Raw genomic sequence first — 288,358 nt, 5'->3', positions numbered from 1 at the left:
TAAATCTCCCAGTGAATGAGAAGCAAGCTGCGTGTGAGAGTTTCATGAACAATAAGAGTGGTTCTTTGTATCCCATATCAATTAAACAGGTCCAAGTGAACAAGAGGGAAAATTAGAAAACTCAAAATTAAGCCGAACTGTGGATATTGAATACCGAGCTAAATGAAAAGTTGAAATAAAACATATTGAACATTGAATTTAATAAAACTTTATGAGCATAGCAAAATAGCAGATGACAACCAAAAGGAAAGTGGCCATGTGAAAACAACCTATGGAAAAGAGTACAAGTGTAAAAGAGTGCCATAGAAAGGTGGGGCATGAGTAAGGCCACCACAAAGTAAATTTTATGAATGGATGCAGTGCGGCAAGGCCAAAGACTGGCAGGAGGTGTGTGACACATAATGGCAAAGCCAAGAGGCTAGCAAAGAGAAGCCAAAAGAGTGTAAGATTGCACATAACGCCAAAAGGCAGACAAGGAGGATTTAAGTGAATGTAACTCTGTACACAGGCGCAAGTACACAAGAACCTGTGTGGGCTGAAGAGCCTAGGGAACCTGGTTGCGTGAACTGTGATGTGTGGGCCCTGTGGTCTGATAACTGCACCTAGACCAGTGAGCCCTACATTGTGAAAACCAAAAGACAGTGTGAAACAAGCCAAGGAGAAGCACTGTAAGCGAGCTGGTGATGCAATCCAGAAAGAGGGTCAGGTTGACCTAAGTTGTGTTGAACTTTTGAAAAGGCTAAAACAAGTTCAAGGGCCTCATTACACGTTGTGCGCTAAAAACCGCATATTAGCGGCATGGCGCTATTAACGTGTCCGCCCTCGTAAGAGGGCGCTAATTACGTACCATTACGAGTACGCGGACACGAGCATAGCGCCATGCCGGTAATGACCCTACCGCCATGCCGCAAAAGTCCCAAAAAAGTCCCTTACCGGCTTTGACGAAAGTGCAGATAGCACCTCCGCCCTCACGCTACATGCAAATTGCGGTGACCGCCATTAGCGGTCACCGCTATTAGCGGTGACCGTAAAATTGCGGAACCGGAAATAGCGTCATCGCGCCGGAACGGGAAAGAGCCCGGCGGCCATCTTTAAAAACACAATCCATTGCCATCCTCTGCCCCCTGGACCTGTATTGATTCGTGAGCCGTGCCAAACAATTGTGGACACCTGCATCATGCCTAAGGCACTCAAGAAATCAACTGACAGGCAGCGCAAAGAAAAATACACCAATGAGGAATTGGTGATGTTGACACAGACCCTTGCGGAGAATGCTGAGGTGGTCTTCGCGAATGACATGCGCCGGCCAACCCTGTTGAGGAAGAAAGCCATCTGGGAGGAGGTCGCTGCCAAAGTCAGTGCAGTGGGCACCAGCACGCGCACTGTGCGCGAATGCAGGAAGAGGTGGGACAACCTCAGGCTGCGGGTGAGGGGCATCCTGGCTGAGAACCACCGCCTTGCCAGTGCTGGTGGAGATGGATCCCCAATCCGGATGAAGGAATGGGAGGAGACGTGCGCTAACATGATTGCCGTCGAGTCAATAGAGGGAGTAGGCAGCATGGAGCTCGGCGTGGGTACCACTTCTGATGGAGGTGAGTGTACACATGACAGGATGCGATGTGAATGTACTGTACCCCCCATATGTGAGCACAGACTCCTCTCATGCATGGACACACATCCACACATGCATCCATCCCTCACCATGCCTGTGTCAGACCCACACACACACACATGCACACAACACCACAGACAAGTCCCAAACACAACCATGCATGGATGAGGCACTGAACTGGCACATCACCTGCATCCACAACCACTAAGTCCCAATTGCCACAACTGCATCATTTATGTAATCTGCATCAAGTATATTGAAACGCAACCAATGCCATCCCCCGTCTCGTCCCTGACAGGCTCACATACAGATGGGGAGGATGCCGCTGATGCAACACAGGCAACAGCTACATGCAAGAGGCCAAGGGCACAGGACCCGGCGGATACCCCAACAACATCAAGGGGCAAGGGGGGCAGGCCGCACCAGACGAGTGCCAAACTTCGTCGGAGTGCCACTGCCACAGCAGTACTAGCTGCACCACCAACTGCGGCCCCACCACCGGTGGTGAACCCACCCGCACCGATGCCAGCCACCGAGGGCCCACCATCAGCTGCGGCAAGCTCCACTGGTGAGGCAGCCGCCACTGCCCCCCTATCCGATCTGGAGGACACCCTAGACCAGGCCATGGAGATGCACACCCCAAGCCCCCCTGGATCACCAGAGCCAGTGCCAATCCAGACCCCTGCGTCTGATTCCACAGTTGAGGACACCAACCCTGCAATCATGTCCCCCATGTTGGCATCACCTGCTGTAGTGGATGCATCCGAGGGCACAGCCTCAAGTGCACAGTCACCCAGCACAGCCCTCCAATTGACCACCATCCTGCAGCGCCAACAAGAGCTGTCTGTGCTGGTTGGCCAGCATGTTGAGGAGGCTGCCAATCGCAGTGAGAACATCGTGGAGGGGTTGAGGCACTCCACAGAGCGGATGGACGCCAACACCAACAGGCTGTGCGATGAGATAGGGAGGCTCAGGGAGGTCCTGGTACGCATGGCTGACACTATGGACCGCCACATTTCCCAACAAGGCCAGTCTGCCCCATCCTCATCTTCTGGGTCGAGACAAACAAGCCCCCTCCGTCGCTCAACGCGCACCACCAGGCGCACATCTGCCAACCCTCTGAATCCCCCCGAGGACTATTGAAAATAGGGGGTCGATAGAGATCCCTATGTGTGCATAGGCCAGGGCAAACTTGGCAAACACATGAGGGACTGTTGTGGGGGGGGGGTGGGAAGGGTGTTATGGGTCTGTTGTGGGGGTGGGGGGAAGGGTGTTATGGGTCTGTTGTGGGGGTGGGGGGAAGGGTGTTATGGGTCTGTTGTGGGGGTGGGGGGAAGGGTGTTATGGGTCTGTTGTGGGGGTGGGGGGAAGGGTGGTGGGATGTTTTGGGACTTTCACACCTTAATGTTACTCAATACACTGGTTTCTGATCTAAACACTGGCTTGGACAACTTCATTGTGTGTGTGTACTTTATTGGGGACAGGGTCCATTGTGTGCTCGAAAACATACACCAGTGCATTACTCCCCATTACCATGTGACAGTACGAAAACATGTTCCTCAGAATATTTGGTTGATCAGATGCTGTCTCACAGCACGTCCCTCCTGCCCATCCCCTCTTGCAAGACCTGCATCCCCTTCACCTCCGTCCTCATCACCATCATCATCCTCATCAGGTGCTTCTATTTCAACGTCAGGGGGCAGTGGCACATTCCGTCTGATACACATATTGTGCAGCATGACACATGCCATGGTGATCTTGGCCACCTTCTCATGTCCATACAGGAGAGCACCACCAGACCTGCTAATGCACCTAAAACGTGACTTCAAAAGTCCAAAAGTCTGCTCGATCACGATGCGGGTACGGGTATGTGCACGATTGTATTCCTCCTCGTGCCTGTTCTGTGGGTTCCGTACAGGTGTGAGGAGCCAGGTCTTCAGGGGATAGCCCGCATCACCTGTATGGGGGAATGAACAGGGTCCTGTTACGGTTCACCTCAAGAGCGGCCTGTTCACATCACACTAATTGACATTGCATTGTGATTCAAGTACTGAATTGACAGCATACATGCAGATGGTCTGTGTGGCAGCAACGTGCAAGGGGGAGGTTGACCCTGCAAGTAGTAATGCAACATTAATGCCTCCAACAGTATGTGACATGTCCTGGGTGAGGCCAGGTCTTAGGTGTCCCTGTCCCAGGCAAATTTGGTACCACACTGCGAGTGTACTGACATTCTGACACCAATGTGGCCATGCTGTGAGGCATCACTTCAGTGGTGCTATAGGTGTGTGGTTCAGTGCTATGTCTAGGGGTGATCCCTTTGCATGCATTCAAGTGCGCATTGCTGGATTGATGTTGTGCTGCGCTGATTGTGTATTACTATCTTGACGCCATGTTGCAGATTCGTGTGAGATGTGGCGTGGTAGGATGTTCAATGTGGATGGATGTGTGATATTTTGCAACCTGCATTGTTGTCGATGTTGTGCAGCTTCAAATTGCATGTGGGTTCTTCTCAAGTACATCGTGGCCTTCCCGGATGCACATTGGTGTACATCTGTATGTCCATTTCTCCTACGGACGACAGTCAACACCCAGTTGCAGTATGTATCTCTCCCCCCCCCCAATCACTCCCAGTTGCAGTATGTATCTCCCCCCCCAATCACTCCCAGTTGCAGTATGTATCTCCCCCCCCAATCACTCCCAGTTGCAGTATGTATCTCCCCCCCAATCACTCCCAATTGCAGTATGTATCTCTCCCCCCCCAATCACTCCCAGTTGCAGTATGTTTCTCTCCCCCCCAATCACTCCCAGTTGCAGTATGTTTCTCTCCCCCCCCCAATCACGTTGCCATGTGCTTGCCCTGCTACTCACCGAGTAGCCACAAACGTTGTCCGGGGTGTCGCTCCATGTAGCGTGGGATAGTTGAGTTCCGCAGGACCATGGAATCATGTGTTGATCCTGGAAATCTGGCACAGCAATGTGTGATTATCTTGTTGGCGTCACATACCATTTGGACATTGATAGAGTGGAATTGCTTCCTGTTTCGGTACACTACTTCATTGTGATGTGGGACCACCAATTGCACATGTGTACAGTCGATGGCCCCAATGCAACTTGTGATGCCTGCCAGTGAATAGAAGCCAACTTTTGTGTTTGCAATCTCCTGGGCAGTCCGTGGCATGGATATGAGTTCAGGTGCATGCTTCAGGAGTGCATCGAGTACCTGGTTCAGCGTGCGTGAGAATACTGGTTGTGAGATGCCATGCATGTGTCCCACTGTATGCTGGTAGGTGCCTGTGGCCAGAAAGTGGAGCACACTCACCACCTTCAGTAGCGGGGGGATGGCAGTTCTGATGTCTATGAGGCTCACAATGTCGACGTGGATCATGTCCACGATGCTGGTGATGGTAACCCTGTCCAGACGGTACAGGGTGTGTATCTGCTCAGGGGTTAGGTTGAATGGACTGGCTCTGATCCTGGGGATTGGTGGGTGCCTCTGTGGTATGAATAGGTGCCGTTGTGGTGCTTGCTGTGCCTGTCTTGCCCTCCTCCTCCTCCTCCTCCTCCTGCGTCTCCTTTGTGCTGCCTGTTGTAGTAGCAGCTGCGCTGCAATGAGGTCCCCCAGGCCATGTACTGCTGCCAGTATTGGAACCATCTTTGTGTGGGAAGGGGTGTGGGAAGGGGTGTGGTGTGCTCCTTTTGAGCTGCCACAGTCTCCATTGCCTCCACCTGTGCTGATTGTGTCCACCTGTGGCAGGTGGGAACACTGCTCATTCCTCTTAACGGGTGGTCCGCGATGCCGGTATTAGCACCATGGCGGTAAGGGGTTTGGGTGGATTTACCATGCCGCTATTAGCATGTCCACTGGCCTTGTGATGCTGTGCTAATAGCGGCATGGCGTAATTTACGGGATGGAGGGTCGCGCGCACACGGCCTGCCCGCTATTAGTGGCACCGTAATTTGCGATTCCGCTAATAGCGGTGTGCCGGGTCGTGATCCGCATGGGGATTTAACGTTACCGGTATTCCATTACCGGAAACGGTAAATCACTACCGCCATCCGTGTAATGAGGCCCCAAGTGTCTGAGTTAAAGTCTTGGGGAAGGGAACCCTGAGATTTGAGGAACTGCCAGGTTTTTCTTGAGAATGAACCCTCAAGACTCTTTTCTTTTGAACTGTGTGTTGCTTGCCACTCGGGGAAGGAAACCCTGAGGATTGTGTGGAACTGTAGTGCCTGGAACTTGAAAAGGGTAATCTTCAGACTTTTGTGGAACTTTCTTGAACTTGTGGAGGGGAGCTGAAAAGGAAGCTAAGTGCTGGTAGACGCTCGGAACTTTGTGTTAACCACCATTTTTTTATTATTGATATCCCTTCACCTTGTTTATTTTTATTTTTTACATTTATAAAGCGCACAGCAGCCCTCAGGCATTGTGGCGCTGTTACAAGAATACTTTCTTAGTGACATTGCAAGGACTTAGTTACATTACAAGAATACTTAATTAGATTACAAGAATACCTGGTTGCATCACACGGATACTTAGTTGCATTGCACGAGTACCAGGTTACATTGCATGAGTAATTAGTTGCATTAAAAGTGTATTTAGTTACATTACAAGAGTACTTTCTTCGTTCCTTTCAGAATGCTTTCTTATTACAATGGGTATGGTGAGAAATGCTCAGCTCAGGATTTTCAATGGTAGGCATGCTCTAATGATCCTGGGGCGGCTACTTGATACCTGATCATACAGTGGTAGATTAGGGAAAGGTCCAGTGATGGATAAAATGCATGGTGCCTACCCCCTGCAGCGAGGAGGAAGAACACAGATATGAGAAGGTCCGACAGAGGCAGTGAGGGGGCACATGAAGTTTCCTTAGTGATTATGTGTGGGTGGGGGCACACCCACTCACTTATACAAGCAAGGCGGTATGTGAGGCAGCGTCGTAAGAGTTTCTATCTGAAAGGAGCATTACAACTGTAGGGCGCATGCAACATTAAAGGCATGGTCTAGTAAAAAATGTTATTGTCCCTACGGGTCGGCCATGTTTTTTTAAGCCTAAGTGGCTCGATTTTAGAAAACTTTCCTATGGACCTTACCCGAGTTTTCGTCCATTAAACGCACGCGAAAACAAGCACCAGGGAGCCTCCATTTTCTGATAATCCTATCTTTTCCCCGATCTCCCTGGCTGGCCTGCTTTTGCGGCACTAAATCAATTCCCCCGCCCCTGAGCCTGACATTATCAAAACATTCATATTCCCCGCCTCTCCCCGTGACGTTACTGTGCTGCTTAGGCAAACGCGCCCAGTCGTCTTCTGCGCGACTCCACACAGAACCCGGAAACCAACACAGATCAACTTACAACACAGCGCGCCACAATTCGGAATATAAAACTGTACTTTAAAATGAAACAGCAACACGGTACATTTGGTAAAGTACATTTATTTGACATTAAATGTTTAGAGAATATTCAGCAATTGCCATATGAACTCCGGAAGCCATTTATTTTCTTTTATCTGTATCCGCAATAACTGTTCCGTTTCATCTTGAGTCACGTGCTGTTCCTTTATGGTACACAGGGTGTTCATTTTCGTAAAAAGAATCACTTTGGAAGCACGGTGAACCGCAAGGCTGTTCCATCAGCTAGGCACTAGTCCAGCCTAAAGGTTGTTATGTTGCTTCTAGCCACTAGTACAGCGTAAGGGCATGTGGGCCCTTGGCGATCGTCCCATAATATGGTGATCGTGCTCCAGTTGTTGACACGAAGCTCAGGTGTCTGCTGAAGAATCCATCCGCCGGTGTCTCAAACAGATGGCAGTGGCAGAATGGGATCAAATACCTGTTATGGAAACAAAAAAATGATAATTAGTCTCGCTAGCCGAACTTCATTAATATTACTCATTTTATTTATTACGGCCGATCAGAAACTATTTGCTTGCAAGGATAGTTCAATGGAGTATGTTCGTCTCTAAAATCAATGCGAAAAGTAACGAGATAAATCGAGTCCAACACACAATGATAAACGACAGTTAGTTTACATGCGTGAGGAATGATATGATATATGATATGGCATTTGTAACGCGCCTATACTCAAGTGTTTCTAGGCGTGACGAGGCAGGTGGGGAACAAGGGCAGACAGACAACGATCCTACTAGGCCAGGTGTCTTTCTGATCGCGCATGGGGAAGGGCTGTACATGGTTAGTTGAATACAAATTAAATAATAGGGCCAGCTGGTGGCAAGTGCAAGGTAAATGCCGGGAGAAGGGGCTGAAGGATACAGAGACAGTCCCGTAGTGCAGGTAGGCAGTGCAGGGAAAAGTGGCTGGGCCAAGGACCGAGATCGGTGAGACCAGTGGACCTGCATGCCCATGTGCCCACTACGAACAGTTTTACTTGCTTTTCCTAGCTCTTCATTCATTCATTTATTCATGCATCCATTCATTAAATCTTCATTCCGGTATAAAAGCGTGTAAAGATTTACTTACATTATATTTGAAATTTCCATTTTGTCTCTTCGTAATGCAGTCTGTAAAACGGACCGTGCTCTTGACAACGATTTTTCGTATACTGACCTAAAATGAAACTCGGTCTAGTTTCAGAATTTTCTGCCTTATCGTCTCTTATGTTATTGCGCACTCCCTTCAAATGTAGTTCTTTCGGCATGGTCCCTGTCTCAAGGTCAAAAAACAATAGACCCTTATACTTCCAGTGCGACTTGTGGGCCTCATCTGGGCGCTGTCCTTCGCATTCTTTATTTGCAACATCATGTAGTATAGGCATCTGTGAGAACTTGAAGTTTAGAATCCGTCTATGTAGTGCGCCTCAATGTACAAATGCGAACTGGCTTCTCTCCCAAATGTGACGGCCCGCTTGGCTGGCGTGTTCTAAGTGCCCCAATTTTGTCCCCGTTGTCTGCGAGCTTTGCAGCCCAAATTGAGACATTTAATTTTTGGCGGAAGGTCAGAGAAAGTATAAAGTACCACAGGAGTTGAGTTAAAAGTGAGATTTATTGTTTGTTTGTTTTATTATTTGCAATACGCAAGCCTCCCCTCCGTTAACAGTGTGCAGCATTTACATTTACATGAGATGAGACATGAGAAAAATATATACATACACATATGTGAGGTGAATAGAGAGAATTCAAAGATGACACCCAGCTTGTTCGCCACCTATGATGGTGAAGGTAGGGGTTAGGTTTACAGGTACACTGTACAATAACATTTATTTACAAAAAGACAATCGTATTGCAATTATTTAAACCGGGATTTGTACTTCACAATCAGCTGTGCTTCGGGTGGGCATGGCACAGTCGCAATGTTCGGTGGCAATGGATCACTGCTCTGCACAGAAACGTCCAAAATTCCATATCTGTGCTTCTCTAACACAGCAACAATAAGACCTTTCACAAAGTCGAACTGCATTTCATCATAGACTGGTTTGATCACCCATTGCTTACTTCGTTTTGAAAACACCTTAGTGTAGCAAGGCATCCTTACTTTACCCCTAGTCCTAGATTGTTCACGTCCGACATTGCTGTTATGGGCCAAGACCGCTAGTAGAGTGCAATGTTTCATGCCCCGAAAGCTAAAATGCAAGCGCTTTGGCCTGTACTTTAGGCACATATTGTGGAACACCTCCAAATCTCCTGTGTGACAGAATTCTGTCAGTCCTCTCAAATCTCTTGATAGAGTTTTGTCAAAGCTTCCCACATACTTTCCCTCTAATGGAATGCACACATTTCAGCATACTTATAATTTCCATCAAACAACTGTCGAATACAATGTATTTGCTCTCTTTCATTAGACTGTCATCCTGCGTCCACGTTCTTTCTGCCTGTGATGTTGTGGAGATTTCAACACATTGGAAAGTAATATCGCTGATATCAAGTTCTGATGCGTCTATGGATGCTGCGGCTGGTTCATTCTCTGTCATTTTAACATCTATTACTTCAACATTGATGGGAGAACACAACAATGTCGACAGGTTTTTTGGTGGCAAATTTTTGGCGGGTGTAGATTGTGTAAATTGATCTGCAACCACTTCAGAGCTATCTTCAATACATTCAATAATATCTTCTTGTGGTGGTGCGGTCGCACTGTAGCTATGGTCCAATGCAACTTTGCTGTAGTCTCCAAACACAGTTAATTCATGTTCTGGCCATTGGACATGAGCATCTCGAGCCTTAACACGCCTCGCCTCAATTACTAGTTCCTCCATAGTGTACACGGCCTGGCAAGCCACATCTCTCATTCGCTTCACTGTCTGTGTGTGTATAGTTCTGACACCCACGGGTAACTGGAGGAGAGATTGGAAAAGGGATGTTCAGTTTAAACACAAGATGGAGTGTAGTAGAATTGACTGGAAAAAAACATAAAATAGTCCCCAGCACAAACATTTTTTGAAAGTTATGAACTGTTTGTAACTAACCTTTTTTTCTTTTTTTTTCTTTGCAACTTTTTTGACTCGACCTTCAGCATCTGCACGCTGTAGCTCCGATTCGTTTCCCCATGTCCTCCCTTCCTCTTGCGCTGCAACGACTATATTTTCTGTATCCGCATAGACAGCACGGTATGAGGCTCCATCATCTCCCTGAAACATAGTACTTTCATTACTATGTATCAAAATATTGTTAGCATAAAACACACGTGAGGGCGAACACGCAGGTACATCTCAATAGCCAAACACGATTTAAACATTGTGTGCAACAATCAAACGACAAGTATTCGACCAGTGATGATCTATTTCGATGGAACTGTCAGTATCCATACCTCTGGCTCTGCATGGACTGCCATGAATGGTTGTATTGGAGAGGAGGCATCCGCATCTCCCTGAAACACAGTACCTGCATTAGTATGCTTTTCAATATTGGAAACACAACACACACTTGGGGTCGACGGCACAGGTACATATAAAGAGATAACCACAAATGATGCATTGTCCAAAAGAATCAAGGAAAATCCAAATATGATCACATTTTAACGACTTATTTCAACAATTCCTTTACATCTGCATCATCTAAATGAGATGTTGTGATTGTGGTGGAAGCTCCGTCGTCTCCCTGAAACACAGTACTTGGATTAGTATGGTTTTCAATATTGGAAACATAACACACACTTGGGGTCGACGGCACAGGTACATATAAAGAGATAACCACAAATGATGCATTCTCCAAAAGAATCAAGGAAAATCTAAATATGATCACATTTCATCGACTTTTTCAACGATTCCTTTACATCTGCATCATCTAAATGAGATGTTGTGATTGTGGTGGAAGCTTCGTCGTCTCCCTGAAACACAGCACTTGCGTTAATAGGGAAGAAAGTATAGCAAATGGAATCACGTTATATGATCACGCATGATGGAGCTGTCATTATCCATACCTCGTGCTGCTGAAGAATATCTATGGATGTTGCAAATGTAGTGCGCACTTCTGAAAGCTGTTGCGCCGATTCGTATACTTGAATGTCAGGCTCTGCATCAAGAGCAGGGGTTGACGCTCCATCAACTGCCTGAAACATAGTACTTGCATTAGTGAGGATTACAATTGTGAAAACATAACACACACCTGGGGTCGACAGCACAGGTACATATCAACGGCTAACCACGAATGAAACATTGTGTAGAACAATCAAACGACAAGAATTCCAGCTCTGATGATGACGCTCGATGGAGCTGTCAGTATCCATACCTCCTGCTGTTGAAGAACATTAGAAATGTTGTAGATGTGGCGGACGCTTCAGCATCTCCCTGAAAGACAGTACTTGCATTAGTATGGATAACACTAATTAGAACTGAAAACAAACACCAGTGTAAGATAACTAAGGTGTATATCAATTGGAAAGCAGTAACCAAACATTCGGTAAAGTAATTACACGATAGAATAAAACTATTACTTGACATGCATAAAACAAGTATGTAGCGGATTAGCCTAGTAAGATTACCTGATACGCGCTAGAAGTGGTTGATAACTGCGACCACGTCAAGGATGTAGAATGTTCTTGCTTCAGATTGAAGGGATAGTCAAGAAGTTGTAAAGGTCAATTGATGATTGATAATGAAATGCCAATATTAAAAACAGCCATGTAAACCGACAGAATACTTGAAAAATGCTCAATACAGCACAGTTCCCTGCCCCCATATATATATACATTGCGTTTGTGGGTTATGAAATCGAAAAAGAATATATTGATAAATGTCATTATTCAAAAAACTATACACTCATATCAATATCGAAATTATTAAAAGGGATAGAACACCTACAATATCAATTAATCCATTCGGCTACCTACACACTACCGCAAGGCCTAAAGCTAAATCCGGACACTTGACTCACCGGTGGCGGAATGTGGACGAATAGAGTGGGAATAGCGTTTTCGCACAATTTCCGTGTTGTTCGCCGTTTATTCTTCTTTGTTACCCAAGATGTTGTGTACATGTCCAAGGAAAAGTGCCGGCTGCAGATGCGGTATCGATCACCCCTCTTGTCCTGTAAGACTTGTTGGACTCTACTTTCCAGCTCATCCAGTGGATATCGGCAATGTCTGACCCATTCTCTTATTCGATCAACAGTTTTCGGGAATACATGCATTGTAGTGCCTTCAGATTTAGCATGGGTCTTCGAAGGGCAACCGCTAATCGAACAGGCAGGCATGTTGATAAATCTGAAAAGTAAATATCGACATTATTATACAATCTTCAAGAATACAGATTTGATACAAAAGTAAATGAATCATACAATGATCAATGCAAGGTTTGTTTTGGTGGCAGGAACTATACCAGTTCATTATGTGCGGCTTAGTATTTGCAGAAATGTATAAATGATGTGACAAAAAACTGAACATGTGACTCATCCCTTGGATGTTCTGTATTGCACGAGAAGGAAACATGCTTACATTATAGACTGGACCCCCGAAGGGTGCAATTCGATGACAATAGACACAGATGAAAATAAATAGATCTATTGATAGCATAGCAATAGAAACTCAAGTCAATAGCAATGAGACCAATGAACCTAGCACTATTGTGTACTCAACTCGTAAATAGATAGAAATTTAAAAATCTGCGAAATATGACTAGGATACATGGCCTTACCTTGACCAACAAACAGTTGGATTCAGCAAGCAGAGCAGTATGTTGCAGGAGAATAGGTGGGTGGACACGGGTAGCACACTGATGGGTTTGCTCTAAGCGGTCACAGAAGTTCACGGATAGCACGACGACGAGCAGATTAGCGTAGATCTCAGTGGTTGTCAGGTAACACGTTCAGGAGTTGACTTGCAAAGCACAAAGATGTTCTCATGAGACATATCAAGTGGTTTATAAAGTATTAGAAAGAGGGGTGTGTTTGTGAATGAATGACATATGTATGTCCTGGTCTTAGGGGGGCGGCCTGCTTCAAGGGGAGGCCTGGCTGGAGACACGGGGTCTGAGGAGGCCATGTGATCGATGGCCCCTGGGTGTGGAACACCTTTTGAAGTGTACATGTAGTTTGGCACCTTGGCCTTTCGCGCCCCTGACAGCCCCCCATGCCAGCGGGCATCCACCGGCGCGAACCGCCTTTGATACAGGGGGTGGGATGGATGGGCCTGGGGCGTGCAGATAAGGCACAGGAAGACTGCTGAATGGAGACACACTTATGTGGATGGCAGGGGGGCGGCCTGCCTCAGGGGAGGCCTGGCTGGAGACCCGGGGTCTGAGGAGGCCATGTGACTGATGGCCCCTGGGTGTGGGACACCTTTTGAAGTGTACATGTAGTTTGGCACCTTGGCCGTTTGCGCCCGTCACAGCCCCCCATGCCAGCGCGCATCCACCGGCGCGAACCACCTTTGATACAGGGGGGTGGGATGGATGGCCCTGGGGCGTGCAGATAAGGCACAGGAAGACTGCTGAATGGAGACCACTTATGTGGATAGCAGGGTGGCGGCCTGCTTCAAGGGGAGGCCTGGCTGGAGACACAGGGTCTGAGGAGGCCATGTGACCGATGGCCCCTGGCCGTGGGACACCATTGAAGTGTACATGTAGTTTGGCACCTTGGCCTTTCGCGCCCCTGACAGCCCCCCATGCCAGCGGGCATCCACCGGCACGAACCGCCTTTGATACAAGGGGGTGGGATGGATGGGCCTGGGGCGTGCAGATAGGGCACAGGAAGACTGCTGAATGGAGACACACTTATGTGGATTGCAGAGGGGCGGCCTGCCTGGAGACACGGGGTCTGAGGAGACCATGTGAACAATGGCCCCTTGGCGTGGGACACCTTTTGAAGTGTACATGTAGTTTGGTACCTTGGCCGTTTGCGCCCGTCACAGCCCCCCATGCCAGCGCGCATCCACCGGCGCGAACCGCCTTTGATACTGGGGGGTGGGATGGATGGCCCTGGGGCGTGCAGATAAGGCACAGGAAGACTGCTGAATGGAGACACCCTTATGTGGACAGCAGGGGGGCGGCCTGCTTCAAGGGGAGGCCTGGCTGGAGACACAGGGTCTGAGGAGGCCATGTGACCGCTGGCCCCTTGGCGTGGGACACCTTTTGAAGTGTACATGTAGTTTGGCACCTTGGCCTTTCGCGCCCTTGAGAGCCCCCCATGCCAGCGTGCATCCACCGGCGCAAACCGCCTTTATATCAATATACAGTATATCGCCTTTATATCAATGATAGTATATCGTTGCTTATCAATAACAAATGCCACATACCGGAGATTCTTGTGAGCACAGACCCACACTTCAACCGGTGTATTATAGTGGTCAAGACCCTAAGGCCTGTATAATCCAATGGTAATTGTTAGTATAGATATATGTGTGACTTTTATAGAGACATAACCTACTGAAAGACTTTGAACAAGTGTTATTTAGTGCATGCATTATCGAGAATATGTTATGTTAGCTTAGATAGATAGTGACCACCCTGCTTCACAGCGACCAGACCTTCACCCATTCGGAGCACAGATGTCTGACGTCCATCCTTGAATGGAGACACACTTGATTCATTTAAAAAATCGAGACAACCGTTGTTAAAATATATGTGGTGTTTTATTTTGTATCTTATTTTCATGACACAAAAATACAAGACTTTAAAGATTATACAGGTCAGGTTGCAGCACAGCGAGAGAAAATCCCCTGTACTGACCGCTGTCACTCGGGAACGTTTCTCTAATGGCACGAACGGCACAGGCGGGTATCACTCTTCGAACGCGGTGTCCAAGCCTCCCGTGAAGCCACCATGTAAAGGAACGATAGGCCACCAGCCTGTACCACCTGTGAAAAGGAATGAAACAAACTGTTTTTAAATGACCAAGATAAGTTTAATAAATGTTTGTTGTCAATGACAATTCTTGTAACTAATGGCATTTTATACGGCAAATACTATCTAGAGAATGCACACTATTGAACGACTTACATGCCTTACAATGGTATGTAGATGTAATTTTGGATATAGTAGAAGAACATGAAATAGGAGTGGCATAACAAGCAGAGTATACTTACTCGTTACTCAGAATACGAGGACAAACAGTTGCTCGAAGTTCGTGCATAAGCACCATCATTATTCTCAACTCGGCCCGTGTGAGGCAGGGTGCCCTGAAGTCTGGCAGCTCGGTGATGCATTGCGGTCGTGGCTCGCCTTCCAAAATGTAGGCCAGGCATCCAGAGTTTTCTCGGCAGAAGCAGTTCTCGTCCTCAGTTGGCATTAGCTCGCACCGATTGCATGTGCACCAGGTGGAGACGCCGTCCATTCGACTAGGCCCAGGCTCTTCATCTGTTGATTCGTCCTGCCAACTGCCGCCCGAATCCCCATCGTTTTCGCGTGCTTCCCTTTCCAGTAGTTCCTCCTCGGTATACTCGGGCTTGTACATGTAGGGGATTATTGTAGCCATTGTGTGTTAAACAAACTAAAATAATTTATAGCGGTGGTACTGGTATCTGTTCACAAGGGCTACAAGCGGCGAAGGTAGCTGACCAGAGCACTGAAACGAGTCACAGAATACTCAAAGTAACACAGAGAGAGGACTGGAATCGAAAATCTGCTGCTGTGTGTTGTGAAACGGTCTGTTTATACTTATTGAGGAAAGAGGCGTCCTGCCATTTCCATGGCGACACGTCATTAGCTGAAGCGCAGCGAATGTTGACACGAGACGTGCTTTGGCGTTGGGAAATGGGCGGTACGAGTCTGCTGATGACAGGCTCAGGGGCGGGGGAATTGATTTAGTGCCGCAAAAGCAGGTCAGCCAGGGCGATCGGGGAAATGATAGGATTATCAGAAAATGGCGGCTCCCTGGTGCTTGTTTTCGCGTGCGTTTAATGGACGAAAACTCGGGTAAGGTCCATAGGAAAGTTTTCTAAAATCGAGCCACTTAGGCTTAAAAAAACATGGCCGACCCATAGGGACAATAACATTTTTTACTAGACCATGCCTTTAAATCCTGGGTCAGAAATATACAGAACTGGTTAGTAGCCTACTGCTTACCATGAGGTGGGGGCTGGACCAGGAGGTTGAGATGGATGTTTCAGGACGTTCATGGTGACAGAGGTTAGAACCGGTGCTTAGTGTTAGTGTGTTGGTACAGTTGAGGCAGCGTGTAAGGCAGATGGCGAACGGCGTCTTGGACTGGCTCAGACTGGGCCTTTTAGCATCGGGCCTTGTGCCAATTGGGCCGACTTGCGTCTTCGGTGCGGGCACGCAAGGGAAATAGCTGATGTTGTCCAATCAGCTGTTTCGCCACTCTTAGCAGCGTCGGGCCATTACGGCAGCCATTTTGCAGGTCATCATGGCAACGGGAAACAAAGAGCTGTGAACAATAGTGGCTCACGCTGATTCCGTGTGTGTGAGGGTCCCCCTCTCTAGTGGATGATGAGCACGGGCCCTCAGAGCTGCACGATGTGAGGATCTGGAAAAGGTACCTAGCTTCACTGCACGCCGTAGGCACGATGCGCGATGCGAGAAGCTGGAAGAGGTCCCTGGCTTCACTGCAGGCCACAGGACTTGGCAGCTGGGTGTTGTAGTCGATCCGCTGTGATCTCAGCTGAGAGGGCTCCTGCCCTCTCCGGAGCAGGTGCTCGTGGTCTGGTTATCCACAAGGGATTGGAGCGGATTTTGAGGTAGTCGTTAATGGATTGGACAGTAGGTAAACAGTGGGCTATTAGATTGAGCCATGGTATTGTGCTGGAATATAACAATTACAGGACGTATGTGTTCTTTTTTGAATTGTAGAGAATGGTATTGTGATCATCACGTTAGTTACTGGCTACAACGTTGTTATTCACAACACACCAGAGAAAAATAAGCATTACATTTGTTGCGCATACGGATAATACCACAACACCAAGGTTAGTGTGAGATTGAGAGATTAATTATATTCTTTGATGAGCATGTATGCTTAAATTCAAAATATGTTGAGGAACATTAATCTAAAATAGATATCTCTTTTACTTGATTAGATTTGTTGGAAAGATAACATTTGCATCAGATGATGGGACCTTGAGCCCAGAAACGTACAGTGTTGGATATAAGAATATTCATATGAGAGATCATCTTCATTGAAGTTCGACTTTTGATATTCAAGAGTGTTATCTTGGATCGTTAGATAACAAGGTAAATATCAAAAAGACATATTGTTACTTGTCAAAATTCCTTGGTTTAAAAGATGTTTGGATGAAATATATGATTTTCTCTGTATATTACATTTTTGATTTAGTTTAAGTATCATTGATGTGAACCATACATTGCGTGTAATAAATTGTTGCATTAAAACGAATGTATTATAAAACAGGTAATTAAATGAGGAATCTATTTTACAGTTAGGAGTGATTGGGTATCTCATCAAATGACTTCAATGGGGATGGTACCACGACAGCACCCACAGTGGAGCCAGACAACATTCATCAGCAGAAGACAACATGATCTACATGGCCAAAAAGGGCACCACCATGAACAGTTTCACCTTGCAGTCCTGAAACCTGCTCAGCATCCCAAGAACAAGGGGATGGAAGCAAATGCATAGAGCACTCCTAGGAAATTGCATCCTCTCCCTAGGCCCTCTTGCTCTGAAGCCTGCAGCAAAATAAAGAGAGCTTTGCATTCTCTGGAGAAGCAAATAGATCCAGACTGGGAAACCCAAATCGTGCTCCAATCCTCCAGAGCATAGGTGGGTGCAGTGAAATCTCGTGGGAGGAGGGGAACACCAAACTGGGCCAGTCCGCATTTACATTCAGACTCATTAAGAGTTTGGTGGTATCTCAACAGTGATACCACTGAGATACCACCAAATGGTATAACCATTATCACCCCTTGTTCCGGTGGAATTACTACTGCCAGTAATACCACCCGATTACAAGTGGTGGTAGGTGGTGTTAGTTGCCATTAATTGGAGTCCATAGGACTCTGGGGGTGGGGGTGTCAGCAGTATTATCACAAGCGGTATTATCACTGGCGGTAATACTGCCGATTTGGCCATTTTAGGGCAGTAAATTGGTGGAATTACCTCCAGCATTCTTCTGTAGTTCGGTGGTGTGGTAATGCAGCAGTAATGCAATGGTAAAAAAATTACCACACCACCAAACTCGTAATGAGGCCAATCTTCCACTCCTATTATTTATGCTCTGCTTGCAGGGATTCCATGTGGGTCTCTACTCACATCCTTAGACCTCTGGAGAGGTCCTCCAGAGCAGGAGACTGAGAGCCCCCCTGTCAATTCACGTATGCAAGCGTAGACGTATTGTCTGTGTATACCAATACAGACCAACACAGACCACACCTCTACCATGTCGGAAAAGTGAAATAGGGCTCTGGCAATCGCTGCCAACTCCTTCCAGGTGCAGGAATGCGATTTCTCTGCCCAAGGTCACAACTCCTGGTTAGCAAGCTGTCCCAGAACCGCTCGACTTACGTCTGTGGTGTGTGAGAGATTGGTACTGACTGCACAAGAGAAAACCCTCTCCTGAGCGTTTCCACCGCCAACCACTAGAGAAAACTGTCTTACAGTGCCTGAGCCAGCAGCAGCAGTGCTTCGAACTCCTGCGAAGCTGGGTGCCAATGCTGAGGGATATGTTCCGGAGGCCTCAAGTGCAAACTTGCCCCTGATACCACAGACACACAGGATACCATGGGACCCAGTGCCCTGAGCAACATCCTGGCTGACACCACTTCGATCCTACACAACTTCAGCAGCAACCCCTGAAGATGAGTTGCACAGCCCAACAGGAGCAGGACCTGACCCAGGTCTGTTCGAAACTGTGCCCCAATATTACATCCTGAGAGGGTGCCAAATTGGATTTTGGTTTATTGATCAAGAAGCCCAGAAAGACGGGAACACATGGTTTGCACCCCTTTCTCCAGCAGAGACCTTGACGGAGCCTTCACCAATTAGTCCCTCAGATAGGGAAAAGTCTGTACCCCTCCAGATGTAGTGAGTCCACCACCGGAACCAGGACCTTGGGAAACACATTTAGGGCTAATGATAAGCCAAAGGAAGATGACGGAACTGAGAATGATGCTTCCCCACTGCAAATCGGAAGTACTGTTGATGTGCCTTCAGGAATGGTATGTGGAAGTGGTAATCCTGCAGATCGATAGATAACAAGATGTCCCTCATCCTCACCAACCACTATTGAGCTGCCACATACCCATCACCAAGCAGAACTTCTCAGGACCTTTCGGAACCAGAAAGATGAGGGAATAGAATCCGCTACCACCTTGCAAGACCTGGGCACACTCAGTATGGCCCTTTGGCCAACAACTCTGGGATGCCTCCTACATTGCCAGCCTCTTTCGTGTGTGCTGGGGCCACGGCACCTGCACAGCTCTAGCGTAAAGGGGGGTGAGAAAGACTGTCGTACCCCAGTCCAACCATACGATTGGCCCGCACATCGCCCAACAACACTTTGCACATGTACCGCAGCTGACCTACAACAGACCCACACATCGGTCGACAACACTTTCCACATGCACCGCAGCTGACCTCCAGCTGACCACAGCTGGCCATCAGGGCTTCTGAACTTCTCGCTGTGGATGGAACTTGGAGACCTGGTGCTGGACCTTATCCAACCTTAGCTGCCGTTGATGAGACTGGAAAGAAGGTCCCTGCTTTCCAGACTTGAAGAACCCAGGAAGAGGAGAATGTGACTGCTTGGCCTTGCATCTATGTTTATCAACGTGCTTATCTACTTTAAAAACGTTGCCCACGTGTTACTCCAGCTGTCCCCAAACAATATGGCCCTTCAAAAGACAGTGTTACAACATTGCCTACTGGGAAACCTGAGAGTGCCAGTCACATAAATGTAGGTGTCTCCTAAAGGAAACCACAGCCCCCAGCATCATAGCAGCCTCCTACGCCCCATTAAAAGCGAGGTCTGACATGAACTGCACCCGGAACTACATGTCTTCCAAAATGGGCGATCCATTAGTCCTCCCTATAATTACAGAATCCAGTTGCAGAAAGCCGCAAAAACCATCTGGACAGCATAGGAAGCAAATGTATTAGTCCTTAAAGCAAGATGCGCCCCTGCAGAAAACTTTTTGAAGGCAGCTTCCGCTTTTTCATCAACGGGACCTCGCACAGCTGCCTCCTTTGCAGCCACAGAAAAACGACCCACCAAGCCTGCCTAAATGGAATCAATCTCTACAACCTCCGGCAAACAGACCCCGCCTCACCGCTTTCAACAGGTATAGTTTGGACATAAACAGGGGCATGGAAATATCCATGCTCCCAACAGCACCCACCCAGCATAGGGGCTGCTGGAGCAAACACAGCCAGCCTGAACCGGTCCATCTTGCCTAGCAGGGTGCCCAGAAGGCATGCAGAGTGCTTTGCCCTCCCCTTGTCCATGTGCAGGGAAGGCTACACAGTTCTAGCAACTGTCGCCCCAGTGCTTTACATAGGGTGATAAATCGAGAAGGAACCCTAACCACGGGTGTAGCTTAAGAAGTAATGGGGTGGCATAAGGCAGCTTATTGCAATGGCTTTCTGTGTCAAAAATGACCTATCTGACAATGTGTGGAGTGGCTCCCAGTGGCACAGTACTGATAATCTCTAACTATTTGGTTCAAAACGTTTGATGGCTGTGTAAACCAGCAGTTATTTGTGGTTTCTGTGTGTGAATAGGCAGTTTGTGAACATTAGCTGACTGGCATGTTTTTCTCTTCCTGAGTTTCTCTTTTTCGCGCTCCTGGCGCGAGGCGTTTTATGGGGCCACATGGTATGCTCCCCCGACTGGGGAAGCGAGTGGATGGGTGAGGTGATTTCACCTCAACACAGTCAGGAGTTTCCCTGCCATTTAGACCAGGTGGACGGTCCCCGCGGACGCAGAGATAAAGCCTGGAGGGGAATCCGTGACGAGAGAGCGCCGGGAGACTTGAGAGGGAGAAGAGAGGGATCACAGAGGGCTTTGGCGTCTTACTCACGAAGGGTCAGGCCCCTGTGAGGATATTTCGCTTCAGGGCCTTCGTCTTGCTCTCTCCCCTATCCAGGGTTGAGACCAAAGGCACGAGCCGGGAGCCACGAGAGGGGAGAGCCAACTGTAGTGCTGGATCATCTTCTGTGAGCAGCGTTGAGGGGCAGAGCCAGTCAATCATTTCCTGAGCCTGATCCGATCCGAGCCGAGGTAGGAGAGGGAAAGTGAAAAGAGTAACGAGGAATGGACTATTTGTACGGAGAAGTTAGTTGTTTAGAGTGTATATCATTGTGTTCACACAACCGGGCACTGTGTCGCGCACGTCTTGTCAGAAGGGGCATAATACACCGTGGTGTTAGTCCGAAAATAGGAGGCTACTGTAAAACAATGAAGACTCACCAGTCACGAGGAACAAAGGTGTAAACAACAGTTTATTCGCACTTGAGTGCGGCCTGACTTTTATAAATGCACGGCATACAAGCATTGGAAAAGTGAGCAAAAACGTATGTGTGTGTAGGTGTTTTATGCACCCTTACAATATCATGACGAATTTGGGCTAGCTCATCACGTGATAATTGCTTGTGACCTAAAGACCCATGAATGTAAGCAATTCTCCATGACAACATGTGGTCGAACACTCCATGTCACCCTATAGACTATTTACTGTTGGGAAGCAAAGCAAAGACGAGTGTAGGACGATATCGTGTTCTACTTTATCTATGTTTGTGCTAAGCCTAAAGGTCTGTTTGCATGTCCACTCAGTAGTTTGTTCATATTAGAAACACAATATGCTGTAAATCGTGCTTCGCTTTAATTGTCTGGTTGCACGTTCACAATTAGCTGCGGAAAACAAGACAGTCAAGGAAGACAGAATGGCACCTAATTTATAGATTAGCTATATTTGGGCCAGTGCTTCAAGGTTCTCTGTGGCAGAGTTCGGTTTGCTCAGTGATTTTGACATTCCTGTGTGGGGGGCATGCTTTAGGGAAGATTCCAAAGCGGTGACTTTGCAAGCGTTCACCGCGGTTAGAATGAAAAATAAAAAATGAGAGCAAAAGCAGCCAAGATGGCGTTTTCGGAAACTGCAATAGTGTGGTTCAAAGTTTATGTGCTTAGGCCAACATTATAATGCAAGGTATATCTACTTTTACAAACCCTCCTTTTGGCTTAAGCCAACACATTGCTAGAAACAAGTGACCATGCATCATCGTCATCATCAGAACAACCAGAGTCATCACTTTTCTCTATATTGATAGACATAAACTGTTTGATAGTGGCCTCCTGCATTATCAAGGCATTAGTTATATTTACAGGTGGATGAGGACCAGGTCTAAGTTTCATTAGAGATTTAGAACAACAACTACCCAATGCAGAACCTAAGACAGGCAAACATTGAATGTAACAGCAGAAAAATAGTATTATCCCAATGATAATAGCAAGTGCTGAGAAGATTTTCCAACCCCAGGTTTTCAGCAGATTCCAAGTCCAGATTCCTATGTCCCAGTTCTCTTTGGAAACGTGAACCTCAGTAGTAAGTATGTGTAGTCGTTTTATTGCTCGGAACACCATGGGGGAGGAGTCAGGTACGTATATGCAATATGCGGACCCGACCATTTTGCATACACCACCACGTTCAGCTAACATGACATCTAAGACCATTCTTTTCTGAAGACCCACTAGCTTAATTGCTCTTTGCTCCAATGTCATGTTAAACAATATATCAGTAGTCTCATTAATAATACTCTCGCCAAATTTCCTAATATCTCGTGAATTAAGGACCTGGCCCCAAAAAGGAATCATGTCTTTCGCTACATCACCCAATACCCGGAGGAGGGCGTCATCATCTATTCCCCTCCTAGGGTGATCCTTCAATATGTCTGCAATGGATGTGACACAAACCCCAGGCAGCAATATTCCCAGATAACAAGTCCCCTTCCAATCTTTTGGTAACCAGGGATATGCTTCTTTACCACAAACAAAATATATGGGTCCCCCGATGTATAAGGACCTATTTTCATTCACTAAAACAGCAGTATTCACACACTTATCATATGTGCCCATATACCAGGATCCTTCTTTTCTCAGGCAGAATGGTACTATATCTGGATCTTGATTGATGGTATAAGAGGGAGGGACTGTGTCCCGGTTCCCTACTGGTGCCATTTTAAATGCGATCATAGATTGATAGGGTCTAGAATGTTTATCAGAGTTCCTAGTGGAGGCAATATTTGTCGTACTCTTATTTGCAAAGACAGAGCATCGTAGGGGTAGCAACACCAAACGATCAAATTCATTGATGTTCGTCCCATCAAAGTTACTAGTGGCACTATCGTTCCACATCCCAAAGATTAGGGCTCTAAAGGATACATAGAACGAAGTTGACAGTGGAAGTGGATAGATGTACCATCCCAATCCTTTTTCACTGTGTTGTTGTAGGTGAGAACATACCCAGCAGTTAGTTTTATTCAAGATCGCATGTGTGGCATTCATGATCTGTATGAGTGTGTTATTGTGGTAACATTCTCGATGTTTCAAATCATGTGGTCGAAGAGTTTGAGAATGCACATAAAGGGGAGACAAGGTGGGGTTGGCAGTAGGCAACAGTATACTAAGCAGATCTGAATTTTCCTAGTACCATAATACCGGTATTAAAATTATCATAACACAGGCTGCAAGTGTTATCACAATTAGTTTTTCCTTTGTTGACCATAGCCCTCTAGATATGGGCTTTCCAGTAGCAAGGTTATTACGGTCTTCATTTGCACGTGCCCCAAAAATAGGCATAGTTTTTAGTGTCTGTTAAGAAGCCTCACTAAAATAGGCTTCATAAGTTCATCCGTAGGTGGCACTTGACCATGTGGCCTATCTTGCTTGTAGTCTTCTTCTAGTTCGATGAATCTTTCAGTCTTCTTTTCCCAGCTTCTTTTCCCAGCTTTGCTGCTCCTCCGAAGCAGAAGGTCCCTGTGTCTTTGAGGGGATTAGAGGGAAGGCCGTTGGTTTCTTGTGGGTGCTGTATACAAACTACACTTTCCTAGTCTAACAGAAATGTCATTCCATATCTAGTTCCGTGGTTGAAGATTGTACCTTGTGACTCCAGGTACAATGTAATCGGTGAATAAAGAAACAGGTTCTGAAGAAAGTTAAGAATTCTCGAGTCTTTTGGGCTCAATATTTAGCCTCTGATCAGAATAGTGTTTGTCTAAGGGCACATCTTTGCAGTCGGGATTATCAACAACCCCCACCTTAACCCATTTGTCGCAGCGTAAAGGCAAAGGCACTCGTTTCAGATGTGCTGCATGGATCCAATGGCGTTTTCCATCGACTTGAACAGCCGTCTGAGTAGCCAGTAGCACCTCATATGGTCCTTTCCAACAAGTTGCAAGACAGGACATTCTTTCGAAGCCCTTCACCAAAACTAAGTCTGCCAGGTCGAATGTAGTGAGCAGGTCCTTCGTATTTCTCAGCTAAAGAAGCTGAAACCTATTGGTGAATCAAACGCAGGTTTTGAGTCAATTGGTCACAATAATCAGTTAATAGCAGATACTCAATTTCATTTAATTTCCTAGGTCTGGTTGCATTACATATATTAGCAGCTCTCCCCAAGACGATCTCATGAGCCCCGTTCTAGATTGCGCTGCTGTTCTCATTGACAATAAGGTTAAGGGTAAAGCATCGGGCCATTTCAGTTTACTGTCTTTGCTAGTTTATTCTTGAGGATACCGTTGTGGCGTTCCACTAAACCGGCACTCTGGGGATGCCGGGCTGAATTAAATCTCTTATCTATTTGTAGCGCCTTGCATACCTGTAGTATGATAGTCGCTATAAAATGGGGTCCATTATCGGACCAAATTACTCTGGGCAGTCCAAACCTTGGGAAATATTCCCTCAGCATTACTTTGGCAGTTGACATGGTGGTGTTATCCTTCAGAGGGAAGGATGCACTATCAGTGTAATCCCCATTTAAAGCGGGCAATAGTTCATCCGGATACAAAGAACAACATCTCTTAATTTTGAGGTGAGGTGCAAATAAAATCAATTCATACCTCTAAGTCTAGCAGATGTGAGATGCTGAGTCTGTGTTCTATTTAACAGAACATCCACTGAGTGGGGTACCATTACAGTCAAGGAGTGACCCAAGACCATGCCCTCACTTTGCTTGAGTGAGGCGGCAGCAGTAGCTGCAGCCCTTAGACATTTTGGAAAAACGCATCCAACAGGGTCTAACGTGGAGGAAAAATAACTGCACTGTCTATTTCTTCCCCAATGTTCCTGGGTCAAAACAGCCAAGACACACCCATCCCTCTCATGCATGAACAAAACAAAATCCTTTCTATAATTTGGTGTGCCCATTACTGGCGCCGAACATAATGCTGTTTTGAGCAGATCAAAAGCTTCCTGACAATCCGTACCCCACGGTAACGGTATAGTCACAACCTTTGTAGTTAATGCCAACATCGGCTTAATCAAAAGTGAAACATTCAGAATCCATTGCCTACAATACAAAGCCATGCCAATTAAGGCCCTGATTTCTTTCTGCGTATTTGGAACAGTCATACCAGAGATACTTCGTATACGTTCAGGTGCAAACCTTTGACAGGAGATAGCCTAAATAGGCGACCTCATGTTGACAATATTGGAACTTTTTCAAAGAAGCTTTATGACCGGGGCAGGGGCACTGTTGCGCAACAAGATGGCCGCATAAGTGTGGAGCTCCTCTCCGGCGCACTACCCTTTTAAAAATAAATCCTTCAACTGTCTTCCCCAGAGCTACGAGACCAGCGGTATCGATCACAGCATTTGTCCAGCATCTGCCGAGTGAAACAGCGGGCGAAATCGGCCCCTTGCTGCCCCTGCTGGAGCGGGACCGCGGGCGGGAGGCTCCGGGCTGCTCCGCGACTCCAGAGTGAACTGCGCGGTAGCCGCGGCTCCTGGAAGCGAGTGGGCACTGCTGGGGGTCGGACAGGCCCTGCACGCAGCGCGGGCGGCGGATCGTGGCACCGGCAACCCGCCCCTCCTCAGGAGCCACGAGACACCTGAAGCCGCGCCTGTCAGGAATGCAGGGGTGAACAAGTACAAAGGACACCTTCGATGTAACGCAGTGTGTTTCATCTATTCCCTGACATCCGCGTAGGAGTTTAGTGCAACGGGACTCTGGCATGCTGTAATGCGCCCATACTCCTAAGTGATCAATCACTCACCCAGTGTGCATAACCTACCTCAGGCCTCGAATCAACCAGACCGCTGGGTGCACAACACTATTCCATCACTCCTCCAGGGTGGGGGCGGAGGGAGGTCTGCGCAATCTCCTCCCGGAACAACTGGACCATGCGCAACCTAGATCAGGAAAATCTGGTGCCGGGCCTGTGAATGACCTCCAGGTCCAGTCGCTCCACCTGTTCAACAATCATAATGGGCCAAAGACCAACACCCATAGCGGATGCCTCCAGAGTGTGCTCGCCTAAGAGATAAATAGAACCACCTCTTCTCCATACTTAAATCTGAGCAACAGAAGCTAAGCTCCTTCTCTCGCAATACTGGAACTCTCTCAGGATACTCACACGTGGGAGGTCACAGTCCATTTCGATGAACACTGATTAAGCTCCCACAGACACACCGGACGCTGCAACTATAGCTTTATCTCAACCAATTCATAGACCCACCTGTGCATGTGCGGACAGAAGACCCCACAGCTTCCTCCTGGCTAGATCAAAGTCATCATTAAGGGAGGCGGTAAGGCCATAGAGGTACCCTGGGAGTCCACTATACGCCCTCCCACCCTGCTTGGCTACCCTCTGTGCCGAGGTGGGGCACCCTTTCATCTACGGAGCCCACCGGTGTCGGGTATCCTGGCCAATCTACCCGTCTCCCCACGGCAGTCCTCACAGGTGCAGAGCAGCTTGTTCCTAAACCTGGGCAGCGGAAACAGTACTCCAACTCCCTAATCAACGCTGCCCTGATAATACGCAGACACGTGGGAGGACACAGTCCACTCTAGAGACCACTGGCGATACTGCCGAAACGCATAATCACTGCCGACCAGTACATGTGAACAGGTACCCTCTGGTACATCCAGCTCAGCTGTCCGAATTTCTCCAATCGGCTATCTATAGTGGTGGTGAGACGAGTGTTATACCAGAGCCAGCGGACTACGGCGGCTGTCGCAGAGACCAACCTACATAGCGGACAGTGTGCGCTCGACCCTGTACGAGGCCCACATTGCATCCTACTCCTAGCGGTCATCCACTTCCCTCACCACAAGCGAAACAATCAAGGGGACATCCGTATGATGCCCGGGAAGAACGTGGCTAAAGACAGGAATATCGGACCGATGGACTCCTTCACGAACTCACAAACAACATCGGAGAGCTTGAATCCAGCCTCGGCGGATTACCCCCCCCCCGACTACAGAGGACTCCAGGTTTGACCAACTCCTAACTACGGTCCAAAACGGGTTCCTGGCAATTAACGTCAAACTAGATGACATTGGGCCTCATTACACGGTAGGCGGTAAGGGTTTACCGGTACCGGTAAACCCTTACCGCCTTACTACGAGTTACCTTTGCGGGACCCGACCTTAACGGCTGGTCTTACCAACCGTTAAAGTAGGGTGCCGCAAAGGGACCTTGGTGCTAATTATGGTACCGCAATTTGCGGTACCGTAATTAGCGCCTTCCCCATTCTCATTATGCCCTAATAGGGCAAAAATGGGAATGGGGAAGTGCCTTGGTGAATGGGGAATTACCGCCCCCGCTCACCTTGGAGTAGGGTGGTAATTCCACCATCCGCCAAGGCGGACACGGTAAAATACCGGCGGCAACCATGGTGCTAATAGCGCCATGGTTACCGCCTACCGTGTAATGAGGCCCATAGTCTCTACAATAAGCTCCCTCAAAACACAGGTGGAAAAAGAAAGTGCCAGAATTACTGATGCCCAAAACAGAATAAGTGCTAATGAGGACTCGACTCACCAAAACACTCATGACATTACTCTCCTGAAAGGTGAAATGAGAAAACTCTGCGAAAAGTGTGACAATTTGGAGTGGAGGTCTAGAAGGAATAATGTACGCATCGTAGGCCTTTCTGAGTCCTTTTGCAAAGGTCCGATGGAAACCCAAATTGAAACCCTACTGAAGTCACTTCTAGGTACTGAATCATTCTCCCCATAGTTCCTGGTAGAACGGGCACATCGCTCGCTTGCCCCACCACCCAAACCTGGGGCTCCTCCCTGTACAATAACTGTGAAGCTATTGAATTACAGAGATAGAGACGCTGTCCTGAAACTGGCTAGAGAAAAGGGCCCCCTGAGACACGGCAACAACAACATACACATCTTTTCTGATTTCTCAGCAGGAGTCCAAACCCAGAGAGGTTCCTATGAATCCATCAAGCGCCAGCTGCAGGCAAGACAGGTGCCGTATGCCCTTCTGTTCCCAGCAAAACTACGCATTCAACATGGCGGACGTCCGCACTTCTTTGAATCTCCGGCAGCGGCATTAGCATATGTGGAATCCGCCATCCCCCTTCCGCCCAGAGGGAACTAACTCGAGCCAAATCCCCTACAGCAACCAATATAGATCCCTCCACATCACACTGACCGACCACAGCACCTACTCTCCTTTGCGATTTCTCCAGACTTCATCCTTTGCAAATAGCAGAAAGGGATTGCACAGTTCTTCAAATACTTAAGTAAGCCGGATGAGATGCGCTCGGCTACGGAAGCAGTGTTGCAGCACTCGTCCCCCTCCACGAGTGAAACCACAGTGTTGTAAATGGGACTCATCATCAAGTTGGGCCAGATGGTGTGGGTGGGTACAGGCAATTTGGGATTGTTTAACCGGCCATTAAGATGGCCATTTATGTTAAAAGCCCCAGTTGGGCACCTTGAGGAAATGTTTACAGTTATGTTTATTGTCAAAAATGCAGTCACAGTCTCACGCGCTGCTCCTCCCGTTGTGACACTCTTCCCTCTCGGAATTGACCGGAAACCGCTGAAATGGCCCAGAGGACATACACACCCAGTGGGTTGAAGATTGAGCTGTTAACTTGGAATATCCGAGGTCTGAACAATAGAGCAAAATCCAGCAAAGTGTGGGCATACATACACAGGCATCGCCCACACATAGTAATGCTTCAGGAAACCCATGCTTTACAGGGGACTAATGAAAATGTCTTGAAACAATGGGGCAACTCCAGGTATTACACTGAATACTCAACACAGAACAGGGGAGTCCTAACATTGATTCATCCCTCTCTGGGATTTGCCCATGAAAAAAGCAAAACCGACCCCCTGGGTAGATATGTGGTAGTATGGGGCACGGCGGCAGGTGAAAAATTAGTGCTGATCAACTCCTCTGGGCCAAATACAGATGACCCTGAATTTTATGTCCACCTTCTTGACACAATAGGCCCAACCTTCGATGCATGGGTTCTGTGGGGGGGAGACTTTAACACAATCCTTGATGTGCTTTTAGATAGGTCCGCCAACAGACAAAGGACCCTTACTAAATCAGCCACCATTATACACCAAGCCTTGCAAGAACTGGCCCTCACTGATGCGTGGAGTGGAACACACCCCACAGACCGACAATATACCTTCTACTCATCGGTACATGATACAGAACGCAGAATAGATTATTGGTTCATGTCCTCTGCCCTGCTGAGCTCTGTGATGTGCTGTGAAATACTTCCCCGCACTCTCTCGGACCATTCTCCGGTCACACTCGAAATATCCTTCCAGAACATCAAAGGTCCAGCGCAGCGCTGGAGATTTGCCCCCTAACATCCTCAAAGACCCTAACCATGTTGAATCTCTGCATATTGATATGGAAGAATTATTTCAGTTAAATGTGGGATCAGTGGGCAACTGGGCCACAGTATGGGAAACGTTTAAAGTGTGGGTAAGGGACAACTTAATGTCCAAAACTACTGGGCTCCTCAAGAATGTCAGATCGAACCTGGACAAAACCAAAACACTCCGTAGAACGCTTGAGAGGGACTACTCTACGACACACGACAAGCGCGTATTGGCTGACATCAATGCACAATTGCAAATATCCAATGAGCTAGCAACCCAGGAGTTACAATACATGAGCCCGTACATACAGAGGATGAAATTAATGCTGAATTTGCTAAATACTACACCAACCTATATGCAAACCATGACACACGAACACAGGAAAACATTAAGACATATCTGGACAAGATCGAACTCCCTAGAGACTCTCCAGAGGACAATAGTGTCCTTGAACAGGAAATAGCCAAGGAAGAGATCGCTGATGCGATTAAGCCACTTGCTGCGGGCAAAACCCCTGGCCCTGATGGGCTAGGCGCTGACCTGTATAAGACATACATCGCCATAATATCCCTGGTACTTACCCATGTATGGGAGGAAGCTTTGAGCTTCGGCTCCCTCCCAGATTCAGTTACAGATGCAGTAATTACAGTTCTACTGAAACCTAGACGCCCCGCCCATGAGCACTTGTATTGCCCTCTTTCTTTAATTAACATGGACGCAAAGATATATGCAAAAGTACTCGCCAATAGATTACTCCCTAAACTGACTACGCTAATTCACCCCGATCAATGTGGCTTCATCCCAACGAGGTCCACGGCCCTAAACTTGCGTAGATTATTTAGTGTCATGGCACAGATCAAACCAGAAGCACAAGCGGTGGCCATTTCGCGGGACGCTGAGAAAGCATTTGATTCTGTCTCTTGGGGCTACATGTTTGAGGTTCTCAACAAATTCGGCTTCGTCCATATTTCAAACATTGCGTAGGATTACTCTACACCTCTCCCAAAGCCACGGTCCTAACAAATCGTACCCTCTCCAATCATCTCACCCTACATAGAGGCACCAGATAGGGCTGTCCCTTCTCCCCCATCCTTTTCGCCCTCACCATCAAGCCAATGGCGGCCGCAACTAGAAAATAACAACAAATGAGTTGGCAGGCATATATCAGTCCATTTCACTGTACGCCGACGACGCATTATTATATGTTCGACAGCCGGAAAGGAACCTAGAGCCTACACTAGCAGTGATAAAAGACTTCACGCTGCATTCTGGATACAAAATCAATATCGCCAAATCTGAAATTTTCCCGCTGACACAGGCCACGGTTTGTCCCTCACACACTCATGGCCTGAGGTGGTCCCTGACCACATCAGATACCTAGCGATCCTTGTATCTAGGGACAAATCGTCATTATACATAGACAACTATGAGGCCACACTGCAGACGATCCATACTAAACTCCAGATTTGGACTAGACTCCCCATATCACCAGCTGGCCGTATAGCGGTACTCAAAATGGTAGTCCTTCCCAAGCTCCTATGCATTTTCAAGAAAGTCCCCATCTGGCCAGGTAAGCCCTTCTTTGAAAACCTACACTCCATTGCAACCACCTTCGTATGGAACGGGGGTGCCAACAGGCTTAAATGGGACAAATTGGTAGAACCCTACGATATGGGGGGTTTTGCTGCACCTGACTTCGAACTATATTACCATGTGTCACAGGCACAGTACGCCCAATACTGGCAGAACCCCACAGAAGAAGCACCACATGTCCCCATTGAACAACACTCAGTCCGCACTACGGAATTAAGATCCATAATCTTTGCGAAATCTCATAAAGATGACTGCAAATACGACCCAGCATCCTGCACAATCGCAGCGTGGGCTGCAATCAGTAAGCGTCTCCACATCGAAACTCCCTATGACTCACACACTCCACTGTGGAATTTCCCGGGCATTGCCCCTACCTATGACACTGGTATACAGAAGGCTTGTATGCCGAACTATGACATCACTTTGAAGGCCGTGTTCCCAAACGGGAGATTTGTCACCCTGGAAGATTTCGCAGACACAGTGGGGCGGGGCCAACTTGTCACTTTACAATATCATTGCATGAAGGCAGCATTTAAGAAATGATGGCCTTCCTTCCCAACAGAACCGCCCGAACATCCCTGTTATCAAGCACTACACACACATACAGGCTTGGGTGTCTCCATATTATACAACATAGTCCAAACCCACACAAAATCAACCAACAACATAAGGGCCTCCTGGGAGTAGGACATGGACACAACAATAGACGAGTGGAAATGGACAAGATACTGTCTCCTCACAAAGAAGGTCTCCAAGAACGCAGGTTTCAGACTCATACAGTTTAAAATCCTGAAAAAGCTACACTACACCCGAGTGAAAATGGCAAAATTCTATGAGTCCATAACTACAAATTGTCCCAAATGCAATGATCCCTATGCAGATGCATACCATATGTATTGGGCCTGCCCTACGATAGCTGGATTCTGGCGTGATGTAGCGAATATTTTGGAAGATATTACACAAATCCCTGCACAACTCAACCCCCAAAAATACTTATTTGGCGACATACGCAAAGTCCCAGAAAAAAACAGGAGACTGTTCAATATAGCATGCATAGTGGCCAAGAAATGTATTTTGCAAAAATGGAAAGTTAACCATGCCCCGTGTATGGAACAATTCCTTGCTACATTATCATATGTCAATGAGTGTGAAGATAAATACATAGGGCTGGTCCCTTTAACATGTAGACCCAAAGACATCTGAGTACCATTAAGATCTTACCTTGAAACTACATCTTCACACTCAGACGAGTCGGAGAACGATTGAATCACATGAGGAAACTCTTACATCTTACATCGAAAGTCCAATGTGTTAAAACATTTTTTGTTTTGTACTATTGTTAAAATCGTACTGTCATTCTATAAAATGGGAATGGTTGGGAGAAAACCAATATTTTTGTTGAATATAAACTGCATTATTGGAAGGTTGAAGCGACTGTGATGTGACTTGCAAACCATGACCATGTGCAGCTAAATGCTTCAACAGTAAAACAGTGCCATCCGTGCAGGCTTCCTCAAGATCAGCAGCTATAAGTAGGTCATCAATGTACTGTATTAATGTGCAATTGGAAGGCAATTCAAGCATATTGAGTTGTTCAATGAGTGCTCTACTGTAAATACTAGGACTCTCAGCGTATCCCTGTGGTATGCATGTGAAAGTAAAAGAGCGGCCTCCCAATGAAAATTCGAACATGTATCTGCTGCCTGGATGAATAGGTATACTAAAAAAAAATGTGTTCTTCAAATCTATTATGGAAATTCTTTTAGCTGTAGCAGGAATCATACTTTAAATGGTGGTAATGTCAGGGACAATGTGATACTTTGGTGCTACCACCTTGTTAATTGTGTGCAAATCAATAACAAAATGGTAGGGTAAGGCATTATCACCTTTTTTATAGACTGGCAGAACCAGACTATTACATGTACTACCAGAAATCTATTCAATAACCCCTTGATGTATTAAATCTGAAACAATACTTTTAAGCGCCTGTTTACCTTCTACCGATACTTTATACTGCGGAATGTGTGGCAGTGTAATACCAGATTTCAATACTATTCGTACAGGTTCAACATTCATTATCCCTACATCGTTGTCGTTTTCTGCCCATAAATGCATAGGTACTTGCTGTAGTTCACTCGGTAAAGGCAAAGTCATAAATTGTGAAGTGCAATTCAGCTGGAGTGAAATGGTCAAATACACTCCGTCGGGCGAACAGTAAATCACTGCATTCAATTTTTTAAACAAATTTAATCCCAGAAGATTCTCACCACAATTCGTAGTCAACTAAAATGGACATGAGTCAGTGAACGGACTCAAAGCTATCGGTACCGGTCGAGAAACTGGACTCACTACTGGAGTACCAGAGAACCCTACCAAAACATTATTCTGCCCTGACAGTGGGCTATCTGGAACCCATAGATGGTCAATGGAACACTTCTGTGCCCCTCTGTCTACTAGAAAAACATGCTCTCTATTCCGACTTTCATTTCTACGTAGGCTCCTTTCTGATCTACAGGAATAGGAATAGGCTCTAGAATCTGCTTCGGGCTGTCCTAGCGGAACAAAACATCATCAGATGTGAAATCTTCAGTAAAATAGGAATGTGAATTGGTGTCGAAAGGAGGGTTTGTATTACCAGTATTCTGTTGCTGACCTCACGATCACTGCTCTTTGCTGGAGGGTCCGACACTGTGCCTTCCAGTGACCTTCTTGCCTACAACAGGAACATTGGTTCACATGTACTGGCCCTGTTTGTGGCATGAACTGGTTCCTTGATTGTGTATTTCCATTATTTCTGTCACAATTCTCTCCCCTTCTCACCTGTTTTTGTTGTTTGCTTGAGACCTTCTTTGGTGACTTCTTTCGCACGGTCCGGGATTTGTATAAACCTGTGTGCTGGTCTTCGGATTCCAGCGTGAGGATGACAATCCAACTCCAGGATACGTTCAGATGTCCAGGACGGAGACCAGGAAGGAACAATGTCCGAGCTCGGAGACACGGAACGCCGTGACCCGAGCGTGGGCGAAAATCCAGGAAGTTCAGAGATAAGTTTTTAGGAAAGAAAGGAAGGAAGAGGGGTTCAAGGAACCGGGAGACAGGATTCAGAAGAAAGCCCAGAGCGAACTCTGGTAACACATGTCCAACTACAGCAAGCGGTAGCGTTGTGACGTGCAGAGCTGCGGGGGTGTGTCTGTTTAGTAGAACGCAGAGCGTGGAGCGCAAGGACTGGCAAGCAGTGTTCAGTATCAGACGGCCATGTTGGAAGGATTACTGCATTCAATCCCCTATGGGTTAGGGACCACGAAGTCGAGAAAGGACGAAGGCGACGGTTCATGACAATTTCCATTATTCCCACCCTGTACTCCTCTAGCAATCTGTTGTAGTAGTACCCTAGTTTTTAAATCTCCTTTCTTCTTCTCTTTCTCATTATTCACCCTGTTTTCGTAGTATTGAGCCATATGCAAAACTTCTGACTGAGATTTCGCCTGCCATGCACTTTCAGAAGGAGTGATCTGCGACTGAATGTCTGCCAATATTCTTCGCACAAATTTGTCAACAAATAATCTCTTTCCTGGCTCTGTACTCAAGTCTTGACCACTAAAATCTGACAATACTTGTTCAAATCTATTGAAGAACTCAGTTGCCCCCTCTGTCTTTCCTTGCCTGCATGCGGTGAGCTTATCCCAAATAATTCTCTTTTCAGGTACTAAAGTTTTAAGTTTAGTCACTACATGGTTCGGTAACATTAATATGCTCTGCATCATTTTTTCGCCGGCCTTCCTAGATCTATCAGCTAATTCCAGGGCAACTCAAGTATCTCCCATGGCAGCTTGATCATCTATTGTCCTAATTTGCTTCCATAAGTCTGTCGGTAAAATGACAGGAAACAGTAAATCGATATCACCTAAAGTGAAAACTGACGAATTCAAGACAGTCCCTATTTCTTTGTAAAATCCTGTAGGATTCTTTCTAATATCTGGAATTGATTGCTTAAGGGTGTTTACTTCCTGTCGTGAAAAGGGAACATGAACAAATTGAGAAATGTAATGAGCTGGAATAGTCGTGGTAGGTGCTCCCCCACAGCAGGTATCTCTACCTTCGGGACAAGAGTTGGAGGAACCTCTCTCATAGGCAATTGAATTGTGGGAATGTTCAAACATTTATTAAGGAGCAAGGCCAAAACGAGTGACAATGAAGTTAGTGTGGTGTCAGCAGAAAACGCATGTTTATAAATTACCATAATGTCGGCAGGGCAACACACATTCTTTTTCAAACATTCATCTTGCATTCTACCATTACTTGTAATACCTTTCTCTGCATACACGGAGAATACTGATTGAACGTGTCATGTAATTCAATAGGTGTAATGGAAGCGTCTGAAATCCATCTAAGAGCGTCTCTTGTACATATGCGCATTTCTTTGCTGACTACTTTTGAGGATGGCAAAAAAGAAAATCTGTACATACGATGGCAATTGTGTGCCTTCGTCTAATACTATTTGATGCAGACGGTATAATTCATGTTTATAGAAAAATAATTTTGAAACGTGGTTGCGTACTTTCAGTGCGGTATCTCTAGTATGAGACAAAAAATTCAAATCCTGCAATCCTTGTGGCACTGTCGAATCAGTTAAATCACCCCAAACCTCTGCTAAGTATAAACCCATTTGTTCTATCAATATCTTTTCCTCAGGAATACCCCATGGTCTGATAGAGAATGCGAAGTCACTGCTTCATCACCCACTTCTATATACTTTTCTGCCCAATCCCGTAATTCCTGTTTTCGCGCAGACGATATCGCGCTACGAGTTACAATTCTTGAATCATCAACAGTATCGTCATGTGTCAACAGTGGAGTGCTAGAAGTGGTTGATAATGTGAGTAAGAGTGAGTTGTGTGCACTGGGAGGCAAAGGAAAACTATCAGAATGTGTAACTGGTGTAGGCAATGCTGGTGTGTTTGTGGCTGCACATATGGAGGCGGTGCAGTATGAGACGCTCTCCTCTCATTTGATAATGTATTAATTCATCGGATGCATGCAAATCTTGTGATGGGTATATCTTCTGCACTTCTAATTGGAAACCCCTATCCATTGTTCTCATGGCCTCTTTCTCTTTCTGCTGGTCATGCGCTAAGTCTTTGCTAGCTTGTGTATTGTTTTTGCGTGCATTTTTCTCTCTGCTTCTAAGATGTTGGGTTGCTTCCTTCCTCCAGTCCCTAACAACGTCAAATGTTGCCGGTCTCGCTTTCTTTTGCAACAGTACAGTTTCCAGATACCCAATTCTCGTTATCTCAAAACTCCTCAATTTCGGCCACTGCTTCATGTCAGGTTTGACAATGACAAATGGTATTAACCACTACAGCCCATATACCGTATTTAATGAACATATCATATGCCGGCGACCCTGGCAGTGGCGCTGGTTGACTATGTTCCAAATCATTCAATTGTCTTCCCCTACAACAAAGCGTTTGCCCAACAGGAGGACAATTTACTAAAACCTGGCATGTCTAAACAAGCAGTTCTACCAGGCTAATATTTTAAGGCATACAAATATCTATCAAAGTTCAATCAACATCAGGCAGAGTACTGTCGGTTTGAAACAGAACTCTAGTCCGAGTCTCTTGCCGTTAGGACCTCTAGGCGAAGTGTGGCGTCCGGAGATTGCCAGCAGCAGACTGCTGAGGAGTCGCGTCTCAAGATATGCAGGGGCCCCTGATACGCCAATCTCAGTACATCCACTCCGTCCTCGCCAAGCGATGAGTCCTGGTCATAAGAGCCCACGTTCTGTTAGTCCGAAAATAGGAGGCTAGTGTAAAACACTGAAGACACACCAGTCATGAGGAACAAAGGTATAAACAACAGTTTATTCGCACTTGAGCGCAGACTGACTTTTACAAATGCATGGCATACAAGTATAGAAAAAGTGAGCAAAAACGTATGTGCGTACTGGTGTTTTATGCATGCTTACAATATCATAACGAATTTGGGCTAGGCTATTTACTGTCTGGGAAGCAAAGCAAAGACAAGTGTAGGATGATATTGTGTTCTTCAGTACAAGGTAACATTCCTTGTGCTTCTTTATCTATGTTTGTGTCTCCTTGCCCCGGCCTGCAGCCCAGTTTCGTGGCTTCCCTTCCCTCCCTCGACCCACCTCCAAGCCCAGCCCCTGATTGGGCAGCCTAACACTGAGCCTCGCTAGGCTCGTATGGAGCCCCACTCCCTGCAGCCGCCATTCCATCCGGTGCTGCAGGTGAGTTGGGCACCAGAAGACCCTCCTGGGCTTCTGGGCGCACCATTTTGGTGGTTGGTTGGGGCCCCCTGCCCCGGGCTGCAACCCCATTTCCTGGCTTCCCTTCCCTCCCTCGACCCGCCTCCCAGCCCAGCCCCTGATCCCTGATTGGGCAGCCTAACACTGAGCCTCGCTAGGCTCGTATGGAGCCCCACTCCCTACAGCCGCCATTCCATCCTGTGCTGCAGGTGAGTTGGGGCACGAGAAGACCCTCCTGGGCTTCTGGGCGCACCATTTTGGTGTTTGGTTGGGGCCCCCTGCCCCGGCCTGCAGCCCCGTTTCTTGGCTTCCCTTCCCTCCCTACACCCACCTCCCAGCTCTCCCACCCCCCGTGTGATTGGCCCATCCAGCTCGAAACAGAACCCGTACCGGCCCTGGCCAGTACCCTCCTCCTCTCCCACCTATCAACCATGATTGGTTACTCGCCCCTTCTTAGCACACCCACCCGGGGCAGCCCTCTGCCCAGCAGCCCCTGCAGCTATGGGCGCCAAGGCAAAGGGCAGCTTCCACATTGGCAGCTCCAAGACGTGTCTACAGGTGTCCGCAGGGGAAGCCAATGAAGCCAGCAGTCAACAGACACCAACAAAAACTGAAAGTGTGGCATGGGTGGGGTGTAGAGCAATTACTCTACTGCAGAAAGCCCCTGCCACTCTGCCTTACCTTTCCATAACGTAGACCGCCATAGACTTGCACCATGCATACTTAAAAAGATTTGTGACCACCAACCTTAAATCTACTCATTGCTGGACTGTAAATGTTGCTGCATTACATACTAATATACTTGCCAATGTTAACTAGTGCCATACCTAGAGAGAACTATTAAGATTAGCCTGCGTCGCATCTAGATACGATTGTTAATGTAAGCATGCGCCACGCTTAGATGGCATTCTTAACCTTAGCCTGCGGCACATCTAGATAGGATTGTGAAATTTAGCATGCGCCACACTTAGATGGCATTCTTCACCTTAGCCTGCGTCACATCTAGATAGGATTGTGAATTTTAGCATGCGCCACACTTAGATGGCAATCTGAACCTTAGCCTGCGTCGCATCTACATAGAAATGTGAATGTTAGCATGTGCCACACTTAGATGGAATTCCTAACCGTAGCCTGCATTGCATCTAGATAGAAATGTGAATGTTAGCATGCACTACACTTAGATGGAATTCCTAACCTTAGCCTGCATCACATCTATATAGAAATGTGAATGTTAGCATGTGCCACACAAAGATAGAATTCTTAGCTTTAGCCTGCGTTGCATCTAGATAGGATTGTGAATGTTGGCATACACCACACTTAGATGGCATTCTTAACCTTAGCCTGCGTCGCATCTACATAGAAATGTGAATGTTAGCATGTGCCACGCTTAGATGGAACTTTGATTGTTACAGAGTGCCACACTTAAATGGAATCGTGATCACTAGCCTGCCTCACATCTAGACAGGATATTGAAGATTAGCAAGTGCCACACTCAGAGAGAATAGTGTATGATAGCAAGCATCACACCTAGACACAATTGCAAGGAAAGCAACACCAACTAACCATTCCACTAACAATTTCATCCCTCTGCATACACCTCTCAAACCCTAACCAAACACGTACAAAAACAGCTACTGGAGTCCAGTTGCCGACGCGAGGAGACAGACACTAGATTCTTTGCGGTGGGATTAAAACCCGTACATATCATATGTGAATAACCATACTAAATCAAGCAATTCAGAAACTATGACTGGCCCTGATTGAAAAAGGCATTCATTTGCCGAAACACGTGTCTCACAAAGGGCAATCCGTATTCAGATTTTATCAAGCAATGAAACACAGCAAAAGTAACTCTTTTTTTTCTGTGGCGTTGCAACAACAAGTGAAGAAGGGGGTTTTTTCCTCCCGTTTTTGTACATGTTTTACAGAGCAAGGGGTATTTCTCCGTAACTTCACCAGAATGCAACACTGTCAATAGCACTGAGCATTTGAAGGTGATAAACTAAGACCCCACCAGACAATATTCTCTAACCACACACAGCAATCCACACAAACTTCACTACACTGCAACAACAAAACAAACCACACATAGACTTGCACAACAGCACACAACGCCTACCGACCGTGAAACACCCTAAACCCAGCCAACGAACCCAACGGGCTGAGGCTGCCAACAGCACATCAGTGCTCTCTTGCACTTTTCCAGCTTATTCCCACTAACTCACCCCCCTCTCCCCTTTTCAGAGCCGCCAGAGCGTCAGGGAACCACTCCGGTGGTGATAGTGCGCGGTACAAATATCCTTTCACATTAACATTAACATATAAAACAAGCAGTTCAACATCAAATGGAATAAGACTGGTCTGTTTATTTAACCAGGTGCGTCAGTACATCCATCAGTCACCAAGGCTGACTTGCCATAGGCCTTCATAGGAGGGTCCACCTATCATTCCTCCTGGGTTGTCATTTGCAAATGTGTGCAGTAAGGTGAAAGTATCCCCATACTCAGGTATCCTACAGGTAGCTACTCACCCCCACTACAGAAACATAGGGAGATTCACCTTACAGCTGCTTTCAACTTTTTGCTATCTAGGGCTTGGAGGGCCCTCGAAAGAAAACACTTTATTTCCAAAACCTCCTTTGCACGTTTTTTTTAATTCAGTCTCACTCCTGAAGACTTTGCATAGCGCAAGCCACCAGAGGTTCAAGACAAAAGCTGCTGTCCTCTTTAATCAAGGTGAGTGTGAGGATAAGGAATAACTCTCAACTCACACGCTTTTGGCAGGTGTCACCCACCAAGCCCCCTATAAGCCCATTCCCTTCAATGGGCTCTCACCCGCCCAAAAATAAAATCAGTTGTTTTCACCCACCTTGGCATCACAAAAGGTTGAGAGCTATGTTTAAGGGCGTACCTCAATCATTGCTTTCGTATGCCCCCTCTCCCTTAGTTTTGTAATTACTGCGGTGCCGCCTCTCCCCTATCACCCCCTCCAGCAGGCAGCCTTTGGGCAATGATGTGGCAGGGGCAAAATCATATGTTGGGGGGGGGCTGAAAAGGAGATGAATTATCATACTTTCCGCCCCATACCACCAAACAGATGAACAAGCACCACACCTACACACTGAAGCGCCAAAATGGCTCGAATACTCGCTAGGGCTATTGAAGGGCCTATGTGAGCCCCAGCGGGACTCTGGATCACAAGTATTTTTCAGAGGCTGCCGGGGCTCTGCCCTGGCTAGCTACGGCCTGCCTAAAGCCCTGCTTGCCCCACAAAACCCAGCAGCGAGATGATCAAGGTCCCGATCCAGACAATAGGTAAAAAATGATCTGATGGTAATGGATGAAGGAGGTATTATGCCTCCTGGGACGGGTGAAGTAATTAAGAGTTGGAAAAGAGTTCCTGTCAAGGGAGGCGTGGCCTCAAATGTAAGTACTGGGACCTGGAAGAGTGACATGAAGGTAATGAGGATTACAGTTACCAATTCCACATGAAACTGCCTTATGTGGTTTAGTCAGACTTATTAGTAACTGTGACTCCCTGTTCGGCCTGAGTAGCCTTGTTACTTCCTCATACACTTTGAAGCACCGAGCAACGTACAGATTGGGCTGATCTGGAAAAGCTGGGTATACCGGATTTGAGATATTAGTCTTGGTTCTCCTCGTAATGAGAAACGTAACCCCTTCTGGAGAAAAAACTCCTATTCGTTATCTCCAATGCTTTCACATCTGTGAGAAACCTGAAGGTGTCTCCCTAGATAGTCCCCAGGGATCTGTCATCCATGTGGTCATCGCTATTGGATCCAGTTCCTGGGGGTGGGCCAGTGAGGGAGGATCACCTGGATGGGGGGGCCTCGGGAGTGGGACATCGACAGATGAGACTCGGTAGCCCCAGTCTTTCAACACCTTTTCTCTATCCTACCACATTGGATATCCAAAACCATTGTACCCCGCCCTTTCCCGATACAAACACTTGCACAACACATCAGAGAATGGACTAACACCAGAGCCATTTAATTGACATGTCCCAATACGAGTCAGGCAATCAGCCATTTGATCAGAATCACACACACCTGACAACCCTTTGCCTTCCTCACAGGGATAAAAGGTGGAGCAAGAGAGCAGAGTACGAGTAAGACAGACTGCACAACAAGAAGCTATCCAGACCCGGCAGTTCGAGAGGAGGAGAAAGGCAGCGAATACTGAGAGGCTGACAAGGAGAGACACGACCTTGCCCTTTTCGACGCAGACCCACGAAAACCTCTGCAGAGGGAATTGTAAGACCGAGGACAATAGCCCAAGTGTGTTGCAGCAGATGTCTATGGTACACGCAGCGTATCGACGCTGAAAAGCGGAAGCGAGGGCAACACCTGCTACCATGGTGCCAGCCTTGACTCCAGTTACAAGGAAAGCCAAGCGGTTCATCACAGCCGGTGAGTCGAAGGGAGAGCAGATAAGAGCCAGGCTGTGGTGAATGAAAGTTGCAAATTGTCAAGTTGAACTAAGTTCAAAGAACTGTAAAAGTGAAAAGGGGAAACCAGCTGCAGAGGGAACCAGCACCCCGTGGGTGCTAACTCGAAAGACTCTGGTCGATCCCCGTCTGGGTGAAACTACAGATACCATAAGGCCGTAGGAGAGCCGCCAAATTAGGTCAAAGTGGTCATACAGGAGGTCAAGCAAAATCCCTGTACAGCCGAAAGCTTTTGACCTAAAGAATTGTACAGAAAGTAAGGGAAGTGAATCCCGCCTTGTGAGAAAGCAAGGGAAGTGAATCCCGCAAATCATTGAAAACAAAGTGAATGTAAAGTTGGCAAGAGTGAACCCGGAAGAGGGATGCTAACAAAGAGGAGGCAAAGTCTGAATCCATCACCCAAAGAAAATGTAAAAAGGAACTGTGTGTTTGTTTTGTTATTTTACTGATCCACGAAGGCAAGAGACTTGGCCATCGAGGCTTCTGAGAAGTTGAAACCGGAACTGTCGTCTTGTGCTGGGGAAAGCTCGAGAATTGTGCTGTGCTCCACGATCCCAATTTACCCTGCGCACAAAACATCAGGAAGAGAGATCCAAGCTACTGTATCCTGACATATTATTTGAGAACACTTCTTTCTTTCGTTGAAAACTGTCCCACACCCTTTTTGTATTAGTTGTAAGGTTTGGCAATAGGTTTCTTAATATAGACCCTTTTTATTTGACACAACGCCACTAGGACCGCCGTATTTTCATTTGATGGTCAACGCTTGCTCCCATCTTAGATTTAGGTTTAGATTAGGAATTTTTCCAACCTGAATTCAGTTTAATAAACACCCTTGAACTGTGATCACTTGTGTCTGTCTTAAATGTTGCCACCATGAGTTCCTTACACATCCGAAACACTCTTACACGTGATCAGACAAAGGAGCATCATCAACTTCACTGCCAGGGCTTTCCTGGACATTTCCTTGTTGTCTGGCCAATCTCGGAATAATCTCAACACTACATTCACATCTCACAGCGGGGAATAATTTGGGGCTGGCGGCTTCATGAGTCGAATACCCTTCATTACTCTCTTTATGAAGGGATGCTCCCCCACTATAGCCCCTTGGGTTATGAGACAGCTGACTTATAGACGTTGACTGTCCGATGAGCCATGTCCCTTGCTGCTAGACCAGCCAGGAAATGTGCTAATGCAGCCACATCTGCTGTAATGGGGTTCGCACTCCTTACCACGCACCAACTATTCCAATTATGCCAGGCTGCTTTACATGATTTAGCCGTCCCTGGAGCTCAGAAATCCCGAATAAATTTTCGAGCCTCTTCTGAAAGTTCTGGCTTTCTCCAGGCATCGCGGAAATCATCCACGCTGTCAGGGTTAACGACCCGTCTAACACCATGGGGTGTGGGCTAACGGTCGGATCTTGCATGATCTGCTACATTTGTGACAGCTGAATGGCATCTCCGTTGAGAGATCAGGAAGATCAGGGAACCATGGTTGAGTCTGCCACAAGGGGGTAACAATCACTACCCTGACTTTGTTGGTGTGCACAAATGCGAGGGTACGCGTGATCATGGTGAAAGGAAGGAAGGCATACTCCTTTCCCGAGCCCCATGCCTGCATGAAGGCATCGGTCGCTGTTGCCTCTGGGTCTGGTCTCCAACTGAAGAAACTTGCAAGCTGACGGTTGGTCCACGTGGCAAAAATATCTCTGTCGCACAGGCCCCACATCCTCACCAACCTGAGAAAGACTTCTCTGTGCAGCTTTTAATTGCTTGCATCCGTCAGGAACTTCGAAGTTCCAATCTGCCACAGTATTGGCTAGCCCTGGCAGATATTTGCTGTCACAGAAATGTTTCTTTCCAAATAGAGGTGCCAGAAATCCTTGGCTAGCTTCGCTAGGAGTATCGACCACGTCCCCCCTAGGTGATTTATATACCTCATAGCTGAGACATTGTCCATGTGGAGAAGGATGCAGTGCTTCACTGTCTCTGGGGTCAGTGCTTTGATTGCAAACAAACCCGCCAGCAGCTCTAGCCAACTGATGTGCAACTGGAGTTCGTTGGGCATCCGCTTTTCTCCGGTGGTCACTGAACCACACCAGGCTCCCCAGTCTGACCTGCTGGCATCTGACTATCACCACATCTGGGAGGCTCCTGAAGATCGCTCTCCCGTTCCAAGCTTCCGTGTGGTCTAACCACCAGATCATCTTCGTCCTCGCCTCCTCGAATATCAACACTAGCTGGTCGTATCCCAGACCTTTGCGCAAGTGCTGTATCTTGAACCTCTGTAGAGCCTGATAATGCAGTGGACCAGGGAATATGGGCTGGATCGAAGAAACCAATAATCCCTCTAGCCGTGCCAGTTGTCGGAGGGACGTCTCTTCCTTCGCTAGCATCAGTTTGATCTCTTTGCGGATAATTTGCATTTTGTGTGCTTGTAAGATGAGTGACGCTGCTACTGTGTCCAGTTGAAACCCCAAAAATTCCATTTTGTGAGCCAGTGTCAGCTCTGATTTCTCCCAGTTTATCATGAATCCCAGCTCTTAGAGAAGGGACACTGCTCTCTGGACCTGTGTGACCAAAAGCTCCCCGTCTTGCGACATGAAAATCATGCCATCCAGATAAAAGATCATCCTCGTTCCTTCTTCGCAGAGCTTGGCTGCCACAGGCTTTAGGAGCGTTGTGAAGAACCACGGTGCTGAAGACAGACAGAAGGGCATTCTGGAAAACTCCCAGGTCTGTCCTGGTTACTGGAACCACAGGAAGTTCCTGTGCAGCTGAAAGATCACGACCGCTAAGTATGTGTCCTTCAGATCCAGCCGAGCTAGCCAGTCCCCTGTCTGCAGTAGATCCCTGGGGAAGTTAATTCCCTCCATCTTGAAATGTCTGTAGACCAGGTAGACATTGAGAGCCTTCATTTTTATCACTGGCCTGACCTTCACTTTTCTCCGTACTAAGAAGACATTGCTGATAAAATCGTCTTCTCGTGGAGCTAGTGCTTGTATAGCATTATTTGCACTAGCGCCTTTACTTATGCGTCCATCACCTGCCTCTCCTGCGTCGCAAGCCTGAACGGGGGAGTAGGGCATGCTCGATAGGGTTGTGCTAGAAATTCTAATTGGATCCCCTGCACTGCTTGGAGCACCCACGCATCTGGCGTTAATGTGCGCAAATTTCCTACTCAAAGCGCTAGCTTGCCTTCAACCGGCCCTAGGCCCATACTTTTGCTCACCTGACCGGCAGATGTTTCTGTCCTCTCCATCCTCGCCCTTGCCCGGAAGAGAAGAGGGGTAGGCATTCCACTCTGTTTCTCTGTGGCCTCCACAACCTCTGCGGAACCTTTGATGGCGAAAGCAGCTGGACGAGCGGATCTGGCCTCGCCCAACCCTGTCAAATCTTATTGCCAAATACTTTTTTCATGGATAGTTGTGCTTTACGCATAACAGTGAATGTACTGACACCCCTGCTGATTTCCTTGACAAACCCATCGTCAAATAGCAGCCCCTCTGCTTTCTGCCCTGGCTGCGAAGTAGCCAAGTCAGTGAGCTTAGAGTCCATTTTCATCAGTATGCTCCTGCCCCTCTCTGCCGAAGTTTGCGTTCCCGAGCATGCATATAGCCCTCTGGGCCCATCCCATTAGCACCTCTGGGTCTATTGGAGTGTTGGGCTTTTTGGCCTCCCAGGACATGTCCATGATTTTAGCTAGAGGCCCCGAAAGGTCCAATAGCTTATCCTGACATCCCTGCCAAGGTCTGTGGTCTCTTCCATATTTTCTCAGGAAAGTCACAATTTGTGGGTCCAATATAGGTGTTGCCTCCATTTGTCTCGCCAAATGCGGCCTCTGGCACTCTGCCTTAAGTTTGTTTCTTGCTTCTTTCCCTAGCAGCATTCACAGCCGCCTCCTGAGGTACCTAGCGGTTTTCCCCGCCGGCTCCCAATCTGCCGATCTGGGGTGGATAAGCGCATCGGGGCCAAAGTACCTGTCTAACGAGTCAGTGCCCTGGACCTCGTTTTCGCTTTCTTCAGGTAAAGGAGTGTTGGTATGCTCCGAAAGAGGAGCCTTCTGCTTCCTCTCTCTCTGAGGAAGACGAGGAGCTGTCTTGCACCTTTTCTTTGTGATAAGCGTTCTCCTCTCCTAGAAACGCTTTGGGTAACCTCTTAAGCGCCTCTTGCACTGAGTCTTTATGCATGCTCTCTGCTTTTCTCTTTCGCCGTTTGCTGCTTTATCTGAGGCTTTACCGGCGCGTTCCTTACCAAGCGCCCCCTTGTGCCTTTTTTTGGTGTTGCTATCTGTCGGTGCGGTCAACCATGCTTCCACCTGCGGCAACTTTTATTTAATGGGATGCAGGGCTGCATTTATCGCGCTACGAACCAAATTGTCTATGGAGTGTTCCAGTACTCTTTTAAAACTCAGCGCCATTTCGGGAGGCATCCCCGACTGGACGCCTCAGAATTCGACATAGTTTTTACTGGTACGTTTTATATATATGTATATCTATGTAGTGCGCTAGGTGGTTCAACAGGACTTGCGCTTGGGCTCCTGATAACATGTCTGTTCACAGCCGAGCTGTGGGGGGGGGCTCTAGGGCATTACCTTGGACACCTACTGACCCTTCTTGAGCAGTAGTAGCTGTGATGCTGGAAATGCATTGGAGGGACAGGGCCTCCATGTCCTTGTCCTGTACTCCCTTATCATATGTGTTCTATGTTGTTTTCTGCACATGAGTCCATGTGGGACTGCTGGCAGTGCAGCTCTTCCTCTTTTTGGTTGCAGTGAACAGACCCTTGGGGTATCCTTATGGCACCAATGGGTGGGGGTACAACCCTGTGCCCCTAGTGTATGTTTTTGGGCACCTGTGTGTGGCCCACAGAGCAGGGCATGGGTTGGTGGCAGCTCCATGCTGAATTTGGCAGGTGCTCTCAGTATCCTCCATTTTGGGATACCCCGGCCCGGCTATATGAATCAGTGGATTCCTGATAGGAGACAAGATGGACCCTGTAGCCTCTTGGTTTCTATAACCTGTTACCTTTTTTTCCCAAAGTCCTGGAAAGCCCCAACGATGTCCCTTTCCCTGACTGGCTGTTGGGTGAATGAATCATATATGGTATTGTGGGGAAGTCCACGCCAGACTGGCTGCAGTCTTGCCAATGACTGTATGTTGTGGTTATGCCCTTGGGGTGGGATCTGGGTGAATGGGGTGTGTGACCAATATACATTTCATGTTATGGGTGCCTGGTTTCAGGTGTGTGACACAATAAGACAGCTCTGCCCGAAACTGGTATGAATGCAGTGTGTTGTGCTGAAAGGCTGAGTGCTTGCCCCAATCCAAATTCCTTATTGTGAGTGTCTGGGTGGAAGAGAATGGCCTGAATGCACTGTGACCCTGATTGGCTTCCTGCCTGCTGAATGCCCTTCTGAATGATTGGCTGCCTGAGCCTGGCTCAGCAGTGTGAATGAGAGCCAGAACAGTACATCTGTGGACCTCTCACTTACCAGAACTGTTCAGAAACTGAAGTCGAAACTTGATGCTTAACCTTGAAGCCCAGCTGAAAGAAGAAGGTTTTGCTGCTGCTTGCCGTCGTCGAAATCCGAAAGCTGTTGTGTCTGTCAAGGACTGATCCAAGAGAGGACCTGGCTAGCAGACCTCTTCCCGAGCAATGAGGGAACATTGTGCAAAAGCTAATCTTCACTAATGCACCTGCAAGCTACCCTGAAAGACTGTCGACCGGAGACTGGGACCGCTGAGGAATCCTGAAGTGAAGCACCCGGACATCGAAGTCCATCGTCGACGACCAGGGTTCGGAGGACCACCGTAAGCGCTGGAAGCCTGTTGAGTCGTGTTGCCCAGAAGCGGGGACAGCTTGGTGGCATGCTGCTCAACGACCGGAGCCGCGCCGCTCCACCTTTGCCTAAGACATTTTGAAACGAAGGACTCCCGTGCCATCGCCATCGACCGCTTTGTCCTGCCAGAGAAAGTCAAGGTCGTCGACGACCGAGGAGAATCTGCCAGTGGGTTTGCCGCCACCCGAAGTCCACAAAGATGCAGATGAAGATCCAAAAGCCAGCCATGGTTGAGTCTTGATCGTCGACGCCAACGCCCCGACGCCCTTGCTGGGCCTACGTTCTTCATCAATCTGCTTTGCAGCAACAAACTCTTGTCATCGAGGTGCACTGCATGCCTCATCTTCACAGGACGTCCAAGACCGATCATTGATGAGCACGCCGAAGGTCGAAGCTGCTCCCCCGACAATAGTGTTTACATTTCTTCGTAGGAATCTCGACGACCTGTGGCTCCTACTTTAAAGGGAGACTACTCAAGAGGGACCCGCCGACGAACCAGCGAAGGAACTCTGCTAAACTCAGGTACATTGGGGTAGTAGAACATTTTAACAGGAAACCAGACAATTTTAAACATATATGGACTGGGCTTGTTTATACACTTTGTAACAGGTTACCCAGGTGGGGGGGGGATCCTCACTCAGAACTGTTTAATGCTAGTGAGATAAACTATTCTGCCATTGTTTAACCTAACTTGTCTTCCTTCGTATGTCTGATGTTGATTCACATTACTATTTGAGGTGTATGCCATTAGAACTGTCAGCAGTTGATGCACTTTAAAGGAGTCAATAGTTAAGAGTGGTACTACGTAGATATTGTATATTTTTGCATATTAGATTTACCAAAGTACAAAGTGTGTTACTCATTGTGTATATATATATTGAACTTTATTTATATAAAGAACTGTGTTATCACATAACATAGTGTGTGGACATTCCTATGTGGTGGCTTGGTGACTACCTGTACTTAAGAACCAGCCTGCATCACCTCCTGAGAGCTTAAGCCTTGATTGCTCGTCCATAGCTACCCTATAGAGAATCTTGGCTGGGGTGCTCTGTGCTTCTACTCTGCCATAGAGGGCAGGAGTACAGAACCCCCCCCGTCTTTACAGTAGCACTTTTACTGTGCCTCAGCCTTTTCCAGAGATTCCTTTTATATGTTTTTTTTTTCAATATATTAGGGCTCAGTTGTGTGCTTTGCTTTATCACTGCCCTGAGACTCTGTTGAGACGTTTCTCCGTGGGCCACCCTGGCGGTCGCGTGGGGCACCGCACTTACAACAGACCCTATGGTAGAACCCCACTCGAGAGTCTAAAGAAAATGCTCCAGATTATCCTTGATTACGAACTGAAGGACATGACAAATCCTTTAATCCTTATGATGGGAGATATCACCCTCCAGACTGAGCCCTTGGAAGATCTCATGGGCCTCTGGAATGACCAGGACATTGTGTGGGACATACCCTCCCTCATGTGTGATAGACCAGCAAGGTATCACCAATATGCAATTGAGGCGGCCCGCATAGTTTATGATACCATTCTGCGAGTTTGTAATGGTAGAATTAACCCTGACCCGCATGCTGAATATACATATGTGGAACACCTCGACTTACCCACCAACAGCACAAGCACCTTCGGACAGTATCCACACGTGCCAAAAGAGGAGGAAAAAGCTGTCAGCCTGCGTTAACTGACATGGTAGGGAGAACTACTGTTAGTAACTACTACCACCTCCTGCAATATGTAATTTAAAATTAATCATTTAACTTACACACCCAGGACAACTTCATGCTTACATTGAAGTATCTATTGTAAGGTGAAACCTAGGCCTTTTCTCCCACTATCCAGAAATCTCAAATCTAGGTGTAATTCTATCACAGCCTGTCATTTTGTGAAACATAGGCCTTTTCTTCCACAATCTAGGAATTTCAAATCTAGGTGTATTCATAGTTGTATCACTGCTTGCCATTTGTGTGAAACCTAGGCCCTTTCTCCCACTATCTAGGAATCTCAAATCTAGGTGTAATTATATCACTGCCTGCTATTTTGTGAAACCTAGGCCTCTCTCCCACTATCCATGAATCCCAAATCCAGGTGTAATTTTATTACTGCCTGCCATTTTTGTGAAGCCTAGGCCTCTCTCCCACTACCCAGGAATCTCAAATCTGTATCAGGTAATAGTGTTCCCATACATAATGTCGCCGGGAAAAGCCATTGGCGAAATTAAATATGATGACATTATGTATGGGGATGGGTTGCGGGGATGTCCCCTGCTCCCCTTGTTAAAAAATAATCATTTGGAGGTTGCAAGGGTGTCCCCCGCATGTTCAATGTAATAATGTCTCTGCAAAAAACAGCAACTTTTTTGTCAGGAGACATTTTTGTGGGGACATTATTACATGGAACCCTCAAATCTAGGTGCAATGTCTGCCATCTTTGTGAAACCTTGGCCTCTCTTCCACTATCTAAGAATCTCAAATCTAGTTGTATTATTTCATTGCCTGCTGTCACTGAACCGTAGGCCCTCCCGTTACCCAGGAACACCCAGCAATCACCGAAAGCTAATACCTATAGCCCGGTCACTGCCCAAATTAAGCAGGAATCCGTAGTTGACCTCCCATACCCAACTGCGCTACCCCTTCCAACGCATAGCACCCGGCTTATATAGTCAAAACACAGGCCCTACAGGTGGGCTACTGCCCCTGTAACTTCCATACCCAAACCATTGTACTACCAAGGACCACAAAATTCCCTGAGACAGAACTGGACGCCGCCAAAGAGAATTGGAACAAGGATCAATCTGAACGGATCCACACTCTCACCCTCCTCCAGTAGAAACCGCCATGAATACAGAAAACATCCCAAACAACACTACAACCAACAGAACAAACGTCATAAGAGAAAAATCCCTAGACCGTACCTCGCATCAACCACAGAATCTCAACACTTCAATGCCACCAACATGTCTGGACAAGCTGAGAACCTAGTGGAACCCCCCCCCAAAAAAAAGAGAAAAGGTACTATACCAACGCCCTTACCCCATATATCACAAAAACACAAGGGCACCGCCAACAACCACATCTAAACACAAAAGATGATTAAGCTGTAGAATTCATCAACCCAACTATCAATCTCCTCAACAACGAAGTAGCCTCCACTGAACCCCAGTCAATCTGCTACTACAAAACAGAAGCACTCCAACTGAACATCCTCAAGACAATACAAGGATCAAAAATAAACCGACATCTTATTTATAACCGAAACATGGCTAGACGACAATTACAAAATCATACTCCATAACTGCCTCCCTGACAACTTCAAGTGCTCACAAGCAACCAGGAAAAACAAAAGAGGAGGAGGACTGACAATAGCACACAAGGAACACCTGAAAATTAAAACAGAAGACCCATTAACCATTGAAAATGCAAATCCCTAATCCTTTACCTATCCACAAACCCCAAACCAAACCTCAAATTAATTCTGGTATACAAACCACCGACATACGATGCAACCTTCGTGGACGCCTTCAGGGAGGCAATCAACAACTGAGCCAAACACTTGATAATCCTTGGTGACTTTAACATCTGATTTGACAATGAAAACACAAACACACAAAAATCATTAGCCAAACAACTATAGACAATGAAAACTACATCAGCTAGTCAAAGGAGCAACTCACACTGCGGGACATACACTAGACACAATCCTTGCCAACAAAAATCTCATTACCACGGCACCACAAATACAGATCCTCTGGAGCGACTACCTCATCATCACCTTTGTGATTACGCTGGCTACAACAACATCCAAACAACCCAACAAACTACTAACTATCATGAAAAGAAATTGGAGGACCATCAAAAATAGCAACCTAATTCAACTACTGGAAATCAACAAACCACCAGCAACAGCAATGGATGAAGCTAACCATGACAGAAAAATAGAACTACTCCACAAGTAGATCGCCAGAACAATAGACGAGATCTCCAAGGAAAAACCTTTTACCCCATTGTGCAAAAGAGCGACAGCAAAATCGTTTAACCCGCTACTCAGCACCATGAAAAAAAACCCAGAAAGCTTGAACTAGAATGGAGGAATAAAAATGACTGGGTCAAGAAATTTGAATTCCAACATCAAATCCACTCATACAAAAAGGAAATCCAAACGGCCAAAATGAAATACTTCGGCAACAGAATCACCAAAGCTCCCAACACCCAAAAAGAACTGTTTAAAATCATAAACGAAATGAGAATCCCCCTGGCCGCAACAACACACTGATACCCCCACTGAAACTATGCAACCATCTTGCAGACCACTTCAAAAACTAAATCAGCACCATCCAACAGATCATATAAAGCAGACCAAGCAATCTCAACATGCAATCCACCCACCCATCCGAGGATTGCCAGAACAAACTCTGAAGCTTCCCCCAAATATCAGCAGAGACATTTTTCAAGCTGGTAAGCAATAGCAACAAAGCAGGCTTCCCCATGGATCCCTGCCCCCCAGACATACACAAATCAATCCTCACACAAGGAACACCCACAGGTTACTGCAGAACCTTTTCAACCAATCAATTTCAATAGGGAAAGCACCACAATCTTTCAAATCAGCATACACCAAGTCACTCCTCAAGGATACATCAGGCAACGTGGAGGACCTTTTCAACTACAGACCCATCTCCAACATCCTGTACCCAGTGAAACTACTCGAAACATACATCTAAAGAATAAGACAAGAATTCATAAAAGAACACCTACTGCTAGATCAGGCAAAAGTAGGCTTCAGAACGATGAGAGGAACGGAAACGGCATTGCTCTCAGTCGGGGACGATCTAAAGGCGAATGCTGGCTCGGACAAAAGAACACCTCTAATACTTCTGGATCTATCTGCAGCATTTGACACAGTCAACCACGACATCCTCATCGGGAGATTGGAAGAAATAGGAATCATTGATCTAGCCTTACTATGGATTAAATCCTTCCTAACAAATAGAACAGAAACCATATGGATCAAATCTTTCAAATCCACCTCAAGGGAATCTACTTGTGGAGTACCACAAGGATCATCTTTTAGCCCATTACTTTTCAACATATACCTGGCTCCAGTATTCAAGCTTATTAAAAGACACAGGCTCACATGCTACAACTAAGCTGACCACACACACTGGATGAACTCAAACAACCTCAAACTCAACCCAGGCAAAACAGAAATAATGATCGTATCCAAAGTGGAAAAAACAATCACTACATCCCATGGCCCACCAAACTTGGTACAGCGCCAGCTCCATCAACGATAGTAAAGAACCTGGGAGTTCTGATGGACAACGAACTAACACTTGAGCCACAAGTAAATGCTATAATCAAGAAATGTTTCTTCCTACTACAAGCAATAAAAAGGATCCAACCATTCCTCTCTTTCACCCACAAAACACTTGCCATCATCGCACTCATCATGTCCAGAGTAGACTATGCCAACAGCCTATACCTAGGAATACCATAATGACTGTTAAAGAAACTCCAGCGCATCCAAAATGCTGCGGCCAGACTCCTGCTCAAACTACCAAGAAGAGCAATATATTACTAGAGGACTGAATTTGATACACTGGCTAACAATAAAACAGCAAATAAAGTCCAAATACGATGTGCATAATGCGCAGAGCAATCCACGGCCGAGGAGCAGAGTTCCTAAAAGAATTAATAAATGTCTACCACCCGACAAGACCACTCAGATCAAGCAACGACATCCGCTTGCGCCACAACCATACAACAAAAGCAAATTTGGAGGATCATCTCTCACCTGGCACCAATAACCTGGAGTGAGCTACCAAGAAACATACGCAGCACAAGGGATCGTCTTCAATTCAGAAAACTACTCAAAACTTGGCTCTTTGCACCAGAATCAGAAAGAAACGACTAGGAAGCATATACGCAGCCGGAAAACAAGAATCCCAGAGAGGGAACCCATCACCCCTAACTTAATCTTCCATAACCAGAGGTCAGGGGGAGGACGCCATGTCCAAATACTGCTAGCCCACAGATGAAACATAGGTAGGTTAGGACATCACACGAGAATGGGCAGGGAGGAACCAGGAGGGCAGGGGGGACGACGCCATGTCCACCTACCGCTAGTCCAAAGGAAACATAGGTAGGTAAGGACCCCACACGAGAATTGGCAGGGAGGGATCAGAATCTTTCAAACTAAATATCGGCAACCGCAGGGTGGGGTAACACGCCTGCTCGAGCCAGGTACACAAACCACTAAAGTAATGTAGAGGAAAACTGCTACCCCTCATCATACCAGCCAACTAGGCGGACAAACTACAATACTGAACACATAAGATAATCACGCGCCTTGAAACACTTGTGTATAGGCGCATTACAAATGCCCTATCATATCATGTGGAGCAAAGAAACGCAAAGACAAAGAGGTAAAAAAGAAAAAACTGGTTCTGAGAAAGTCATTTGCTTCTGCTCCGTGCTGCTTTCTCTTGGAGCATAAAAACTCCTGTGCAATTTCCAGGCACCTTCCGTGACCGAGTGTGGATTTTATCCAGGCGTCTGTGTGCCTTTAAGGAGGCTTGGCTCCCCTGTGTCACGTGTGCCGGGAGGAAGTGAAAAGACGACTATGGACGCTCTTGCGGCATGAATTCTGGTGCTGAGGAAGTAATTTGCTTCTGCTCCGTGTTGCTCACTCTTGGACCATAAAAACTCCTGTGCAATTTCCAGGCACCTTCCGTGACCGGGTGCGGATTTTATCCAGGCGTCCATGTGCCTTTAAGGAGGCTTCGCTCTCCTGTGTCACGTATGTCGGGAGGAAGTGAAAAGACGACTACGGATACCCTTGCGGCGTGAATTCTGGTGCTGAGGAAGTCATTTGCTTCTACTCCATGTTGCTTACTCTTGGACCATAAAAACTCCTGTGCAATTTCCAGGCACCTTTCGTGACCGAGTGCAGATTTTATCCAGGCGTCTGTGTGCCTTTAAGGGGGCTTGGCTCCCCTGTGTCACGTGTGCCGGGAGGAAGTGAAAAGACGACTATGGACGCCCTTGCTGTGTGAATTCTGGTGCTGAGGAAGTAATTTGCTTCTGATATGATAGTTTTATATGATAGTTTATTTATATAGCGCCTATACACAATGTGTTTCGAAGCGCTTCAAGGCAAGGGAGGGAACAAGGGAAAAAACAATGATATTCTTACAGGCCATGAACAGTAAGGATGTAAAATTAACTATGGTACTTGGCCTGACGACATTTCAGATAGTGCAAGAGCTAAAACATAGATAAGGAAGGGAGGGGGAGAGTGGGAGGAAATGGAAACAGACAGGCGACTACCGTACTAGGCCTGACGACATTTCTGGTAGAGCCGGAAAAAAAACAAGAGGTGAGGGAGAGGGGTGCAGAAAGGTAGGGGAGGAACAAAACAAGCGACTAGCATATTAGGCCTGACGACATTTCAGATACTGCTGGAGGGGTGGTGGGGAGGAAAAAAACAGTAAGGGGAGGGAGGAGGAGACAGACGAGGTTGCTATCATACTAGGTCTAGGGATAATTCTGATAGAGTAAGTGCTCTTCTCCGTGCTGCTCGCTCTTGGACCATAAAAACTCCTGTGCAATTTCCAGGCACCTTCCGTGAGCGAGTGCAGATTTTATACAGGCGTCTGTGTGCCTTTTAGGAGGCTTGGCTCCCCTGTGTCCCGTGTACCGGGAGGAAGTGAAAAGACGACTACAGACGCCCTTGTGGCGTGAATTCTGGTGCTGAGGAAGTCATTTGCTTCCGCTGCTTGTTGTTTACTCTTGGGCCATAAAAGCTCCTGTACAATTTCCAGGCGCCTTCCGTGACCGAGTGCAGATTTTTTCCAGGCGTCCGTGTGCCTTTAAGAAGAACTGCGGCGTCAGCCAGTTATGGAAGCTTCCATTGAGCTTCAGAGGTCTACAGGGGAGTCTGTTTCTATGGATTCCCGACTGGTGGTTGCGGACAAGGCCTCTAATAATGTCCTAGTAAGTGAACAAAGGACTGGGCCCAAAGCTGGGATAAATGAGTCTGACCCATTTACGGGGGGATGCATAAAGAACCACCCATGACTCAGGCACCTTCCGTGACCGAGTGCGGATTTTATCCAGGTGTTCGTCTGCCTTTAAGGAGGCTTGGCTCCCCTGTGTCACGTGTGCCAGGATGAAGGGAAAAAACGACTATGGACGCCCTTGCAGTGTTAAGCCCTGGAGCATAAAGGGCTGGTATCGCTGTTTTGCGGAAGGTGGACTGTGACTGCTACGGATATTATTGTGAGGCATCTACGCTCCCCACTTGTAAGTAATTTGTTTGATTGGGCCCTCCACCTAACTTGAGCTCTAGATGAGGACCAGCTGATGTTTATAAGTCTGTAACGTCCCGCGAAGATTCGCTGTAGAACGTCCTCCCTGTTGAACTAGTGACGCCGGGCTGATTTGAAAACTTAAAAACGATTTGCTCTGCTGGGACTCAGCACTCATATTCTGCAGTTCATATAATCTGGATCTACAAGTTCAAGAGAACACAATTTAATACCACTACCTAACTGTGGAACTTGGGTTACATTGTGAGGGGGAGAGTCGGACTCTGGCAGCTCCTTAAGCTGTTGTGCGTGCCTCGCCCTGTTCCCATTTAATGGGCTAGTAGGAAACGGCTACTGCTTGTCCTGGAAAGTGGGGCTGCAACGTGATATCTTTGGGGGAGCTGCGAGTTTCTCTCTCCTATTGGGATTCTCTCTTATATTATTTACATTGTTTATATGCACTGTGGGGGCTACGATTTCATTCTCCCCCATTTTATGAGCTCAATTTGCGTAACAGAACTATCCGGGACTTTATGACCTGTGGTTTGTGGGTTAAGGATTGAACCAGTACAAGACTGAACTTTTTAAACGTATTTATATAACTAATTTTTGAACTATTTTTATCTACTCTTCGTAGTTGGAATTCTATAGGTATATATTTTTAGTGGATAATTGGCTCTTAGGTGCTTATTTATTTGTTGTTCTTGTGTTCCTAGGATCTGATACCTCCTTTTCTACTTTGTTTTATTTCTAAACTTCTATATACTGTGAATTTACTTACATGACCCGCAACGGACTGCGGAGTCAATCAGTTATGGAAGCTTCCATTGAGCTCCAGAGGTCTACAGGGGAGTCTATGTCTATGGATTCCCGACTGGTGGTTGCGGATAAGGTAATAATAATGTCCTAGTAAGTGAACAAAGGACTGGGCCAAAAGCTGGGATAAATGAGTCTGACCCATTTACAAGGGGGATGCATAAAGAACCACCCATGACTCAGGCGCAAGTAGACTCTCAAGATAAGATTGTAAAAAATAATAAACAAGGGAGTACTCCCTCTCGGTCAACTGCTAATAATTGGGCATATAAGGGAAAAGAAATGAATTCCATTGCCGCGGAAGAAGATCGTTTAGCGGCCACTCTAGCCAGGAATTTGGGGGAAGGGTCTGATGAATTCAGCGCTGCTTCTCCTAGTAGCAAAGAAAATAAGGAGGAGGGAGTACTAAACTTACACTGGCTTAACCATCCTTTGGTCGGAACCACTTTGCCTATCTCCATGATGGGAGACTCTAAACTCAATTGTTCTGAATTTTTGGATGGTAGTAAGTCTATTCCTCTAGTTCCTGACGCTAAGCACATGGTAACTTTAGATTCTAAAGACATCATGGTACCGGCATCAATTAAGGTTTTGGGATTAGACCCAAGCCATAAAACTATACCCAAATTGGGACAGGAGGTATCTCACATTTACTAAATCTCACATTTACTTAGGAGGCTATCCCAGAAGCCACGTCCCAAGTAGATAGCCTTTTTAAAACCCCAATGATGAAACCTCCACTAAGTCTCCCTAAATATAAACTCTACAAAAATAAAACGGCAGAACCAATACTGCGTTAAAAAATCTCTAATTACTTTGGCAAAAGAACTGCTGCTAGTACCGATATAAGATCAGTCCCCTCTTCACTAGCGGTTGCTAGTTTAGACTATACACCTAAATGAAGTAGTAAAATTACTCGAGGAGGGCTTGCACAATGAAATTGATGATATTAGTATCATCGAATGTGCCAATAAAGCTTTGGCCGAAAATGATTTAGAACCTAGATTATCTGAAACTAATAGCGTCACTCAGCAGACCTGCGAGCCTTCCTTTATGGGATGCCCATCCGACATCCCTAACTTCATAGATGAATACACTGCAAAACAGAATTGGCTAAAGGAAAGTTTTTTTTTACCAGAATCTACAAAAGATAACTTAAGTGACCCAATGTTACACCATACTTTGAGGGAAACTGACGAAAGGATCAGACTTACACAACCAACAGTATCTGTGCTAAATATGGTGCTTAGCTCAATATGATAACATATGGCCAGAAGTTAGATCCCATTCCCAATTGCTTACTGAAATATACTCTAGGCTACATGGCCTAGATAGATGTGAAGAACTGTTGAGGTTAATGAGGGAGGATAATTCACTACCCAAATTACAAATCTTTATGCCTTTGCCTCCAGTGAGTTCTATGGGCAGACAGGCTGGCCAACTTGGACATATTGTCGAAGAAATTGTAATTATAGAGCCAAAATGTGACCCTCTGAAGAAGCAGCACTCCACTTGTACCCCTTTTACTCCCTTGAAGGAAGTTGAGTCTGCAGTACCCATAGATACTCAGTCAGGTAGGGAAGTTCAACCAGATAATACTTCTGGTGAAACTGAGAGTCCCAACATAACTGAGAATGTTGAGGTTGTTGATTTAACTAAAGAAGATTCCCCAATTAGAAGAACGTTTTTGACGGGGAAAAAGCTTTTGAATCACATCAACAAAAAAAAATCAAAAGAAATTAGGAAAATGAATTTAATAACTAATTATTTCTTTAAGAATCGGGTACTGCCGAAGGAATGTTCTGTAAGGGAAAAGATTCCAACTGCAAACAACCTAAGGGGTTTGAAGAATTTGAAGGAAATTACTGCTATAGATCAAGGCACCCCTATTATTGATATAGAGACTGTGAAGGAAAAGGGTGAACTGCAGGCAATACAGCAAGGGACTATCAAGGAATGGGAAATTCAAACCCCTCTGAACATTGCTATAGGTAAGCAAAAGGATCTAACCCCAAGAAAAGTGGAGGAGGGGGGTTGGTCAGTCAGATGAACGAGGAGCCTACAGCTGATCATCTGGGGCTCCCGATCATGAAGGAACCTACAAGAAAATTAGAACAGACTGATCCTGGAAAGGGAATGCTCTGCCCTGAACCACCTCAAAAGGAGGCCCCTACAATTAATCCAACTGCTATAGAAAATGTGCACCCATTACCTAGCAATTAACCGGTATTAGTTAATATTGCCTCAGCAAAACACCTCCTTCAGGAAATATATATTATGAAAATCACTCCTGAGGAAAACATTGTGACTAACTCAGGAGCCAATTCAGAAATTAGGGAGGGCACTCAACCTGTTCCGTCAAATGGACAGGTCAGATATATATCTAGGGTATATTTGAAGGATACCCCATTTGATCAAAAAGATCAGCAAATGGGTCCCAGGGTTATGGGCGATCTTTATGTCCCAAAAACTCTGATCCCCACCGGGCGGAACCATACTAATTTCGGATCCACCAGTGGCCAAGATAGGAAACCTTTAAGCCCCAATAACATACAGAATGGGACGATACTAAGAGGGGCTAGGGGTCGGGAATTCCAGGAAGGAGAAAATAACCAACTCGATAGAGATATGGAGGAGATTCCTCTACAAACTCTGGGACCGAAAACATTGGATATCCTACGGCTAACCAGTCTCTGTGGGGCCGATATGCCAATCTACCTGAATCAAGGAAATATCCTGAAAATCTTTGGCCAGTTACCAGCATTGGCCTTGGTGTCTACCTATGACTTAGAAAGGATATTTTTCCCTATTAACGGAAGAATCGATTTGAGCAATATAGTCCTTAAGTCCAGAGTGGTTTATGACTTGGTATTGAGACAAACAGACGGGTTGAGAGAACTGGGCTTGAATACTGAGCCAGTGAATTGTGATGCAAACCCCTTAAAAGCCGATTTAAAATGGGAATATCGGGGAAACCTGACAACTGTATACCACACGGAATGATTCCCCCAACCCCAAAGGAGGCATCTACCAATAGGAAATAATGGAGATACACGGGATTGGGCCCAAGTTACCTCGGCGCCTTTAGGTATCTTGGTGATTAAAGTCTCCCTAAAAGAGGAGCAGTTTTTTGCCCTTTTGATTAATATCTACTGGCACCCGGGGATAGCCCTATTAGAGGACTTCTTATAAAAGATTACGGAAATGATCCTTGACTGGAGAAATACTTATAGGGCTGGGATAGTGATTCTTGCAGGGGTTTAAATTCTGATTGTTCAATTAATTCTGAGGCTGATGTTGGGGATCTGGGGGAGGATTTGGGGGGGGTCCCTTAAACAGGGGCCAGAAATACTCCCGGGGTAGACTATGGAACCTTTCTCTGGAATCTGTTGGACTTATATGTCTAAATGGCTTCTTTGATCAGCCCTGCCCACCCCGTCCAACGTGGCGAAGGGGACTCTCTTCGTCAATATTAGACTACTTTTTTGTAGATGAATCTCTGGCGCTAGTAGCCTTGGAAGTAAAGGTCACCTTTAAAAAACTGGAGTGACTATGGTACTCTGGGGGTTTATCTCCCTTTTCCCACTAGAGAGGCTGCTATAGGGGGAACCACTAACTTAAGAACAATAGGACACGGTACAGGGGTCCGTTAGTCCCCCCTAAATATTAAACTCTTCAATGGAAAATTGATAGAGCTTCTGAATAATACCTCCTATCTATGGAAACAAGCTGCTTTTACCAGACCAGGCTATGATCATTTTTTGAAAGATCTTCATGGCAGAGCTTTTGACTCCTTAAGAAAGGGTACAATTAAAAGAAACCATCTCCATACTTATAATGAAGACGTTTCCAAGGAAAAGGCTGTGGTCCGAAAGTTGCTTAGAGAGATATGTAATCTAAATACTGACAATTATATAAAAATACAAAAAGAAGGGCCATCAAACAGAAATATAAGAATTTCTGCATCTCCAAAAAAAATAGTATGTTACAAGAAGACGCAGAGATGATGCTCAGAGTTTTGGTAAAAAGAGATCTCAGGGCTTTATGGGGTTTGATGACTTAGGATCCCACTATCGAATTTGAAGAGGTACTTAAATTGATATGGGATGCTAAAAATTTAAGGGCGCCTGGGCCCAACGGACTAACGAATAATACTTTTAAAGTGCTACCTGAAAGGTGGGCCCATATACTCACCACATTATTTAGAAACATGGTTGACCGGGGTATAATCCCCACTAGCTGGCAGACTGCCCATATAGTTCCCATATTTAAGAGAGGGGATAGAAATATGGCTAAAAACTACAGACTGATCGTTTGATCGATGCGGACTGTAAGGTTTTTGCCTCCCTGTTGTTAACTCATGTCAATGACTGGATAACAAAAAAACATATTCTTAACAAATGCCAAAATGGGTTTAGGGTGGGACACTACATAAATTTAAATGGTCTGATTTTGTCTGCCCTTCAGAAGCCAACATGGAGTATATTTGGTGGAACTCTTTTTGTTGACTCTATTGACCTGTCAACTGCGTTTGACTCGGTCATTAGAGGGCGACTTTGGGCCAAATTGAGAAAGTGGTGCATGCCTGAGGGCCTCCTGAAATTAATTATGGCCATGTATGAGAACTCGGGGATTCATGTTCGGCTTATCCAGAAGAATCAGAACGTGGATTGGGGTCCGATAGGGTTGCTCTTTGGCACCCTGTCTTTTTAACCTCTACTAGGCTGATGTGGGTGAATTCCTCACTGAGGCAGGGCTTGTCAGTGCTAAACTGGGGTTGACTAGGTACCTGTGGTTGGCTTATGCCGATGATTTCCTCCTATTCGATCATACTAGAGTCGGGTTACAACGATTGAGCAATAAATTCCAACAATACGTGGAACTCAATGGGCTCAAGATTAATCCCAGTAAAATGCGTATTCTGGTGATCTCAAAGGGTAAAAAGAGTAAACGATTAGATTGGAAAATTGAGGGGGAATCCGTTAAAAGAGCTAAAAAAGTTCTGTATTTGAGCTTTCCAATTTTAGCCCAACCCTCGATCTCCGAACTTAAACTGCTTATTAAACATAAGGAGATTCCACTTACTACACAGATCATTAAGTTGGATAGAAAATATGGAAGATTCTCTCTGAAGGCAGCTGTGGATTTTTATGAGGGGAAGGTTACGCCAAAGCTTCTATATGGTATGGAGCTCCACTATATGGATATCCATTCAATCTGGGACACCATAGAAGGAATAATTTGGAGAAAGATTTTGAAACTATCCAATAGTATCCATCAGGTTTGAATTGAGTTTGGTCTCACTTAGAGCTAAATCTTCGTGGCGGTATATGGTCCCTTTTTGCTCCCTTCTCTGCCCCATAAGTGATTCTTTATATGTGGATTTAGGGAGAGTTCTTCTCTCTCAGGGGGGTTGTGCAGGTAACGACTACCTAAACAAGTTAAAGGTTCTATGTGATAAAACGCTTAATGACCTCTCCACCGACAGGGAAACCCTCAAGACCAATACAGAGAAAGTTAAGAAACTTCTCTATGTACTAGATTGGACCAATACGATTGAACGATTACATGCTTATGCCTCCATCAGTAACATCAAATATGAACACAGAAAAAGAGGAACCCTATCATTTATTATGTTACAATTTCCTAATCGTTACTACCGCACCCTCCTTTTGAAACTCAGATGGAATACTTTACCCACTAAAGAGGTTCTGAATAGAAGGAATCTGAGCAATGAAACTAAAACCCAGTGTAGATCCTGTAACAAGATAGGGGTTTTAGAAACAGCACGCCATCTTCTTCTAGATTGTCTCGAATTAACAAAAAGCAGGAATTTATACCTGAGCAAGTTCAATACTTCGGGGCTTCGGGGAGATGATTACATATGGTCACGATGTGTACCAGTTGCTAATCTATTATAAGGTCTAGCAGTGGCTAGTTCTATTAAATCGTTGGACCTTGTTACTGGTTTGGCCTGAGATAAGTTTGGCTGTCCTATATGGATATTCCGCTGTGATTCTCTCTCCTTTAGAGGGCTTCCTTTTTTGGGCTCGCGCCATATTCATCCTTTAATGTTTCGGCCTAGGCCCTGCTTTTTATATGAATCCTATATATGGAAATCTATAATGAATTATGTGACACTGTTTTTAATGCATTTTGCTATAATCAATTTGTATTGTGCTGGAAATCCTTTTATTTGACCTGTGTTATTTCCTTTTCTTTATCTTTCTAGTTTCTGCCGTTTCTTTTTCTCTTTTTGAATTCATTAAATTTGAATGTAAAGGTTTCTTATGTAAACCATATACAATAAAAACAAGTTTTAAAAACCTGCTAACCAAACTCTGAAACCTCCATTTCCCCATACACTTCTCATACAGAATTTCACACAGCCACTTCTCTGCACAGCAATCTGCACGTACTTCACCACACTGCAACAACAAACAACACATAACCCGGATCAACAACACATGGGGACTTGCACTGACCCGATAACCGCACTCAAGCTCAGCAGACGGTGCAAACCGAACTGAAGCTGCAAACAGGACATCACAGCTCTCACTCTCCTATTCCCACTACACCATACTAATCCCTTGCCTCTCCTTTTCAGATCTGCCAGAGCGCCTCGGTACCACTCTGGTGGTGACGGTGCGCCGTACAAATACCTTTAACATTAACATGTACCATAGCTCTCAACTCACACGCTTTTGGCGGGTGTCACCCGCCTTGTAAACAGCTGACTCACCCGCCAAGCCTCCTGCACGCCCATTCATTTCAATGGGCCTCTCACCCATAAAATCGGGTGTTTTCACCCGCCTTTGCGACACAAATGGTTGAGAGCTATGCATGTACTGGCTGAGTAATTAATGCTCAGACCGTTACTAACGTGTCGCAATCGAGCGCTCACTCGCGCTTCCCTTTCTTTAGTCGGCAATTAGGTAATTACTTCTAGGAGAGCAGGGCACACACTGTGCGCTCGCCGTAAAGCTTTCAAGGTTTCCCAGCAGGACTGTGAAAGCTCATGCGACGGCGCTAGGTCGGTCCCTTTTCCTGCTTACAACCTGGTGGAGCTATAGCACCGGTGTTGAAGCACTTGCTACTTTGCTCCTGCCTCCCGCTAATCCAACATTGACTAATACACTTTCACAACAACATCCACTTAATTAACAAAATGACAATGAGGTAATACTCATCTGATCTGCTGAGCATCAAGAGGAAGTAGTTTTGGTTGGATGGACATTATAGGAGAAATGGGCAGTGGTTAGCTGTGTTATTTTGTTTCATTAAAGGACTCATTCCAGCAGAAGTCTCTGGGAAATGTTGTCTTGTTGGGTTCTAGTTACTTTTAATGATGCTGTTCTCTGAGAATTAATTAGGGAAGCGTAATACTTTGCCTCTGTGTCTTTAATAGAATCATGATATCCCTGAACATTGGTTTGGAAAACCTGTATTGTACTTTTCAGGTGTACCACGGCACTTATATTCAAGGCCTGTGACTCATTCGATGAAAAGAAGCGACGCATCCTGTGCGTGTGCTATCCTGCACGTACAGCAGCTGCATCACTAACGGGCTTGATTGCGCATGCCCAAATCTGCGTGCTTGGGATCCGTAGTCTGGACATTTTAGAGTCAGGCGTAGAACTGTGTGTTCGTTGTATACATTGAATAATACGTCCTGGTCGCTGTGGCTGGCTTCAACATGGTCGTCAGATAGCGGCCACGCCCATACACGTACCTCTGCCCAGTGCTTGCGAATAAGCGGTATGTGGGCCGATTCTCTCGACCAATATCCTGAGATAGCTCTCTCGCGTTGGCTCCGCCCCGTCAGCTGTAGTAGGCAGTGCGTGTATAGCCACCGCCCTGTCGATACTTTATAAATAAGTGTGCAAGGGCTCGTCTCGCTTCTACTCTATTAAAAGCTTGAGCCCGTCCCCCCTGGTCGCAACAGAAGCAGCGCGAGCACCGGCCAACTGTCATCAGCGCGAGGTGAGCAGGTTGCCCCGATCCCCCCAGGCCCCACCCCCCCCTCCTTTTTTCAGCGCCACAGGTGCTACCGTTTGCTCCGCACACATCATGCGAGGGTGTAAGAAGGGCACAAGAGCAGAACAAAGGGGTAAGAGTGTTACAAAAACTGACCAGGCTAACGGTACTGCAAACGGATAGGAAGGAAGGCTAAGCAGGGCGGAAATTAACTTGAGAAGCGTTTAGTTGGCAAGCCTGTCGGGAGGGAAAGGGCAACTTGATATTTAATGAGGGGTAACCCTCCGCAATCCATGAGTTGGGGAGGGAGGGGTAGGGAAGTAAAGTAACTGGGGATGGTTAGAGGGGCGGGGCAAGAAAACGCATCTTGGGTGGCAGTGGACCATATTGGGACGGGTGGGGGGTAGAAACCTTAACAGTGGGGGTTATGGTGCACAAGATACCCGACTGCAGCGTTCGGGCGACGAGTGGGGTGAAAGCAATCACGCGTAATGCACGGCACTGTAGAACATCAATGATCGATGGAGGCAAAAGCTACGGCGCCCCCCGAGGTGCAGAGGGGTCAGGCCTGTGGAAGGCGTGTAAAGCGGCAACACACATTGGTGACAGTTTGGGAAACCAATGTGACAAGAGCGGAGGAGCGAGCTGTAGTGGGGAGTTAAAGGGGCGGTTAGAAGCTCGATGACCTGTAGTGTTGATCGGCCTGGTAATGGATCATTAAGGGAACTGGGTGAATGCATTGATTTCGAGAGTGGGCATAGGTTGCATGACTCGTGAAAGTAGCTGGGGAATTGGTGGCTAAATATAGAGTGCGCACCGAAGGGCCAATGGGCTCTGCAGAGAATTTCTGTCCGATGGCTACTTTGGGGAGAAAGCGGAGGAGCCTTGCAGTAGGAGGGGTAGGGACGAAATACCTTCACTTGCCAGGAGGTCTGTGCAAGATTATTGACGGGAGCCATGAAGAATATTATCCGAGGATGGGTATGGAGAACCAAGAAGAAACAGTGCCCTCTCAATCCCCATGAAAACATGTGGAGTCGCTCACGAGGTTTTGTACCATTCATAGGCACACAAAGGGAAATTTAGGAGCTTTTTGATTGTACATCCCTTTCAGATTTAACCGTAACTGCTGCGGCGTGATGTCAAAAAACGAATAGTCTGCACCACTCGAGGGAAGACAAAGTTGAGGTTGTGTTAGGGAGGGGCTGATTATAGTATTCTTAACACGCGCATGGTGAAAGTGGTTAAGTGATCTGGCTAGCTGGTGACTGGAGTCTGGTGTATCGAGACTTTGCTGGAGCAGGTGGTGTAGAAGGGGGACGTGACAGGTGCTGAATAGGGACTAAAAACCTGATATGTTTAGGAACATGGAGGCGCAAGCCCTGCTGGCTCTTGGGGAGGTGGCACAGTAAATGGTAGGTTTCTTGTACTTCAAATGTGCTGTAATTTTAAGTAGCGCGGCCTTTGTTATAGTTTGTTTTAGTAATAGGGTAGAATACTGATGCAAGCGGAATTAAACTATTCTAGCTACATTTGGAAGCTAATGGGGAATGACGATACACAGGGTTGGAGTCTGGAGATGGCATACCACAGGAACCTGTGTTTCGTAGCCATTCTTATATCCAGAGTGGCAATCGTGCGCCTCTACCAGTTTTGGCTTTGAGGCAAGAAACGAAACGTAGTGTACTGCTTAAAGCTATTAACCCCTTCCTTAAGCAAAGATTAATTCGGAGCTAGTGCGAAGAGCTGGCCATCCATATGGTGTTTTCAAAGGCGGGGGCGTGGGATTACGTCAACCTGATAGCAACGCTCCAAGGTGGGTATGCCATAATCCAGGACAAGCCGATGGGACAACTGGGCTGCACATGTTTTTTAAATTTTTTTATTGGGGGGGGGGGGTGAGGTATCGGGTGATTTTAGGAAAAATAGCACCCACAAGTTGCGCTGCGGCCCTGTCAGCCTTCGGGCCTAGTTGCCCAGGCTTTGCGGTGGATATATTTCAGAATCAACGGTTCTATAGGGTTATCTCCAATATCAAAGGCCGCACAGAAAACACATTATTTTCGGGCCATTTTGTGCGGCTGCCTTTAATATTCGAAACACACCCCACCCCATAATCCCCTTTAAATTGGATCAACCCACGAAACTCTTTTCAACCCTACCTCACAATCATACACCTTTTCCCCAGAAATGCGCAAACACACACTCCTTCCCCATACCCACCACAAACTCACCTATAATACACGCTCTTACCCTGCCCATCTCGGCCAACCCCTGCACGCACTCTCGAGTGCAGCATGGGTGTGACAGTTAAGATTTAGAAAGACCCCTCTGAGCGTTCTCAGGGCGGTCTTTCTTTCATTTTCGAACAATTACCTTGGTCCTGACGACATGAGTGATTAAATAAAAAAAACTCTAAAACGTAAAAAGGATTATCTGAGATCCGTGGAGACCTCTTTAATAGATGCCAGATAATCCGGGCCATCTGCCAAGACAGAGGAAGATATGATCGAGAGTGGGAAGAAGTAGAAGTAGGTAGAACAGGCGAAAGAGCACCGAAGTAATTCCAGATTAACATCTGAGACCTGGTTTATCGGAGTGGGTGAGATGACATGCGCAGAGAACTGTAAACGCCCCCTCAGAAGCTCTCTGCCTATAATATCAATATAATGAATTATGCAGTGTCATAACGAACCCAAGGACTGTCGGAATACACGATCCGGCGGGGGTTAATTTGGTATATTTTGTTTGCAAATGTAACCCAAGTAGCCACTCTGCAATATTAGAACGGTACGATAAGACTGCAAGTGAAAAGGCGTGTGCATTACGCCATACCGTATGCAGCTTCTGGATTTGTCTTGCCTTTTTGCTCCCCCGGGGCAGGGGTGCGGAGGCACGTCCCTAGCAGGGAGCAAGCAGCCTATCGTTTTGTTGCTCACCGATGTCCTTGGCAAGTGACCTCCGCAGCATTTCCTGGCTGTGATGCAAGACGTACAGTACAGTGCGAGATCGTTGTTTCCAGGCAACTGATGAAACACGCCTATCATTTCTACAACCCTCGAGCTGAATCAACCGCTCTCCCGGGAGGAGCGTTGCAATTAACAGTTCAACTGAAATGTCTGCAAAGTAACAGGGATGTTTGACTAAACTCGTGCTAATGCAAACTGTAAAGAAATGCAGCGCGATCTATGCCCCCCGCCCCCTAAATCCGATGTATCTATATTGGACAAGCCTATTTCAAGTGCCGCAATGGGGACGCAGTGAGGTGGTAAATATTGCTATGACCTCGAAACGCCCCTTTTCGGTACCGTTGGGCCTACAGCGTCACTTCTGCAGCAGCGATCAGTGACCACAAACTGCATCCTAAGGCGCAGCCAGATAAATAACCCTGCGGATAAGAGAAGCTACCCAAACAAGTAGCAAAAGGCATGTGAACTTGAAGTACCACACTGACTTGCATGAGTCATGGCCGATTCCAGCTGTAAACCCGTGCAGCATCTGGTGTGCCGTTACACCATTATCGTGTGCCCCATATTATTGCTGGACTATGTACCCGCATACGATAACTGCACACGATTCCAATCCTCGACATTGCGTTTTTACGAAGGGTAACTAGTGCACACACGCCATTATTTACGGTATTGTAAACATGTCCAGTAGTGCAGCATGTATGTATTCGGAGGCTAGGAACAAACACTTCACCGTTTGGGTTGCCAAATGCGTCCGGGTGTTTAAATCTGACGTGGTTTGATGCCCCACGAGTTAATTGTGTTGGTGTTACCCTTATATTATTCCCCGCCATATCAATTGATGTTTGGAAATAAATCTCACTGCAGTCAATCCATTGCAAGCCAGGACAAAGTCCACATTAGCATCGGACAGCGGATAGTGCAAGGATCGATTATTTTCAAGGGCACATGTACCGCAGTACTACAAGCACGTACCTAGGGTTGGACACAAAAAAAACACATCTCTAACCCCTTCACCCAGACATTCTGCGGGTTTAGCAACGACTAGATTTCCTGTCTGCCCGTAAAGCCAGTAACCCCTCCCCGGTGACTCAATGGGAAATGACACAGTAAACCAAAAGAAAAAAAGGCAGAGCTCCCCAGATCAAGTTTATTCCGAGAACTAGGACTGCAGGGTGTCATGATACAACATGGCTACAAGGTTCACCTGGGTTCTGCACTTAGGTCGTATTCAGCAATGCGCTTAGATGCTACGGTCGAAGTTTATGCGAGGGGGGGCTTTCTCATTATTTGCAATTCAGATCTGGAATTCAATTGGTATTATTGTGACGTAAGAGGGTACATCCGATGAGCAATGCGAATGCCAGAAGTTTTGGCGTCTGCCCATATCTCGTCCCGATGACCGGGAGCATGAGTACAATCTGAGTTACCCCGCCTCCATCTGCTGCAGCCCCCCCTTCCGGTGGGAATCCCACAGATAATTTCTATTTCCAGCACTGTATGTGTATGTATATACGCAGAAATCTACGGCATTGGTACTTCATCTAGACGAAGATCTGTGTGTCAACGTAGAGGTTCTACCCATCTCCGCGTTTCAGCCATGCCTATATATTCGGGCTCTATATGCACCCATTCAAAAACAGGGATATTGAGGACAGTGAGCAGAAAATGGGGTATGCTGCTGTCTCCCACCATGTTTTATGAAGGCTGCATTCCTGAGCTCCTTTAATGCTCACACCTGCAACTGGAGACTGGGCCTATGCTCTTATATGATCGCCACACTCCAGGCCAGAGACATCTGTACTAGTCCACATGCAGTTTATATTTTGTTCTTTCATCTCAGTGCAGTTCAACACTGAGGTAAAACATTTTCTGCTCACTGTCTTCCATAATTTCCCCATTTCTTTTAAATGGGCGTGTTCAGTGCGTGAACATATGCATATGACTGGACAGGGTAGAGCAGATCTCTGTGTGTGTGTGTATATTATAAAAAGACAGTTTTGCAATGCCAAATACATAATGCAAAAATCTAGGACAGAGTTGGTACTTAATCCAGAAGATCTGTGGGCCAAAGGCTCTTCCCATCTCCACAGTCCAGCCATTTATATATGATCATGCACTGCATATACCAATTGAAAATAGTGGTATTTTGGTGACCGTGGAGCGAATATGGCTTACTTCCATGTTGAACTGCAGTGAAATGAAAGGACAAAATTGTATCTAGTACTTTGACCTGATCTACCCAATGGATGTCCAACCTTGCCAACATACTTGGGACTGCCCAAGCACACATTGAGCCCCTTGTGCACCCCTACTATACATTCTAACTTAAAATAAATGTTCTTCTCCTGCACATATATTATCTGAAGATGGCTCTTACACAGGTAGCTTGATGCTTCTATTAAATAACTGCTGTATGTTAACCCTGTGGATACCTCTAGGCCATTGCTCCCTGCGGTGAAACTGCTGATCCTTCTCACTATCTTGGAAGCTGCCTGCTCCCAATCTCCTAATACATCATTACTACACACCCCCTTCAGGGTTCGAAATTGAGGGGAGCTGGGAGCTATTTAGCTCTTACTTGTAGCCTAGCAGATCCTGGTTGGCTTGAACCCAACCGCTACCAGGAGCGGTTATGATTCCATACAATTCCATTTTCTACTCGTAGCATTTTTCAAACACTTAATTACTTTCATGGGACCAGAATATTTGGATGATCCTTCCATCCCATTTCTTTCCATTGTATCGTAGCGTACTCTCCCACTTAAGTCACAGATCCATTTCTTTTTACACTGCCCATGAATTTCTAGTCACACACTCCTTGTACTTCGGAGTTTCCAACATTTTGCAAGCAATACAACTCCTTTTATCTTTCTGATCCCTAGCCTTTCATTCAGCCATGCTAGTGAAAACTTACTATTTGATTCTCTGCCCCTCACCAAATGGAAAAGTGAAACTCCTGTAGCACTGAGGCTTTACTCAAAACAATTCATTCAATTAGCTAAAGCGTGTTGTATGCAATATTCTAACGCTCTATTCAATCTTTCCACCATATTACTTGTTTCAGGGTGATACACTGATGAAAATGTCCATCTAAATCGGTGGTCTTCAAACTTTTAGGTATGCCTGCCACCCCTGCCCCACGCCCGAGTCCAAATGGCTAACTATCGCGTGCTGTCACTGCACCCTACTTAGACCCATAATAGACAGTGGGCTCTCCCATCAGTCTCTGGGCTCCTTAATCCCAGTTCTACACAGTCCCTAGGCTCTCCCCACCACAGACCCAGGGCTCCCATCACTATCTCATGTCTCCCACCCATCCTGCTCCCAGCACAGTCCCATGGCTCTCTGACCCTGCTCCCAGCAGAGGGCCAGGGCCAGTGGCGGCTGGTGAGATTTTTTTTAAGTGCAGGGGCATACATATTTCCTCCAGACATGTAATAGCGACAATGTTGGAAGGGAGCCTGAACGAATAAAGGGGCTTTAGGGTTTTTCCCCCAGTAATTTTAATGGGTTATAATGTCGCATTTTAGAGCATACTTAAAATAAAAATACATGGTAAAAAGCTAAGCAGTTTGCAATTGGCGCTGGGTGTCCAGGGGGGCAGGCATGATATTTTTTACTTAACATCTGATAATGTCCTATAAAGCTACTGTCCCTGTCCCCTGGGCCCCACAGTGCCTAACACAATCAACACGATTATGTGTGTATGGAAGGCGCTGGGGGGCCCAGGGGAAAAGCATGGTATTTTTGACTGGACCTCTGATAGATGTCCAGTAATAAAATACCATCCCTGTGGGCTCCACAGCGCCTCAGGAGGATAGCTGATTTTGGCAGGTGGGTAGGGGGATTGTGCAACAAAGGTATTTTTAAAATGACTTTGTTGTACTACCCCCGGCCCCGCCCCCCCGGAACCCTCACCCCGCTTGCCAAAATCGGCTCCATTGGACCAACTCAAACACTCGCGCGCATATACGCACTCGCGCGCATATTTGCACTCTCGCGCGCACACATACACACGCTCACACAGAAAGCACTCTTTGAAGCCATCATCATACACTCCCTCATAACACAAGCATACACGCATCCATACACCTATTTAAACAAAAAATAAATTAACATAAACTACCAGCGTTCCAGCTCCTGCATCATGAACAGGAATCTGGAAGCAAGAGCTTCCTGGTGGGCCTGTGTGGGGGTGCTGAAACACCCCGCTCCAGGCTGCTCTGTCCGTATGTACGATGAGGCGCTGGAGCTCCCCCTCGTGCATACATGCAGTTCCCCAGCCAGCATTTCCAATGAGCTATGCAAGGCTTGTAAATCAAAACACCCCCAGCCTACATGGCTCAGTGAGCATGCTCGGCTGGGGAACTGAACTGTCAAAGGGGACATTATTTCCTTTTGATAGTTCAGCTAGCTCAGGAGCACTCCCTCAGCTAGAAAATGCAGCTGAGGGAGTGCTCAGTGTTTCACTGGGCTGGCTCATGGTCTCCTCCATAATGGGTGAAGGGGCCACTGGGGCGATGCTCCCTCGCCCATTGTGGATGAGCTGCCAGTCTTGGACTGGACTATAGGGCAATGCCCGAATAAAAAATGCATAATGCTAGTATGGGCCATTTTTTTGGGTCAAAATTTGCCTCTTTTTTTGCCAATGTGGGTCGTTTTGATGAATTCACTATGCAGCTAGTAGATTTGACCATTGTTATTGAATAAGCCCCGCCCCCCCTTGGGGGGCATGCCCCAGAGTTTGAAGACCTGTGATCTAAACCGAAATCACTACAACATTCTCTGATTTCATTGGCCCTAAACTCTGGTCCATAATCACGGAGTACTGATTCAGGATTTCTTTCCCAGATGTCCTTCCCTCGTAAAAAAAAAAACATAATCGAAAAATGCTACTCACCTTGATGTATTCACAGTAGCACTTTTATTGATCCACCAATACTAACAGAATGTTTCCTTCCTCTAAACCTTCAAAAGGACCTAAAATGATTCCCAATTTCATCCAGTTACCAGTAGGCACTGGAAGGGGATTGAGTGTTAATTTACTAGTCTCCACATTTGATCACAATTTGCCCAAGGTACAATCTTACCGTTTTTTCTATCTGTGTCCATTGCTGGCCACCAGTAGATTTCCTGTAACTTCCTCTTTGTTATAGTAATCCTGGGATGACCCTCATTTGCCAACTGAATGACTTGTATTCCCAGCAGGTCACGAGGTGTCACTTTACATCCTCTCATAAACCATCAATTTTCTAAAGATAATGTTTACATATGGTTTGAAACGAATGTTGGACTGTTTAAAGAATGATTCCTTCTTTTTAATATTATGCATACAATGTACTAGTTAGGTTTCAGAAAAAAAACTAAGATGGCGCCCCGATGAACCACATTATAAGGTCCTCTTTAACATTTTGGAACCATAATGGAGAAAAACAAAGATGGCGGCACGTTGACTCTCGAAGTTTCACTTTCCTAATGCTCTAGAGGAAATCTCTAATCATGTGCTTACGTCCTTTATTTTCACTTGCGCACACCTTTCTGCACTAACATTGAGGTCCTCCTTTTATTTTACGGGGCACATGCATGCTCACCTTGCTCTTGCTCCTTGTCGTGATTGGATTCAACACGCCCTCTCCTTTCTGTGCGTCCAACAGGGTTGCCTCTTGGGATGGGTCTCTGAATCACTCGTCACCAATTGATGTAACTGGTATGTTAACCCCACTGACTCCTCTGCACCCTCACTCCCTGCAGTGCAACCACTGATACTCCCACTGAAACTGATATTCTTGGAAGCTTCCTGCTCCCACCACTCTAGATTGTAACCAACACTCTCAATCTACTAATACATCACTACTCCACGATCAAACGCTAATCCTTCCTTATTGATCTGCCTACTATCTTTTCTTTTATTTCACTCTATATTCAGGTCTTTGCTTTCAAAAAGTCTAAGGTCCTGTGTTCACCAGGGCAGGGACACAACATACCTGTATCTTGGACACGGGAGACCACTATGGTGAACTGGCACAGTATGATGTATGAACACATAAAATGCCATTGGAATTTAAAGATTGCTCTTTTAGGCAAATTTCCCTCTTTACTCTGTGGACCCACAAACGTTTTACTTTTGTTTTTTGACCTGTCCTGGCTTTGTACAGAGAAGTAAAGCCTTCAGCTCCACTTCCCTGGCCTTTTACTCATTTTGTCATGGGGAAACTCCTCAGTCCTTAGACTCAGTGCTCAGAAACTATTTCCCTTTTTGTGTTTTACTTTTAACCTGTTTGGGTAACTTTTTAACAGTGCACACAGCATCTTACAATGCAGTGCACTGGGGGGTACTTTTGTATCGCCCTAGAATTGTTACACTTCGATTTGTGGTTATTTTTAAATATGCCTAAGGACTAGCTGGTGGCAGCAATGACATTTTTTGCATTTATTTTAGTGTGCACATTCACGTTTACCGCACCTGGCTAGTAAACGTGGTCAGTGTCCTAAAATGGCCAAGCTACAAGGTCTTTCACTTGTCATTTTGCCATTTTCTTTACTTTCATTTGTATTGCACGGCCATGGACCCTGAGGTGTAAGGGCGCGGACAGGACAAACGGAAGAGAGAAGGAACGCCTTTTTCCTACCTTCTCGTGTCAGGAAATACCTAATCTGTTCCTGCATTTGCCTGGGAAAGCCACTGCATTTGTGGCCTAGTGCCTTCTGTTTGTGTGTGGACACAGGAAGTTGGTGGGACCGTCTGGTCCCAGTCCACAAACTGTGGGGCCTGAAAGTCTAGTGCCGCATGCATGGGTGAAATCCACAGTGGTGACCGCTGCTGGCTGAGTGGTGCCGATCCTTACCATTTAAAGGGCCGAGTTTCATAATTCAGCTGAATTTATAAGGGGAGTACTGCAGTCATTCCAGGAGATCTGCAACAGAGCAAAGTATCCTGTGTAGCTGACTAAAGACCCGCGGACGAGACTTGGAAACTTTCCTTGAATTTCCCCAGAGAAGCCCTGCTGGACTACCTGATCCGAGACGACCCTCAGACCAACTTCCTGCCAATAACTGAGGCTTAAGGAGGCGGTGACTTGGTTGAGTATAGGAAGACTCTTCTTCAATTGGACACTTATGCACCCAAGACGAATAGAATGATAAATTGTTACAATTCTTATACCCGGAAGAAAATGAAAAATGAATCGGTTGAGTATGGCCGTGCCGTAAGAACATTGGTGAGTACATGTGAATTTAGGTCTGGATGGGGACAGATTAATTTATAAAAGATCAAATTATTATACACACAACCCAGTAGTTCAGGAGAGGTTGTAGATAGGTGGGAACCCCACTCCTGAAGAGGCAATTGCGTTTGCGTAAAAGGTGGAGCACACACAGTTGTGTTCCTGAATGTTAAAGGAAAAGTGTTGCAGAAGCATGCAAAACTTACCCACGTAAACATAATCCTCAAAGGGAGCACTAAAAAGGAAGACTCCAGAAACGTGAGGCCAAGAGGGGAAAAGAGTCTTTAGCGTTCTCAGATGGTGAGAAAGGGAGGTGTTGGATGTGTTGTAGAGTGGGCCATTTCACCAGCTCATATGTCCTGCTGTCAATTAAGTGTTCGAATTGTGGCCTAAAGGGTCATTTTGCGGTTGCGTGCTGCATGAAGAAGTGTCATGCATTCAGGAAGGTGAAGATGGCGAGAGCTCAAAAGAAACACTGTGTGGTGGTCATGCAGGAAGCTAGAGGATTATTCTCACATGGTGTCCAAATTGCAAGATCAGAATTGTTTGCTCCCAAGGGAAAGCAATGGTGGACAGTTGCTCGCCTTATATGATTGTCTAAAAACTGGTGGGAGAAATGTCAGGCGGGCCTCAAAAGTACGCTCAAGCGATCCAGCATCAAGGACCCTGGAGGCTATGAGGTGTCTAGGATTGCCTTGAAAGGGATGTTTCAGGCTGTGGTAGAATACAAAGGAAGATTAGCAGTGATCAATGTATATGTGGCAAAGAAAGGAGTGGACATTTTAAGGTGGTGGTATCAAGCAGTGTTGGGAATTAGGCTTGATCCCAGGAGCGTTGAAAGAAGTATTCAACAATAAAGTGCAATGCTTGCAGGGATTTATTTGCTCACAGGATTGTGTTGAAGTCTGAAGCAAAACATCTGTGCCAGAAGCGAAGGCATAGTCCGATATCGATCAGATAGGTTGAAGCTGAATTAAAGAGACTTCTTGAAGGAGGCATAATTAAGGGTGGAGGAGGCGGAGTGGGACAGCCTCATCGTGGTGGCATGCAATAAAAACGGAAAACTCAGGATGTGCGTAGACGTCGGGGATGTTAATAAGATCATTGTAGCCGACAAATTCCCACTTCCTATGTTGAACAGTGTCTGAGATGCTCTGATGTTTACAAGCCTTGACATATCAGCAGCTTATTAGATACTTCTACAGAGGATTGGCATACTTTGACAGCATTCATTACGCGGTTTGGTCTGTTCTGCTTTCACAGTATGTCGTTCGGATTATCATTCGCAGTGGCAATATTTCAGAGGGTGATTGAACAAGATTCTTAAAGGAATCAAGGGTACACCGGTGTACCAAGATGACATTTTGGTGTACGGGAAGAATGCGTTGGAGCATAAGAGGTTACATGAGGCATTAAGCAAATAAGGGGTTGACAATTGAACAGAGTAAGTGCCATTGCAGAATGAGGGAGCTGGAATATCTTGGTCATGTGGTGAGTTGGTAGGAGTTATCGCCCCAAGGTGGATGCCATGAGAGATGAGAGGCTCACCAGTACACAGGAATAAGGATGAGGTTTGGGTGTTTTTAGGCCTAGCAGGATTTTTTTTTTTACTGTTTGTCAACATTGCTCCATTGTCAGAACCCATTTGCAGATTGAAAGTAAGCAGTGGAGTGGAATGGGATGGGAAGTTGTTGGGACTGATTTTCTATACTCTGGCCTGGTGGACAGATGTATAGCAGGCCAACCTATATTGTGACAGGGACAACTCAGGGAAGCTGTAGCAAAACCAGTTTAGGTAGGAGCAACAGGCGGTCTAGGCTAAGTTCTTCAGAGGTGGTGAGCTTGTAATGGGTCCACAATGAGGTCACACAAGGGAGTCACAAATTGCACTTAGACAGGGTGTATACAATAGTTATTTAACTATGGCCAAAACACACTATAGAAAAAGGAATTGAAGCAGGTAGACTTATCACACAATACTATCAAACTAAATACATGTATACATTCACTTGGTTCAAATGCACACTACAAATCAAATACTCCTGCAAAGGAATGAATAGACAAGTAATATACACAAAAGGTCCACAGAGATGATGGCTAGCTAAAGTGTCCAGCCAGAAGTTGCCAGGGGCCTTGTGCCCTATTGGTCAGGATACAGTTTCACAGAATTTAGGATGCATAAAAAAAAACAAATTCAGGTAGGGTCTCTGGGGTCCAGTGAAGGGTTCTTGGAGTTAGGGTGCAATGTGGACTAATGCCCAAAATGATCCCCAACAGTCAGAAGGCTTGCAAAGGCCAGCATTGGCAAAGCCAATAGTGTTAGATATTGGATTATTATAAGCCCATTGACTTACAATGGGAGTAGTATAGGGGTAGGTTAAAAGCTCAATAACTTACCCCCCTTACTCCGAATCCTCCCCAGACTTCGTAGAACAAAGGAAGGGTCGTATGTTGCTTTTTCCCTCAAAATCCACGGTCCTCGATTTTCGGAGTTTGCCGGTTCGAGCTTCACTTGGTTGGTGTCTTTTGCTGGTGCATCGACTTTCGTGGAGGAATGCAAAAATAAACGATGCAGCACCTCTCTCAGGACTGGACTCGTGTCAGGTAAGCTGGTTTCGGATGGGGCATGCCGCGCACAGCAATGCAACAGGACTCAGTAGCCTCAGTCAGACATTCCGGTCTATTTTGGGTCCCCTTTGTGCTAGGACGTCAGCATTTCGCAGGAAGGAGCCTTGCAATGGCAGCGGAGGGTGTACCAAGGTTCGGCAACAAAGTTAGCAGGGTAGCCCAAAAACAAAGCTGGTCAGCTACAGGACAGTTCCAAGGCAATTTTGAATGTGGTTTTTGTGCTGGGCACCGAGCAGATGGCAGGAATGGATGGTTGTGATGCTGGAAAATGATTGGAGGGACAGGGCCTCCGTATTGTTGTCCTGTACTGCTTTTTATCATGTGTTCTGTCGTGTTTTCCGCGCTGGAGTTCACGTGGGACTCTTGGCGGTGCAGCTCTTTTGGTTTGGTGAACAGACCCGTGCGATACTCTTATGGCACCCGTGGCTAGGGGTACAACCCTGTGCCCCTAGTGTATGTTTTTGGGCACCTGTGTGTGACCCACTGAGCAGGGTACGGGCTGGTGTCAGCTCTGTGCTGAAATGACTGGTGCCCCGAGTGTCCTCCATTTTGGGATGCCCAGGCCCTGTCATTGGAATCGGTAGATTCCTGATGGAGACAAAATGGCCCCCATGGCCTCTTGCCTTCCATCCCCTGTTACCTTGATCTTCCCGGAGTCCCGGGAAGCCCTGCCTCTGTCCCTTCCCCCTGACTGGCTGTTGGGTGGAAGTTCCATATATGGTAGTGTGGGGAAGTGCCGACCAGACTGGCTGGAGCCTTCTCAACGACCGTATGTTGTGGGTACGCCTGTGGGTGGGACCTGGGTGAATGGAGTGTGTGACAAATATACATTCTATGTTGTGGCTGCCTAGTATCTGGTGTTTGACACAATGGTTGAGGCAGCCTTGCCCGAAACCGGTATGAATGCAGCTTGGAGTGTTGAATGGCTCGGTACTTGTCCCAATACCCTGCCTGCATGAATGCCCGTAGTCGTGATTGGATGCTTGACTATGACCCAGTGGAATGAATGGGAGATCAACAGTGTATCTGGGGACCTCTCGCTGCTAGGAATCGTGTAGGGAAGCTGAAGTCCACTACGACGAGTAACTGGAGTAACTGAAGCTTAACCTTGAGCCCTGCTGGACGAGATAATTGCTGTTGCTCTCCTTCGCAATCTGAAAGCTGATGTGCCTCAAGAACTGACCCAGAGAGGACCGGTAAGGCGCCCTCTTCCCGAGCTACGAGGGACCATTGTGCACAGCTGATCTTTGCCTAAGCTCCCTGGTAGACAGACCTTCGACAGGCTGCTGACCCGATACAGGGATTGCTGTGGAACTCCAAGGAGAAGCGCCCGGACTGTTGTCCGCCACTGTCGACGACCGCCGTCGCCGACTGGAGCCGCCGTGCTCCCGTTGCCTAAGAACTTCATTGATCCAAGGACGCTCTCGTCCACATCGTCGCCGCTGTATCCTGCTGGAGAAGGCCTGACCGTCGACACGCTGAGGATCATCCACCGGTGGGTTTCCCGCCACCCAAAGACCACAGACGCCGATGACTCGACGCCCTTGCTGGGCCACAGTTCTTCAACTCTTTGCGGTCCAGAACTATCGACACTGAGGTGCCCCGCACGCCTCTTCCTGGCAGGACGTTTACGCTTCCCCGTAAACGAGCACCGCTAGGAACGACGCGGCCACTTCACCGTCGTAGCTCGACCTGTCCTCCGTCGGACGTTATACGACCCGTGAATCCTGCCTGAAAGGGAGGATACTCGAAGGGTTGTCGATTCCCCCGACAAGGAACGCTACAACGCCAGGTACTTTGGTTTGCAGAAATATTGGAAAGTCTAGTGTGAACAATATATGGACTGGGCTTGTATCTTTCTTCCACAGGTTGCCCAGGTGGGGGGGATCTCCACACAGAGCTGTGTTTAACGGTAGTTACCAGTATTCTGCCTATTGCTCAACCACCTTGCTTTCCTTCCTCTCTCTACTGCTGGTTTCCTCTTTATTTTGATGTCATTCTGACCGTATGCACTTTAAGGAGATCTGATAACGTTAGTGGTACCACTTTAGAATTGTCTATTTACCATTGTTGATTTTCGGAGTACAAAGTGAGTTATCGTGATTGTGTATATGACCTTGAATATTATATAAAGACTGTGTTTTAACCGATAGTGTGTGGACATTCCTTCTTGGGTGCTTGGGGATTACACTGTACTTAAGAACCAGCTCGCATCACCTCCTGAGAAGCTAGGCCTTGATTGCTCGACTACGTTACCATAATGGAGAATCTTGGCAGGGGTCTCTGTGCCTCCCCTCGACCATATAGAGAGCGGAAGTGCAAGTCCCCCCTCTGGTCTTTACAGCAATCCCTCCCCTCCAAGGTTCGTAGCGCCTTCGCGGGGCCACTGAAGATAACCAGGGCTGCAGCAGAAGTTGGTTGCCAGGCCTCTTTCAGTCAGGGTTCAGGTTTCTACATGGGTCTCGCAGCTGGACAGGATACTTGGCACATTCAAGTTTCTCCAGGATCTCTCAAGAATGCATGCAGGGGTTCTCTTTTTATCCTAAAAGCCAGGTAGGAGCGAAGACCCACTAGCCAGTAGCAGGACTAGCCCACACACCCCACAGTGGACCACTGGCGGGAACAGTCATGCTTACCACTCAGACACACAGTGGATTTGAGTGAGACTGACCCAGCCCACATCTTGCCTGCAAACACACATAGTCCTTCAGTAGCCCGCCAAAAGCTGCTGCTTTCCCGGACCCTTTAAGTCCTTATAAGGATCTTGCTGGACCCTGAGGCCAGGAAGAAGGCTAAACAACAAGAGGGAAAAAACAGGCAAAAAATCTGTGGCACATCTTTGTTTGACCAGTAGCCAAATGCGGTAAAGCTAAAACAAAATTCCCCAAAAAGTGGGGAAAAGTCACTGCTGCTACCAGCCCATCGTTTAAGCACATCTAGAGTAACCTAAAATCCTGAGTGTTAATATAGGGCAAAACAAAAATGCACCCCATTGCACTGCAGTGTAAGCTGCTTTGTGCAATGATAAAAAGTAACCACAAGTAGAAACATAGTAACACGACTAAGGAAAACACTGTTTCCTAGTACTGATAGCCTGAAGGACAAATCAGTTTCCCCATGTGAGCAAAGGCCAGTGCAGTGAAGCTTAAGGCTTCATTGTACTGCAAAAAGTACAGGTCAGGTTAAAAAATAAAAGCAAAAAGTTTGGGGTTCCATAAAGATGGAAGGAAAGGTGCAGTAAAGATCTTTCCTAACAGAAGTGTCAAGAGGCTTTGGAGTCGATAAAAGAAGGAATTCGCAATGCTAAGAATCTGTGTGGTGGAGGAAGAGTGCATTATGTCACGCCCTAGGATTTCCTGATTCTTGAAATAACGGTTAACTCTAGGCAGCCAATGGGAGGGCGTGGGGAAGAGGGTTATGTAGAAGTTGTGGTTAGTTGGGGAAGTTTAGGATCACCGGTGAAAGGTTTAGGGAATGCTGGTTGGATAGGACATGGTGGAAGTTAGGGTAGGAACATACAACAAACACATCCTGCTGAACATTATCTTTGTAGTTCCCTTGTTTCATAGACCCCCTCTGCTGCACCACTACTGGATGTGTTGAGGTATACCTCACCGCATGCACTTTTCTTTTTTTTTTTTTTTTTACTTTGGTTTTGTTAGCATTTTCTGAATACAGCAAATGGGCCATGATGGACCCTTAAAAAATTGAGCACCCAACCCCGACCCTCCCACCAAATAAATTGCCCCTTCAAACCAATAACAAAAAGAGCTTCCATAAGGCGTCTTTTCCCCGGTGCTTGGGTGCTGAATTGTTTGTCGCCGTCTGTCGGCTGTATAGCGTCTGCTGTGCCCCAGACCGTAGGTCACCCCTCCTAGAGTAGGCTCCACACATTCCCCAACCTTCCCCCGGCACAGTAACATCCCCACAGCGACATCTCCCATCCCCACGTCTGTTGCACCCCATACCAGTTCGCTTGGAATGCACTTAAGTCATTGTTAACCATGACCGTCAATTTATCCAGGAGGAACGTGTTTAATTTATTCAGCCAATTGTCCTTGGAGGCGGTCACTGAGCTCTTCCATTTCTGCGCCTGGGCCACTCCACCCGCCCTCAACATTGCTTCCCACAATCTTGGGTACCTGCGAATTTCGGCTTCCTCCGAGGGAGGCCTAGCAGCATCGTCAGCAGATTTTGTGGTAATAATTCCTCCGTCACCTCCGCCATCCGACCCCTTGCATCTTTCCAGAACTTCTGGACTACTGGACAGTGTCACCACATGTGATCCCCTGAGCCCACCTGTCCACATCCCCTTGGACATTTGGGAGACACCCTTGGGAACATCTTTGACAGTTTCAATGGGTCCCTATGCCACCGTTGCAAAATCTTAAGTTATGCTCCATGTCTGATGTAAATAAGTTCCCATGAAACACTATTTTAAATATCCTTGCCCAATCATCCTCCGACAGGGTCTCCCCTATTAGCTCATTCCAAAACTTGAGGAATCCCCTCCTCTCCACTAGATTTTTGGTGTTCAGGATTTTGTACATCTTGGACACTGACCCCTTTCTCGTCGTAGCCGTGTCCAGTAATATTTCAAAAGGAGTCGGCTTTCTATTCAGATTCTGCCCACATGACTGATCACAGAGAATGCCCTACAGCCGGAGGTACTCGAAAATGGAAATTGATCCCCGCCCAAGAGCCTCCCTCATTTCCTCATAAGAGAGAAATTCACCCTCTTTGAACATTTGCCCAGCCCTTTCCAATCCCATGTGCGACCAGGATTGGGCATTTCGAAACCCCCTACTCCCGAGTTTAAAGTGGTGTTCCCAGAGTGAGGTCATCGGAGAGGGCCATGAGGTTAGGTGAGCAGCCAAGGGACCCTCTTTCCAGACCGCCCAGAGTACTCCAAGGGTTGGGTGGACCTTCAACCTACTTGGGATGAGCCTGCGGGGGACCCACAAGAGATCGCTTACCTTAAGGGGGTGGGCATCCATATCCTGCAGGTAAGACCAATAAGTTCTCATCCCTTCTTTCATGTGTTCCACCAGGACTCGCAATTGGGCGGCACGGTAATAGAGGAAAATCTGGTAACCCAAAACCCCCCTCCTCCCTGGGGAGAGTCAAAATGGCCCACCCATTCCTCTGGGTTTTCCTCTGCCATATAAACTCTTGCACTGCTTTCTGTAGGTCCCTAAAGGTTTGGTCGGGGACAATCGTTGGGAGAGCTACGAAGAGGTACAGCAACCTAGGCAAGCTATTTATCTTTACCGCAGTCATGCGGCCATACCAGGACAAGATCCCTCCCCCTTTCCTCAAATCGGATGTAATCCCTGCCATTGCGGGGCCATTGTTGGTTGAAGCTAATTTAGGAAGGTCCCTGGTAATGAGAACGCCAAGGTAGCGAACGGAGTCCTTCCCAACCACCACTCCCTTATACCTGTCCAGGGGATCCAACCTCGGTCCTGAGCCCTCATGGGAAGTATCACTGACTTTGCCATGTTAATTTTCAACCCCAAAAATTGCCCAAAAGTGGTCATCAATGATAAGAGAGGGGGGAGCGAGGAGTCAGGCTGCACCAGATATACCAGGATATCATCTGCAAACAAAGAGCTTGAACTCCACCTCGCCTCTCCTAATCCCTTGGACATCTGGATGGGCTCTCACCGCTATGGCCAGGGGTTCCAACGTAAGGACGTATAACAAGGAGAGCGGGCATCCCTTCCTCCCCGGCAAAAGGGAGAACGAGTCAGATAGCACACCATTCACTTGGACCCTCGCCTTTGGGGCCCTATATAGTGCCACCACCCAGTTCCTAATGTTTACCCCAAAGCCCATTCTTTGGAGGAGTAATTCCAGGTATTTCCATTCCACCCTATCAAAAGCTTTCTCCGAGTCTAGGGAAAGCAAACTCGCCTCCTGGTCCGACTCTTGGGCATAGTGGATCAGATCTATCGTTTTACGGATATTGTCCGAACCTTGCCTCCCCCTGATGAAGCCCACTTGATCCCCGTGGACCAGTGCTGGCATTATAGCTTCCATCCGCTTCCCCACCACCTTGGCTAGGATCTTTACATCGATATTAAGAAGCGATATGGGCCGGTAAGAGGGGCATTCCGTCGGGTCTTTCCCTTCCTTAGGCAGCACCACTATTATAGCCCCCATCATGGATTCTGGCAGGATTCCCCCCTCTATCACCGCATTAAACACACTCGCTAAATACAGGGCCAGGGTGGAGCGGAACCTTTTGTAAAAGTATACAGTGAAGCCATCCTCACCTGGTGATGCCCCCCCTCATCACGCTAATCGCTTGCTCCACCTCATCCTCCGTTACAGGCCCCTCCAAACCCTCCGCCGCCACCTCTGTCAGGGCCGGGACCTTAATGGCATTCAGAAACCCCTCAATCTGGGCGTCTTCCCCTTTATATTCAGAAGAGTGTAACTTCCTAGATTCGACTGAAGGCCTCACCTATACCCGGGGTGTCGTAGACCATCAACCCCACCCCCCTCCTATAATTTTTCACTGCCTTTACTATTTTACTTCTCTGGACCTCTCTCAATTTCCAGGCTAAAATACTGTCTGCTCTGTCCCCCTTCTCATAATATTTTGGCTTAACCAGCTGAAGGCTCCTTTCTGTTCTATGTAGAAGGAGATCCCTCAACTGTAGCCTGTAATCCTCCAGGTTGGCCGCCCGCTCCCGGTCTAAAGGTACCTCTGAGGGACCCCCCCTGGCTGGAGATGGGCTATTTTTTCTCTCAAAGACCTCTCCAGAGCCTCCCTTTCCCTTTTTTTCTGGGCTCCCATTTTAATAAGGACACCTCATAAGGTCACCTTGAAGGCGTCCCATAGTGTGTGCATGCCTACCTCGCCATTATCGTTCAGTACGAAAAAATCCATTATGGCATCCAAGATCTCCTGAGCCAGAACGTCATCCTTCAGCAGGGAGTCATTACATTTCCATTGCCTTTTACGTGGACTCCGCCATCCACCCACTATGGCAACCGGTACCATATCATGGTCAGACCAGGGGACAGGGTCGACCCTGTGGCCCGAGACAGAGGGACAGGAGCTCATCAACCCGGATGTAGTCTAATCTAGAATACGATTCATGGGTTGCAGAATAGTATGTGAAAGAGGGGTCTCTGGTCCTGGAACTCAGGATTGTGTCCGCCAGACCTAGTTTCGCATTAACCTTCTGGACGGTTCGGCCCATGGCTTCATCCGCCGCCCTAGTAACCTGAGATCCCAGCCGTTTGCTGTCAGTGGATGGGTCCAGGACCATGTTAAAATCCCACCCCCACCGAGCTTTGTACAAATAACTTTAGCCGGGCCCCTATTTCCTCCCAACATTGTGCCTGGCCTTCGTTTGGACTATACACCACAAGATGAGTCAGTGGGGAGCCCTGTAGAGACCCTCTAACCATTAAATATCAGCCTTCCGGATCCCTCATTATGGCCTCCTTGTCGAAGCCCATGTCCTTCACCATTAAAATGGCTTCCCCTCTCTTTTTGGTCCTGTGCGATGCGCAGAATACCTCCCCAATTCTCCCCCACCCCCTGCATTTTGGGTTCTTTCCCCCCGTGCCCAGTGCGTCTCCTGTAAAAAAAAAAGTGGTCAAGGTTGGTCCTTCTAAATTCTCTGCAAACCAAGGACCTCTTGGTAGGGGTGTTCAAGCCCCGCATGTTTAGGGAACCCACGTTGAGGGCCGCCAGACACTCAGCCATTGTCTAAGTTGCCTTTTCTCTATATCTGCACCCTCACCGCACCTTTGTCTAACAGCTCTTGATGATTTTCCCTGTGCCCCCGAACAACCCCCCCACCTCCTCCCCGGGTGAACCTTAAGCTTTTCCCCAACTGCCCCATTCCCCACCCCAAATTCAACAGCCCCAACTCCCCCCCCCCCCCCCCCCCAAGTCCCCCACCCCGGCATCCAGCCAAGTAGTACCACCATCGCAGGCGCTTGGCCGGACCACCAGAATACCCACCCCTGCTGGGCTATCATTGACGTGTTCACCACTGCGAGCCCCCCAAAACTCGATGCCCCTCCGAGATCCCATTATACTTGCTGTTCAGGGGGACCCCAATCTTACATGGACCCCCCGGATCCTCTCCTCTTTTCCATTATTGGTCGGGCGGTCTACCCCTCCTCTTCCATGGTCGTTCTTGGTCGGTGAGGGGAGTATTCAATTTTTTACATTTTCTTGAGCTTGTCTTTTTTTTCCTCCTGTTTCCCGGAGATCCAGGACCGCTCGCCCCCTCCACGATCGACCCCATGGGTCCCCTGCGGGGGGCCGGCTCCGTTACATAGTCCTGGATAGCTCCTTTTATATCTTCCTCGGTGACCAAAGTCGTACGCTGCCCCATATATTCGAATGAGGGAGCCCCATCTATAGCGCACACCCTTCTCCTTCAACTGCTTTAGGGGGTGGCACATTCTACGCTTAGCCAATGTGTACGCTGAGAGATCCTGGAAAATTGAAACTTGCGCGTTGTGATCTCCTGGGCCTTCCTAGCCTCCTCCAGCACCTTAGCCTTCTCCGTGTAGTAATGGAACCGGACCAATCTGGATCGGGGGCCTCCCGCTCTGCCCCGCTCCATGAACCCGGTCAAACATCGGCTCCGTTGTCATCCCAACCGCAAAGAGGAGATTGATAATGTCTCTCATCACTCGACCCAACTCTCTCTCTGTTTCGCCCTGTTTCCGGGACCCCAAAAATTCTGAGGTTATTCCTTCTTTCCCTGTTTTCAAAATCGTCCAGTTGCCTGGTCCTTTCCTCATCCCTCTTTTCCAGGGCCTTCAGCCTCCGGTCTATTTGCACTTCCTGAGTCACAGAAGAAGTTTGATTAGTTTCCAATTGCAACAGTCTGTCCTCCACTTTGCTCACCCTCAGGTCCATTTTTTCAATTTTTTGGGCAATGTCTGATCTCATGTCCCTGATTTCCTCCAGGACTGCCGCAAAACCCCTTTCCATTGCAGAGGGCGACTGTGACGTGGACTCCAACTGGGCCATTCCGCTATCTCGATCCGGGCCTTTACTACAGCTGCTGCCCTCCTGGTACTGATACTCCTGAAGGGCTTTACGCCAGCTCATCCGGCCACCTCGTGTGCCCCACTGCCGGATCTGCCGCCGTCCAGGGGGTCATGAGGCGCCCCCCTCAGGCCCTGCCGCGATACCGCTTCACTGCTCCGGCAGCTGGGATACCGTCGAAGAGTCGGACCGCCCTCTGGGGTCACAGCCACCCTTGGGCGGGCGCACGCCCCACCGTCAACAGGCGGGGGCCACACACCCTGTACACACCACTGCGATATTCCAAGGTCCTCTTTGTACTCCGGGGGAAAGGGGGCCTCTCACATCCACCCCAGGGCGGACACACGCCCCACCAACCACGGGCAGGGGCCTCGCACCCCTTCCACACCACTGCCATGGTCCAAGATCCTCTTCGTATTCCGTGAGGGAGACCCCACACTTGTACTCCTGGGTGGGCACACACCCCACCCACCATGGGCGGGGGCCTCACACCCCTTCCACACCACTGCCACGGTCCAGGGTCTTCTTCGTATTCCGTGAGGGAGACCCCACACATACACTCCTGGGCGGGCACACACCCCACCAACCACGGGCGGGGCCCTCATGCCCTTTCCACACCACTGCGCGGATCCAGTGCCGCCTTCTTCCTCTGGGGGGAAAACCACCAGTCCGACCTCCCGGTCCTCGCCAGGGGAGAAGGCACCTGCCTCTGGCACTCTTGGGAGGTTGCTCGCTGCGGGCGCAGGCCCCGGGGCAATCACCCCCACGGAGTCAGCATGCCCACTCTCTGCACCCCCACTGAAGCCTTTCAATGGTCACAGGCCTCGTGGCCATCCAGGAGCCCCCTTAACTCCCCAGGCCCCGACACCCCTCCAATTGTCCAGTCCTTTCAAACGTCCTCTTGCGGGGATCACCGGGCGAGGGACCACAGGGGGAGGGCCCGGAGGGCCTCCAATCACCCGCTCCTCGGCAGTTGTACCTCCTTACCTCCGGGCCCCCCTCCCTGTCCAACCGTGCCCTTCCTTAATCAAGGACACGCCTTACTCCTGATTCCACCCTTAAATTAGTTGACGGCACTATGGTAGCACACCTTCAGAATCTTAAGCAGTACAGCTACAAACAGTAAGCACATTTAGCAAAGCACATGGAACAACGTAGTGCGTGACCTTAACCGGATACCAGTTGCATAGTACACAGTATCACAAACATGGTGGCATGAATAATAAATGTGCACTTCACTTTACACAATTAGCGTTCTTGGTAATGGAATCCAGCAAGGACATACATGAAGCCTTAAGCATAGCCACATTGACATGAGCACATATTCGCGTTTAAATTGCCCTTTTGGAGTGTGCTGTCGGAATGTCATGTTGCTAGTCACACACCCCTTCTCAAACTTTAATTCCTTTTAGCACACTGGTTTAGCACCATGCTTTCACGTTAAGCGCTGTCGTTTTGTACTTAACTGAGGCCTTGGGTGTCCTTCCAGAACATCCCCAGGCGAAGCAATGCCGGCGTTGAATGTCGAGTGGCCTGTAAACCCCTGTTACTCCTGCATACCAGCAAGCAGAGCGGGCGACTGCTGAGTGAGTGGAAACCGCACATCCGTGTCTTCCTGTTGGCTCCACAGCGTCTCCTGCTCTCTGCTCCTCCCCATGTAATTCACGCCTGTGCCTGCATACTGCCAGAATCACCAGCAAGCGGCATGGGCCGGGGAGGAGTTGATCAAGCCTCGACCTTACACGTGCGCTACACACGTGCTCCAGAGAAGCATCATTGGATTTGTGGTCCAGATTCGAGGTCCCAACACACCGCACATTAGCCTGTGTTTTGACTCTGGCTGCAATATTCTCCATGCCAAACTCCAGCACCCCAGTTCCTCACAATTATCACTGTAGATGCAAGTGTGAAAGGGTTTGGAGCTGTGCTCGCTAAAGGTGTTGGAAAGGAGAAGGCAATTTGTCATGCATACAGAGCGGTAACAGAATGAGAAAGCAGGTGTTCTGTAATTGAGCAGGAGATGGTGTGTTTGTGGGGTATTGAGCATTTTAGATGTGTGGGGTAGGAGTTACAAGCCATTGGTTGAGGTGCTCTTTGTAAAACGAATGAGGGCTACACCTAAGATTGCCAGAATATGTTGTGATTTTTGGGGTGGAGTATGTACCCAGAATTATGAACCGTGTTGCTAATTTATTTTGTCATGGGCACCCTTGGAAGAGATGAGGTAGTCGTGGAGGAAAAGGAGGAAATGGTGGATTAATATGCTGTAGTTAATGAAGAATGGAAGGATGGCTTGGAAGGGGATGCTGTCCTCCGTTGGGTGGTTGAGTGGACGAAGCATGGATGGGCGAACAAGAAAGGGACCACAAATGAGTTTAAGGGGTTTTGGGCTATCAAGGATCAGTTGAAGTTGGAAGATCTTGTGTTGGAGTCTTGGTGGTGCCTATTTGTTTCAGGGAGAAATCGGTGAATAAAACGCATGAGGGGTATGAAGGTGGTGGAACTTTCGTCGGTGTGGCTCAGGAAGGGTATGCATGCAGGCAAAGGAAGGTCAAAGTTTTCAGAACCAAAGGAGATCCTTGAATTGCTGGCTAATGCTGTGAGTGGAGGAGGGGTCAATTTGGAACTTGGATAGAGGGGTTGCAGTGGAGGGTGTGAAGGATACCAGGTCGGTGATGGAATGTCCTGGATTGGTGGATGTTTATGGTGATTGCTGTGGTGTGGTGGCTCTGTAAATTATGTGAGTTCGGCAGAAAACGGTAATGAGGGGCTCTTGTAGTTGCACATAGTGAAGAGGAAGATGGGGCCGGTGTGGTTCAAGGATCACGTTAAATGATGCACTGCTTATCGGTTTGTGTTCTCAGCACATTATTCATGTTTAATGCACTGGTTATCAGTTCTTGTTCTTGGCTTATTCACGAGATTTTCATGAGATTAATTTACATGTGTTCCTTTTCATTTTTGGTGTGCTTGCACCACAGTTATGCTTTTTCTTGTTTTCTTTAGGGTTTGAGGGGTTGGGTGGGGGGGGGGTGGGGAGTGTTGTAGCTGTTACATACATGCTGTGGTCCGCACCATTCTAGAATGGAATGGGGAACGGGAGGTGGTTGGGAGTTGGTCTGAGCGTTGTTGTGTGGTTGGTTGTGCTGCAGGACGTCTATGCCAATAAAGCTTTTACCTTGGTTCTCCCCTGTGTCCCAAATGCTTCAAAAAATAAAATCCCAGGACAGAATGTTGGATTTATTTATATTTATTTTTTTGTAACGTGCCAACATGACTGCAGGCCTCGGGGCGCACAGGTTGTAGTTAAACAAGTGGCATTCCGTCTTTTTTCAGGTTTTTGTTGATTTGAAGGTGTTGCCCCACAGGTTGAGCACGGTACTTACCCCTCACCCAGTGAGATGTGAGCATGGTAACATTTTTAGAATCTTGACGGTCATATGTAAAATAAGAAGCGTAGAGGTAAGTTTCCAATTTGTGTCCACTATTTTATTCAAGGCAATGGTAGAGTGAACGTTGAGAGCAGGTTGTTTGGCATTTTAAGATTATGTAGAAAAGGCAATGTATGGACAACGCTTCAGACCATTATTAGTGGGTTAGAGGGATCACCCAGGGCATATGTAATTTGTGCCGTCATCAGTCACTGTGACTTCATCACGTAAACCATACATATTGCAATCGTGAGTTACTGTTGCAAAGTCAGGACCCTATTACCTTCAAATCATCAAGTTCCCCTGCAATAGAACCCTAACCTTTTGTTTAAGCAATGCTGTAACTCGACCTTCTCCTCCAAAAGACCCTTTGTATGCCTTATTTTACTTAAATCACTGCATATTTCACAAGCATCGGTAGTGGCAGAAGCAGGTTCTTGGTTACACTTTCTTTGCCCTTAGTCGACTTTGTTCTGCCCTTCAATTTTGAAACTTATAGAATGCTTGTAATGTTGGCCACATAACTATTTTACCCAGGCAGCAAATGAGATGTGTGGACATATTGCCTACTTTGTACAAATGTCATGGGTCTGATGGCCTAACCTGTAATATGGTGTGCTCTGTGGAGATATTCTGGACTGACGGTGAAAAATATTGTACTTTCTGTTTGGCAGAAATTCAACATGTCCATTCTCAAGTGTCAAGCCCGTTACATCTTTGATTCTCGTGGTAACCCCACTGTGGAAGTTGACCTCTACACTGGAAAAGGTTGGTCTTGATTTTGCTTATTTCATTTGATCTTTGTTATTTTTTTCTTCACTGCATTTTCACTGCTCTTTCAATTCGTTAGGGTTTTCTAGTACTGCTGTCTGCTTTGGGCCAGAGGATAGTACACCTCTGTGTGCTGCAAGAAGTGGCAGTTTCTTTGCACCTCCCGTGTGAGGTATGCACTTTAATTTGGCAACAGAATAAACTGCTATTTGGGTGTGTATAATACACACATTATACTCCCACATGTCACTACTTATTGAATCCCTACAAATGCCTAGTGCTTCTGACCCGTGAAACTGTGCTAAACGCAGGTTATGAACTATTTAAAATCTGATAGGGGCAGCATTCAGACTATCAAAATAATTGTCCACATGAGTTAAAGGCATGGTCTAGTAAAAAAATGTATTTAAAAAAGGCCTGATTCTTTTACTAGTGTATTGTGCATACAAAATTGCAGTTCTTTTTTTAGTGTGTGTGTGGCGGAATGCCATATGCAAGGGTCAAATGGACAGATTGTTTGGTTTTTAGCAATAGTGATGCGGATAGCTCTCTAGAAAGTCAATGTACACATGACTGCGCTTTTTTTACTGACACCTCTCAGCAGCTACCCTGGGTTTTGACATGAGTCAAGAAATGCATGCCAGAAACCAGTGGAGCCAAATGTCCAGCATGCCAGGATCTACCTTTTTAACTGTGGGCAAACGGGAGCCTACATTATGTAATTGTGATCCCCAGTATCTGTGGCAGATAAGAAATCTAATGGAAGCTATGTCTGATTAGAACATGATCATCTCTGGGATGGCAGTTAAATTGGCAAAAACCCATTGGTCTTTTTTGTCACCTTAGTGGACAGTGCTCATTCTTGACCGTGTTTTCAGTTGTCTAGGCTGGTTTCGCCCAAAGCCAACATTTGGGTCCCACCCAGGAGACACTCTTTGATTCCCCCAGGAGAAGGTTAACCATGTGCATTGCTTCCATTTCCATTGTAATTATCACCCCATTGGTGATTGCTGCCCCATATTAAAAATGGTATAATTTCTTTTGAATTTTAAAATAAATATCTTATTTTCACCGGCCTGGTTCATGGTCCATTGTGACCCGGTGTATTTGAAAAAGGGGGTGTGATAAGAGTTGTATACCATCTCAAATTGAATTTGCATAAAATAAGAGGCATATCAATTGAGCGCTACATCCTAGGCTGATACCCAGTTGTGCAGGCACGCCATCATGTCTTCTTCCGACTTCATTTTAATCGGGAAAAACATTTTATCTTCCTTGTCGTGCTTCTCAGTCAGACATAACATAATTTAAAGACTACTTCCCCATAGAAGGAAGGAAGTGCGCAACTACTGATTCTACCCTTACCAACAAGGGCCTGCACTCCTTGGACGGGAGTGGTAAAAGATGTCAAATTGACAGTAACATTCATAAACATAAGGAAAAACGGCGTTCCTAAATTGAGGTTTGTTGCTCCAAGCGAGAACAGTCCTCTGATAAATCTAAAATGGACACAAAAGGATTTATTATTATAAGTGGAGCTAGCAAATTCAGGGTAATTCCTGAAACAAAGACCGCTGAGCAGTCTGTATATGGGGGAAATTGTGGAGCAAAGTAGCATTTCTAAGTCTTTCCCACTTATTAATATAGCACAATCGTGCATCATGACGAAACCAGTGTCTCCTGCCCATTGCAATCCTAGTATGAACCCACATGTGGCTGACGCCTCAAGGGAGGTAGTCTGCTCAGTTAAACAGTAGCAATAATACTGAATCTCACGCTTGCATTCTAAGTACCTTGAGGAAAGCCTTGGAACATGGCCTTATTACTTCAGAGGCCCTAATAAAGGAACTCAAATCAACTGGGGGTGAAATGTTAACTACAATTGGGCAAACAAACTACTGTTCCATTGTGTGTAACAGCTCTGATTAATAGTACAGGCCCTAGTTACAGCTTACGAGGGGATACCGTATTCAGGGCTAACCACTGTTTCTGAGACTGCTCACAAGTTGTTAAATGGTACGATTGCTCATGCTTTAAAACTACAAATTCCTTGAAAGATGTTCAATCTTCCAGTACCGAATTTAATATAATTGGTCTGGAAGGAAAGGTTGGGATACTAGGCGATGCTAGAATAAATCGCAGTTATTTTCTTTAATTTCCTGCATCCCTCAGTTAAGAATATTAACCACAGCCGACTTGACAAGCTTTTTTTTTCCCTTGCTCGACAGAACTACAAAATGATATGTTGCCTACCATCGGTAAACGTGCTCAAATTCATTTGGCCATATAGATCTGAGCTGATGGAGCTAGGATTCACACTACATGCATTTAATGATGAAACGATTGCGCAGGAATTCTTGCACCTCCACTACCTAATCAGGGTGAGCTTGGGGGAGTAACTCTGTGACGATGTGAACACCGATGATGAGAACTTATGTATTTCACAATTGATGGCCATTGCGGGGAAACATAAGGAGATGACATGGGTGGAGCCCCTTTTGAGAACTATGCTGAATACTAAAACGGTGAAAACATCAAAATAGCTATATGTGAAAAAGGGGTTTACAATCGGAACATGGAGTTCATGTGGGTTCCATAACCTTTTAAAGTGGTCGGCTTGTCTTTTGCCCACCCAACTTCCGAATGTAATGCTGATCCAGGAAACAATGAAAACGAATGCACTGGTATTGCAAACTTATTGCTCACATGCAACTAGAGCAAAAGGACGTCCCTGTGGTGGATAAGCCATCGCTATCAATAATACTGAATGTCATACTGAGCTCATGTATGAATATGATCATATTTTAGCTTTCGCTCTAACTCTAGAAAAAAAGTAAAAGCAATCCACCCTTATGAGTGTTTTTGTATTGGAACCTACTTAAAATGACCATCGATCAGATGTTTGAGATTGACAAATGTCTAGAATATGCAATGTTGCAAGAGTGACTTCGAAATTATTATTGGTGTAGATTTTAACTCGATTGTAGTACGAGATCGGTTTTACTTTATGTCCAAACAAAGGAAAGGGACAAAATGAAAGGTAATAGATGGGTGGCATACTTCGACGACTGGGCAATTAATTTAATTGAATGTAATGAGGCAGGCGCACATTAGACATGGAGCCGGGGTGCGTATCTCTCAATGATTGACTATTTTTGTATCTCTCAATCGCTCCCTTAGTGGACCCAGTAATGGTACAAGAGATGAATTATAGTGATCATGCTCCACGATTGCTATATATTGATATTGTGCATTCACGACTGGATGTTGCAAAATTGCTGGATTTACCTGAGATACACCAGGCTAACATCTCACTTAGAAAGAATCCTGGGTTGTGTAAACAACTTGATTATAGGGGGACTCTAGAGTTGAATGATTATTCACATGAATACTTTATATGGGAGTTATTCAATCCTGCAAAGGGAGTTGATCGTTTCCAACTTAGTAAAGCGGTAACATACTTGAAATCAAAACAGAAGTCACACGAAGAGGGCAACATTCACCTGTTTGATCTTATGTGTAAAATGCTAAAAAGAGAAAAGAACAGAAATTTGAGAACTCTAAAAAGGGAACAACTCGGTACCTTGTAGTTTCACTATTTAAAAAAAATCTGATTTTGCAGAAATATGAAAACACAAGGAACTCTAATATTCATATTAAAATTGTGCACTTACAAAATTGATCTGTCAAAATGATTCGAGGGCCATTTGGCAAGCAATTAAGCAATCAAATTGAGATTCTGTGAACATCATTTCAGCTGAGGTATGGAAAGCATATATCACAATTAAATATGAACTTCCAGAACGTTTTAAGAACTGCAGATATCAATATACACAAATTAATGAAATGCAAAAATTGAACTGGTCGCTAGCGGATATTGAATGGGCAATTGGCAGGCTATCTCATTCGAAAGCTGGAGGACCTGACGGTATACCGCCTTGCGTATACAAGGCAGATCCTGCGCTATGGGCCAGAATTCTTAAAATTAAATTTGATCTAATTGTTTTGTCTTGTAACATTACTCAGTCATGGGTTACTTCTGTGATACCTATATTTAAAAAACGGGATCCAACTAAACCCGACAACTCCCGCCCGATCTCCTTGATGGATACTGTTGCTAAAATCGTTGCTGTTCTGATATTGCATGAATTAGAAAAATATATTGCTCAACATGATTCTTACTCAAAAGCTCAAACAGGTTTCAGGAAAGGAATGAGTACGATACTAAACACAACTGTTATGTCACATATACTAGCTGGCACAAAAATTAAAGTGGCTTGCCCGGTCTATATGGCATTTATAGGTATGGCTGCTTTCAAAAGTGTGGTAAGTAACCTGTTATGGAGGAAGTTGGACAATTTGGGCATTCCCGCTGTATTCATATTCTGAATAATCCTACTCAAACGCAAAGGTGCGACAACCGAGTCAGTAAGAAGATATCTCAGACTAAAACAGGGTTGTAACTTAGCAGCCACTTTACTCAATCTTTACCCGAGTGATCACGAGTAATGGAAAGAGAATTATTTTTTTTTCTATAAAACTAGGTCTTGCACGTCTCCATTGGTTAACATTTGCTGATGTCCTCCTATTCAATCCTACACCATCAGGATTACAAATGAAACTACACCTTTTTGAATAGTTTGCCAATTCCCACTATCTCAGACCCAACGCCACAAAAACCTATATGATGGTTTTTAACTCAAAGAAAAAGGTGAAGCAATATCGGTGGGTGATCGATAATACATCAATTCCTCAATCATCTGATACCATCTATCTCAGGTATTATATTACTAATACTTCTTCTTTTACAATACCGACCGAAACATTTTACTTGAAAGCAAGACCTCTACTTTTACCAGTTAAAGGTGAATCTTAGGAAGTACTGTATATTCTCTTTAGTCTCCTTAATTGACTTCTTTAATCTTAAGGTCAAATTAGCTCTCCTATACATCATTGACATGTGTGTGTTAGAGCTGAATAATATCTGGATATATTGCAAGGGCGTCTATTGAAATCTGCCTTGCACCTGTCTCCAGCAATTCCAAAATGCATAATTGGACATGAGCTCGGTCTTGTCTCTCTTGTAGAAGAGTGGCGTGCTCTGTCTAATTATGCTAAAATGGTTGAGCCACCAGGATTTTCAGCATGTGATAATGGGAAACAGTATTGGCTCTATCAAGCAATTCCATGAGAATATGCAAGAGTTTTGGGTGAACTAGATGTTACATTTTTAGATCTAAGTACTAGACCAGCATATGTAAACAATAGACGAATTAAGCAGTTACAGTACATATAGAAAATATGCCAAGTATACCAGAAAGAGTTCTGCGCTGTAGTTATCTAAGTGTATTTCCATGCAACATTACACATAGATGTTATATGCGCTTCAAACTAAATAACTTTTATACAAGAGAAAGGACAAGACACTGGGAAAGAGCAAAAGGGGAGGAATGTGCAGCGATTTGTCGTTTCCTGTCATGTACTGAACCAAATTAAACCCTTAAACACTAAGTGTTGGAATGTTTCTATTTTAGACTTGTGAGAACAAACCTTTTAATGAAATTCGCCAATACTAAGTTTGAAGAATGTCTTGAATCTCTATGGACAAGGATGATGCTCGGTATCCAGAACCTTGATGTTTGCATTGGTCCGGTTGTTAAAACATATTGAAAGTGAATTGGAAATGCATGATGAAATACATGATTGTAGGACTATCAGCAATGGATCATTAACCGTATAGTGATGAGCTTCTAATATTCAGCAAGCAAATGTGTCTTGCACTTGATGTAAGAATATAGTTTAGAATGAACTAATTCATGCATTGAACTAACAAAATCCGTCTTCCTTTTTAAACTGCAGGGGGATGGTGGGTGCAGTTTTTTTTTTTAAATGCTTAAACTTAATGTTAATCATCCAGTCATTGCGAGGAAAAATAAATCGTAAGTGCTTTAGGTTAGACAGACTGCCAAAAGGTGTCCTTTTTTTAGTGTCCTATGAGTTGAAATGTCTTTACCACTAAATGGTAAACATGTAGAACTGTGGTCACTCCATTGAAGCAGGAGATCCTTGCACGTGTGTTTCTGTGAGTGGATGTAATTCGGTTGGAATTCTGCGACAGTGTTGGAAATCAGGTTTTATTGTCTGATATTTTGCCTGCACCAAAGCCAGATATAGCTTACAGGTTAGATACAGCACTTGAGGTTTATGCAGGAGGTAATGAATACACATGCCCTACCTTGACGTTTTTGCAACTGGTTGTAGTCTTCCTAATGCCAAAGGACTCTGCTGCCCACTGCATTTCTCCAATTATGGTTAAAAATCCAATTATGATGGCAACTATTCTTTGTTCTTTTCCCTGTTTCAAGTTTATTCTTATTTCCTGGCAGACTGCTTTCGTAGTCCCAATGTTTAAAAAGAGCGACAGACAGAATCTTGACAAATGATTGCCCTCACACCCTTCTGCACACCCGTTCTAAAATCTTTGATTCTCTTGTAGTTACACAGGTTGAAGCTTGGCCCTCAGGGTCTGATCGGTTGGACATCTGTTAGTCAGGAATTAGAAAAGGTGTAGGGACCGGATAGAACTGTCTTTGCTCTTTAGTAAGTGTTAACCTACTTCTTAACAAAGGCATCACGGCTCTGAACAAGAGGAGGCAGACCGACCAGATCCTATTAGATAACAGATCCCCCTTACTGACCACCAAATAGGAGCCTCATCAAGCTGGAAACAGAAGCATCTTCAGCTTCTGTTTTTTTCCAGTAGTCCAGGGATTTTGACCTGTCTTAACGTATTTGTCAGCAGAGCCAAATTATGGAGACAACTTGCTGTGACTTGGCTATGCCGGCTTCTCTGTTGGCTATATTGGTTAATCTTCATGCCAATTCATCCTTAACAATTAGATTGGACATGTATGGCAAAATGTCGGGGGGGGGGGTGGGGATAACTACTTCTGACGCCCTGTGACCAGGATGTGTCCTTGCCCCTGCTTTGTTTGACATATATTTCTGATTTATTGTCCTTTTTTATCAAAGGTAAATTGTTTTCCTCTAAGCTTTGCTTTACAGCTTTTCATTTCTTGGCATATGCCGATTTGGTTTTATTTCATCGAACCCCATAGATTACAGAAATCTATTAGTGCCCTTGAGAGATATTGTACAACTGATGGTCAATATATGTAAAACAAAAGTCCTTTTAAATATAAGCTACCCGGAAGCTTTTGTCCTTTAATTGGCATATTGTTAACTCTTGTTTAGACTTAGTTAAGGACTTTACTTCTCTGGCATTTAGGATCTCCTCCAAAACCCTGTATGGCTGAACATCTTGCATCAGGTTCTCTTCGAATCCCAAATGAGGCTCGATTGGAGTTAGCCTTTTTTCTGCTCTTCCTCGTATACGCTATTATAAAACTTGGGTTGTTCCTTTCTTATGTGTGGCGGAGTCTCGAACTGCCTGGAGGGATATCCTCTGGGGAAAGGTCCTCGCCTTAACAAATTCTACCCCTTGTGTGGTGGTTAGGGTAGAGTTGGGAATAACATCACTGAAAGCTAGAATTAAGTGGCAAAAGATCTTTTATTTCAGAAAATGTGGGATTTTATTCCCTATCCTCTGTACTTTGACTCACTTGTGAGTCGAGACGGCAATGTTTTCAGTCTGGGTCAACACTTGCAATCGTATCCTTTTTAGATTTTGGTGCAACCAGGGAGGATCTAATTGTGAACCCCCTTGTCGGACTCAGACTGGTGTCAAACAGCTGATTCAGTGTCCTCTTGTTTTTTTCTGACTTGGGGAAGAGCTTGTATAGCCACGTAATTAAGTGCCCTCCGAAGCTTGCAGGCTTTAATTCTATGCGAATAAGGTTACATTTAACCAAGACTCATGAAATATCACAAGTAGAATGAACTTGAACAACTCTGCATCTGTCAACCTTTCTGTTGTGTAGAAATGCTTGAACACTGGGTTGTGAACTGTCTTGCGTTACGTGAACTACAAGCATTAACGTTTGAGCATTTTGTTTCAGGTATATCGCCTGTCTATATGAGGAGAACTTGGCACCGAATTTTAAACTGGCACCTGATCTTTGTTCACTGCGGTCACAAATGTTACATTTTGTCAGTAATGCTTAAATCCTGATTCTCTTTAACAATATTACTAATCTTGTTTTCTCAGTTAGGGCATTAATTGTGACTTCGTATTCCGGTTGTTGCATTTTTCTATTTACTTATTAGTACGTTTAATTTGTTCTTATGCTGTAACAAATTGTGTGAATTATTTTTAACAATTACACAAATAAGTGTACTAAAGGAGTGTAGTCCTGAATGCCAAAGGACTCTGCTGCCCATTGGATATTTAAAAAATGTAACTTTCCAGACACACTGGGGAAGATTCACTTCAGACTCCAAAGCCTTAAATGGGGAGGATAAGAAACGTTTATAGGTAAGTAATCCTTCCTAAATGCACTGATTTGAAGCTACTCTTTCCTTCCCTTCTGCTCATGTCTTAAGACATTTACAAAGAGGTTTTAAAATGCTCCAATAGGTTCTTCCCTTTGGCTTACTCAGTTTTAGTTAGATCAACCCTACTGGAACCACTCATAACGTATTAGATTTTGGAATTCTAATTTGGTTTTTCTACACAGTCATGAGCAAGGGTGGTCACCAAAATGTCAAAATTATCTCTAGTGAGTTGCGGTCTCCTTGGACTCACTGACGATTCTTGAAGTAAACCAATCCCAACAGGCCTGCGTGTGGTATACATTCACTAAACTGGGATCTAATTCGGATGAAATGCAGCAAAGTATGGTGGGTTCTCTGCAAGCCCTTCATGCTGCACACTCTGCCTGTCTCGCCAGCGGCTGCTATACAGTTTAAGTTGCTTTCCTGCCCTGGTGGTCCTTGGTGTGTAGGGTTTGTTCTCAGAACTCTGTTCTTGATCCTGATCTTATTGTGCTGCTAACAGATGGGATGCTGTTCTGACTATTGCAGGTCTTTTTCGAGCTGCTGTTCCTAGCGGTGCCTCCACTGGAATTTATGAAGCCTTGGAACTTCGTGATGAGGACAAGACCACCTTCATGGGGAAAGGTAAGACCAACTGGTTCGCCTCCTATCTCATCATTATTTTCTAAATGGATGTCATTGTGAAATATGGGTTATGTACAAGTCTGAACATGGCTCGAATTGCAAATATTGTTCCATGTTGAAGATGTTGCCATTGCTTACTTCATTTTCAACCACCTTTGCAGCAGTCTGCTTTTAATTGTATATTATCTCCTTTGTCTGCACCCTCTTGAATCGAACATTCACCAGTTACTATAACAGTTGCTATTCAACCAACATTCTGCTTGGTGGTGTCTCTTGCAACTACTAAATATGTGCTGAGACTAGCCCCCCCCCTTACCGCTACTAGTCGTTATTGTTTAATGACTGTCATACATAATTTCCCTTTTGAAAAAACTCCAGGCTCCTGCATAAAGGCTCTAGGCTGCTTTTACATTCTGGAAGTACTACTGATGTCTGTCACCTATGGCACCAATGCTCTGGGCATGGCAGTTTTTCTTTACAAGAGATCACATACACTGCTGTACAGCAGCTCCCTGATTTGCATTTTCCTTTGCCTCCGTTCATTTTTCCACCTTCTCTCTCCCTCCTACATTTGGCTTTGATCAGGTGTCTCCAGAGCTGTGAAATATGTTAACGAATTCTTGGGACCTGCTTTGTGTACTCAGGTAACAGATGTGTGCATTTATGGTTATGATGTTCGTTCTGGTGAATGCATGGGTTTTACAGACTAACCTCTCCATGCAGGCATTCCTAGATGATGCACGTCTACTGGCCGCTGTGACTTGTAGGTATTCTAGTGCACAATGTGTGCTGCCTTATAATGCCACCACCAAGCTTCTCCCACAGTGATCTGTACTATGTACATCTTTTGAGAAGGGTGGTCCTCTAGCAATGCCTGTCGTGCTTTTGAGTGGTGAGTTGGTTGAGTGACTGATATGCTTGTTTTCTCTAGGTGTCTCAAAAGCTGTTGACCACATCAATAACACCATTGCACCTGCTCTGGTCAACAAGGTAGGAGCTTGTCTTACTAACCCATAATGTCCATGATGTGCATGCAGCTTGTCCTTATTATTTCAGGTTCACAACATCGATCAATGTACGTGCTACATATTATCCCAAGAGGCTATGTTTTTACAAGCCAGTCTCCATTCTCAGACAGTTGGTTGAACTTCTCTACCTTGGCCTCATCTCTGCCTGGAAACTTGTTTTCGTACACCCCAAATGCTCCCCTCCTTATGTGGGTCTTTATATTATCTTTGGTTACCTATTTCTGACATTACCTTTGCATGCATGTTCTTCCCTCTCAAGGCTTTACCCTATACTGTGTGCTTTTTATCTGCGCTTACATGCAGTTTATGGTACACTGAAAGCATCTAGGCCTAGCTCTCCTGAGTGCCATTACAGAAAATGGCAAGGGTATGGCAGACTTCATTTTTAGCCATGGGAATGAGGTTTTTGGTGCTTTCGACTTAATTGCCTGGTCACTGTTCAGGAGCTCAGGCCTCGATTATGATATAAACTGCTGACATTTTGCATGCATATGACCAATCATGGGCAGTAAACTGCATTATTGGATTGCAGTGTTTCTTGCTCTTTTATCTTTCCAAATGTGTTGGTCTAGCATAGGATTCTTCATTCACTATGCTGGTTATGGCTGATGGTGAGTTATAGTTTACATCTGGAGAGCAAACGTTTGCAGACACCTGCCCTAGCTGGACAGTCCTACAAATGTCACATGGTATAATGAAACCAAATTATGAAGGTCATGACAGCCAGCACTTTGCATGTCCTTGTCAAGAGTAGTGACTGGTTGGTCAATTACAAGAGAACACGTTAGTTATTGGCCAACTACAGGGAGTCTTTGAAACATAATCTTCAATTTTATGTACTCCCTTGATTAAGTTTGCTCAGTGGAAAATGGTGTTTGCGATTTCAACTGAAATATGCCTGGTGTGCTGGTTTCTCTGCACAATGTGCCTGAATCTCTGGTAAGGAGTTCGATTTAGGTGACCATAGTTGTCTGAAGATGGCTCCATTCAAGTGACTGAATTCCCCTCAAAGTGGAAGAAAAGCAAAGCGGTCATGAATGAAGAAAGTAATGCTAAAATAAGTACAATGTTAAGATGTTAAAGGTGAGGAAGAAAAGACTCAAAAGCTGAACAGACCCTAGAGATCAGATGGACAGTTACATGAGAGGTACTGACTAGGAGGTTCAGTAGACGTAGACTTCATTAATTTCCCTGTTTATAATTAGTCATGTCCCCTTGCATCAATACAGAGTAGTGAATCTGCCCTGCACATGCGGCCCCCAACTGCCCATCTTGACCTGAACAGGCAGCAGCTGCACGTGTTTCATTTGACACACTTAACAAACATTTTAATACTTTCTTTCAAATACCCAACTAGCCTTGTTCATGTATTGCAGTGTACTAGCCAGGTTTATATCTTTATAGTGTTTTTGAAATGCAAAACAGAAAAACCTCCCCCACCCTTTTACATGAAACCACATTGAAATGGACCAATTTAGTTCAAACCGATCTTGGTGACAACTAATCGATGTTCAGTAATTTCAGTCGTTACAGGTTTAATGGCAATATGAAATCCTCCTTCAGGAGTGTCAGGACTTTGAAACCAGTCTGAGCAAAAACCTAAATAGTCCTGCAGCAGTGAGTAAGTTATCCATTCTAATGCTAGTGCCATAACTTTTGTATCCAATCAGGAAATGTGGGGACCTTTTAAATCCATTCCACCCTTGGGCAATCAAAAGTAAAGCTGCCTTTCTAACTTCCCTTTCTTGTGGTGTTGCCTCTGGCTCCCTCAACCCCAGGAGATATACCCTGAGCAAAGCTAGGGATGGGATTCTAAACATTCCCTGAAGGGACTCTTTATCTTCCCCCAAAAGTACTGTATCTTAGGGCAACACCACCAATTGTGCAACCATAGGCCTCATTCACCACTGCTCATCCAACACATGGGGGACGTCTGAGTGTAGGTCTTGTTGGCTTACCAGGGTAGAATGCATTTGGATCATTAATTTATACCATATTTCACTGATTTGGATGGCTTGCGCCTCTTTGGGAATGCTCAAGAGCTCCCAGTGCTCTTAGGGTTGTCTTAGTTAAAATCTCTTCACTGTTTACTCATGTACGGCCATTCCTCCTCTGGTAGTGCCTCTTGCAGTAACCTGTAAAGTGACAATCTTCTAGACCATGATAGGGTCACTAAGAATTTTTCAAAGCCGGTACAAGCCCTGGAAGCAGCTTCTTAATGGGATTGGAGATTCAATGTTGGCACTGGAAATGATGGTGCTCCCTTTCCTAGTTGAAAATATTATTTAGTCTACAAAGGGTCTAATTACAGGTCCTTTAAAGAGGTCTGTCACTTTGAGGCATCCAGCCTCCTGCCATGATTTTAAGTTGCCATCGTCCAAACCTGGGTAGAAATGTGCATTTCTGAACGGGGAAAGTAATGCTGTATTTGTGATTTCCTTCGGTGAGTCCCAAATGTCCCCCACTAGCCATGTCATTTGACCTGGTCACATATTTCTTGGTCTGCCAGATTTAGGGGCCAACAAAACCTAATCTAGTGGTTGCTATATCCATCTTGGCTTAAAACTTTTTGTGTTTTATAAACCACTCCTTGATGAGACAGATCAGGGCAGCTTCATAATATGGTAGAAAGAATAGACCCCCTTTGTTCCTAGGAGCCATACAAATCTTGTGGGAGTCTGTCTCCTACCCTTCCAGACAAATAGTCTAGTTAATGCTTGACTGGGGGATTGGATCCCGTATGGCCTGGAATAGAAACGGCACCCTTAGGCAAGGATTACCATTTTAAGAGGCAATTGCCCTAATTATCAGATCAAGAGTGGGCCCCATCTGAGGAGTTTATTTTGCGCAGTATAGTCTGGAAGTTTGCAGCATATATCTTTTTGACTGTATTGGTGTGCAACAGCCCCCCCAAATATTGGATGCCTTTGCTCGACCATGTACAGGGTGAGATTGACCTTGCTACTTTTAGCGCCTCTCTGTAGAGTCAGTTGAAGGATCTATTCTGATTTATTCAGGTTTACTTTCAAGTCTACCACTTCTCTAATCGCCTCAAATCCCGCTGCACTGATGGCAAAGATCCAGCTGAATCAGATAGTGAGTAACAGTCTGCGAATGTTGAGACTTTAAGGTCTGCCTCTGCAAAAGGATCCTTATAATTTCCTCCACCTCTTTCAGTTGAAGTAGAAACTGTTGCAGAAATGCTGCAAAAAGTAGGGTGGGTCAGAGGGCAGTTTTGCTTAATGCCGCTTTGTAGCCCAACCTTATTAACCAAGGCATTGTTGACCAATAGCCGCATGGAAGGAGTGATCTAGTTAGCCTGCACTATGCACATAAATGGATCTCCAAATCCCATGTGATGAAGGGTTGCGCAGAGAAAGGACCACTCCACTCGATCACATGCTTTCTCAGCATCTAAAGAAGACCACCACTGGGTGTCCCTTTTCTATGCTTTCTCAGTTAAATAAACCTCTTTCCTCACATTGCCAAAGGTTTGATGGCACCTTACATACTGATCTGCATCATTCAATGCCAGAAGGAGTGTCCAATATGTTAATACTTTGAAGTAGATTTCTATCTTTTATAGCAGAGATCTGGTGGTATGAGCCACATTTGGTTGGGTCTTTATTCATTTTCAGAATCAGAACTACCTTTTCATCCTCCATTGATGCTGTGATCTGCTATGACAAGCAAAAGGAGTACAGGCTAGTCCGTTTGGATGCCAACAAGTCTCTTTTATTAAAAAAAGACTGGAAAACAGTCCGGACCTGCTGATTTGCTGTTTCAGAGGCTTTTATGAGCCCACGTCCCAACCTCTTTCTGTTATTGCTGCTTCCAATCTTTCCCTATTATCTGGGCTGGGTCTGCGGAATGGGCAGAGCTCTTGTGGTTCGACAGGGGGAGTGAGAGGTATAAAGTGCTTCATAACCACCTGGCCAACACACTTGTAATTTTCTTGGTGCTTGTAATTGTTACCCCCCCTCTTTTCCTACTGAAGACCCGATCATCTTGTATCCCTTTTGTCTTCTTGAGAGCCGTGTCCAAAAAGTTGTCACCTTGTTCGCATGCACATAGTTTCGGTGCCTGGCATATAGTAGTGCTTTCTCAGTATGCCCAATTTGTATCCTTTCTAGTTGCAATCCTCCTAAATGTTCTACGGTTGGCTCTGGAGAGATTTCTTTCCAAGTGTCTTTGTTTAAGCAATTTCCTCTCGAGGCTCTGCTATAGGGTGATCAACTGCCTTTGAGATTTGATTTCAAGGATATCAGTGGGCCCCTGATAACTGCTTTGAATGCATCCCATGTCACACTAGTTGTCGATTTTACTCAAGTAACTGTTCCTACCCTTTATCTTCTTGGTCAAGAGCATTAATTTCAAATGGGAAGTTCCATCTCCGCAACCCTCTTTCCCTTTGTGGTAGGAGAAGCGGTTGGACTGAGGTGTGATGCAAGAAGGTCCTATTGATGCTTCTTACACCCAGCCAGGCAGAAGATCCGAGACCCAAATAGTCTTTCCTCGAGTGTCATATGGATGGAGAAAAGTGAAATCCCATTCCTGTCCCCTCATCTTCCTTCAAACGTCCCTAAGGTTCAACATTTCCGTTGCCTTTTTCAGTGCTGTGGATGCATTACCGCCCCTTTGTGTTCTCTTGACTTCTATCCAAGATCAGGGACCAAGCCAGGTTAAAATAGCCCATCAAGATTGTCACCTTTGCCAAACCCTTTCAGTATAGAGGATGCCTCAAAGCTGTCTTGAACAGCGTTTTGAGGCATAGATTGTGAGTGAGGCGCAGTTTTAACCACTCTATCCTATCCCTAACAGTGCAACAACCTTTGCTTCCAGCCAAAGCATGAAAGATCTTGAAGTAGTGCTTAAGCCTCACTTTGTTTCTGGCCTGACTGAGCAAATGTCTCCTGTAGGGCTACAATCCTTTTTTGGTTTCTAAGCAAGTGATCAACTTTTTTAATCCAGTAGTTCATCCCCCCATAATATTTTAAGAGCAAGTATTTTGATCATTTGGTGGGTCTTCTCTGTTGGAATTACTATGGAACCTGGTTGTCGCGCCCAGCTCATCGCCTGTGCACTGCCCCACATCTACCGAAAATATAGATTCATAGTAGTTTGTCCCCATCTCCTCGCTGGTCTCCCACCCCCTCTCCCATATCAGAACCCATTGAAAACCACTAACCAACAATTTCAAAATCAAGGCTCATAATACGTGGCCTCTGAGTTCTAAGCTCTGTTATTGACGGTGTAGATCCAACTTGTGGTAGGGCACTGTAATCCCCTCAAGTTTGAGTCAAGAATGACCTACAAGATCTGCTCCCACACAAAAGCAGCCAGAGAAGCACAAGTCTACACTCTCCTGAGATGTCACAATTTGGACTGGGCTCAAACTTTCTCCTAAACCACCCACCCATGTCCATTTCTGTTGTCTGCAAGGAAGGGTCCCAGTGTCATGGAGGCCCATCGCCCAAAATGTCACCAAACCACCTATGAATGCATGACTTTGTGGTCTTTGTTGCCTGCGTCCTCTGGCCTCGCACAGAAATAAAAGGTTGGTTTGTTCTGGGGAGTGTTCTGTCTATTGAGGAGGCTAAACAGACCAGCACTCAGCACATGACCCACCTCCTCCGAGCTCTGCAATAAGTTTTCAAGCACGCTAGCTGCAGCCGCACCAGTGGGCAGTAAAGTCCTATTAAATCTGTCACAGTAGTAACGTTATACAGGATCTTTTCGTCAAAGCAGCGCGCTTGTTAAGCCCCAGAGCCCCTTTATAAAACATGGGTGAAGTGTTGCAGTAAGACTGACAGTAAATTGTAAAACCCTACGTTTGACTCATTTGAGGAATTATTTCCTCGTGATGGAGCGAATTTACTGATAATTACCATAATTATGTTTCCCCATTAGTATCTCATGGTGCAGCGTTGGGATGAGTGAGGCCTCACTACCACAGGATAAAAAAATAGAACAAGTATTTGTAAATTGAGGCAGTTCAGCTATTTTCTGTGGTGACTGCGGTGTCGCAACAGTGAAGATTCTTCTTTTTTTTTTCTTTGCGAGGTCTATTGGGAATAGACTTGTGTAGTCTCCTTGTGGATGATGAGAAAGACATCCTCTATGTGCGTTTAGGTTGACTGCATCTCATGTATGTCGGTCTTGTTGAATTTTCGTGGTTATTTGAGAAAGACTTGTGATCAAGCTTCCTGTCTTTAATGTGTCTTTTGTGTTGAATATTCCAGTGCGTGCCAATAGCACAATTTGGAAAAGATACACTAGGCAGTAGGATTCTTAGAAAATTAAGCACAGGATGGAGAAATAAAGTACAATCAAAGGAGCAACAATAATACAGCGTTGGAAAAAGTAATTTCAAATATTCAAAACGAAAGTAAACGTGGCAAGTCAAGGACAGGGGATATTTACCTTTTTTTTTTTCTCTCCCCAAAATCCCCTCAAAAAAACTCGATAAGACTCTTTATTGAGGTAACTGTGCAGACAGCAAGTGACTTCAGAGGTCTCAGGTCCTGTACTAAGCGAGGTAGAAAGAAGGGACAACATGACTACTTTTAGAAGTAGCTATGAGTTCTGATTAACTCTGGAGTAAAAACATTGGGCCCTCAAGGCTGAGTGCATCACCTAGACTATTTGAGTCCTTTCAGGATGTACCAGCTGGCGGACAAATGGACTTAACTGACGATTTGATTTCAACTGAGAGACTTGTTTACATCTTTGCATTCAACTGGGGAAGACTATCCATGACCAGACAGAAGAGGGTCACACCCAAGAGAATCCTCAGGTTTTGGAGGCTAGCCATCTTATCGACTGTCGAGCCCATAACATCTAGTCTAACTCGCACTAAGGACCTCTTGGATGCCACTGGTCATGGTCTCAATAACATCAATGAGCCCAGGGAGCATCCGCTGATTGCCCTAAATGTAGGTCTACAATCTTTCATACGTCTTTGACGCAGTGGTTTTGGAAGTACGTTCGACTTCCGCAAGTCTGAACGAGCTTAATCATCAAAGTGAGTACAATTCCAATATTCCAATAGAAGGCTGTTCAACCTGCTCCCAATAGGAATCCATGCCGCTAAGACGTAATTGAGTGTGATGAGGACGACCAGTAAAATAGTGAACAAGTCCAGGCTCATTCTAATCTGCATACTGGAGGCGAGAATATGGCCAACACCTTGACAGCGGGTCTCAACATAAAGCAAACCATTAGGAATAGAGGTTCAAGAAAGTTTCTTCAAAAAATACTAAGTCTTCCACTCTCCATCACAGGTCGGTGGAACATGACAACTATATTACACTAGAGTTCATCATTATCGATGAAACCGCTAAATAGACAATGCAAGTCTAACTATGTTGGCATAGATGACTAGAACATAACAATGGAGCTACGTGTCAGTGGTCCCAAGTCGACATAAAACCAGGCAAGAACAGAAGAACGGGAAAGGAAGACAACACCGTGGGGATATCCACAAAGAATAACCATATGCTAATTACCCCAAATATGTGTTCTGAAATCAGTAGCCTGCAAGCTTGTTAAAGTGGGATGAGCAATAAAGCAAGGCGCAAGAAATACAATGAATTAAATTTACGACAATCTTATCTGGAAAGTGAGACTATGAAGGAAACTACTTTAAGCATGCAGTCCCAAGCAGATAATGCAGTAGCATCTATGGCGGAGAGACGAGGAATGTAGGGTCAATATCAGAAGTTGAAGTAGACGCACCATGTACTACAAAAGGATAATCCATTCCAGTGGTCTATTTGGAAGAGGATATAAGCAATAAGGATATAACGAAAAGGAGATGAAATAAAGGAATGACCGAATAGTAGTAGCAATTTTTTTGAATCACTTATCTTGGATGAAAAATGTATCCCGCTGAATAGGGCCAAAGTTCTTTCAACACTTGCAATCCTATCAGATTTACCAAGCTTCACAACTGAAGACCTGAAATGTGACTATCTTTTCGATCGTAATTCACTTTGAATATTTGAGGTAAATTTCTTTTCTCAGTTTGTGAGATATGATGTTAAAAAATCAAGCAGAGTTGATAAAAAGGGCTTTGACTCCTATGAAAAGAATATGTTAAAGAGAAAACAGTCAATAACAGATTACTGGATGGGCTCATGGACTCTTTAGGCATTCTATGTACGGAAAGTGAAGGTGGAGGGATGAAAGTCACAATGGCATTTGACCCAGCAACTTGGTCCTTCTGTCTTCACTCTTTAGAAAATCAAACAAAATAAACTGCAAGATGTTGAGTTCAGGTTACTATCATGGAATACAAGAGGCTTCAGAAGCTTTATTGACGATATTTGCACAAGCTACATGCTACTTATTACTGTATATGCCTCCAAGAAACTTGGCTAAAAAAATCCATTGTGTTGGAAGGTTGCAGGATTTTCGAATCCCACGCAAAAAAACAACGTGGAAGACCTTTTGGAGGATTGATGAGTGCGATCAAAAATGTCTAAAACTGCTCCTCAATCACCTTCACCTTCAAAATCTATGTCAATCTGTGTGGTAAAAATGAAGGGAACATTAAAGGATCTGGCAAGCCAAATGCTACTGATAATGCATTTTAATCCACTGAAAGTTGAATTAGACGCTCTCTGCAATTGAGGGCAATCGCATTGGGTGGACTGAGAATAGTAACACTGCTCTTCAACCCATAGTTATTGTAGGGTACTTAAATAATTTCTGCCCCAGTATTGAAATTGGAGTAAACTCTGTGGACGGTCTATTTGCATCATGCTCCGACGAGAAAGGGACACCTAATGAAAGGACCAGAATGGGCAGAATATGGTCACACTTTATGGCCAGGTGGGGCTTTTTGCAGATAAACTCCTGGAGCTCACATAGGAAAATACTTCCTATGTGGTTTGGGATCCTCTTCAACGATAATGTTTTTACAGCAAACATTAGTTCCGTCCAGATCAAATCTTTTGAAGTGGTTGACACAAACAAGGGTGAACATTCAAAGCTGATTGCTATGTTTGTCCAAGTGTTTACTGCCTTTGACCCTAGAAAGTGAAAATGCCAGAACTTGGTTGCAACTTCCGCATATAATAGACTTTCTCACTTTGCAAAAAATCCCTCAAAAAAGGGGGTGTCAGAATGGTGGGAAAGACGGCAAGAGTAAAAATTCAGCATGCACGCCAAGGGAGTTTAACAAAACTTTGTAGACCTTGAAGGAGTTTACGAAAGCCTCATCGCTGTGGAAGAATAAGAATTTGCTGGGGGAGGAGGCGTATGTCTTTGATCGTGAAATAAGTTGAAAGAAACAGGCACTGAGAAAAGCTACTAGGCTGCTAAAAAAAAAAAAAACACACACATATGCAAAAAAGCTAAATCAATTGCAACTCTCATCTCGGTCTATGTCGTGGAAGCTGAATGATGGCCACTTCAATCTTCAATAGTCATGTTGCGCTTCAGTGGAAGAATAGTTTCTCTTTCTTCTGGATCGACTCACCCAGTTACCAAAATAACAAAAATAAGCAAGAAATGTCTGGCCCCATTAAATGGAAAATCACATTTGACAGGGTCGACATTCCAATTCCATCATGAAATTAAAAAAACTCTTGCGCCCGAACGATCTTGTAAATTCTCTATTGAAAGACAATACTCCCCTGTAGTCTGATATCCTATTTCGCATTTTTAGTCATTTGGTAGATGGTGGTGAAGTTCCATCGGCCTGGCAACAGACAACTATCCCTATTCATAAAAAAGGTCCCAGTGAAGATCTGACTTCTATGGAACGATTTTCTCTTTTGAATAGTTATAGTATTAGCTAATTTTGTCTTAGAAAGAGGTGGCCACTTGGGAAGACACAATGTGGAGACTCGATCTGCTCCAGAGGGTCTGTAGGCAAAGGGCGAGTACCACACACTGTGGCTTACCATTACACTCTTGTTTGGCTCAAGCTGGCTTTGTAACAGATATAACTTTACATGTAGCCGTCTTAGACCTCTTGTCAGCCTTTGATAATGTTAATAGGACATTACTATGGGCAAAATTATCCAAATGGGTCTTCTAAAGATGTTGCAACTATTTTATGAAAGCAATATTACACGGCTTGGGTTGAATTCTGCTGGTGACCTATCTGGGGATATCCGACAGGGATGTCTTGGCCTCAATTTTATCCAACCTATATATGTCGGATCTATGGCAAAACTGCAAACTAAGCAGTGGATATCCTCCCAAAATTTGTGAAGTGGGGGGTTGGAGTTGTATAGGCTACGCAAACAACCTTATTTTATTAGATTTCACCATAGCAGGCCTGCAGCAACTTGTCAATGGAGTTTCAACTGTTCTAAATGACAATGGTCTCGCATTAAATCCAGCAAAATCAAACGGATATTTACGACTAAAAGGAAGAAAAAGCTTTGTGGACTCTCGAACACAAGGGTAACTCGGGGTTATCCATTTATATTTTGGGGCTTTTTAATCACCAATCAAAAAATGCCAAACAACTGAACCTTGGAACACAGAAGGTGAGAACTTGTATAGCTATTATGAAGGTAAGGAGCAGATTTTGGGCATTTTCGCTAGCCCCTCATTCCAATCATTATGTATGTTGTTGAACAAAGACTTAAAAGATAGAAAGTTCTTACACTGGTGCTGCATTTTGAGCCTTCTTGGGCATCCCAAAGTTTGTGTCGATCAGCATTTTGCACCTAGAATTGTCTCTACAATCCTGGCGGTCCACGTACCAGTATAAAAGCCTAAGGTGGTTTGACACGATAATGGATGATGAACAAACTGCAATATCTCCTCACTTGAAGTTATTCCTATCCAATTCAAACAAGGTAATCACAAACCTGGGAAAAGAGATGCAAGTTCTACATGGACAAAATGGATTTGGTACACACAGGGAACCTGGAGGTCTTAGTCAATGATAGGCAGCAGAAAACGTACATCTGGTCATGGAATGCACATTTCTCATGAAGGACAGGATAGTAGCTTTTGAACCCTTTATACACTCTACTACAGCGGTAACAACTGAGTCGTTCGGGAATAGGTTGATAACTGGGAAGCAGGTCTCACTCCTGTTGGCGTTGGTCAAATGTTTAATGGTTATAGCTGAACACCTATAATAATTAAAGTAGGACATTTGCTTTTAGAGTTGTGCACGAAGTTGCCAGCCTGAAATTTATTCTGCTCCAAATGGTTTTAATAATCTGAATGCTTTGGCAGCTGCGTTTTTAGGAAAACAAAATTGTTTCATTAATGTGTTTGTTCTTAGATGGTATGCCAAATTTTGTCGAGTATGAATTAGACTGTTTTTGTCATTTAAATGGCGTAGACATTTTTTATAGGAATTTTATCTTGTACAATATTGCCATTTTAAGCATTGTGTAATTCTACTGTGATTTTCTAGTATACAAGATACGTTGTACAACAAATGCAACAATAAAAAAAGCTCATTGCTATGGTTTGGAATCTTTCGGCCTCAGCTCCAAAGTGGCTATCATGGCTTTTCTACATCTGACTAGAGTTAATATCTACCTGTATCTGGACTGGCTCATTCGAGCCAAGACACCAGCAGAATAGCTATTCTACCAGCAGACACTGGACCTAGTATTCTCTTTGCTCTCCTCAGTAATGAAAAGCAAGTGGACTATGACCCCTATACAGGCTCATACACAGGATTCCTATGGGTCACTCATTTGGGGAGAGCCACTACCATGATCGACTGGATGTGCTCTCCTTACGTGCTACCAGATTGACTAATCCTATGGGTTCTATTGCAGCTTAAATTTGAGGACGTCTCTGGCTTGGCAGTCCCTCATATTGGATTCATTATGCAAAATACCCAACTACATCTGGAATTCTACTGGACGAGGCACATTCTCAATTGACATTTATGTACAGACATTTGTTGGATGTGCTGTGACTGCTTGACTGTAACCTTCCTTCATCAGAAGGACCCAGAAATGGCCCTCCTGTTTGATTCCTCGAACTGCTTGGGGTGCCACTTTGGACTCACTTCGAACCCACTGTAATATTCTATCTGAACAAGCAGGTGGCACAAGTCCCCCCACAGCTCCCCAAATCGGTAGACTGACCCAGGTCTTCTGAATGGGGCACTCCACAAAACGTGTCTGGCTGTCAACCTAGAAAGATCGCAGCACTGTAGCAACTGAGTTGGGCAGACTAAACGGGTCACCCAATGAATTATCAGGCCTGCACCAAATTTAAAACCAGTCTTGGCAGGCAGTGGGCCATTATCGCAACCCAGGACCGCGGGAAATGGAACAGTGCGCTTCAACCAGATGGATTGGTGAAACCATTGAACATTATGTCTCTGTACTTGCACCTTAACCGCAATCTGCATATTTGGAGCCTTTAAAAACTGCACGCAAACAGTAATGTGAGGGGTAGACTGGCTTGCAGGAACCCTCGCTGAGGTTTTCACCATAGCTGAAGGAGTCCATGGCTTGGAGCAAAGTCCACCCTCTCCAATGCACAGCAACCCAACCTTGTGTGCCATAAACCCTTCCACACAAGGTGGCTCGAATACATTAGCCCAAAAGCGTGATCTGCCATGTAAACTTCATCACTTAAGGACTGTTTTGGAGAATGCTCTTTGCTCCAACTGATGTACTATTTCGGCACATGATGGATTAACGCTTCGAAGGCATCACTTTTACTATAGAGTTACTCGACCTTGTCCTCAGCGCCTGGAACGTGGCTTAACCCTGAAGGCCATTAAGTGTTAGACTATTTGGAAAACAATGTCTTTGTGTGGCGAGCAGTCAAAGCTAAGTCTATTGAAAGCCACACCACCACCATAAGAGTATATCTTTCCTTGGCCTCTGAGTTCTGTGCTAAATTTGCATGCAAGTTTGTTGTGACCACCAAACCACTCGTACGTGCCAAAGAACAACATGCATTGTTACAGGCAAAGTGTTTCATCCTCTAGCACCCATCCTTTTTCAATGCAGAACGCAATTCTCATTGTGGATGTGAGCAATAATGGTTTGCAGCGCAGATCTCTCCTAGGCCATAAGAGCTTGCAAGCATGTAGAGCGCAGTCTCAAATGAAGGCTACTGCTGTGATTTCTAGGGAGGAATTGGCCTGCATCTTGGCTGTGCCACACTAGTGCTGGTACCGCTGGAGAGCTCCCTTAAAACTTGGAATTCATTGCAAGCTATTTCTGCAGGTTCATTCTGCTGCATGCACAGCAAAACGCTCTCCAAGCCTTGCCAGATTAACTACGCTTTTGTAAGAATAAAATTGCACACAAAGCCAGAAAATGCAACTTAGCTGTGCTACACACCTGCCAATCCAGGAGACCGAATGGCCCTGACTTGCCCAACAACTGTAGTCCTGCATTGACAACCATTGAGCTGAGTTCCCCTAGCCAGGCATCAGGGGTCTGTTAGCCAGGAGGAATGTTGCTTACAGACGGCCAGGGTTACCTATTACACAAAATGAACTAGCCACTTCAGAGCTTTGTGCTTCCCTACTTCGGTTCGGAGGTATTCAGCAGGAGCTGTCCCTGCACAACATTTGCTCTACAGAGGTGACCATAGTGCCACCTCTAAATGTGTGAACAGCCCATCCGGGCCATATTGGCATTGTGTATACCAACGTCTTCAAGTGGGCTACATTAATGTCGACACAAACACTTTGTCAGGCAGTGCCCCTGATCTGCACTGATACTGTTACCTTCAGTCACAAGGCCGGCACCCCTCGCACTAATCTGTGGCAATAAATTCCTTTGAACTTAGTAGGGCATAACGTGCGCCCACCACCCCACTTACTCTCCAAGATTGCAGGTTCGCCAACTTCCTAATTCAGTTTTTTAAGTGGTCTGTAGTCCAATCTGTAGATTAAATCACAACTGATACGGTCATAGGCTTTTTGGGAATTTGTATTTGAGGGACCGTCTAACAATGGTCTAAAGCTGGTGTTTGCATGCAAGAATTACTCCAGGCCTGTGATGTGCATACTACACCTCATTGTACCACTCCCAAGGGAATGATCTAGAGAATCCAGATTCCTGAACTCTACAATACAGACTGCCATCCAAGGTGACTTGAACCCAGCGAGAGGCTGTCCTATGCATGCTCCTCACTTAAAGAACCACCATCCACTCCGAATTGCTCTTTTTTTAAAGTTGAGGGGGGATGCAAAACTCCTCTTCCATCCAAGCTCTGGTGTATTTTAAGTTCTAGCACCAAAATGCCTGCACCCCCCCCCGACCTATACCTCCCCCGCCGCCACATCCAGAAAGTTTGCTCCAAATTAGCAGCCAGCCAAGAGCAAATGAAAACATGAAAGTGATGTGATGAATAGCTGGATTATGTCACTTCTACCCAAGGGGGAGCCTTTCCTTGTGAGGCTAGGGAGCTACGCAACACCCTCTCTAGGGGTAGAGGCAAGCAGGCCCTCTCAGGAGACATTCTCCCACCCCAGAGGCCTGAGAGAAAAATCTGGGACAAAGACCATTCAAACAATATTGAATGAGAAATCGAAAGAAAAGGACTTGTACAAAATTACTGGAGAAGCCCCAGCAGAACGTCAAACTGGAAGGTGGGGCCCTGGGACGAGAGGGAGACTGTATCAGAGACTCCTGGACGCACAAGGTCTGATGAGAATCTGGAGAAATCACCAAGGCAACGCTTTGTGAAGGCGATGACACGCTAATTGCCGAAGTGGTGGGAGAGCGTGTCCTTTGGCAAAGAGAACCAAACCAAGTTGCTGACTCTTGGTTGAGAGGAGAAAGAGCGAGAACGCTGAGGCTGTGTTCCAAAACAAGTTACTGACGCACCACATTTTGAAGGAAAAAGGAGTGAGAATGCCAAGAAAGTATACACCGAAAGATGACATGACCCAGAAGGGAGATGTGGCAGCGTGATCGTAGGGGAGACGCGGTGGACCTATTGGTCCACAAACCATGCCAATAACAGAGGAAAATCTGAAGCTAAGGAAAGAGCCATGAAGCAATATTGTTGAAAGCGAGAGAAGCCATTCTGACCGAGGGGAATTCCCAGTCCACCGAGGACCCTGTGACGTTATCCCTACAACACGCTGGTAAACGGGGGTTGGAGGGTGGAGATGTTAGGGCAGGGGGAACAGGCGACCCAGGTGGGGGACAAACTAGAGTATCATTCCTAGAACACTCAAACTCGTCCCAGTCAAAGGGAAACCTTAACCCTTTAAATGCCATGGGTTCCCCCCCCAGTTCCAAGGCCTTTTTTTGGTGATTTCGGTATATCGCCATTCAATGCCTTGTAACTTTTGTTACATGAGAACTCCATGTAGGCGGTTGTAACGCCACCCAGGAATCCTAGGTTGCTGTAGGGGGGGGGGGGGTGGGTGAGGGTGAGAGAAAATAAGCAAAAAGGCTAACATTTTTGGTTTTTTTCAAGAAATGACAATAAAATGATGTACAAAGAAGCCTGTGGTTTTTTATTTAAGAGCTAGGAATAAATAGTTTGCTTTGCTGATTTCCCCAATTGCCTGCTTTCAAGAACAGGTTGAGTGGAAATGAACACAATTATTTTGTTGCGTTTATCAACCGTTTTGTGAGAGGTAGGCGAATTTGGATATTTTTGCCAATGGGACATGTGTGGATGGAAAGGAAGACAAGGGTAAGCAAGCCAAATTGGAGGACCAAGCCATACATTTCTGAAAAGTAGACACAATTCAAAGTTTAGGAAGGGGTGATTTGCGCAGTTCAGGCAACAACTAGGTAGGGGAAAATTCCATAGTTTGGGGAAAAAGCAGGAAAATGACCGAAAAAAAGGTATGTGGTGGACATGGTTGGCTTGGTACGGCAATGGCTTCTATGAATTTTGAGAAAAACAATGCTCTACATTTCCCCCCTCCCCCCGACTCTTGCAGTTAAGAAATCACACATTTTTTGTAGTTTCACAAAAGAAGCAATACCACAAGCCAAACACTAAGCCATGGTACACGGGAGTTTTATGCTTACGGCCTGAACAGATGTACTTAGCATGTGTAAATCAGGAAAACCAATGTGGTGAGGAACGGCAGGCATACATTTTTCGAAAGAGCACAGGCAGACCTTTTCAAGGGTAGGTGACTTGTGCAGGTTACAAAAGTGTATGGTGCCTAAAGCAGCAGCTAAATGTAGGGCACATTTGGGAAATGAAAGGGTTGTGTGACAAAGGGCACCAGCACATGGGTTGAAACGTTATGAAAACCACATAAACACAACAAATGTCATACCTTCCTGCGTTCCCACATGTCACGACGAAAACGGTACCTCAAATGTGTGGGTGCGCCTACCTGGGCGCCAAGGGGAAAGCCTAAAACACGGCTAACCCCAAATCTTTTCTGACAGCTGAATTCCACGATTTCTTTCAGAAGGGCACACCATACAGATATGGGCCTAGGGTGTCCAAGCCACGAAGGAAAACAGGGAACCCCATGAATTTCTGAAAGGAGGACACCCGTGGGAATCCGCAGAGGTCTAACCTGCGCAAATCGGCCCAGAATTTATTACCCAGAAACCCAGACAATGTGAACATTGTATTTGTTTCCCCACCAAATATCACACTTTGTCATGATTGTGGGTAAAACATTTTGGGCCGCTTCGCACAAGTCAGAGGCATTCCCACTGGTGCCCTCTTTTCAGAAATGCATGGTTTTCCCAGTTTTCCTATGTGGCTTGGACACCCTAGGCCCATATTTGTATGGTGTGCACATGAGTCAAAATCCTGCTGTGCGAAAAGAGTTGGGGTTACCAGTGTTTTTGGCTTCGCCCTTTGCGCCCCGGTTGGTGCACCCATACATGAAGTACCTTTTTCATCGGGACACCTGTGGGAAGGTAGGCCATGTGGCGTTGGCATGTTTCTGTGGGTGAGCAGAGTGAAATGTCTGAAAATTGTGTTTTGTACCCCCAAGTTTGCCAAAGGATTTGGGTAGTAGATTCTTGGCCGATTTGCACAAGTCCTTGCTCTGCGGATTCCCACGGGTGTCCTCTTTTCGTAAATGCATGGGGTTCCCTGTTTTCCTTGGTGGCTTGGACACCCTAGGCCCATATTTGTATGGTGTGCCCTTCAGAAAAAAGTCTGAAATTCAGCTGTCGGAAATGACTTGGGGTTAGCCATGTTTTAGGGTTTCCCCTTGGCACCCAGGTAGGTGCACCCACACAGGTGATGTACCTTTTTCATCGGGACACATGTGGGGACACGGGAAGGTAGGCCATGTGTTGTTGGCGGTGTGTTTCGGTGGGTGGCCAGAGCGAAATGTTGAGAATTGTCTTTATTTCCAGCCAATTTCAGAGACATTTCCCTCTGTCCACTCACCGAAACACCTCGCTAACAGATGTCATACCTTCCTGCATTCCCACAGGTGTCCCGACGAAAACGGTACCTCACATGTGTGGGTGCACCTACCTGGGCGCCAAGGGAAAAGGGTAACCCACTGGTAACCCCAAGCCTTTTGGCACAGCACATTTGTTCATGTGGGCAACCTACAGATTTGGGCCTAGGGTTTTGAATCCAGCAAGGAAAACAGAGATTCTCCCCTTTCCAATGACGCATCGCTCGATCTCGATCGAGGGAGAAGGGAGCTTACCTTCTCTTTTCACCGTGGCAGCCCGAAATGGCTGCCGCAGTGAAATTACTTTCACGTCGGCGTGTGAAATTGAAGGTAATCCAGCCCCCTGGCAGTCAGGAGGGACCTCTCCCTCACATAGCCTGGGGGTTGGATTACTGTTTTGAGCGATTCCCTGCTTTTCTTTTTGGAAAAAGGACACGCTATCTCGTCCTTGGCACCCTGGAGGTAATCCCAAGGACGAGATACCTGGCACATAAGGGGTTAAAGCTAGGAGTGATGAACGTTGATGGAACATTCATGTTTGTCCCAGTCGAAAAGGTAGTATTAGAATTGCAGAGACAGTGGTTATCATTGTAACATTCCTACTCTTCCCAGTCAAAACTAAGTAGGGAACCTATTCAGTGGGTGATCATTATTACCGGAACTTTACTTCTCATGCCAGTCTAGGAATCACTAAAGGGAAGTGAGAGAATGTTGGAACTTGTGTTGATCAGGATGAAGTTACTAAGACTGAAAGGACTTGTGGGCAAGTAAAGAGAAGTGTTTGGATATTCGATTTCCAAACAAGGATGAGAGTGAGGAAAAAAGAACAAAAGAGAAAAAAGAAAACCAATAGGGGAATGTGTTGAGGCCTGTTAGTTCAGTATCTGAACTGTATAAGTTGATTAGGAGCTCCCTATTGAACTGAACCTAGGGACAATCCATACAAAGGTAGTCGTTCTCCTGTTATAACAGTGATATGGTCAGAACAAATTAGCTTTGGATAGTGGACTGATTCTGATTAAAGACTTGCACCAACGACTGATGAGCACCTTAGTTTGTCAGGTAGGGAACACCCATATTTTAGGGATAGTTAGGAGTTTTCACCTTTCTGTAAAATAAAAACGACAATAAAATGGACTCAGTCCGTGTCCTCCTGACCTGCCACAGTATGACCTATAATTTTTAAAGTGTTTTGATTTTAAAACATAATCTGAGCCTTAAGAGAATGACGACGGAAGTATAAGTTGAGTGCGCAGATCCCTAAGAAGGTCTTGTTACAAGTCCATAAAATAATTAGATTTGGCTTCATACAGCCGACGCGTGTTTCGACCTAATCTGAGCCTTTACCACATATCAAGATTTCACATTTACGTATGCATCATTCTCTTTCTTCCCTCCAGGTTCCTCCCTAATCCCACCACAAAACAGGCCTGTAAACACAGCTCATAGCTTTCCAGGTTTCTCTGGCAGACTGTGCCATTGGTAATTGATAACTTACAGTGAACTCTTCTCTTCTTCGCTCCGATTTCCCCCTCCCATTTTTTTATTTTTATTTAAAGTTAGCATCCATGTCTGGTAAATCTTCTTGGTGGGGGGCTGGTGCTTATTGTCTGGTGAGGTGAAAAGTTTGTGCACCAGGGCATTCCAGGTCATTACCATCTGAGCTTTTTTTTTCATCCCAGTTGGAGTGATTCATACCACAATGCAGCTCCGCCATGGACCATCTTTTTAGGTCCTCCCACCACCTCTTTGTGGTCCTTCCCTTGACTTGCATGCCATTCCAATTCTCCTCTTGGCCAGTATTCAGGCCAGATCTATCGGCTTATGCTCTGGCTTTGCTTTCTTTGGGCATGTATACCCCCAGAGACATGCTTCTGGTGACCATTCGTATCCTGTAATACCCCCACTTCTCCAGCATTGGATCTTTCATGGATTCACATGCTTAGAATATTCCCCGTCAGGCTGGGAATCCCCGGTACATTATATAGACCCTTTCCCGTAGGAAAACTTTTTCGACGCTATGCGTCCTATCCACCTCGTTTTGTATCATGCGTGCCCGCGCTGTCAGGACGCCATGATATAAATACAGGACCTGCCCCCGCGCTCCCTCAGATTTCAACCGTCTTTCAAAGTAGTGGGATCCTCGTGGTTACTGCTAGTCGGAATTAGGTTGTATTTTCGCTTTGGCGACGTTACATTCTGGAAAAAATATGTCCGGAAAAGCTTTATTTCGTCCTTGTGCGACATGTGGACTCAAAAATGTCTATGAAGGTGATGCCCACATGGATTGTATCTACTGTCTCCACCCGCACCACACGGCGGATACATGTGAGATATGCCAGGGTTTCTCCCAAAAAACCCTTAAAGACCGAAAAAGGTTGGTCGACTGGCTTAACGACGGAGCGGGTGCCTATCCGGCATCAGAAGTTGGCTCCACGGCCTCCAGGAGCAAGTCGGAACCTCCCTCGAAGAAGGTGCGGCCTGTCGAAAAACGCCCTGTGGACAAGCATACGGAGAAGCATGCTGGGTCTTCCTCATCACACAAAAAGTCCTCCTCCTCCTCATCCTCTAAGACGGAGAGGCAAGCGGCATCAAAATCCTCCTCAGGGGACCGTCCTAGGTCTTCCGTGAGTCGAGACTCTTCAGCAGGGAAGTCGGCAACGAAATCAGCTACGAAGTCTAAAGGCTCGGTGCCGACTACTTGCTCGTCGACCCCGGTGTCGCTGACGATGCCTATTACTATTCAGGCAGCAGCGGTGGGGATTCCTTCGTCGACGGTGACTCAAATCTATGGCCTGGCAGCCAGAGGTCTGTGACCCGGCCCCCCCTGAGGTCCTACTGCAGCCAGACACGGCCTTGTCGGTGGACGGAGAATGTGGCATGGTTATGCAGCCGTCGGACTTGGGCTTACGGCCTTCCAATACGTCGACGATGAGTGCGAGTGGGGGTGTGGCCCCTCTATCCTCGACGTTGCTGACCCCCCAGACGGTTTTGTCTCTGGATGTGCTTAATACGCAGATCCCTCAGCCTGGCACTTCATCGTTGATATTTTCTGCACCTTCCGTCGATGAACAAGCTCAAGCAGCTCGCTCGACGACCAGAAGCCCGTCGGCCTCCCAGGCGGTGAAGGATCGTCCTCGAGCGCAGGAGGAGGGTGAGCTATCGGAGTCCGATTCTATACGAGGTGACTCAGGGTCGGACATTTCCCTGTCACCGTCGAGAGACCCAACATGGAATGCGGATGTAGAGGTAGAGTCTACGAGGAGCCAGGCACATCCATCTCCTCCGGATGATGTGGGAGCCTTCCATGCAATGATGGGAAAAGCGTGTTCCGAGTTCGGCCTAATTCCTGAGGAGCAAAAGAAAGACTGTTTTCTTTTTGATCACATGGGTCAAAGAAGGAAATCGGTATTTGCCATCCCAATCCTGGACCACGTGTGGCAAGAAGGCCTCAAGACGATGCGTCATCCGTTCTCGGAACCGGCTATTAAGGGGCGTACTGAGAAAGTTTAAAGCTCCGGAGTCCGCTCCAAAATGTCTAACATCACAGCCTCTGTCAGACTCTGTGGTATCGGCGGCAGCGGCTAGGAAGGCCAGAGTACAGCAAAAATGTTCAACCCCACCAGAAAGCGAGGCCAGGAGGCAGGACGCCTTTGGAAAAAAGGTGCTCTCAGTCGGCGCCACGACGGTAAGAGCAGCCAACTCCTTGGCGATTGTATCACGATACGATAGGGAGATGTGGCATAAAATAGCCCCTATCCTAGAACATTTGCCGGAAGAACATCGAAAAGCAGCCATGTTGCTAGTACGAGATGGTGAGGAGGCCTCGAACCACGCAATTAATATTGCGGTGGACCTAGCAGAGGCTGGTTTCAAACAAATCAATCATGGCGTAGTACTGCGTCGACAAGCGTGGCTCAAATGTACTACTTTCAGACCTGAAGTCCAGTACAAAGTCCTAGACATGCCATGCGAAGGAGAACATCTTTTTTGAGACAAGGTAGATGAAGCCTTGAAGGGGATGAAAGAAGACACGGATACCGCTAGGTCTCTCGGTGCCCTCCAGACAGGTAGAAGTTTTCGCTCTTTTCGCCCCTTCAGGGGTGCTTCCGGAAACTCCCGCTTTGGAGCCTCTAGGGACCGTGGATTTAACAGGCCCTCATACTCCTCACAAGGTTACAGACGTGCATCCCAGTCGGCACGTAGAGGCAGAGATTATCAAGCCTCCAGACGACGCGGCTCGGGTCCCTCGTCGACGAAGGACAAGCAAACCAGCAACCAATGACGGCCTTCGGAACGTCCTGGGGGGTCGAGTCTCATATCGACCAATGGAAATGCATCACCACAGATCGATGGGTTCTGGACACGATTCGCATGGGTTATGCGCTGCAATTCAAAAACAAGCCTCCAAGTCTTCCGCCAGTGTTTTCGGCCCAGCCCCACCTTCGAGTTCTAAGACAAGAGGTGGCGCTTATGCTGCAAAAAGGAGCAGTAGAACGGGTTCCTGTGGCACAGGAAGGACAAGGGGTTTATTCCCGGTTCTTCTTTGTCAAGAAGCCAAATGGAAAATGGAGGCCCATTCTCGACCTGAGGGTACTCAACAAATGGCTAAAGAGCTCAAAATTCAAAATGCTAAAGCTCCAGGAGGTTATCAGGTCAGTGCAACCCATGGATTATCTGTCGTCGCTAGACCTTCAGGACGCATATTTTCATATCCCAATACGTCCACGACACAGGAGATATTTAAGGTTCGTCGTCGGGCGAAAGCATTTTCAGTTCAAGGTCCTCCCGTTCGGTCTCAAGTCCTCCCCCAGGACGTTCACCAAGTGTTTGGCCCCTATAGCGGCCCATTTAAGGAAGGACGGTCACCATGTCTATCCCTATCTAGACGACTAGCTGGTCAGAGGTTCGTCCATGGAACAAACACGAAACAGTCTGGGGGCCACGATGTCCCTCTTACAGGAACTGGGCTTCGCGATAAACTTCAGCAAGTCCTCCGTAGAGCCTTCGAGGACCTTGGTCTTTCTAGGAGCGGAGTTTCATGCGCACACAAGCCTTGTAAGACCATCCAGCGAAAGGATACAGAAGCTACAAAGCAAGGCGTCGGAATGGAGATGCGGTACCAGGGTGTCGGTGCGCAAATACATGTCCCTGCTAGGGACCATGTCATCCTGCATTCCGTTGATAAACAACTGCCGTCTGTTTGAGGCCTTGCCAGGAATTTCTAGCGGACCGTTGGGCGCAGAGCCAAGGTCGCTGGTCCGACAGACTGGTCATCGACGAACAACTGGTACAAGCACTCTGTTGGTGGAGAGCTTCTACTCATTTAACGAAAGGAATGCCTCTGGTGGAACCGGAGTTCCAGAAGACGGTGGTGACGGATGCATCGCTGAGCGGATGGGGAGCTCATCTGGATACGTTACAAGTACAAGGCCGGTGGTCGTTACAAGAGTCCTCCCTGCATATCAACCTGCTAGAACTGAGAGCAGTGCGGTGGGCTCTAAAATCTTTTCTTCCTCAACTGAGAGACTCTGTGGTGCGTGTCATGACTGACAACACGACCACAATGTTTTACCTACGGAAACAAGGAGGAACACGTTCCAGGTCCCTGTCGATGGAGGCACAGAAAATCTGGCATTGGGCCCTGCAACACAACATGCTAATCTTGGCGTTCCACCTGCCAGCCGTGAGAAATGTAGAGGCCGATGCCCTCAGCAGGGAAATGAACGAAGTTCACGAATGGGTGCTGAACGACCAGCAGCTACAACATGTATTCAAGAAGTGGGGACATCCTTCCATCGATCTGTTCGCGACGAAGGACAACAGGAAATGCCCGCAATATGCAAGCAGATGGCCTCAGCAGGGCTCACTGGGGGATGCGTTCTCCTTCCCATGGACGAACAAATTCCTGTACGCATTCCCTCCATTTCCTCTTATCTGGAGGACGTTGCAATGGATCCTCAAGTACCCATGTCGGGTGATTCTGGTGGCCCCGTATTGGGCCAGACAGGTGTGGTTTTCAGACCTGCTGCACATGGCGGCGGCGGAGCCAATGAGGTTCAGGAAGATCCCCAACCTTCTGTCTCGACAGGAGGCTATTGTTTGGCATCACGACCCGGACAGCCTCAAGTTGACGGCCTGGCTCCTGACTTCGCCGAATTTGGTCAGCTAACGATTCCGGAGGAGTGTCATCGTATTCTGCAAGCGGCAAGAGCACCTTCCACAAACACTTCATACTCGTACAAATGGAGGAGTTTCTGTCAGTGGTGTGGGGATCACCCAGGTTTGGTCCCGCAGTCGATTACGCCGGAACAGCTCCTTCCATACTTGCTGTTCTTAGCTCAAAAGGGCTTATCGGTGTCGTCGATAAAAGTACACCTGGCCGCCATCTCCAGGTTTACACGTCAACGACATTCCGCACCATTATTCAGCGACCGCCTGATTAAGCACTTCCTTAAGGGTCTGTTTAGGAGTTTCCCTCCCGAGAAGAGATTTCCTCCGGTGTGGAGCCTCAATCTGGTGTTAGCGTCTCTTATGAAACCTCCGTTTGAACCAATGTCATCATCGTCTCTAAAGTTTTTGTCGTGGAAATTGGCCTTCCTGGTGGCCATCACTTCAGCCCGACGTATTTCGGAAATCCAAGCTCTAATGGTAGACCCACCATACTTAAGATTTTTCAAGAACAAGGTGGTTCTTGCCACTAACCCACAGTTCATACCGAAAGCTCCTTCAGTGTTCCATAAACATTCCTCTGTCTTACCTACGTTTTTTCCAGAGCCATGCTCGGGAGCGGAGCGCACGTTACACACATTAGACGTGAAAAGGGCTCAAGTTTTATCTGCATCGCACGCAACCTTTCAGGAAAACGAGGCAATTGTTCGTGGCCTATGGTTTGGGTGCTAAAGGCAAAGCTATTTCAAAGCAAGGACTGTCAAGATGGGTATCGTCTACCATTTCATACTGCCATTCCAAGGCTGGGAAGCTTCTTCTGCGACACCCAAGAGCTCATTCAACTAGAGCGGCGGCCTCGTCGACGGCGCTGTGGTCTGGAGTCCCTCTGGGGGACATCTGCATGGCGGCTACCTGGGCGGCTACACACACTTTTACCCGCCATTACTGCCTGCCACAACAACATGCCGAAGATACTCGGATGGGACAGGCGGTGCTTCGACACCTATTCCAATAAGGTACGCCCCGGTTGAGGGGTTAGATCTTGTTGCAATTATGATTTGAATATTGTTTGTTTTTCTATGTTAACTATTGCTGATGGGTACACGACCATAGGGAACGGACATTGTGAGGAAAGTATGTGAGTTTGCATGCACGCCTCCTCTTTTCGGGATGGTACTGCTATGTAATCTATTCTAAGCATGTGAATCCATGAAAGATCCAATGCTGGAGAAGGGAATAGTTTCTTACCTGTAACTCCATTTCTCCAGCATTGGTATCTTTCATGGATTCACATGCGCCCGCCTGCCTCCCCTGAGCATGCAAACTGGTTCCCCCACTACTTTGGGGGCCGAAATCTGAGGGAGCGCGGGGGCGGGTCCTGTATTTATATCATGGCGTCCTGACAGCGCGGGCACGCATGATACAAAATGAGGTGGATAGGACGCATAGCGTCGAAAAAGTTTTCCTACGGGAAAGGGTCTATATAATGTACCGGGGATTCCCAGCCTGACGACGGGGAATATTCTAAGCATGCAAATCCATGAAAGATACCAATGCTGGAGAAATGGAGTTACAGGTAAGAAACTATTCCCTTCTTCAACCTCTTCCATTTTTAGCCAGAACACTATGATCACTGGGCAGGACCAGAAGATATGCCCCATACCTGCCTTTTGTGGTCTACATCCAACACCTTTTTACTTGTGCTTCTGGAAAGCACGACACAAACCGAGGGGTCATTTATGGTCTATGGAGTGTGTAGCATTGGGTTAGTTTTAGTGTGCCATTTCTTGAAACCTTTTTGAGGTGTATAGCATCGCTTTCGACCACTCTACTTCAAGTTCTCAGCCTATCTCTGATTCCCATGCTCTTCTCCCTTTGAGTCGATCTTTCTAGCAGGGATTGCTGGAGGTATTGCCCAATCTAGATACTGCGTGCCCACCCTCTGACACTTTGTGTAGCAATCCCAATATTGTATGCTCATCCCCCTGGTCCAGGAAGTCTGGCCATCTTTTTTTTTTTTAATGCATGTACTAATCTAGAATATAAACTGGCTCTTATCCCTCAAATCCTGAAATGGTAGGAGCTTGTTGACGGTGTAAAGATCCCTGATTGTTACAACACCCTTTCCCATTACAGTCCATGTGCTAAATGTTCTCCCATATCTCTGTGTATGGCTGCCAGAGGGATCTGAGGGGAGTAGGGTTCTTTGAGTTTCAGTACAGTTTTTGTTCTGGACCAGATCTGTTTGCCTAACAGCAGGAGACCCGGGGGTACTCAATCCTTTTTTTCTCTAAGCCACAACACATCTTTTAAGAATAATGGTGCTATGCTTGGGCCCATCAAGCTATGTTCGCTTGTTTCTGAGTCTGCTAACCATCCTGTCATATGTTGAAGCTGTCCTGCTAGAGTTCAAAGTGTAGAAGGCGCAGCCTTCCCTCTGTGTATTCCCTACATATAAGAGGTTCAGAGCCACCCTTCTGCCACCCCCCCATATGAAGCTGCCTATCTTCGAAGCTGGGTCCTTAAAGATGGCCCTGGGCATTGGTTGTTTACAAAGTGGTATTGGGGGGAGAGGGGAATAAACGCTATTCTGCCCATTACTGAGAGGGGCAGGTTTCCCCAGAATTTTATAGAGGCTTCTAACCCGAATTTCACCTTTAGGGGTATTATATTTGAGTCTCTTGTGTCGTGGTAAATATACACTTCTAAGTATCCGAAGGTGTGGACCTTCCATTGTAACCCTAGGCATGGGAGTCACTTCTCCAACCCATCCATCCCGCTAGTGGGAATGGGCAGGATTTTCTTTGTGATCGTGATCACCGACAGTACGGCAAAATCAGCACCTCTAGATAATACCCTAGGTTTTACTCAGTGTGTTTTATGTAGAATATAGTCTGCTTATAGGGATATCACATGGAGTACTCGATCTACCTAGAGCCCAGTATCTTTGCATGTTTTCCTCCTAAATATTGTTTGGGGTTCTAATGCGAGAATATATAGCAAGGGGAATAAGGGACAACACTGTTTGGTGCCTCTGTATATTGGGAACTGTTCCAATATGTCTGGCAGTGCGTATTCTTGCATTCGGGCTAGAGTAGAACATTTGGCCCCACCTCATGAAGTTGTCTGCCATGCCGAAGCTTCCTAGGGATGCAAACGGCCATTCCCACCTGACCGAGTCAAACGCCTTGAATGCATCTAGGGCCACCGCTGCGCCACCCTCTGGCCATTTCTGTTTTCAATCAATAACCGCATGCAACCTCCTTAGGATTTCTGTTTCTCTGCCTGGGGCATAACCAGTTTGATCTGGGTGTATGTGTTGTAATTGCTCTTTTCAACCTCTCGGCTAGCACTGCTGTAAGGATTTTGGTGTCTTGGTTAATCAGTGGTATCAGCCTGTAGGATTTGCAGAAATTCCCAGATTTGCCGGTTTCAAAAATCAGTAGTACGGATTCTTCCGTACTAACAGCTAGGTACCCTGGTTCATATGCCTCTTACAAGGTCAGGACTAATTCTGCGGCCATTATATCTGCATATTCTCTATAAAACTCTGCCGGGCTGTAGTCTCCCCCCCCCCCCCCCCTCCCTAGAGATTGGCCTGTTGGCAGTGCGGCCATCACCTCCCTTAACTCTTCTGCTGTTAGTTGTCGCATCCCACATTCCCTTTGCTCTGTGAGTGGCGCATCCCGCATTCCCTTTGCTCTGTGTTCAATGTGGGCTGACCGATATCTCTCAGGGTCTCTGCTATTTTCTACCTTTGGTGTCTCCCGAATTCCCATATAGGTTTTGGTAAAAGGTTCTAAAGGTCTCATTTTTTTCTTTTTGACCTTCAGTTTTCCCCATATTCATCTGTTAGCTCAATAATCTATTCTTGAGCTCTTCTGTCTGGTTAGCCATGCCAGCATCCTACCTGGTTTATCGCCCTGTCCATGCAGTTTTTCAGTGTACTTTGCGTAGCTGCACCTCCCCAGTCATTACCAGTGTTCTAGGCATTCCTGCGAGTTCAAGAAGTATACTCTGATTCCCTTGTCTTGTTCCTGGTACCCTCTTATCAGTTTAATCTTAGCCTCTGTATCTGCTAGATGTTTCGGCTCTTTTCGAACACCCCCACAACCCCCATCTCAGCAATGGCTGCACCCCATCTTGAAGGCCTCCCACACAATCCTAATTTCCTTAACGCTGTCTGTTGAAGCTGAAATATTCTATCTGCCGACCTATTTTTTTTCTGAAGGGGCTGTCTTTTAGGGTTTCCACGCTGTTTCCACATAGTTACTGGGGGGGCGGTGTAATTTCCAAGTACCCACTTAACCATTAGGGGTGAGTGATCTGAGAGAGTTCTTTCCTCATAGGAGGCGCATCAAGGTCCCACAGCTGGTCTGCCCATGTAAGAATGTAATCTATTCTTGTATATTTTTTGTGCATACTCAAATGGAATGAATTATTTTTTCGATCCATGTACCCATCACCAGAACTCCTGCAGCTCCAGCTCTTCTATCAGAGTTCTCAGGGCTCTGGTCGAGAGGGGGTGCGGGGGGAGGAGGGGTAGGACAGGATTAGTGCCTTGTTTCAGACCGGTTTAGTTCTGGATCCAATGTGCAATTGAAGTCCCCTCCCCATGTCCATGTCATGCTCTAAAGGGGGGTTAGTCTAGCATAGAGCGCAAAAAAGGTGACTGGGCTGTGGTTGGGTGCATAAGTGTTAATCAAATAAACGTCCTTTCTGTCAAGGAACACGTGTGCCAGTCTCCCCTCGGTGTCTGTTCTAACTCCTATCAGTTGGAAAGGCACTGTGGGGGCCACCCACATGAGGACTCCACTTGCATAATTGGAATACATCGATCTGTACCCTTTCCCTCCCCATTTCCTTAATACTTGGGATTGTTTCGCAGGTTTAAAATGCATCTATTGCAATAGAGCAATCTGGATCCCCTTACGATGCAGGTACGTAGCCACCCTTGTCCTCTTGACAGTTTAGCCCTCTTACATTCCATGAGGACTTTTTAAGGGTCTGCCATTGTGTGACTGCGCCTCTCCCACCACACTTCACCCCCCCTCCCATTGGAGAGCTCCCACCTGCTCTGCTCCCTTACTTTTAACATGGGTTTCTGCCTTGTTTCCCCATATGTGAATAATGATGCCATGTTGTAACTCGAACAAACTTTCCACAACATAACATACCACCCACTGGGGCTTCCCCGTATAGGATTAACCACCATTTGTCCCCAGCTCCCCTTAGGGTTTGGTGATCGAGTACTAGTACTCCAAATACTCCTTGCCAGAGCAGTAAAACAGTAGTCCCGAACCCATTGGGTGAGTGAACAAGACGTGGAGTTTGAAATTCTAGTCACTGTACTTTTCCCAATAGTTCTTGTCGGAGGTTTTTCTGTCCAAATAGTGTTGTCTCTAGTTCCTGAAACCGCCACCATTGTTTACATATCAGGTCGTGCATCCAAAGTCTAGTATTTATCCTGATGTTACCTTTCACCTGTTTGCATGTTTGAGGTTTTTTTTCTCTGGCATCTGTGCCATGCGATGTTCGTCCATCCAGGTGTTCGCTTCTTCCGGGGTTCCGAAAAAGCAGGATTTTCCTTTATGGATTATATTTAACTTTGCTGGGTACAGGAGCATGTACTTTATGCTTTAGCGGCGGAGTCTTTCTTTTGTTGGAACACATTTCTTCTGAACCTGAATGGTATAGTCCAGGTAGATCACCAGTGTTGCTGATTACCGGTTAATCTCTCCCCCAGACCTGGAGAAGGCCAGGATCATCTTGTCCTGGTAATTTAGAATGTTTGCTGTAATGGGCCACAGGGCTGCTCCTGGGGGATGGGTCTGTTGTCCTGTGGGCTCTTTCTACTGTGAACACTTGCGACAGAGCCCCTGTACCCATTTCCTGGAGAAGCAGGTTTTCAATGTAGTTGGTGGGCTGCTCCAGGATCCGGACATTGCTTCTCCTCGCCCTCCCTTCTGTGTCCTCGGCCCTGCCTTGCAGCATCCGGACTCTTGCTTGCAGATCGTGGACCGTTACTTGCAATTCCTTTTGTGGAGACTGAGACATCCTCAGTTTCTTTTCCGTTTCTCCCACTCTGCCGGCTAGGTTGCGTACATCTTGACGCAGAAGGCTCACATCAATTTGTACTACTCCTATGTGGATCTCCATGGACGCTCAGTGCTGCTATTGCCTCCAGGATTTTATCTGTTTTATCTTGCTGAGGTTCCTGTTCCTTTCCCTGTGGTTATCCGACGCTTTGGAATCTAGTCTCTGGTCATTTTTTTTGTGCAAACCTTTCCATCGTAGTTTGTTTCGGCTGCATTGCCATCTTTTCCCTCCCTCCCGGCATCTGACTCACTTGAGTCTTGTTGGTGCGTTTCTATGAATAATTCGGTTGGCGGTATTTCTTCCTTAGCTTCCTGGACCTCTTATATAGCAGGTCTGTATGTCAGTTCTGCTGCCCGGTACTGCAGTCTTTTTCCGGGTGGCCTCTTTCCTGAATCCATCCCTTTCCTGGCTGTTGTATTAGGGCTCCTGTCGTGATGTGGAGGCCACCTCTGCCTCTTCCTTGGAGCAGCTCAGTGTTATATGCTCACTGGTGCCAGCGTGAGTGTTGGTTGTGCCCTTGCTGCCCGCTGTTATTCTCTTTACGTGTGTTTCTGACTTAGTATTGGAGTATTTATTTTTTAATTCTTTATGTATATATGCTTGGGTGCATATATATTTATGGGTGTCTTCTGCTGGGGGGGCACCCTTGCGTAATAGCTCCTGCCAATCTCCCAGTTCCTTGTATTTGGCTCCCAGGGTGTCCAGGGGACCGCTGGGGGGAGGCAGCTCTAAATGGCTGTGAGCTGCTGGACAGAAAATGACAAGGTGAGCACTGTTGCTGCTGCTTGTATCGGTGTGCAATTTTAGCTTTTCTGGAGTTTTGGGTGCACAAACTTATCTAGTTTGGCAGGATCAGGTGGTGAGCTCACTCAGGACATGTCTTGCTTACATCGCGGCAAGGCAGGCCAGTGACCTATGGTTAAAGTCGCCCCACCAAAATTCATTTTCCAGGTTGGCGATTGGCGTGAAGTTCTCGATTGGGGAAAATCATTCAAACTTTTGTAGGAAGCACTCCAGTCTCCTTGCTAACTGGTCTGGCAGAGGGGGTGGAGGCGCTTCAAAAGAGGAAGTTGTCAATTTAAGACTTTTAGAATGGGGTTTGGTATGCCCAAGCATTAATGTGTGCCCCCCCGTTCCTATTTTTCCACCTACACAGTTGGATGTGGGAGGAGCTTCACCATGTGCCTTCCCCTTTTTGCTTTTTTGGGGTGCTTTTCTCTTTTTTTACCATTTTCCCCTACCTGAGGGGTGTATTTTTCAATTTGATTGGCCACATTTCTTCTCAACATTGCCTCCTTTATCACACATTCCGCTGACAGGGCTCAAGTGATGCATTGTATGTGTTTAGTTCCTTCTGGCAGCTCACCCTTACAGACTGTCAGTTCTGTGTGGGCATAAAACCCATGTCGCTGAGAATAAGTCTCCATGCTGAAAAAGGGTCTGCTATCCTAAGTCACTATGCACCCCAAAGAGGGACAAAAGACTTTGTATCCTAGCAGTAAGAGGGAATCTGGAGTGGGCATGGTCTGACTCGGCAATATCTTACGTTACTAGTGTCCAGGTCGCCACCTCTGATTGACCACTGTCTGTTCAGGAGTTCATCCCAGGTGCACACACTTGCAAGCATTTCTCGGTGGGAAAACACCAAGTTATAAGGCTTTGTCTTTAGATCCAGACCACCTTTTCACCCAGACAAGGTTCACTAGGTAACAGAGGAGTGTTACTGCCTCTGCTCATCCCGAAATAAGCCAAATTATTCTAAAAGCAGCAAGGTCTCTAAGAAGGTGTACCTTCATTTGGAAGTTCAGTCAACTCCCTCAGTCGCAGCACTGGTAGGTCTGTACCAGCAGTTCTTAAGACTTCTACTTCGGTACAGGGGCAAACCATAAACAAGGCAAGTCCTCTTCAGGTTCCTGGAAGAGGAAGGACCACACTTGGCCCCTGCTTCAGTACCAGTAGTCTTAGTTGTGATCAAACCGTCTTAAGGGTTGTGTGCATAATTCCCCTTTGGAACCAGTACAGGTTTTGGCTTCTGAGACTTGATTTTGATCCTTTGGAATATTCTGTGGTACCGCCTCATGTGTTTGATGCCCATTAGGGAAGAAGTCACCCATACCACATTTGTTTCTGGAGCAAGGATTTCCTTCACCTTCAGACATTGGTACTGAATTTCTTTCTTATGAATGTTCAGGTACTAAGGCCAGTGGTGTTGAATGTGTTCAGGTACTAAGGCCAGTGGTGTTGAATGTGTACCAAAATACAGTTAACACCAGCTCCTTCATTCACCAGGGTTGATATCCCAACACTAGTTTACACTTCATCTCCCTGGGTTTCTTTATATGAAGTCCCTTCTGTGCCTTCTATGGATTTAAGTCTAGAACCTAAGCAGTCTTACAAGTTTATTTTCTTTATTTAAACATGTTCTGGTTTATCACAAACCTTTGATGAAACATCCCCTTTAACAAAAATCCCTCCCTTGTCCAGAAAAAATAGAGGAGAAAAGAGAAAAAAATCAACCATTCCTCCCCCATAAAAAAACTGATGAGAGAAAAAAAATAAAAGGAGAGACGAGGAAGATTCACACATTTCACAAGAATATCATTCCCCACAGAACTAGTCCCCTGAGACCTTTCCGTATTGTCACATCTTCCCCATTCAGTCGGCCATTGAATTCATCATAACTGATCTAGAATGTGAAACTTCTATAAAGATAAAGAATTTACTCCCTTTCCGCCATACTTATGGGACATTCCTCGGTCCTGTGGGACGGGACCGGAGCACTTTGTAAAAAGCATCACATTTTTCAAAAATGTCTCTTTTTACGCGGGGTACCACACGCGGTCGTAACCCTGCCCTCCTTACCTCTGCCCAGTGCATCGCCCATCAGTCCTTTTCTGCACGTTCAGGACTGGACGCACTTCGGAAGATTTTTTTCCTTCCAGTGTCTTTCTCTCCTGCTCCGGTTTAGCGGTTGCGTAGTAGTCAGTCTATGCCGTTTCAGTTAGATTTTCCTAATTGTTCTTTCTGCGAACGACGTTTCGCTCGGGCGGATCCCCATCCTCTTTGTTTAGAGTGTTTGGGTCCGGATCACTAGTGGGACTCGTGCTTCTACTGTGATTCCCTTTCGTTCCAGGCTCGTCAACGTTATCTGGAACGGTGCAAGGTGGTGGTGCAGAGTGTTCCTCCTCCACATTTTCAGAGTTTCATCGACCAGAAGACGCCCGGTAAGTTTAGTTTTTAGGGCACCCCGACTGGAGGACTCCTTCCCGGTCCGGGAGGGGCTTTAAAAGCGTTGTCATCGGGGTTTAAGTACCATAGTTTTCTCCGAGGGCCTCCGTAAGGGGCCTACTCACATCAGATTGTAATCTGAGGCCCCTCCTGGCGCAACGTTTCGTCCAGTTTATGACAAACGCTTGGATGCCATTAGACACTCGATCTCGCTCCCTGTGGCGTCTGCGCCATTGATCTACATCAACCAGGCTGGTGAGGGCCCTTCTTGGCAACCCTCTCCTTTGCGGCCATGGAGCTATTCCGCTCATGAGGCTTCCTCCTGCCAGTGTCTAAGCCTTCGGCGGAGCATGCCTTCTTCGGAAAATTTCAGAAGCTAATGCATTCCGACCCCATGAAGGAATATTTCAGAGGTCTTTTTAAGGAAATTGCCCTCCAGAGCCCAGTTCCGTTACGACGGTTCCCGTCACAGCACCGGTTGTTCCAGCAGCTGTCCCGCCTCTACCAGTTGGCCCACCTCGAGCCCTTCCTCCGCTTTTGTCTCCAATTGACACGTCTTCGGCGGAGCCAGACGGGACGCACGTCGATCTGGATGTTTTGGATGACACGCAAGGGGATCAGGGTGGCCATGACCAGCCCAGCTCTGTTAGGGCATTCCATGACCGGGTACTAGACATGACTCTTCTGGATGTTCCAGTACCTGAGACACCCCCTCCGCAGGAAGGGGTGCTTTCGGGGGCGTTCACCTTGTCTCCTCAGGAGCGCACCGGCTTGTTCTTTCAGAAGGACGTTGTGGCCGAGGTCCGCAAAGTCTGGGATAAGCCACACTCTGGACTGCACGTTCTCAAAAAGATTGACGCTCGTTATAGGCTTCATACTTTGGAGGTGGTAGCCTTAGCGTCTTGCCCGCTTCCTTCCTCCACAGTGGTGGTGGCCGCTACGCTTCAATCCATACCGACTTCAGTGTCATCTACAGCGGCGGCTCAGGTTCTGGCCAAAGAGGACAAGCTGCTTGACTCTTTGGGAAGGAAGATCTTTGCTAATTCGGCTCTGCAGTTGCGCCAGGCGAACGCAGAGCTCATTTTAGCGGGGGCAAATATGAAAATGTGGAAAGGTCTTTCGGAATTTTAGGAGTTAATTCTTACGGACAAGCTGGATGTTTTTAAGGCCGGCTTGTCCGAAGCCAGAGTCCTAGCGCAGGATATGCTTAAGGCTGCAGCGCACCATGTCGACACCTTGGCTCGGGGCCTCATGCTTGGAGTGGACACGTCTCGTCAGGCTTGAACGCCATAAGGTTTTCCAAGGAGCTGCAGGATAAAGTTCTGGACCTGCCCTTTGACGACAAAGAACTGATCAATTTGTCAAAGGACGTAGAGCTGACTAGACGGCCAAGTCTTTGTCCGTTCTGGTAAAGCCACCTTTTAGGGCTCATAACTCCTTCGCAGCCTTGGTCTTCCTCTGGTTTTTGGGTGTTTCTAGATCGGAAAACAGTCGATCCTCCAGCTGGAAATTCCTGCCGGTGTCAGCAGCAAGGCCAGTTTTTCTCTGTCCTCTGCCTCCTCCTCAGGATCTGGGGGTCCCGCCTCTGAGAAACCCGCTAAATTAGGGTTTTTGTCACTCGCATGAGACCCCGCTGGAGGGCGCATTGTGTCTCACTGGGAGGCGTGGCAGACCATCACTGAGGACCGGTGGGTCTGTGGCTCGGGCAGGCTTCCGCTTGCCCTTTCCCCCCCACCTACCCTTCAATCCTCCTTTGCAGCAGTCGGGGACGCCCTCCCTCGGAGCCGAAGTCCAGAAGCTTCTGGATCCCAACTAGGTGGAACCCGTTCCCCCTAAGGGAGCGAGGGGAGGGCTTCTACTCCCGTCTGTTCACGGTGCCCAAACCCAACCAGGCTGGCCTGCGCATCATCCTAGACATTTCCCAGTTCAACCTTTCTCTTCCCCAAGAGAAATTCAAGATGATCACCCTCAGCCAGAAGGGCGACCGGCTCAGTGTGGTGGACCTTCAGGATGCTTATATGCATATCCTCATTTGGAACCTGCATCGGAAATACCTGCGGTTTTCCATGGGGAGGAGCATTTCCAGTTTTGTGTGCTCCCTTTTGGTCTGCGCTCGGCACCGCGTGCCTTTACAAAGATGTTGATCATCGCAGCTTATCTTCAGCTTCAGGGTATTCATGTTTGTCCATATTTGGACGACTGGCTGTTGCGCAATCCCTGTCCACGGAAAGCCTCGAGCAACCTTCAGTCTCTCCTCCAGCTCCTGTTCCACCTTAGGCTGTCGGTGAACTGGCGGAAATCTTCCATGACGGTCTCTCAGGACTTTTTCGTTGGAACACGATCGATTGCAAGGTATACCTGACTGGGGACAGAATGGTGGATCCGTTTGCCACATGTCAGGTGTTTATGCAGTCGGAGAGCATGTCGGCCTGGTGGTTTCAGAGGCTTCTGGGCCTCATGGCTTTGTGCGTGCTTGCGCTTCCTCTTGCTCGTCTCAAGATGAGGCAGACGCAGATGGCTCTTCAGAGCTCATGGCTTCAGGCAGTGGATTCAGATTCCAAAATTATACTGTTCCATCATTCATGAGGACGGACCTCTTGTGGTGGTCGTCTCTCCGCAATCTGTCGGTGGGCGCTCCCTTCCAGCACCCTTGCCTGCAACGGACTGTCACAATGGACTCCTCCCTTCTGGGTTGGGGGGCGACGCTGGATCATCCTTCAAGTTTCGTACCTCTGGTTGCCACAGGACAGACAGCTTCATATAAATTATTTCGAGCTTCTGGCTATATTCCTGGTGCTGAAAGCGTTTAAACCAGGTATTGTCAACAGGGTGGTCCGTGTCCGCACGGACTATGCGCTGTCCATGTTCTATATAAACAAGCAGGGGGTACCAGTTCTCCTCCTCTTGTGGATCTTGCCATTCAGATCTGGGAATGGGCCATTCAGCATGGTATCTGGCTGGTAGCGGTTCACAACCCGAGCCAGTTGAATGTCACTGTGGATGCTCTCAGCTGATGAGTAATTGTCAGCTACGACTGGGAACTGAACACAGAGATCCTTGGACATTTTTCGCTGTTGGGGCACTCCAGAAGTGTACCTCTTTGCGACATATATCAACAAGAAGCTTCCCCTGTATGCCTCCAGGAACGGGCTTGGAGCCTCCTCACTCTGGGATGCTCTCGAAATCCCATGGCACAATATGAAGGCCTACGCATTTCCGCCTCTCTTGATCCATCGGGTGCTTTGCAAGCTGAGGAACACAGTGAATTGCTGCCCGCTGTTCATAGCCCCTTGGTGGCCAGCCAGGTTCTGGTTTTCGGAGCTTCAGCATCTATCGGTGTGCCCGCCGCTCCAGCTTCCACAGGTTCCTGACCTGCTTCACCGGAGCGATCAAAAACGGTGGCGCCCCTCCCCAAAATAGCTCAGCTTGGCTGCTCGGTGCCTGAGTTCAGATCTTTGGAGTGTTTCAACTTGTCCGTGGATAACGTGCGCATTATTCAAGCAGCCAGGAAGCCCTCAACAAGATCTCAGTATAAAAGCAAATGGCTACGCTTCTGTCACTGGTGTTTGGCGAGGCAGCTACACCCCAGGGAGGCTACTATTGACACGGTCCTGTCTTTATTCTCACATTTGGCAGAGTCTGGCATCCATGTCTTGTCCTCGAGGACATATTTATCGGCTGTCGCTGCTTATTTGTCCACTGACCAGTGTTCCTTTTCACTGTCTAATCCAGTCATTAAAAGACACTTTGCGGGCCTGATGCCTCTTTATCCTCCTGTTCGCAATCTGCATCCAAGGTGGGATTTGAATGTGGTCCTTACGGCCTTGTCATAAGCCTTTTGAGCCCATGGCTACTGTTGATTTTAAGTAACTTTCCTGGAAAGTGACCTTTTTGATTGCTGTGACTTCGGCAAGGCATGTAAGTGAGCTTCAGGCCTTGTCGGTTGAGCATCCATTCCTTACTTTTCATAAAGATAAGGTTGTCCTGCAAACGAATATAGCCTTTCTAACTAAGGTGGTCTCTAATTTTCATCTGAATCAGTCAATTTCATTGCCTGTATTTCAGACCCGGCCTCGGAGGCCGAAAGGGTTCTGCACTGCCTGGACATTAGAAGAGCCCTTAAGTTCTATCTGGACAGAACATCTGCGTTCAGGAACTACTCGCAGCTTTTTGTGACCTTCGGAAGTCTGCAAGGAAGCCTCAAAAGCGACCATCTACCAGTGGATCGCTGCCTATATTTCTGAGGCGTAAACCATTCAGGGTCTTCGGCTCCAAAGGGAATTCATGCTCGTCTTGTGCGGGGCAAGGCTGCTGCCGTTGCCTTCCAAAAATGTTCCCTGGAAGACCATCGCGAGCGGCTACGTGGGCCTCCCCATTGGCTTTTTGTAAGCATTACTGTCTGGACCCGAACCCCAGGGCTGATGCTCAGTTCGGTCAAGCTGTGCTTATGAACCTGTTTCAGTAAGGAGTTTTCATCCACCCATAATTAGTGCTTGAGAATCTCCCATAAGTATGGAGGAAAGGGGACGGGACGTGGGAGTATAATAAAGTTACTTACCGTAGTGACTACCTTACTCCTAGTCCATAGTCCCCTTTCCTCCATACGCCTGCCTGACGTCCGCTCTAAAAAGGTTCCTGTTATTGCTTAAAGGTCATAGACCTGGTGATAGAAGAGGACTGGTGCTGGGCGGAGTTAAGGAGGGCGGGTTTACAGCTGTGTGCGGTAACCCGCGTAAAAAGACACATTTTTGAAAAATGTGATGCTTTTTACAAAGTGCTCCGGTCTTGTCCCACAGGACGGAGGAATGTCCCATAAATATGGAGGAAAGGGGACTACGAGTAAGGTAGTCACTACGGTGAGTAACTTCATTAATCACTAGGACCAGTGCTACCTTTTCCCCTAAAACAGACAATTCCCACCATTCCTCCTTGGTAAGTGACCTACTTTGGGATACTGGCTCACTAATGTATTTCTAATCTCATCTAGAGTCCCACAATCAAGCAAGAGATGTTTTGTTGTTTCTGAAGAGTCCTGCGCCTTACAAAATCTACAGGAAGGGGTTAAGGTCTCCCTCTCCTTTCTTGTCCAAAGGACCTCTTTCGTGGGGAGAATATTTAATCTCAGTCTTAAGAAAACATCCTGTGTCTATTGCTAGGAAATTTCACAAGGTACTTTGGCAATTGATTAATTGCCCTGTGATCTCAGATTGAGGGGTAATTTGTATATGCTTTTTGCAATGCTATTGATCCAATAATCTCTGCAGCTGGGCTTTCGCTTTATCTGAGTTATTTAACCAAACCTCTTCCTTTAGATTTATTGCTTCAAGATCCTCTCAATTTGTTTTTCATTGGATCGACCGTTCCATCCTGTGGCTTATTGGCTCTGATCTGATTTCTTCTTAATATGTTCAAGGGATGTGGATTGTCTACGCCTGTACATTTCCTGTACAAACTCATGGACTGCCATTAAACCATAGATTGAAGTCCCAATTCATATCTAATTAACACCACAGGTAACGTGCTCATAAGATCAAACCCTCACCTCCAAAAAACGCCCTCCAGCGTGTCCCAGGAATTTACATGAATATTTAAAGCTTTTTCCGGTCCATATTGTAAAATTGGAATAACCTTTTGCTTCTAAAAGTTAACAATGGGCACAAGCATACATTTCCCAAATTTTTTCAACAATCATTTTGGTCTGCATCACCAATCTGATGCATTACTGCCTAAGCTCATCAGTCCATAACTTTTTATATTCAGATTGTTATTAATTGTCAGATAAATTATTCACTCCAAGCATTCGATCTTGTGTGTGCCTAAAAACCAGGTACATTTCAGCTTAGTTTCCCCCTGGCGGTAGTAAGTACCAATCTTAGTTTTTGGTACATTGATGATCAACTCATTGGTCTCAAAATAGGCGTTCACATTTGTAAACCCTCCTTTGTAGTTGTAAACAAAGGGGTGCCTGGTATATATCCCTGGTCCTCCAGGCTAAATACTTTAGGAACACACTAATGGACCCCTGCGATGGGAATGGCACTTCTAATACATTTTATCTTTTTAGTTATACCAATAAATGTCACAATAGTATCAAATTATTTTTTATTTTTTTCATATACACATATATAACACCAATTCATAAAAACAATATCTCTATAATTCATATACAATTCAACTCACATACAATCGCTCCTACCATCCATTCAAACATCACTTTCAAAAGACGTACATATCACACATGTCTCTGACCACTTGGTCAAAAAAAAAAAAAAAAAAAAAAAAATATATATATATATATATATATATATATGAGTAAAGTGCCCTCAAATAGACTTAGGTGGTTCTGTCTATGTATAATCAATTACACCGCTAGCTGTCGACACGTGTTTCGGCTGTCTGTTTTGACTTCAAAATATTTGTCCATTTGGTAAAGCAACCTTCATTAGGACCGAAATGGGGAATTCGGTCATTCCCATTTAACAGAGTAGGGTGAATTACACCACTTAAAAAAATAATAAAATGCCATTCCCTGCTTATTCATTTAACACATTTAATGTGAAAAAACATGATTCTCAAAGTAATCATTGAATCACCATTTTGAATGTTATTTCTTGACATTACAAACATCCTGATACCTCGGAAACAATCCTATTCACAGCCATGTGTGAAAGCAATAACATTTACCCTCACCCCAAGGATGCAAAACAACTCTATAACCTGTTCCATTCAGGTTGTAATTAGATCTCTAAATTAATGAAATACTCACTCAAAAACGTATAACGCAACGTTCTTGGTATTGCCTTCAAAGCGTTGCAACGTTATCTTCACTTGATCAGAAAGGATTCTTTCTTCCCTGAATAATCTGGTCATATATTCCTTGCCACCCTATAATGAAAAAGATATAATGGGCTAAATATATGCACGGCTGCCCTGGCAATTACCATTACCATTACATCAATGCATCAGGATACTTGCATTCAAAGTGAAAAAATGAAGTCCATTGAAAACTAATTCTTGTTTGTATAGGCATGCTCCCAGAGTTGGTATTCCTTCCTCAAACTTTTATGAGGCGAGCCGCCATCAACTTCCTAGTGCAACATCATATGTGAGCCGCCATCAACTTCCTAGTGCAACATCATATAAGAGCATAGATTATAGTACACTCTCTAGTGTCTTCATCATAAGGTAATTCCCAAATAATGCCAGAATATACTTCCCCCACAGTTCCATAGTGTGTGCCTATTTTGTACCATCTCACTCGGTCTCTCGCTTCGAGAGCTGCCGTATACACGAAAGGCCAGTCCCTGTATAGTGTTTATCATATCGCGGCACTTGATAACACGTACGTTTTTGCTCGTGGTTCCTACCGAAGTCAGGTCATATATACTCTGGTACCGACTATTTCCCTTCTCCGTATACCGTCACGTAAAGATTGCAAGCGACTCATCACTACCTGACTGCTTTTTGCAGTGCATCATGGAGGTAGAGAGGACTCGTGTCACGCGTATTTCTCTCCCTTCTACCTCCAACAATGCACTATTCAAAAATGCTTGGTAAGCATCAGTTCTCAAAAGAAGCACCACTGTGTGCATAGATTATACCACAAATTGGAACCCAAAGTTTACCTAACAGAACACCAAATGTGTTTAGGACTAACTCCTACTGCCGCCCCAGAAATGAGTGTATTGTATGCAAAATGGTACAAGACCTATGATTCAATAGTACTGATCCATTTTGCCTAAGTGGGTGATAGCATAGAAATTCGAATAAAGAGTAAAAGAAATGTTCGGGAGTCTGCACCACAATACAATTTAGAGGCATTTACCCATCTGCCTGTGAGGTGGCACTATGGGGTAGGAATAAAAAACACTGTTTTCTTTTGGGTAAACCATGGGCTCTAATTCCATGCCACTCGGCATAATACATGCACACGGTGGTGCGCCTCATGGGTATGTGAACTGATGTTTCCCGAGCAGTGGGGGAGAGCGCATTACTGGAGGCAGAAGGAAGAGAAAGACGTGTGATGCAAGGCCTCTTAATATCTCACCTTCCTGCCTGTAATTGGTGACTGCATATGAATATGGAAAAAATTGCAAGAATTGTTCAGGAACCTGTCGCAATATGAGTCAGAGGCCTCTGTACCCATCTGCTTTTGAGGCGGCACTAGGAGTTAGTCATAGGAAACACATTTGGTGTTTTGTTAGGTACATTTCTGGTTCCAGTGTCATGCCATGTGGTGTAATAATATGCACACGGTGGTGCGTCTTATGTATTTTGAGAACTGATGCTTACCGAGCATTTTTTTAATAGTGCATTGTTGGAGGTAGAAGGGAGAGAAATACGCGTGACGCGAGTCCCCTCTCTACCTCCATGATGCATTGTATAAAGCAGTCGTGTAGTGATGCATCGCTTGCAATCTTTACGCGACAGTATACGCAGAAGAGAAATATTTGGTAACTGCCGAGGTGAGAACCTAGGAGCAGGGATCCTACGCTTTGAGAGGTGAGTACATGAGGTGTGATTGATGGGCTTGATTGTGAAGCCTTTAGGGGCCCTTTTACAATAAAAATAGAGGGTCATGTTATTTAATGCACAGACACAGGAGCATTGAGTCACTTCTCTATATGCATGCCGTGATTCTGTTAGCTCATGGATATGCGTACAGAGTATATATGACCTGACTTCGGTAGGAACCACGAGCAAAAACGTACGTTTTATCAAGTGCTGCGATATGATAAACAATATACAGGGACTGGCCTTTCGTGTACGGCGACTCTTGAAGCAAGAGAAAAAGTGAGATGCTAGTACAAAATAGACACGCTCTATGGAACTGTGGGGAAAAGTATATTCTGGCATTATATGGGAATGACCGTATGATGAAGACACTAGAGTGTGTACTATAATCTATGCTCTGATGTTGCACTAGGAAGTTGATGGCGGCTCACTTCATAAAAGTTTGAGGAAGGAATACCAACTCTGGGAGCCTGCCTATACAATCAAGAATTAGTTTTCATTGGACTTCATTTTTTCACTTTGAAAAGTATCCTGATGCATTGAGTTGATGGTAATTGTCAGGGCAGACATGGATATATTTAGCCCATTATCTTTTTCATTATAGGGTGACAAGGAATATATGACCAGATTATTCAGGGAAGAAAGAATCCTTTTTGATCAAGTAAAGATTCTTTGCAACGCTTTGAAGGCGATACCAAGAACGTTGTTATGTTTTTGATTGAGTATTTAATTCATTTAGAGTTCTGATTACGACCTGAATGGAACAGGTTATAGAGTTTTTTTGCATCCTTGGGGTGAGGGTAAATGTTGCTTTCACACATGGTTGTGAATAGGATTTTTTCCGAGGTATCAGCATGTTTGTAATGTCAAGAAATAACATTCAAAATGGTTATTGAATTACTTTTAAGAATCCTGTTTTTTCACATTAAATGTGTTAAATGAATAAGCAGGGATTGGCTTTACTTAGTGTTAATGATATTTATTATATTTTATTGTTTTTTAGGTCTTGTAATTCACCCTACTCTGTTAAATGGGAATGACTGAATTCCCCATTTCGGTCTTGATGAAGGCTGCTTTACCAAATGGACAAATATGGTGAAGTCCAAACAGACAGCCGAAACACGTGTCAACAACTAGATCTGTGTAATTGATTATACATAGAACCATTTAAGTCTATTTGAGGGCACTTTACAGTGTCTATATATATATATATATATATGTGTATATATATATATATATATATAACCAAGTGGTCATAGAGACAGGTGTGATATGTACGTCTTTTAAGAAAGTGATGTTTGGATGGTAGAAGTGATTGTATGTGAGTTGAATTATGGAGATGAATTGATGTTTATATGAAAATATTTTTTAAAAAAATTGATACTACATTGTGACATTTATTGCTATAACTAAAAATATAAATGTATTAGAAGTGCCATTCCCTATCCGAGGGGTCAATTTTTGTGTGTTCTAAAGCCTCCTTTGTATGCCTATTGGCGTTTGATCAGTTGCGACCAAATCATCCGCATACATGACGCATGGAATGTGGTGTTTGTAGAGTTCAGGGTAGGCTATGACCCCCATATTGGCTGGGCGGCATATCTGAGAGGAATAAGTTGAAGATTGTGGGTGTCAAAAGGCATCCCTGCTTCAGTCCCCTATATGTTGGAATTGTGCCTGTGAGTAACCTGCTAGCAGTTATTCTGACTTGTATGGAAGTCCCTGAATATAGGCTTTAACAGCTTCCAAAAGATCTGGAAGGCACGTCCATATTCATAGCTTTCCCCATAGCATCTCTGTATTGATGCTATTGAAGGCTTGCGCCAGGTCTGAAGGTAAAGTACACCTTCTGCTTGGTTTTAAATGCTTTCATTTAGCAGGAAAAGATTCAGACTTGTTCCCACCCCTGGGACAAATCCAGCTTGTCTTATGTCGCTATGTCCCAAATCGCGCAACCATGCATTGTTGTTTCAATAATATTGAGGCAGAATGTTTCCCCAGGGTGTCTAGCTAGGTCTAGAATTCCTCAGATTGTCCCTTTCGCAGTTCTTATATTTAGATACAATCAAGGCTGTCCTGCACGAAGGAGGAACTTGCCTGAATAAAATCATGCAGAAATCCGCCGACTCTTCCAGATTTTGTTTATGGATGTTATTATTTAGGCAATCTGGTCCTGCCACTCTAGAGAGGTTTAGTTTCATTATTCGTTCTATTATTCAAATTCAATTGACCACAGGGTAGCATGCTTTCCTAGATTCAAAGAGGCTACCTGATACGAGCCGGCAAAGAGATGGGTGAAATATCGAATCCAAACCTTCTTAAATACCGCTGATGTCAAAGATGCCAGTTGAAATGTGGCATTAAGTAATTTCCAAAGATCTTGTGTGTTTTTATTAGCCAGAGCCTTCATAATGGTTTCAGCATCATCTTGAAACCGCTGGGCCTTAGAGGCTAGCAGGCAATTTCTGTTGCGTTGTTGCTGGCGATCTAAAGCGCGCAGGTCAGATCTTGGTATTCTTTTAATCTCTCTCGTTACCCTGCTTGAAAAGTGTAGCCTCTTGAATTCTTGCTGTACCCCTGGATTGGATTTCCACTGGAAGGCCAGCAATATGCTGGAGTAGTCACCACCCACCACCCCGGTATTGTCTACAAGATTGCCTGGAGTTTAGAGGTAACCTCCTTCACATCCGTAGGAATAATTCTTAGGTGATTTTACCACCTCCTCCCCACCCCCGGTTAACCTGTAGTGGATCTCCAGGTACCTCCATAATAGCCTGCGTTTGTCCCCGGAAGTATCAGAATACAATGATCACTATTATCCATTCATACAGATCCTTACAAGCAAAAACATAATCCAAATGTGCAGGTTTGTGAGCCCCTTCACCAAGTAGCTTTCCCAGGGATGTTGCCTCTTATATTACCATTTAGCATAGTAATATTCCGTTCTTTTAGCTCAGACAACCATAAACCCGCTTTCTTTGATAGCTCGGACTTTGCTAATTTTAATCCCTTTTCATTAAGACACTTGATGTTAAGGTCTCTGCATATCAATACATGGGGATCATGGGTGCCCAGATTTACTTCATCAACTGATCTTATAACTGTCTCCACAAACTTTCTTCCCAATTCGTGCTGGATTCCAATACAAATTAAAGAGATAATATCAAGGGAGCCCGGCCCTTCTCCCTTGTCCAGGACAGCGACACTAATTGTATAAAACGATTTAAGCATTTAAACTCTTAAGAACTGTGCGGTTGGCCAGATGAAAATTATGTCATGCTGCCTCTTCCAGACACCCGACCTCGTGAGTTTGACTCATTTTACTTTGAGTTCAGTTCTTCCTGATATTTTACTTGTCTTGTGCATGGAGGCATTTGCGACATGGTGAGTAAGTGTACTGTAAAGGGGCCTTGTTTGGTGAGTGGAGGGTAAAGTAAATAACAAGGATTCAGATGAGCAAGCCAAGGGGGGCAATGGGTCCTTCTTTGATTTAACACCTGGCAAGCTGAGACACGGCCAGACTGCAGCCCAGTTCCAGTTGACAGTAATGCTAGACCTGCCTTGTTTCACTCTCCCTCGGCTCTCCGGTTCAAACGGTCCTCCGGTTCACTCGTTTGTCACTTTTCCCATTGCATCCAACATAGGCAATAATTCAAGCAGAGTTGAAAAGATTAGTTACTCTCCTTCGTGGACCATTATTGCGGCGGTGACAAGGTAGAGTATTGCGATAGACCCATGGCCCCTGCAAGGAATGCTACTCTGCTTCACTCCACTCAGCGGATTGAGAGGTTTTGAGCCTGGGTCCGCCTCAACAGTCTGCACTAACGACACTCGACCAACAGTGTCTCTGCAGGGAACGCTACCCCAGCTACTCTCTGGTTTCTGATAGTTTACCCCAGCAGGTCAATCTGTCCCTATTCCAACTCGACTGGTTTGCCAGTTGACCCACCTCCAAAGGTGATTAGATTTGACTTTTTCGGATGAGGATGACCTTTCTATTTACTATGCAAAGCTGTTCTATTTGGTAATTTCCAAGGCAATGCACGCTTTAGACTTACTACCAGTGTAGGAAATGGGCTGGAACAAGACTGAGCAGTGCTCTGGCAAAGTTTGTCTTGTTGCAGCGCTGCTGTGTCCTGATGCCCATGGTAGGTAAAAAAAAATGACCCAGATCTGTTATCCAGCCATATGAGCAGCCTGTACTTCAAAAATGAGCTATCGAGTAGAGCTGCAACCTTATGCACTACTCTTATACAGCAAATAACATTCCAAGGAGGGTGCTAGCATGGATAAAGGCAGCTGGCCTAAACCCAAGGCCAAACTAGTACACACGTAAAAGGGTTGCTGCTCCCGTGCACTCTTAACCTCCAAACATACATTGTGAACCTCTCAAAACCTGTTGGCCGAATAGTATATCTAAATTACACACAAATGACACTAACTCCACACTTCATATTTTGCAGAACAAAGACTGTAGCTTAATATCCATTTGGTCACAGAATATGCAACAAAAGCGACACGTGTTTAGACCAAATGTCCTCCCCACTGTTGATACAGTACGCTCTTCTGAAATTCAGTCCACACTTTCCGATATCCATGTTTAGGCAAACACAGAATGCGGATTGCAAGTTGAAAATCCACAAACCTTCAGAGAGCCGCTTGCTTCATATGGTTCTGGCTGCCATTAAGCATAGGCCTTTTGAACCCTTAATGTCTTGCCGTATCACATGGAAAAGTGGTCATTACTTCTGTGAGGAGGCTGAACAAGCTTAAGACTCTTAGGAGTATCCATATTACCTTCCATAGAGTTGATTGTCCTTGGGACTGTAGCATCTTTCAACCTAAGTTGTCTATCATGCAATTCATTTGCCGGTCTTCCATCCTAGACCTTATTCTTCCTTAGTAGAGGAGACTTAATTTTGATGTGGCAAGAACTTGGAATTTCTACCTGGAGAGAGAAACATCTTTCAGGAAGTCGACCCTCTGTTCATTAGTTAATGCTCGTCTTCCACTGGGACCAGGCTGAATAAAGCTATCATCTCTAAATGGATAGTATCTTTTATTTCTAAGGCTTACAAGCGTACTAGTCGCCAGGTTCCAGAAATATTAACTACTCATTCCACCAGAGCGGAGGTAGCATTACAGACACCTGTCGCCATTGCAGAAATCTGTACGACTTCCTCCTTGAGACACTGTTCTTCGCGACGCCCTCCCAAAGACGTATGCAGTTAACCACCACAGCAGAAAAACTGCAGAACCTGGAGTTTCTTGGTAATGCATGGGTGGTGGCTGGATGCTTGTGTACCAAACCCCATTCTAAAAGACTTTAAGTGACCAATTTTGGGGAAGCTTTGTTTCCTGTCGAGCCTGAGGTACAAGTTATTCCAACCAGTTCTGAAGGAGGAAGAGCAAGGAATAGTACCAGCATCACCATGAAGGTAATCTTTTCATTCTTCACAGTCCTCAGTAGAACATGGAGGGTGCATAAAGTCATAATTTGCTTTAAACAACTTTCAGATTGATTTTGATATCCTGCCCCTATCTACGAGGTTAGCTCCGCTTCCCACATCACCATGATCACCCCCACCTTCTACCCATCTCAACTGGTTGCGGCTTGGCTCTTAGGAGCTGTGGGACATCCTGTCAACCCAGTGGCCAGCAGCGATCTAGCTCTACCCAGAATTAACCGCCTCATTTGACTGAGTTGCATCAGGGGGTCCTCCAAAACTCAGAAGACCCAAAGACCAGTAGTCAAAAGGAGTGCACACCGGGCAAGAAGTAACACGGTTTATTACAGCTGGGTGAGCACAAATTAAATGGAACAGTGGACGAACTAATTGAGAGCTGACACCTGGGAATGTAGCACCTGACATCTGGGCATGCAGCGAACATTAGTTTTATACTTTGTATACAATGGTCAAAGCATTAGAAACAGTTGCAGCTCGAATGTTGAGATTTTCCTGTGTTCCCATGGAACTTGTTGGCTAGATTGTCCTATGCTTACTGCTAAGCATGTGTTAGTGAAACGTGATTGGAGCAAACGGGTCAACAGTATCCAAAAACATCACTCCGCAACTCATGTTGCGCTCCATTGCTTCTCACACTTCCCAGGCAATTTGCAACTAGTAAAATAACATTTGAGATGACCGCTGGGACTTTTGGCATTTTTTCTGCACCATTGCTGAAGAAACACGAGACACCCTGCTTCTGGTGGGAAGGGAGACATTCACATGGCACCTGCCTGCCGGATAAAGGCCTTCGCAGACCTTGTGCTGGAAACTCTTAAGGATGGCCACTTCCCAGGGAGACACAAACTTACGGTCTGATTGGGTCCCCTCAGGCACACTGCTCTGTGCGGTTTCCCCATAGCCACCTGTGAAAGGCATTCATAGCTATGTGAAAGGTTCTCTGGCTCAGTTCCTACCCCCTCCATGTGTTTGTGGGATTGGCTTGCTGCCCCGGCATTACATTATCCAGTGCTGTCACAGCTGCTCATGATGCGCAGCCTGAGCTTAGTTTCCCTACTCCCTAATCTGTGTTTAATCATGTGCTCAGGACAGGTTTCCCAGTTGAGGCCCAACCTGTGGGCATTCCTGCAAAGTGTTTACCTGGGGTTTTTCCCTATCTCGTAGTAATGTACATAAGCTCCCTGTGCCGATGGCATGCACTGTGCGACCCTACCCCCACATTTCCCTGCAAGGCATTAATTCATGACGTTACTAGAGATAGTGTGCCCGTGGTGATTTTTCCTGTCCCCCAACCCCCATTACCGCAGTTGATGCACTCCCCCCCCCCAAATCTGCTACTGAAGTAGCTCCTTTAACAGTCAAGAGCTAGATTGCTCATAATTCCTGTAAAGATCAGTCAATGGCTCCCATCCCCCAGTGCCCATTTCCCCTAGGGCGTGCATCTGCATTATTTGGATTACCTGTTTTTGCCTGCATTAATCCAATTAGTTTACATGTTTCTTTCCTTCCTATTCGTACTATTATACTCCTACGTACCTTTTCCTCCATACTTGTGGGATATTCCTTCCTTCGGGACGGGACCAGAGCACCTTTGTCTTGTCCTTCTCTTTACGCGGGGTACCGCACGTGGCCTAAACCCCGCCCTCCTGAACTCTGCCCCGTGCATCGCCCTTCAGTCCTTTTCTCTGCACGATCAGGGCTGGGCGCACTAGCATCACTGGGAATATAATTCTTCGGTCGTCTAGTCCTCTGTCTGGGATTCGTGTCCTGTTCTTCCTGCGAATGTCGCTTTGCTAGGGTGGATCCCCATTCTCTTTGCTTGGAGTGCCTAGGCCCAGAACATTGTTGGGATTCGTGCTTCTACTGCGACTTACACTCCGTCCGGGCACTGCAGCGTCTTCTTGGATAGGTGTTTCAGCGTGTTCCTCCACCTAATTTCCAGCTTTTCTTCGACAAAATAAGTCCTCCAGGTCTGGGAGGGGCTTGTGTAGCTCTGTCACCAGGGGTTCTCTTGAGGTGCCCCAAGACCCTAATAGGCGTACCAGAGTTTTCTCTGAGGATTCCCGAAGTGAACCTGCCAGTACCAGACATCATTCCGAGGTTCCCCATTTGGGGGCTAAGGTTAAGCCCAGTTTGTCTGTGGCGCTGGATACCAGGGTTTGCCCTGAGGTCTCCATTTCTGGAGCTTTCCACGCAGTCACCGGGGTACACCCTGAGACTCAGTTTCTGGAGCTTTCCATACCGGGCCTCGGCTCGAGGACCCTCTCGAGGGAGCTATACGTACCAGGTTAAAACCCAAGGCTCCTTTTATTGAGGCTAAGGTCTGCATCGACAGACCCGAGAGACCCTCTTTGAAGGTCTTATCAGTGAGGTATATTCCTCAACTGTCCCACGCTCATAATTGTGGTGGTACTGGTTCTGTCGAGAGGCAAGGAGGGCGGTCACTGACCATTATACCTCCACTACCGGCTTTACTGAGGTTCCTCTACTGGAGGCTAAGTTTGTGGCGGGTTATAAGATGTCCAGTAAACATCTGAGACCACCCAGTACTGGCTCTGTCGAGGATCCTTGTGTCAATGCTAAAGTGTTGAAGTCCCCCCCCCCCCCCCCCCCGACTCCCCAGAGAAGACAAATGCCTCATCTCAGCATGTGACGCAGTTCTCGTCAGGTGGTGACAAAATGGCAGTCCAGCCTCCATGGTCTACGGCTGCCATTTTGGATACCTCCCTTATGCCGACGTTCACGCCATCTGGTGCTGGGAGCATTCCTTTTGGTGCTGAGCAGCATGTTCCACGTTGGGTGGACAGCATAAATCTGTTCCGCTTGTCAGTTGACTGGGGCGTGCCCGGGTACCGCTGCCGTAGTCTTGCTACCTCCTGCTTCCACTCCACTGGTTTATGCGGACCCGGCCGGTGGTGGGCCTTCATGGCAACCGCCCTCCTTGCGTTCATGGGGCTACACCCCTCACGGGCGGCCTGTCTGTACCTACGCCTGAGGAGAAATTCTTTGGGAAATTTCAGATGCTCATGCACTCTGACCCTATGAAGGCGTACTTCAAACTTCTTTCCAGGGAAGTATACCCTGAGCCTCCTGGCCCGCTTTTGGCCCCAGCCGTTCCTTTGCAGGTTCCGGTGGTGCCACCTCCTCCACCACCTCTTGCTTCTGGACCTCTTCCTCTCTTGCCCCCGTTGTCTCTCATGGAGAAGGCACCGGCGGACCGGGATAGCACTTTAAAACCTGAGGTAGTACGTGTGCCGGACTAGCCTTCTGCTCCCGCCTCGTTGTAGGAGCTGCAAGCGGATCAGGACAGCGATGAGCAGCCCCGCTCGGTGAGAGCATTTCATGACCGGGTCCTGAATATGATGGACCTCCTTGACATTCCAGTACCTGAGGCCCCCGCTACGCAGGAGGTGGGGTGCTTTCTGGAGCCTTGCCTGTTCCTCCAGCAGGACGTCTTGGCTGAGGCCAGCTAGGTTTCGGAAAAACACTGGGTTGCACCTCAACTAGAGAATTGACGCTCGATACAAGCTTCACACCTCTGAGGAGATGGCCTTTTTGGCTTGTCCGCTCCCATCCTCGACTGTGGTGGCTGCGGCCACCTTACAGTCCAAGCCGGCCTCTGCATCTTCTTTTTTAAGAAACTTTATTTATTATTGCACACAGATGAGTCATACACACATTTGTTAAGAGTACCAGACATTACAGCATATGATATTACATTTTTTATCAATCAGAGTCCTCTGCTGCTACCTGGTCTGACAGATATTGTTTATTTCGAAAGGGATTGTGTCCTCCGGCGTGTTCCTTATCTAAATAGATTACATCCCAGCTTGCTGGCCTGGAAATGTTTTTCAGTAGAGGGCGCTGTGCGTCGACGTCCCTCGAGCTGGTGTCCCTCGACAGCCTCCGTCTCAGCGCCGACATCATTGTGCGTATAAATAGATTCGCGCAGCGACCGTTCAGTTCCGTTTTTCTGTGCCTCGTGGGCCTCGGAATCGTGTTGCTCAGTTCTTTCTTCAAGAAGATTCAACTTATTCTTCGAAGATATCTTAATTCGATGGCTTCCTCATCCGAACCATCGACCACACGGTCCGGCTTTAAAAAGTGTTGATTGTGAGAAGAAAATGTCGTTGATGGATCCTCACAGGATCTGTTTGTGGTACCTGGGATCGGAGCATCACTGCTCGGAATGCGAGGACTGTATCTCCATGACGGCGGAAGCCTTGAAGGAGCGTAAGTGGAAGCTAGAAAGAGGTAAGACTCTTAAAACCTCTACTCCCTCAAATGTTTCTTCGGCAGAGTCGAGACATTAGTCTCCTCGCCGTCACAGGAAACCTTCCCGTTCAAGGTCTCGAAGCGGTTCCCATCAGTCTGAGATCGAGACACTCTAAGAAGAGGTGTTGTAGATCTCCCTCTTCGTCTTCTCTCTCCCCGGAAAGGGTCACCTGCCCCATGAAACACAGCGCTCCAGCTAAGTGGGAGGAATTCCGAAAGAAAATGCTTAGTGTCTTTGAGAAAGCGGCCTTGACCCCCTCGGAGACGGCTAAAGGTGATACCCTGTGTGAAAGACCTGAAAAATCAAAACGCTGCGAGTCGTTGCACCTGGCGAAAGAAACTACCCAAGAGCGTCATGAACCCTCGAGTAAAGGCAGTAAGCCCGCGTCATCAACGCTGTCGTCGAAGGTTTCTTCAACTCATCAATCTGCATCATTGACGCCTTTGTCGAAGGGTCCGTCGACGCATGAATCGGTTGCTTTGACGCCACTGTCGACTCCGATAAAAGACAGACCTACAACTGTCACTACATCTCAGACAGTAGAGGTGTCTAGGACTTCGACCATGACAGCGAGGATGCCGTCGACAACTTGACTCAGAGTAGGATTCCGATCCTCTCGAGTACTTCGAGGTCTCTTCAAACCTTTTTGACGCCCTTTTCGGTTTTGTTGAAGCCTTTGACTTCCACGTTGACAACTTTGACGTTTTCTCAACCAGTGACAACCAATTTGGCCCCTTCTGCTCTAGAAATGGGTTTTAAACCATATCCTAGGTCTGATTACTTTAGAGCTTTGTCCTCTGAGGAAGGGGAGGATTCGGACCATGAGACCTTTTGGTTTATAAAGGACCACAACACCCATACCGGAGGAATTTATCTCTGAAGAGAACAGGTTAAAAGATCATCAAGACTCTTTACTTGAGGCAAGTGGTTTAGATACTTCTCCAGAAGTAGAGTTTGCTAAACCAGACCCTGGGGAGCATGCTGAGACCCCTTATAGGGTTCTGATGGCTAGAATAATAGAATTCATGGGGTGGCCTACACCTACACCTTCTTTTCAGCGGGATGACCTTACTGACATTTTAGTTAAAGGTCCACAGGAAGATCCTGTTCCTTTTCATACTGCTCTGCAAAGAAAGCTCTCTAATTGGGAAACTCCTGAAGTTATCCCTCCAGTTAACAAGAAACTATCTGCCAAGTACAGGGTATCTGCTACAGGTTCTGAATACTTGAGTAAACATCCAACTCCAGAGAGTTTGGTGGTACAAGCAACAACTTCATCAAATAGTAGATCGGCATACCCTACTATTCCACAGGACAGGGATGATAAAAGGTTTGATGCTATGTCAAAAAAAGTGTTTTTGGCATGTAGCATAGCGCTTAAATCTATTAACGCCACTTGCACGCTTGCAAGATTCAGCCATACACTTTGGGAGTGTGCTTCATCTGAGGCTGACTGCCTCCCAGAAGGAGAGGAAAGGGAAGCATTTTTAAACCTTTCAAAGATGGGAAAGATGCAATGTGCGAGTCCCTTGAAATAGGCATTGATTCTGCTGACCGTATCAGCAGGGCCATGGCGGCAAGTACCACAATCCGCAGATTTGCGTGGTTGCGGAAGTCTGGTTTTGCTCCAGATGTACAAGCCAGACTTTTGAACATGCCCTTTGACAGCACTTCTTTATTTGGTAAGAAGGCTGATGACAGCCTGGAGAAGTTACAAACATCCAAGGCAGCAGCAAAATCTCTTGGGGCTGCAATCTGACAGACTCCGAATCGCCCCTCAGGAACCTCCTGGAGGTGTAGGTCCTTTCGCTTTTACTCCGCATTCGGAAAAGGCAGAGGACAGCCAGCTCAAAGGAGCCAGAAACGATTCACCGGTGGTGGACGGGTTAAAGGTACAAAAACCGCAGCAGCAGGTGCCACTTTACCCTCGGCATCTGCGTCAACCACTTCTAAACCCCTCTGAGGTCTCCCCTCACAAGACACCAGTAGGGGGGGGCAGGTTAACTCAACATCTGGCAGAATGGCAGGCTATTATGACAGATGCTTGGGCATTGGAGACAGTTGCCCAAGGTTACAGCCTGCCTTTTCTACACATCCCTCAGTCATCCACCGGGGAACAACTCTTTGAAGTTTCCAGATCTGCTACTTATGCAGGAGATTAGCGGTGCCATAGAACCGGTACCCGCAGCGGAGAGGAACAAGGGTTTGTATTCCCCCTACTTCCTAGTACCGAAGGAGGACGGAAGACTGAGACCCATCTTGGACTTACGAGAATTGAACAAATTCCTCAGGAAGGACAAGTTCAAGATGGTAACCCTTTATCAGATCCTTCAGGCTCTCCAGCTTCAGGACTGGTTGGTATCTCTAGACTTTCAGGATGCTTATTTCCATGTGCCGATCCATCCCAAACACAGCAAATACCTGAGTTTGCAATTGGCAACTCACTATCAATTTCGAGTTCTGCCATTTGGGCTGACCTCCGCCCCGAGGGTCTTCACCAAGCTAATGTCTGTAGTGGTGGCAACTCTGAGGGAAGGGATCCACGTCTATCCCTACCTAGACGATTGGTTAATCAGAGCAGTATCATCGGAACAAGCTCAGATCCAACTAGATTGTCTGCCACTTTCTTCACAAGCTGGGCTTCTCCCTCACCTTAAAGAAGTCACAGATGATATCAGACTCCAGTTCATTGGAGCGGTCCTGGAGCCTTCCCTGGGGAGAGCCCCGCCACCAGAGGTGAGGGCCCAAGATATTCTGCAGATGGTCACCAAATTTCAAAATGCCCAACTTCTTCCAGCCTTCGACTTTTTGAGGTTGCTAGGCCTCATGGCATCCTGCATCTTCCTAGTGCCAGAGGCTCGCCTGAGAATCAGATCTCTACAGTGGGCGCTGAGAACACAATGGTCGCAATTCTCAGGAAAAAGGACAGATCTCCAAGTCCCGGACAGAGTGTCTCGAGACCTTCAGTGGTGGGCCTGTCGGGAGAACATTTTGAAAGGAGAACAGTTTTGGCAACCATGGCCGGAGATAACAGAAGTCACAGATGCGGCACTCATGCGATGGGGATCCCATGCCAACGACTTGACCATCAGCGGTCGTTGGTCTCCATCGGAGTCCAGACTACATATCAACCTGTTGGAGCCGAGAGCAATCAGACTAGCGCTGAAGGGTTTTCTGCCATCTGTACAGGGGAAAAATGTCCTAATAATGACGGACAACACAGTGGCCATGCACTACCTCAACAAAAGAGGCGTAGGATCACTGCCACTGTGCAGAGAGGTGATGCATCTCTGGTTTTGGGCAATTCACTTAGCCGGAGATAAGAACTTGACAGCAGACGCTCTGAGTAGGCAGAGCAGAGTCTCCCACGAGTGGGAGCTAGCTCAGGAACTCCTTCAAGAGATATTCGCCTTTTGGGGAACCCCTCAAGTGGATCTGTTGTAACAGGAAGTGCGATCAGGTTTGTTCAAGGGAATATCCCCCTAGAGGAGCTGTAGGGGACACGTTCGTAGTAGACTGGGAGTTTCCACTTCTATACGCATTTCCTCCAGTCCCTGTCATTCCTCAGATGATCAGGAGGTTGAGAAGATTCCGGAAGACTATGATCCTAATTGCCCCGGATTGGGCCAGGAGAACGTGGTACCCGGACCTTCTGGACATGTCCATCTGCCCTCCGATTAGTCTTCCGCAAAGAGTATCTTCTCTCGCAGAAGGGAGGTCAGGTTCTCTTTCCGGACGGCAGAACCCTCAACCTTCATGCTTGGTTTCTGAAAGGTTGCGATACAAGGATTGGGACCTTCCGGATGACGTCATGGAGGTGTTGCTTTCAGCTAGAAGGCCAGCAACAAAGACTTTATACCGCTGCCGTTGGAACAGATTTTGCAGCTGGTGTAGAGAAAAGAATATCGAACCCTTTTCATGCAGTACACCAATGGTGTTCTCTTTCTTTGCTCTATTTGGCGAATTCAGGTCTTCAAGTTGGTACAATAAAGGGCTACCTCGCAGCGCTGTCAATCTTTAAGCGCACTGCGGAGGAGCCATCATATTTCAAATTACCCCTAGTAATATAATTTCTGAAAGGGTTAACTAATGTCTATCCCCCAAAGCCATTCCAAGTTCCCTTGTGGGACTTGCATCTAGTCTTACATTTTCTGATGGGTACTCCTTTTGAACCACTCCATTCTTGTTCATTAAGATTTCTCACCCTTAAAACAATCTTCCTAGTGGCTCTAACATTTGCCAGAATAGTGAGTGAATTACAAGCTCTATCTTGCAAACCTCATACAATTTTTCACAAGGACAACATTTTCTTACAAGTGAAGCCTAATTTCCTCCCAAAGGTGGTCTCTGAATTCCACATCACTCGGAAAATTACCTTACCTTCATTCTATCCTCCTCCCCATCCAGGGAAAGAGGAACAGAGAGGCTACATAGGCTGGATACAAGGCGTGCTTGACTTGCTAGGATAAGGCAAGCAGACCAACTGTTTATAGGTTATGCAGGACACAAATTAGGATTGCCAATCACAAAACAGACCATTTCAAGATGGATTATTTTCGCCATTCTAGAATGCTACAAATGGGCAGGGAAAGAGCCCCCTCAACATCTTAGGGCTCATTCAACCAGGGGTATCGCAGCCTCTTCAACTTTCCAAAGAGGGGTACCGATTCGGGACATGTGTGGCTGCCACATGGTCGTCCGCACATAGCTTTACTTCATTCTACAGTCTGGATTCCTCCTCTAGCCAAGAGACAAGAGTTGGCAAAGCTGTGTTACATTCTGTTCATTCTTAAAGAGAAATATTCCAATTGTACTCCCACCTCCTCTTTCACACCACTGCTATGGGAGTCTATCAAGATAAGGAATAAGTCGGATGACACAATCCCTTCGAAGAACAAGTTACTTCTTACCTTGCAACGTTCTTTCGATGGGATGTTCCTCTGACATATTCCTTATCACCCCTCCCATCCATCCCCGCAGTAAAACTTCCTTTGTAGTTGCAGCTTACGCTCCTTCAAGGTCAATAACCAATTCATGCACAGCTAATTTCAAGCTTCATAACGGAACAGAGCAACGGTCGCTGCGTGAGTCTATACACGCGATGACGTCTGCGCCGAGACGGAGGCTGTCAAGGGACACCAGCTCGAGGGACGTCGACGTGCAGCGCCCTCTACTGAAAAAATGTCCAAGGCCAGCAAGCTGGGATGTAATCTATTAAGATAAGGAATACTTCGGCGGAACATCCCATCGAAAGAACGTTACAAGGTAAGAAGTGACTTGTTCATCTAGCCCATGTGTTCTTGGGCCTGGAAATGAGTTGTACTGAATTTATATACAGTTCCTCTGTCAGTCGTCCATATCCTGTCTTTTTCCCAGTCTTCTCTTGTAGGTGGCACACTATTCTTCCATTTCCGTAATATTGCCCTCTTGGCTATCGGCAAACTCAGATTGAGAAGTTTCTGCCATGTCTTGTTCATTTTCCCTATGGCTCCCAAGAGACAATTGTGGAGACCAGTCGATGGGTTGGTCGGCCATTTCGCCCAGCGTTGTACAGATCTCTGTCCAGTATTCTTTTAGCTTTATGCATGACCACAGCATGTGGTAAATACCTGCATCCTCGGAGGAACATATCGGGCATGTACCTTCTGTTGTGGGGAAGATTCTCTTGAGCTTAGCGGGGGTATAGTGTGTCCTGTGTATTATCTTATAATGTATGAGTTTGTATCTGGCATTGCAGGATATGTTTGGTCAAGGTGCATATTTGTAGCCATGGGTGGTCCTCGATTCTCTGTACAGCTCCTAGGGAAGGAGACGGTACTCGGATGTGAGGTTCCACAAAGTGTGCTGCTGCTTCAAGAAATGTTGTATGTTTTCTTTTGATGCTATATCTTCAGCCTGGCCGGGTATAAGATGGAATAGGTGACATGACGTTCGCGTAGTAGCTTTTTAACTCCGTGAATAGGTGCCTTTCTTGTGGCATAGGCGATCGTGATCAAATTTCGTGTGGATGTTCCATAGAGACTGCGGTGCACCTCAGACGAATTCCGTGTGGAGCCGGCTTCATTAGGCACATTTATTGGTGATGCAGCCCAAGGTGCCTGGAGAGCTTACACAGAGGCGTCCATCTCTCCATGTGCGCAACAGCGGCCCCCGCCCCCGGCCTCTGCATCTTCAACGGCAGCAGCTCAAATCCTATCCAGGGAGGATAAACTGTTGGACTCCCTGGGCAAGGTGGTTTTTGCCAATTCGTGCCTTCAGCTTCGTCAAGCAAACACCAAGCTCATCATGGCAGAAGCCAATCAGAGGATGTGGAGAGAGTTGGCCGATTTCCACAAGTGCATTCCTGCAGATGGGCTAGAAGACATTAAAGCCGGGTTGTCGGACGCTGGAGTATTGGCGCAGGATCTACTGGAGGCTGCGGCACACCACGTGGATACCTCAGCTCGAGGCCTTACATCTCGTCAGGCGTGGCTTCACGTGACAGTGTTCTCACAGGAAGTGCAAGACAAAGTTCTAGACCTCCCTTTTGACGACAGGGAGTTGTTCTTTTCTTCTACAGAAAAGGAACCCACAAAGAAAGAAGAGCACCCAAACCGCCAAGTCTCTATTGGTCCTGGCAATAGCTCTAGCCCCTTATGCACAGAGATCAGGGTCCTAGACACTCCTTCTGTGGATTCAGGGGGTTTCAGGATCACTGTGCACGCCATACTGAAGTTCCGGTTGCCGGGCCCTGCCGAAAGCAACAACGGCAAGGTGGTCTCTTTTTCTCTCACCCATCAGCCTCTTCTCCAGGGACTGGTCGTCTCCCTGGCGACAAGCCATCCAAATGATGCATCTGGTCGGTCGCACGAGACTCTGATGTGAGGATGTATCTTGTCTGGAGGCATGGCAGAACATCACCAAAGACTGGTGGGATTTTGTCTATCATGGGTGGGCTTTTGCTTTCCCCCTCAAGCCCCCCACCCTTCAACCGTCCCTTCCAGCAGATCTGGTCGCCCTACCTCCGAGCAGAGGTAGAAACTTCTAGACCTCTGTACAGTGGAGCCTGTTCCTCTCGGGGAGCAAGAGAAGGCTTTCACTCCCGTCTGTTCCAAGTGCCCAAACCCAACCAGGCTGGCCTGCACAATATCCTCTTTCCCAGTTCAACCTTTCTCTTCGCCAAGAGAAATTCACTATCACGCCTCGCCAGATAGTCCTCTTCAGAAGGGTGACTGGCTCAGTGTAGTGGACCTTCAGGACGCCTACATGCACATCCTGATATGGAGGCCGCATCAGAAATATCTGTGGTTCTCCTTGAGAGGGGTACATTTCCAGTTGTGTGCTCACTTTTGGTCTCAGCTTGGTGCACCAGAGACCCCTAGGAGGGCCCCTCAGCGGGTCTGCCAAAACCGGATTTTCTTCTGAGGTTCCCCGTTTGGGGCTAAAGTTGAGCCCAGTTCCTCTGTGGCTTTGGATACCAGGGTTTACCCTGAGGCTTCCGCATCTGGAGCCAACTGTAGCGAGTCTTGGCTTGAGGTACCTCTCAAGGTGGCTATATGAACCAGGGTTAAACCCGAGGTTCCCCTTCTCGGACACCAACAGAATTGAGGGTCCCTCATCGAGTGCCTTGGTTGTAAGGTGTATCCCTCAGCCTCCCACGCGCACGGCCACGGCCATGGTGATACCAGTTCTGTTGAGGGGGCAAAGAAGGCGGTCACTCACCACAGGCCTTCCAGTACCGGTTCTGCTGAGGATCCTCAGCTAGAGGGTAATTCTGGGGCAGTCCCTAACGTGTCAAGTAAACGCCCTAGATCTACCAATACGGGCTCTGCAGAGGTTCCTTGTTTCTAGGCTAAGCTGGCACGCAAGACACCTGACCACTGGAGAGACTATTGCTTCAATTGCTCCTGTGACAGTTCGCCCCAGGTGTTGACAAAATGGTGGCCCAGCCTCCCCAGACCACGGCAGCCATTTCGAATACCTCGCTTACAGCAACAGTGTAGTTCGTGTTCACACAGACATTCAGTGGCAGTATTTTACATCAACAAGCAGGGCGGCACCAAGTCCCCCCTCCTTATGGATGTTGCCATACAAATTTGGGACTGAACCATCCAGCACAATGTTTGGCTCCAGGCTGTACACATCCCGGGTCACATAAATGTGGCTGCAGATTCACTCAGTCGGCATCAGTTGTTAGTGGGAGCTGAACAGCAATGTCCAACATTTTCCATCTGGGACACTCCCGAGATGGATCTCTTTGCAACTTCTTCAAACAAGACGCTGCCTCTTTATGCATCCAGGGACTGGCTCGGAGCGTCCTCCATGGTGGACGCCCTTGAGATCTCGTGGGAGAACATGAAAGCTTATGCTTTTCCTTCATTGTCTCTTATCCATTGGTCACTCTGCAAGTTCAGGAGCACATCGAACTGCACTCTTCTGTTTAAGGCTCCTTGATGGCCAGCCAGATTGTTTTACGGAACTATAGCATCTGCTGGTACTCCCCACGCCCCCCGATCAGCTTTTTCCACACATTTCCACCCTGCTTCACCAGAGCATTCACTAGATGTGGCATCCCTGGTGCCTGAGTTCAGATCATTAACACAATCCAATCTGTCTAAGGACAATGTACGCATCAAGCGGTTCGGATGCCTTCTACGAGGGCTCAGTACAGGAGCCAATGGCTCCGGTTTTGTCATTGGTGTGTAGCTAAACAGCTCGATCCCAGGCAAGCTTCGGTCGACTACGTTCTATTTTTTTCTCACTTGGCCGTTTCTGGCATCCATGTCCTGCAGAACTTACTTATCTGCTATTGTGGCCTACCTGTCCACGGACATCTGTTCCTTTTCATTGACTAATCCAGTCATCAAAAGGCATTTTGCGGGTCTGCATCTCTTCCTGCAGGGTAGTTATGCCATAATCCATTTGAACCCATGGCCACTATCTATCTTAAGTACTTTTCTTGTAAGGTTGCCTTCCGATCATAATATCGGTGAGGCGAGTAAATGAGCTCCAAGCTCTTTCCGCGAAACATCCGTTCCTCACTTTCCACAGGGATAAGGTTGTGCTCCGCTCTCGTTCTTCCTGCCTAAGGTGGTTGCCGATTTTCATTTGAACTGATCGGTCTCCTTACCGGTCTTCTTCCCTAAAATGGCATTTGATGCCGAGGGAGCTTTACACAACTGGGATGTCAGGCGAGCCCTGGAGTTTTTCCTCGATTAGAACGAGTAAACTCAGAAGCTCCTCATAAATCTTTCTCACATTTGGAGACCTGAAGACGAAACAAGCTTCCAAAGCAACTATCCCCTGCTGGATTGCCTCAAATTTTCAGAAGCCTAAAGCATTCGAGGCCTTCATCCACCGAAGAGCATCCATGCACATCTAGTCTAAGGAAAAGCGACTGTTGCCTTCCAAAAGTATGTCCCTTGAGAGTCCATCGCCAAGTGGCTTTCTGGGCCTCCCCATCTGCTTTACCTGAGCTCCAGGGCTGATGCCGAATTTAGCCAGACAAACCTTTTCCATTTTTGATGCTTTTTGACAAAAGTGCTCCGGTCCCGTCGCGAAGGACGGAATGTCCAACAAGTATGGAGAAAAGGGGACTATGGACTAGGAGTAAGGTAGTCAATACGGTGAGTAACTGTTATTTTCATCCTTGCTTCATCTCCATCTCTTCCCCGCTTCCTTCTTTTATGTTCCTTGGAATTCAAACGGGGAAGTGGCATCTCTCCACCTCTCTCAACTGCCTGCACTCTGCATTCCAGAATCTGGATCGCATACAGTAAGGAGTTTTCTTAACTGCTTCCATTTGACAAAACCTAGGAGTGAGCAGATGGGATTCCTGGTCACCAGACTTTCGGCACAGATCATGGCGATTTGGTTAGTCCTTGTGTTGTGTAAGGTAGGGGTGATGGGTGGGGAAAGGGTACCTTGCCCACGTACCACTGCTTTAATAATGTTTAAATTGCCAGAAAGTTGATTGTCTTCAGTACGTAGCCAAGGATCCCTGCTTGTTGGTTGACTGGCAGTGTTATGGTTTTTGGGAATATAATACTGGTATTTCTCATCTATAGGATTTGAGTGTTTTGGAACAAGAGAAAATAGACCAGCTGATGTTGGACATGGACGGCACAGAGAACAAGTGTAAGTGTCTGCTATTTCTGATCAGTCTTTTTAATGCTTTGCTTTCAGTGCTGCAAGTGGACGATTGCACAAGCTTTGCTGTAACAATTTAGCAGAAATGGTGATTTAAAATCACTTCAGCAGTAGCGTAAGAACACTAAGATTTCATATTTTAAATGTTACCAAATACCCAAATCCTCTTCTGTAAGTCTGGTACGCCGAACAACCATGAGAAGCAGAATAAGCCCTAATGGAGCACACTCCAACTAGTTCCGGCTTGATGGCTTGAATCTATACTGTCTAGCCTATGCAGCTTTATTTGAATCTGTGTGGTTTCCAAGTGTTCATGATGGCAGCCTTTTGTGAATTTCCTGAAGTAGTTACTTGCTTCTCGGTGTGGCTGTGAAGGTAGGCAATGTTTGCAACTGTCATTCTGTCCTGGAACTGAATGAAGCGCAAGCAATGATGGTCTTAATATAAGATTCAGGTTCTCAACAGATTTCTGAAGACCGTTGTAGTGTCTTCCTGTTACAGCCATCGTAGCTGATGCTTTTTACAAAACTGCTTTGCCTGGTAGACCCGCTGTTGCCAGTGGAGTTTTAAAGGCAAGAGTGCAGGGACATGATCATCCTCTGCTGACTTCTCTTGGGCCGTCAGTAATACTCCAGTGTGTAATCCCCTTCAGGATGTGATCAGACAAGATAATTTTCAACCACTGCTGAGCATGATCCTGAAGCATGAGGAGGTACAGTAATGGGAGCCTTGTTTTGAAGCTACTGTAAACCTTGTCCGCACTAGTCTGAAATGATTTACCAACCGCCAGTACTTGCTTATCCTATGCTGGGAGATGTCTGGTTGCCGGCCTCCGTTTACTGAAAATAACTTGCAAAAGTGTAGGTGCCCATTAAATACTCCTCGTTCAACCAAGTCTAAAATGGTGCAACCTTTTAAAAGCCTGGTAAAATTATATTTCCAACCTTGGTGGCCAGTTCTGATGGCGTTTCCTTTTCGGCCCCCATGTGCAGCCAACACCAAGAGGGGCACTTCTCCAGCCTTGGTTCGTATAGATTCACATACTCCTTTTTTTCCATCGTACTAGTTTTATTCAGTTATAAATGTGACTGGTTCCTTCATTGAATATCTGGAATGAGTACTTCTACAACATCCTTGGTATCATTTTCCCATATTTTGGGGAGAGGCTGTTTCTGCGACATGTATCTAGTTGGTACACGCAGACGAGCCAAGAGTGTATGAGTGAAGAACTATGGGAAACAAAATCCTCAGATTTAGCTTTTACTTTTTCTTCCAGACTCGTAACTGTGCTGAATTTGAGTCTCCCTTCAGATGAAATCACCTAGTTTGCATCTTTGATCTCATTTAATACCAGGGTGTCTGCAGAATCTTTATCAAATTGCCCACTTAAATTAACATGTTTTCAAATGGTGGTAGCCCGTTAAATCCCACCTATTGCTTCTTTAGTGTCTTTTTTTAGTTCCCTTTTGTCAACTTGAGGCCTTTAAGCATTTTGTTTGCTTTTTGGTTTCCTGGACTTTTTTGCTGTCAGAGGGACATCTACTGAAGTACCCCTGCTGCTTTAAATGGTGTGCTGCCCTTCAAAGCCCATATGGCTGCCTGGGCAGGGGTGATCCTTAAGCACCTTGTTTTTGTCCCTGGGTAAGTTCACACCCAGAGAAAGTTGAATAGTTTGGCATCTACATACGTTACTTCAGGCTACACCACCCTGTAGCCTTTTTTTTGTTTATTTTTTTTTATACCAGGGCTGTCATTTAGGGTTCACCCTGAGGTCTCCTTTGCTACCCCAAAAAAATAAATGTGATTTTTTTTTTTTTTTTTTTTTTTTTTTTTTTTTTTTTTCTCCAGCATGGGGTTTGCCATGGATTCACATGCTCATGAATATTCCCAGTCAGGCTGGGAATCCTCGGTAAAAGAAAAAATCAGTTTGTTTCGTTTCTGAACTGTCTTTCTCCTAATAACCAATCACTGGTCTCTGGGGTCAGACTTCCACCCCTCCCCCCCCCAACCCCTACCCCCGCCCCATGACTGCCCTCTACCTAAACCCCTCCTAAGGCAGCCGAATTCAGATTTTTAGCACATGTTCAAGTGTTGGGAGTCCTTGTGCTTAGCTCTCAAGCTTTTACTGCGTATTGCATTTTGTAAAGAGTTTACTCCTATTTTTTTTTGGTCAATTTGAGCCTCAAGCTCCACCGATTCCTCTTCTGATCAACTGGGACCCGTTTCGCCAATCCCCACGCCCCTCAAGGGTGATATTTTTATTTTTTTTTCTCATCGAATTTCAGTTTTTGGAGGATTCCAGAAGATCTTGGAGGCCTACCCCTCGTGATCATGGCCGAAGGCAAAGGAGACTCGACGTCTCTGTTTAGGATCTGCCCAGGATGTGGACTACAGAACGTCTTCAAGGATGGGCACTTCCGGTGCCTCTACTGCCTTCTCGCGGATACATCGCACGTCGGAGGCCTGTGCGTTCTGCAAGGACATGTCCTCCCTGACCATGAAGGACCGTCACAAGCGATTCGCTGGAGTGTGGAAGAACCTGGCGGCAGGTGAGCCCTGGCAACGTACACCTCCCAAGAGGAAATCTGAGCGGTCTTCTAAGATCTTTGAGGGCGCTCCGGCGACGGGGGCCCAACATAAGGCTAAGCACCGCAAGTCCACTGGCACCGGGAGCGCCGTTGGTACGGGTTCCTCGGCTGCCAGGCTGTACGCAGCATCACCAACGCTGTCAACCACGAGCCAACGCTCCGTCTCGATGAAGAGGAAGTCGGACAACCCGGGGAAGCTTCTGGAGAAAGCCAAGGGGGAGCGAGGCAGTGGCCCTCCCCCCACAGTGAAGCCCCAGATTCACCAGGCTAAGGCCACGATTGAGGGGGTTGCAGCGTCCCTGGCGAAGATCGTGGGGACAGCCCCAGTGGAGACGGCTCCCAAGCCAAGAGTTTCCCTGCCCGGCCGGAGGGAATAGTCTTTCACGCCCATCGATAAGACCCCCGTGAAGCCCCTGGGTGGGAAAAAGGGTGGAGCACGATAGTCCTACCGGACTCGGATATCTCCTCAGAGGGCGAGCTTTCAGGACTCGGGTCGATTCTTGAAGAGCAATTCGCTGAGGTCGGAGCCTATGGGAAGGACCCCGACGAGGCAGACGTGGAAAGCGACGGGGGAGATGGCGAAGAACGGCAGATCGACGAAGAGCCGGAGGAGACTACACGGACAGGTCGGAGGACATCTTGCTAGCCTTGCACACGCTGTGCACAGAAATAAGTTCAAGGATGCCCTTGCCTCCAGCGGATGATCCAGCGGCGCCTGGACCATGGGAGAAACCATCCAAGCGAAGGCAGGTCCATCCTCCCCGCCCTTCCATCCTTGACCTCCTGCCCTTCCACCGAGGGACGAGATGGAGATGGCAACAACAGAACTGATCTCCTGTTGCCTCCACCCCGGGCTTCTCCTCCCGACGAAATTGGCTCCTTTCACGCCATGATCGCTAGGGCCTCAAAGCTTTTTCAGCTATGCCCCGAAGAGCAGAAGGAGGGATTCCTTTACCAATGACGAGAGGTCAAAAGGAAGACTGTGCTCTTGGTGCCGTTGTTGGACGACATCTGGGACGAGGGGCTGGCCCTCCTCAAGAACCCATCCTCTTCCCCGGCGAAGAGGGACCGATATGAGAAAAAGTACTGGGTTCCAGACGCTGCACTGATGTGCCTCAGAGCGCAGCCATCCCCGGACTCGGTGGTCTCCGCAGCGGGCAAGAAGAAATCGGCTGGGGCGACGGCGTCCACTTCCCCGCCGGACAGCAAGGGGCAGAAGCTGGACACCATGGGACGTCGGCGACCATTAAGGCAGCTAACGCTCTTGCTATAATGGCCCGCTACGATAGGAAGCTGTGGTTTTAAATCGTGCCCCTCCTGGCCTTCCTCCCAGACAAGAGGACAGAAGCCCTTGAAATATTCAAGAAGGCGAGGTGTCTTCGGACCACGCCATCACGGTGGCCACGGACATCGCCGATGGGCAACAGCATTTGCCTTCGCTGGCAGGGCTGGCTCAGGGTCACCGACTTCAATCAGGACGTTCAGACGAGGGTACTGGACATGCCCTTCAGGAATAACTTGTTCGGCAAGGCAGTAGACGATTCGCTGCAGGTCATCAAGGCAGACACCGATCGACGACGGCCGTCCTTTAGGCCCTACGTAGGCAAGTCACAAGGGGCCTCCAAAGGATTTGGTGGCAGCTCTTCCTCATACCATTAGGCGGCCCGTTCTTCATCGCAGGAAGCCTACTGAGGCCGCAACAAGGCCAGTGGAATCGTCATTGTCGCCAAGGGGCCCAAGGTGGTAAGGCCTCGGCGAAGCAGGACTGAACAGGCTGTGATGTCGGGCCCCCACCCGAGCACCCAAGTGGGAGGCCAGCTGGCGAACTTGGTCCATCTCCACCGACCGTTGGGTGCTGGATGTCCTGGCCCACGGGCACACTCTGGAGTTCCAAAGGAAGTGTCACAGTTTTCCACCCATGGCCAGGAAAGAAAACCACATTCCTCAGCTACTTTTAGAGGTACGAGCAATGCTAAATAAGGGCGCGATAGAGCTCGCCCCAAAGAGGCTCCGGAGTATACTAGCAGTACTTCCTCGTTTCGAAAGAAGACTGGCGGCTGGCAGCCCATTCTAGATCTCCACCGCCTCAACAAATGGATCAAATCCCAGAAATTCCAGATGGAAACCCTTCAGCACGTGCTGGGACAGCTGGAAGAAGGGGACTTCTGTTGTCGCTGGACCTGGAGGATGCCTACTTCCACATCCCCATGCACAAGGGGCACCGAAGTTTCTGCGCTTCGTGGTCCAAGGACGGCACTACCAGTTCAGGGCCCTCCACTTGGTCTGAAGTCGGCCCCAAGGGTCTTCACCAAGTGCCTGGCACCTGTGGCGGTGCGGCTGCGCCTGCAGGGGATCCACATCTATCCCTATCTGGACGATTGGCTCATCCGAGCGAAGTCAAAGGAACTCGCCGTCTAACACACAGCGAGAACGGTCTGCCTGCTCACGGAACTGGGGTTCTCGATAAACTATGCAAAATCCTGCTTGAACCATTGCAGGACGTCCAGTTCCTGGGAGCCAGACTAAACACGGTGGTTTGCCTAGCCGGACTGTTGGGGGACAGGCAAGTCCCTGCTCGGCAGGATGTCGTCATGCATCTACCTCGTTCGGCTGCGCAGACTGCGGATGCGACAGTTGCCGAGTTCTTCGAAGCCCGTTGGATGCAGGCGAAGGGAAGCTTCGAGGATAGGATCGGCCTCAAGACATTCCGTCGGGCGTTTCTCTGGTGGGGGGGTCCGTGTGCATCTAGCGGCGGGCACGGACTTCCAGACCATCGCGCATCAGGAGATTGTTACAACGGACGCCTCCCTGGAGGAATGGGGCGCGCACACTGCAGATCTCCACGTAAGTGGTCTTTGGCTCCCGGAGGAGAAGTTGTTGCACATCAACGTCCTGGAGCTCCAGGCCATGTTTTGGGCCCTCAAGTCATTCCTCCCGTCCCACAAGGGCAAGGTGGTGCAGGTCTTCAGACAACACCACGACTATGTTCTATATTCAGAAGCAGGGGGGCACCAGATCCCCTGCTATCCAAGGAAACGCAGGATCTATGGCACTGGGCCGTCGCTCAAAGTATGTTCCTGGTACCCTTTCATCTGGCAGGAGTGAAGGACACCGTCGCCGACTCACTCCGCAGGGAGCTGCGCTCTTGCCACGAGTGGGAACTTCGGCAGGATCAGGTGGACCTACTGTTTCGACGATGGGGCAATCCCCAGATCAATCTGTTTGGTGACAAACACCAAGTGCCGGAGGTTCGCCAGCAGGTTTCCCCATCCGGGGAGCATGGGGGATGCGTTCTCATTCCCCTGGGACGGCCTGTTCCTCTATGCATTCCCATCGTTGCCGTTGCTCCCACGACTCATCAGTCAACTCAGATGGTCCTGGTGCAGGATGATCCTTGTCGCACCAGCATGGCCGAAGCAAATATGGTACCTGGACCAGCGGACGCAGATCTTCTCACCAGGGATGGAGGCGCGATCCTGCACCACAACCCGTCGTCTCTGAACCTGCAGGCCTGGCTCCTGCAGCACTAGAGTTTGGTGGATATGAGATCCCGGCGGATTGCTTGCCAAGGCCAGGGCTGCTTCGCCTCGGTCTACGGACATAAATGGAAGAGGTTCACCGTCTGGTGCCGTGCACAGAAGATAAACCCTCTACGGATTACGGCCCCTAAAGTGCTGCCGTACTTCCTGTCGCTGGCGAAGGCGGGTCTGGTGCACGCCTCTATCAAGATCCATCTGGCGACTATCTCCCGCTACACCAGAACTCTGGGTCGATCGTCGCTGTGGTCGCATCGCCTGGTTAAGAAGTTCATGAAAGGACTTTCCGCTCGTTCCCGCCGGTGAAGGCTCCGGCCCCGGCGTGGGAGCTCAATGTGGTGCTGACTAGGCTCATGGGTCCCCTATTCGAGCCGCTGCATTCGGCACCTCTGAAATTTCCGTTGTGGAAGACAGCGATACTGGTGGCCATCATCTCCGCACGACGCGGGGGAGAGATCCAGGCCCTCTCCTGTAAGCCTCTGTACTTGAATTTCCACGCAACGAGGGTCGTGCTGAGGACGCACCCCCCCCCCCTTCATGCCCAAGGTGCCGTCGGACTTCCATCTCAATGAGCCCTTGGTGCTACGTATTCTTCCCATCGCCTTTGTCGCCGGCTGAGAGGACTTTGCACTTGCTGGATGTGGCTAGAGCGCTGAAGTTAAACGTGGCCCGCACAAAGTTTTCGGAAGACGTCACAGCTGTTTGTGAACTTTGTCCCTGTGAACCAGGGGAAGGCCCGCTCCAAGGCCTCCATTTCCAGGTTGCTCTCCGGCTGCATCACACTGTCATTGATTGGCAAACCGACCATTGCCTGCCCGCCCGAGAGCCCATTCGACCAGAGGGATCTCTGCAACTACGGCATTCCTGTCTGGTGTGCCTTTGCTGGACATCTGCAGGGCTGCTACGTGGAGGTAGACGTCACATCGGGGTGGGGGGTCAAAGGAAATCACTTCTTAAGTCAGAGGTCAAGGGTCATATGTCACATTTGGTGAAATGACGTCCCAGCTTTTTACCGCTTAGGTGGCCGAATACCCCTTTATGATGGCAATTAAACTGCCAGCTCCTGGATCCAGCATAAGTAATTGGGAGCTACCTCTAGAAATTAGAAGCTATTAGGTAGCATGATGTAAATGTAACTTTGCCAATGAAATTACCCATTATGTTTCAAATGTCTCCTGCGGTTTCCAAGTACTAATTTACACACATTGCTAAATGCAGAGGGTTAATGTCCTACGGATATATTTGTATGGCACCTCTTGGCCTATGTAGCCATATGTACCTCCAGGTAGCTGTTAGTTTCGTGTCAACCAGGCTTGGTTTGGCCAGAACCAGGAGCTAAATAGCTCTGAGCAAGTTTGAATCCTGCTGTTACTGATCCCCATCAGTGTTTCTTGGCTCTGAGCAGTCCATCTTTATGACCCGTCCACCCCCATCCATGCCACCCAAGATTACTTGGCACACTATGCAGCCTGATAGTAAAGGCTCTAATGCTATTAGTGCTTGCCTGGGGATGGAATGGTTGCCTTGCATAGGGCTTCCTGTGGGTTTGCTTGTTTCTCTACTTGGCCAGTGCCCAGTGTGAACACACCACAAGGAAAGCTTTCAATGTGGCCTTTAAAGGTGGTCAAGAGCTTCCATTCCATGCTTTGATTGGCTAGAGAGCTATAAGCTGTGAGAATAGATACCTAGAATGCAGGATTCTACTGTGGCTATACCCTTTCTGACTGTCAAATAAACACTGACAGGATACCGCCTATGCACCTTGCTTCGTCTAGAGGTGCCTGAAATAGCGTGTGCAATGTATTTTTAGTACCAGCAATGTTTTGTTCTAAGATTAATCAAAGCTGTATTAACTCACCATTTTGATAGTTTTTAAATATGGGCCAGGCCTTCGATTTCCAGTTCTATTTTAAAAGTGCAGACTACTTACGAGAAAAATTAGAAGTTTAACATCCCAGGCTCAAGCAGTGGACAAGAAATGTTGCTGCTTCTCCCTAGTGCTGGTCATAAATTTCTATAAAGCTAAGGCCGTACCATCGATCTGCTATGGAGCGAAAGCTATGCCGTTGTTGCCCAAACAGATCTGGAAAGAACTTGAGAGCTATTTTTGGAGAAGGGTTCTTAACTTCCCAAACTCAACACCAATTGCGCTCCTAAAACACAAACTGAGCCAGCTGTCACTGGAGGCAGTGGTAGAGCGGAAGGTCCTGTTGCTGTATAGGAAACTCCTCTTGGAAGACTGCCCAAAGCTTCTGGAAGCCATATACGAAGAATAGGCTTCCGCTGTAAACTCCTAAACCAATGGGCCAAAGCCCAGGAGGCAAAAATTGAAGAGATCCAAAGCTCGATAAGTGAAATGACCGAAACCCCCTCCAAAAACTCAAGAGACTGAACGAGACTGGATCACAACGTTGGATATAGGTGCAACATATAAACTGGCTGCCCACCTATCACCGCAGGCATGGACGCCCCTCGAGCCGCAAGCTTTCCTGGCCAAATATCCAAACAGAAAGCTCAGGAACACATTCCTGAGAGCACAACTGAACCACCTCCACACCAATGAAATCTTGGAAATTAGAAGACCGTCCAATTCCAATAAATGCAGATTCTGTAACAACCAGAATAAGGTGGAAACTATCCGACACCTGCTACTTTCATGCCCAGAGGTCGAGCACATTAGAAAACCATACCTGAAAAACCTCTTGGCCTCGGCCTACATATACGAGGAGGAGTTTTGGTGGACTCGGCTGATGGGAGGCGAAGACAGCGTGGGTGACGGCCAAGGTGAAAAATCATGGACTTGATTTTAAAAATCACAATCCAAGAAAACGAAACCAATTAGAAGACTAGAAAGTTTGTTGATTCACCTTGTAAAATCAATTCAGCATGTAGTTAAACATGCTGGATCTTCAGGCATTGCAATAGGCAAGCTTGAAATAACATCAAACTATGGGTTATAAATGAATACACTTTCTACCAAACTTGCTTATATAAGTTGAATAGCCTATAGCTAGGGACACTTCTAAACTTGGCTACACTTTAAATACGTATCAAACAGCGTGTTTCTTTAAACGTTAATTTCAATTGAACTGTTTTTCCTTCACGTGCCCCATGTCAAAAATTTGGGTTTTTGCATTCATGTATACATGTATTTGACATATTGCCTAAAATACAGGAATATCTTGTTTTGGATTTGCCCGACGATTACAAAAATTAAACATTGGGTGTTTGATATGAGCATTTTAGCCAAAGCGAACCGTGGGGGTTTTGATTTATTAAAGGCCTTACAAATCACAAATACAATGACCAAAGGCGTATCTCTCCCTCAAACTGGTGGTTACGTTTTAATTTGTACATTCTAAGTGCACTGCCAATCGCTAGACTGTTTTAAACTTAATTTCATGTTAACCAAAAATGCAAAGCATTCAATTTTGGATGAAGTTTTAGTGCCCATTCAACGGCTCGCGTTGATGTATGCGATTAGTTTTATTCTGGCAAAGATTATGTACGAGAGAGAAAATAGAATGTTCAAATTGCTGTGTAGTGCATGGAGATTTCTCCTACTTGTAATGTAGATGTTCCTCCTATTACAGGTCAGTGGTCACCTATGGGACTTAAGTCGGGCATGGGGCTGCCCAGTCATTTTGGATGGTCTGATCAGCAAATGCAATCAGTGCAACAATCTACAATTCACCAAGCTTTAGAGATGTTAACATTCAGGGCCACTTCCCTTTAAATTATGAAGCAATTTGATCAGTCAGCTAGCTCTGCTGGGATTATTTATCACTTAAAATAAAGTGGCTTTCTCGAGTAAAAATATTAATTCCTTCGTTCATGTGCTATAATTCAAAGGTCTTAACTATCCTTTATGCTTTTTTGGGGAATCTAGTAGCTTTTTCTCTCGGACTTGAGATTGGAGTGGATTCAGAGCAGTTCGCAACAAGACTTGTCCAGTAAAAACTACTTTTATAAACGGATCAGTTGCAGCTTTAATCAGTCAGGAATATGGGACAGCAATCTCTTTTGCCTCTTGACAAGCGCTCCGCAATCAGTCTTTTCCTTAATTTTTCCTCCATTCTCGGTTCAGTCCTTTTGTTAGTTTTCTCCAGTCCTGTTTTTAGACCAGTGAGTTAGGGTCACCATCAATTTACACCGAATTACCAGAGCCGATTTATCAAAGGCATTTTCCTCTCTCCGGCAGGTTACAAAGTTGCCTGTTCATTTTGTCTTTATTAAGGCTGGTATTAGTGTTCATGTCATGCATCATATATTATGACATGGCTTCAAACTGACAACTTAATTGTAACCCAGCACACTTTGATCTCATGGCTGGGTCAATGCGGACTGCTAATGAATCAAACTATTGAGTGAACCAATCCAGATCATGCTTTTCATCCTTGCGTTGAGATCTTCTAGCCACAATTAACACTGTAAAGTGCAGCTAAATGTTAGAACCATAAGATGCGTTTAGTTTTTGTTTAGTTTTTGTGAGCAATGAAAAAAGCTGCTTTCCTTTGTGTCCACCATGGTATGGTGGTGTACTGTTGCAGTTTCTTGCCTACTTTTGGTATGTCCATGAGAGGTTTAAGTTGTGAGAACCCAGATTCCCATTTCTGGCTAGTAATGGACTTGTAGTTTGAAATTTGAGATTGCGACTTTGTGTAAATGGAAGTACTGTGGCCTGCGCAGCATCATAAGTTAAATTCCTTTTTGTATAGTTCAATGTAAATGTACATTAATAGGACTATTCGCGTTCAACCCGATCTCAACACCACCAGAAGGGAAAACGTTTTCATATGCTCCTTTTAAGGAAACCCTGCACATTGCAGTCCAATGTTTAGCACATGTATCGCCTAATCTGTCACTCCAAACCGTTCTGAGTTCTTGAGTGCTTGATCATGAAAATATCAACCATGTTGATTAGTAAGACTAATTCTTGCCTACATATTTTGTCACTTCTCCATTTGAACTGGTTCAGAACCATAAATGTCTAACGTGCGTTCAGACATTTGTTGGGAATATACATTTAATGTATTGTGCAGAACATGTGGAATACGTTTTTATTTGCACCACAAACATATGGTCTCCAAAATGAACATTAAAACGACAGTACAGGACGACTTTGTACCAGTCTCCTTGAACCACTCACCTGGGGACATCTGCAAAAACCTTTATACTTACCCATGCCAACCCATTAAGAAAAGGGCTGATGCTCATAATAAACTTCCTTGTGTATTCTGTACTTTCAATAAAGACTTCAAGCATCCCCATCTCTTCTAGTAAACACTCTCCTCCCACAGCAGTACCTTGAGTCTCCTATTGGTCCTAACGCAGAGACCAGACACTACTAGCCACCCAAGCCAGTGTCCCGCTTAGTCATAAATTGCCAAACACACCCTTGCCACCACTAAAATGTGCTTTGGTCAATGCCCTAGACATTATTGACCTCATCACGTTATTTGACCTTGACATCGTATATATCATGGAAACGTGGTTAAATGCAGCTTCTGAGCCAGATCTCTCTCGCTGTTACCTTGGACTTCGTCAGCCACCGGAGAGACAGATTTTACTCTAGACGGGACGGAGTTGCTTTGATGGCAACAAACTCCTGCCCATTAGAGCACTATCTTGGGGTGCAATTCTGCTTCCATCTGTCTTTGTCAATCTCACACAGTCTCGGTCCACCTCATTTACCGGCCACCGGGCTCGGCCCAATCCTTTGAAGACCTCCTTCACACTCTAGGCAGCCATATTTAGCCTACATCTAAAACTATCCTCTTTGGGATACCATGACCCAGCTGACCCAACTGCTACCTCCGTACCCAACTCGCTTACCGCACTAGGTTTCAAACGCTCAACAACCCAACCCGCATCAACGGTTGCATCCTAGACTGTATAACTGACCTCAAATGCCAGGTCTCTGCCTGTACCAACAGGTCTTGCCCCTGGCCTGACCACCACATCGCCCCCTTCAACCTCACAGCCACCATTACTAAAGATGAGACATGGTGCACCAAGATGCTAGGCTTGCTTACAAAAAACACCCTCCACCAAAAAAATCAACACTAAGCTTTCTACGCTAGTCTTCTCAGCTGCTACCCACCACATCATCCCTTATACCGCTTCACTAATGTCACTGAGGTGGAAGTCCAAACCATTCTAAAGGGGCTCAAATCTCCAAGGTGCAAAGGGGACATTTTCTCAGCTGCCCTCATTAAAGATTGCTCTGAGGTCCTGGCACCATTCATTGCAACCTTCATCAACGCATCCTTCTCCACTGGCTCAGTCTCTAGACCCCTCGGTCCCAAACTACTGACCAATCACAACGCTCTCCTTTCTACTGAAAATTCCAAACAGAGCAGCATATTTGTAAATTAAACGTTACCTGGAAGAGCATCACAATTTTGGGGAAGCGCCAGTCGCGTCTACGTCCTGGCCACGGCACTGAATCAGCACGGCTTGACCTTAAGAACCAGCTCAATGAGATCTGGGATGAGGTCAAGCCGGCGCTACAACTACTCCTTGATCTGTCTGCTGCATTACACTTGGTTGGCCATAAGATCCTGATGCCAATTTTTCACCTGAGGCCTTTCTTGAGGATGGAGCCCATCAGTGTTTGCTGAAAATGCTAGTCTCCCCCACCATTCGATTCCCCAGTCCTCCCACCCCCCTGAGTATCTATGACCCTTTCAAATATCTTCACAAAGCCTCTAACTTACTAGACTCCATCGGCATAGCCTACTCCAACTATGCCGAGGATATTCTTATTTTACCCTGCACCCCAGCCCCCGGTAATTACTTTGAGGACTCCTCCTCCACCTTAAAGGCTGCTTACTTGAAGATCCAGGCGTGGATGCCCATGCACCACCTCTGCCTTAATAAGTCTGAGATCCTCCTGGTGGTCCCTTCAGTGGTCATCAAGAAACTTGATGCACAATATTAATCCTACAACATTGACGGCAATCCAATCCCGGTCTCTGCCTCAGTTAACTCTGGGAGTATAAATGGATACCACACTTTCACTCTCTCGTTATGTGACTTCCGGCACCGCCTCAGCCGCATACATCGGTATACTGATCAATGCATCCAGACCCTTCCTATCCCCAGATAGCTGCCTTCCAATTGCCTGAGCTATTATCGGATCCAGGCTGGACTTGCAGGCACTTCAGAGCACATCATCCGTAAAATGCAGGTCATCCACAAAAATGCACTTGGAGCAGCTCTCAAAATTCTCAAACGTGGGCATATCACCCCTGTAAGACCCACTGGCTCCCCATTCACAAACTAATTAAATTCAAAACCTTGTCAATTACACACGGATGTCTATTGAATGTGGCACTCGCTTGCCTGTCAGAGAAAATCAAAAAAGCGAACTTGTCCAGACCTACTAGAGCTACCTTTGCCCAACGCTCATCCGACCCAAATTCAAGCAGTCAAAAGCTGGAGGCTCCAGGTTCCCTGCTGTCGCCGCCAAACAATGGAACTTACTCCCGCCAGCCTTGTGTCGAGCAGTCATACTGGGCCTTCAGTTAACCTTTAAAAACTTGGCTCTTTGCTTAAATACTAATATTACATCACCTGATCCTTTGACGGTATGGAATTCCTGATTTGTTAACTATGTATTTTTTTGCTAGTAACTGGTTCATGTAACCTCGCTTTGATGCCCCTGGGTTTAGTGTGCTTTATAAATGGAAAAATAAAACCATTGACTTTTTTGATGTGCTATGTAATTTCTTGTCACTCACTTAAGCTGCCTTGATTTGGAACCTTTTTAAGCGGTTTATTTTTTAAGGTTGCAGGAGTCATCTGACCTGTTTCCTGGTTAGGTTTGCATACATTTGCGGAGTGAACTACACCAGCAAAGCATTTATGGCTTTATTGAAGGATCAGGTTTCCTTTGAACCCCTCCATCTTTAAACGTAAAAGCTACTCTGTAGATGAGGGTTTTATTGGCGTTGGAACTGTATTTAGTTTCTAGTTTAACACATTCCCTTTATTTCTGTTTTATTGCAGCAAAGTTTGGTGCCAATGCCATTTTGGGTGTATCGCTGGCAGTGTGCAAAGCTGGCGCAGCAGAAAAGGGTGTTCCTCTGTACCGCCACATTGCGGATCTTGCTGGAAACGCAGAAGTCATCCTGCCGGTCCCTGTAAGAATGCTTAAGAATACTGAATCGATTTGGGTTTGAGGGGAGAGGGCAGGCTAGAAGGGGAATGTACAGCTGTGAAATCCAAGCTTTGAGAAGTGGTGGGGAGGAGGGCAGTGGGTTGAATTCTTTTATGGCTGTCATTATTAGATCACTTCCAGTGTTACACCACCTACACCCATGTAGTTGCCACCACGAACCCCTAGAACCAGAGCAGTGTTCCATATGGAGATTTACGGCTTACACCCATTAGCACCTCAGGTTTTGCATCTTCTGCTTCCTCTATTCTACTATGGCCCTGCTGTGGTTCTTGTTGGGCCATGGACAGTGAGCCCACCATAATTGTAGAAGAGCCCTATGCAAGATCACTTAACAAAGACTGAGATGGCGGGTCGAGAGGGGCGTAATGAGTACAGACCATTGTCATCTTGGTGGCTGCTGTTCGTACTCCTTTCCAAAACATTTGCTCCATGCTCCTTAGTAACACTGTAAAGGTGAAGAGGGGGTGGTGTGAGTACATTCACTGTAGGTTGCCTTTGGTAGCTAGAACAAAAAGGATGAGCTTTCGTGGCTGAGTTAGGCTGAGCCGGTTTGTGCCTGCTGTAGTTGATGTTAATGGGTCTTGTACCACGCACTCTTGCCACTTGCGTGGTCTCTTGGGGCTCTGGCGGATCTGTGTGAGAGAATTTGGCTAACAGTTAATGCAATCAATATTTTGTAGTTGATTTCTTCCAGCCCCTACAATGGAACTTGCAAAGGGAGTCAAGTGAGCTTTGCATTTTCAATTTGTTAAACATACCCTTCCTATTCCTAGGCCTTCAATGTGATCAATGGTGGATCTCATGCAGGGAACAAGTTGGCCATGCAAGAGTTCATGATCCTGCCGGTAGGAGCAAGTACCTTCAAGGAAGCAATGCGCATCGGGACAGAGGTTTATCACAACTTGAAGAGCGTGATCAAGGCAAAGTATGGCCAGGATGCCACCAATGTGGGAGATGAAGGAGGCTTTGCCCCCAACATCCTGGAGAACAAAGAAGGTAAGAAATGTACTACTGCAGCTTGTACTTTGGGTTTAAGGCAAAGTAGTGTCCCTGCAGACCCACATGAGTTGAATCTGAGAGCTCACTTGTTCCTCATGTGCCCCTTCAGTAGTCCTGGCTTGTTAGCACCACCGGTAAGAGACTGGCATGTTTAAGTACATTTACCTCATGATTTTAGTAATTCTGGTTTTATCTTCTGTTCTCAGGAATTCTGATTTGTTTGCACAGTAGAGCAATCTGCATGCATTTATTGTGATTTACTTTATTTTTAAAAGAAGTGCCACATGTAGTGTACTTAGGTGCTTAATAGTCATATAGACGAAAGACACATGGATAATGTGTAGAGGCCAGAGGAAATGGAGTATACCATAAATACATGCACTGAGGGAGACAGAACGGAGGAAAAAAGATGCCAAAAACATGGTACAATTATTAAGTTGCTGGTAGTTGCTGGTGACCTTTCCAGGTTATTTTGTGTGCGGCAAAAGGTATCTAGCCTAAATATTTAGGTCTTTCTAAATCTTTCAATAATTCGAATTTATGGTTCCTTGGAAATCTGTTGGTTGCTTGTCAGCCAAATTTTCTTGTGGTGGTGATTCACATTATTGCCCATTGTGAGGAAAGGTCACTTTTGTCAAACGGAAGTCCCATTTGATAGGACTGTAGAGTTTGAATTGATTAGTCTGCTGGTGTTCTGGGCATTTTCCCAAAACTTGGGTCATGCGGAATGATTATTTATATATATATATATATATACTTTTATTTTTTTTATTTTTTTTTTACTGATAACCATTTGTGGGCTTTCAGGGCAGATAAGTTGTATGCTTTTTCAAACCACAAAGGAGCCTGGGTGAACATCTTTACTAATTGCAATTGCTTTGAGATCGTTGTGTACCCAAGTAGAGGGAGCTGCAATAGTCAGTTAACTCTGGACAGCTACTGCTTTATTAATGTTAAATCATTTTTCTTGTGTGAAGTTATAATTGGAGTGTGCTTGGTGAGATTATGCAGTTCAGAATGGGAGTTGTCAGATGAACCTTGGATTTGTTGTGGTAGAGGTGGACGTGAATCCTACATTAATATAAAAGGTAGATTAATATGTCAAATGTGGCGAACACTGATGATAATGGTTTACCCAGCACTGAAACAGAATTTATTTCTGAACTTCCTAAACCTGGCATGATTACACATAATTGCATATTAGAAGTTTTATGGGGCAGATGTATAAAAGCTGCATGGACTAAGGATCCCAGAGTATACCACATTTTATCTTGGTGGGGCAGTACTGGAGGAAGGGTTCAAGTTATTTTCAAACTTGCCTGATTTTCTTTTTCCTGAATGTCATGCTCCATCATGCATGGAAGACAGTCTTCAGCGAATTAGAATAGCGTCCTTGTTTCTGTTTTGAATATTTGTAGTAGTGATTCTTTAGTGTCCACAGGCTCTGTTCTAAGCTGGCGTTGCAAACCTGATTGTGTAGGAGATTGCCTTTTTTGCTATGCTCCTGTCATTTTCTAGCTAGTCTTGCCAGGGTTTGTCAGAAAAGGGTGGCGGTGTTGGCCTGTGATTGGTCAGTACTTCAGTCATCAGACCTCCAAGAGGTTTATAATGGCTTGTTTGAAAGTGTTCCTTAGTTGACCGTTCTTGATTAGTAAGACCTGCTGATAAACTTTGGATGTGGTCTTTTTATAATTGAAACATGATGCTGGGCAGAATTCCTATTTCGAATGGATTGTCCTCCCACGTATTCCTCATCTTATGATGAATCGTTATCTCCAGCTTTGCTGTTTCGGAAAAAAAAAATGTCGGCAGAGGGCTCTGTGCTCGAGGTCGTGGCGTCAATTGTCCCTCGACGGACTCCGTACTCTGTCGACGTCACCGATGGTATAAATGGCTCGAGACGCGCCCGTTGCTTCAGTTCCGTTTTTCCGATCGCTTCGCTATCGATAACGGCGCGCTTGAGATTTTCTGTGAAGAAAATGCTGTCTTCTTCGACTCCTTTGACACCCAAGACTGGGTTCAAGAAGTGCGTAGATTGTGGATCGAAAATGTCGATCACGGATCCTCAACAGATTTGTCTCTGGTGTCTCGGTTCCAGTCAACGGACCGACGACTGTGGTTCCTGCCAATCCATGACCGAGAAAGCTCTTCGTGAGAGGAGAGGTAAACTGTCGGTGGGGAGGGAAGCCTCGAAGAAGGTTACGTCCAAAAAATACAAGAAAGCAACTGATTCGAAGGAATCGGATCGCCATAGGCATTCAAAGAGATCTCGATCTAGGAGTAGATCGAGACACTCTACTTCCTCGGCCAAAGAAATTAAGAGGAGATATAGATCTCCCTCATCTTCCGAGTCGACAGAAGAAATTCGAAGTCCGACAAAATCTGATTCTCCCAGAAAATGGGAAGAATTTCGTAAAAAGATGATGGAGGTATTCGAGAATGCGGCCCGACCCCCTCGAATGAACCTTGGAAGAGCCATACCCCTAAGGTCACTCCATTGGACGACAAAGGGAAGTCTAAGACTATCTTGGTAAAAACCGGTAGTGTCGAGGCTACTCGAAAAACTAGAGTCAACGACAAGTCGTCGAGGACTCTTTGAGAGTCGAGCACCTCTCCGGTGCCATATAAAAAAACATAAGTCGTCGAAGGCTTCGGCGACTTCAACGCCATCGGCATCGCAACCAAAAATAACCTCGATGCCTGTATCGAAGTCATCTTCGAAGTCATCGAAGATTCCTTAGACAACTTTGAAGGATTTTTCCTTTCCTTCGACGCGTATGGTAGAGGAAGAAAGAAGATTGACTCTGTTGCCCAGGTCAGACTTTTTTAAGTCCATGTCCTCAATTTATGAGGAATCTGGCTCGGAGGAAGAGGAAGTCACTCCCTTTGGAGTTTCATATGGCACAGAACAAGTTCCTGAGGAACTCATAGATCAAGAGTCCAAAATGAGACCTGAGTGACTCTACATTCTGCCAGTGGAATTGACACCACCCTAGAATTAGTTTGCCAGACCTGATCCTGCAGAACATGCAGACTTAGGGTACAGGAGTCTTATGACCAGAGTAATTGAGTATATGGGTTGGGGTAACACTTCACCCGTTTTTGAACAAGATGACATGACGGATATAATTGTCAGAGGTCCTCAAAAAGATCCAGTTCTCCCCTTTCACAGGGCTCGTCAGAGGAGGGTGGAGAAAAACTGGGAAAAGCCTGAGAGCATTGCTGCTGAGATAGTTATTTCCCCAAGAAATACAGACCAGCTGGTACAGATCCTGAATACTTAAAAAGGGATCCGACTTAAGAAAGTATAGTTATTCAGGCAGCATCCACATCAAAGCAAACTGCATATCCCACTATCCCTCCAGATAGAGAGGATAAAAAAGTTGATGCCTGGGCACGTAAAGTTTTCACTTCAGGCAGTATGGCCCTTAAATCGACAAATGTCACCCGTACCCTGGCCAGGTTTACCCATACCATGTGGGACTGTATTTCGGCGGCGGCTGAGCATATTCCGGAAGGCGAGGAAAGGGAAGGCTTCCTGAATATAGTCAAAGACGGGAAGGAGGCAATGGGGGAATGTCTCCAGTCTGGACTAGATACTGCTTATAGTATCAGCAGGTCCATGGCTGCAAGCATTGTGCTACGCAGATTTGCGTGGTTGAGGAAGGCGGGGTTTGCACCAGACGTGCAAGCCAGACTCCCCAACATGCCCTTTCATGGCTCGAGGCTGTTTGGCAGTAAGGCTGATGAAAGCCTAGAAAAACTTCAGACCTCGAAAGCGGCAGCTAAATCGCTTAGTGCCTCCATGCGCCAGCCTCTAAAACCCTATTCCGGCTCATCTTCCTGGAGGGGTCGTTCTTTTCGTTACTACTCCTCATTTGGTAGAGGAAGAGGACAGGCTTCTCAAAGGGGCAAAAGAAACTTCCCTCATGGCGCACGAGGAAGAGGTGCAAAATCAGCCTCAGGAGCGGCATCTGTACCCTCAGCCACTCCTGCAGCCGCCTCCAAATCCCTCTGAGACCTTGTTGCACAAAACACCAGTGGGAGGCAGGATCTCTCAGCATCTGAAGGAATGGGGGGGGCATTACCTCGGATGCTTGGGCACTGGAAACAGTAGCTCAAGGTTATTGTCCCCCCTTCCAAAAAAGGCCTCAGAATCATCCCCCGGGAGCCAACTCCGTACAAACTCCAGACCCGCTCCTGTTGCAGGAAATATTAACCCTGCTAGAGAAAGGTGCCATAGAACAGGTACCTGTAGCGGAGAGGAACATGGGTTGGTACTCCCCATATTTTCTCACCCCAAAAAAGGACGGAGGACCGAGACCCATCTTGGACTTGAGAAACTTGAACAAGTTCCTCAGGAAGGACAAGTTCAAGATGGTCACTCTTTCTCAGATCTTTCAGGCTCTCCAACTCCAAGATTGGTTGGTATCATTGGACCTTCAGGATGCTTACTTTCATGTGCCAATCCATCCCAAGCACAGAAAGTACCTGAGGTTTGCGATTGGCAACTCATCTGTTTTGGGTTCTGCCATTCGGGTTGACCTCCGCCCCGAGGGTTTTCACCAAACTGTTGGCAGTTGTGGCAGCGAGTCAGGAGAGGGGGGTATTCACATCTACCCCTACCTGGAAGACTGGTTGATCAGAGCAAGTTCTCAAAACAAGCTCAGGAACATCTTTCGATCACTTGCCACTTCCTCCACAAATTGGGCTTCTCCCTCAATTTCAAGAAGTCCCATATGATGCCATCCCAAAAGCTCCAGTTTATCGGAGCAGTCTTGGGTACTTCCTCGGGAGGCGAGGCTTTTCCAGAAGTGAGAGCCCTCCACATCCAGCAGATGGTAACGAAGTTCCAGAATGCCCAACGTCTACCGACCTTCGATTTTCTCAGGTTGCTCGGCCTCAGGGCATCCTGCATTTTCCTAGTACCAGAGGCCAGGTTGAGAATGAGATCCCTTCAATGGGCACTCAGAACTCAGTGGTCCCAGTTCTCAGGAAATATGTCGGATCTTCTGCAAGTCCCAAACGCAGTTGCTCAGGATCTTCTATGGTGGGCTTGCAACGACCACATTCTCAAGGGAGAATCTTTTTGGCAACCATGGCCGGAGATAACAGTAGTGACGGACGCCTCACTCACGGGGTGGGGAGCACACACCAACGATCTGACAATCAGCGGTCGTTGGTCTCCATCGGAGTCCAAACTTCACATCAACCTTTTGGAGCTGAGGGCAATCAGACTAGCGCTGAAGGCCTTTCTGCCCTCTGTACAGAGAAAGAATGTCCTGATAATGACGGACAACACGGTGGCCATGTACTACCTCAACAAAAGAGGAAGAGTAGGGTCACACTGTGCAGAGAGGCAATGCAGCTATGGTTCTGGGCAATACGAGAAGGAATCTCTATCGGCAATTCACCTAGCCGGAGAGAAGAACGCGGCGGCAGACGCTCTGAGCAGGCAGAGCAGTCTCTCACGAGTGGGAGCTGGCTCAGAGTCCTTCTGGAGATATTCGCCCTTTGGGGAACACCTCAAGTGGATCTGTTCGCCACCGCGATCAACAGGAAGTGCGATCAGTACTGCTAAAGGGAATTTCATCAAAGAGGAGCTCTGGGAGACGCATTCGTAGTGGAGTGGAAGTTTCCACTGCTGTACGCATTTCCCCCAGTCCCTGTGATTCCTCAAGTAATCGGGAGGTTGAGAAAGTTCAGGAAAACCATGATCCTAATTGCTCCGGATTGGGCCAGGAGGACGTGGTACCCGGAACTTCTAGACATGTCCATCTGCTCTCCAATACACCGTCCACAAATAGAGGATCTTCTCTCGCAAGAGGAAGGTCGGGTTCTCCATCCAGAGGTCAAGACACTCAACCTTCACGCATGGTTTCTGAGAGGTTGAGATACAAGGATTGGGATCTTCCGGATGATGTAATGGAAGTCTTGCTTTCGGCCAGAAGGCCAGCAACAAAATCTTTGTACCGATGTCGCTGGAACAGGTTTAGTAACTGGTGCAAAGAGCAACAAAATCTTTGTACAGATGTCGCTTGAACAGGTTTAGTAACTTGTGCAAAGATAAGGATGTAAACTCTTTTCAATGTGGCACTCCAGTAGTGCTCTTTTCTATTACATCTAGCCAATCTGGAGCTACAGATAGGAACAATAAAAGGATACCTTGCTGCGCTGTCCATTTTCAAGCGCACCTCAGAAGAGATTTCATATTTCAAAATACCATTAATCATTCAATTCTTAAAAGGGCTTACTAACATATACCCTCCAGTACCTTTTCATGTCCTAAATTGGGATATAAATTTAGTACTAACATTTTTGACTTGCATACCTTTTGAGCCTCTGCACTCCTGTCCATTGAGGCTTCTAACACTAAAAACTGTCCACCTTGTGGCCCTATCAGCCCGCAGGGTTAGTGAACTTCAAGCTCTCTCGTGCAAACCACCATATACTGTTTTTATAAGGATATGGTAGTCCTTAAGGTTAAAACATCCTTTTTCCCAAAGGTAGTTTCGGACTTCCATTTGTCACAAAAAATAATACTACCAACATTTTTATCCTCCTCATTTGGGCAAGGAAGAGGAGAGACTGCATAGACTAGATCCCAAGAAGGCTTAGTTTTTACATCTCAAGGATGTCTAAATTACGACATGATGACCAACTGTTTGTGGGTTATACTGGTCATAAACTGGGCTTATTAGTAACAAAACAGACCATATCCCGCTGGATCATTTTGGCCATAATTGAATGCTACAGATTGGCAGGAAAAGACCCACCAGATGGGCTTCGAGCCCATTCTACAAGGGGAATGGCTACTTCTGCGGCTCTAAAGAGGGGAGTTACGGCAGCAGATATTTGTTCAGCTGCAACTTGGAAAACAATGCATACTTTTATCAAGCATTACTGCTTGGATACTGCCTCCTCCAATGAGGGGTTATTTGCCAAGGCAGTTCTGCATTCTGTCCATGAAAACTGTAATTAGTACTCCCACCTCCAAAATTGCCACTGCTATGGGAGTCTATCATAAAATGAGGAATACGTGGGAGGACACAATCCATTCGAAGAACAAGTTACTTACCAACTGTAACGTTCTTTCGACTGGATGTCCCTCCCACGTATTCCTCATCGACCCTCCCATCCTACCCCGCAGTACAGTTTACGTTTTCTTATGCATTCCTCTCACGAAGAATGCATCTGTCATGGGGCACGCCTGGGTGTTCCTCCTATATGTTCATCGAAAAAACAGAACTGAAGCAACGGCCGCGGCTGGAGCTATTTATACCATCGGTGACGTCGACAGAGTATGTCCGTCGCGGAACAATCGACGCCCCGACCTCTAGCACAGCGCCCTCTGCCGAATTTCTTTTTTCCGAAGCAGCGAAGCTGGAGATAACCATTTATCATAAGATGAGGAATACATGGGAGGAACATAGAGTCGAAAGAACGTTACAGTTTGTAAGTAACTTGTTCTTTGGGGTTTCTTCAGTCTCATTTTATGGGACCCCTACTTTTTCATTTTTTCCCCTTTTTGTGATTTTGGGTTTTTAATTTGGGTTGGTGTCCAGAACTTAAGCTGAACTCCCCCGTGCTTCATTTCCCTTTTTTATGCCTCAAGTATATAGTCCCGGATAGCTCATATGATATATGACATTTATAACGTGCCTATATGCAAGTGTTTCATAAGGTGCACAAGTCTAGGGGTGAAGTACCTTCATTTTGTCCTATGGTGATTATATCATACCACATTGGTTTTAGAGGGTAGGCTGGTGGCAGCTAATTGTTATAAAGTTTTGGCTTCACATGGGGGTACAAGCCCATTTACAGTTTTAGTAGCCCTTTATGGGTAGCCATTGGGGTACTAATGGTTTGTCCTACACTCAGGAATTTTTAGTTTTAGGTGTTTCCTTTCAGGGAAATGATGTCTGGGACCACATGGGCTGATTTGAACAGTTTTCTGCGCGGGCTGCTAAATATTCTGTGGGGTTGGACCTGGGTGTTTGGCAGTATTTGAGGCCAATAAGGGTGGCTGTCTGTCACAACCTTAGTTTTAAATCCCTTAATGGGATTGGCAGGAGGGCAGAAGCGCAAGTGAAAGAACATATAGGGGAAACACAGTTCCTGTGCTCTGTTTTGCAGGATATTTGGAAGATAAGCAGGTTGACTTGCCTGCCAGACTATTTTGCCTCTGATGAAAACCGTTGTAGTTTTGAGACCAAACTGGTGTCTCTTGTTTTTGCTCAGGCTTGCATTTGAGTGCTCAGTGTCCTTACTGGGTCTTGCTCCTCCTCTTCTTGGGCCAGGCCTTTCATCCTGGGTCAGTACTCCCAGCTGTTTCACCTCGGTTTACTGACTGGGTCTCCTGCCTTGTTGCTGGAAGTTTGGAAGTTGCTGTATAGCATAGTAGGAAACTTGTGCAAAGTTCTTTGTGGTACAGGATAATAATTACTGTTATCTAGGTGGGGAGAGGTGGTCTACTCAACTCTCCTCAGTCTGTATAGTGTCTGCCACCACCAGGCATGGGGCTTGCATTTTAAGATTAATTGCGTAAGGCCTTAACAGTGCATTTACTGTTTGTATCTATCTACACTATGCTTGGCTGTTATTTTTCATAACATAAATGTGGACTTGTAATGTATATTTATCATGCAAGTGTGGTGACCGTTGGGAATAATTGTACCTCCCTGCTAGCCTTCCTTTTCCAGAAGTTGAGCCCGATGGCTCTGCTATGCTTCCCATACGAGTCTTGGCTTTACCTTTCATTTACACAATTCTACGATTGGGTTTGATGGTTATATAGCATTCACCAGAGGATTGTGCAAATCTCTTCCGAACATTTGACAAGAACATGGCTTTCATCGTCATTTTTAATGTCCACCTCTATGGTTTGGTACATTCAGGCTCGGCATTTGGAGCTTTGCTCTGCATGGCAGAAGACACATTTTCAAGAGATTTGGATGTTCTCAACGCTCTCCTTCCCAACTGGTTGGGACAGCCTACATCCGAAGGGCCTGTAAATGAAGAAGCAGCATTCAAAAGATAGCTGCCACAAACCGTTTTAAAAGCCTGTAAGCGCGGATCTGTCAACAAACCCATATCCCAACCTTGCATCAGCAACTGCCACACCCAGCTCCTGTATTTTCTGCTTATTAAGTGGGCCTGGATTTGCTGCGCTCTGTGACGCTCCTTTTTTGGGCATTGCTATGAGCTGGTCACTCAGTCTTCAGATTGGCAATTTGTTCTTTCTTGAAGCTTCTGCTTTTGCGCTTGCTATATGCTACTACAGGCTTCAAGCAATGTATGCAGTGTAGGAAACCATTCTCATGGGCTCATCCATATAATGCTTGTCTGGTGTTTTGGAATCCATCATCTGGTGGATTCCTGCATGCTCTGAAGTAGAATTTGCCAGAGGTCTCTGCAAAACTTTTTTTTTTTTTATGTCCAGACTGGTACTGAAGGCGACTTAAGACTTTACCCACACAAGGAAGGATGCTGGTTTTTGGTGAGCGGGAGACCTTTCCTGCAGGTGGGGCACTTGTTTAGACACCAGCCTTTGTACCGAGATGAAGTCTGCACCCCAAGTTTCAGGGCCTGCACAGGTCTGCTTAGGGGGAAACCTAAGGACATTATACTTGCGGGGTCCATTGGTGAGAAACATACCCCTAGACAAAGGAGTACTTCTGCTTTCCGGCAAGGCAAAATTCATGCCCTCCTGGAAATGATTCTGCCTTTTTAGTACTGGAAGATCTGTTGCAGGCCAAGGTCATTACAGTGCCTAGGAAAAGTTCTACCACCACAGATCACCACTGAAAGGGCAAGCCTAGTTTGGTTTATCTCCTACAGGGTTGATGGCTGGGGGTTCTGCAACAGTGTGTTCTCGTTGGTACCTCATTTGGTTACTAGTGCAGCTACTTCTCTCGGATACCAAGGAAAACAGTCTTTCATCACAAAAATGACAAGTCTGAGTCCCTATCGGCATAGAGTTTGATATTGGTATCGCTCAAATTACCCCCTCATACCGAAGTGTCAATGGCAAAACATAGGTGACCTAGTCTGGCACAGGGTAACCATTCTGAGGCTGTAGACCTTGTTTCGGACTGACGAGTTTAATCATAACTATTTTACTGCTCCTCTGGTGGGCTTTTTATAGTACCACAGTTATATCCAAGACATCTGATTTTTCACTTGGCTTGTCAAAAGCCAGTTAACCCCTACTTCAGTTCCTATTGTGTTGTAGGGTAGGCTTCTTTCATTCACTCCCTGCCCCCCCTGTGATGTCCGAAGGGGATCAGGCTGAACACCCTCAGCTATGGTTAAGGACCTAGCCAACTGTCTGAACTATTTTCAAAGCATTTTTAAAGGTAGCAGCTCAAAGGTTGAAAGAGCAGATGGGCCCAGCAGGTATTCTGCCAGTAAATCCTTCTACTGTTTGAAGACCTACCTTTTGTTTCTTAGAGGAGCAGAAGCTCTCGAATGCCACTGGTTTGTGTGTGAGAACATTTTAAGAAATTAACCCCCAAAAGCTAACAAAGTAGTAACTGCAGAATTGCAGTACTAGCCAGAATAGGTCCCAGTTCATCTGCTGATTTCAAAGAACCACATAACTGGCTAATGCAACACTTTCTATCGTCTGAGTAAACTGCAGTGGTTTATTGTATTATCTAATAAATCATGGTACATTTGAAAATTCAAGTCCGTTATAAAAACTCAAGGGTTCCATAGTGGAAAAGCCACTTTTGACAGTTTGGTTTCTGAAGGTTCTCTTATAGGAAATAATTAAGCCAAATCTCATTGGTTTATTGCGGTTATTGGAAAAGAGAGGCAAGTTCTCATTTACCCACATGTGTAGCCGCAAAGGCAACTTGGTAGAGGGTTGTGGGGGGTGGAGGAGGCCACATGATGGGACACTTCAATTCAGGGTTTGAGAGCCAGTGGGTGAGGGTGACTTGTTAAGAGGGTCCAGTGTGTCGTCTCCAGACAAGGGAACATAAGGGTAGTTTGGGCATGGATATGTCAAACTCTTTTCTCCCAGATCAGGGGACCCCTGCAGATGGAACGAACTACTGTAACGGGATCCCAGGCCCCGTTTAAAAGTCCTCATGGTTCTGTGTGAGACGGTATCAGCCCATGAAAGCTGATACATGGCAAATGTTGGAAGCCCTATTCAGAGATTTCAGTTGTAAGGAATGGTCATGGTGGTGAGACGGATGTGTGTTTCGATAAGTCTGGTGTATGTCTTGAACCCACGGTTTCATCAGTTAAACACAGATGCTCCTAAAATTGCCAGCAGAAATATGTGAGTGGTATTCTATGTTGATGACTGTAAGTAGCTTCAGGTTATTGTGGATTTTTGTAAAGAGTGAAATGCTAACAAAACAGGAGAAATGGTTAACACTGTGCCAAAGTGATTCGATTTATTGCAGGAACACCATTAAAGCAGACTTGCTGCTTTGACTAGCTCGGGCCTTGCTTAATAAATGAAGGGAACAGACTTCAAAGACGCACAGGGACTTTTGATCTTAAACAAGATTGGGAATAGACTATTGATGGCTTTACTGAAATGATGTCCAGTGTGTGTTGTCTCGCATCATCGCATGACAGATATGGGGTCACCATTGTGTGGCTAATTTGGGCAGGTAGAATACATTTATAAAGCAAAAGTCTCATCAAGCACTGTTACTGTATCACTATTTAGAAAAGGGAAGAACTCCTACCTACAATTCTTTATTTTTGGTGGGTTTATATGCCGCCAGCAATTTAAATGTGTACAAGGAGGCAGCCTAGGATGTTCTTTGTCATGCTGGTAGTGGTTGGAGTTGGTGTAACATATGAAAAAAGAGTTTGAAAAAAGAGTTTAGTATATTTTGGGCTCCGAGAACTCCTGTTGGATTTTATGGTTGTCTCAAAATTGACACTGACGAATGTGAAAAAGGCTAGATATTTTCCATTTGGAAAACCAGTTTTGAAAAAGCAAATTGGAGCAGATTTACTGGCTACTTTAACCATAAATTATTTTGTAACATAACTTTATTTGGATTCAATCTTTCCAGTAAAGAAATAGTTTATAGTTTAGACTGTATTCCCAGTAACTGAATTTATATTGGGATGGTCTAATAACACTGAGGTGCTGTCATTTTTGTCCAGAGAAAGTTGAACCAGAATCCCATTTCTTGTGCTCCAAATATCTTGATATTGCGAAGAAATAGTTGATGTATAGTTTAACAAATGTATAACATAATCGTTTGAAGCCATTGTGCTATTAATACCAGACATTTTATATGCTGTGGTTAGTTGTATGTAATCATGCCTGGTATCTGATCTAAATCTTTAGGAATGTGACTTATTTGGAAATATGTTTAGTTTTCTCTGAGAATTTTAGGTTGTTTTACATTTTAAAATTGTATCTGTTTAATGGATGTTATGTTTGTGCTTTTATAGTTATTTACCCGAAATTAAGCTTTATTGAATTGCATATTTGGGTGTGTGGTTGAGGTCTTACTATCTGTGGTTGGGTATTCTTGAGTAGTGGCCTTGTACATGACAAGAAACCAGATGGGCAAAGGAGCAACACGGCACTTGGGGGAGGACAGCCCACAAGGCAGGCTCTGCAACCAGTAAGAGTGACATGCGCATGGATGAACGAGGCAAAGACTCCAGGTCCGCTGAGGCAAGCAGAGAATGATCCCACAAGGGGGAAATCTGCAGAGGGTGACCCAGCGTGTCCCGGAAATAGCAGATGTGGCGCAGCAAGCCACTTCAATTCTAGATATACAAGAATTTCCACCTTGAGGCACGATTTGCCATGGAGGCAACACTGCAGACCAGTAAGATGTTCCATGAAGAAATACCCTGTCCTGCTAGCTAATTATGGAAAGAAGCAAAGGAAGAGCCCTTAATGGGATTCCGGCAGCACAGAAGTAGCAGGGATCAAGGGTAATAGCCGGAGTCTAGCCATTAGGATCACACCAGCAGGCCATCTGTAGCTGAAGTCTTCCAGGCGTCTGGATGTGGATCTGAGGTATCATGACGTCCCCGACTGTAACATTTGCTTGGACTGGCCTATTCCAGATCACTATTCACAACATAAAAGCACACATGTTTAAGCAGCCAGCTGACCGTCAGCACTAAAAACCACCTGTCATGCCCCCCTTTGGTTTAGATTGGGAAGTCGAAAGGACTTTCATTTAAATTCTCCATCAATAAAATCTAAAACAAATGGGGCTTTGGTCTGCTTCCAGATCCGCCTTTGTCAGCAAAAGGTTTTTTTGGGGCCATGCCTGGTTGGCCACATAGGCATAGGCAATGTGGCCACTTCCTTTGGGTGCCACTTAAACTGCATGGGTGTTTGGTTTGGCTGATAGGCCCTCTGTTTGAATGATCCTTGGTGCGTGATTGGGTGCTGTGTTTACTCACTGCCACCCTAATGGGATAAAAGCAGCCCCCCTTTGTCTGCTGAAACTCTGCACCCCCTTCTGGAGGTGTTGCTGCTTAAAGTACCAAAGCTCGTCACCAGCATCCTGACGCGCTCGACCGAATCAGACCGCAAAGCTCTGCCTCTCCAAAGGACCATAAGTGCTTAAGTCTGGTCTCCTTTTCTCCATACTCTTGGGATGGGAATAGAGCCTGTTGCAAAAGAGCATTGGATAGATTTTCCAGCAAGCATGGGTGCTCCCGTTACTCCACATCACTATGCACAACTTTGTACGCGACAGATTGGCACTGCAACTGCTCTTCAGCAGGTTCAAATGCAGTGTGGTTACCCCGAGAGCTAATCCTCCACCGACGCGAACAGCCTTTGCCTATTCTGCTTGACGCTATCAGATGTAGGGTACCTGTACAATGCATGTCTCTCCTTAGGGTCTCTCTACAGGTGGGTGTGCATGGAAGCTGGATGATTTCAGAGCCCCTGACCTGGTTTGTCACATTAAGAGCAAGACCCACTGGAGGACTCCCTGCTTTATTTGTCCTCATGCAAGACTGGACAGACTGACCCTCTTCTGCTCCCCTCAGTTGGTGCACACAGGACCATAGTTTGAGGTTCCTCTAGACATGCACTGCACCCTGCTTCGGAGTAAGTTTTCCAGCCCAGGTGGAATTTCATACCCACAGCAGTGCTTCATCTGCAGCCATGCCCGTTCATAAGAAAACAAACACTGGAAAGTCTTCCTTACTGCCCAAGCATCCCAGCCGCACCCCATGGCCGTTCAAAGAAACTTGACATGGGAGTGAACATTGTCCTAGCCATGCTTAGGGAACATTGTCCTAGCCATGCTTGCATCCCCACTGCTCCGTGTGCCTATTCAGAGGACTGCAGGCCCAAAAAGTACTTCTTTCCAGCTAACCACACCTACAATCCTGAAAATCAGCCACCTTCCTGGCTTTCAGGAAGCAAAGTTTGTAACCCACGACAAGCTGGAATCTGTGGCAGGACATGTGGACAGCACTGCAAAAGCAAATGTTTGGGCCTGGACTTTAGTAAAGAATCCTGGCTCAAAATCACACAGTTGCTGCCAGACGTGCAGTAGAAGGTCTGAGCCCTTCATCTTCCACTTGAGCACGGATGAAGCTCCGTCACTGTCAAAAGCCTTTCGGGCATTACCTGGTTTGTCACAAAGTCAAATGCCTTGTCATCTCAACCGAAAAACCAAAGCACAACTGGAGGTTTCCTAGCCAATGACCAGAGCAGGGATGGACTGAGCTGAACCACCAGGCAATGAAAAGACCTGCAACTGGCAAAGGCTTCTTGGTCTGTCAAGCCAGGCAGTCAGCCTAGGGTTTGATGCTACCAAGGCCCAGCAGCACGATTCGGTGGATGGGTGTGTAACGCTCACCTGGTATCCACGGGGACGTCACTCGGCCTGTTCTGACCTCTTACGACCTCAAACCTTTCCCTGGAGTCTGCTCGACTGGAAACTGGGCCTGAAACACAGGATTGGTAAAGTTTAACTCCCTATTGTCTGTGTGCTTGAACCCCTTCTTCCCCGCGGTCCAACCCTTCCCTTTGATCCACAGCTCACCTTGTTTTCTTGGAAAGTGTGCTCTGTCCTGCTTTCAGCGCAGGGGCGCGTTGATTGATGCAGGCTCGTTGCTGCCTAGTTACTTCACTGGCAAGCGTCCGACAGATAAGTATAATGAGTCTTTTGAACAGTTCTATAACTTCGTTCCTTTCCTTAGATGATGGCCGGCGTCCGGGGATGGCGACGTGCTGCTGAGTTGAGTAGCGCTGAAGGTGAGTGAGAGCGCGATGCGACCCTTTCGTATTTGTATTGAACTGAGTTCTTTTTCTGTGTCTTTTAGGTGCTGCAACGTTTTCAGTGGATGCCAGTTATGAAGAAGAAATGCGGTGAGTAAGCGCGGTATGTGGCGCCTCTTGGTTTTTTTCACGCTAACCTGGAGTGTCTTTTCCCTCTTGCAGATGGATGAGAAGTTCCGGAGACAGAGTTCCTCCAGAGCGGCTGGGATTCAGGTAAGCGTTTGTAGCTTGTACAGTCTTTAAAAATAAGCGAAGATTTGCTGAATGCTTAGTAATGCCTTTTTTCTGTTCTTTTCCCTTTTCCTTAGGAAGCAGTGTGCCGGGATGGGAATGACACCGCCGAAGATGCCCACAGAACAGAAGGAGTGATGAATGATGGGCAGAAGCGCCGCAAGGTAAGGCTTTTCCTAACAGTGTTCTTGTTCTTGCACGAGCTGAGCGCAGAAGAAAGATGCAGGCCTACTGGAGACGGAACCCGAACACGGTGAGTGTCACGCTGCAGGTGCAGAAAACACAAAGCAGGTTTCTCAGCCTAGGCGTGGCTTAAATAGTCCCTGGGTATCCCAGGTGTCTCTGGGCTGAACAACACCCAAAAGACTAGACTGCACATGCAGTTCTGGGAACCAAAATATGTGGGGGCATCCATCGTGTCCCCATCAATACACTACAAGTCCAATCCCCAATGTTATCCTATGGGAGTGAGTGAGTCTGGTGCCACAAGCGCCAAGTCTGACTCCAAGTGGGTCTTTGGAGGGATGGAGAGGCCCTTGAGGGCCATGTAGGTGATCGTGGCCTGGCTCCAGCCTGACATCTTGGAGGGCTGGGGACATGAGGGGCATGAATCATGACAGGGTGTCCCTCTACCCATTTTCTGGGAGGGGGACATCACTATGGACTTGTGGAGCAGATTCTAGCTTCCGCTTTCTGCGCTCTGACCCCTGCCCAATAATTCACTTCATTGAGGTCCTTCAGAAGCTACTTCTGGTTGCTGTATAGCAGATGGCATTTTTTGCAGTGTTACCTCTCCTTTGCCTTTCCCCAAGATGGACTAAACTGGTTGGATGTCTGTCCCCAATCTGTCCAGCTTCAACAAAACATCCCAATAGTGGTTCAGGATAAATCACTCTGACACTGTCCGGATCTAATGAAGTAGATTGGTTGTGCACATTGTATCTGCAGGTTGCCTACATGCCCTGATCTGTCACACTATTTCAATAGCCTATTGAGACTTTGTCCACTTAAAAGAAGGCCTCATAGTTACTGGGAACATAATCTGGTCTTCTCTGCTTTCCTGCAGAAACATATTGAACCTATGACTTCCACCTACAGGATAAGGGAGTTGTAGGCATTGTGCACCTGGGAACATTCTTTTATTTTTTCAATTGTTTTACAATTTTTACAACACCTTTTTAATACATTTAATCCTTCTGTCCATTGATGGGTCCCTCCCTTCACTTGTTTTCAAGTTCCTCTTCCGAGTTTCGACATTGTTTCAATACTGTATCACAATGGGCTTAAAAAACGGTGCCACAGAAATGGCAAATGATCACCACACATCAGTCGTTGCCACCAATCTTCTATATGGAGTTGGTGGTCAGTAAAATGGTGGCCCAAATGGACATTTCTTTCTTTTGTGAGGCCTGTACAGGAAAATAAGAAGTGCCTTAAAGTTTCAATTTGATCTGTAGCTTTACAATAGCGGCATTAATTTGACAAGGACTTGCCCCTTTAATTTGACAAGGACTTGCCCCTGATTTCCGTAATATCATTTGTTGGGAGCAGGTTCAGGTGTATCCTCCAGGAGATGTTTCAGAGGTTTTTATTCGGTAACTTACTCATGTACTTGGGAAGTTGGTTCAGTTTCTTTGAATTCATCGGTATGCTAGATGTTAGTTTGTTCTTAGATGCAACTTTGAGAGTCTGGAATCTGGATCCAGTCTTGTTTCTCTAGATTTTTCTTCACTCTTGTAGGATCTTAGCTAAGGTCCTCGTCTGTGCAGTCGATCTTCCAATTTACTTTTAATTATTTTTTCACCCAAGTTACTAGGGTCATGTTAGTTCCCTTATTGAGTTGGCTGTTACAATGTCAGAAATATGCAGTTGTGCATCCGATATTATCTTTCTGTATAGCATTAAGATATTTCTGTCGACTGTAGAACGAAGGGAGAGAAGACACTGCTCGCCCAGGATGGAGGACATTTGGCGTTAATGTTGGGAGTCCTAAGACTCGCTGCAAGAAGTGTCACTCCAATTTCAGCCAGTTTGTCCGGTATTTGAGGCATTGCCTCCACTCCGTATGTTAATGATAAAATTTACCTTGCCCTTGTAAAAGCTTCTGACTGGTATTATGGAGAACCTACCAAATTTCCTATCGATCGCCCTTGCTTGAGCTGTCCGCTTTTTAGTTTTTTCCAGGAGGCCTTCTTGCATTGGAAGTTTGACTGTGCTGTTACTCAAAATCACACCAAGATATGTAAAATTCTTTACTTGGTTGATTTTCAGGCCTTCAAGATGCCTATTAAGTTTTTCAGTTCGTTTAGCTGTTTTTTCGATTACCATTATTTTGGTTTTCTCCTCGTTAATCTCAAGGTTGTTTTGTATTTTGCAAGAGTGTCCAATTGTTGCTGTAAACCGATTGCTGTCTGATCTAACAAGATGAAGTCATCGGCGTACAGGAGTCTGGTGATTTTCGTTCCATCCCCAACGCTGGTTGGAAAGATGGATTTTCTTCTTCAGCGTATTGGAAGTCTCCTAGGTAGGAGTTAACTAAAGCGGGCGCAAGTGGACAGCCCTGCTTTACCTCTCCTTGTTGTTCTAATTTTGGTAGATGACATTCCCATACAATTCCTTGATGAGTTAGAGTGGAGGGATTGTATGGGCTCCAGGATCGCCGGTCGACATTTCCAGTTCGATAGTTTGTTCTGTAAGATTTCACGGTTGACCTGGTCAAAGGCATGGGTCAGGTCTACAAAAGCAACAAATATTCTGGGGCTTCCTTCCACGATCTTAGCTTTCAATGCGCTTAAAACAAGGATGTTCATCGTTCCCATGTTCTTCACGAACACTGATTGAAACTGGTCTGAGCATTCTGCCGTTTTTGCCTATTGTTGAAAGTTGTCTAAGAGCAGGCAGCCGAAAATCTTGCTCTTTACATCTAACCATGGAATCTGGTGGTAGTTCCTAGGATTTTCTTTAGGCCCTTTCTTATAGATAGGAACTACTGTGGAGGTCTTCCATGATGGTGGGATGGACTTTGTTTGCAGACCTCTTCTAAAGACTTTGAATAAACGTTGCCCATTCTTCCGGATGTTCCTTAAGATCCGCACTAGTTATCCCATCCGGGCCTGGGGCCCTAGAGGTTTTGCTATCTTGGTTATGATTCATTTCTACGTCATGTGGCACATTCCAAGGCCTTGGCCCCAAATCTTGTAAAGGGGGTGTTTCCCCAGCAGGCTTTTGAAACAAATTTGAAAAATGGCTCACCCATTGCTGTTCCCCACTTTGTTTTGCAGGGAAGCATTAGTTGCGTTGGTAGATGCTTTAATCAGGGACAAACTCTTTTCTGCCACAGATTACCTGAAGCATTTCTTCCGAATCTGCTTGATACATTTGCATTCGGTAGGCTTTTAGCCATCTCTTGTGTGCTTTTTCCGCACACTTTGCCTTTTCGATATCGTTACTGTTTTTATTCTTGTGTGCCATACGTTTTGCTGCTCTTAAGACTTTTCTTTTATCCACCAGAAGCCTATCGTAGGAGTGCAGATTTCGTTGTTTGCTGCTTTTTGTTCTTATTCTTCTTCTCTTTACATGGTGGACTGTTAGAAGCGGTTGGTAATCTACCATGAGGTTTCCAAGATCGCCAACTTCACCATTGGTGGTAGTCGTGTATTTACTAGTAATCTTTTAATAGATTTTGCACCTTGTCTTAAACTAGTAACAGGGTTGCATTCTGAAACTTCATCCGTCATTTTGTTTCTGGGAGTTCTTACAGCTTTCCATGATATTGACGTTATGGCCACTATGTTCTATCCGTACTGCTAATAATCGACTTTCAAGTCGTCAATTATGGTTTCAGCCATTGCAAGGAATTTGTCATTGGTCGTTGTAATATGATTCCAATATGCATTTATCGCCATAAGGTCTTCAGAATTTTCTTCCACACTAGACCCCTTGATGGCTCCATTTTATGAGTAAGAATTGGCAGAATTGGTTTGAGATTAGGGCTTTGCTAAGATCAATTCCTCTGCCAGATCTTATGGTCGTAATTAGACCCGGAGGTTGGACGTCTCTTTGGGACTTTTTGGACGGGAGAAATAAGTTTCATAACCATCCAAGTAGAGTTTTTCCATGAGCCAAGTCTCTTGGAGACATAAGATGACAGTCTCCAAGATTAACCTCGTTTGGGGCTGTGGGGTGACTAAAGCCCCTAGTATTCCATGAACCCATGGTTATTGAGACAGCTTGTTCCGTCCGTGGTTCCTTGTTTGCCCTTTAGCCTTGACGAGCGAGGAGACTGGTAAATGGCTATATTCTTGGTTGTATTGCGAGGGCCTCTGGGATCCAGGCCCAGGTTTCTTGATATTGCTCTTTTAGTCTTTGTACAGGGTTATCGGCAGGTTCCTTTTGGGAGCCCTGTTATCAAGTTGAACGTCACCTGTAGTTTTGGTAAAGGGCCTTTAGGCTTTCGACCTAGATTTGGGGGATCTTGGTATAGATTGGGCTTCTTTCTTGTATCATCTGAAGCACCATTCTCCTGACTGTGCAAATTGTTACTTAATTGACCAACACCTAAGGGTTCTGAGGCTCTTCTGTTCTTCGTAGATTAATGTGTAGAGTCCCTTGTTAAGATAGTATGCTCTCGTTTTTTTCTTTTGTCTTCCATTGATGAGATTTTGAACAAGAAGTTGTTGATGCAAACGGGATGGTTTTCCCGAGGTCCTTTTTATTCCAATGTTGCACTGATCGTTCAAAAGGGTTGCTTTCTGTCAAATCGAACCAGCGCATCAGAATACTTTCGGTCGCCAGATTGTTTTACCACTGGTGAGGTAATGTGGAGGTCTACACTCTGTCCGGCCTCTAGTTCCAAATTTCATTATTTTTGTGTCTTCCGAGCGGAGTTGTCTGAAATTAGGAATACAGTGAAGAAGAGAGATGATGGATTTTCTATTCAATATTAGATCGTCGCCTTTATTCCTTTAAGCTCGAACAAATTCGGAATAGTGTGCTCAAAAATGTTATTGTCCTGGGCGTTCGGGCATGTGGTTTTAAGCAAACTGATCGATCATAAAGACGTTTCCTATGCACCTTACCTTAGTTTTCCTCACTTTTAGACATGCAAAATCAAGGGGAGCGGCGGTGTGGCCATCTTGTACTAATCTTATCCGTTGCCACATCTCCCTAAATTCAACTGCCCTTGCGGCACTAAATATCACCCACCCCTGACACTGACCTCCCTATTCCTAGCAATATTCTCCACCTATTTTCATGACGTTGGTGGGCAGCGTAGCCAAACGCTTCCAGTCATCACCTACGTCTTAACGTCAGTTGACGCAGAACCCGGAATATCAACACACACATCCTTTCATGGCATAGCGCGTTCCAAATCGGAATAGAAAACACTATTTTTAAAGGAAACGCCAATACTTGCAATTTACAATGTGCTTTTATTTCACAGAAAATGCTGAGAACATAGTGATTTCAATTTACTACCAATTATTGAAAGTCCTTGGGTTATAGTTTGAATATCATGAGGCCCACAGTGTTCCTTTCTGGTAAAGATGCACATTCGACGCACCTTGAATCGCAAGGCTTCGGCATCCGCTTCACGCTAGACCACCGTAAACGATGACCGATTGATCCTTGTCGCTGGTACTGCCAAAAGGCATATCTGTCCCGGGCGATTGCTCCACATCAGCGTAATCGAAATCCATCAGTTTAAGCGTATCTGCCACTGCTGGCTAAAGAAACCATCACTCGGTATCTGGAAATGATTACATTCGCAGAAAGGAAGGATGTAGCTGTGTAGAAAACATAATAAAAATATATTTCAGTAGCCGTTCTTTATTCAAATGTATCCATTTACCCTTTAATTCTGCACTGGGTGAAACCTAATAACGAAAACGAACCATGGAAACACACAGAAAATATCAGTTAAAGTTGGAGTCTACGACATGCTTGAGAGGTTAGCACTGTGGAGTATGTTTAGCTCACAGAGGGATGCGGAAGCTGACTGAAAAATTCGAACACACAGACCGCATTATAACGGAATATTAGCAACTAACTTGGGGTTGGTGGAACCTGGGAGAACACAGACGTGGACTCCATGCTCACTGTGCTAAGAGAGGCACAGCTCCACCTCACTGATGACGCACAACAAGGCTGAAACTTGTATGGGGTTGCTGTAGTACTCTTGTTCAGAACGGAATTCCCATGGCATTTTGGTGCTGGACTGCCCATGTGGGCGGGACAATGCCTGATGGGCAATGGCTGCGAACTATCAAAGTGGGGGGAAAAACACCATGGGCGCCTGCTACCTTTTTTAAAAATGTAACGAAACTGGCAACCTAAATATTTGACAAGCGAACCAAGTCACCTTGGAAAATGTTCTGCACCCCGCTCACCCAATAATACAATGTTGATGGCACACACTGTATGCATGGGACAAAGTGGTTTAGATATCACTAGCCTCCATACAGGTTGTGTTTGCGTGTCTTCACAATATCCCCAACCAACAACTCATAACAATGTAAGTAAACAAGCAATACCAATCGGAAAATGAAACCTTTACTCGTTCGTCTATAAACTCGGCTTCATTCAAACTTACAAAAATATATTTGGTATTTCCATTCTCTTGACGTAACGCAGTGTCCGTTCAGAACAATTATTTCATAGAATGAAAATAATTGTGTCCAGTTTTAAAATAGTGAACCTTATCATTTTTGTGGGTATTCGACACCTTCCTTAAATCCATAGCGAATCCTCCCTTTCTTAGAAGGTCGAGCAATTGAACCTTGTTTTGAGCATGTATGCCTGGTAACGTTTTTGTGAAGGAAAGCCACAAATCAAAAACCTACTGTACAAGACACGTCAGTGTGAACTCCCCACAAGCAACATCAAACAAAGTGACCTTCACTCCATGGGAGCGATTAGCCCGGCTGACCAACGTAGCATTTGAAATATGTTTGAAAAATAAACAAATTTTTTATTGGCATCCACCAATGCCGTGCTATCATGAATACTTTTTTACCCTTCAATAGTGCTAGTGATTTAGATATTTTTGGACAACAGTAACGGTAAGTAAAACAGATAATTAGGTAACCATTTTCAAATAGGCCCAATGACCTCTACCGGGCACAAAAATTCACCTCTGTACAAATGCAGCTCTCCCATCCCCCGGTGCCTAGCTCAGCCAGCCCACACCATCTACTCCACATTGCCACGTCTGCGCGCGCCCTATTCTCATGGAGGAATGTGCTCCGAGGATAACTTGGGACACTGACATGTCATAAATCCAAGTGCCCATTCATCGCCAATGAAATTCCCGTGCACTCACAGCCTCCACCCCGCCAGGCCTGAGCCCACCAGCTCAGACCCCGCAGTTCCTTTCATGCTGGTATCCATCTGACCCTCCCGTGCCCTGATCGTTCAAGGACCCACAAGAGCGGGGCGAAAGCGAGAGGGGGCAAATCAGTTACTGTATGGCATCCTACAACAGCCACTTCTTTAAGAAAAAGTTGACAAAGAGGATACCTTTTGAAAAGACAATTTGGATGCTATGGCCACCTATGCCGAGCTTTACAGAATTCAAGCAACCACAGAAATGTATGTCATTGTTAGAAATATAAATTAATGAATCCTAAACCGTATTAAATCTGCATAATGGAATACTTAATACTTTGAATAGCTTTGAAATTCGAATTTAATAGCATTCCATTGTTCATGTACAAACATTGGGGAACATGTCCCAAAAGTTATAGTGAGCATGTTAAGAACACTGCTGCAAATCTTTATACCGGGAAGTCAACTGTTTAAGTTCTGCTTTAGGTGGACAGGGCTCGCTTGCTATGTTTTGTGGCAATGTATGTGGCCTAGGAACAAAATCTGGATCGAATCCATGAGTATGCATGGCCAACAAGGTAGAAGTGAGATCTTTCACAAAATTGAAATCGATTTCCTGGTATATTGGCTTGGCCACCCATTTTTTGCTTTGTTTTGCAAAGGGACAGGTGTAACTAAGCATCCCAAAGTTTCCTGCAGTTCTCGATTGTTCTCTCCTGACGTTCTCGTTACGCGCTAATACGGCTAGTAATGTCCTAGCTTGCATCCCGTCTTTGCCGAAATGCAACCTTTTTGGTTCTGTATTTTCGGCACATTGTAGAACACCTCAACATCTCTGCTGTGACAGAATTCTCTGAGTCCCTTTTAGGTCTCTTTATTTATTTAAATTTGTATAGCGCGCAAGCAGCCCAGGGGCATTGAGGCGCTGTTACTTGCATGAGCTTAGTTACAGGCATGGTATAAGTAAGAGGCATAATACAGATGGGAACAAGCAAGGTTATCATTACAGCTTATGCGGTTGGTCAATACAATTTAGGCAGTGGGTCATATGGTTGGTATTATGCAGCTGCGAGGGACCTTATGAGAAGAGGGTGGTTTTCAGTGCTTTGCGGTAACTCTTAAGAGTTTCATCAAACACAATCTTCTCAAGAACTTTGTGTGGAGGTGAAGATGAAACCAACCACTTACTCTTGCGTTCCTGCTCCTCTGATAAAGGTCCATGTGCACATTCGTGAAAATGTTAGTTTTCTGTCCATGAGTGAATGTTGGAACAATGGTGTATTAATGAACGCCATTTTTCAAGTAGAATTTTCAGACCATCACAAGTTTTGGAGCTACACCAAAGATGGTTGCTGAAAGACCGAGACCACTGTAAAATATTTTCCGAACCTGTTTTTTTTTTTTGCCAGCAGCTGTAATTTTTTTGACTGATTTGGCAACGTGCCATACATCCAATTGATGACAAATGTTTGGAAACTGCTCTCGCATGGCCTTGGCTATTGAAACATGTCTGTCAGTGGCTACGAGGTCTGTTTGCATTCCCCTCGATTGAAGATGCTCGAGGGATTTTATGAAACAATGTTTCTCTCATGGCCAGAGGATTTGCATTGGGACACTTGCACGATCTCCAAACTCACAATTATTTTAGTTTCCATGTCTTGAAGTGGTATGTGCAGTACTTTGCTGAAAAACCGGGGCGATCACACTGTCCGTCACCAGCTAGCCTGAACCGTTTGCGAGAAAATTTGCACAAATTGACAAACTCGGCAACTGATTTTCATGTTAGTTCCTTGTAATACGCACCAATGGCTGCCAGCATATTTTCCCCCTCAATGTATGGACATATTTCAGCAGCTGTCGAATACGATGTATTTCTGCTTCTTTATTAGCCAATCCTCCTGCATGATTGTGGTAAGTGGTCAGCGAGGAATTCAAAAGCATCTTCAGTATATTCAGTTTCAACTTGTCGAGTTCTCACATTGTACTAATGGTCCAAGAACACTTTGCTGTCTTCGCCGGGCACATTCAGCTCAGTTTTAGGCCATTGGACATAAACATCTCGAGTCTGCTTATTGACAGGAGCTCGCTGTGCCTCAAATAGAAGTTGCTCCATGGTGAAATCTGTTTGGCAAGCAGCATCTTTGGCTTCATTTGTCTGTGTCTTTATACTACTTTTCCTACTGGGCCTCTAGGAGATGGGTTGTAAAAACATGTTCAATGTATAGCACAAATACAGTAGATGGCAATTTAAATACAAAAGCATGTTATGAAGAAAGCACCAGCCCAAACACTTCTACAGAACAAAATTGTTTGTTACCCTTTTCTTGATTTTCTGTGAAACGGTTTTCTTCTTTGTAACGACTGCACCAGCAAGCTGATCCACCACCTCTGATCCATGTGCCTACACTAATTCCACACCTTGTGTACATTCCTTGAATAGCAAAAAAAAAGAAAAGTCAATCGTATTGTAAATTAAAATCTTTCATCGCACACATCGCTTACACACATACCCTTGCAAACAGTGTACGTCATTTAGTTGCAATATATTTTTCAAATTTCACCCCGATTGATGTGTACTTGATCAGAGATCACCATGCAAAACATACTTATTGTAATGTTGCCCTCAAAGATTTTGCGATGTATTCTGCATTCGGGAGGAAGTGTAACGTTAGAACTGAAATCAGAAAGGTTTGAAACACTGCACTTGTATATGAATCTCACTGACTTATAGTATCCTATGTAGGATTTACTTTCATTCAAGGGAACTGTAAGTACGCATACCTCATACTCAGAACCAGCAGTAAAGGACGATGTAATTGTGGTCGAAGTACCAGCATCCCCTTGTAACAGAGTACCTTTTATATAACAGATGAACAGCAAAACGGAATTGAGACAATGGGATGCAGACAATGATACATGTAAAGAGAAACCCATAAATGACACCCAGTGTAACCATCGGACCGGAATCATGAACGCTGTCATATTATTTGAAATTCCACACATAATTCATTCTTGTGATTGAAAAGTGAAATAAGATGACCTGATGGGCGCTTGAAGTTGTTGTTCACTCCTGAAAATAAGTGTGTGCAGAATCTTGCTCCTTCATTTTCAGTGCACTGTCATCAAGTGGTAAAAAGGAAAATTAGATTTGCATTAGATATGTGCAAAAATCAAACTGTCGAATATAAACTTCTGCAAGTCTGTAGGGCTCACCATTGGTGTACTGGACGTGTTACTTGCGAGGGTCTGTGCTTCCGTCAGTATGCTTTCTTAAAATAAATGGACATGTCAAGCAAACGATTACGAAAACATTATGCTTCTTGTGAAGGGCACTATGGCATTGTTTTCCATGGTCGTAATTACTTCATTTGAGGCTCCATAAACCAGGGACAGATGTATAGTGAAATGTGGTATAGTTAAAATGTAATACAATCTGGTATATATGCAAACTTTAGTAAGACACATTTACAACTAAAGCACCAATGCGTTCATGGAGTTACCTGTTAAGTACCCCACCACCTACAGCAAATTCATAATATGGGACTCACCCGAGGCAGCTTGTGCATCAATAGAGTTGGAGTTGCATTTCGAAGCAATTTACAAAACATTTTGGCTCAATGCTTTTTTGTGTACTTCGATTAGCCATACATATCGTCTGTAAAGTGCAGATGCAGAGTCCATTGACCCTCAAGTCTCTGAAGACAAGCCTGTGCTCTACTTTCAATCACAGCCACCGCCAAACCACAATATCGAACCCATCTTCTTATGAAATCAATATCCTTCGGGAATGTATGTAGGATTGTGCCCCGACTTTTGACATGGCTCCTTGAAAGGCAACCCAAAACCATACAAGCAGGCATTCTTGAAAAATCTATAAGATCTGTATATTAAAAAAAAGTATAAATAATGACAAAAAAATTGTACTGAATGCATGATATTGATGGAATTACATCAGTTTTCTATGCAATGTTTGTTTTGGTCAAGGAAAGCAAAACCTGTGTAGCGAAGTCGAATATTCACTGAGTTAACTATCATACAGAAATGATTGATTGATGTGACCCAAATCGTAACGTGGTACTCGTCTGTTGAATGTACTTTCATGCATCAAAAGGAAACATGCCTATAGCTTGGTCCGGGAAAGAGGCGATTCTATTACAATTGACACTGATTAAATTTGCTATGTATCGAGATCAGAACACTTGAAACATTAGACAATGGTAAAGTCATTGAGATGAATGAACATTAGACTACTGGGTACATTAGGTCGAAATAGATAGACATTTTGAGATTCAAAGGAGATGAATATGGGGAAGTTAATAGGTGACCTGCCCTTACCTTGACTAACAATTAGATTCAGCAAGCAGGGGAGTTGGTAGCAGAACAGGCAGCACAATCAAGAGTTGACTTCGAGTGCTCCGAGATGTTCTCCGGATACATATCAAGGGGTTTATAAAGGATTAGAAAAGTGGGTGTGTATGTCAATGTATGACATGTTTCTAGCGGGGTCTGCAAGAGGGGAGCATGGAGACACGGTCTGGGGAGGCCATGTGTACAGTGGCCCATGTGCGGAAGATACCTTTTTGAAGTGTACATGGTGTTTGGCTCCTTGGCCTTTCCCACCCTGCCAGCCCCCCTCGAAGGGCACAGCCAAAGGTGCGAACTGTTATTGATAGTGGAGGTGGGATGGATGAGCATGAGGCGTGCAGAAAAGGCCTGGATGGAACACTGCTGAAGGGAGAAACGCTTATGCGGATTGCAGGGGTGGGGTCTGCAAGAGGGGGGCCTGGAGACACAGGGTCTGGGGAGGCCATGTGTACAATGGCCCCTGTGCAGAAGATAACTTTGAAGTGTATACAGTGTTTGGCACCTTGGCGGTTTATAATGCAAGGGGATGGATTGTTGCAGAGGTGAGCGTAGAAGGGCACCAACCATTCTTTCATGTCCCTCATAGACAAGTGAGCGTGTCCTTGATTCACTGAAAAATCAACTATTCATAAAAGCTCTTGTGTTTTGTTGCTGATGTTGATGGCACAAATATACTACCCCTTGTATACTTCGGGTTGCAGCACAGTGTGGGAAAATCCCCTGTACTGTCCGCTGTCACTGGGGAATTTGTCACTAATGGCTCCAACAACACAGGCGGGTATTACTCGTCGAAGGCGTCATCTAAGCCTCCCATAAAGCCACCATGTAAAGGAACGATAGGCCACCAGCCTGTACCACCTGTGGAACAGACATACATACTGTATTTAAATGAACAAGTGTACAAACCTTACTTGAAAATGCATCCTGTGGCATAGTTGCCCTTACAAATGTTACTTCATGGATCAATCAACTTGGGCTTTAAAGTGTAGACACATTACAAAAGTGAGCCCCCATGCAATCCATAACATTTGGGCACAGAGAAATATTGTTGGTTGAAATTGAAAGACACATGATGATCACTATGATTTCCCCATAGCGAGAGAGATGTATTGAATTGCAAGACTACATTCATTTGGCAGTGATAGATCAAAGTTACGACAATATAGGAGACAAACAAGAAATGTTAGTGGCCTTGGTAGTCAGTGACCTCAAATCTAAACTACACTTACTCATTACATAGATTGCAAGGGTGAACTGTTGGGCCAAGTTTGTGCATAAGCACCATCATAATCCTCAACACGGACCTTGTGAGGCGGGCAGCCCTGAAGTCATGCAGCTCGGCTACACATAGTGAAGGTGTCTTCTGCCGATATGTAGGCCAGGTATCCAGAGTTTTCTCTGCAGCAGCAGTTCTCCTCCTCGGTTGGTATGACCTTGCATCGATTGCAGGTACACCAGGTGGAAAGGTCTTGCATGCAACTAGGCTCTGGTTCAGGATCCAGTGATTAGTCTTCCCAACTGTCTGATGCCCCATCGTGTCTGCATCTTTCTCTACTAATTCTGCCTCTGAATACTCCGGCTTGTTGTGGTAGGGCTGTATTGTTGCCATTATATGACAAAATTAGAATCACTAGTAATGCTAGTACAAGTATCTGCACGACATCCGAGCAACGAAGAGAGCAGAAATGAGTTGCATGCTATACAAAAAAAGCAGTGAAACGATTAAAAAAGCAACTCTGATGTCTGATGAGAAGTGGTATGTTTATACTTATTGAGGAAAGAGGTATCCTGCCATTTCCATGGATACACATGATTAGCTGGCACACAGAACGTTGACATGAGACGTGTATTTGGGTTGTGAAATGTGCCGTACGCGTATAGTGGTGTCAGCTTCAGGGGTGGGTGATATGATTTAGTGCTGCGAGGGCAGTTGAACTTGGGGCGATGCGGCAAAGGATAAGATTAGCACAAGATGGCCGCGCCTCGCGTGTTGATTTTGCATGTGTAAAAGTGAAGAAAACTAAGATAAGGTGCATAGGAAATGTCTTTACGATCGATCAGTTTGCTTAAAACCACATGCCCGAAAGCTCGGGACAATAACCTTTTTGTGCACACTATTCCTTTAAAGGTTCAGGTGGACTTGTCCTTCTTTGTGTTACCACCAATGTCCCTTTCACGATCGCGTCTGCCAAATTTTGGCTGTTCATGTGTGTTTTTCTGAGGTCTTTTCTCTGTGGTCTCTCCGTGATGAGTCTCTGTTGGCGTGTGGAGTGGTCTTTAAAGACCTTTCCTTTTTTGAGTGACCACTAGAGCTTCTTAATTGTATTTTAGTTTCTTATTAGAGGAGATTCCCCCCCCCCTCTTTTCTATATTCAAGAGCCGACCACTTCTCTTGTGGTCGGCCCTATGACAACCTTCAATTTTTTCCTGGATCAGCGAAGGGCAGAAAAGTTGAAAGGTCTGACTCTTTGGTTAAGAGATTATGCAATTCTTCAGGTGCTGACAGCCCCTGAGGTTCGGCTTCTGATGGTTTTGATCCTAGTATGATGTTGATCAACTCTGGTTTTGAGTCTTCTTTTGAGTATTGGGTTAAATTCAACAGATCCATGTCTTCTTCTGGTTCTTCGATGATTATTACACGTGGGATCTGCGTTGTTAGCCTTTGTTTTTTCAGCCCTTTCATCCTGCAGACGTTTAATATTTATTTTCCTTGGGGCCGGTATGGGCTTCTCGTGCAGTTTCACATTCGCTGCTTTTGATTAGAGGTATGAGATTTTCACTCGTCTCCTTTGGTTGACTGCGCTCTCTTCTTGAGTTTTTTTTTCTTGTTTGAGTGAAGATGGCGAAGTTGGAGGCTTTGCTTGACCTATTACTTATTCCGTTGTTAGGCGAGGGGTCCCACGATTTCTTGTGGTGTTGCAATCCAGGAAATTCGAACACTATAGAGCCGTTTTCGTGGGCTCTTTTGTTTTCGAAATTTTACCCTGATCTACATCTGTTTCTAGGTGAATTTTTCATGCTCTTCATCGTCCCGATCATTACCACTTGCTGCGATGACTGACCTTTGGAACTCTGAGGGTTTCTTGTGTTGGCTCTGTTATATTCACGGTGTATATGTGCACCTGGTAGGTCGTGGCCGTTTTCATTGTTGTACTCAGTAGATGTCCGAGTACCTAGTTCTAGTGAGTGCCTTTTCCCACTTTTGCGCAGGTCCGGCACCTGTTGTCTCCTGCCTGATATTTGATGAAATTGAATCCGGCGTCTCTTGGTTTTTCAATGAAGTAGCTATAATGTAGCCCTCTAGGTAAATTAACTTTGAATGCATCATCGCAGTCATTGTGGAGTGGTCCTTCAGAGTGTCATTCAGTGCTTCATACAGTTTGCTGAATGGAGCCAGCTCAATTGTTACTGCTGACTTTATTGCGAAAAGGTATGTTTTTTTTCCACAGGAGTGTTTCCTTGACCTTGTAAGTATTCCGATCTATCTCCTCAAGGGTGATGGGATCGGAGGATGTAAATGTGATGGAGGAGGAGTTTGGTAATGATCGCTGTTAAATTCTCAGGGTTTTTCTGGCAGGATCGTCTGTTTCTCGCTCCTTGACGATGGTCTCTTTTTCGATGTCAGAGGCTTCCCTGGTTCACTTTGAGTAGGTCCTCGCCTTTGTGTGTGTTCTTGCTTGGTTGGCATGGCAGTCTCACATGAGGTGAGAGCTGTTGGATATTTAGGGTATCCTTCTGCCAGCGTTACTGTTTCTTCCCTTTCATCAGTTTCTGGATTTGCTCTATGTACTTTCTGATTTATGCTCATTTGAATATTTTTTGGGATGTAAATATTCTGTGTACATGTCTCCCGAATTTTGGGCAAGAGCAGTTATGGCGTTTGGTGAACCGACCCACTTATGTTTGCAGGGCTTCAAGGTTTGGGGTTGGCCAAAGTGCCATCTTTTCAATGCTGGTTTTGGCAAAGTTTCTTGGTCGACCGTTTACTGTGGTTCGTCCGAGGCTCGGCTTTGGTTCCAATTCACTTTACATGGTCTGTGTCACATTCTAGGATCTCAGTGTCAGAAATGTCGCCTTTGTTCTCCAAGCCACTTCTCAGTTTGCTGAAAAAGAATGCCAAACTACCATTCGAAATACCCCTGGTATCTAGACCAGGTGGCTTCATTGGGGAGGAGGGGAAATCTTTCTGTAAGTTGGAGGGTTTTTTTTGTTGTTGCTAGTTCAGCCCGCCCGGTTGAGGTCTGTTTGATTGGTTTTAAGAACTTGGGACATCTTGGGTCTAGATCTGGGTTTATTTTTGCTTGTTGTTTGGAGCGCTAGTGCTGTGTTCTGTTTTTGCCAGAATAGCGGCTGGTTGTGTTTCTTTCCCTGTGGCGGCAAAAGGTCTTTATTAATGGAGAGCAGCGGCCTTAACCCAAGTTGCTGAACTGGAGCTGGCTCCTTCAGTCGAGTTGTTTGTCCATGTCAAACGAAGCCTCTCCTTCCACCACCCTTGTTATTTCATCCGATCTAGTAGTGCAGTCTGTAGGGCATTGCCCTAGATAGAGGAAGGAAGGGGGAAGGGTACTCTTCAAATCCTCTTGTCTATAGTGTAGACTTCAATTTTCACCACTAGGGTTAGTCTGGAAACGGTTACAAATATTTTTCAGGGTCGTTTCCAGTGGATATTTTGTCCACGTTTGTTGCTCTGATGGGGCTTTGCCGTTTGGAAATTGCTGACAGCGTTGTCTGAAAACGAGGCCCCCTTCAGGCAAAGCCCTCCACCCTCACTGGTCCAGGCTCTCTGGTATCTACGGCGGCAAAGGTAGCCAACCCGCCAGGCTCGACCGAACAGTTCTGTCCAAACTGGACAGGTATGGAGAACTGTACCCCCGTCACCATTGGAAAGCGGCAGTGCCGACGAAGCTGCGGGGAGAGGCGCTATTGCCTCACGTTCCACTGACATTTAAGGACACAGCGGAGGAAGACCAGCCTTCACGGTAGGTGTTGAGCTGCTGCTTATAGTGGTGGTCCTGTTTTCATTTGGCGTTTCATAAGTGTAAACGCAGCGGGACACTGTCTTTAATTGGGGGAAGTCTGTGCCTGGAGAGAGGTGGGGTCTCAAAACAACCTAGTTTAAACTCCTACCTGCTGTTGATGTTTCACCGCCCCTAGAGTCCATGCTCCTTACGGGTTTCCTTCCTGGCAGATCGGCGGGGTAGAGAGAAGATTGTATCTGGCTCCGAGGCTTCAAGCTTCCACTCTTCTTGCATCTGGACCGCATGCTCCGCAGACACCGGCCTTCTTCTCCCTTGTTCACCCTACGAGCCTTCGCTGCCATAGACTGCCGAAGACTGCAACTCTGCAATAACTCTGTGGCTGCTATGCAGCCAAACGGTGCCTGAAAGGACTTTTCACACCTTGAGGACAAAGGCTCTTGGAAAAGAAGCTCAATTGTTTTGACCTTTGGGGTGCAACACAGCTTGGCCATGTTGATGGCCACTCTCGCTTGATGACTAGTCTGATTTCGGAGGCCTACAGGATGAATTTGGTCCAACCCCCTCCCTTGTTCCGTGTTTGCACACCCATCTTTTGAGTTAAAAAAGTAGTCTTGGTTGCTTTACAAAAGCATGTCCGGACACGTGAAGGGTGGCCTCCTGGGTCCATTCTGCATTTCTTCTGCAATTAACCACTATTCATGAAACAAAGCTGCCTTTGTGCAAGCTGTTCGGAAGAATCCTTTTGCTCCAATTTCCAGCTGTGAATTCTGTCTTGAGGGATGTTTTGAATCTCCCAAGATTATGGAGCAAAGGCGACAGAATGGGAGTATGAAAAGGTTACTCGCTGTAGTGACAATAGTACTTGGTCCCCTTTTCTCCCCTATGCCCTCCCACTTTGCCCCTTAAAAGTTGCTCTTTTGGGCAGAGCATGTTTGGGAGATGGCAAGCCACCCACTCTGATGCTGGCTGGAAGGTTCTATCAGATGCTGCTTTGCAGCAGTCACCAGCACATCCCATTCTTTGGGATGTTCAAAGGTATGGAGGAAAGTAGAGTATGGACTAGTACCATGGTGAGTAAGCAATGTGCTCCTTCCCCATATCTGGTGGGAACTGAATCACAGCGCATGCTTTAAGGCCCAGTCTCCTTGGAGCTCCAGACTGCTTGTGTAGCTCGTTCCAGAAGCAGGTGCCCCTTTGCTGCCAGGACTCTGTGCCAAACTAACCAGAGGCACTTCATCCCAGGGCATAGGACAAGCACCCCGGTTCTATAGTCATCTGGGCAGCTCCGGGTGCATGTGCAATCTCCATGTTGCGGTATCGGAACATTCCTCCTGGTCCTTGTTTAACTTGTCTCTTCAGTGTGACTTTGCAAGCTTTTCTTCAATATTCATTCTTTGTGTTTTGCTTGTGGAGTCTCCCCATTGTCTAAGCCAAATCCTGTGCCAGGACGACATTGAAACCTTGCATAGACTACAGTCGCTGCTCCAGACTTCAGCTCCTGTGTCTTGAACTTTGAAGTCAATTAATCTTGAATTGTTCTTTGCAAGTGTCCTTGGGTCCTTCCTAAACGAATCTGGTCTCTAACAGAAGGTGGTTGCCAAACATACAGAGATTGTGTCTGAAAATAGCCAAATGTAGAATTAGAATTGTTTTGTTCCCTAGTATTCTCCTGACATGCTGGCATTACTGGTAAGGCCTGTCTTTATTTCTTCATCCCTAGACTCGCCTTCTTAATCAGGGGCTTTCTGTTGGTATTTACCGGAACTACGAAAACGACTCCTTTTCATTACTTGTAGAGAAGGAAACTTGAATCACCAAAGCTTGCCCCTTCTCTCAACTGGTCTCCCTTGGTATCTTGAAACTTTGACCTGGATAGGCAGTGTGATGTTTCTGCTACTGCATTTTCTCTTCTCGGAAAGTATCTTTTTTTAAACTCTGGAAAAACTTCTTGAAACGGTTTTACATACCTGATGTATTGTGGCATTTGTTTTTACTAAGTGTGATTTTTCCCTTTTTCCCTTTGTACATATAAAGATTATAGTTTAACAAAAAATCTAGTGTGGACATTCGGATTGTATCAAATGATTTAAAGTGAGTGCTGTACATGATAACCACCCCACCTCCACGGCCTGACCTGCTCTATCACGATTACCACTTAGAACCTGGTCAGCTTGAGGGAATCCCAAACCGTACCTACGCTGGGGGGATGCGCCTAAAGACCCTGGCTACAGTGCTTAAGGAGAATCTCCACAGTAGTACTCAATAAGTATTAACTAGGCAGCAGTACTGCAAAAGTGCTCTGCAATGTCTGAGCTTTCTCACCCAGGCATTGGGGTCATTTATTTTCAGCCGGTGGCTCTACAGACATTTTGGACTAAGACTCCTGCGATCTCTCACCACTCAATCTGCTGGCTAGAACCTATGGCTGATGGGAGTGGTATTCCCATACTCCGTGTTCAAGATTTCACTATGGTGTCGCCATTTGCTGTCTTAACGGAAGGAAAACTGCTACCTGGGTAACGTCCTGTCTTGACCATTACTATTGATTCGTGTTTGATTAATGCTAATTGGACCCAGAGCTCTCATGGGTTACTCTGAACACATTGACTCCTATTCTAGTTGTGTCAGGGTCTTCCTCAAACTACAATATTTTTGTATGCCACAAAACGGAAGTGACTTTGCTTAAATGATTGGGAAGTTGGCAAGTGTTTGGCAGGCGCTACACAGGTTATGATTTAGAGGGCTGGGCTCGCCTTACACCCTTTGTGTAGAATTGTAGAGACCTGGAATCATTCTTCAGACTCTATGGAACTGCTACTGAAGTTGCTGGAAGAAAAGAGAATCCTTGTTGCAAGCTTTGTTGATGTATTCCCTGAGCTTGCTTAAAGCCATGCTCTGCACTATCCCTATAATAATGTCCATTAAACCGGCAGGCATAGTTTGGTCCTCTTCCATAATGTTTGCTTCCCTTAAACTCCTGGATGCTGGAGACAAGCTGGGGTGGTTTCTGCTATCCAAGTCCTACTCCAGTTCAGAACGCCTCAAGATAGACTTCTGCAGATGTCCTTTCTCTGCAAGACCCTTTGTTCTGTTCTATACCAAATCCTGATGGGAGCATCTGCTTACCTATAAGTCAGCATTTTATCTCCACTGTTGTGCCTTGTTCCACAGACCTGTAGTCTTGGGGAGGGGGGGGTCGGAGGGTCTTCGTGGGCTGCTAATCTAGTCTTGCTGTTTTCAGGCAGCCGTTGATTCTATTAATCGTCAGAAGCTTTGGTCGAAGATGGCAAGGTAGAACTGCCCCATTTAGTCAAAAGAAAATGTATGAGGGAACATCCACATATCAGCTTGAGTGAGAATGGAGTACTTTTGGAGCCTATATCATGCGAGGCGTCTAACAAGGTTGCTCGTGGCCTCCCCCCACACCCCCTGTTTTTTAATATTTACTTTGCAGATTTACTGAAAATGTTGACTTGAGGGTAAGGGATGTCCCCCTAAAATTGGTAGGTATCATTGTCCGTGTTTAGCATACGCCGACTTCCTGGTTATTCTGGATCATACCATAATGGGACTAAATAGCACCTTAAAGTCTTTGGAAATATGCTAAGGAGAATGGACTATCCATTAATATGGCTAAAACAAAGGCGGTTCACTTCAATAATAAGCCAATAAGTAGGCCAAGAATTACAGTAAATGAGAACATTGACTATCGAGGTATATAGTTACCTGGGCGTAGAATTGGGGCAGCACAGAGGTTTTGCAGAATGTATTAGAAAACTGGAAATAAAGGCTGCGCAATTAACGGGAGCAATTTTTCAATTCTCAAAGAAGGTAGGGGGATTTTCGTTGGAAGGTATCGGGCGCCTATATTGCCAGTGTTTTTGCCCGGCAATGCTGTATGGCTTTGAGTGCCTAACCGAGACTAAAAGGGAATGGCAACAAAGATTGGAAGGTAAATTCTGGCGAAGGATGCATGGATTACCTCCCAGCATCCTGATAGAGATAATACGGAAGGACCTAGGGTTAATATCAATAACCTCCATGCTAAAGACTGCTCAGGCGCTATTGTATATTGATATCATGAAGTAACATTCTATTGCGAAGTCTGAAACAAGATATTTTGGCATGTTAGGACTGGTATTTGTAGATATGGTCCGAACATTTTTGGTTGATATTGGGTGGGAACCTGATGGTAAGGAGTCGTTCTACGTGAATAAGCAAAGACTGACGAAAGTTGAGCAGTGGGATTGGTGTATGAATTTCTCACATTTGGCGAGTTTGTGGGGAATATGCTATATAATTTTAAACGACCACAACCCTACCTAATGAGAGTTCGAAGGTTAATTATTATGAATGAATACGTTACCATTCAGGTCATGTTAAGGCCCAAAACTGAAAATATCTCTGGAAGAACGATTCTGTCTTTGTAAATTAACTACTAAACCTTTGACAGCTAAGCATGTTGTAACGGAATGTATAGATTTGCGATATGTATATAGAAAACAGCTGGGGGATAAACGGCTCCTGATTCTGGTTTTAATGTTTGAATGCCACTGGAAAGGCGACTCATTTAGCCTTTTTTATAGGATATGGTTGGTGGTTCAAAATTATATTTAGTAAAGGGTGCCATCAAAGATGTTATCCATGCCTGACTATATAATATGAAAATATCGCAATTCGTCAGATTAAGTGCCTAGATTAAGTGCATCAGAAAGGGGAGGGTGGGTTTGAATAAAGTAGAATGCGAATTTGAATGCATTTGTTTGAATTTGAATCCGAATTGGCATGAGTCATAGGGACACCATTGACATATTGTTACCAATTGCTCAATTGAAATAGATATTTTTTTATATTTATATAGTATTCTAAATCATATGAAATAATTACAATTAAATGCCTCTATGGCAAGGCGCTGGCATACCTGAAGGCCCTTATTACCATATATCGACCCAAACGTATTCTACGCTCTACCATCTTGGGAGGATTGCTCTGCCAATCTTGGAATGATTAACATGCGCAAGTCCAAAAGGGTCAGCCTAGGAAGCCCTTTCCCCACCCGGGCAGCTCTGGTATGGAACTCCTTGCCTATTACCCTTTGTCTGGCCAAAAATGTGAAAACGTTTTGCGCGTCATTGAAAACCTTAATTTTCAAATATTATTCATCCCCTCCCATTATGGTGAAGCTGTCGCTTAGTCGTAAATTAATTTTTTTGTCCTGTCCTATATGTCCGTCCATTAATGGTTTTTGTGCAATCTGATGCCTGCGGGTTCCCTTTACTTTATAAAAAAAAAATAAAGCCCACAGATTTTATTTTCTAAGAGGTAAAAAGGTCTAACATTTAAACACAGTAAGTAGTTTAAAGCATAAGAATATCTTTTTGTAAAATAGAGGTAAAAAGCCTAACAATTAAACACAGCAATCATTTGTCAAGCCACACACAATTAGATTTTGCTGGCTTTAGTAACGAGTTAGACTGAGATTAGGCTGGTAAGAGGCTATTAAACTTTTTAGATGTATCCTTTTTCTCCAGCATGGGGTCTGGCATGGATTCACATGCTCATGAATATTCCCCGTCGTCGGGCTGGGAATCCTCGGTAAAGAATAAATCAGTATCAGTTTCGTTTCTGATCTGTCTTTCGTAGTAGTAACCAATCACTGATCTCTGCGTCATACTGACCACAGCCAATGACTGCCCTCTACCTAAGCCCCGCCTCTGGCAGCCATCTTCAGATTTTTACCGCACGTTCAAGTGTTGGGATCCTCGTGCTATTGCTCTCGAACGTTAGTGCTATTTTTTCACGTTTTTTCTCAAAAAACTTCTATTTTTCAGTCAACAGAGCCTCAAGCTCCGTTTCTTCATCCGATCAACGGGGACCCGTGTCGGATTAGTCTATGACCCTCAAGGGTGAAGATTTCGTTGAGCCACGCTTTTGGAGGACTCCAGAAGTTTCTCAGGCCCATCTCGGACATGGCCCAGGAGAAGGGAAGCTCGACGCCCGGAAAGCTGTTCAGGGTCTGCCCTGGATGCCAGCTTCAGAATGTCTTTAAGGAGGACGAACACTCCCTTTGTCTTTACTGCCTACATGAGGACAAGACGCACGTGGAGAAGGACTGTGCATTTTGCGGCAATATGTCGGAGCGGACCATGAAGGACCGCCATCAACGTCTCGCCAACTGGCTGGAAGGGAAGAGCCCGTCAGGCGAGAAGAAGAAGTCCGAGCGGTCTTCTAAGACCTTTGAGGACGCCCCGGCGACAGGGGTCCAACACAAGGCCAAGCACCGCGAGTCCGCTGGCACCGGGAGCGCCGAACGGTCGGGCTCTACGGGCGCCAGACAGGGCGCATCCTCCCCGGCGCCATCAACCACGAGCCAACGCTCTGGCTCGGGTAAGAGGAAGGCCGAGCACCCGGCGAAGCTCCTCGAGAGACCCAGTCGAGCTCGAAGGCCCCATCGGAGGGGGAGCAAGGCAGTGACTCCCCCCCCCCCCCCCCCCCCCCCCCAAGGAGAAGGCGGTGAACGCACCTAAGGTGGTGAAAGCCTTAATCCATTCGGCCAAGGCCTCTATCGACAGTCGCGGCGGCCCTGGCTCAGCCTGTGGAGGCTACACCAGTGGTGGCGATCTCGGGGCTCAGTCTCCCTGCCACCGCGGAGGGAGTCCTCTTTTATGCCCATCGACAGGACCCCCGTGAAACCTCCGATGGAGAAGAAAAAGGGGGGGCAGGAGGTCGTCGTGGATTCGGCCTCAACCTCTGAGGAAGAGTTGATCGAAGTCTTAAGCCACGGCGTTGGCGTGGAAGAAGACCGCCCGTCGGAATCCCCTCAACCAGTGCCGCAAGACAACTCAGCGGCCATTTTGTTGGCTATACAGTCCTTATGCTCGGAGATAAGGACGAGACTGCCGTTACCACCAACAGAGGAACCGCTCCCGACGGGGGACCCGGAGCCAGGCCCTTCTGGGAGCCCTCCCCCTAAGAGAAGGATTCATCCTCCACCTCCTTTTCAGCCATCGCGCCCTGTTCAGCCCTCCTCCCCGTCCACGACTCGTGGGGATAATACGGGGACAGACACGGCCGCGACGGGTACGGACGACGAAGATCTGCCGTCGTCACCTCCCACCCGGGCTTCCCCGCCCGACGAGATTGGATCGTTTCACTCCATGATCGCCAGGGCATCCGAGCTTTTCCAGCTCTGCCCGGAAGAGAAGGAAGGTTGCCTTTATCAACGGCGCGAGGCCAAGAGGAAGACGGTCCTCTCCGTACCTCTACTGGACGATATTTGGGATGAGGGCCTCGCCCTCCTCAAGAACCCATCCACGACGCCGGCTAGAAGGGGTCGGTACGAGAAGAAGCACCGGGTCCCGAACGCGGCCCCCTTGTGCCTTCGGGCACAGCCGGACTCGGTCGTCTCCACGGCGGCCAGGAAGAAAGCGGGGGGGGCGCGGCCTCTACGTCGACCTACCCGCTGGACGGCGAGGGAAAGAAATTGGATACGATGGGACGCAGGGTCATCTCGTCTGCAGCGACGACGATTAAGGCGGCCAACGCCTTGGCTATCGTAGCCCGCTACGACAGGGAGTTGTGGTACAAACTGGCCCCCCTGCTGGACTTCCTACCGGACGACAAGAGGGCGGATGCCCTAGAGATCTTGCAGGAAGGAGAGGTGGCGTCGGACCACGCCATTACGATTGCGATGGACATTGCGGACACTGGATTTCGCCAGTTGGGCAACGGCGTGTGCCTTAGGCGGCATGGATGGCTCAAGGCTACTGACTTCCGTCAGGACGTGCAGACCAGAGTCTTGGACATGCCGTTCGACGGAAACAACCTGTTTGGGAAAACAGTGGACGATTCCCTTCAAGCCATCAAGGCAGACACGGAGACGGCCCGGGCTCTTGGGGTTCTCCAGCAACAGCGGCCGCCCTTTCGGAGCGGCGGAGGCAAACAGGGTGCCTCCAAAGGTTCCGGCGGTGGATTTTCCACCTACTGTCAAGCTGCCCGTTCGTCGTCGCAGGAAGCTTACAGGGGACGAGGCAAGTCAGGCGGACCCCGCCATCGTCACCAAGGAGGTCAAGGCGGCAAAGCCTCGTCGAAGCAGGACTGAACCAGCCGTGGGGTCGGGCCCCCACCGAAGCACCCCGGTGGGAGGCCGGCTGTCGAGCTTCGTCAGCGTGTGGGAGTCCCATCTCCACCGACCGTTGGGTGCTGGACGCCCTAGCCCAGGGTCACGCGCTCGAGTTTCTAAAGAGGTGCCCGCGCGTCCCCCCTGTGGCCAGGAAAGAACATCACGTCCCTCAACTTCTCTTGGAGGTAAAGGCGATGCTCAAGAAGGGCGCCATCGAGCTAGTCTCAAAGAGGCTTCGGGGCTCCTGAGTTTACTCAAGATACTTCCTCGTGAAGAAGACTGGAGGATGGCGCCCCATCCTGGACCTACGACGACTGAACAAATTCATCAAGGCACAGAAGTTCCGGATGGTCACCCTCCAACACGTCCTGGGTCAGCTGGAGGAGGGCGATTTCCTGTCGTTGGATTTGGAGGATGCCTACTTCCATATTCCCATCCTAAAGGGACACCGAAAGTTTCTCAGGTTCGTGGTCCAAGGGCGTCACTATCAGTTCAGAGCCCTTCCCTTCGGACTGAGGTCGGCACCCAGGGTTTTCACCAAGTGCCTCGCACCGGTGGCGGCGCAGCTGCGCCGAGAGGGGATCCACGTCTACCCCTACCTGGACGACTGGCTCATCCGAGCGCAGACGAAGGAGCTCGCCATGGAGCACACGGCAAGGACCGTCCAACTTCTTACGGACCTGGGATTCTCCATGAACTACGCCAAGTCCCACCTGGTGCCCGCACAAGACGCACTGTTTCTGGGAGCGAAGCTCGACAGTGTCGCTTCTGGCCTATCCGTCGGAGGAAAGGACGAGGGCCATTTTGGGCAAGGTGCAGCGGATGCTGGTTGCGGACGCGGCCAGAGTGAGGTCCATCAAGTCCCTCCTCGGAATGATGTCTTCTTGCATTTACCTCATCCCCCTGTGCAGGCTCCGGATGCGCCCGTTGCAGGAGTTCCTGGACGCGCGCTGGATCCAGACGGGCAGCTTCGAAGAGAGGATCACACTCGACGAGAGTTTCCGACGAGCGATCCGGTGGTGGGGCACCCGCACGCATCTGACGGCGGGCATGGACTTCCAGACCCCCGACCACCAGGAGACAGTGACCACGGATGCCTCGCTGGAAGGGTGGGGAGCGCACACTGAAAATCTGCACGCGAGAGTCCTTTGGCTCCCGACGGAGAAGTCCCTCCATATCAACGTCCTGGAGCTCCGTGCAGTGTTTTGGGCCCTCAGGTCCTTCCTTTCGTCCCTCAAGGGCAAGGTGCTGAGGATCTTCACCGACAACACCACCACCATGTTCTACATCAGGAAACAGGGCAGAACCAGGTCCCCAGCCCTGTCCAGGGAGGCGCAGGATCTGTGGCATTGGGCCGTCGCCCAAGGGATGTTTCTGGTGCCGTTTCATCTGGCAGGGATAAAAAACACCATCGCCGACTCACTCAGCAGGGAGCTGCGCTCGTGCCACGAGTGGGAACTACGACAGGATGTAGTGGACCGCCTCTTCCGACGGTGGGGCACACCCCAGATCGATCTGTTTGCGACGGCGACGAACTCCAAGTGCCGGAGGTTTGCCAGCAGGTTTCCCCAGCCGAGGAGCATGGGCGATGCTTTCTCGTTCCCCTGGGAGGGCCTGTTTCTATACGCGTTCCCTCCATTGCCATTGCTGATCCGGCTCATCAACCAGCTCAAGAGGTCACGGTGCAGGATGATCCTCGTCGCACCTGCGTGGCCGAGGCAGATATGGTTCCGGACCTTCTGGACTTGTCAGCGTCCCCGTCAATCAAGCTGCCAGTGGACGCAGATCTTCTCTCCAGGGAAGGAGGCGCCATCCTCCATCACGACCCGAAGTCGCTGAACTTGCAGGCCTGGCTCCTGCAGCGTTAGAGTTTGGAGGCTACGACATACCGGCCGACTGCAGAGAGGTTCTTGCAAAGGCCAGGCGTCCTCAACTCTTAAATGCTACGGACACCAATGGAAGAGGTTCTCTGTCTGGTGCCACGCACAGAAGATTAACCCTCTACGGATTACGGCTCCCCAAGTACTGCCGTACCTACTGACGCTGGCCAAGGCTGGACTGGCGCACGCGTCAATCAAGATTCATCTTGCTGCGATCTCCCGATGCACCAGAACCACGGGGCGGACGTCTTTGTGGTCTCATCGTCTGGTGAAAGAGTTCATGAAGGGACTGTTCAGATCGTTCCCGCCGGTGAAGGCTCCGGCCCCGGCGTGGGAGCTCAACGTGGTGCTGACCAAGCTCATGGGACCTCCGTTCGAGCCTCTGCACGCGGCTCCGTTGAAGTTCTTGTCGTGGAAAACAGCGTTTCTTGTGGCCATCACCGCCGCACGGCGGGTGGGAGAGATCCAGGCCCTTTCCTGCAAGGCCCCGTACTTGACTTTTCACGACACGAGGGTAGTGCTCAGGACGCACCCCTCCTTCATGCCCAAGGTGCCGTCGGACTTCCACCTCAACGAACCCTTGGTGTTGCCTGTTTTCTTCCCGTCGCCTTCGTCGCTGGCTGAAATGACTTTGCACTCGCTGGATGTGGCTAGAGCGCTAAAGTTCTACGTGGACCGCACAAAGTGTTTTCGGAAGACGTCACAACTCTTTGTGAACTTTGGACCTGTCAATCAAGGGAAGGCTTTCGAAGGCTTCCATTTCCAGATGGCTCTCCGGCTATATCATGTACTGTCATCGGTTGGCAAACCGACCGCTGCCTGGCCGTCCGAGAGCCCATTCCACCAGAGCGATCGCAGCTACCACGGCGTTCCTATCTGGTGTGCCCTTGCTGGACATCTGCAGGGCTGCTACGTGGAGGTCGACGCACACCTTCACGAAATTCTACTGCGTCGATCGGGATTCCAGGGAGGACTCCAGGGTCGACCAAGCAGTGCTGCGCAACCTGTTCACCTAAGGTGAGCCTGGTAAGATTTGCTTAATGTTGAGTTTGATGTAATGCTTAATGTTGAGCCTCTGCCACCTCCCGTGGTTGTGCATGTGTACTGCTATGTATTTATTCATGAGCATGTGAATCCATGCCAGACCCCATGCTGGCGAAGGAACAAGTTACTTACCTGTAACTGTTGTTCTCCAGCATGGGTCTGGCATGGATTCACATGCGAACCCTCCCGCCTAACCCTATGCGGCTCTTCACTTGGTCATACTGCCACTTCACGTGCTACCAAATCTGAAGATGGCTGCCAGAGGCGGGGCTTAGGTAGAGGGCAGTCATTGGCTGTGGTCAGTATGACGCAGAGATCAGTGATTGGTTACTACTACGAAAGACAGATCAGAAACGAAACTGATACTGGTTTTTTCTTTACCGAGGATTCCCAGCCTGACGACGGGGAATATTCATGAGCATGTGAATCCATGCCAGACCCATGCTGGAGAACAACAGTTACAGGTAAGTAACTTGTTCCTTTTAAATTATGACATCTGACCTGTTGCAGGCAACATTTGAGGTAAATGGTTGTATTTCCACTTTTCTCAAAATTGCTCATTTAATCTCGAACGCCCTCTTATGATTGGCTAGAGACGTGCGTAAAGAGTTAACGGCCTGCAAGGTGGTCATTGAGTTATTTGTCAGTAAACGATAGTCAGATTGATTTAGGATTCTACTATTCTGGTGTACAGCTTACATTACCCAACTTTGCTGCAGTCCTTACCCTTCTATGTTTGATCGTGGGGGAAGCTCAGTTCTGTCTTCAAGAGTAGAATTCAATTGTGGGGAATACAAGGGACTTAACAGGCTATTTTCCAAAGTGCTCATGTCTTTATGTATCATGACTCGTAATAGAACCCATCATCACTTGTGACCGGTACGGGCTTGCTGATACTTATTACAAAAATAATCGGCTGCTCCTGGCGTGGGAATATATGCCAGTTCTTCAATATCTCTACTAAGAGCTATGCTGATGGAATGGGTCAATTTCTTGCCTAAGCAAGCCATAGAGGCACTTAATTGATCACCAATACTTGCTCCCGTGCCACCTTGTATGTCCGGGGAAATAGTTGGCGATTTTATGTAGTTGCAGATTATTTCTCGTTCTGTTAGCCGTAGCTGGCAGTTTGGACTCGGGAACCTTATTTGGTTTTCTCAAGTCATATGGTAGTGTCACTCACCCAAAGCTGCTCCTGTTGTGCTCTTTCCAGTTGCTCCTCTTCCATCATTCTGACTATTTTCCAGGCTCCTATGCCCTCTGGCGTACTGCTGGGAGAAAGTGAGGCGCTGTGGGCATCGCTGTTGTGCCACTGGCACGATTGTTTAGCATCTCAGCTTCTTTTGTAGGCACCAGTGGGCGGTTCAGAGAGCTTCCCTTGCCCTACAGTAACTGCACTGGGTCCTTGGAGCATGTAGTTCTTGCCGTGGAGTTTGCAGTAAGTGATGCAGCCGCCAGTAATCAAAGTTTTCCCTTTCACAATGATAGCGTGATTAAGGAATTGAAAGCAGAGGTGCTTAATTGCTCAAAATAAACTGCCGGAATACCCTGTAGAAGTGTCAGCTGGGTACAGTATTTGATTTGGTAAGGTGACTATGTTGAGAATAGTGGTGGTTGTTTGGGTTCATCTTGTTGAATTTGAAAGGATGAAGTTAAACCTATTAAGGTTTAGGTGATGCATGGTTTATTAAAAAAAAAATCCACATGCGTTAGGTTTTTACACCATTTGCTATTGGTCTGTTTAATCTACAATGTAATTTACGTAGGTAGCAAGTCTCGGGTGTGTAAACATCGGAATTTTCACCTTTCCCTTTTAAAACTGTTTTATCGTCGAGCTGTTGAGTTACTGCATTTAGAAATAAACAAAAACGCTAAGCCAATTTTATCAGCAGCTGCCTGAAACGCAACACCAATCCAGTTTCGGATGTCAGCTGACGGGCAGAATGTGTGTAGTAGAGCTGTGGCTTTCAATCCAGGGGACCGTTAAAGCAGTACGTTGACTGTAAGCTCACACCAATTTGTAAAACCTTATGTCTGTTTTGAAGCTGGTTACACTGTGGTCAATATTGTGACACGCATGGGTTGAAGAGCTGTTTCTTTACCCCATTGCTGGCTTCACAACTGCATCCCCTTGACAAAAAGGCAAACTTATAAAGATGTGTGTATATATGTATATATATATGTGTATATATATACTGTACGACTTGCTCTGGTGTTGGAAATTTATGCTGACAAAACTGCTGCATTAATACCATGCACTGTCGATGGCGGGTGTGCAAATTGTTTTGCTGAAGTCCCACCTTATCCCACATGGGCTAAGCCTTTTATTGTAACTGTGGCTGTGCGCCATGCAGAAATCTGGTTTGGGACTTGAGGCCGCGGCACTATTTATATCTTCTAATGATCGTAGCACTTCCCCAGCCGTCTGAGGTATGTGGTCACTGGGCAGATCTTGAGCGTCAGAAATAACTGCCTAAGCCAGGAATGTGCAGTGCAATTATAACTCGAGTCTCACAATGCTACAGCACATGCAAACTGTACGTTTGGATTTATTCCGACATTGCAGTGCTTTGAAGAGATGTTTGAGGTAGTGTCAGTCATTAGTCGCAGGTTACTGAATAGATTCCAGGTCATATGCTGGAATCCCTATAGTGCATTTCCTTTATTGTATTTTGCACACAACTACCCAAAGTTTTTGCGTTAAGACCAACCTAGGACAAACTAAACCAACAATAAATCACTAAGAAGTTACTATCCTGCATACCAGTATTACGATTCCTTTTTTGAATTTTTTTTTTGTATCACCATTTTGATCATGATTATACGTTTTGCATAAAAATCCAATAAGGTCCCTAGACCAACAACGAATTTCGCACATTAACTCTGCATACTTGTAGACAGTCGCCTCCCCATTTCTGTTTGGGCTGGTTCTCTTGTGAAATGGAGCGTTCTGTCATACTTTTGCATTTTGTAGATCGCCTAAAGACAGATTTTAGGTTGCCCGCAAAATGCGAAAATATCCCCTTGCCTTGCACCCACCCTCTGGCTGGATGATTTATAAATTGGGGGGTTGTACCCCCTTCCGCCGAGCCACCCTTCCTCACCCGCCACCTCCCTTCCCAGAAATCGCTTTTCCCGCAACACACAACTACCAAAAATGACCTGCTCTCCTGTGTCCGTCAGCCCCCTGCGCACACTCGTGTGGTCAGAGAGGTATTTCTAAATCTTTTTTCTAATCGTTTTAAAAAAAAAAATGTTTTGGACCGAATTCCAAATTAGAGTCCATTGTTCAAATAGGGCAGTAAAGAACTGTCGGAGATGGTATCAATGGCCTGACGAGGGTTTAAAAAAATATTGCCTGGCTCGTGTATGTTTTTCTTTTTTTTTTTTTTGTTGCTAGTTGCCTAGTGGTTTTTGTGTTTGTGACAAGATCATTGTCCTTTTGGCCCTAAGCAATGCACATCTCGGTGCAAACTGCAGTGTTACACATTTTCTGGAAGATGGTTATACAGTAACTGCAGTTGGCTAAAGCCAGCACCTCAATAATGGATAAATGAGTGGGGCATAAGGCCATGGCACGGGGTACTCTTAAAATGGCACATGACTGGTTCAAAGAAAGGTGTCAGAAATGAGACTTAGTACAGACGGCGAGAGGCCCCGCTAAGTAAGAGACCGTGTAAAGATTGAAAGAAACAGCAGCGGCGAGGACGTGGGAATACATAATCCATTCGCGACACGAAACACAGTACACAAACTCTCACCACAGCCCCCTGCATGCATCATAGTCAAGTACGGACCAATCCTGAGGCACCAAAGACCATATTTCTGAGCACCTGAAGAGAACCATACGACAACAACAAGATGGCGAATAAACAGACCAAGGGAAAGGGCAAACAACCCACGCTGGAAGAAAATGCTAGAACACCGCAAATGTCAGAAGGGGGCTAGAAGTAAGGAGAGGACCCCCGCCACAGATACCGCCATGGGGAGCAAAGACCTGCAGATCCTGGAAGCAATTGTTGACCTGAAACTAGCATGGGAAGCTAAACTGGAATCGGCCATGGTCGAACTGAAGGCCTCACTGGAACTTTAGTTGGCGCAGCACAGGAAGAGGTGAACCTCTTTAGGCAAGACGTCAGAACACTGGCAGAACGCACTGGTGAACTGGAAAAAGAGATGGCCCCGAACACAGCTGCATTTGCATTTCACAAATCAGAGAATCACACTTTAGAACAACGCTGAGGGCAGAAGAAGCGGTGGGATGCGCCCGGAGGAACAACGTACGTATTGTGGGATTGCCGGAAGGAGCAGAGGGATCAAACTCCACGGACTTCATTGAAACAATGCTGCTGCAGCAAATAACGGGAGGGGTGTTGACCCAAGGATTTGCGCTGGAACGGGCGCATAGGGCCTTAATGAGAAGGCCACCACCAGGGGCCCCACCGAGGCCAATTATCGCCAAAATCCTGAACTATCGAGACAGGGAAAGAATCTTTTTTTTTCGGAAAGGAGGAATGATATAAAGGTCATCAGCGAATATCACGGCATACCCGGATTACACACTGATGGTACAAAGACGGCGCATGAACTATGGTACAGTGAAAAGACTGCTGCGGGAAGGTTATAAGTACATGCTGATATATCCGGCGAAATTGAAGGTGTACCACAAAAACAGAGCATTGTTCTTCGACATCCCGGAAGAGGCGTCAGATTGGCTTGACATGCAGAACTGCCCATCGGAGAACGGTACCCAAAAGGAAGACGGTGCAGATAAGTAACAGAGGCTGCAGTACTTGGGTGCTGCGGACTCAGACATTGGGACTCGAATATAAGACAGGGCGTAGGCAATTGTGACATGTGCCACATGGGCCGCATTGATAAGGATACTTAGGCACGGTGATATAATGCAAATTGCAGGAGCCACATGGAACTCGCTCCTATACCCCCGCGAATAGATTAGTTAGGATACTGATGGATCGGTAGCACCCTGCTGGGTTCCTGATCTCAGCAACCCGAGATAGGACCAAATGCGGGAGAGCCTGAGATCCAGGGATGGAGCTGGGCACCAGTTGGGAATGGGTAGGGAGCGGGGAGGGACGGGAATGTGTGCAGTGAACATAGTTGGGGAAATGGGTTGGGGGGGGGTTAGTTGGGGGAGGGGGGGTTAATGTTGCATTTAGATGAGGAACAAGCCCACAAATGCCAAATTAAATTGGAGAGAGGATCAGAAAGGGGGGAAGGGGAAACAAAATATGAATGGCAATGGGAGGTCTTAGAATAGTAACTTGGAACGTGAGGGGCCTTAATAGCTACTTGAAGAGGAACAAGGTTATGATGTATTTGAGGAGGCAGAAAGTGGACATAGCATTACTACAGGAAACCGACCTTAACAAAGAGAAACTTGAGATGGTCAAGAAAAAGTGGAGAGGAACCACCGTGGGAGCGACTTATTCAGCTTATGCCAGGGGGTTGGTTACCTGCGTAGCACCTCATGTGCCATTCCAGATGCTCCAAGCCACGGTGGAGCCAGACGGGAGGATGATAGTCATACGTGGGCTCCTGGAGAATAGAGAATTGGGCATCATAAATACTTATGCCCCCAACCAGGACACTGCGTCCTACTTTAGGACCCTATATGGCAAAATTAGCCCCCTCTTGGGAGGTGCGATTATATGGGGAGGGGATTTCAACTGCATGCTATGTCCCAAAATGGACAGGTCGACACGAAACTAGATAAACCCACCCAGCCGCAAAAGCATTACAGGCCTTGCAGAGAGACTTTGGGCTAGAGGATATCTGGAGACAACCCCCGAATGATAGGCACTACTCACACTATGCCGCCCCACAAAACCTATATACGAGACTGGACTATGTTTGTTGCCTCTGAACTTGCAGGTGAAATGATGGGCTCGGAATATAAGTCAAGAATGTTATCAGACCACTCCCCCTTGGTTGTGGAGTGGAGACACCAGCCCCCCAGAGCAAGAATCCCAACATGGAGGCTTAGAGCAGAGGCCCTACGGGAATCGGCATTTCGAGAGGATTTAAGGGAGGAGATTATCGAGTACTTTGACACTAATACAGGGGGTGTGAAGTCAGAAGGAACTCTATGGGAAGCGTTTAAAGTGGTAGTAAGAGGTGCAGCCATATCCAAATCCAGAGGGCTCCAAGGGGGCATAGAGCAAGAACTACAAGAGACGGAAGAAATTGGAAGCAATGATGCGGAAGGGGGGTACCTCACAGGAGGACACCGAACAGGTGAACCAATTACAGCAAGCTAATAGGGAGCTCTGTGAACGACTATGCAAATTGAATTATAAAACATACATCGAAAGGCAGCACGCAAAGGGGGACAAAACAGGGAGGCTGTTGGCATGGCTATATAAAAAAGACACCGAGAACAGTAATCAGGTAGATAATGGGAGAAGGGCAGATCTGGAACACCCAGGAGGGAGTGAACGAGTGGTTCCTTACATTCTACAAGCGCCTCTACGAAGATACAGGGAAGGAAGCAGGGCGGGAGACGCTATAAACACTGGAAGACCTAGGATTACCCTAATTAAATGAGGAGGAAGGGGAGAACCTGGAAGCCCCAATTACAATAGAGGAACTAGAGACAGTGGTCCTGCACTTACCTACCTGTAAGGCCCTGGGGCTAGACGGGCTCCCCAGTAAATTAGACCCCTATCCATGTTAAACCAAGATAGCAAAATCCTTACGGCAGTGCTGGCAAATAGACTAAAAAGGGTAATTAATAAACTCATACACCCCAATCAAACCGGCTATGTCCCGGGAAGGAACATAACCGACAACCACAGGAGACTCCACCATATAATAGAACAGACAGAGAGCGAGCTTGGCGAAATAGCAATAGTCTCGCTGGATGCAATAAAAGCCTTCGACTCTGTGAGGTGGATGATGGCCGCCTTAAGAATATGGGATAGGACCCGGGTATCTGAGGTGGGTTAAGATGGTATACAGCTCCCCAATAGCTAGGGTCAAAACGTGCGCGATAATCTCGGATAAATGGCAGCTCAGCAGGGGCACAAGGCAGGGCTGCCCCTGGTCCCCCATGCTATACATACTGGCACTAGAACCACTAGCAATCGGCCTCAGACAACAATACGGGGAGATAGGAATCTGCACGAAGGGGGGCCGCACTTGATATCATTGTACGCCAATGATATGTTGCTATACCTGCGCTTCCTTGAGGAAAACTTGCAGTATGTCCTGGAAGTGATGAAATACTACGATTTTTTTCGGGCATAGCAGTACACCCTAAAATATCAAGCATGTTTCACCTAGGAAGATATAGGGGGTCCCCACTGGGAGACCTGCCTGTCTTGCAGATACCCTGGTAGACTAGAACATTCAGATACTTGGGGATCGATATCTACCATAAGGCCACAGATGAATATAAATACAACATGGAGAAGGCCGTGGAAGGCATCGAGAATAGCGTGGGGTTCTGGGCGAAACTCCCCCTGGCCATGGTGGGCAGGGCGGCCTTGCTCAAGATGGTGGTTCTGCCCAGGCTGCTACACTTTTTCACGAACATTCCATACATGCCCCCCAAATGCTTTTTCACAAAAATCCAGAGCCTATGCAGGGGCTTCATATGGCATAATTCCAGAGACCGGGTGGCCCTATGGAAGCTGCAGAACCCGTATGATAGAGGGGGCAGAAACCTGACGAATTTTGGGATATACCACCTGGCAAGGCAGCTGCAGTATGTGGCCAGATGGCTGTCGGAAGAAGAGACAACAGAAGCAAGATTGCTAAGTAGGGACTGCATCCCATTCTTTCGAAGGGAATTAATATGGCTACCTAAACCAGAGATGCAAGGATGTGCGAGATTGCTGGAACTAGGCTGGAAAACATGGCACAAAGCATGCCAAGTGGTTGGAAACCTGACCCTGTGCTCCCCGCAGGTGCCTTTGGTGGCGCTATGCAGCTAGGACAAGCAAATGATGAGGGATCTGTAAATTCTGGGAACCGATGGGCCTGGTGACCCTCAGACATATGGCAGGAAGGGGAGGTATTAGACTTTAAAGAGATAATTGAAGACACCGGGGTGCACACAGGACAATACATTACATACATCAGACTGGTCAAACGAGTGGGAGAAAAGTGGTCCGCGGCAGTATTAACAGAACAACCCGACACAGTCATTGAAACAATGTATATCTGAGGGCGGGCACAAAATATTCTGAATCTACGAATTAATGATGTCCAGAGTGGGCAAGGAGCTGCCCCAGCTGAGGCAGGAGTGGGAAGAGGAGGTGGGAGAACCTATGCAGGATGGGCAATGGGAAAGACCCCAGAGGTACCACAAGGTGTCCCGGAACGCGCGGCTGCAGCAGATCCAGCTATATATCACCCACAGGGCATACATGACCCCTAGTAAAATCGCTAGGTTTGGAAACAGTGAAACAGAAATGCCCCAAGTGCAGGGAGGTGGATGCTGGGATGACTCGCATGTTCTGGGCGTGCCCGCAGATGGGAAGGTTCTGGGAGGAGGTTAAACAACGCCTGTTCCAAAAGGAGATCAAGTTCGAGGTGGAGTCAGTATGGGCATGCATGCTAGGGGGGGCTTCGCTAGACCACGTAATTTAAAACAAATTAGTAAACTGAAAGACCTGGCCTACATCCTGGCCACACAGAGAATAGGTATGGGCTGGAAAGCAGCCCAAAGACCCAGATTAGAGGTGTTGTGGAACGACCTGAAGTGGGCAGAGGCTGAGACGATGGCATGGTATGAAACAGTCAGCAGGGGAGGGGAGGAGGAAACAGGGCCCCTGGTAGCATGGAGGCAAATGGTAGCTGCTATGCCGGGTCTTTCCCAGGTCGAATCCAGTGAAGATGATGCGCCTGAAAACAATAAAGGAGATAAATCCCAAGTAACGAACCCTAAGGCATTGAAGTAGGAGCTTGAGTTAAGGGGGCAGGAGGGGGGAGGACCATGAAGCATAATATGTAAATGTAAGACACAATGTGAATTTATGGGAATGTTCTATATGTTGGTTAAGTTTGATGTGTTTAAGCCCCATCCAGGAAAGCGTCTGCACCAGGAAAAGGGAGGGTAGGTGATAATCCCAGCTCCCAGTTTGGCACATTTTAGTAGCTGTGGGAGAGCTCGGAGCCCTGTGGGACTTCGTATTTTAATTATCCGACAATGCTCAGTATTGACCATTGCACCCTCTGAAAGGAAAGACTAAACATAGCTTAAAGCTATACCAGCAATTCTGAACAGCAGTGAGCTGATGGCGAGAATCCTGTAATCCGTGTTCACAAATGAAGCTAAGTCCAGCAGGATCGATGCTTTTGGTTTGGCTAAATCCCCGTGCCTTAAACAGTTCCGTGATATCAAGGAGGGCAGTTTCTTTGCCTTGCCTGCTGGGAAAGCCAGTCTCGTGCAGCAACCCTTGATCTTCCAGGTAACCCTGCAATTGAGTGGTAACAATTTTTTCCATTATGCTGGTAACAAATGGGAGTTGTGGAATGAGTCCAATGAAAGTCATTTTTGCATTCGCAGATACTTTTTCCAAGAGTCGTATTACTCTTTAAAGCTAAAAGGGCAGGTTCTTTTGGCTCTGCACTTCACTAAAGCCAATAAATCTACCAGGATAGATGGCATAATGTTATACATTTTAGTGCAGCATGATTCTAGATTGACTAGGGTAACTACCACATGTCAAAAGGTGTTGGACTCTTTAAGCTCACATTTCCAAAACCCATGCTAAATTGCATTGATCGCTGAACTACATCAGTTTACTGGTGCCTGATCAACTCATGGCTGAGATGTTAGTTTGGAAAGGCAATGCTTCTAAAGCTATTTCTTCGAGTAAAATCTAGGGTGCTCTGGTGAGACTGCCATGGGCTGCAATAGTGATTAGAACTCTAGAACATTGGTCACATCATTGTTTTTGCCTTGGAGATGATGTGCTTATCTTGTAGTGCCTGTTAAATTCTTACAAGCTTCTAGATCGGTTCCCTCCGAAGAATGATTCCTGCTTGGCTTCTAGTCTGCGTCTGCATCTGTGCCAACTAAGGTAGGATTTAACTACTGATTTAGTTTTCCCTTTTGGTTTTCTTGGTAATTTCAAAGGGTAGATATGTAATACAGGGATTACTGTTATCAGTCTGCCCAAAGGAGTATCCATCTCACTGTTCTATTGATTAAAGACTGAACATTTTCGACACAGGCTTCATTATCCATCAACATGAATGTGAGCAGCGAGCTTGTTGAAAGCATGATGATGGATCACATTTACAATCAGGTGGAAATTCGGGAAGAAAAATTAAAGGTGTTGACCAACAAACTGGAACTATAGTTTTATTTGGAAGGACTGCATTCCTATCCATTAGAAGGTAGTTGATCACCTGAAATGTGTGAAACCTAGCCTGACGAGTAAGTACTGTAATCGTGGCAATATGTTCAGTAAATTAAGTTCCTGTACTCAACCTAATGTTCTTATGCCTTTATTTGCACCTACAGAAACATAGGATGTTACTGCCAACGTGGGTAAACATTTATTTTGGTCATAATTTGTTCACATCCGGATGGTCCTCAATAATCAGAGCTATAGTTTGTAGAGAACCGAAACACATGTTGACTTGCATTACCTGTTTTAGTTAATACACTGCCAAAATTTGATTTGCTAAAGGAACCACATTTGGGGTTATGGTTGGATTGTTTCAATTCATCACTGATATATGCTTCAGTGTATGTCACTGCATTACATGAATTTCTTTTTGTTTTTAAAGGCTATTTAAATAGATATTTGTTCAGGAGACATTTTGTTATATTAATGTATCAGAGTTGCCTCGAGTTTTTTCACGGAGGCCAAGGATTGGCTAGTTACAAAGTCTTCACCTTTTGTTACTTTAATGTGTGGGACTTTCGATGTGTGGCTAGAAGCCTAAAGGGTATCGTGCTTTTAAAAAACGGATGTATTTACTGTAGAGTAAACATGAAAATTGCTATCCCTTAAAAATAGTGGGTCTGTGGAACCTAAAATATAATGAAAATAGACAATTGTATTTCGGGGACTAGTAAATCGCTCCCAAGATGGAATCTGATCTACTAAATCTGAATTTCCAGGAGCTTAAATGTTGCTTGGGGGAGGGGTGGGTGGCGGGCAGTGCAAAAATCTGTTTCCTAACACTAAGTTCATCCGGGAATTGCAGGGATGAATGGAATGTAAAACTGGAGCGTTACACATTCCTTTTTTTTTCTTTTCATGGACCGTAACATGGGATTGTTTTTAAAGTTAGATTTTATCCTGTTTTTGAGTTTCTCCACTCTGTTTTATTCCATGTCTTGTTACCTAAACAAGTATATCATTACCAATCTGTTCTAAATGAATGTTTTTAAAATTGAGAAATCGCCTAAGAGGTCATGTGAAACCAGTTAACTTCACAGCCAATCCTCCAGAAAAAGGTTGTCCACTTAGTGTGTGTGCTTGAGTGTCTTAGGTGAGGGGAGACACATCGCCTTTAACAAATATTGTACTCTTATGTGGTTTGTGCCATGCACCACTGCCATTTTCACTCGGATGGCCCGGGAAAGAAATGGGAGGCGGGGGCGGTGTATGCTAGTGCCAGGAGGTAGTTTTAGAGTTGACAAAACGGTCACTGTTGGGTTTGTTTCTAGGTGGTATGGGTTGGTGGGTGTTTGGGTCTATATGGCGGTTTGTCTGTGGAATGGTTGTGGTGTGTTGCACTGGTATTGGTTTGAGCGTGTGTTGCACTGTTATTGGAGGGGGTTTGTATCTTTGTGGGTGGTGGTGTGGTAGTTATGTCTGGGTGTTGTATTTGCTTGTAGACTTGTCTGTGGGGGCGAGGAGAGTTTTAGTGGGTTTGTTTTACGAAGGGGGTGATGCTTGTAATTTTTGCTCTGATGGTGAAGTGTTTTTCAGACTAATATCCATTCCTGGTGGGGTTAGCGATGCTAGATCATTCCCTCGCTTGCTCAGGTAGGAGCATTTCTCTTGGACCACAGTTTAAACAGCAGGTGAGAGAGCAATGTTTTAGTGCTTTCCCTAAGATCAGGCATTCCTCTATTTTGCATATTTCTTTGGAGTGAGACGTGTTTACTTGTATGTAAAGATTCATCCCCATATTTTATTTTCGAGTATTGTTTGGGTTCCAGACGTATATAGTTTGACTCACAGGAACTATATATGGAGATTTTCTTTCTTGCAAGTATTCTGTTCCTTGACCATGAATTGCTCTGTGGGCAATGGAGAGTTTTGAAGTGTCCCTTTACTTGACTGGTAGCCAGTGTTGAGGATCTCCATGCTGGTGTGATCTTTCTTGATGTGCCCGAGGAGGATTCTTGCTGCTGCGGTCTATAGCAATTATTTTTCGGGGTTAGGTAGTCTTGCATTCCCAGGTAGATGCTGTTGGTGTAATGTAGTGACATGAGGGATGATTCAGCCTTCTGTGTGGGAAAATGAGATGGGACAATATCTGCTTGATGGTCTGCATATCGAAACATTTCCTAACTACTGCATTTATTTGGGGTTCTAGTGTTCCGTCCATCAGAATGTGGACATTTTTGACTATGGATACTTCAGGTCGGTTTACCATTTTGGTGGCCCATGCTATTTACTGTTGGATGTGGAGGTGATTTAGTATCATTTCACGTTTGTCTGTATTGAGTTCAAGGCTGTTATGCTTATCAATCGGTTGGTTTGTGAGGAGCAGTTGGTAAGGGTTTACTCTGTCTTCGGATTTTGTTGATTGAGTGTCTGCGTAGTTGTAGGATGCAAGTCGATGTTCTTTGTTTCATGACTGAGGTCATGTAAACGAACCCCACAAGTGGTCAAATGTTTAGTTGAAGGGTGGTAACCAGGTGGTTTTCGTTCTTCAAGAAAGGATTTGATCCATTGTAGTGCAGTGTTATCCTGCTTTCTTACTTCCTTTTAGGGTTGCATGGTTAACTATTCCAAAGGCTGCTGAGGTCTAGTGGTATCAGGGTGGAGTTCATTTTAAGATCCCAAAAAGTGTAGTGCTGATTCAGTTCTCTCAAAGGCCTGTAGCAGACTTGGCTCATCCAGTGTGTAGCTAGTGGCCATGTGTGTAAAGGATTGTGGTAATGTACGTTTTTCCAGATATTGCAAACTTGGTTAAATTTACTTAGCAAATGTATATTGGCTTCAGATACACTGCCCAATCTTCCCACCTACATTCCTACACATCTTTAAACATGAGTTTGCAGGGCCAAGACCTACTATTAAAATACAGAAGACCCACATTGTTCATAACCTTGTCAAGAACACTTGATTTACAAGTGCCCCTGACGCCCACGGGCATGTTGGCGCGTTACAAAAATTAAAATAAAGAATTGAGCAATGTTGCCTTGGGGAATGGTGCAAGTGTCAGTTGCAAGCACAAACGTTCTCTTTTCAGTCAGTTTGCATACCAGAGGTATGCTTCACAGATGTGCCCCTGCCCCCAACCCTGGACACCTATACATATTGTCTAGTGTTGTAAAGACAGTTGATTAATATTCAGAAAAAACGTTAGAACAACCCATCTAGTCTGCACTATTTTGCATAACTTAAAGCGATCACAGTATACAATAGCACTTCCAAATTGTATTGTCCAGAAGGCCCCAGCAAGACGTGGGACCACTGGGGTGTGGAGCAAATCTTTCAAGTTGGCACAGCTCCTGTTATGGCACCATCATTTCTTGATACCTTTTCACGCCGTTAAGTATCTGAGTCGTTTTTATCAAAGGGTATAATGGCTTCAAAGACAGTCCATAATATGGGAGGAACCAAGATGTAGAGTAGCACTGCCACATAGCAGTGCTACTGCAAATTTTCGCACAGATTGAGCCTCGCTGGTGGCGAGAACACGCTGTGCTCTGCCAGACTGTGAAAGTACACTAGAGCTTAAAGGTTTGGGAGGCTTGTGTGGTCTTTTGAAGTTTGGGTAGCAACCCCGCTGAGACATTGTTCGGTTCCTCTGCCCAAAGTGTTGAAATGTGCACCCTTCATGTTTGCTGACCTCAGTGTGGCTCTCATGGCTTGTTGCTCCCTCATCCCTTTTCCTGTATGTGCTGGCTGGTGCTTTTGGGGCCATACGATTGGTGATATGGGCATCAATGCTACTAGTGGGAGGTGTATGGGAGTTTATTCTCTTTAGAATATCGTTGTCTAACTGATCTGTCTGATCCTAAACTTGTCAACCCTGATGCTCTTCAGGCTCAGTTGTCACCAAACTCTCCCGAACTTGTATGTGTGTATATATATATATTTCTGAGGCTTGTGGAATCTGCTTAGATCACATGCTGTGCATAGGCCGACATCTAGTGGAAGCTGCGGAGTATTACAGTTTGTTTTTCGAAAGTCGAAAATGGGCGTCGACACAGGCGTGCCAGTAATACTATCCCTAGTGTGACGTCCACTGTACCCAAGATCCCTCACGCGTGTAGGATCCTCAGATTGTTTTTTTCCGCCATACTGGTCGGAAGCATCTTGCGGAGTTCCCTGGCCTTAGCCATACTTTTGCTGTTATTATAATTTTAATTCTTATTCATTCCCTTCCCCACCCCAACGTCGACCCTCAACCTCGACGACGGCTGGAGAAGTCATCGACCGTCGACTGCTGCACGACGGATCTGGGCCTCGGTAGGCCGCTGGCCTCGGCCCGGGCCTAGTAGGCCGCTGGCCTCGGCCCTTACAAGTAGGGAGAGTGGGGGGTGGTACATACTCTTCACTCTTGATATATAGTTACATTTATATATATTCCTACACTTAGCAGCCCGCTGCCTTAAGGTGCGTATGGAGGGTACCCCTTTTCAATTCTGCCCCAAGTGCAATCGCAAATACCCTTGGGTCGACAGGCACGCCACGTGCAATCTCTGCTTGCCGAGGGATCACCCCGAAGCGAACTGCAGAGCGTGTAGTAGGTTTAAACCTAAGACACTTAAGGACCGTTCGACAAAGCGTTGGGCCCACCACGCCAGGCAGGAGGCCATGGCAGCGGAGGGCGCCTTCAGCGATGGCAGCGACGCCGTACTTTCGGACGGCGAGGGCATTACGGCGTCGAAAGACAGCCGACGAGCGCAGGTCCCCGACCTCGGAAGGTCGTCCGGCAAGGCGGCTATGGGGAAGACCCCCGGCGACGCAAGCGCTACACACCTAACACACACTAAACACACTAAGACCAACCGGACCTCGACGACGTCGACTTCCCGGAAAGAGGCACAAAAAGAACGGTCCGACTCGGTGTCCTCTGGGCGCTCTCGATCGAGATCGCCTCACGACGCAAGGCAATCATCCACTCTTGCCAAGAGTGCCTCGCTACACACACTAACGGAAGTTCGATCGTCGGGAGACGAAGACGACTTCCACCCCCAGGCCGCGCTCCAAGATACCGAGACCGCGGTTAACACCAGTGAGGCCCCACGCCCGAAGCACACAGATACCTTTCCAGACCCTCGACGCCAGGCGTCGAAAGTCTCTGGGGCCCCCAAGGGACAGGGAAAACATTTTTCCACGCACGGAGAAGGGGGGAAACAGCGGAAAGCACAGCCTTCCACCCCTGTAAAGCCTAAGCAGACAAGCAAACACAAGTCTACCCTTGAAAATAAATCACCTGCTAAAGTAATACCCTGTTCCAGGGAATGGTCCAGTGAAGACATAGACAGGGTTATGTCTAGGATGTCTTCCTTGGCTGATTTTTATGATAAGAACCCAGAACACTTTCTTTCATATAACCCTCAAGGGGCCACACCCTCAGGCTCCTCCGATCCTATCCCGCTAAGTAAAAAGCCCCGGGTCGAAAGACCTGAACCCTTCGAGGTTCAGCCTTACTCCACTCCATATTCTACTCCACTCCCCAGTTATCAGGGACAAGTTTTCCCTGAAGAGGACCAGGAGTTTGCAATTATGGAAGAACAAACCGGGACAGATTACTATGCAGAGGATGAGGACCTGGAGGAGGGAGAAGATGAGCAGGAAATTTACAGAGTAGATTCCCCAGTACAAAGCGAAGCCCCAGTTACTGACTCTCCAGTTGATAACCAGCCCCTCCTTAACGAGGTTCTCGCTCGAGCAGCGGAACACTTCCACATCGACACCCACGGTGTACAGGAGGAAAGGGACTTCGCGGAGGAGTTTGTAGGAGAGAGAAGACCGGTCGCTCAGACCATCCCTATCCTCAAATCCATCCAACGAAGAATAGATCCTTCCCTGGTGAATCCTAACCTCACCAGAGCTGTCAACCCCAGAATTGAAAAGATTTTCCGGGCAGCCCAGTCTGACCCTCTGTATATAAAGGGACATCTTAGACCAGATTCCCTAGTGGTGACCAACACTAGAAAGAGGGCTGGCACGCCCTTATCTTCATCAGAAGCTCCTCCCGACAAGGAGAGCAAAAAACTTTACGGGTTTGGCAGGAAGGTAGCCTCAACGTCCGCCTACCAAGCAAGGATTGCGAATTCCACCACCCTGTTGGCTAGTTACAATTGCCATCAATGGGAAGAGGTCGCGGCGCTCATTGCCTCTGCTCCAGAACCATTAAAGGGCCAGCTGGCTCGGATCTCGGCAGAAGGGAGAGCCGTGTCTGGTTGCATTTTAAAAGCAACTTTCGACGCCGCTGACAACGCAGGGAGATTGATAGCAGAAGGTACTGTTATCAAAAGACATGCGTGGTTACGGCAGTCGGGATTCAAGACAGAAACCCAGGCTTCTTTAATAGACAAGCCAGTGGAACCCGACCTATTGTTTGGGAAAGCGGTCGAAGACGCACTTAAAAATGCCAAAGATGAATATGAGACTCTCAAATCCCTTGGCCAGCTTACCAACAAACCCCCTAACCAGAGGGGGAACAGTAATTTTCGTCGCCCACGCGGACAAAATTCACAAAGAGGCAACTATGCCCAGGGACAGGGTACACAATGGAATAACAACCAGCAGTCTACCCAGAGTTACGGCAGGGGTAACAAGAGAGGTCGTGGAAGAGGCAGAGGCAGCCCCAACAAGGGAGGTGGCACGCCTCCACCAAAACAGTGACGCTCAGTTCAGGGTCCCTTGCCACGCAACCCCAGTAGGGGGACGCATTTCCACCTTCACCCAGGCTTGGGAAGGGATCACCTCAGACAGATGGGTGCTGTCAACAGTATCCGCAGGATATTGTATAGAACTACTGCAGCGTCCCCGGAACCATCCTCCACGACAAAGAGTGCACTCCCTAGAGCATCAAAGGATCCTTCTCGAGGAGATCGCCATTCTGCTAGAAAAGGACGCGATAGAACTCGTCCCAGGACACCAGGTAAACAAGGGTATCTATTCAACTTACTTCCTTGTGCCAAAGAAAGATTTGACAATGCGCCCAGTATTAGACTTGCGGCCTGCCAACAAGTATGTCAAGCCCCAAAAATTCCGTATGACCACGCTACAAGAGGTAATCCCCCTCCTAAAAAAGGGGGATTACATGGCAACCTTGGATATGAAAGATGCTTATTTTCATATTTCCATGCTCCCAGCGCACAGAAAGTACTTACGCTTCAAGGTAGACAGTCGCCACTACCAATTCAAGGTACTGCCCTTCGGGATAGCTTCTGCACCAAGGGTATTCACCAAGGTACTGGCGGTGGCGGCTGCACACCTACGCAGGGAAGCAATCCCGGTGTACCCTTATCTGGACGACTGGCTCATAACGGGGGAGACCCCAGGAATTTGCAGGTCAAACATTCAGAGGACTATCGACCTCCTCCACGAATTAGGCTTCTCTATCAACGAGAAAAAGTCAAGTCTGGTGCCAAGCACCTCAAAACAATTTCTAGGAGCTATCCTAGATACTCAGAAAGGATTGACCTTCCCTTCGGAAGAGAGAATTCGGAATATACTTCTGCAAATTCCGCATTATCAGTCAGGTCAACAGATAACAGTACGCAAAGCTATGCGGTTACTGGGCATGATGGCGTCATGCATTTACCTGGTCCCCCACGCGCGTCTGCGCATGCGTCCCATGCAGGAATGGTTGGCGAAACAGTGGTCTCAGGCAAGTGGTCATTGGGACGATCTAGTGGTCGTTTCGCCAACACTCTTACAGAGCCTACACTGGTGGACAAGAGAGAATCTCGCAAAGGGGAAACCCTTTTACAATCCCGAAGTACAAGCCGTGGTAACTACAGATGCATGCCTGACTGGGTGGGGAGCTCACCATCTCCACCACACAGCTCAGGGTCTCTGGTCTCACTCAGTAGCCAAGAACCACATCAATCTGCTAGAGCTTCTGGCAGTGTTCCGAGCGCTAAAGACGTTCGAGCCCCATCTACTGAACTTGTCGGTGCAGATCAGGACGGACAGCACGACAGCCATGTTCTATCTGAACAAGCAAGGGGGGACTCGTTCACCAAATCTGTCCAAGCTTGCCCAGAAAATCTGGATATGGGCACTCAGACGGAACATCTTCCTGTCATCGCAACATGTTCCAGGGGAGCTCAATTCCCTAGCGGATGCTCTAAGCAGAGACTCCCTCCCAGAAGAACACGAATGGGTCCTTCACAGAGACGTGGTAGAAGATCTCTTCTCTCAGTGGGGTTTCCCCACTATAGACCTATTCGCCACAAGCGAAAACAAACAATGCCCAGGATTTGCATCCAGGTTCCCCCAACCGGACTCCCAAGGGAATGCCCTGTGGATGAACTGGTCAGGGATGTTTGCGTACGCTTTTCCACCAACTCCTCTCATCAGGAAGGTGGTGTACAAGATGAACAAGGAATCGATGACGCTCATCCTAGTTGCTCCCATGTGGGCGAGACAACCATGGTTTCCACACCTACACAGGATGGCGGTGTGCGAACCCATCAGACTCCCAGCTTGGTACAACCTACTGTCCCAGCAACAGGGTCAAACAGTGCATCAGGAACCCAACTCTATGAACCTAGCAGCATGGCTCCTGAAGTCATAGAGTTTGGACATCTCAAATTACCACAGAGGTGTATGGACATTCTAAAGGAGTCCAGGAAACCAAATACAAGGCACTGTTACTTTGATAAGTGGAAAAGATTCGTTATCTGGTGCCAGAATAAACAAATCAACCCGGTTGATTGCACTCCTTCCAACGTTGTGACATACATGCTCCACCTGCTGGATGCAGGGTTGGTTTTTAACTCACTGAAAGTACACCTGGCAGCCCTCTCGGCTTACACCACATCCCATAACAAGGTCTCGTGGTGGAAAGTGCCAGTGGTTAAAGCCTTCATGGAAGGAGTAAAGAGACTTCACCCTCCTATTTCGAACCCACCGCCAGGATGGGACCTCAACGTGGTGCTAGCTAAGCTCATGGGACCCCCATTCGAACCCATGCATAAAAGTAGTCTCAAACACCTGACTTATAAAACGGCCTTCTTAGTAGCCATTACCTCCATAAGAAGGGTCAGTGAGATTCAGGCTCTGTCAGTGCAAGATCCTTTCTTTACTATCCACAAGGACAAACTGGTTTTACGCACACACCCTAGGTTCTCACCTAAATTCATATCCAAGTTCCATGTAAACCAGTCCATCGAGCTTCCGGCTTTCTTCCAGAACCCGCAAAGCTCGGCTGAGGTGAAACTACACACCCTAGATGTGCGTAGGGCGGTCCTATACTATGTAAATAAAACCAGACCGCTAAGGAAAACAGATCAACTGTTTGTCTCCGTAGCTACAGGCAGAGAGGGGGATCGCGTCTCTAAGGGCGCTATCTCGAAGTGGATTATCAACTGTATACAGCTGTGTTACTCTCTTTCTGACAAGACTCTGCCTTTTACGCCAAGGGCCCACTCTACTAGAGGCATTGGTGCCACTCTGGCTTTCATTGCAAATGTTCCCCTCGACACCATTTGCAAAGCGGCTACTTGGAGCTCTATTCACACTTTTACTCAGCATTACTGCATTGACACTCATTCCAAGACAGATACACAAGTGGGACAAGCGGTTCTAAGACACCTGTTTGCTCATGACCCTTCTCACATCCCACCTCCTTCTTCTGGTACTGCTCGCTAATCTATGCACAGCATGTGATCTAAGCAGATTCCACAAGCCTCAGAAGGGATACATTACTCACCGTAATCGTATTTCTGATGCTTGTATCTGCTTAGATTCACATGCGACCCACCCTTCCTCCCCTCCGAGAGAAGGCGCATGATTGCTTGTAGTCTTACCTTTTCTGTCTATCTGCTTGGATTATCTGTACTCACGCTACTCCTCATGCTTCCTCATGTCAGAAAAAATACAATCTGAGGATCCTACACGCGTGAGGGATCTTGGGTACAGTGGACGTCACACTAGGGATAGTATTACTGGCACGCCTGTGTCGACGCCCATTTTCGACTTTCGAAAAACAAACTGTAATACTCCGCAGCTTCCACTAGATGTCGGCCTATGCACAGCATGTGAATCTAAGCAGATACAAGCATCAGAAATACGATTACGGTGAGTAATGTATCCCATATATATATATATATATATATATATATATATATATATATATATATATATATATATATATATATATATATATATATATATATATATATATATATATATATATATATATATATATATATATATAATTTTAAAGCATTAAAAAAATTCAGTTGCAATTTGCAGCATAAGATGAGTTGCACCTGTAATGCAGGGCCAGCATGATTGTTTATTCATATTACCTACTTGTATTTTAGAGTGTGCGCTCTGGTAGGCTAGAGTGCCTGGTGAGACAGTCTCTTGTGTGTAAAACTCTTTTGCTATGTTTGTGATGAAAGCATGTTCAGCATTTCTGTGCTGGCTGCTTCAATACTGAGCCAGACTGCTTTACCTACCGACTCATCCAATGCCCTGACACCCATTGTGTGCTTGGATACAATTGTCCATGTCTGAATGCAGGGAAAAAAACGAAACTGCAGGTTATTCGAACAAGGTAGGACTAAAAGTAGTGTAATGGAATGACATAAAATGTAGGCTGGTGCTAAATATTTGGTTGTGGCTAGCGACCAATGAGGGCTGAGCATGTATGCTAAAGTGTATTTGTTTGCTGTGATTTGGGCGAAGAGTGCAGCAGTGACCATGTTTAGGGCAGGAGTACTGCCCCCATATCTGCCACTTGGCTTGCTGCCGGAGGCATGTGTGTGCTAATATCTAGGCCTAAACGATTTGATTAATCATGTGATCTGGAGAAAATTCGTTAAGTTTGATGATCCTAATCTTTGTCCTTCAGCTTTGGAACTGTTGAAGACCGCTATAAGCAATGCTGGCTATACAGACAAGATAATCATTGGCATGGATGTGGCTGCCTCAGAGTTTTACCGTGCTGGAAAGTATGATCTGGACTTCAAGTCAAAGGACAACCCCTGCCGTTACATCTCCCCTGATGAGCTTGCTGACCTGTACAAGAGCTTTGTTAAGGACTACCCAGGTAATGTGTGCTGCGAGTGAGTTGGGTCACGTGAATTTTGTGGATAAACCCTAGGATCGATTTTTTTTATGATCTATAATCTGTGGTATAAGAAGGGTCCTTGGACTGTAAAAGTTCAATAGACAATCATCCAGTCCTTCCAGGTCCTCAAACGCAAACTGAATTTAGACGCTCTGCAGAAATGCTTTAGCACCGCTGACCTCCACAAACGGTATTTCCTTTTTGCAGGTAGGGGGTGAGTCCTCTTTGCCAAGTACCCCTGGATATTGAACAACTCATGCCATCTCTGGTACCTTACAGATTATCTAACAAATGCTGTGCACATGTTCCTGTACTGGGGTTCATAGCCATATCAAGCTAGCCTCTCCTACCCAGTCATTTTCATCAGACTGCCTCCTTGGAGGTGCAATGCTTTGAACTTACAATGGCAAAGAGGAAAACGTTGAGCTTGGAAGTTCTCGTCCCTGCCTGAGGGTGGAACACTTGGATACTTGCATTGGCGTCCCTTGTCTTATCCTCAAGGTGTGGTCATTCGGGGCAAATCTATGCTTTGGGCTGCATGCCTCTAAACATTTGTCATCCATGTCTTTACACTTTTTCACTTGCACTACCCTGTATCAACCGTTTGCGATTTCTGCTTTGAGTGTTTTTTACCTGGGTCATTCCTCCAGCTCACTCTTGTACTTTAAACAAGCCAGGTCATTCTCCAAACCCACCTTTATGTAAAGCTTCCATGGTGTCCTGGAGTGTTGGTTACCTGGAGTCCGCACCTGGTCCAAATCATTCCCGGTCACAACTAAGGATGTGGTACCTGACCACATGTTTTGACTTGGTTAAAATTAGAGCTAGGTTTATCCCTGGGCAGTTCTGGATGATCTCTCGATTGGGTTGAAACAATGTGTAACCTGCACAAATCCCCTCGCCTAAGCTGCTTTGGATGCATTTACGGAAAATTGACTGGTGGGAACCCTATTCTCCACAAACCTGCATACATGTTGGTTACAGCCTAGCTAAATGACTGGGTTGAGGGGTATGTGGGACTGTGTAGTCAGGTGGGTGATACTTGTGGCGTCAATTGTGCTTTTCCTGGTCAGGGAATAGCGTGGATAGTGAGAGGGGACCTGCCTGTAGAGTTGGAATGGGTCTTTAGGATGGTTGCTTGCATTATATCGAGAGATGTGGAGGGCGAGCATGTGCTGTTTTAGGGATGTTTGAGAATGGATGGATTGGCGCTGAGGGGGATACTAGAGCCTCCGCAGCCATTGGAGAAACTTGCGTTCCAACAAAAATCAGGATTTGTTCAACTTCTAAAAAGAGTTGGCAGTACTCATTTACATTTCTGGGCCCCCAAGGTTTGGAACTCCCTTCCTCTCTCCCTAAAAAATGGTGAATCCATTAACACATTTAAAAAGCAGCTTAAGACCTGGCTGTTTGTTGAGGGAACAGAGTAACCTCTTGCTCTCTCCGCTTACTTCCTGGAAAACCAACTTCCTGCCATTTCTTTCTTTAATTGTTCTGTTCGTACCTGAGCGCGCTCGGAGGCCTTTGGGCGAATCAGCACTATACAAAAACAAATATAGATAGATGGCTTGCCCTCAGATTTCAACCGTCTTCCAAACCGTTGGGATTACCTTGCATTCTCTCCTGAGAGAATTCTTTATTTGTGAAAACATTTCTTCACTTCAGCTTTTGCTATTTCTAGTCTTTCAATGTTGGAAAAGCTTGATTTCGGCCCTGTCATGCTTCGGGTCAGAAGAAATCCTTGTGTAGGCTGTGTGGGACCTGCGGCCTCAAGATTGAGCGGGAGACAGGCACTCGGAGTGCCTTTGTTTGTACCCAAATCATTCGGCCAAAGACTGCAATATCTGCTGAAGGTTCTCTCAAAAAACCCTGAAAGACAGAAATAGACGTCCAATTTGTTTGTTAAATGAGGAAGCCTACCCGGCGTCGGAGGTTGGCTCGTCACGCGGTGGCAGGGCTACCACTCCCTCAGAGAAGAGGTCCCCATCACGCCAAAGATCAAGATCTGAGGAACCACTAACAAAGAAACAAGACAAGTGAGACTAGGTCATCTTCCAGTCGGGATAAAACCAAGCATTCATTGCCTCTGAAAAGGCCTCTGGTCACAGATTCCCCCTAAGCACCGAATATCAGGGTGCTTCCACTGCATGCTTGGAGGGACCAAGAGAGAAGGGCTCACACCTGCAAAGATCTGCAGACTTGGGCTGAAAATCTTCGTCATCGACAGAGAAATTTAAATCTAGGCCAACGGCCTCATCTTCGTTGTCGGCAATAAAGATAACTCGTCATCGGGGTCCAAAAGGCCCTCGTCTGGCCATGAGTCCACAAAACATCACATGAAATCTAAGTCATCCAAGCTGTCTCCTTCTCCATCCATGACTATCTATGACGACCACGTCGACTACAGTATTGCCTCCATCCAAGTCTCGACTTGCGTCGGCAACTGCAAAGACGACTGATTAATCAATGACCATTGCGTCGACGACTATTCGGTTGACACCCGCCTCAGCAACGAAGAAAAATATCCCTGTCTATACGTACATGCTCTACTGGAACACCCTGAATTGGAGACAGAAGTTTGTTCTCCCAATGGCAGATTAACGCTGACAACTGCGCCTGAGGATCAACCCCTTTTAGAAAGGTCCCCAACCATATTACCGGAGGAGATTCAACATGAAATTACATCAGATTTTGAGGCTCCTCATTATGACGATCAGGTAGTTTTCGTGTCAGATCCCGAAGGAGGTTCTGCAGAACCACCTTTTTCCACATCAGTCTTTGTCCTGCAGCGGACAACTCAAACACCCTCCTTCCCGTCCACATCAGTGGACATGTGTTGTCCCATCACACTATCCGCTCATATATCTCCATTCATTACTATCTATGCAGGTACTCTCCACTGGATGCTAGGCTTCCTCCTCATGCTCCAATAGTCCCACCGTTGAAAAGTCCACAGATAACACGTCGACAGGACACTTCTGATTCTCTGAGACTAGGGGGCTCGCCTCAGAGATCATCCCTGGTAAGACGACCTCCCCCTAGAGCATTCAGTCCTCAACGCAGGGAGCAGAAAGGAGAACTTTTTGACTCTGACCAGGACATTGCTCCACAGGACACCCTTTCCACCGTCTTAGTCACTGAGGAGAGCGGACAGTCGGGACAAAGACCCAGACCAGGATGCGCCAAGTAGTCCTGCTCAACCAACGCACCCTCCCACCCCCAGATGACACAGGAGCTTTCCATGCCATGATGGCAAAGGCCTGCTAGGAATTCGTCCTTACTCCAGAAGAAGAAAAGGATTGCTTCTTATTTGATCACATGGGGAAAAAGAAAAAAGGTTGTCTTTTCAATTCCAATCCTGGATCATGTATGTAGGAGGGCCTCCGTACAATGAAACGCCCATTTACAGAACCAGCAGTCAAGGGTCGCTTGGAGAAAAAATGGTAAAGCTCCAGAATCCACTCCGAAGTGTTTAACATCTCAACCAATGCCGGAGTCTGTTTTTCAGCTGCAGCTAGCCTTAAAGCACGCACCCAACACAAGTGACACCAAGACTCCCCAACCCCCCAGACAATGATAATCGGAATAAAGTTCTTAACATAGGAGTGACGACCGTGAATCTCGGAACTCTTTGGCCATTGTTGCAAGGTACGACTGCGAAATGTGGCATCGATTAGCCCTACTATTGGACAACCTGCCAGAACAGAGGAAAGAGGCTATGCTTTAGGTACGAGGGGGTGGGGTGAGGCATCATACCACAGCATAAATATTGCTGTAGACCTAGACTAGACTGGCGTCAAATTAACAATGGGGTGGTTCTGAGGTGCCAAGTTTGGCTTTGCTGCTCGGATTTCCACCAGGAAGTAGAGCACAAGGTAGTGGACATGCCATGTGAGGGTGAGAATCTTTACGGTGAAAAGATAGACAATCCTTTAAAGGCCATGAAAGCGGATTCAGACACAGCAAGGCCGCTTACCACTCTGTAAAGAAGATCCTTTCGCCCTTTTCATTAATTTCGTGGATTTTCAGCGAACTCTTATTCCCAAGAGCGGATGGGGATGCAGAAGTTACTCAGACATCAATAACCAAAACAACTCAGGAAATATGGCAAAGTGCTTTTCTGTTTTAATATCAATTATCTAAAACTGGGAGTACAATGTGCATAATCTGACGCCGCACAGCTCAGTCTCCAAGCTTTTAACAAAAAAGTTATTTTCTGACAAATTCGTCACTGCTGACGTATTACGTGGCAAACTACAAAACCTATGGACACCCATGTTTTCTCTGTGAACATCGAAGTATACGTTCTATATAGACACTGATTATGTTAAGTCAGGTGGGCATCAGAACCCACCCCAATAACCGGTCACTATTGTCACTAAATGCACGACAATACATTGGGTCTTCATACTATAGGGTTCTTCATAATGTGGCCCACTATGATCGTTTTGGCACCCTTGTACCTTTCTGGAATAGTCCTCACGCTAGCAGCACGCAGGCTACCATTAATGGGGCATGGAAGTTTGGCGTGATCATGCCTTCCCTCCAATTAACCCCTACTATCTGTCAACACTCCTTCAGTTTGTTCAGACAATTAGCTTTTGAACTTGACCTTGTAGCTGTGGACTTCGTCTGGGAAATAAAAGGATAGCTTCACTGTGTCTTTTGTTTCGGTACAGACCACTTTTTTCGAGCCTTTCGCAGTAATGATGACCTGTAGAAACCTTAACTTTTTTTTTCATACTGCTTCAAACAAGAGCGTGTTCCTTTCTCACATTTGTTGTAGCTTTCTTGACATGCATCATTTACACTGTGGTATTTTCCCTTGGTTCTGTGCCAGCCCAGTTGTCTCCAAATCCTGCCATGCTATCAGTAATTTCCAGCTGGACCACACATTTTGAAAGTCTTTTTCTTGTTCGTACCTATTCCCAGGGCCTCTTCTAACTCTGTTGTGATGAATCTACCGTGTCTCTGCATTTGTCCAACCCTTTCTTGTCCTTCAAACCAGGGATTCGGAATATCGTCCCTAACTCCCAGCACCCAGAGTTGTCCCAATGGTGAAGGCCATGTAGCTCCTCCTAACCCTGCTCCTTGTCGCCAGATACTCCAAATGGTACCCAAAATGGCGTGTTCTTGTATCCTACATGGCAACTTTGCTCTGAAGCATTACCTTTTATACAGTTCAGCACACTCCTCTGCAATCTGTGTTTTACAGAAGGGAGCATCTGGCTGTCCACCCCGAGTGGGACTGGTATGCCCAGACGTGGGTCCAGAGTCTTCCGGTCCTAGAAACCCAAGCTGCTACTCACCGATGACGCCCAAAAAGGCTGAAACATGTCTGTGGTTGCTTGTGGTTGCTTGTGGTCTCGTGCAGAAGGGATGTGACCTAGCAGTTCGGGCTGGACTGCCCCTTTTGGGGGTAGGACTAAGCCTGATTTGCTTATGGTCTCCCCTCCCCCTTCCTTCTGTAATGGATTGGCAGGCTGAAAAACTATGGTCTGGAGGGTTGCCCAGAGCTGTGCCCGTGGTTGATTAATTCAAAACCTTCCAGCTATCACCTGAGGACCAGTCACTGACTCAGACGGTGGGGCATCGACAACTTCGTCCATCAGGACCATTGCCCTGTCGACCTAAGTCAAAAACGAGTCTTCAGCGACGGTCAACGACCGCCATCTTTACCTCAACAGTCAAAACGCCCAGTCTGTCTGCTTCTCCAGCATTGGATCTTTCATAGATTCACATGCTTGAATATGCCCCGTCAGACCAGGAATCCTCAGTGATTTAAAATAATTATTAATTATATATATTTCCATTGAAAAAATGAATGGGGATTGCCCATTCAGCCCAATGAGGCCTCCACTTGTGTAGTCCCTCCCCCTCACTTTGGTCCTTTTTGACTCTGACCAATGAGGTGGCAGGGCTTAAGCTCCACCCCAGGCAGCCATCTTCAGTTTTTTCACTGCAGTCCAACAGACTACAGGAAATCCTCCAGCTCTCTGAGCTTTTCGATTCTATTATCTTAAGCTGTAAAGTTATTTTGTCAAAGATCCTATACTGTTCTTCTAGTCAAGGACTACTGCTTGTGATTTTCTGGGACCAGAAAACGCAAGATTTCAGCCAGTTTTCGTTGAGTGAAGAGTTCCTTCACACCATGGCTGAGGAAACACCAATTTCCAAGAAGCCCTCCTTGTTCAAGGACTGCAGCCGATGCAAACAGGAACTAGTGTACATGAGGGATCCACATGAGCACTGTATCTACTGTTTATATCCTCATGACATACACCAGTGTGAAATGTGTAAGACTTGCCCACAAAACTTTGCAGGGCAGACACAGGCGGCTGCTATTACACCTGGATTGCCACTCCCCAGATGAGGAATCTGCCAAGACCGCCCCTATTACATCTCACAAACCATCTGAGAGTCACACTTTTAAAAGGGCCTCTTCAGTGGAAAGGAGCACCTGACCTACTCACAAGCAAGAAAAAGGTAGAGAAGCGTTCACTCTCACATCCCTTGAGCTGTAAGGGTAAATAAAGCATCATTCTGTAGAGAACTGCCGCAAAAGGGAAGTAAATATCTGATGAGTCTTCTTCGGGGGAGCGATCGTTCACAGAACCGCCGTTTACGAGCGGTAATAACAAGAATATGGGGTAGTCGATGGCAAGGCCGTCCAGAAAGGAAAAGGCAACTAGGACCACGCTCCAGACATAGTTGATTAGCAGATCTTCATCGAAATAATCGTCGACGACACAGTTGTCGACGAAGAAGGAAATGCACCAGTCTACGAAGCTCCCATTGACGGAACCAAACTTACATCACTCGTCCACGAAGACATCGAAGCATCAATCAACGTTGACGGAAAAAAACAAACCAGGAGAACCATCCACGGGTAGTCAGTCAGCGGCAGAAACACTCTCCACAGAGGATAATGCAAATAAGGCAATTGTCACCAATCAAGGAGATTGAGTTGCCAGATAACATTCTGCAAGAATTTTCTGACACTGAAGTCATAGGGCAACAACCCATTTACACCCTTACGAGCATAGCCCACCATTGCACCTGATCAGAGGACGTCAGACCCATATGACCCTATGTTGATGGAATCAATGAAGAGTAACACTGAGTTCCATAGATGCCAGAGATCAAAGCCAGTGGCACCATCTTCCCCGAGACATAGAAATGTCTCGACAAGATCTCCTTAGACAAATCACAGCATTGCAGTACACCTAGAGGCTCCCCCTCCGGTAGTAGAGCCTGTAAACACCCACACTCTCCCAAACCTCCTCTTTACTTTACTTTTATTTAGCGCTCTGACCCGAAGGCTTAAGGACCATATAATAGAGAAACCGAGAATACGTGATTCCCCAAGGGAAACATCACCACCGGATGACCTGTCACACCATCATTGGCAAGGTAGCAGACCTTTTCAATATTCAGGTAACCTCAGAAGAGAAGAAATCAATACTATATGAGCACAGGGATAAGGCAAGAACTGTCACTTCTATCCCTCTCTTAGACACGGTCTGGGATGCAGGAGTGAAAATCCTTTCTATACCCCATGCACAACTGCTCTGGTATCTCGACCAGAGAAAAAATACAAGGCCCCAGACACAGCTCTGCTTTGCTTAAGAGGGCATACTAAACCAGACTGTCTTCAGTCGCAGGAAGGAAGAAGCTAGCAAATCCCTCATCACCATTAACTCACCTCCGGACAAGGAAGGAAGGACGAAAGCTGGAAGCTATGGGCAGGAAAGTGTCATCAGCCTCCCTAACCATCAGGGAAAGTAATGCTTTGGATATGACGGCTCGCTTTGACTGGGAACTATGACTTCATATGTCAAAGCTAACTAAACATCTACCGGCTGGGTTCAAGAAGAGGCAAGGGCAATAGTAACCAATGGTGACGCCACATCCGATCACATGATTGATGCAGCGATAGATGTGGCCGAATCTGGTTTCCGTCAAATGGCCCATGGCATGGTCCTAAGAAGACAGGCCTGGTTGAAGGCAACTAATTTCAGGCCAGAGGTTCAAGCACAAATTCTAGATCTGCCCTTCGATGGACAGGACCTCTTTGGCAAGAAGATCAGTGATCATCTGAAGGGAATTAAAACGGACACACACAGCCAGAAGTATCCGCTCACTGAGATATAAGGAAATTGACTGCCGCAATTTTTGTTCCTTTCGAGGTTCCTCCTCTTCCAGATTCAGAGAGTATAACCCGCAGTCCTATGGCAAGAGAACACAAGGCAGTTTCTTTCAAGACTAGAAGTACCACCAATCTACGTCAAGATTCAATACACGGAGGCAGACGTGGCTCAAACCCCACCAAGACGCTATCAAAACAGAACTGACCATTCATATCCATTCCCCCCACTACACACCACAGTGGAAGGAAGGATGGGCCAGTATTACCAGCCTTGGCAAAACTTTACCTCAGACAAGTGGGTGTTGCAAGTAATTTGCACGGACACACAATCACATTCTTGGATCAACCGCCCTCCCATCCGACCATCCTCGCAAGATACCCCTGACGAAAAACATGAAGGTGGAAATTCACAAACTTCCAAAAAGCAGCCATAGAACCAGTTCCATCAGATTTAAGGGGAAAGGGATTATATTCCCGGTTCTTCCTAACAAGAAAGAACGGCCAATGGAGACAAATATTGGACCCAAGGGCACTGAACAAATTCGTCAAGTGCATCAAATTCAACATCACATTGTTACAAAATGTCCTTCCATGGCTAAACAAAAACTATTTACTGGCTATCCTAGACTTGGAAGATGCATACTTCCATATCCCCATCCACCCAGCACACAGAAGATTTCTCAGGTTCTCAGTGGGAGAGGCTCATTTTCAATTCAGAGTTCTCTCTTTCGGACTAAGGTCGGCACCAAGAGTCTTCACCAAGTGCCTGGCACCTATAGCAGCAAGTCTCAGACGCTCGGGGACAGAGATTTTCCCTCTCTAGAAGATTGCTTAGTAAACGCATGTTCTTTCAATCTCGCAACCAAGGCAGTTGCAAAAACGAATCTCCTAAAAGACCTAGAATTCGCAATAAACGAAACCAAATCCTGCCCAATACCGACCAAAACAGCTCTTTCTTGGAGCATAGCTGAACACCTGCATTCCCAGGGTGAGACCCTCGCTAGACAATATCAACGATGCTGCAACTAATTTCATGGTTCCTCGACAATGCAACAACCATGGTATGATCTTTTAAATCGCTCCTGGGCATGATGTCCTCATGTATACATCTCATTCCCAACTGCAGACTGCACATAAGGCTGATTCAAGAGACCCTGGACCAACAATGGACCCAGGCACACGGGTCATGGGTGGATGTAATCAAACTTTTGCCAAGCTTCCACAAAGCGCTTCCGTGGTGGAGCACACCACAAAATCTGTTGCAAGGCATGCCATGCTCAGCTCTCACCTCGACACTTCTTCTCAGAACGGACGCCTCTGTCAGGATGGGGGTCGCCCCTGGCAGAACTGCAGACAAAGGGCTTGTGGTCAAGCCAAGAGTCCAGACTACACATCGTTTTAAAACTCGGAGCAATCCTCTGGGCACTGAAGGCTTTCTTGCCTGTGCTAGCAGTAGTAACTATCCAGATGGACAACACAACCTCCATGCATTATACCAACATACAGGGAGCCGCAAGATCAGTGATGCTATCCAAGGAAGCAGATGTTATGGAGGTGGGCACTACAGCACAAGGTACACCTAAAAAAAAAAACACCACCTGCCAGGAGTAGACCATGTGGTGGCGGACAAATTGATCAGAGATTGCGCAACCTCTCATGAATTGGAGTTAGACAAGGGGGAGACTCAACTGATATTCCACATGTGGGGGACATCCAGAGATCGACCTCTTCGTCACCAAGGACAAGAAATGCCATCTATTTGCCTCGAGATACCCAGAGGACCTATCCCTACGGGACGCATTCTCAGTAACCCGGACAGGCAAGTTCCTGTTTGCCTTCCCACCAACACCATTGATGCCACGAGTGTTACGGAGAGTGAAGGAGCAACCGTGCAGGATGATACACATAGCGCCAGAATGGGCTCAAAAAGTAAGGTACCCCACTCTTTGCTACATCTCCCAAGGATCATCAATTTGTTTCCGAGTGCACCATAGTTTACTGACACAGCAGAACTGCAAGGTTCTTCACCACGACTCAGCACGTCTGCACTCAAAGCTTGATTCCTGAACAGCGAAAATTAAATCTAACGCTCCCTGCACAATGCTGGGAAATGATCAAAGTGTCTAGAGCTCCGACGGATCACATGTTCGGGTTTGAACCCGCTTCTCTAAATGGTGTGAAACGTCACACCTGGATCCATTGGCTGCATCTGTGGAACAAGTGTTACCATACCTACTACACTTGCCAAGAACAGGGCTCTCCTTGCCCTCCATTAAGGTTCATCTATCCGCAATTTCGGCCTATACAACGAATCCTAATCAAACATCTTTACTCACTAATCCAGTGGTTAACATTTTTCTGAAAGGGTTACTATGAACTTTTCCACCAAAGGCGGAACCGGTGCCGTCATGGAGCCTAAGCACAAGTATATCTGTGCTCGTGGAGCACCATATGAACCCATTCATAGGTGTGAGCTGAAATTTCTGTCTTGGAAAGCTGCCTTTCTGACAGCCATCACATCTGCGAGAAGGATTAGCAAACTACAAGCCCTCTCCAGAACCACTGTTCACCCTTTTCCGGAAGGACTGCGTCCTTCTCCGAACGTACCCTCAATTTCTACCCAAAATTGTATTGGAAATGACACTCGGAGCATATTGTGCTCCCTACGTTATTCAGCAACAATACTTCAAACGCAGAAAGGGCTCTGCACTCGCTAGATGTTGCCAGCATCCTCACATTTTACATTCAAAGGACCAAGGAGTTCTGTGCTTCCCCCAAGGCTTTTTGTAGCATTCTCGAGTCACACAAAGGGTCAATACATATCTAAACAAGGTATTTCACGATGGGTGACTAACTGCATAAACCACTGCCACCAATCCAAAAGTGACCAGCTCACCAGGCCTCCAACAGCTCACTCCACTAGAGGAAGAGCAGCTTCGACCGTATTCCATGCAGGGGTGGCATTAAGACATTTGTAGAGCGGCTACCTGGTACACGCTACACACATTTGCCAAGCATTATTACTTAGCAGAAGACGCCAACAAGGAATCAGCGGTTGGACAGGCGGTCCTCCGCCACCTTTTTGTTTAAGGTAGAAGCAGCCTTTTCTCCCACCTTCCCTAGTATATGTGACTGTTGATTTGCTACGCATTAGGTATACTGAAGATTAACCCTCAGGGTGTAACCAAATTTGGGCATGCTAACTGCTTGGTAGTGTATTCAATCATGTGAATCTATATAAGATCCAATGCTGGAGAAGTCTTAGTTACTTACCTGTAACTGTATTTCTCCAGCATTGGTATCTTTCATAGATTCACATGCGCCCACCCACCTCCCCCGAGACGCTGCTCCAAGGCCTGGCATTCATCATACATGTAGTCTACAATCGGCACAAAATCTGAAGATGGCTGCCTGGGGTGGAGCTTAAGGCCTGCCACCTCATTGTTCTGGGTCAAAAAGGATCAAAGTGAGGTGGAGGGATTACACAAGTGGATGCCTCATTGGGCTTCATGGGCAATCCCCATTCATTTTTTTTCTATGGAAATAAAATATATATTTTTTCTGGTCTGACGAGGGGCAATATTAAAGCATGTGAATCTATGAAAGATGCCAAGATTGGAGAAATAGTTACAGGTAAGTAAATAAGACTTCCCAGGCCCCCAGCAAACATCCAGTCGACTGCTCCTACTGTGGATCCGCAGGCTCCTGTCGTAGCCTTTTCCAAAGGGCTCTGATCTGGTGAGACATGCCTCTGGCTTTGCATTTCCTGTCAAGGCCCTCCAAACCTGTGCCCCTCTTTACCATGGCTACTATGCGGTCCCCTGAAGGCCCAAAACCATCATCTACACCAGTTCTGAGGACCAGCCAGAAGATCTTTATGCGGATGAGGAATTTGACCCCATTCTGTTTAGACCTCCAAGGAGCTCAAGCCCAGATCCTACCCTTAATACACTGGTTACACTGGCTCCTGCATCAAGGGACATGTCCCTGGACGTCCTAACCACCCTGCATACATTAGTGGCAAAGATTCAGCCTGGTCCAGTCAAGAAGTCCTTCAAGGCCCCCTTGGCATCAGCTGACACTGCCTCATAAGTCACCAGCTACCCCTCGGCCAGTGATTGGGGGACGGGGGGCTGCCTTCAATAGGTGGAGAGCCAGTTTACACTGGCACAGGCGCCAGCACTCACACTGATGAGTTTGACTGTGCACGCAAATGGAGAACCCTTGGATGTTGAGCCCCCCAATTCCCACCACCCTGGGTAAAATTGGCTCCTTTCACTCCATACCATCAAGTGCTGCCGAACTCTTCAACCTGCTACCAGAAGAGGGATTCCTTTTTCAGCAGCAGGAATCCACGAAGCACATTGTATCTGTTTGTTTGAATGACATATGGGATGGGGGCTAGGCAGTCATATGCTCTAAATGCCACGTGTGACTGGCTGGAGAAATGCTGGGTTCCAGATTCATCTCTCAGGTGCCTCGGGGTCACCGCCTTCGCCGGTCTCTGGTGACCGCCGCAGCCAGGAAGAAGTCATCCAATCCTTCTTTGTCCATTGTTCCTCCGCACCAGGAAGGCAAGAAGGTTGATGCTGCATCATTACCACGGCAGCCTCCACCATAAAGGCTGCCAATGCCGTTGCCATCCGGTAAAGGTGCAACATGGAACTATGGTACAAGCTTGGACCCATCCTTGACTTCCTCCCTGATGACAAAAAGGCCAAAGCCTTTGCACTTATCCAGGAATAAGTAGCGTTGGACCATGCCATGCCTGTCACTTTCGACATAGCATACTCTGGCTTCTGCCAGATGGGTAATGGTGTGGCCCTCTGATGCCAAGGTTGGCTAAAGGCCACTAATTTCTGCACAGACATGCAGAACAAAGTCATCAAGACAAACTTTGAGGCGGCACACTCTGGGGACCCTGCAAGAGATCGCCCTTTCGTTTCACCAAAGGGGAGACTCTCCAAATCTTCCAAGTGGTTTACCAACCCTGTATTAGGCCCCATCACCCAGGAGGCTTACAGGGATCGCTACCAAGCCTACGGCAGTAGCACGCCACGTTGTCGTCGTTCCCCAATCCAGAACAGACTCCTGAACCGGCACCAGGCCCATGCCCCCACTCAGACCACAGTGGGAGGCCGACTAGCAAAACATTGTCAATCAGTGGTGAAAGATCTCCACAGACAAATGGGTGCTGGACGTTCTTCAGCAGTGGCACGCTTTGGAATTAATTTGAAGACTGGTGCCTCACATTCAGCCTGTCACGCAACCAGAACTACACATGGCCCGACTACTGCAGAAGCTTCAGCCCATGCTACGCAAAGGGGCATATAACCAGTCCCTCGGCACCTTCGGGGCTCTGTAGTGTGCTCAATATACTTTCTGGCGAGGAAAAAGTCAGGGGGGTGCCGACCAATTCTAGACTTGCGACACCAACTTTCTAAACTCCCAGAAAATTCAGGATGGTCATATTGCATCACATGCTTGACCAGCTGAAGGAAAGGGATTCTATGGCAACTCTGGACCTGAAGGATGTGTACTTCCACATCCCCATTCATCGCAAACTGTGGATGGTCCTGTTTTGTTGTCCAGGGTTCGCATTACCAATTCAAGGCCCTTCCCTTTGGCCTGAAATCAGCACAGAGGGTAGTCACCAAATGCTTGGCCACGGTAGCAGTGAATCTACGCTGGAAGCAAATCCATGTCTACCCTTACCTGGACGATTGGCTCATCTGGTTCCGCTCCCATTCACTGGAAACCCAGCACACAGCCGAGACATCCAACTTCTGACTTTGCTAGGATTTGTGATCAACTATCCGAAGTCCTGTGTAGTGCCATCTCAGAACGCACTGTTCCTGGGCACCCAGCGCAACATAGTATCATGTCTGGCAGCTCCCCCCGGAGAGCGAGGGTGAAGGCCGTCCTGCTAAAGGCCTAGCGGCGACTGTCTGGTCCATCAAATGCCTGCTGGGGATTTCTTCCTGCATCCATCTGGTTTCTTTCTGGAGGCTCCAAACGTAACCCCATGCCCCCCCCCCCCCCCGCACTCCAAGAATTGATGGGGGTGACAGCCAATCGCTGATACATGGACAGACAAGATCGCACTCAATCGGGTGTTCAGTCAAGCTCTCCAATGGTGGTTAGTTCGGCCACACCTCATGGAAGGTGCTCCCTTCCAGATCCCTCCAGGCTACAGTCACGAGAGACTCCTGCAGGGTTGGGGAGCTCATACAGGACATTCTCACGCCAGAGGACTCTGGCTCCTGGAGACAAAGGAGTGGCATATAACATCCTGAAACTGCGGGGGGTGTCTTCTCGTCGTCAAAGGTGGTGCAGATCTTAATAGCCCACACCACTACCATGTTTTACATCAGGTAACAAGGCAGGGCGGCACGCTCCCCTGCTCTCTCCCTGGAAGCCCATTCTCTACGGCACTGGGCCATTCTTGAACTCCTGTTTCTCGTTTCACCTGGCAGGCGTCAAGAACACCATTGCAGACTCTCAGCAGGGAGTTAAGGTCCTGACATGAAAGGGCGCTTCAGCAAGCACATGTTGCGCCTTTTCAGCAAGTGGGGTCTTCCTGAGATCGACCGCTTTGCGATGGCTGCCAACTCAAAGTGCCAGATGTTTGCCAGAAGATATCCCCAGCTGAGAAGTCTGGGGCATAAGCTGAGAAGTCTGGGGGATGCCTTCTTCTTCCCCTTGGAGGGGCTCCTCCTGTATGCCTGCTTGTCGGCCAATTCTGCTTCTTCACACTCTGATGTTGCCACTGCAGGATGATGCTCATTGCGCTGGCGTGGCTGAGGCAGATTGGACCGTCTCCATCTGTCGGTGGTTCCGGCCAGCCAACTGCCTCCACTTCCCGACCTCTCGAGAGGAGCATACATCCTGCACAATGACCCAGCATCACTGAGCCTCACGGCCGGGCTCCTGCAGCCTTAGAACTTGCACACTATTCACTGCCCTTGGAATGCAAGAAGATCCTCGACGTTGACTTGCTACAGCCACAAGTTGAAGTGCTTCAGTGTGGTGCCGGGCACAGAAAACTGCAGCTGCGCCGGACTGCTCCGCAACTCTTCCTGCGGCTGCTCTCGCTGGCTAAGGCTGCTTTTGCCCATGCATCTATCAAGGGCCACCTGGCTGTCGTAGCCCGGTACACACAGGCTTTGGGCTAACACTCCCTGTGGTTGCACAGTCTCTTTAAGGAGTTCCTCAGGGGTCTCTTCAGGACTTAACCGCTGGTGAAGCCTCCCGCCGCGGCTTGGAAACTGAATGTGGTCATGTCTAAGCCTCCCTTCACTCCCATGAGGATAGAGTTCCCCAAGAATAAATAGATAGGTCTGCCCAAACTATCCCCTGCACAATCTGAAACCTTAGACATGGAAATCACACGAGGACGTAACAGAAGCAATTAGATCCCTGGCTACGTGCAAGACTCCGGGCAGCGACGAGCTGCCCCCGGAATTTTACAAGGCATACGAACCCTCACTGACATCTCTATTACACTAAGTCTTCTCGGAGACTTAAGAAAGAGGGGTCCTACCAGATAGCATGAGAGAAACCCTTGTGGTCCCAATGCACCAGCCCAATAAACCCGCTGATAAGTGTGACTCTTAACTAATTATGATGTAAAAATATTAACAATCCTAGCAAAGAGGTTGTCCAGAGTAATAGGTGACGTTATACACGCAGACCAAAATGGTTTCTTGCCTGGTCGTAACACCACTATGAACCTTGAGCAGGCTCCAGCACATAATAGCCCACACTGACAAAAGAGAGGAGAGCTATGCACTATTATCCCTAGACGCCATCAAGGCATTTGATTCTATATATTGGGAGTGGCTGGTGGCAGTTCTAGAGGGATTCGGCTTTGGTCAAGGGTTCATTAGATGGATCAAAATTCTCTACAATAAACCAAGGGCATGGCTGAAGTCTGGGAAATATGTGGCGGAGGCATGGGACATTTGCAGAGGAACCAGGCAGGGTTGGCCACTCTCGCCTATACTCTATATATTGGGTTTAGAGGCGATCGCCATCTACTTTAGACAACAATTTTTTGACGCAGGAATACAGCTAGGCGGAGTGGATCACATCATTTCGCTATATGCTGACGATGTACTAATATACGTCCGAAACCCCCACCTCAATGTGCCAACAATGCTGGAATTCCTTGACAATTACGCTAAGGTCGCAGGCATACAATTTAGCAGAGACAAATCCTGCTTGTTCCCCCCCCTAGCAGGCCTGAGACAAAAACGCAGAATAACTCCCCTCAGTAGGCATAACGTGGCAGACCACTTCATTTAGATACCTCGGGATACAGATAATGCACACCCCAACATTAATGCACGAACACAATACAAGAGCGGCACTCCCTACACTACGAAAATCTATGGGATTCTGGGCTAAACTACCCCTTTCAGTGATGGGCAGAGCTTCAATAGTTAAAATGATTGTCCTCCCTAGATTCCTGTATGGGTTCCAAAATGTGCACTTCTACATCACAAAACCCTTCTTTCAACTACTCGATACGATAATCAGGGAATTCTTATGGGGAGGAGGCAGACATAGGGTGGCTTTGTTCGCATTAGTCTTACCATACAAACAAGGAGGTATCCAACTACCGAACCTAGAGAAGTATTATCTGGCAGCTCAGTTGGGATTTGTGTCCAAGTGGCTAGCAGACGAGACCACATCAGAGACCCCTCTGTTACAGACCATGATCTCCCCGATAAAACTGAAAAAACTTATTTGGGTCCCCCAAAACCTGCTAGGTAATAAACCCTCTCTGGCGACACTGGGTAGGAAAATATGGCATAGCACCAAAATCGATCATGCACTTAAAGCAACCATACTCCCCAGAAGTACCAATAATCTCGGGACTGAGTAAAACTGATACCGATCTAAGCAATATCAGGCTCTGGGAAAATAAAGGGGTGTATACTTGGTGCGACCTATACGCTGAAGGAACCTTCCGGGAGTTTGCAACGTTACAGGCAGAAGATGTACATACCGGCCAATACCTTTGGTACCAGAAGATACGCAATATAGCTCGAACAAAGTGGGACACCTGGCTAGAGGAAACAGACACAGACCCTTTCATAATGTTGCTGTATAATCTGGGAGAGGGAGGGAAAACAGTGTCCCAAATATATAGCCTCCTAAATGACGCACCCAATCCTCGGAGCGCCAATCTAAAGAATAAATGGTTAACGGACATGGGCCAACCACTGACAGATAAAGAATGGGATAGAGCACTGACATTTCCCAAGGAAGTATCCAGAAATCACAGATTCCGATTGATGCAGATAAATGTACTATACCGCACTTACTTAATTAACCCCAAGCAAAATGGCTACATTCAGCAAATCCGCGCAACCTAACTGTACCTGGTGCGGAGCAGATGCCGCAAATTTGATCCATATGCTATGGGAATGCAACAAGACTTAGACTCTGGGCAAAAATCAAACCAGCATGCGAAGAGGCGGGCGTGACCAGGTTCCAGTGGACCCCAGCCGAATGCCTTTTGGGAACCTATCCCAGACTAGCTAAACTCAAACACTCAGCCATTATGCACATTATGTGCATCAGTTTAACTAAGAGAGCTATCGCGATGTCATGGAAAAAGCCTGCAGGACCGAACTACACAGTGCGGCGCAAAGAGCTTGAAAAGTGGGCAAATGCTGAGACGAGGTCCTGGGCGGACAGTGTAGCTAGGTCTACTGAAGAATCGAGCATGGCACTGATGGCATGGAAATACACCATGACAAAACTGTTTCACGCCTCGTACGATAAACCCCCTTGAACAAATCACTTGAGCGGTCCCAAGAACCAAGAGGCCTGTCAAGTAATACGAGGCGAAACCACCAAAAGCCCGGATAACTCCTGAAAATGTCTTGACCTCCCTCCCTCCCACCCCCTGACCAGATGCCCCTCTTGTCGGAAGTTTGGAGAACATTTTCTTTTGCGACAAACAAGGAGACAGGTTAATGTTTATTGTTGTTTGAAATGTTTTTGTTTAATGTGGCACAGCAGAACTAATGTAAAAACTATTTACATGCACCCGCAGAGGTGCTGCTCTGTATGCATAACTAAATGCCAATAAACAAATTTTAAAATAAAACTAAGCCTTCCTTTGAACCAATGCATTGTGCCCCTTTGAAGTTTGTCATCAATCTTCCTGGTGGCCATCACCTCGGCCAGGTGGGTTAGGGAGATGAAAGCCCTCAGCTGGAAGCAACCATATTTGTCCATCCACGCCACTAAGTTGGTTCTGTGAACTCCTACCTTCATGCTGAAGGTTCCATCCGACTCCTCAACGAGCCTTTGGGTCTACCAGTTTTCTTTGCAAACCTGTCTTTGCCTGCTGAAAGGGTGTTGCATTTGATGGATGTTGCTCGTGCCTGAAGTTCTATGTGGCATGCACAAGGCTTTCGGAGAAGTCTCAGCTTTTCTTCAATTTTGGACCTGTGATATACTGGTAGGCCCTGTCTAAGGCTTCCATCTCCAGGTGGCTTTTTTCGGCTGTACAGTGCATTGCCATCATCTGGCCAACCGATTCACATGCAAACCCTTCCTTCCCTCTCTGGCTCTTCTTGGTTCATAATGCCATATTACCTGCGCTACCAAATCGGAAGATGGGAGCTTAGGATGAGCGCCATTGGCTGGGGCAATATGACCCAAAGTAGTCTATAGCCTATTGGTTTCAGTTTACACCTTTTTTTTTTCTCGGGTATTCTGGGCGTGACTGTGAATATTCATGAGCATTGTGAATCCATGCTGGAGAAAAGTTACAGGTAAGTAACTTCTGCCTTATTTTACATCGGATGAGAGTCCACTTCCCCTCTGGATGGATATAGAAAAGGTGAAGACTCCTTATGCTTTGAGCACTTTATATTCGATATGATTGCTGCCCAACCTGGGTAGATGGTTGCCTTCATACTAACCTACCCAGAATGCTTTCTTCGTGGCTAAGGGATAACAATCAAAATGTATGCTTACACTGAGGCTTCGTTGTGGCACAATCTGGATCTTCAAATTGGAAACCAATCTCTATGCTGGCGAAGCTGGATCACAAAGTGGGTGTTGAGAATAGATGTTTTGATGAATGAACGGATTGTGGGATTTGCTGCATTGCATCATAACTGCAAATTTAATTTGGGCAAGCATGAACTAGGAAGGTATGAAGCTCTCCAATTTCTACTATCCCATAGATTGGAAATGTTGGGTGCGCCATTGGTGGGCCCACCTGACCTATGTAAGATTTTTGATTCACCGCCCAGATTTGTCTTGGCGTTCCTGAATGCCTATGAAACGTTAATGTTGAATGTTGGGATAAGTTACACATCAGAGCTGAACTGTGATATTTCAATGGAGCACTTGGATTACTTCAGGATTTAAGGCAAAGTTGGATTTCAATTTACAACTTATTCAGCAGAAGTTATTAGGAAGCCTGTATGTATACATAAGCTTGGGTTGTTGGACAGTGGCATGTGCTGGGGTTTTGGTCTGGAGAAGGGTACATTACATACATTGTGGCATTGTACCAAAGGTCAGAATTTCTTGGAGGAAGTGCTAGACAGACTGGATATATTGAGCAGATCCTTCCTGAGATCGCCCATCCAGGCTATTGTGTTAAATGTGGGCATGTGTGAGATGGCTCATAGTCAGACGATGGATTGACAGGGCGTTGGTGGAAGCGGGCAGATATTCTGGAACACTAGGAAAAAAACTGATGAAGGACTGGATAGCTTTGCAACTACTGTAACTTTAAGGTTATGTTTTTGAAGCAAGTTGGAGAAGATCAATATTTGGAAGTATGGGCACCTTTTAATCTGTTTAACATTGAGGTTTTAAGTTCTTCTCTGAATGTAAAATGGAGGGGAGTTATTTTGTTTGCGTCTTTGTAGGTTTTGTGTATGGTAACTAGTAATGGCAAATCATTATTTGGGTTGCATTTTTGTGCCTGTAAAGTGCCATGTGTTGTAGCTGAATGGTAGCACAACGAGTTTTACTCATTTCATTTTTTCTCGTCCTCTTGAAATGTTATGACCTTTTTGTTCTTGATCTATTTGCGTTAGTTGAAACTATATTGCGGTCTACTTAAAAAAAAAAAAAACGAAAAGTATTTAAAGATTCTGTTCACACAAACTGAATTTCACTGGGTTGTCATAAGTTAGGTCATAAACTCTCAACTCGTTTTTCACTGAATATAGATGGGTCTCGAGTTGGGGTGGGGTTCACATAAAATATATAGACCACCACCAGCTAGACGGGAACACATTTAAGAGTGAGAAATACACTTTAGAGAAAGGTGTGGGAGTCCCCCTGCTCTAGTCGCCTTGAGAGGTAGTACAACACAAAGTAGCTATGGGGCTGTACTGGAAGTAGTATCTTAATTGCTGAAAGCGTCCAGAACAAATGCTGCTAAATGATCTTTCCAAGCAACCTGTGGTCCTTTCAGTTTCTCTACATTCACAGAATTTGAAATCTTGTTTTGCATTAAGTTACTTTTGTCATATACTACTACCTGTAAATCACTACCGTGAAATCTTTGCAAATGCCAATTGTGCAATGATTAATGCTTGGTCCGACTGAAAATCAGTCCTGGATGTGAAGACTCATCGAATTTTTGAGCATTGTATTGCAACTGATGGTGGTAATTGTGTGAATTGCACTTGTGAAAGCTTAATACACTTTAGCCCTTTATTGCAATGCCCTTTTAGAGACTGCTGGCTGACTCATACCTGTGACTGTACCAGGCATTAACCACACACCCAATTATACATTGTATTCAGTGGACCACCATTGTTATGGATAACTATGTCCAAAAGCAGATTAAAGCATGGTTTTGGTTGTCATTTTCTATGAAATCGGTATTGCAAAGAAAATGAATTCCCCAGTCCTGTGAGAAATTTTAATGAGTCTGCTCAAAACCTAATGGGTCTACACATTAACTTTTTCTATTCCTTTTTAGTTGTCTCGATTGAAGACCCCTTTGACCAGGACGACTGGCCAGCCTGGTCCAAGTTCACTGCCAGTGTGGATATCCAGGTTGTGGGTGATGACCTGACTGTGACTAATCCCAAGCGTATTGCGAAAGCGATCGAAGAAAAGGCCTGTAATTGCCTGCTTCTGAAAGTGAATCAGATTGGCACTGTCACAGAGTCCCTTCAGGCGTGAGTAATGCTGTGAATTGTTGTGGGTTGAGATGCGGTGGACTCTGTATAGAAAGTCAAATAAACACCTTGTAGATTTGTGGGTACGGATATGCGAGTGACGAAAGGAAATATATTCTTTGTTTATTGCAAAGTTTGTTTTCAGGTAATTGGGTGCTGCTGGTGGCCCTAAAGGAATGGTTAATTTTCTACTATCCGAGTGGCTAGAAAATTATTGGGTATCATTCTAAATGGTTTGTCAGTACATACTTGATTGAAACAATGGTGCGACAGGTAGTTCTGCTCTTGTAAAGTGTCTACACTGACAGAATTGTTTCCTCCTGCTGCTCTAATTATTTTTTTTTGTCTGCATGTACAACATTTGCCAGATACCCTTATTCCCCAGTGGCTATAGGGAAGGGACAATATTTGTAAGGGAACAGCTGCCTACAAATAGTGCAATTGATGTAAACCAGTGTGTGAATTGTATATAGTTGGCCCGAATAAATTGTTAGCAGTGAGAATTTGGGCTATAACCTGACTTAAGATTGCATCTCGACTCATAATTCTCATTTTTTAGTTCTGTTTCATATACTTTGTATATGATAGCCAGCTTTTACCCTCTTTGTAAAACAAAATTGCTTGGGAGAAGGGGATTGAGGTGGCGGAGGGAGTAGAATGTATTAATCTAAACTGTAATCATAGCTAGAGGCACAGTGGGCTTCCCAACTCAAGTAATGGCACTACACGAGTGCTTGGTTTAATGAAATTCCTTTGAGTCTAGTGTATGTAAAGTAGCTACCATTACATGAATGTCAGATCGAATATTCCCTTTTCATGTTTATTAGCCCCCTTGGAATCTGCTTTCGCTAATCTGCTAACAGGAAACACTGGGTGGCTAGCAGTAAATTCCTCCTTTCATACAGCCGACTGATATTTATTTTTCTCGACGCCCGCCTGATCAGTCATCGTTCCAGATCTACCCATGACGATTAGTGCCTCTGATGGAAGGTGGGACCACCGAATATTACAGGCTGCCTCCTTCCTTCACTCATATGCCCACCTCTCTGCCACTGTGCTGTTGCATCTGTGCCTCCTTTTCAGCCGCTGTTGCATCTATCCTTGGGACTGTGCCAGCTAGTAATATCCCTATGCCCCGGTTGAGCACCATCTATTTATGCTCTGGTCTATCGCATTGGCCTAGAGTGGTCAGTTAAAAGCCGGGTCATCTACGGCAGCCAATAATGCTTAATAGGTCATATGGTAAGAAAGATTGCGTTGGATGGGTTGGTAGCACTGCTCTATTGACTGGTTTATTATAGTGACCATATGAACAATTGAAGTTTAAGAAATGGAAATAACCCATATACAGCAGCTCATCTTACTCATGTCACTGTGATGTTCTTGGTCACATCTTCTAGAGGACTCCTCTTTATCCTTAAGTTTAATATTGATGCTGATAGCCTCAACATGTTCACGCCATTAGCCATTGGCTAGTGACAGTTCACTATTGGTGAGTGTTAGATGGATTTTCTAAAATAAGCCTCTGGGGTGAGTATTTTGGAAGGCCCCGGTTTACCATAAATAGGGTGAAGACACTCAGGTTAGCCAAAACCCAATCGAGCTATGTGAACGAGCAGATCTTCGGAAAGATGCAGTGGGCTGTGGTGGAAAATAAATGAAGATGCATCTACCACAGATCCGGTAAGTACACCCTCATATTCCTAAAGTAAGCACTAGGAAAAGATCCTTAGCCAGGTGCGACGAGAGGCCAGGAATGAGGGTGCTGGGGACAAGGGCTGTACACCCAATGTCACCCAATGACTCTGATTCTTCCTAGTGTTACTGCAGGTTTTCCCGAATTTGCTGGGGGCACACCTGTCCTTGGTACAGGAAGTCCAGGTGCAGAGGTCATGTTTAGGGTCAAACTGGTCGTGTTGCTTAACAGACTGTTGCTGTCAGCTTCCAGAGGAAGCTCCCAAATAAATTTAAGGGGAAGATTTCAAAGTACTGACCCTTAATGCCACCTCACATGAGTGCAAACAGATTGTTCCATTGGAGGGCACGTTGATCTGTCCAATAGCTGCAGACACCCTCCTTTGATATAAGATTAAGGCTGGAAGCAAGCCCACCACAATGGTAAGGATCTGCAACATGCAAGCAGCTCAAGGTTGTCCAATCCTGGGCAACCACTGGTCATTGCATGTCTCCAGCAACAAGTTTGGGTGCCAGTCCCAGCCACTGGATCACAAACAAAGCTCACTTGCCTGGCAAAAGCAGCAGCTTTCCCCAGAAAAGGGGTTTCCATATATGGTATTTCCTGATTTGAGAAGACCAGAAGATGGCCAAAGAACAAGTGACAATCTCCTGGCAGCCATTTTGGGGTGCTGTCCACGTTTAGTAGCCATTTGCGGTAAATGCAAAGGTTGTGCGAAAAATAGAACAGTAGAAATCACACAGCTGCCACTAGCTTGTCTTAGGCACATTAGCAAAGTAACCAAAAAGCTATTGGGTACAAATTCCAAAAAGGGACAAAGTGTCTTGGTACTGACTGTCTTGGGGACTAGTCTGTTTCCTCATAGCAATGAGCAAAACGGGCAAGGGAAGTAAAGCAGAACGCTTTACTGACCTCCAAAAGTCGGCACAGGGTTCATAATTGAGCAAAAAGACTTGGGGTGGCGAATGGGGATGGGAGGTGTCCCATAGGAATCTATAGAGGGAAAGGTGTAAAAAGAAAATAAATCTTTCTTACGATGTGTAAGGCCTGGTGTGCTGTTAATGTGCAGCATTTAGAGGTCAAGTAACTTTAGATGTATGTAGCTTGTAAATTGAAAAAATGTAATTTGTCATCCCTGGATGTTAGACCATGCAATGCTGCAGTGCATTTGTGTCTGCTGGGACTGTGTACTCTGGACATTTTTTGCATGGTTTATATTTATGAACAGTGATAATCAGTCCTTGTGTTATAGGGGTAAAGCGAACTCAATTAGGCCGCCATCTTTGCCTTGTTTTATTTCAGAAAGATCCAAATAAAAATAAGCTTGCATACTCATGGTAGAACTAATCATGAAGACGCACATTGTCTAAAATGCCACGTAAAAACTTAGGTTATGACTTTAGGTTGAGAGGCCTCACTAGTGGAGATCTGCCCTTGGGGGGACTAAATGCATTAGATTCAGATCATATGCAGTGTGGCTTAAGTTGATTACTATAGAGTTACTTCAAATAGAAAATTAAACCTGGCCTGTTGCTTAGCACTCTAAATCTCTCATTCCTAAGAGAACTACTGTACCCCATCCTATGGCTAGCCATAAGTAACACTGAACTTTGGTAGAATGCACAATGGGGCTTTTCTGAAATATAAACTAGTAATTACATTGGCATATGTATTGTGGCTGGGAATCAACTCAAAATCTACCACATCGTGGCAAAGTCCCTTTTAGATTCCTGCTGACTTCATACGGGTTTCCTTCTCTAGTCATTGAATACGATGTTGCTCAGTCTTGGTCTTATACCATGTTTTCCTGTGTAGGGCTAATGGATAGGGCTCATTGTTTTCTTGTTTCCCTGTCCCCCTTTTGTGCCATCCACAAAGCGTATTGGCTTTGAGCTCACTATGTATCCCATTACCCCCCTGTCCTGTTGCTGTAAGCCCTGCCCTCTGTCTCCCTGTGCCCCTTATGCCTGTATGTCGCTGTGTACCCTTCCCTCCTGTCCCCGTGATGCAGCCATATATCCCTGTGATCAGCTATACAGCCCTGTGATGCTGCTATATACCCCTCGGTATTACCCACCACTCTAGTCTCGGCAATATCGCTGTGTACCCCGGACCCTATGTCGTCGTCGTATGCCCCACTGCGCTTGTTTATCACTTTGTGCCCTGCCTCCCTCTTAACCCATGATGATGCCTCCATGTATCCCTCTACCAGCCATCCTATCGCTGTAAGCCCAGCCCTGTCTCCCTGTGCCCCATATGCCTGTCGCTGTGTACCCTTGCCCCCCTTACTCCCGTGTTGCAGATATATATTTCTGATGCTTGTTAATCTGCTTAGAATCACATGCTGTGCATATGGTCTGACATCCAGTGGTAACCGCAGAGTATTGCATCTTGTCTTTCGGGGACCGAAAGGGGACGTCGGCATAGACATGTTTGTAACACTATCCCTATCGTGACGTGCAGTGTACCTAAAATCCTTCCCGCGCCGATATGCCTCAGATTGTTTTTTCCGCCCAGATAACTGGTCGCCCTATAGCAGAGCTCTTACATAAGAGACATTGTTATCCTAAAGTGACTTGTCAGTTATTCCCCCTTAAGTCATTTCGACGGCAAAACCAACTTAGACGAAGACTACGGGGGACTTGTCTACGGCGGAGGATTTCGGCGCCCAAGATCAGGCTGCTGAAGCATCCACATGGCCGAGCCCTCTGGCTGGCGTTTACAGTATGGAGAGTGGGGTCTGGGTGGCCATATTTCAGTATTTTTTTTTTTGGTTTATTTATAGCGCGCGCCAGACCCGAAGGTATCTGGGCTATCCGTTACCTTTCCTCTTTCCCCCTCTTTACCCTCTAGGTCTGGTCATCTTTCCCTTTTGCTATGGAAAGGACTCCTTTTAGGTTCTGCCCTAAGTGTAGGGTCAGGTACCCGTGGAAGGACGAGCACAGGACGTGCAACTCATGTTTCCCCTTAGATCACGACGAGAAGCGGTGTGTGGCTTGTAAACTCCTTCGGCCTAAAACCATTAAGGAGCGCCGTGTAAAGCGGTGGGCCGTGTACGGTATGTTGTGGGTGAAACCCTCTTCCCCCACCGCCACACCCGCCGAAATTGACTAGGGCACCGCCGATGACCAAACCTCCGTTGCGGATGTGATAGACCTCGAGACGGACAATGCTAGGTCGGCCACGCCAGTCCTCGGCCCTTCAAGGCCTGACTCTGGTCTCACTTCAGGGACAACACCTGGCGACGGGGGCATACAAAGACATTACACTAAACACAACCCCTCTACCTATTTCGACGGGTACGTCGTGCCAGCAGGGCTGTCAAATTTCGGCAGATTCCTCGGATCGTTCAGATCCAAAGCCTTCCCTGCATCTGCAGCAGTGTTTGACTGGGCAAACCAAAACAGACCAGGGCGCTACCCCTCAATCAAGTGCGGAATTTCGACAATCCCGAAAATCCCGGTAGGCCCAAAAACTACGACTAGGCCTCAAGGCGAGAAACACGCCACGGTAGGCGGTAAATCTACCGATGGACCTTTGGAACCACTATCTCACGCCGATTTGGTGGAAATCGAACACAGTATCGCTAGAACTACTTCGGCAGTTAGGCTTATTCCTATTCCGCCAAAAAACATAGGACAGGCCACGGACAAATCTATAGATACGCCATGGTGCCCCGATTCTCGCAATAACTAGGACAGTCGAGAGCCTCTTTCCAACACCCTGAGTTACAAATTTCAGTGTCAAGGGGCGGAAGACGACTTTTTTCCACCTGTAGGCCCATCTCGATCCTCTAAGTGGACAACAGACATTTGAATGGTGCATGGATCGCCTTCAGAAAATTATTTTTCTGAATATCCTTCCCCGAAAAGATCTCGTGGAGAACCTAATCTTAAATATGCTTCACAGTTGGGGGGCGCTGTTGAGCGCTGAACAAGATGGCCGCTTGATTGTGACTCTCCGCGGCTGGCAGGTCACAGGATCCTTTTTGCGGTACCTTCTTGTATTAATACCCGACTTCAGAGGGCACGACTCTACGGCGGATGATCCGCGCTTCACCTGGCCCGAATCCCGACACAACGGTGCCGGGGACCCTGAGATCCCAACAGCTCTCCGCCCCTCTCCCACCAGCGAGGCGGCTTCGCGCCGGTGCCCTGCTCCGGCTGTGGGACGTGCCGGACCTCCCTGCTCGCTGGTGCCACTACTTGTTCCAGCGTGGGCCCCCACCCACCCCTGCCGAGGCTCATTGTTCGAGGCGGCCTCACCCGGAGCCCTGATCCAGCGTCGTTCTTCAGCCGCGGAGGGGCGATGTATACGGCTGCGGCGCGACTCGGCGCCGCCTCGGAGGGCGTCCTCGGCGCTGCTGCGGCCCTTCCTGGTCCGTGATCCTGCTTGCCGGCTGCTGGGGGTCCCCCCCCCCTCAAGGATACTTTGGCAGAGGGGTCGAGCTGCGGTGCACCCCATTACACCAGGTGCCGCGCTCCCCCCGCGCCCCCTCCCCCGCCGACATACACCGCAGGGCCCTGTGCCCAATAAGGTACTTGGTGCATGGAGAGGGGGTGCCGCCTCGCTCCGCGGCCCGTGTGCCGGCGGTGCCCGTCTCTAACATTGGGGCACACGTTGGTCGCTGGCGCTCTCGCCCGACGCAGTCGGCTCTGCCCTGGAGCTGTATCACCCGGGTATGCCCCTGCTCCGGAATTGACTTGGGGTGCTCTGGGCCACGCCAGCCACCCACATCACACCTACCTTGAGGGGCCTCCTGGCCTGAGGAGTCTCGGGGGTTGTTTCACCCCACATTGCTGCTTTTGAGCCTCAGCCTGACCATTCCATCGGTGGGACACAGGGCCGGTTGGTGCTCTTCCCTATCCCTCCTGCAGGCACGCTTGGACTACCATATCTTGATCACGGTCCTCACGGCGGCCACCGCACACCACCACTTTTAGCCCCTGACCTACTTCTGAACTCTCCGGACTGCGCCTCCCGCATTGCCGGGGGCTGGCTGCACCTCCGCGGGCTCCGCCGGCGGCAACGGGCCTCACATATACGGGTCCACAGTCGCTGACCCCCCGGTCCCCCCCCCCCCCCTGAAAAATTACCTGCTCCACATCATCCTTGCATCCTGCCCTGCGTGTCTCACGGCCTGAGGCCCCCACACCTCTTTCTTGAGCTGCTGGTATTCCCCCCCCCTTACTCCATTGGAACTTTAACATCATCAGGATGACCAAGGGGACCGCAAGGAAACAGAGCTCCATCAATATGTTTGCGAAGACGCCGGTGAGATCGCCAGAGGAAACCACCGAGCAGGCTCCCACAGCGTCCTCATCCGCCACAGCTCCGGAGTCTCAAAACATGATGGACTTTATTCGGGAGGGCTTCACCGCACTTCACTCAAAACTAGATGACATGAACGGCACTATATCCTCTATCAAAGCCCATATTGAGAGGACGGATAGCCGGGTGGCGGAGGTTGAGACAAGGGTGGGATCCGCTGAGGATGCATTGGGTGCCCTGCGCTCTGAGGTCATCGCTCTTTCCAACCGAGTCCTTGACGTGGGGAAGAGGAATGAGGATTTGGAATCCCGATCAAGGCGCAATAACCTCCGTATTATCTGCGTTCCCGAGAATGAGGTTCATGAATCAATGGAAGATTTCGTCGAACACACTACTGACGCTCCTCGATTCACCCATATTCTCCCCGCAATTCTCCATCGAGCGTGCACACCGAGCCCTAACGGCTAAACCCAGGCCTGGCGCTCCTCCTTTGCCCATCATAGCCCGGGTGCTGAATTTTCGGGACCGCTATGCCCTCCTCAGAGCCGCGAGACTCAAGGGTGAGCTCTTACTGGGTGGCGCAAGGATCCACCTTTACCCGGACTTCTCAATGGCCGTCCAGCGTGAACACAAGACCTTCCTGGCGGTAAAGTGTAGGCTGCGTGATCACTCAATTAAATACGCCATGCTCTACCCCGCCAAGCTCCGCATAGAACATGCCAACCGGGTGTTGTTCTTCACTCTTCCAGAAGAGGCCTCTAAGTTCCTGGATGAACATTTCCCAGGCTGACCCCCCCCCCCTTTGTTCAAGGCCCTACAGCTACCCTTCAGCCTGGTCGGGGAGGACCCATGCCCGGCCACCTTCCTGCGCTGGAGTCACACTGGGTTTCTACTCTGCAACCTGTTTAGATTGTTCATTGTTATGAATAGGGGCCACGTCAACATGTGCAACATCTCCGCCCAAGTTACGTGCAAGCTCTTACTATTGGCACACTTTTACTTCACTTGGACCTGCCGCTGCCCGGAGAGACGCGGCCAATCCGGCCTACAGGCCCACAGGCGCTGATGCCTTTGGTTTGTTTTTGGTTGAGGGGTTTTGGGATTGTCATCACTCGGTTTGGGGGAGGGATGTGGGAGGGGGTGGGACATGTTGGGGGTTATGTTACAAAAAGCTTGGTGTTGGCAGCAATTACGGACCGCAAGTTGGTACTCAATGACTGTTACTGCAGGGCTGCTTTATTGGCCCATTGGTTACTGGTATTTTCTCTGATATACTCACCCCCGTATCGATGTCTGGGAGTGACCTGACTTTTATGAGCTGGAATGTTCGGGGGTTGGGTAATTATAAAAAGATGAGGCAGCTACAGCTGCAGACTGAGCGTCATGGATCCAAGGTTCTTTTTTTACAGGAGACACATGCCCGCACAGAAAAATGTATGAGATTTGCTAAATCATGGGGGCCCCCCACCGATTCTTCACCGATTTCTCTTCCCAAAGCCGTGGGGTCATGACTCTCATAAGAGTCTCAAGTTCACTCTCATCTCACACATAGACCCTCAAGGCAGATATGTACTGCTTCATGCTACGCTTCAAAATAAGGAGATCGTCCTGCTGAACATTTACGGTCCCAATATAGATGATCCGGATTTTTATGTACAGGTCTCGTCCCTTCTCGATGGCTTTCCCCTTGTTCCCATCCTCTGGGGGGGGTGGGTGGGGATTTTAACACAATTTTTGATGTAGCCCTCGACAGATCGGGGTCCAAACCTCGTCAACTTTCTAGAGCAGCCTACGCTGCACTATCATCCCTGCCCCGTCTCGCCATGGTGGATGCATGGAGGTTCTTTTACCCGGATTCCCACGTTTACTCTTTCTACTCCTCGGTCCACGATTCTTATTCCCGTATTGACAGATGGGTGATCTCCAACGTACTAGTCAAGAATGTCATACAGTTAATGATTCTCCCCAGGACCCTGTCTGACCACTCTCCGGTGACTATCACCATAGACTGGGGACCAGATCCCGGCCGCACCCGACGTTGGAGGCTGAAGCCTCTCTCCCTTCTGGACCCGGAGTTTTGTTCTGAACTCGAGCTATCTATCGAGGAGTTCTTTGATACAAACACAGGCTCGGTAACATCGCAGGCCATTCTATGGGAGTCCTTCAAGGTTTACATCAGAGGGATAGCGCTGTTGAAGGAGAACGGTGTCCTTAAGTCGATCTAAATTATCGACCCTTGAGGCTAAATGTTCACTTCACTCCACTCCGGGAGCCCTGGCGGACATCGGAGTGGAGCTGGATACGTTCCGATCCCTTGCGGAGCGCGAAGAAAAATTCTTGGATAACCCTGGCATGGCGAGAAAATAAGGGGAGGGCGAACGCCCGGGCCGATTTCTGGCAAGACTTATTCGTCACGAGATGGGGTCCCCGAATATATTTGGGATTGAGAGATCGGACGGCCCTATAGCTGTCACCTCACAGGACATCAATATGGAATTCTTCACGTTATATGAAACCCTATATTCCAACTCTGATGAGGTGCCGGCGGTGGAGATTGACTCCTTTCTCGATACCCTTCCTTTGCCGACTTCTCCGGAAGCTGCGGGTTCCCTTGATTCCCCACTTACGCTTGAGGAGCTCTCTGATGCGGTTGACTCCTTATCCTCGGGGAGGGCCCCTGGCTCGGATGGTATCCCAGCTGAATTTTATAAGCGCTATAAATCACTATTGTTCCCTCACCTGATGGCTCTCTGGGAGGAATCGGTTGAAGCCGGTGTACTTCCCCCTTCACTTCGCGAAGCCACAATTACGGTATTACTTAAATCTGGCAAACCCTCCTCACAATGCGGTTCGTACCGCCCGCTCTCACTTATAAATTGCGATGTCAAAATATACGCTAAGGCACTAGCACTCCGGTTGGCTCCCTTCTTGCCATCTATCATCCATCCGGATCAGGGGGGCTTCATCCCTGGTCGCTCTACCTCTCTGAACCTTAGGCGTCTCTTTAATATAATTAATAGAATAAACCCCGAGACAAATGCGGTGGCGGCCACACCTGACATGCAAAAAGCGTTTGATTCGGTTTCGTGGAGGTATTTGTGGCGGGTCCTCGAGAGCTGTAAATTTGGTCCCTCTTTTCTCTCCTGGGTTAAATTGCTCTACTCTGATCCTGTGGCTAGGGTCTGCACCGGCGACCGTTGCTCCCCCCTCTTTAGGATCGCCATGGGGACGAGACAGGGATGCCCCTTCTCACCCTTGATCTTCGCCATAGCAATAGAGCCCTTCGCCGATATGCTACACCAATTTCACGCACATAGAGGACTCCGTACGGCAGGCCAGGCAGACGTAGTTTCCCTATATGCCGATGATGCTCTGCTGTTTATACGCTCTTCCTCCATCAACTTACCCCCAATGCTGGAAGATGTCATACATTTTGGCCGAATTTCGGGCCTTAAGGTGAATTGCTCGAAATCTACACTCTTCCCTCTTACAGAATGCACTCCCCCTCCCCCCACCCCCTCCGGACACTCAGGGGTTCACATGGGCCCAGTCTACTTTCACCTACCTGGGGATCGAGAGATGAGCGCTGACTTTCAACGAGAACTACCAAAAGTATCTCACACATTTGTCATCTAGGGTTCTAGTCTGGGGCAAACTCCCGATATCCCTTGCAGGCAGGATAGGTCTACTGAAAATGGTGGTGTTGCCCCAGTTACTCTACAAGTTTACCAATATCCCCCTGTGGCCAGGGGGGGTTTCTTCCGGGAACTGACCCGCACGGTCAATTCCTTCCTCTGGCATTCAGGTGCGGTCCGCCTCAAACTGGATACCTTGTCTACCCCTATGGCTTATGGGGGCTTTGGTGCCCCTGACTTCCTTAAATACTGGCTGGTATCCCAAATCTAGTATACAATCCCACTGGTTCAACACGCCGGACCCCCCCCCCCCACATGTTAGACTCGAGAAACTTGCGGTCTGCGACCGTGACATTCGCTCATTGGTGATACAACCCGCCCCTCTGGCACTGGACTCGGAGCCCGGTCGCCTGCACATCCCTGGCATTGTCAAAAACATGGAAATTGTCCGGTACTGCTTACACCTTTCATGGTAACCTCCCTCTCTGGAACTTCCTACTGGGGGTCCCTCGGGTGCCACCGGCCATGGTCCGACGCTGGGCCGAGGCGGGATACGAGTTGCTGCGCGATGTGTTTGATCAGGGTATATTTGTTGAATGGCCCGACCTCCCACTGCCCTTAAGGAGAGGCCAGTGTATATGGCTCCAATACTCATCCCTTCGCAGGATCCTCAAACGTAATTATCCGACGTTCCCGGCCATACCACTGGACGACCCCCTCATCGAGGAACTCACCTCCCCCTCACCCACTATAGGTAAAATATCTAGACTATACACTATGCTGCAGTCCAGATCTATTCCGGATTTCACTAAATTGAGGCGGGCGTGGGAGGTGGACCTTGGTGTTGAAATGTCTGAGCGCTGGGCACATCTGTGTGAACGCATACACCGGGTGTCTTTCAACTCCCGCTTCAAACTGATTCAGTTTAAAGTCCTACATAGATTCCACTACACCCCGATCAGATTGCACCGCATGTCCAGTGATCACCCCTCTAGTTGCCCTAGGTGCGGCCTAGATGCTGCCGATTACATTCATATGATTTGGTCCTGTCCCCATCTTTCACAGTTTTGGGAGGCAGTCTGCTCGACGGTGTCTGCTATGCTCGACCATCTCATCAGTCCCTCCCCGGTGGTATGTCTCTTCCATGACCTCCCGGGCCTCCCCCGGGACTCAAAAAAACTAGCTAGCCTCTGCATGCTTCTCGCTGTACGATCCATCCTATTGTGCTGGCTTCGTCCCCCGCCTCCCATGCACGCCCAATGGCTAAGAGCGGTCACGTGGGCCTCGGACTCTGAGGAAGCCTGGTCTCACGTACAACCTACCCACTCTAGGTCCAGGAATATCTGGCTCAGATTCCGTTCTTGTATGTCAGACCTGAATACGACACCGGCCACATCTCCTCTAGCTGCCTCCCCCCACCGACCCGGGCTCTCGCCCCCATCATAGTTTTCTGACATTTTGCGCATGTTATAAAAGTGCCCAATGGCTGTGTTCATTTGCGATGTAACTCCTGTTTGCCTATACTGTGTATTTTTGTATTTGTATTGTACTTGCCACAGTTAAGAGGATCAGCACTCAGTCCCGTCCATCATAAAGACATCATTCAAATGGATCCTTATCAGGACATTTACAGTGAAGATGAGGGACCTTCCTTCCTGCAGGGCTACAACGAGGACCAGGTTCCACGGACAATTGGGAAGAAACACGCCAAGTGGGGACGGACCCATGGGCGCTCCCCCAACAAGATCAGGACACTGATGTTCTGTGCCTGGATTCTCCTCCGTCCATCCCGGCTCACCAGGCCTCACCTGTAGACGACCAAATGGCCTTCAGTGCCATGTTAAGGAAGGCAGCAGATCACTTTCAAATCACTACTCAATAGGTGGTGACTGAGCAGGACTTTCAAGAAGACTTTCTTGAGGAGATGGGGGCCATTCCCGTCCTTAATTCTATTAAGCGAAGATTGGCCCCCTCCCTGGTGTCACCAGCTCAAAACCAGGCAGTGAACCCAAGAGTAGAAAAGTTATTTCGGCCAGCTCCTTTGGACCCTCAATATATTAAGGGGCACGCCACCACCGATTCCCTGGTAGCGACTACCACCCGGAAACGGGCAGGAGTACCCCTTGCTATGTGGGAGGCACCTCAAGATAGAGAATCCAAGAGGTTTTATGCCTTGGGTAAACGGGTTACCTCGGCTGCCGCATATACCACGGGCATAGCGAATAACGCTACACTGCTGGCGACTTATGCTGACGCTCAATGGAACCTAATACAGAAAGGACTCCAGGAGGTCCCAGAGCCCATCAGGTCCAAGCTTCTCACTATTGTGTCCGAAGGCAGGCAAGTGAACCGGAATGTGATAAAGAACACTCTGGACACGGCTGAAACATCAGGCAGGTCTCTGGTCCAGGGAACCTTACTTAAGAGGCACGCTTGGCTTTGTACCTCAGGTGTTTAAGCCTGAGACACAGGCCGCGCTCATCAATGAACCCGTTGAAGAAACTAACCCCTTAGGAAAGGCAGTCGACTAAGCTCTAGAAACAGCCAAAAAGAGCATGAGCCACAAGTCCCTGCAACAAATTACTCCAATACCTTCCTCCCCAGCGGGGAGGTAATTCTCGTCTCTCCTTTCGAGGACAGTCCCGTGCAAGTCAGAACTATGACATGGGAAACTTTAATGCTGGACAAACATCAGGAAGCCCTGCATACTATCCACCCACTAAGGGGTCAGCAACGTGGCAAAGCCAGAGGTAGAGGCCCCAATCCTAAAGGAGTCGCAGCCCTTGGTCCGAAATGACCATCAGATCCAGGTCCCCTCCCATGTCACCCCGGACGGGGGGGTGCTTAACATCTTTCCTCATGGCTTGGGAGGGGATAACTTCAGACCAGTGGGGTCATAAAGACGGTCGCCCAAGTGTACTGCGTGGAATTCGCCCGACCTCCACAATTCAGACCAACGCGCTCACGGCGCCTCTCACTGGACCATCTGGAGATCCTGAATCAAGAGGTGGAAGCGCTGCTGGGAAAGGACGCCGTAGAAGCCATCCCTTTTCTTCAGGGAAACTAGGGTATTTATTCGGTGTACTTCTTTGTAACCAAAAAGGACCTCACCATCAGTCCTGGTTTACCCTTACCTCGATGACTGGCTCATAACGGGGGACTCGTACGACACATAGACCTTCTGTTCAGTCTGGGATTCTCCATCGAGAAAAAATCCAGTCTAGTCCCCAGTCAAGTAAAACAATTTCTGGGGGCCCTCCGAGAGGGTTCAGAACATGCTTTTTCAGATCCCTCAATATGTAGCCAGTTGGGAGGTGATGGTGCGCAAAGCCATGCGTTTGCAAGGGATGATGGCGTCATGCATATACTTGGTTCCCCACGCGCGGCTGCGCATGCGTCCCGTGCAAGAGTGGCTGAACAGCCAGTGGTGTCAGGCCAGCAGACAATGGGAAGATCTGGTAGTTGTCTCGCCAGCCCTCGTTCACTCTCTCTCTGCAGTGGTTGTCAAGGGAAAACCTTCACCACCCCTGCAGTGGAAGCCACTCTCACGACAGACGCATCTCACGGGGTGAGGGGGGGGGGCCCCCCTCACCTGCTTCAGCAGATCACGCATGGAGTGTGGTCCCCATAAGTAGCGTCCACCCTTATAAACTTACTGGAGCTATTGGCGGTGTTCAAATCATTAAAGGCTTTTCAGATGCAACTACAAAGGAAGATGGTGCTGATTCTAACAGACAGCACTACAGCCATGTATTACCTGAACAAACAGGGGGGCACTCACTCTCCAGGGCTATCCAAGATGTCACAATACATTTGGATATGGGCTCTCAAACACGAGATGTTTCTGTTGTCCCAACATGTTCCAGGGGAACTCGGTCTTCTGGCAGACGTTCTCAGCAGAGATTTCCCTCTGCCCATAGAATACGAATGTGTCCAATGTCTTTGCAGAATGGGGCGTACCAGAGATCGACCTGTTCGCGACTCATGGGAACGCCCAATGCCAGGACTACGCCAAGGGGAACGGTCTCTGATTAACATGGTCAGGGAAATTTGTCTACGCTCCCCCCACCCTCTCAACCCCCTTTCCACTCCCTCCTCCCCCCCCCCCCAGAATCCACCGTCTCAAGATAGTGCACAAGATGCACCAGGAACCAGTTACCATGATACTGGTGGCCCCCATGTGGGCCGGCCAAACCTGGTTCGCTCATCTGATGGAAATGTCCCCCTCCCACCAGTAAAACGACCCTGCCTGTACAACATGTTGTCTCGGGACAGGGGGGAGACCCTACACCCATGCCCACAAACTTTGAACTTAGCAGCCTGTCTCCTGAGATCATAGTTTGGACACCTACAGCTCCCTCAAAGGTGCATGGACATACTCTGGGAAGCTAGGAAACCTAACGCCCGTTATTGCTATGCCAGCAAATGGAAACTTTTTGTTATCTGGTGTAATACCAAGGACGTCAATCCCATCAATTTCTCACCCACACACATTGTGCTATACCTAACCCATTTGTTGGACACAGGGTTGGTCTTCAATTCCCTGAAGGGTCATCTGGCTGCTCTTTCAGCATACACCACGTCACAACTAAAGGTGTCATCGTGGAAGATAACAGTGATTTTATGGAAGGGGTTAAAAGAATGTATCCTCCCATTTCTCACCCAGCTCCTGGATGGGAGCTAAATGTGGTTTTAACCAGGCTCATGGGGGTCTCCCTTTGAGTCAATGCATAAAGCAAGTCTAAAAGACCTTACGTATGAGACAGCCTTCCTAGTGGCTATCACGCCTATCAGAAGGGTTTGGGAATTACAGGCCCTTTCTCTTCTAGACCCTTTTGTTACATTTCACAGGGATAAGGTAGTTCTGCGCACGCTTCCCAGATTCGCGCCTAAATTCATCTCATGGTTCCATGCGAACCAATCGATTGAACTAACTTTTTCCAGAATCCCACTAGCATGGCCGAAAGAAGCCTACAAACACACTAGATGTGCGCAGGGCAGTCATGTTCTATCTGGAAAGAACGAAATCATGGGAGGAAAACAAACCAATTTTTGTTTCAGTGGCAGCTGGTAGAGAAGGGGATCCTGTCTCTAAATTGGCTATCTCAAGGTGGATTGTTAAATGCATCACACTGTTACGCTCTAGCTAAGAGAGAACTGCCCTTCAAGCCTAGAGCACTCTACTCTGGGCACTGGGGCTTCCATAGCATTCATTGCAAATGTTTCCCTAGAGTCTGTTTGCAAAGCGGCAACCTGGAGTTCTGTACACACCTTTGCAAAACACTATTGCCTAGACACTCATTCTAGGTCTGATTCTCAGGTGGGACAAGCAGTACTAAGACCTCTTTTTTCTACTGTTCCTTCTCACAACCCACCTCCAACTCCGGGTACTGCTCGCTGGTCTATGCACAGCATGTGATTCTAAGCAGATTAACAAGCATCAGAAGACCTGTATTACTTACCATAATCACATTTTTGATGATTGTTTCTGCTTAGATTCACATGCGCCCTCCCTACCTCCCCGCTCGGGGTGGAAGGAACATAGACTTCTTACTACTTTCTCTCTTCTTCATGTACTCACTCACAGTAGCCTTGGGCTTCCTCATGGCAGAAAAAATACAATCGGAGGGACCTTGGCGCGTGAGGGATTTTGAATACAATCAGAGGGACCTTGGCGCGTGAGGGATTTTGAATACACCTTGGCGCGTGAGGGATTTTGAATACAATCGGAGGGACCTTGGCGCGTGAGGGATTTTGGGTAAACTACACATCACAAAAGGGATAGTGTTACAAACACGCCTATGTCGACGTCCCCTTTCAGTCCCCGAAAGACTAGATGCAATGCTCCGCGGTTACCACTGGATGTCGGTCCATATGCACAGCATGTGAATCTAAGCAGATACAATCATCAGAAATGCTATTACGGTAAGTAATGAGATATATATATATATATATATATATATATAGATAGATAGATAGATAGATAGATAGATAGATAGATAGATAGATAGATAGATAGATAGATAGATAGATAGATAGATAGATAGATAGAGAGAGAGATATAGATAGATAGAGATATAGATAGATAGAGATATAGAGATATAGAGATATATAGATATAGAGATATATAGATATATAGATATATAGATATATAGATATATAGATATATAGATATATAGATATATAGATATATAGATATATAGATATATAGATATATAGATATATAGATATATAGATATATAGATATATAGATATAGATATATATATATATATCCCTGTGTTGCAGCTATATATATCCTATTGATGCTGCTATACATCCCTCAGTATTACCTGCCCCTCTAGTCCTGGTGACTCGTGTACCCCTCTGAGCCTGTGTTACTGTGTATCCCACCCCTCCAGTCCCTGTGATGTCGCTGTATGGCCCACTTTACCTGTGCATCGCAGTGTGTCCTGCCTCCCCCTTACCTATGATGTCGCCATGTATCCCTCTACCCCCGTCCTGTCACTGTAAGCTCAACCCTCTCTGTCCCCTTTTTTGTGCCCATCCACAAAGCACATGCGCTTTGTGGATGAACTATCACCGCGCTTACTCTGTAGTCTACACCATCACACAATTGGAGTACAGCTATACCACTCGATAAATTCGGCCTAGCTGCTCACATATGAACACTACCCCATAAGCACCTCCTCACTTTAATAAAACACAGCTATATCCCATGATAAACCGTCCTAGCTGCTCACATAAGCGTCCTACAGGTCTAACGCAGCCAGAACCCAATCTAGGTGTCCACCCACCAGACTGCACACATTCAACTGACATCTCCACCACCGCCCCCAATGCTAGGATGCAGCTACCATCTGGCTATTAAATTGGCTGCACACATAACTGGTGCACCCACGCACCCTAAGACTCTAACCTTCTACTCTCTCTACTGTCCTGGACTGCGGTCCCCATGGGCGTTCAGAGCTGAGGTCATACCAATGATATATAAAGCACTATATGAATGCAAAATAACATAACAAAGTTCATTTATCCAGTTTATTGGCCTGTTGCACCTTCAGCTTACTATTACAGGTACAGGAGGTTATGTAGATGTTTGCAGCAATTGATTAGAGTTGATTAAGTTTAATGCTTGATTTGTCACGTTAAGTTCAAATGTAAATACTGAGCATGTAGCACATCGGTATAACCCAAAACTGGTGTATATCTTTGGAGTGTAACGGACAAGTGTAATTAAGGTGTTGGGCAAATCCACCTGCTCATATGCTTTGCCCCAGTTTGTGTCTGTTAGTGATATGGATCTGCAGGAAGAGGGCTTTTCCTGTCCTATTTCACTTTCAGAGGGTTGTTTTGTTCAAGAAAAGTCTTTGTAAATAAGTACTCTTTTGTTTTTCATCAGTTGCAAGCTGGCGCAGTCCAATGGCTGGGGGGTGATGGTGAGCCATCGCTCTGGGGAGACTGAAGACACCTTCATTGCAGATCTGGTTGTAGGACTGTGCACAGGGCAGGTAAGTCTTTGCTTTCACGCACCTTTCCCAATTTCCCCTTTCTGTATCGGCCACTTGCAGCACAAGTTGGCTTTACGCCTTAAGGATTTACTGCAAAACTGAAGCTGTTAAAAGAACTGTTTCAAATGAGCAATCAGCTACCTCAGCATACTTTTAATTTTGAGCCATACCCAGCATGAAACTAATGTACAGCGCTGAGAACTAGGTCAAGCATGGCCTAGTGTTTGGCCAGTATTCGCTGTCTACAGACAGGCTAATGGAGCAGAACAAATCAGATCTTGTTGCAAACATGTGGTTTGCATCCAGACTATTTGCTAAACAAAAGGATCTTGCATATGTCCCCCTTCAAACCTTTTGGAAAGGAAAATGACCGGTGATGTTGTGGGGTAATCGGTGCTGTGGGATAGACACAGTGCCATAAATGTTTTTATTTTTTTTCTTTCTTTTTTTGTCCAGATAAAAACTGGTGCCCCATGTAGATCGGAGCGTCTGGCAAAGTACAATCAGATTCTAAGGTATGTGATGGTGGCTATTAAAGTTCTAGTGCAAAAAATGGTCCTGTTGTGTTTTGATGCTGGCCACTGACTGAGCCTCGCTCACCTTCAAGGGGTGAGTGAGTGTCCTATTTCTGGAGGGACATGTATGTAACTACATGGAGTAGGAGCCATTCTGGTTGACATCACCATAATGTTTCTTGCCCTTGCACTGTAGCTCACAACCAATTCAGCTCCTGGGGGTGATCTATCCTTGTATGATGCTTGTGCGCAAGGTAAAAGCATAAATCTAGCACCAGAAATTAATTTGGGATGGAAGCTTGATGGTAACTAAGAACCTTGGATGACCAGTTTTATAAAAACCTCACAGGTGAAAAGCAGCGTGGGCATAATGTATAAAAGCTAGGACAAAAGCTGTAGTCTACTTGAGTGGGTTTCATTGAAGTTATTGGATCAGAGGTGCTTTGGGTGATGGAAGGGGTAGATTGGGTAGGAACCTTGATGCATGTAGACTGACGTGGCAAGGTTAAGAAATCAAGCGTAAGAGCCCACAGATCTATTTTTGTAGTCTAGATTGCCACAAATGATTACTTATTTTTGCAAATGTTTTTTGTTTCTCAAAACTTCAAAAGTTGGCTGGAAACCCAGTCCTGTTTGCAGGGTATCTGATCATCATAGAATTCCTGCATTTATGGTGCACCTATAAATGAATACAAGTAGGAAAAAAACAATGAGTGTAGCACAGATGATCATTGCACTAGCAATCGGTTGTACTCTACAGAGGCTGAAGGATGGCGGGTGCCTCTGGTGCTTTAATAAAGCATGTGTTAGACTGTCACTGATTCTAAGCTCAGTTGATAAATGCCCTTTTTCTACTCATGGAGTAGACTCATAACTTCATGCACTAGCTGTATAATACATTCAGAGGAATGGCACAATTTGGATTGACCAGGGACAAGTCAATATGTATGCTTGAAACAATTTGCTGTTGGACTAGGGCTGGGGTCCTTTTCCTTGGTTGCACACAGACCGCATTAAAAGGAATGTTTGCCACAGTTATTTGTTGCATTGTGTGCTCTAGAAATCACACTGCTTTAGTTGAAATGGAGGACGGGCCTCTGACTGCCAGTGTTTAGGCAGTGATCCAGTCTACTGCTGTATTTAGTTTTCTCCAGCATTGGATCTTTCATGGATTCACATGCTTAGAATATTCCCCGTCGTCAGGCTGGGAATCCCCGGTACATTATATAGACCCTTTCCCGTAGGAAAACTTTTTCGACGCTATGCGTCCTATCCACCTCGTTTTGTATCATGCGTGCCCGCGCCGTCAGGACGCCATGATATAAATACAGGACCCGCCCCCGCGCTCCCTCAAATTTCAACCGTCTTTCAAAGTAGTGGGATCCTCGTGAGAAAGAAGCAAGTGCAGGGGGTGAGGGTGTAGAGGGAGAAGTGCAGGAGTGGGGTTCCCCCAGGGAAGGGGGGCAGGGAAGTGCTGGGTGGGCCAAGTTGGCAATTGCCAGGGAAAAGGGAGGGGAGAAGGGAATATGAGTGCAGTGGGCAGGGTGGATCAAGTTGGTTTAGGAAACTGAGCCTGATGGCAAGTGTTGCAAAGGATGCACGGGGGACTGGTGGGGGTTGGTCTGGCCCTTGTATGACTGAAGGGACCAGTCCCCAGTCGTAGCAGCAGAGGGAGAGTTTGCACGGGATGGGGAGAGCGAAGGAAGAGAAGAAAAGGAGTCTTCTGAAGTTTCCAGAACTTTACAAGTCTGACGGGGAATGGAGGCTGTTCCAGAGGAGTCATCATCCGAGGAAAGTAATCTACCTCCCACTCTCTGCTTGGAGAAATGTTTGACCTGCACAGAGTTGGGGCCAGAGGACCGAAGGACTCTGGACGGGAGGTATTTAGGGAGGGAAAGCTGAAAGTAAAGGTGTCCCATGCTCCAAAACAGCCTTGTGGATGATGCATATGGTCTTGAATGTGTTAATTGCGGTCACCAGGAGCCAATTAAGAGATTTTAGGGCAGGAGAGATGCGTTCCCTGGACTTGAGGCCAAGGATAAGTTGGTGCAAGCATAGTAGGGAAGCGTTCTCTCCAGCCAACCACGTCCTCTTATGTTTTGGAATGTACTGAATACCCTCACAGCCCCATCACAAAATGTATTCCATCCAACCCCAAGAGTAATACTTATGTTTCTTTTCTCTTATGGCACAGAATTGAAGAGGAGCTCGGAAGTAGTGCTCGTTTCGCAGGTCGAGACTTCAGGAGGCCCATTGTCAACTAGAGCCTGGATTCGGTCCGTTCTGGCATTTGAGCACTTATGACACACAATTAGAGGACCAGCGGACGAACGCCACAATTGTGCAGGCTTACTTCTTGACTTCACAGTGCCCTGTTACTCTTGCACTGTGACCCATCACCCCTAGGGGCTTTGCTGCTTTTTAACTTGTCTCTTGGTTTTCATTAAAATATTCTGGTGCCTGTGTTCACCCTCTTGTAATCCTATTGTGACTGTAGCCCACTGTTCTTCTATTACGTACAGAGCGATGTAGTACAGATGTGGTGCATCTGCATACTGTAACAAAAGGTCATGTAGCATTATCTGAATAAAGAGCTATATGGGAACCATCAACTTGGACTCTTCTTTTATTACCAAGCTCAACCTCTGTTACAAGAACACCGAGGTAGAAGGTGTTGACAGGCTTTTCAGTTCATTCACAAAACAAACTTTAAATCCAAAAGGTGGCCATTGTGGCGAGTGTCTGGTACAGGTAAGATGGGAAGTTGAGAGATTTTCTTGCAGGACTAGCTATTTTTTGACCCACTAAGACATTGACAGAATTTGCAGTGAAGGTCAACCTAACCACACCGTAAAAGTACATTTGCAAGCAATTCCATCCAAAGCCATGCCAAAAGACTGATTTGAAATGGGAGGAGTCTCCCTTTATAAAAAAGGTTTTGTATCGCTGATCTCCCAACCCTAGCAGCTTCTCCAGCCAGGGAATTCAAATGTTTTGTGAAAGTATGTAATTAGCCAACTTATTTCAGAGACACGCCTCTGTAAAACAGAAGACACTGTGAGACCTCCAATCAAGATGGCTCAAAGGCCCTCTGGGGCTTCCTGATGTGCCAGCGTATGACCTATGGTAATGCACAAACAAAAACCGAAGTGATGGCTGGAAGGTTTATAATTAATCAACCTCAGGCAATTGCTCCGGGCAGCCCTCCTGCCCATAGTTTGCCTGCCGAGACATTAGAGAAAGGGGAAATACTATATGCAAATCGGGCTTGGGCCCACCACCAAAGGAGCAGTCCAGCCCCCAACTGCTAGGCCACATCCCTTATGCACGAGACCACAAGCATCCCCAGAGAAGTTTCAGCGTCATCAGTGAGTAGCTTGGGTCCTAGGCCCAGCAGGCCCAGGACCTATGTCTGGGCATATTAGTCGCACTCAGGGTAACAACGCAAAAACAGGCGATGGCTGAAAGGTTTAGAATTAATCTAAAACCTCTTGCAATTGCTCTGGGCAAACCAGACAATAATGCTTCTACTGCCAAGCATATATTAATGCATAGCAAAACCCATTACTGTAGTCTATTTAGCAAGTGCCTTTCTTTTTTCGGGGCTAGTGAACTTAACAAATACCTTGTTGCCAACCTGATAGTCGTTTATCCTGAAGATACAGAATTTGAAAAGGATTGTTCTCCCACGTATTCCTCATCTTTGATATACTCTGATATCTTGCGCAGGCTTTGGAAACTTTTCACAATAGAGGGTGCCGTGCGTCGTCGCAGACCTAGTGGCCCTCGGCGGCTTCAGTCAGTCCTCGACTAGGATGTTGGCGTCTGTATAACTGGCACGCAGGTCGCCTCAGTTCCGTTTTTCTGCACAGCTGCTATGCAGCGGTTCACTCGCCTCAGCGTTCATTCTTGCGTTTTTGAATTTATTAGATAATGTCTACCCCGAAAAATGGTTTCAAAGGATGTTTCGATTGTGGTTCCAAGATGTCGACAACAGACCTGCATCGAGTAGGTCTTTGGTGTTTGGGTTCAGGCCACAAAGCTGATGACTGGCTCCTGTCCGTCAATGATTGAAGGCCTCAAAAGAGAGGAAGGGTATAATTGTCCTGGGCAGACACCCACTCTGCCCAATTCTGTGTTCACCACCCTGTCAAAATCTTTGGAGAGAAGTTTCGCCTCGTCGGACCAACAAGCGCAGCAAGCATGCAAAGTGTTGCCTGTCAAGGTCTCGTCACTCTTCGTCCTGAGGCAATCCAGAAAGTCTTCGTCCTCTGAGGCAATTCAGAAAGGGGCACCAGTTTTCGAATGGATTGTGTCCTCCAACATATTCCACATCTTTGGCATATAATATCCAAGATGTGGTATACGTTGGAGGAACATCCAGTCGAAAGAACGTTACCAGTTGGTAAGTAACTTGTTCATCTCGGTCTTCCTCTTCAGAATCCTCGCCCAATGAAAAACTGATACACTTTACTAAAGAAACTGCTTTAGTTGGACAAGTTCAGACTAATGTTGGCTGTATTCACAAAGGCACCAGTGTCCTTCCCCTTCAGAAAAGCATAAATGGGCTTCTGACCCCATTGTGCCATGTCCCCCCGACAGGGTGTAGAGTAAAACCTCTGTGCGCTCAAGAGCCTGGACACAGTTCTTGCTAACGCCCTCTAAAAGTCCATCTGCTCTGTCAAAGATGTTGGCATTGAGGGGCTCGACGTTGAAGTAGACTTTTTCGAAGCCTTGAACATCCCCATAGTCGGTATGAAGCTTAGAAGCCGCAAGCAAAGAAAGGCTTTGTCTAGAGCTCTATTTGTGAGGAAGAAAAAGAGGGGAAGGATAGCCCTTTATTTGGTTTTGGTCTAGATTATGGCACACCTGGTGTCTCAAACTTGAGGGCGAGGGACCTGGTTGACACCCATAAAGAGGTTAGTGGGCTAGACACAAGGAGTTAGTGGGCAGATTGATTTTCTACTCCCTATGACTGTCACCGCGAGAGGGAGATGGAAGACAAGGAAATGGAAGGATGAATTAATTGTTCCCCTTCCTTGTGATTTTAAAGGCAGCAGTATGTAGTAATGTAAACTTGAAAAGACAGGTTAAGAATTAAACAGTCTTGTTTCCGCTTGCTTTTCCAGACCACTAACCACATTGGTCCAGAAGCAAAGAGCAGAGTGAGGCAGACGATCACTCACCTACTGTGATTAGATTAAAAGAAATTGCCTAACATAACCAACTGTTTCTGTACACCTCTTATGAATTTCCTAGACACATTGGATGAAAAACTGTATGAGAAATGAAACATTTCGGGAGCTAGATGAGTGTGGAAAAGTTTGATGAATGAGTGTCACAAGTTGTATTTGAAAAATCAAGAAGTACTATCTTTCCAGATTCAACATTTGAGCAGACCGTAAATCCAATGAATATTATTTCGGATAGCAAATGAAGACTTATTTGATGTACAGAGTGTATGTTATAGTTTTTTAGTTAATTGAAGAAAAGAAACCTTTTGTCAAACAGATCACAAAAGATGGAATATGTGATGCATGATTTTATGTTGAAAAAATAGTTATATATTTTTGGTACAAATTTGGTCAATAAGTGATATGTTGAATTACAGAGGGAGTAATACATGACATTGGTCCATATGTGGATGTAAAAGCAAGGGACCCTTCAAGCAAAGTTGATGTATGATAATTGTTTAAGGAAGAGGGCTGTTTGAAGTGGTCCGTATAAATACTCCCCCGGGTCTCCTAAGTGTGTGAGTTCATACAAGGGCCTCTAGGCCGTGAGACTATAGTATAATTATCCTGTCAGATGACATCTCCCTCAGCTTGGGAGGAACAGGTGACATGCGACACAAGTGACGATATGGCCGCTGAGAGATGCAAGAGTTATGATGGTTATATCTCAGAGCTCTTAAGTAACTCAACACTGTTTGGGGGCGAGTTAGGTGATGCTTCTAACCTGACTAGTTGGGATGAGCTGACTCAGATTAAGAGAAGGCTGATTGGGTCAGAATTACATGGCTGCATAATGTTGGAATACATGAGGAA

At 46.6% G+C, this 288,358-nt stretch overlaps 1 protein-coding gene across 5 annotated transcripts; it reads left to right on the top strand.

Annotated features, from left to right (window-relative positions):
- Nucleotides 1-64,735: 64,735 nt before the first annotated feature.
- Nucleotides 64,736-284,923, top strand: ENO1 (enolase 1). Of its 5 annotated transcripts, none has more exons than XM_069610033.1 (12): nt 64,736-65,061; nt 91,015-91,108; nt 100,094-100,189; nt 101,121-101,179; nt 162,334-162,403; nt 176,553-176,686; nt 177,498-177,720; nt 242,140-242,337; nt 263,484-263,685; nt 281,688-281,796; nt 282,253-282,311; nt 284,506-284,923. In XM_069610033.1, the coding sequence occupies exons 2-12, from the start codon at nt 91,024-91,026 to the stop codon at nt 284,573-284,575; spliced, it is 1,305 nt and encodes a 434-aa protein (XP_069466134.1). In that variant the 5' UTR covers nt 64,736-65,061; nt 91,015-91,023; the 3' UTR covers nt 284,576-284,923. The 5 variants fall into 5 exon arrangements, with proteins under 5 accessions (XP_069466134.1, XP_069466137.1, XP_069466136.1 ...); XM_069610036.1 differs by lacking the exon at nt 101,121-101,179 and adding an exon at nt 100,775-100,833 and having other exon boundaries at nt 64,924-65,061; XM_069610035.1 differs by lacking the exon at nt 64,736-65,061 and adding an exon at nt 65,074-65,188.
- Nucleotides 284,924-288,358: the final 3,435 nt, after the last annotated feature.

This window comes from Ambystoma mexicanum, chromosome 8 (assembly GCF_040938575.1).
Source record: "Ambystoma mexicanum isolate Mex_15411 chromosome 8, UKY_AmexF1_1, whole genome shotgun sequence".
NCBI classification, from domain to species: Eukaryota; Metazoa; Chordata; class Amphibia; order Caudata; family Ambystomatidae; genus Ambystoma; species Ambystoma mexicanum.
Note: the sequence above shows the minus strand (reverse complement) of the source record. Positions and strands in the feature narration are given on the sequence as shown.

Excerpts from the sequence above, each read along its gene's own strand:
- ENO1 (XM_069610033.1), top strand. The coding sequence starts at position 91,024 with ATGTCCATTCTCAAGTGTCAAGCCCGTTACATCTTTGATTCTCGTGGT. Across the intron at positions 176,687-177,497 it reads AAGTCATCCTGCCGGTCCCT|GCCTTCAATGTGATCAATGG; the intron begins GTAAGAATGCTT and ends TCCTATTCCTAG. Across the intron at positions 242,338-263,483 it reads CTTTGTTAAGGACTACCCAG|TTGTCTCGATTGAAGACCCC; the intron begins GTAATGTGTGCT and ends ATTCCTTTTTAG.